The sequence below is a fragment of the Drosophila takahashii genome, chromosome X (genome assembly GCF_030179915.1).
Source record: "Drosophila takahashii strain IR98-3 E-12201 chromosome X, DtakHiC1v2, whole genome shotgun sequence".
NCBI lineage: Eukaryota > Metazoa > Arthropoda > Insecta > Diptera > Drosophilidae > Drosophila > Drosophila takahashii.
Window position 1 is genome coordinate 12,324,325 of NC_091683.1, and position 208,302 is coordinate 12,532,626.

At 41.2% G+C, this 208,302-nt stretch overlaps 30 protein-coding genes across 40 annotated transcripts; 7 read left to right on the forward strand and 23 right to left on the reverse strand.

Annotated features, from left to right (window-relative positions):
* Nucleotides 1-6,558: 6,558 nt before the first annotated feature.
* Nucleotides 6,559-16,643, reverse strand: LOC108070125 (uncharacterized). Of its 2 annotated transcripts, none has more exons than XM_017160461.3 (8): nt 16,489-16,643; nt 15,351-15,721; nt 14,058-14,242; nt 12,305-12,484; nt 10,314-11,247; nt 9,285-9,697; nt 8,514-8,841; nt 6,559-8,448 (listed from the first exon to the last, which is right to left on the reverse strand). In XM_017160461.3, the coding sequence occupies exons 2-8, from the start codon at nt 15,463-15,465 to the stop codon at nt 7,922-7,924; spliced, it is 2,682 nt and encodes an 893-aa protein (XP_017015950.2). In that variant the 5' UTR covers nt 15,466-15,721; nt 16,489-16,643; the 3' UTR covers nt 6,559-7,921. The 2 variants fall into 2 exon arrangements, with proteins under 2 accessions (XP_017015950.2, XP_017015951.2); XM_017160462.3 differs by having other exon boundaries at nt 16,493-16,606.
* A 203-nt stretch (nt 16,644-16,846) lies between these two features.
* On the forward strand, nt 16,847-35,540 carry rudhira. 2 transcript variants are annotated; one of them, XM_017160483.3, is made up of 8 exons: nt 16,847-17,902; nt 22,833-23,967; nt 24,022-24,325; nt 24,387-25,320; nt 25,761-26,067; nt 26,134-26,375; nt 26,439-26,591; nt 28,934-33,100. In XM_017160483.3, exons 2-8 carry the CDS (start codon nt 23,102-23,104, stop codon nt 32,170-32,172), a joined length of 6,045 nt encoding a protein of 2,014 aa, XP_017015972.2. In that variant the 5' UTR covers nt 16,847-17,902; nt 22,833-23,101; the 3' UTR covers nt 32,173-33,100. The 2 variants fall into 2 exon arrangements, with proteins under 2 accessions (XP_017015972.2, XP_070074462.1); XM_070218361.1 differs by lacking the exon at nt 28,934-33,100 and adding an exon at nt 33,859-35,540 and having other exon boundaries at nt 16,853-17,902.
* Nucleotides 35,541-36,979: 1,439 nt separating this feature from the next.
* Nucleotides 36,980-37,411, reverse strand: LOC108070123 (protein new-glue 1). Its single transcript, XM_017160459.3, has one exon. The coding sequence runs from the start codon at nt 37,409-37,411 to the stop codon at nt 36,980-36,982; it is 432 nt and encodes a 143-aa protein (XP_017015948.1).
* A 1,969-nt stretch (nt 37,412-39,380) lies between these two features.
* On the forward strand, nt 39,381-42,351 carry Cyp28c1 (Cytochrome P450 28c1). Its single transcript, XM_017160431.3, has 5 exons — nt 39,381-39,568; nt 39,878-40,223; nt 40,374-40,784; nt 40,944-41,067; nt 41,251-42,351. The coding sequence occupies exons 1-5, from the start codon at nt 39,381-39,383 to the stop codon at nt 41,685-41,687; spliced, it is 1,506 nt and encodes a 501-aa protein (XP_017015920.2). The 3' UTR covers nt 41,688-42,351.
* Nucleotides 42,352-43,381: 1,030 nt separating this feature from the next.
* LOC108070166 (uncharacterized) lies at nt 43,382-46,424 on the reverse strand. The gene is made up of 2 exons (XM_017160530.3): nt 46,303-46,424; nt 43,382-46,156 (listed from the first exon to the last, which is right to left on the reverse strand). Exons 1-2 carry the CDS (start codon nt 46,306-46,308, stop codon nt 43,619-43,621), a joined length of 2,544 nt encoding a protein of 847 aa, XP_017016019.2. The 5' UTR covers nt 46,309-46,424; the 3' UTR covers nt 43,382-43,618.
* Nucleotides 46,425-53,255: 6,831 nt separating this feature from the next.
* On the reverse strand, nt 53,256-54,524 carry p24-1 (transmembrane emp24 domain-containing protein). The gene is made up of 2 exons (XM_017160526.3): nt 54,387-54,524; nt 53,256-54,290 (listed from the first exon to the last, which is right to left on the reverse strand). Exon 2 carries the CDS (start codon nt 54,166-54,168, stop codon nt 53,536-53,538), a length of 633 nt encoding a protein of 210 aa, XP_017016015.2. The 5' UTR covers nt 54,169-54,290; nt 54,387-54,524; the 3' UTR covers nt 53,256-53,535.
* A 281-nt stretch (nt 54,525-54,805) lies between these two features.
* Nucleotides 54,806-56,825, reverse strand: LOC108070168 (nudC domain-containing protein 1). The gene is made up of 2 exons (XM_017160531.3): nt 55,496-56,825; nt 54,806-55,442 (listed from the first exon to the last, which is right to left on the reverse strand). The coding sequence occupies exons 1-2, from the start codon at nt 56,721-56,723 to the stop codon at nt 54,958-54,960; spliced, it is 1,713 nt and encodes a 570-aa protein (XP_017016020.2). The 5' UTR covers nt 56,724-56,825; the 3' UTR covers nt 54,806-54,957.
* A 594-nt stretch (nt 56,826-57,419) lies between these two features.
* On the forward strand, nt 57,420-70,190 carry ATP7 (copper-transporting ATPase 1). Its single transcript, XM_017160473.3, has 4 exons — nt 57,420-58,676; nt 65,708-66,954; nt 67,546-68,337; nt 68,397-70,190. Exons 1-4 carry the CDS (start codon nt 57,722-57,724, stop codon nt 69,153-69,155), a joined length of 3,753 nt encoding a protein of 1,250 aa, XP_017015962.2. The 5' UTR covers nt 57,420-57,721; the 3' UTR covers nt 69,156-70,190.
* Nucleotides 70,191-70,275: 85 nt separating this feature from the next.
* On the reverse strand, nt 70,276-74,888 carry Nrd1 (Nardilysin). The gene is made up of 4 exons (XM_017160475.3): nt 74,423-74,888; nt 72,591-74,366; nt 72,241-72,525; nt 70,276-71,721 (listed from the first exon to the last, which is right to left on the reverse strand). The coding sequence occupies exons 1-4, from the start codon at nt 74,587-74,589 to the stop codon at nt 70,545-70,547; spliced, it is 3,405 nt and encodes a 1,134-aa protein (XP_017015964.2). The 5' UTR covers nt 74,590-74,888; the 3' UTR covers nt 70,276-70,544.
* A 319-nt stretch (nt 74,889-75,207) lies between these two features.
* LOC108070131 (myotubularin-related protein 10-B) lies at nt 75,208-78,623 on the forward strand. Of its 2 annotated transcripts, none has more exons than XM_017160476.3 (2): nt 75,208-75,497; nt 75,618-78,623. In XM_017160476.3, the coding sequence occupies exon 2, from the start codon at nt 75,734-75,736 to the stop codon at nt 78,227-78,229; it is 2,496 nt and encodes an 831-aa protein (XP_017015965.2). In that variant the 5' UTR covers nt 75,208-75,497; nt 75,618-75,733; the 3' UTR covers nt 78,230-78,623. The 2 variants fall into 2 exon arrangements, with proteins under 2 accessions (XP_017015965.2, XP_017015966.2); XM_017160477.3 differs by having other exon boundaries at nt 75,621-78,623.
* A 551-nt stretch (nt 78,624-79,174) lies between these two features.
* Nucleotides 79,175-79,855, forward strand: LOC108070098 (uncharacterized). Of its 2 annotated transcripts, XM_070218638.1 has the most exons (3): nt 79,175-79,227; nt 79,290-79,685; nt 79,737-79,855. In XM_070218638.1, exons 2-3 carry the CDS (start codon nt 79,296-79,298, stop codon nt 79,815-79,817), a joined length of 471 nt encoding a protein of 156 aa, XP_070074739.1. In that variant the 5' UTR covers nt 79,175-79,227; nt 79,290-79,295; the 3' UTR covers nt 79,818-79,855. The 2 variants fall into 2 exon arrangements, with proteins under 2 accessions (XP_070074739.1, XP_044248939.1); XM_044393004.2 differs by having other exon boundaries at nt 79,290-79,817.
* Nucleotides 79,856-79,936: 81 nt separating this feature from the next.
* On the reverse strand, nt 79,937-80,692 carry Grx5 (Glutaredoxin 5). Its single transcript, XM_017160430.3, has 2 exons — nt 80,294-80,692; nt 79,937-80,228 (listed from the first exon to the last, which is right to left on the reverse strand). Exons 1-2 carry the CDS (start codon nt 80,592-80,594, stop codon nt 80,035-80,037), a joined length of 495 nt encoding a protein of 164 aa, XP_017015919.2. The 5' UTR covers nt 80,595-80,692; the 3' UTR covers nt 79,937-80,034.
* A 430-nt stretch (nt 80,693-81,122) lies between these two features.
* On the reverse strand, nt 81,123-81,857 carry LOC108070119 (BLOC-1-related complex subunit 8 homolog). Its single transcript, XM_017160457.3, has 2 exons — nt 81,589-81,857; nt 81,123-81,528 (listed from the first exon to the last, which is right to left on the reverse strand). Exons 1-2 carry the CDS (start codon nt 81,804-81,806, stop codon nt 81,195-81,197), a joined length of 552 nt encoding a protein of 183 aa, XP_017015946.1. The 5' UTR covers nt 81,807-81,857; the 3' UTR covers nt 81,123-81,194.
* A 269-nt stretch (nt 81,858-82,126) lies between these two features.
* On the forward strand, nt 82,127-183,752 carry Flo2 (flotillin-2). 7 transcript variants are annotated; one of them, XM_070219117.1, is made up of 8 exons: nt 82,127-82,205; nt 83,606-83,749; nt 172,895-173,082; nt 174,478-174,516; nt 175,564-175,672; nt 180,539-181,106; nt 181,581-181,764; nt 181,829-183,752. In XM_070219117.1, the coding sequence occupies exons 2-8, from the start codon at nt 83,701-83,703 to the stop codon at nt 182,006-182,008; spliced, it is 1,317 nt and encodes a 438-aa protein (XP_070075218.1). In that variant the 5' UTR covers nt 82,127-82,205; nt 83,606-83,700; the 3' UTR covers nt 182,009-183,752. The 7 variants fall into 7 exon arrangements, with proteins under 7 accessions (XP_070075218.1, XP_070075219.1, XP_070075220.1 ...); XM_017160447.3 differs by lacking the exon at nt 82,127-82,205 and adding an exon at nt 82,208-82,322; XM_070219118.1 differs by lacking the exon at nt 174,478-174,516 and having other exon boundaries at nt 175,534-175,672.
* On the reverse strand, nt 85,260-87,755 carry LOC108070113 (glucose dehydrogenase [FAD, quinone]). The gene is made up of 2 exons (XM_017160445.3): nt 87,605-87,755; nt 85,260-87,123 (listed from the first exon to the last, which is right to left on the reverse strand). The coding sequence occupies exons 1-2, from the start codon at nt 87,753-87,755 to the stop codon at nt 85,400-85,402; spliced, it is 1,875 nt and encodes a 624-aa protein (XP_017015934.2). The 3' UTR covers nt 85,260-85,399.
* Nucleotides 89,425-92,242, reverse strand: LOC108070110 (glucose dehydrogenase [FAD, quinone]). Its single transcript, XM_017160443.3, has 2 exons — nt 91,999-92,242; nt 89,425-91,316 (listed from the first exon to the last, which is right to left on the reverse strand). The coding sequence occupies exons 1-2, from the start codon at nt 92,144-92,146 to the stop codon at nt 89,599-89,601; spliced, it is 1,866 nt and encodes a 621-aa protein (XP_017015932.2). The 5' UTR covers nt 92,147-92,242; the 3' UTR covers nt 89,425-89,598.
* Nucleotides 94,822-96,746, reverse strand: LOC108070111 (glucose dehydrogenase [FAD, quinone]). Its single transcript, XM_017160444.3, has one exon. It carries the CDS (start codon nt 96,736-96,738, stop codon nt 94,873-94,875), a length of 1,866 nt encoding a protein of 621 aa, XP_017015933.3. The 5' UTR covers nt 96,739-96,746; the 3' UTR covers nt 94,822-94,872.
* LOC108070109 (glucose dehydrogenase [FAD, quinone]) lies at nt 97,844-100,015 on the reverse strand. The gene has a single exon (XM_017160442.3). It carries the CDS (start codon nt 99,956-99,958, stop codon nt 98,087-98,089), a length of 1,872 nt encoding a protein of 623 aa, XP_017015931.2. The 5' UTR covers nt 99,959-100,015; the 3' UTR covers nt 97,844-98,086.
* On the forward strand, nt 103,227-104,691 carry LOC123003495 (uncharacterized). Its single transcript, XM_044396116.2, has one exon. The coding sequence runs from the start codon at nt 103,292-103,294 to the stop codon at nt 103,880-103,882; it is 591 nt and encodes a 196-aa protein (XP_044252051.1). The 5' UTR covers nt 103,227-103,291; the 3' UTR covers nt 103,883-104,691.
* On the reverse strand, nt 107,690-115,364 carry LOC108070104 (glucose dehydrogenase [FAD, quinone]). The gene is made up of 2 exons (XM_017160434.3): nt 115,192-115,364; nt 107,690-110,481 (listed from the first exon to the last, which is right to left on the reverse strand). Exon 2 carries the CDS (start codon nt 110,091-110,093, stop codon nt 108,015-108,017), a length of 2,079 nt encoding a protein of 692 aa, XP_017015923.2. The 5' UTR covers nt 110,094-110,481; nt 115,192-115,364; the 3' UTR covers nt 107,690-108,014.
* On the reverse strand, nt 120,231-125,425 carry LOC108070118 (glucose dehydrogenase [FAD, quinone]-like). The gene is made up of 4 exons (XM_070219161.1): nt 125,115-125,425; nt 122,940-123,832; nt 122,800-122,836; nt 120,231-122,188 (listed from the first exon to the last, which is right to left on the reverse strand). Exons 2-4 carry the CDS (start codon nt 123,806-123,808, stop codon nt 120,464-120,466), a joined length of 2,631 nt encoding a protein of 876 aa, XP_070075262.1. The 5' UTR covers nt 123,809-123,832; nt 125,115-125,425; the 3' UTR covers nt 120,231-120,463.
* Nucleotides 131,158-142,361, reverse strand: LOC108070103 (glucose dehydrogenase [FAD, quinone]). Its single transcript, XM_017160433.3, has 3 exons — nt 141,717-142,361; nt 133,807-134,057; nt 131,158-133,113 (listed from the first exon to the last, which is right to left on the reverse strand). The coding sequence occupies exons 1-3, from the start codon at nt 142,172-142,174 to the stop codon at nt 131,681-131,683; spliced, it is 2,142 nt and encodes a 713-aa protein (XP_017015922.1). The 5' UTR covers nt 142,175-142,361; the 3' UTR covers nt 131,158-131,680.
* LOC108070108 (glucose dehydrogenase [FAD, quinone]) lies at nt 148,448-154,080 on the reverse strand. The gene is made up of 3 exons (XM_017160441.3): nt 153,913-154,080; nt 152,321-153,318; nt 148,448-149,432 (listed from the first exon to the last, which is right to left on the reverse strand). Exons 2-3 carry the CDS (start codon nt 153,291-153,293, stop codon nt 148,534-148,536), a joined length of 1,872 nt encoding a protein of 623 aa, XP_017015930.2. The 5' UTR covers nt 153,294-153,318; nt 153,913-154,080; the 3' UTR covers nt 148,448-148,533.
* On the reverse strand, nt 155,790-158,872 carry fiz (fezzik). Its single transcript, XM_017160436.3, has 2 exons — nt 158,518-158,872; nt 155,790-158,089 (listed from the first exon to the last, which is right to left on the reverse strand). The coding sequence occupies exons 1-2, from the start codon at nt 158,839-158,841 to the stop codon at nt 156,473-156,475; spliced, it is 1,941 nt and encodes a 646-aa protein (XP_017015925.2). The 5' UTR covers nt 158,842-158,872; the 3' UTR covers nt 155,790-156,472.
* Nucleotides 159,807-161,053, reverse strand: LOC108070117 (uncharacterized). The gene is made up of 2 exons (XM_017160455.3): nt 160,637-161,053; nt 159,807-160,275 (listed from the first exon to the last, which is right to left on the reverse strand). Exons 1-2 carry the CDS (start codon nt 161,019-161,021, stop codon nt 160,160-160,162), a joined length of 501 nt encoding a protein of 166 aa, XP_017015944.2. The 5' UTR covers nt 161,022-161,053; the 3' UTR covers nt 159,807-160,159.
* On the reverse strand, nt 161,993-164,534 carry LOC108070115 (glucose dehydrogenase [FAD, quinone]). Its single transcript, XM_017160453.3, has 2 exons — nt 163,902-164,534; nt 161,993-163,342 (listed from the first exon to the last, which is right to left on the reverse strand). Exons 1-2 carry the CDS (start codon nt 164,519-164,521, stop codon nt 162,061-162,063), a joined length of 1,902 nt encoding a protein of 633 aa, XP_017015942.2. The 5' UTR covers nt 164,522-164,534; the 3' UTR covers nt 161,993-162,060.
* Nucleotides 165,260-167,313, reverse strand: Eo (Ecdysone oxidase). Its single transcript, XM_017160438.3, has one exon. It carries the CDS (start codon nt 167,276-167,278, stop codon nt 165,338-165,340), a length of 1,941 nt encoding a protein of 646 aa, XP_017015927.2. The 5' UTR covers nt 167,279-167,313; the 3' UTR covers nt 165,260-165,337.
* LOC108070107 (glucose dehydrogenase [FAD, quinone]) lies at nt 167,798-172,063 on the reverse strand. Its single transcript, XM_017160439.3, has 3 exons — nt 171,851-172,063; nt 169,747-170,186; nt 167,798-169,635 (listed from the first exon to the last, which is right to left on the reverse strand). The coding sequence occupies exons 2-3, from the start codon at nt 170,126-170,128 to the stop codon at nt 168,137-168,139; spliced, it is 1,881 nt and encodes a 626-aa protein (XP_017015928.2). The 5' UTR covers nt 170,129-170,186; nt 171,851-172,063; the 3' UTR covers nt 167,798-168,136.
* LOC138913908 (uncharacterized) lies at nt 176,067-177,766 on the reverse strand. The gene has a single exon (XM_070219121.1). It carries the CDS (start codon nt 177,586-177,588, stop codon nt 176,404-176,406), a length of 1,185 nt encoding a protein of 394 aa, XP_070075222.1. The 5' UTR covers nt 177,589-177,766; the 3' UTR covers nt 176,067-176,403.
* Nucleotides 183,753-197,491: 13,739 nt separating the features above from the next.
* On the reverse strand, nt 197,492-205,522 carry pdgy (pudgy). Its single transcript, XM_017160739.2, has 6 exons — nt 205,413-205,522; nt 204,638-205,184; nt 200,633-200,843; nt 199,482-200,024; nt 198,782-198,896; nt 197,492-198,722 (listed from the first exon to the last, which is right to left on the reverse strand). The coding sequence occupies exons 2-6, from the start codon at nt 204,917-204,919 to the stop codon at nt 198,080-198,082; spliced, it is 1,794 nt and encodes a 597-aa protein (XP_017016228.2). The 5' UTR covers nt 204,920-205,184; nt 205,413-205,522; the 3' UTR covers nt 197,492-198,079.
* Nucleotides 205,523-208,302: the final 2,780 nt, after the last annotated feature.

Consider the following 208,302-nt stretch of genomic DNA (forward strand, 5'->3'; position numbering starts at 1 on the left):
ATTACCCGAAGCCTTCCGGGGCAACAATCCAATAGTGGCAGCATTAGAAGAGCCAATATCTCGTGAGCTCTTGCCTGACCAGCAACAAGCGCTACTTCGTGCAATTAAGCTTTTCCCGTCGTACGCGGCGAAAGGTCTGGGAAGGACCCAACTACTCTCACACTCCATTGATGTGGCTCAAGCAAAACCCATAAAACAAAGGCACTATGCGGTATCTCCGGCAACGGAAAAACTTATGTATGCGGAACTGGATAGAATGCTAGAGCTAGGTGTAATAGAGGAGTCGTCCAGCGCTTGGTCCTCACCAGTAGTTCTGGTCCAGAAACCTGGTAAAGTAAGGCTGTGTATTGATAGCCGAAAGCTGAATGAAGTGACGGTTAAAGACGCATATCCAATGCCACTTATTAATGGAATTTTAGGTAGGCTCCCAAAAGCAGAATTCATAACTAGTTTGGATCTAAAAGACGCCTTTTGGCAGATCCCGCTAGATGCTAATTCAAGGGACAAAACAGCATTCACAGTGCCTGGAAGACCCCTCTATCATTTTGTTGTTATGCCCTTTGGGCTATCTAATTCTCCCCAGACTATGTGTAGGCTAATGGATAAGGTGATCCCAGCGTCTCTAAGGAACGAGGTGTTTGTGTACTTAGACGACTTACTAATAGTCTCAGATACTTTTGAAAGACATATAGAAGTTCTGAAAGAGGTTGCGTCCCACCTTCAAAATGCCAAATTGACCATAAACGTAGAAAAAAGCAATTTTTGCATCAAGGAGGTTAAATACTTGGGACATGTGATTGGCCATGGAACCGTAGGCACAGACCCAGATAAAATATCCGCAATTCTGGAGTTCCCTAGCCCTCGCTCCATGAAACAGGTTCGCCGTTTCTTAGGAATGACGGGTTGGTATAATAAATTCATAAAAAACTTTGCCGCGTTAGCTTCTCCAATAACCGATACGCTCAGAAACAGAAAGAAATTTGCTTGGACTGAGGAAGCTCAACGAGCTTTTGAAATCTTGAAAGAACACATGTGTACGGCCCCTGTGTTGCATAGCCCAAATTTTGACGCTCCCTTTTCCATCCATTGTGATGCAAGCAACACTGGAGTGGGCGCGGTTCTAATGCAGGACGACGCCGAGGGAAACGAAGTTCCAATCTCCTTTATGTCCAAGAAACTAAACAAATGTCAATCAAATTACACAGTCACAGAAAAGGAGTGTTTGGCAGCTGTTTTGGCGGTAAAAAAATTCAGGGCATATGTGGAGGGACAAGAGTTCACAATTATTACCGATCACGCGTCCTTAAAGTGGCTAATGTCCCAGGGAGACCTCAGTTCTCGTCTTGCACGATGGTCCTTAAAATTGCAGGGATTTAAGTTCAAAATCAGCCATAGAAAAGGAAGTCAAAATGTAGTACCAGACGCCTTGTCAAGGACTTTTACGGAAGACCTTTCGGGCTTGGAAATATCTAGTTTAGTGGATATGGATGCCAGTGAGTTTAAAGGGAAAAATTACGAAGATCTAAAAGCAGCTATTTCCACAGGAGTACAACAATTAGGTGAGGTTAAGGTCAGCAACGGATTTGTTTATCGTCGCGCTGAGCACGCTGCAGACGAGAAAGTGGCAGATGAATCCTGTTGGAAGCTGTGGCTTCCTAAAGAGCTAGTTCCAGATTTGTTAAAAAAAACGCATGAAGATCCCTTAGCAGCACACTGTGGCATAGCCAAAATGTTAGAAAACTTGAGAAGATATTTCTATTGGCCAAATTTAGCGGTAGATGTAAAAGATTTTGTCAATAGGTGCGAAGTGTGCAAGACAACAAAGCATCCCAGTCAGACTTTGAGACCAGCCTTGGGAAATACTGGCCAATCTGAAAGGATTTTTCAAAGGCTCTACGTCGACTTTTTAGGGCCGTATCCGCGTAGCTCGGAAGGGCATATAGGGCTTTTTATTGTAGTCGATCATGCTTCAAAGTTTCCCTTTCTGAAAGCCGTAAAGAAATTTACGACAGAGGCTATTCTTCCATTCCTTGAAAAAGAAATCTTCCATTGTTTTGGCGTACCGGAAACTATTATTTCCGATAATGGAGTGCAGTTCAAATCAGTGGCGTTCAACGCTTTACTTGAGAGATATGGGATCGCACACTCCTATACGGCGATTTACGCTCCACAAGCCAACGCCTCAGAAAGGGTCAATAGATCGGTGTTAGCTGCCATCAAGGCGTACATAGATCTGAGTCAAAAGAACTGGGATAGTAAACTTAGTAGCATCTGTTGCGCGTTGAGGTCAAGTTTTCATTCGGCCATAAAAACGACACCGTACAGAATGGTTTTTGGGCAGCACATGGTAGTAGATGGAAAATCATATAAAATCATTAGGGAGCTAGGATTGCTAGAGGATAGAAATGTACAGTTCAGTAAGGATGACTCGCGAGACATAATAAGGCGTACGGCTCAGGATTCGATGGAAGCCCAAAGGGAAAGGAATGAAAGGGCTTATAACTTGCGGAGCCGAATTGTGTCTTACAGACCGGGTCAAGAGGTCTTTCGCCGGAACTTCCAGCAAAGCAACTTCGCAAAGGGTTTTAGCTCAAAGCTAGCACCGGTTTTTATAAAGTCTAGGATCCGAAAAAAACTGGGTTTGGCCTATTATGAAATTGAGGACCTCCAGGGAAGGTTAATTGGCAAATACCACGCGAAAGACTTGCGACAATAAGACAAGCTGGGATCTCCCTTGTGTCGATAGCTCACCCCAAGTGAGATTTTGGTGGGGGGGAACTGTAGGATTGCTTGTCTTTTGGCTAAGATTGCTTTCGGCCCAAAAGTAGGCAACAGAGTTTGGTCTACATGGTTTAGTAGAAAATATAGTCTCTTGAGCCAGAACTCCCAAAACTTCACCAAATTGGTGAGTAGGCTTGAGCTACAGGTCGGACTCAGGGTCCCGACCCGAAGTCAATTTCGTTTGGAGTCACACCAAAATTACCAGTGGATCGAAGAAGAAGTTAGTTGCAAGTGCAAAGATCAAAGTTACACAAATTAAAGGAAATCCAAAATTTCCAAAATTCCCGGCAATCGCCGTTACAAGTGGCTTAAAAACCAAAAAAAAAACACAAGTGCTAAAGTGCCAACCCCTAGTGGGTAAGTTTTTTGAGTGCGAGAAGTTGATAAAGTGGTGTTTGAACGCCGTAATGTTTTTAGGTGGCACCTAATTACATAACCCCGGTCCGCCAAAAGCCAGGCTTGGGCGTAAGAGGCGTCTGGAGAACAAAAGCGCCAACAGGAGTGAAGTTATATATCCATCAACCGATCAATCAGCACCAGCAGCAGCAGCAGAATCCGAGATCCCTCAGCAGCGACAATAGCGCCGAGAATTTGATTTATTTATTATCTACATATTTTATTATCATTATCTACATATTTTTTCTACTTTCTACATCTACGTTTATATGTTGTAGAATAGCCCAGTAGCCAACAAAATTTAGGCTAGGGTCCATTTACCGGCAATACAATCCGTAAGCCGTAGGGAAATATAGCCCAAGAAGACAAAAAAAAAATGAATTAATCAACCCCTCAAATACTAAATCATTTCGAATTACATTTAAAACTTAAAGTTTCGAATTTTACGCGTCATTATACGCCACTAGAAGCAGATTGAAGCTGAATTTTAGTTTAAGTAGTTTTAAGAGAATAGTTATAATCAAGAGAGTAGGTCAATAACAGGGAAAATATGCATTAGAGCTGAGCAGTCCCGTCTTCCCATGTACTTTTCCCTTCCCTCTCCCATGTCTTAACGGCAGAGTACCGTACCGCTGTAGAGTACGAGTAAGGCGAGTGAGAGTAACGCTAGCGATCTCTTATGTAGTTGAGGTTCTCTTTCACAGGCCCCCTTCGAGAAGCGCTTCTTCGTGGGAAAACAAAGTGAGTCGATTTAATGTCATAAGAATCTCAACTACCCTTTTTAAATAGAACAAAAGTCTAAAGAGAAAATTTAACTTGTTACAAAATAAAAAATTCACCCCTCACTTAAATGCTGTAATAAAAAAAAAAAAAATTTAAAGAAACTACAAACTCCAAAAAAATGTCCTCCCCATAAAGCCCAAACCACAACTCCCTGCTCAATAATATAAAGTTTTAAGCCACACATATCATGCCATAATTTTACATACCTACACCCATTATACCCGCTCTCTACATTTGTATTATTTCATGTAAAAGCTAGATGTTATATACATGAGCACTGAAATATTCAGCGATCGCTAAATTTAATTTTTATTCATTAAATTCGCAATTTTAAGTTCAATCTATATGTTAATCACTTCTTAGGATCCTAATGCTCTTGTTTAGAATTAAATTTTGTCAGTTAATAGGATTATTCTATGTTTAAAAATAAAATTTATAATGTTGTCTAAAGTTGAGTAGAGTCCATAGGGAAGCCATGCGTCGTCGAATGTTATCTGTCGTGTAAAGTGTAGTCGCCTTTTAGGGATCGCCATAAATATATCTGGTCGATGGTGATCATGGTAGGGAGGGCAAGTCAGCTTGAACAACCGCTGACATAAAGGCACTACATCCTTGTTCGTCCTTATCTGTCCTTTGCTAGTCAATAGTCCGGTCCATTAGTCCTGTGGAGATCCTCGTACCCTTTAGCACGCGAAGTAATAAGATTTTGTTGTTCGTCTATAGAGCAAGTAGCAGCGTTCTTAAAACCTATCCCCGACCCCCCTCTACTGGTAACTCATGCCGGAACCAGCGCGTGCTCTACGTAGGCTACAAATTACACCAGCTCTCGAAACGTAGTTCGCTACATCCCCCGGCTATTTATTGCTCTTGCTCCCACGTACCACTGACGTGTCGATGTTGTTCCCCTTCTGGAAACATCGATAGGTCTTGGTAATCGAATAAATCGAACAAGAATATCTCGTTATAAAAAAGTTTGGGTAAACAAAAATGAAAAAAAGTAAGAAAAGATTGTGGAGATATTATATATTATTTAAGGCTCTAAAAATAATATTTAATTCTATTATTTTGTACTGGAAGCTCCATATTTATATGTACCTTAAGTACATTTATTTTACATAAATTAATTCTGAATTACAGAATGCTAAATATATATTTAGTGTAATAAAATTAGTTTAAAGAATGTCGTAACAAATATTATTTACATGCCTTGTTATATATTATAAAAGTAAAGAATACAAATAACAATTGGTAACTTTGATTTTGTTTTATTTTTTACTATAAAACTGTTAGATTTTATTTTTAAATTAAATTTTAATCGATGGTTTTTTAAAAATACTCCACCCCTATCACTGACGTGGTACCGCCCACCGAAGGGGTTTCTCACTCTCTCCGAGCTTTTCACTATTTGTTTACCCAAACATTTTCGGAGAGGAGAGAGTAAGAGGTTTGGCCTTCTTTTTTTGGTGTTTGTCTGATGCAAATATGTGTTTGCTTCAAGAAAGACGCGACCACTGACGTGTACGTTGCCCCAGGTTTACCGTTAAGCTTCCAGCTGGATCTGGATGTTTACCGTTACTTAAGTGGGGCGTAATTATTGACCAATTTTCGAAATATCTGTACTTCAAACTTTAAAGTACTGACTAAAAATATATGTATATTTCGAAGCTATTATTAAACAGCAAACAGAGTACCCTAATGAAAAATACTTGGTTTTTAAATATTAACCTTGGTTATCAAAAATCTAAAAAATTGTTCTAGCATTTGTTTTTAATTTAAAAAAAAACTCATTTTTATTTGAAATGTTTTTGATGATATTCTGGTCTTTGCATTTAGCATTTTAATTATTAATAACAAAAAATATTGTCATATTTAGGATATTACATATTGCATATATGTAAATATTCAAACCATCAATCTAAGTGAAACCTTTTTATATAGTTAATTAATTAATAGTCTGCTATTAATATTGGTATATTTAAAAACACAGGCGGAAATGGAAAAAATAAATAAAAAATGTTTATTTAATTCTGATTTTTTTTTAAATTTGTTTACCCATTATTCATAAATGCAGATAAGTTAAATTCCACATTATATTGAAACTCTTGATTTGTCGAGCATATTCTAGAATGTCGACACGAAAAATATGTTGTGGTAATTTAAAGCAATTATATTTCGCAGTTTTCAACAATTCAGATAATCTTCATTAAAAATGATAGTATCCATTGTGATAATTTTGTTAAAAATGTTAATGGCTTGACTATATAAAACCCATACATATCTAAAAAAAAATCAGCAATTTCGTCAATCTTCATTTGGAATGAAAAGCCACGCATAAGATTCTTCAGTCTGTGTCAAAAATATGTCATGAATAAGATTTCGGTTAGTCCAAATTACACATTAAAGCGTTGCCCCGAAGTCCACGTATATCTGGCAATTTCCAGGCATTTCGTCGATCTTCATTTGAAATGATATTTTCCATAAATCAGTGTACTGCCGATAAGACTGATTCCACAGTATTCCACATACATATAGCGAGTTCTTGAGCCGTTCAGCTTATCAGGTCGCATCCGCCCGAGAATATAATAAAAACGCCCAGTGTTTCTTTGGTTTTTTTTCGACTTTTGTAATGACACTCAATCAATATCAATATATTTTTTCATAACAATACATAATAGCATGTAATAATCTTTTTTTATCATTCCCCCGCTCAGCGCCCCATCGATATCGTATCGTACTTTACATTATAAAAGTATATGTTGACCAAATTTTGGTGTGGAATCCAACCAAAATCGTGTTTGTTTTCTGTCGCAGATTGTGCAGGAAAAACTATGGACATGTGGTACTTTAAGCAACACATTCGATAATCTCTAGTCGGTAATTTCGATATCTATTAAAACAAAAATAAAAAAAAGATGATACAAACTAGGTTCTCTATGGCGAATTTGCTACATTCGGATTATTGATAATGAAAATGATGCGACGTGGTCGAAGAATGGGCCACATCATCTGCTCTCCACAGTATTTTTAAAGCTTAACGACATATAAAAATCAATTGCTTTACAATGCTGTCGTTTTTGAGTGTTTTTTTTGTTTGGTCAAAAGTTTGTGGCTATTTGAAAATGAAGAAAAATCGCTGAGATGTACATTTATATATGTATATATATAAAAAATCGGAGCGTAAAGAAAAGCACATCGAAAAACGGTTAATAGTTAATAGTTTGTATAAGAGTATAGTTACAGTTGTTTGTTGGTTTGTTTCTTTTGCATTTTCTTGGGCAATAGAGTGCACAAAAATGGTTTGCTTTTGCTTTTTCTTTTTCGTATATAATATATAAAGTTGCTTTAAATTGAATTTGTATGCTTGGTTTTCCTTCGCTAGTTGCTGAAACACTTGAGTTGCATAGATCCGTTTTGAATGTTTTGGTTTTTTTTGTGAGAGTTTGGTCCGAAACTGCGACACGAAGTGAGCTATTCTATGGATACAGATACAGCATGCAGGCTCTACGGTATCTTCTCGATCTTAGGATCATCTGCTAGTTAACAATATCAACAAAGGGCAAGCTGATTTTACATTTAATTGGGTCTATTTGTGTTCTTTGCAAACTGAAAATGGGTGGGACAGTAAGCAAACTCTGGATAATACTCGGCAGTTGGCCCTGAACATGTTAAATATCTTACTGGGAAAAACTTGTAATTGGAAAAGAATTCCCATTGACAACAGACATTAGACGAATTTAAAAGAAATCATAAATATTTGATATAAAAGCCAACTGGCTCGGAATTATCCAAAGATTACTTTCTGCCAATGCGAAATGGAGACCCATCCATTATACATATTTCTGTGTATATATAGTGGTGTATATATATATATATTCTGTGTTCTGCTTGGTGCGGTGGCAGCAAATTGTTTCATCATTTTCCTCCTCACTATCATCATCCTCCAACTCCCTGCGTGCGGCTCCTACTCGTGCCTCACTCCGCAAATGGACAGGAACGTACTGAAGTTGTGCAGGCTGCAGGCGGGCAGCACTGTGTAGACAATGGCGGCCGTTTCCTGGCACTTCACACGGAAATCGTGCAGCGCCTGGAGCAGCAGATCCGTGGCCGGTGCGGCGTTCACTTGGTAGAACAATTTCAGATGGATCGCCGGCACAGGCTGCTGCTGATCTCCGCCCGCTCCGCCCGGCTGCGTGGGCGTGGCCGGCGGTGTTCCCGAATTATTCGTCGGCTGCTTCTTGGCCAGCGGATAGTCCTTCAGCAGGCGATTGACCACATAGGTGAGAATCTCGTCCAGATGCTCGGCACTAACCGATTGCGCCAGGCGGCAGTGGTTGCCCAGGATGTCGTCGCTCAGCTGGGTCAGTTGGGTGGTGGACGAGGCCAAACCGGTGGATACGTAGCAAACGATGGCCGCACAGTTGTTCTCGTAGTTCCAGCGACGTCGTATCGAGATGGTGTAGTCACCCACCGAGCAGCCAGTCTCCTCGTCTGCGAGAGATTATAAAATAATTAATAGTAAGCTATGGGGAAACGATTTCTCTCTGCTGTCTCACAGTCGAAACGATCGTTGTGGGTGTGCGCCCACACCTGCCATTCCACGAGCGCCTCTCGCGGCAGCGCCGGCAGCACAATGTAGTCCATGATCGCATTGGTGGTGCGACGCTCCCACTGGCGACGTGCCTCCCCAATGAAGGCCGGATGGGTCACAAAGCAGATGCCGTGCACCACATCCCGCAGCTGACCGTGGGCGTTCATCGCCTTGGCAATGCGACTGATGTGGCGCAGCGTGAGCTTGCACTGCGGACGGATGCCGCCCTCGATAATTGTCATGCTGCCGGGCACCAAGGCGATCTGGCCGGAGATGTACGTGATGTCGCCAATCTGCAAGGAATTACGAATTAGTATCAGTTATTTAATATGATAGAAAAATGGCACCAAAAAATCTACTAACTTTGAAGTTTTTTCTATAAAAACTGGTTGAAAGGATTTAATTCAAACCTTTTATATATTATTAGGTGTCATTTAGAATTTTTTTCGATATTCCAAAGTTAAAAATGCGTTTTTCACCTTCTTCCCAGAAAAATATGCGACAAATTTGAAAACGATCGGTTGAGCCGTTTAGAAATGCCGATGAACAAGGACTTTCGAAACGTGGTTTCGACAAAAAACCAACTTAAAGATGCACTTACGCACCTAAAGTCTTAGAGGTTAGGGTACTTATTTTAGCATAACTTCTAAAGTTTTTATCCGATTGACTTGAAACTTTTTTGGTATAATCTTAAGAGCTTAATCCCCTGGATCCCCTAGACTGCTACTCTTCTCACCCTGGTCGACTGGCTGTAGGGCCCAATGTTGGCCGGCGCCCAGTGCGAGATGCCCTGCACATGCATCGTGTTGCGACGCCCGTTGAGCAGGGCCGCCGCCGTCTCCTCGCCCTCGCGGTCCCGCTCCTCGGCACTCGAAATGGCACCGGCCACCGGCTGGCGGTAGGCAATGGCCTCCATCACCACGTGGCAGCCGTCGGGCAGCGGACACTCGACGCAGACGCGCGTCGGCGGATTGTGGAAGTCGAAGGCGCGATGGTAGACGCGATTCAGCGCCGGATACTCGCCGATGGAGCGCACGTAGAGCGTGACGTAGCACAGGTCCTGCAGATCGTAGCCCTTGGCCTGGCACATCTCGCCCAGCGTGTCCAGGGCCTGCTGCATGCCCTGCTCAATGCCCTCCGAACCGGAGCCTATAAAGGGATTAGGTAGAGGGTTATTAGTCATGTTGTAGTTGAGACAAAGAGGTTGAAAAACAAGGTGGTCACTTGAAAAAAGCTATTTAAAATATTTAAAAATTAAATAGTTACTAAAATCGAGATTTAATTTGCACTGTTACACCAAAACATGAGTAAATTAATGAAAAATATTAATAAAAAAAAATATAATTCCTTAACTAATCTATTTTTAATTTAATTTAATTTATTTTATCTATTTTAAAATATTTAAAAATTAAATTGTTACAATTATGGAGATTTAATTTGCATTTTTACTTGAAAACATAAGTAAATTAATGCAAAATATTGAACAAAAAATATAATGCCTTATCAAATCTTATTTTAATTTAATTTTATTTATGTTATCTAATTTAAAATATTTAAAAATTAAATAGTTACAAAAATTGAGGTTTAAGTTCCACTTTTACTCCAAAACATGAGTAAATTAAAGAAAAATATTAATAAAAAAATATAAATCCTCAACTAATCCAATTTTAATTTAATTTATTTTATCTAATTTCTAGTCTCAAATGACCACCTTGCTTTTAAGAAAAGATAGTTTAGAGATGCTATAGAGACTCTTTTCGGATACCCTGTATGCCCGCCAGCCACATCCAGCCCTTGGCATTGATGGCCGCTCTGGCCTCGTTGGCTAGTGGACGGAATTCCCGCTCGTACTTCAGCGGACTGGGCGGCTGTGTGGTGGCCAAAGGTGCTCCTACTCCGATTCCAACTCCTCCTCCTCCCGGATGGCAGCAGGTATTGGCGCTGAGCCCAAGCGAGGAGATGGCCAGCGACAGCGAGCCGCACACGGCGGCCGTGCTGCTGCCGAGCCCATGGCCACCGCCGTGGCTCTGCGAGCTGGCCAGGCTGCTCAGGCCGTCGGCGGCGTTGGTGGCGGTGGTGGTCAGCAGCATGGAGGCACAGGCCGAGGCGGAACAGATCGGCGGTCCTCCTCCGCCTCCTCCTCCGCCTGTGGGCTCGTCGACGCTGGCGCTCTTCGTGACAATGGGTATCGGCGAGGAGGCGGTGGCGGCCAGGTGGCGGCCAAAGGAGTTGCTGCGCGATATCAGCTCGCTCTGGCTGAGCGACTCGCGCAGCCGCGTCTCCTTCTCGATCAGCTCCAGCTCCGTTTCGCTGAAGTCCGGATCGCTGAGGTCGCTGTACGTCGACTCGTTCAGATCGCTAATGTAGTCGAGTGAACGCTTAACGAACACCACCTCGCTGCCGCCGCCGCCGCCGCCGCTGCTGGATGCGCCCGCCGCCTCCTTTGGCTGCAGCGTCAGCTTGGTGAAGTTGATGTAGCCCACCGGGCAGATGGGATCGGCACTGCTGATGATCGTCTGGATGTCCTCCACCACGATGCGCTGCCGGAAGAGCGGGCAGTCCAGCGTGAAGGTCTCGTACTCGCCGCCCTCGCCGCACACATTCAGTCCGTACTTGTCGCGCATCTTCAGCAGGTGCGGCTGCATCTCGCGCAGCGACTTGCCCAGGTGTCGATCCGGCACGAGGCCCAGGGCAGCCACCTGTGTGTCGGGGATATCGGGGGAGATGTTGCATGTCGTTGGCCAAGGATGGTTAAGCGGGGGCTAAATTGTGACATGGAAAACACCTTCGAGGGATGGCGGATTTACGGGGGTTTTGAAGTAAAGCTAATCGATAGTTTCGATATTTTGATTCGATAATAGCGATGTACTAAAGGGAAACTGTCTATACTTCTTCAAGCTTCATTTTGTAGGATGCATTTAACATTTAATTATTTTCTCTTTTTATTTTAAATAAAATTTTAGTAGTTTTCATCATTGATTTGATTTCTTTTCGATATTTTGGCAATAACGATTCGATTATATCGATTGAAGGGAAACTGTCGATTTTGTTTCAAGCTTTTTTTGTAGGATGCATTTAACATTTAATTCTTATCTTTTTTATTTTGCATAGAATTTTAGTAGTATTTCTCATTCTAGAGAGCTTGCAAATTATCGATATTTTCGATATTTTGGCAATATTGATTCGATAGGATCGATTAAAGCGAAACTGTCGATATTTTTTTTCAAGCTCTATTTTGTAGGATGCATTTAACAATTAGTTCTTTTCTATCATTATTTTAAATAGAATTTTAGTAGTCTTTCTCATTCTAACCTACATTATAAAATGATTTCTTCATCTAGCCTTTCTTTCTTCATTTGCAAATAAATAGTAGTAGCAAATTTTACGACGCTATTAATGTTAATTCAAGTACAATACAGGCCGAAGATTCAAATTGATGGGCAAACAGCAAAGTATTTTACTTTACAAACGTTGCATATGGGCAAGTGAAGTGGGATTCAGGTGAAATAGATCATTTTCAGCTGAGCAACTCGAGCGTTTGTTTGTTTAGATGGGCTAAATTTAGCACAAGCGACAACTCAACTCGGCTGAGGAATTCAGCAGGTCGTGAAAATGGTATTCGATACGATTATGAAACCTATAGCTCATCAATAACTGTAAAGATCCTAAAGTTTCTTCCAAATATGCCAGCCATCGAAGGTGTTTTTTGTGTTTTCTTTATGGAAATCGGTGGGCAATAGTCGACTCATTTAATACCTTGATGATGATGGCGTGCACCTGGCAGTCGATCATCTCCTGCAGCAATTCAGTCTGATCTCTCCTCCACAGGTAGGCCAGGGATATCAGGTTCAGGCGGCTGCACACGTTCTCCACACGCACGCGTTGGTAGTCCGACAGGATGGCGCCCACGGCCACCGCATCCACCTGAAGTTCGTGCTGTGAATGGAGGTAAATGAAAGGTATAAGTTAGTATATATAGGATAATTTATTATACGAAGAAATCTGATATAATATGTAGCTTGAAATAAGTATAGAACCTTTTCATAATTATAACCTCCTTTAAAAATAATTTATAACATTGATACTACTTATTTTTAGCTAATAAAGCTCTTAAAAAACAACGCACGGCTCGAGTTCTTATACATGGGATTTTCCGAATGTAATTAATTTCCTATCAGCTCAGGGCAGATCGAATTGTAATGCAAGCGACGAGTAAAAATAAAGCGAAATTATAATAAAGCCAGTCATTTTGCGATATCAGCTAAAGGAATGCAAAAATGTAATTACAGTTTGCGAGCAACTGTGATAGCCGGCGGCTATTAAGGCCCAGTGCCGGACAAACTGTAATCATCATCATAAGGCCGGTTCCAAATTTCTTTTTCCAATATCAAGGGGTAAATAAACATAGGTACTCTTACTCGTTTTGTTATTGTTTTGGTTTTTCGCTGCCGTTTTTTTTATTATAATATTTTGTTTTTAATGATTTTTATTCAACCCGGTCGGTCGGTCGGTTGGTTCACGTGCACGGCAACAGTTCGTCCCGTCTCGATTGGCCGGGCATCGCGATAAGATTACCGCCCGGCGACTTCCCACCGCAAATGGATGTAGAAGTGGATGTGCCACCCAATTACGGAGCGGTTTGTGGTTGCAGTTGCAATCCGAGCTGCAGTTGATTGATGAGGAGCGAGGATGAGTGGGCACGAGCCAGGGAATCCAAGGACACGGCACAACAAGCGCGGATACACGAACCGAAATCCCCGATCTGATAGCCCTACAAACACTTGACACAGTGCAAAAAATAATACCCTATTCCTTGATTTAAATGATTAACTAATTTAATTATTAAAATCGATCAAGAATTAATGTATTCTAGTAAACAAATATTTATTGACACAGTGCAAAAAATAATACCCTATTTCTTGATTTAAATGATTAATTAATTTAATTATTAAAAAATCTATCTGATAACTTTTCAGGTTTTAAGTTCAAGAATAAATGTATTCTAGTAAACAAATATTTCGAAACTCTAACTCCTTGATTTTTTTCAGTTATCATTAAAAGCAATTCTCATTTTTCTGTGTACGTAAACCTAGAACAGCGGTAAAGTACTTTTTCAATCGAAAGCTATATGATATAACTATATCTGATAACGCACATTTGCGATTTTAGGAAAACAAACAGGTTTGCGGGTAGACATAAACAAGTAATTCGAATCGATTTCCAGACTAATAGTTGGTAGGCTAAACAAATGCCAGTTTTACGTTTGAATTTCAATACCGAGTAAACAGAAGGCACAATCGGAATAAACATATCGGAACCCATAGGTTTAATATGAGATTTTCAATGGGTATTGGGTGACCTGCTACTCGGAATTCGAAAGGCTCCGAAATAATAGGGAATTAATAGCAATTGCAGTCGATTTGCCCGGTTTTCTTATCACCAACTTTAATCTAAGTTCGCTTTGCGGAGGGAAAGGGAAGGGGGCAACAATCATTAAGCAATCAATCACCTTGCATGTCTCCAGCAGACTATATAGATCCTCGACCTCGTCGTCATCGGTGGGCACGTACTGCTTGCCGGTCTGGGTGCTCTTGCCCTTGGTTTCGCGCCGGTACAGCGGCAATCCCATGGCGCTGGCCAGAATCTCGATGCCCATGTGGCCGACCGTCTGGTACATAAAGCTGTCCAGTTCGTCTGGAAAGTAACAATTTAGATACTAGAGACTGGAGACTTGGAACAGCGGCAAGAGATCAAATGGCAGCGCGAATCGGTTGGTAAATGATTGCGCAAATAGTAATACTAACAAAGTATGGCAATAATATAAGATGATAGAATCTGGCTATCTAAAATTGTCAACTACATTATATTATGGATTTTAAAATTATTTATAATATTTAATATTCCTCCAGGAGCGGTAAAGAGTTAATATCCTTGAATATGATATATAATATTTTAAAGAATTTTTCTATTTGCAAGAGAAAATATCTTATTTAAAAGGTATTATAGGAACTATAATTCACAATTGCTTTGCTGTTTTTAAAGATATGTTATTCTTTTTTAATAGATCTTAACTAACATATACCTTAGAAATTGTTTTTCTATGAGGATAATTTTATAAATTTTCAGAATTCCGAAAGGTTATATTTTTACTCTCTACTCGTAAAGGAATTTGGAGATGGTAAACCTTAAGATAAGATAAGGTAAAAATAAATAGTAAGGGCCCTATTTTTTATATATCTTATTTATAATTTAAAGAACTTTTAGAATACCAATAGGTAATATTTCTACTCTCTTTGATATTTGAAACTGCAAAATGATTGCGAATTATGGTTATAAGGATTTTGGAGGATGGTAAACTTTAAGATATGATAAGGCTTGATAAAAGTATTTAAAAGTAAATAGTAAGGGCACTATTTCTAACTAACGTATTCCTTGGAAATTTATAATTTTAAGAATATTCAGAATTCCAAAAGGTTTTCCTTTCTAGTCTCTTTGATATTTTGAAGTGAAATGATTGCGAATTATGGTTATAAGGATTTTAGGGATAGTAAACCCTAAGATATGATAAGGCTTGATATGATGGTAAAAATAAATATAAAGGGCACTATTTTTGATATATCGTAATTAACGTATCCCTTGGAAATTTATAATTTAAAGAATTTTCCGAATTCCAAAAGGTTTTCCTTTCTAGTCTCTTTGATATTTTGAAGTGAAATGATTGCGAATTATGCTTATAAGGATTTTGGAGGATGGTAAACCTTGAAATATGAAGATATTTTTTTTCTGGGCTTCGCGAACTCACCTCTGTCCTTGGGATGCAGATTGGCCAACGCGACGATCTCGTGGCCCTCGGCGACGCACTGCATCATGTTGTAGCAGCTGTCCTTGCCGCCACTGACCATGGCCACCACCCGCATCTTGCCGCCGATTTTCGCCTCGATTTCGCTCAGTGTACGGGGAGGGGGGATGCGCTAGTGTGCGTGTGTGTTACCTGCTGCTTTCTGCTGCCTCTCTTTTATCTTTAGCTTTATTTTTGGCTTAGTTTGTGCTGCTCGTTAGTCCCGAAGTGCGTGCTCATTTGGTCTGCTTTTGTTGACTAGACTGATTTCTGATTTGCCGTGTCTTTTGGTTTGTTTTTCTCCCGTTTTCCGCCGCCTCCGCTCCGCTCCTGTGCTGCAAAGGTGAGAAGTGACAGGGAAATGTAGAAAACAACAAATGGAAAGGAGACAGAGACGGAGAAGGTAAATTGCCTGGTTGAAAAGCTTTCAAACTGTAAGTGGCCAAGGGTAATTGTTTTAAAACCGTAAGTGCTTGTTGCTCGGCAAATTGAGTTAAGGCTGGGGAGAATACCAATAGCAATCTGATTGGATTATCACAGGAGCATGGAGCATGTCCATGTCCTCCTTGTCATCTTCCCCCTTTCTAATTGGAAAATTGCACGAAGGTCAAACCACACACACACACATTCGTATTATTTTGCTTGCATTTGTTTAGAGCGAAATATCTCGACGTGTATAAATCTACGTTTTATAAATAAATCGAATTAGTTGCGCCGGCAGAAGAAGCGCGTGCAGCAAAAACAACAACAAAGCATCAAAGCACCGAAAACGAAAGTAAGGCGAAAGGAAATTAAGGAGGAAGAGAAAGAGTGTGTTAAATACACCCACACACGCACACAAAGATTTGACCCAAATATAATATTTTCAACATATAACATTTTCCATTCCTTTTCCTATTTTTTTCGCTTTTTTTTTGGATGAACTCACTCTGGATACCAAAACACAACCTACCACACACACACACACACACAGGCGCAACCGCAAATAAACACGAAAAACAACAAACACAACAATGTGCCGTTTTGCAAAAATATTGCAGGACAGCGAGACAGGATCGCACTGCTCCCGGAATTACTAGCGGATCTCGAACGGAACGCTTACCAACCAAGCTGGCCGAGCTTTGTAATTGTTGTGCGACAGAACTTTTACGCCAACGTAAAGGCAAAAAATTTATTTTTTTTGCCGCTAATGCTTTTTGGCCCCAGCGTTGCCAGATGGCGTTGCTCTGAAAACACCGGCACGAGCGGTCCCACTAAAAGCGGGGGTTTGTGTCCTTGCTAAGTTGGACGGTCACACTCGGGAGGGTGTCGCGGCTAACATTAGTGATGGGAAAACATCGATGTTTAACAGAGTTGTAACAGAAAAAATGTAGATGGCGTGTTGGTATAACTAACATCTTAGCGATGGGCAAACATCGATATTTGCAAATGTCTCAATATCATCGGTGGGCCTGTCGACGTCCCACCACCTCTAGCCAGAAGAGAGACAAAAAACAGAGACAGAAACAGCGCAGCAACCAAAATAATAACAATTAATAATACTAAGTGTCCGCTAACGATATTACCCGAATAAAGGCAGGCGCTCGCTAGCAGTTTTTGACCAGCTAGCACTAGTTTTTTTTCCTTTTCGTTTTGGCAGCAGTCTCTCTTGGTTATTTTCTGTTTTTTTTTTCTGTTGCGACGCATAAATCGTCTTTAATCGATACACATATATATATATATATAAGTTAACGGGAGAGTACAACAACAACAAGGCCAGCGATTGCAGATTTAATGTCGCAGTTACTTTTTGTGCAGCAACAACAACAAACACAGTGGCAGTCGGCAGCACAACAGCAACAATAACAAAATCATAATCGAAAAACGACGAAAAAGAAGTAGAAAAAAATAAAACGTACGACGCAGCGCAGTCGTTGTGTCTGTATTGGTGCGTGTGCGTGTGTGTGTGTGAGTGCGAGTGAGCCAGCAATAGGGCTCTGCGTCGACGGCGGCAGCGGCAGAAGAAGAAGAAGCAGCAAAAAGTTCAGTTTTTTCAAACAAAACCCGAGCTCCGCAGTTGAGAACTTGCTGCGCGTTTCGAGGAGAGCTATTAATTAATTAGTAGAAGCCCAAAAATTAAGCACCCGCACTTGGAGGGCGTGGCAAAACAACAAAAAACCAGAAAATAAAGGGGGGCGGATAGAAAGAGAGGGGAAAAGCAAGACGCAGTTTGGAGACTTGACTTTTTTGTTGCTGCTGCTGCCGCCTGCAACAAACGAAGATAATAAAAAAGAGGAGCTCGAAAACAACAACAACAAGAAGAACACACCAAAAAGGAAATCAACAACAAAAGCTTGAGCAAGAGAGAGCGAGAGAGACATAGAGAGAGAGCGAGCAGCTAAAAACATATGATTTTTGTTTGTGTTGTTGTTTTTGCGCGCGCTCTGCGGAACGTGTGAGAAAAGTGGAACGAGCGAATGTGTTTCAGCTGCTGCTGATTCAGATTCAACCAACGAACAGCAACAACAACGCAAGTGGTAAGTTCTTCCTCTTCTCCTAGTTGTTGTTTTTGTTTGACGCGCAAAAAAAAAAAGGAAAACGAACAAACGAAAAGCCAAGAAAATCGTGTATATACATATATGAAAAATCAACCTCTATTTATGCAACTATTTGTTTATTGTTGCTCTGTCGAAATCACAGACGTGTAAATTGTGCAAACAAAGGCCAAGAATAGAGCGAGAAATAAGGGGGGAAGAGGCGAAGCAGTGAAAGGGAGAGAGAGCTGAAAATTTGTATTTGTACCACCAAGTATTTGCTGTTATTTAAATGTCAAAAGTAGTGGAAATTTTGTTTTGGCTGTGACGCGAAAAAAACAATATTTCAAAACACAAACAATGAAGGAAAAAAACACACAGATACACTCGCCTATATATGTATACAAGTGTGTGTATGTGCGCATTAGACGGGCAACAACAAAGCAGTGGAAACGAAACGAACTGATAGTGGAACACATTTGGGCACAGTGGTTCAAATTGAAATTTTATTGGGAAGATTTATATATTTTATAACATTTCGTTTTTAAAAATCTTAAAACAGGTTTTTTTTGTAGATCTTCAGTATTTTTTAAAAAGTTAAAAACTTTAATTATTTATTTAGTATATTAACATGTTAAATAAACATTCCACTGTGCGACGCTGCAGAGAGAGAGCAACAACAAAATTTCGTTGCAGCTGAGTTGCTGCAAATGCGTTTGTGTGTGCATTCAAGTGCATCTGGATGTGTGTTTGAGTTTTGTTTTCGTTTTCGGCTCTCTTCTCCATCTCTATCTCTCTCTCACTTGTGCTTTTCGACTTCTGTATATATTTTGATAATTGCTCTGCTTTTGGCTCTTTGTTTTCCAACTGTATTTAAAGGCAACAACAAAAACAAAAACAAATACAGCACCACTGGTCGTGTAATCAAAAAATAACAAAAATATTTGAATGACACAAATTGTTTTCGCTTCATTTACAAATTTAAAACGCACATTAAAAGTGACATTTTTCAATTGCCACCCCCAGTATCTTTTTGCTCTTCTTCTTCTCCGCCTCCCCTGGCCATTCTATGATTTTACCTAATAGAAATGTTTGCCAAAAAATCTGCCAATGTTTGGCCGAGTGGGTGGGTGTCATTGAAAATGAGCAGAAACACAAAAGCAGAGAAACAAAATATAAAAAAAGCGAAAATTGCATTCCGCCTGTCAGCACTACAGTGGGCTCTTTGTTCAGAACCACAAATTAATAGATTTAAAAAAAATTAATCTTGATATAAGGTTCCATTATGATCCCAGCAAAATATTGAAATACTACTAATTATCAATTTACAAAAATGTATAGTACGTCTTTTTTCAGATACTATTGTTTTTTTTTAATGATGAGATCTCCCTTACCTATAACATTACATTTCAGTTTTTTTAGTGCCACAGACGATAGTTCATCTCGAAAGAGTTCTACTGTGCCTATATGGCCTATAGGTTAGTTTTATCTACTCTAGACCAAGGGGTTCCTTTGTTCGCATCCAAGGACTGCCAAAGGTTGAGGGACGTGGTCGGGGACCCAGAAGCCTTATCATCTGATGAGGTGTACGGGGGCGTGTGCGACTGATATTTGTATTCCTCTTTAATCTGCTTCAATAGAAATTATTTCGCCCGTAATCTAGTGAAAATAATCAGCTGTGTGTGGGTTGATGAACTTGTGCTATATAGAATCTGTTTCACAGATACCTTATAAAGTAGCTATGTACGTGCAGCAAAGGGGAATAAAAATGCTAAAATTACCACATTTGAAAAACTTTTCTTTAAATTGACACGTAAAATGCACATATTTTTCTTGTACATTGCACATTCTAAATCTATATCCTATCATTTCGTGTGTGAACTAAAAGAAATTTTTGTTTTTGTACTGCAGGTATTTAATTTTTTTAGTTGCATTTAAGTTGCTGTTACTCACAGCCTAAAAAAACACGTTTTGATTACTAGAACTGATGAAATTGCATGTCTAATATCTAAACGGTGTGTGTTGGTATTTATAGTAACACCTGTTCGCGAATTGCAATCGTGTGCGAGTGAGCTATTGTTGGCTATCTTTGGGTATCGTAAAAGGAAACAAAGGAAAAAAGACTTGCTGAGATTTTGTCAAGTGGCTTTTGGCAATGGGCAGCATAAACAATGGGGCCCCCACCTAAAAAAAAAACATGCTCCCTCGTTTGGGGTTTCTCTTTTCCTTTTTGCATTCTCTTTCTGCATTTCTTTGGCCCGTTGAAATTGCATTGAGCCTGAGATTCGTTTATGCGGTGGCCGAGTTCCCGCTTGAACTTGCTCTGGAATTGATCGGGTGTCAAGGATTTGTGTAAACGAATGCGAGGGCAGGTACAGTTTTACTTCTAAAAAAGTAATCTTGACAAGTGAACATTTAAAAATTGAACATTTTGGAACGCAAATCGAAAAAGGTTTTACATGTTTCGATAATACATTTTTTTTTAAACTTTGCATTGACCCTAACTTTTATTACTCATACGTACTGTTGACTTCGATTAAAAATTTATTTTAATCTTAATGGCGTAGATTTTAACCAAACATTTGTTATTTTGCTCCACCTTTTTTACCAACTATTCCAACAAAATGAATAAATTGTTAATATATTTTTCTTTATTAATTCCAACTGGCATACGTGTCGTATGAGTAATATATTAGGTAACATTAGGACGATTAAACATCACCTAAATCTTAATCTTAATTAAAAGATTCTTAAATATGCATAATAAATTTTTAATGCCGATTTGTGTTTTAGAAGTTTGACTGTATTAACATTGAGGGGTCTTTCTCTTTCTCCCTCACAAAATTAATGCCGTTTGGATGCCTATTGCTGAACAAAGACAAATGCGTTACTTATGGTCGCCACGGGTGAGAGGGAGAGAGGAACAGCGAGGGGGCGGGAGACCATCTCTTTCTCGCACAAGTAGCCTCTGTGTGTGTGTGTGACATTGCTTGTTGCTATTACAGTTATTGTTTTTGTTTTTGTTGCGCGTGTGCCAAGCCAATTGAGGAATGCAGCGATGCAGCTGCTCTCTTCCCACCTCTACACCCCGCTTTGTGATACCGTTTTTTGGGGCTTAACCCTTAAGATCCCCCACCCCATCATCATACATATAAGAATGTTGTTTCGCTTGAGAATTTCGAGTACTTCAAAGTAATTTGGACCCCTTGCGAAAATCCTTTCTGGTATTTCGCAATTTTTACAAGCGTTTAATTGAATCATTACGCCTTTACAACACGACTTCGTGTCTTATCATTCGCCAATTCCAATACGGAATACTATATTTCATGTGCATATATATGAATATATATGTAGTGAATGTAATTACCTCATTTCTATCTATATGTGGCGAAATACTCGTTTAATCAATTGCCACCACACGTGGAAAAGTTTTGCAAACTGCATATACCCAGCAAATCGTTATTTGAGTAATCGTCTCTCGATAGGGATCGTTCACCCCCGCTGTCCTCTGAGCAGGTTGAATAATTAATGAATGACTGTAGTGGAGAAAGTCGAAAATTCAAAAGTATTTATTATGTTCTATAAAAACTAAAAAAAAAATTAAGTTGTGTAGGCCTTAAAAATTAGAGTTTTGGGTCCTATTCAGTTAAAATCATACAAATACATATTACAGCTAACATTAAAATTGATCAAAATATTGGTTTTATAACAATTAAAGTGTTAATTATAAAGGCCTAACAAATTCTTTAAAATATTATTCGCAGTTCTAAATTTTTTCGGGGTCATGTGGGTTAATAAGTTTTCCTTTTCTGGACAATTGTTGCAATATCGTCGTTTCCTCTTCTCTCTCAATTCCTTTTTCGATTCGCCAATTGGAATGGGGAGAAAGATCTTTGGCTTGGCTTAAACGGTTATTTCCAATAAATAGGGGAGACAGAGAGAAGAAGAAGAACAGCTTCTTTGTGTGGTGTTTGCATATTGCGTTTTGCTGGCGAAGCGGAACAGAAAACTAAAACTAGAAGCTAAAGCAAATGGCCTGATGATTTCTGCGTGACTTTGAGGTTTGTTGTTGGGGTTTGTGGAGCTTGTTTTGGTTTCGTGTTTGCAGTGTGAAAAAAACAACAACAAATATTGTTTTTTTCTTGATACGTTCAATTTGTAAGCGTATTTTGTTGTTGTTTTATTGCACTTAATTTGCGCCCCATGGAATTGAAATTGACAAAAGCGAAGGGGGGGACAAAAAGTAACCGAAAAAGTAAAATTAAAATAAAAGCAAGGCGTAGAGCGAAAAATACACGTAATGCGCTAATAAATTGGTAACAAGAGAGCGAAAAGGTGAAGGGGGTGGTGCAGGAGGTGGCAGTGGGTGGTGGGAGGTGGCTCTGTCCAAAGATTAAAGCATTTTGATTGAGACAAAGGGAAAACGGAACGAAATGGAATGACCAAAAGAAACTATGAAATTAGGGTGGACTTTAATTCGATGTTCAATCTACGGGGTTCTTTATCATATCACGCATACGACATGTTGCCATACATTTATTTATTTTATTAATGTTAATAAAAATAATCTGGAATACATGTCATATGATGATTCTATCTTTAAAATGTTAAATCAAGCTTATATCTTATTATTGCCTTTACAACCAGTTTTAAGGTGAATTTCAAGTTGTTTTACTTTAGCTGTGTTGTGCAATGAGTCAACGCACATAATAAATAATAATGACATGCAGAAAAGACAACAAAAGGCTAAGGCAACTATCATCAAGAGATCTTTAAACTATGTACACACAAGTTAATTTTCCACACATTCGGTCAAAGGTCTCTTGTCCGCCAGCTTGGGTTCACCCTAAAGAGAGTGATGGGAGCGGGGGGAGCTGCATAAGTGAGAGAGTGTTCAATTTGTTTATTTATTGTTTTTGCTTTCTATTTGCAGTTGACAACAAGAGAGAGCCAACGAGAGACAGAGAGCGAGAGAGTGAGCGGGAGCGAAAGAGCAGGGGAAAGCAAGAACCGATCAGACGCAGTGTCTCCAGTAGCATATACCCACTGCCCACTGCCAGCCCCACCCCGCCCCTCTGTCCACTGACCAGTCCAGTGTGGAGGCACTGCATCATTGGCAGCAGCTGTGGTAGCAGCTAGAAGAGGAGGAGCGATTCCAGGAGCGGCCATCTCCCCCCCTCCCGCAGCCGTCGTCGTCGCATCATGTCCGCGGATTCGCCACGCCGCCATCCCTCAGGCGTGGTCGGTTCCGGTTTGGGCTCCACATCCGGATCCATTTCCGGTTCCGGCTCCGCTGGAGGCAGCAGCAAATCCGGCACCGCCGTACCCGCCATTGTGCCACCGCAAACAGTCTCGGATCGCTCGATTCTCGACTCGGCCATTGGCTTCATCAACGATGTGACTTTGGCCAACCAGCCGGTGCAGGATCCCAAGGACACCATCACCTGGGCCCGCTTCGAAACGTGTGCGGATGTCAGCGATCCGCGTTTCGGTGACGACTGGGAACTGGAGGGCAATGCGGCGCCGCCACTGCTCCTCATCCTCGGCTACGGCCTGGGCGTCCAGGTGTGGGCCATCCCAGCGAATGGCGAAGCGGTTGAGGTGCTATCCTGGCGTCACGGCGTCGTCACTGCCCTCCGGGTGCTGCCCACGCCGGCCACGGCCGCCGCTCTGGACGAGAATGGCCGGGCGGACGAGCCGGTGGATGCCTTTGCCGAGAAGCGTCCCCTGGTGGCGTTCGTCGATGGAGGCAGTGCAGCGGCGAGTGGTTTACTTTCCGGCAATCCAGGATTGGGTTTGGGCGGAGGCGGCGGTGGCGGTGGAATCCCCACAGTTGGCGGATCCGTTGGAGGAGCTGGCGTTTCGGCTGCCGCCCAATTCAGTGCCGTGAACTTCATGTCCCTCAAAACGGGCGTCCAGGTGAAGACGATCAAGTTCAAGAACGCCGTGCTGGACATTCAGGCCAATCGATCGGCGGTGGTCATCACGTTCCACGAACGGATCGCCGTCTTCGATGCGCGAACGCTGGAGGACCGCCTCACCATCACCACCTGCTATCCCAGTCCGGGGTGAGTGAAGCTAGAAGCTTTTAATTCTTTAAATATAACTTTTTTTCTTGACAGGATCAATCCCAATCCCATTGCTTTGGGACCGCGCTGGCTGGCCTATGCGGAGCACAAGTTGCTGCACTCCAAGCGCAGCGGCGGCGGCTGCGATGGCGAGGGCGTTCCCAGCTACACGGCCACCGTGCTCAATGCGGCCAAATCTTTGGGCAAGGGTCTGCGGGAGCTGGGCGAGCAGGTGGCCGCCGGACTGACGGGCACCACCGCCGGCAGCGCCGGCAGCTCCAAGAGCAGCAGCTTCGACTCGGCCAGCGGCGGTCCGGATGCCAAGCAATCGGGTGTGGTCACCATTATCGATGTGAAGGTGAGTTAAAGCGCTGAAATTCCCTCTTTGGATCCCAAAACTCATCTAATTCCTATTACAGCATCCTGTTAAGGACTACAGTCCCACGTCGGGCACTCCGCTGAGCTCCACGGGCGGCTCGCAGGGCGGCGGCGATCCCATCGTTGCCCACTTTGTGGCCCACAGCGAGGCTCTGGTGGCCCTGGAGTTTGACAGCTCCGGCATGCTGCTCCTGACCGCCGATCGGCGGGGCCACGACTTCCATGTGTTCCGCATTCAGCCGCATCCCGTTGGCCCCAGCCTGGCCGCCGTCCACCATCTGTACGTGCTGCATCGCGGCGATACGAGCGCCAAGGTGCAGCACATCGCCTTCTCGCTGGACTCGCGCTGGGCTGCCGTGTCCACGCTGCGCGGCACCACCCACGTCTTCCCCATCACGCCCTACGGCGGCGCCATGGGCGTTCGCACGCACACCTCGCTGCATGTGGTCAACAAGCTGTCGCGCTTCCATCGCAGTGCCGGTTTGGGCGCCGACGGGCGCTCCAGTTCGCCCATTTCGCACTCGGAGAGCACGACGTTTGTGCAGTCGCTGCAGCCGTATCACAATCCCACCCTGCCGCCGTATCCGCGGCCGTCGGTGGTGCAGCCACTGGCCCAGCTGCGTCAGCCCTTCACGCTCGGCTCGCCGCCAGGATCGGCGGGCCTGGGCGGTGGTGGTGGCGTGGGCGGCGGCGGTGGCATGAGCAGCGGAGTGAGTTCCGTTGGCCACGGAGGCGTTGGCGTGGGCAGCAGCAGCCAAAGGCAGCGACAGCGGCTCTCCTCGCTGTCCGATGACAGCGGGAAACCACTGAGCGTCTGCTCCATTTTCGCCAAATCGCGCTCCTGGCTGCTGGAGCCACCGATGGCGACACGAGAGCAGCCGCATCGCGTCCAGCGCAAGGCGGTGGACTCGCTCTTCGTGATGGCCGGACACGGGGCGCTCATCCAGTACGATCTGGACACAAAGCTAGCCTCACGTGAGTTACTCCTTAGAGCTTTTATTATACCCGTTACGCGTAGAGTCCGTCTGTCCGTCCGTATGAACGCTGAGATCTCGGAAACTACAAAAGCTAGAAGGTTGAGATTTTCCACACATATTCTTGGGCTTGCTACGCAGCGCAAGTTTATTTCAGCCGAGCGCCACGCCCCCTCTAACGCCCACAATCATCCACTAACGATCTTTAAAGATTTCCGAAAAGTATAAATGCAATTTTGTTGTATATATTTATACCTATCGAAATGTAGAAGACATTTTTCAAATCGGACCATTCATTAAAAAGTTATACCCAATCAAAAATGTTATATATCCATCTCCCTCGCACTCCCTTTGGCCGAGTGACGGGTATTAGATAGTCGGGACACCAACCCGACTATAGCGTTCTCTTTTGTTTATATACTAAATATCGAAACGTTGCAGATGTTGCCAAAGAGAAGATTTGTGATGACACGCCCATCGAGCTGGAGGTGGAGGCCCGCGCCCAGTGGAATCTGGGGCGGCGCAAGGATGGATCTCAAGAAATCGCACCACCGCTGACGCTGGACAACTGGCTGATCAAGGATCGCCATGGCAGCCTGCTGCAGGACAGCACCCATCATTTCGACGAGCCGGACGAGCGGGCCGAGAGCTGGCTGGCGCAGGTGGAGATCATCACGCACGCGGGTCCGCACCGCCGGCTGTGGATGGGTCCGCAGTTTGTCTTCAAGAACTACAATACGCCCAGCGGGTGAGGGAGGATCTATAGCTTAGATATTTCTTATAGTTTATAACGAATTTATCTTTCCCCTTCCAGTTCAAATCTGAACCATGTCGATGCAGAGGCGGTGGAGATTGGCGTCACCAAGACGACGACCACCACGCTGCCCTCGACGGCAGCCGCTTCGTCGGTTTTGGGAGGCGGCAAGGATCGCTCCAGTCCGCTGAACATGCCGCTGAATGCAGCCACTTCGGTGGGAGGATCGGGCATCGGCAGCTCAGCGGTGACGGGACGCAGCGGTGCCGGAGTACCGGTTCTAATCGAATCCGGATCATACAGTAAGAATACGATATAGATATAGCTACTTGATCTAACTAGAGTTTTGTATGCAACAAAAATAGGCAGCATTGAGCAGAGTCCCAAGTTAATGGATCGCTTCCGGCATGGTCACCTGGATTCGGACTACGGCCATGGCGACACTCGTCTTAAGGAGGATCTGGCGGATGCCATGCGAGAGTCCCCATCCACGGCGGCGGCGCGACGTGAGACTTCGGGTGAGTGGCTACTTAATCGTTATCCCTCAATCGTCCTGGATAGATGTACACATAAATATCGCATGTTGTGCAAGACAAGATTGGAATGCTAACCGATGATCCTGGGTTGAGTGGCTTGCTGGTGTGGTTCTGGACGGGATTAGCGTTCCGTTTTGACCATGCCAGCGAGTGGATACCCGGAATCAAAGGCATCCTCCTTGATCGTTAGCCGATTCTCGATGTCTTCACAAGTCTGTTTATTAATTGTCTACGATCTATACAAACGTTTTATGTTTTTTTTGTTTTTTAAATATTTATATATATATATTCTTACGTTTTTTATTTCGAACGCTTTCAAAATGAAAATGTTTAATTCAAAATATTTTTGGTGGTCAAACAAAAGAAGAAAAAAAAAGATGTGTATTTTAATATATTGATTATAAAACACCACGAAATTGGCATTGGTTGTTGGTTGTTGATAATGATGATGAACTATGATGATGATATTATGCTGATGATGATGATGTTATAGCCATCCCCTCCCACCTCTCACCCTGCATGATCCTCTTACTCAACTCTCTCATATCACTAAGCTTTCTCCTCATTCCTCATCCATTTACATATCTCCCTTTCTCTATATATATGTGTGTGTGTGAGCGTGTGTATTCAATGGTGTAAGTGTGTTGGTGTTTTTTTATATCCTTAGTTGTTGAAATTTTTATTTTTCCAGCCGGAACACAAAAATCGCTTATGCAAATTAACAATGAACTTTTCTTTGGTGTTTTCGTTTAGCCGTAAAATGAGATACAACTAAAATTAATCTATTTCAATTTTAATGACAACTAAATTTAAGCTAACAACATTTTTGTCACAGCAGAGTCCCCTATCCAAAAGAAAAACCCACCAATACTACCTACCTCCAAAAGAATTCTTCGGCAAGACATTATATTTACACATCTACTTTTAACACTTCTTTGCCCCATTGGTCGCTGTTAATCCTGTCGTGCACTTAACCCCCTGGGATGAGATCGGACTGATCGGATTAATGTATTTACATTTAATCCCGATCCTGTCTGATTTCCCCTACTGAAAAAAAATTAAACAAAATTGCCTCTACAGCTTTTCTTACCACGAAGCAGCACAGCAAATCATTTATCAAACTCACCATACTTTTGATCTTTTCCGCACTTTTTATACTTTTTGGACACCTCTTATTACATTTAACCCTTATCATTATTATTTTTCAGTTCAGTATTTCAAACTATTTTTTAAAATTGTCTACCATTGTTTTGCTTTTTCACCACACATCCTTTCACCATAAATTTCGCGTTCTCTTCACCACGTTTTGTGTAATTTGCACCTCGATTCTTGAATCTTTCACCACATGGTTGCATTTTAATCACCTCTATGCACTTTTCACCTCGGTGCTTCGCCGCTTCCTCTTCTTCTTCTTCTGCTTCACTCCTTTTACGGTTGCCCCTTTTCGTCCTTGTCTCTTGTGATTCGTTTAATACACTTTTGATTTTTATATTCGTTTGCTAAAAATGACGAAAGGAAATTTGTGAACCAAAAGTTTCATTGCACGTGCGAGTGAGAAAGCCATAGACTGATTGGGGGCGAGTGAGATGGAGAGAGAGGAAGAAAGCGAGGGAGGGAGAGAGAGAGAGAGAGAGAACGGTTGAGAGGAGAAAGCACATTAATCTACATGAATCTTTTAATAAAAAGCCAAAGCCATAAAAATTTCGAAACCGCAATTCAAAATTCACGATAAAACAATATTCCAGTTTCTTTATTATTTCCCAAAAAAAAATCAATGTCACGCTATTTTCTTAACTTTAATTTAATTTAATTCTTTTCGTTTTCACACTAAAACAAAAATCAAAAAATTCCAAATAAAACAAAACTGACAGATATTTTCGTTTTTCATTTCTTTTAATTTGCCCAAAACAAATATATATATTTACAAAGTTATACTTTTCTGTTCCACGTTCGATTTTCCTTTTTGTTTTGAGTGTTTTCCGCTTCCTTTTCGATCGATCAACTGCTCGAAAAAATACCAATATTCATAATATTTCACTGCCAATAAATAAAAACCAAGCTTAGCTAAAATATTCAAGAAAAAAAAATAAGAAATATATGCAACAAATAGAAAATAACGCTAAAATGTATTTTCCAATTAAACATTTTCAAAACTTCGAATCAATTTCGAAATCAAAATTCGCCTTTGGCTTTTTGTTTTCTGTTTCCTGTACGAACCCAAAATGCGCTTTTCTCATAATTTGTTTTCTCTTCTATTTCTCTTTTTTTCTCCGCTCTGTATTCTGTGTATCCTGTGTGCCCCACCGTTGTTGCCCCGCCCGCAGCTGCCTCCGCAGATCCCGCAGCTCCGCCTCCGTGTGGCGATCAGCACCACCTGGCCACCGGTTCCTCGCCATCGCCAGCGGATCTCCTGGCCGCCGGCGGCGGCGGAAGTTCGTCCTCGAATTGTGATAATGCCTGCTATTACGATGCCCTCGCCGAGCACGAGAGTCTCAACGATCTGGACGAGGTGGCCGAGGATCATCATCCGGATACGGATACGCATTTGCACTCGATGGATTCCATCAACGCCCTGGCCTCCGTTCTGCCCAACATCTGCAGCTATTCGCGCGTGGAGAAGATGGTCAATCCGCTGGGCACCGTAACGGATCTAAATGCGGGAATCTCCGGTGAACTACAGACGGATATGCTGGACGAGGTGGTGGGCCAACTGGCGGCCGAGGAGACGGTGATCCATGAGAATTGCGACGAGGCTCTCTTCCGGCCGGTGGTGGCCATCTTTTGCAGTGATCCCGTCGAGCGGCAGAAGCTCCTGCAGAAAAAGGATCCCCAGACGGACGAGGCTATGGCTGCGGAATTGGAACTGCAGCAGGCCAGTTGCCAACCGCCTGTGGTGCTGGTTAACAAGCTGATTGTACCGGTGATTGCCAAGGAGGTGGACGAGGTGCTCGTCCAGAAGGAGAAGCAAAAGTCGCAGAAGTCGCAAAAGGCGCAACAGCAGCAGCAACAGAAGAACCTACGATCCTTGGCAGCTGCCGAGGATGCGGCGCAGGCGCAGAGATTCGCGGAGCTTTCGCATCTCAACAAGCCGAAAAGTAACACCAATAACAACAATAAAACTGCCAGCCAGAAGAGTGGTAGTGGCACCTCCGAGGATGAGGCCACCAATGCCACGATCGCAAAATCAGCGAAGAAGGCCAAGAGTAACAAGCAAAAGACCAGAAAGCCAGAGCAGGAGAAGATCGTAAAGGAGAAGGAGGAGGTTATGAAGGAGGTGGAAATCCAAGAGGAGGAGCAGCTCTCCGAAGCGGAATCCGATCATGCAGACAGTCTGTTGGCCAACAAGAGCAGCATTGCGGCCGTTATGGTGAGCAGTGCCAGTGCCCAGGGATTGAGTCTGCATGTGGAGATGAGTGCGCCGGATGCCCAGGATGAGGATGAGGAGGAAGAGGAAGAGAAAGAGGAGCGGGATACCGAGGAGGAGCCTCCAAAGGCGGCCAAAAAGAAGCAACAGCCAGGAGGAGCAGTAGCCACCATGACAATCGACAAGGAAAAGGAGAAGACCAAGGAAAAGGAGCTAAAGCTAAAGGAGAAAGAGAAGGAGAAGGAGAAAGAGAAAGAAAGGGAAGCAAAGCTCAAGGAGAAAGAAAAAGAAGAAAGGCTGAAGCTCAAGGAAAGAGAAGAAAGAGAAAAGAAAGAAAGAGAACGGGAAGAAAATCTAAAGGAGGAAAAGATCAAGGAGAAACAAAGGGAAGAAAAGCTGAAGGAGGAGAAGGAAAGGGAAGAAAGGATCAAAGAAAAGGAAAGGCAAGAAAAAATCAAGGAAAAGGAAAGAGAAGAAAGAATCAAGGAAAAAGAGCGCGAAGAGAAGCTTAAGGAGAAGCAGCGTGAAGAAAAGCTCAAGGAAGAAAAGATCAAGGAGAAGGAACGGGAAGAAAAATTAAAGGAAAAGGAAAGAGCTGAAAAGATCAAGGAGAAGGAACGGGAAGAGAAACTCAAGGAGAAGGAAAGGGAAGAAAAGATCAAGAAAGAAAGGGAAGAGAGACAGAAGGAAAAGGAGAGAGAAGAGAAGCTCAAGGAGAAAGAAAGGCAAGAGAAGCTCAGAGAGAAAGAGCGTGAAGAGAAGCTCAAGAAGGAAATGGAAGAGAAGCAAAAGGAAAGGGAAAGAGAGGAGAAGCTCAAGGAGAAAGAGAAAGCCGAGAAGCTCAAGGAGCTTGAAAGAGAGGCCAAGCTTAAGGAGAAGGAAAGAGAGGCCAAGCTCAAGGAGAAGGCGGAGAAAGAGAAAGTGAAGGAGAAGGAAAAGACCCTCGAATCCCCCCTCCCGGCAGCGGTGACCAGTCCCTGGAGAAGAGTAGCCGACGAAACTCCAACCAAGCTGCCCGCCGTTCAGGATTACCCCAGCCTGGGCAAGAAGCCCGCCAAGGCGAGTCCCGAAAAGAAGCGGGATGAGAAGCTGCTGCCGGGTCTCACCACTCCCCCGAAGGAGGAGGTCAAGGACACCTTCGAGGACTTCCTGAGCGGCCTGAAGCCACTGGAGGCCCTGCCACCGCTTCCAGCTCTCGAACCCCTCGAGGTCAAGGACGATTCGAAGAAGGAAACCTTGAGCCTGATCAATTTCGAGAGTCCGCTGCAGGAGAAGTCGGCGATCCCGCGAAATATATCCCCACCACCGCGCGGCTTCACCGAACAAAATCTGATCCTGGCCCTCTGCGGTTCCCTGCACTACGAAAACGAACAGGAGCGCGTAAGGGAAGCAGATCTGGAGGTGGTAGCCACACCAGAACCGGCGTACATTACCCTGGATACGCTGTCCCTGCAGAAGTCCACCTCCACATCGAATAACTCCTCGGGTTCCGAGGAGATTGTCATCATGGAGGAGCCCGTCAAGAAGCTGAGCAAGAAGCACAAGCGACTGAAGCAACTCCAGTTGCAGCAGCAGCAAAGGGAGCGGGAAAGGGAGCCCGACGACGAGGAGCTGCGTCCTCTGATCAGCATCAGCATGTGCGATTCGCAGCTGGAACAGCCTGCCAGGTCAGCTGCCGACGAGGATGAGGCAGGCGATGTTGAGGAGACGGAGCCCGAACCCGAACCCCAACCTGAATCACTGCCCGAGGATCTGCTGCACTTTGGCAGCAGTGGCGTGGCCACCAATGCCACCAGCGAGGACAGCGAAGGACCCGTGCCCGCCACCACATCCGATGACAACGTGGTCTACGGCAATGCCGCCGCCGCACCGCCGCACAAGCTCAAGACCAAGAAGCTGGAGCACAAGATCAATCTGATAGCGGCCATCGAGGCGGCCACCTCCTCGTCCACGTCCTCGGCGGAGGAGAGCAGTGTGGAGACGACGGTTCATCCGGCGGATTCGACGGGTCTGGGTTTGGGTTTGCAATCCCATTCGCCCGGCGGAGGAACTAGTTCTGGTAACCTGACCACGGGTGCTGCTGCTGCCACGACTGCTGCTCTAAATGCTGCCGGCGGCGGCGGAGGAGGCGTTACCTCCGTGGGCGTGGCCAGCCCGCCGAGTGCCACAAAGAAGAAGACGAAGCGACGCAAGAGATAAGAATTAGCGATTTGTTTGCTGTGTGTCTTTAGCCTGGTGGTGCTGTGGCATCTGTACGCCAATCGGCAGGACGGAGCACCCACTGCCCATGCGCTCCAGCAGCAGCAGCAGCAGCCGGAGGATCATGGAGTATCGGAGCAGCCAGGACAACCTGCTGACAGCCAGAACAATCGCATCCTGAAGCAGGAGGAAGCTGATCAGAAGGTGAAGTAGGACAGCAGCAAACGAGCAACAGCAATTCGAAATCCATGGACAACCAATGGAAAACAACCACGACAGAAGATGACTCTAGATTCTTAATTTTTAGCTGTGTGCAAGAAGTAAATCATTTCAGTAACCAACCACAAACCACAAAAACCAACAAAAAAAAAAACAACAAAACAAAAAACAAAACTCTGCAAAAAAAATTGTGATTTATCGAAAAGAAAAACAAAAAGTTAGTTATAATGCATTAATTTAAAGCGAAAAAACAAACAAAAACAAAAACAAAACGACTGTAGCTGTTCGTTTAGACAAAAAACATACATATAAACAAATGAAAGGAAAAGCGACAAAAAATATTTAAATACTAACCGATTTTTAAGTGCAAAGTTATATTGTTAGCTATACATTTCTAGAAAATATGAATACAACAGAACCTATATATAAACGACACCCATTTATATATATATATATATATTACAATATATAAATATTTGAAAGAAAGTGGCCTAAACGTAAGCACACAGATAATGTATCAACTAATGCTCTCAAATTGTACATAAAAGGCGCCCGAAAATTCGCTCAGTGCGGAAATCGAAATTTGTAAAATTGAAATCCTGCCCCCTAGCTTACACACAAACACACACATATGCAGCTAAAGCTTGCAGGACACACAGTTGGAAGTTAATGGTTAAATAAATACGCAACCCCAATTTTATCCATAGAACGATTCTCCCAAGAAAACACACACACTTTCCTGCCCAAAATCCAACTGAGTGTAACCTATTGCAAAGCATCTGATGACTAAACCACACTGATTATAATTATAGTACTAACTGTCCAATGTCACAATTGTTTGAATTCGTTTTTAGGCTTTGCTTTCGTTAAGTTTTCTCCATACTCGTTCAGGTTTCCTCTAGTTTCTCCCACACTCAAGCTCAAGGTCTCCTTTCTTAAAATTTTTTATTATTTTTTTTTGTTTCTTTGTTAATTTATTACACTTTTTAGAAATTGTCTCTTGTGTATGTGTTTTTTTCTATTTAAAAGATTGTAAAAAGTGAGGAAATCAATTGTTTTCTGTATATATATGTATATCGTATAAAAATTATATCTAACTCGCAGTATTTATGATTTACGTTTGAGAGATGGATGAAAAAAAAGGAGGCAAGGAAATCGCTAAACACTAAAATTTAATTTAATTAAATGATGTATGATTAAATAAATGCAATTTTAGTTAAAACAACAAAGCTGGCTAAAAAGTGTTCTTACTGGGTTTTTGGATCTTTAATATGCAAAATGGTTTCATTGGGATCTTCAAAATTTAATGAATATGAATTATTCAATTAATTATATTGTAAGGGACTAAAGCAATAATATTTCGCAATTAAAAACTCTAAAATATTTCAATAATTTCAAAGTGAAATTTAGACCTATAGATAAATGTTTATAACTATATGACTAACTATATTTTGTTTTTTTTCTTAGGCACCTATTTTACCACGGATCAGCTGGATGGCTTGGCCCACAACAACAACAACAACATCAACAACAACATAATCCCAACCAAAGGCAACACGATGAATCCCAATGCGATGCCGAACAACAAGGGCCAACAGAAGCCGGAGGTCACAGATGCCGGGGACTATCCCATTCGCCATTCGTTCGGCGATCACGGCGAACTCTCGACGGTGGTCAACATCGAGGTGTTCGACGATCAGTTGAGCCTGAGCAGCATCAGCACCAACAGTCGCCTCTCGCTGGAGGGACCGCCGTCGCAATCGTCGCCTCCACTCAGCCTGACCAACGGCCAACTGATGGACACCAATCTGATGCACTTCAGCGAGAGTGCGACTGCCACTGGAGTGCCGCAGAGAGGCGGCGGCGGTGGTGGAGGAGCCCGTTTCGAGGTGGATAGAGAGGACGATGACGACGAGGAGGCGGAGGAGGATGAGCGGGAGGATCGCCAACTGGGCCGGCGGAATTTGTGAGAGTTAATGCAGAGGGCGGGCCTCCTGGGCGGCCAGCTCCAGTTGCGACGCATCTGCGCCCAGCTCTTCAGTCCGCGCGCCGTCGAGGATCCCTAGACTTAGCTTTTGGTGCTTGCTCTACCCATTCTCTGTATCTGTATCTCCATGGGCCTCTGCCTCGGTATTCGTATCTGTATCTGTGTCTCTGACGAGCTATTGTAGTTTAATTTTGTCTGTTTTGTTAAGTCCAAGTAGTCGATAGTTGATATCCGGAAGCGTTCCTGCAGCCATCTTTTTTTGATTTTTACAAAACCACACAAAGCCCCGCCCTTGAAAAAAAAAAACTAAAATGTGAAATGCCAATGCAATAAAAAAGTAAACAAATTCGTGTGAAAAGATATATAAGCATAAGAAATAGATCAGATCAGACCTCAGCTGAATGCCGTGATATTTAAAATAAAATTATAAAAAAAAAAAAAACAAAGTAAATGAAAGAGGAGCGTAGAACGAACGAGAGGCGAAATACAATACAATATTAAAAATATATATATATATATCTAGAGATCGAAAGGCGCATAAAGCAAACACAATGAACCACAAAATATGAAATATGTAATAGCATAGAAACTCCATCTACTTACCCTAGACTAAAGAAGAAAAAGCTCCTTAAGCCCAAATTCGAGAAAGTTTTCACCTTCTTTCGATTTGATTATTTTTCCAATTTTTTTGTACCTTAATTAAGTAGGAATTTAGTTTTGTATACTTTTCTATGTAAACCAATGAAGTCCAGTTCAATGGGAATGATTTAATATTAAACAATTATTATGTGTACACAGACCTCCTCTCCCACAGTTGTGAAATCCCCTAACATTTAGCTACCTGTAAAGCTAACGAATTCCAAGTCTTAATTCTGCCTTCAGCATTCACACTTTTGTTAGTTCTTCGATTCTAAAGCAAGAATTCATTCCAAAATACGAAATCAAAAGCTCACACGCAAACCTTAACGTAGAATCAGTAATGAAGTTGCCGAAATAGATGAGAAAAATGAAACATATCCATTTACAGATATAAATACTAATTATAGTATAAATATTATTCCCACATTGGTGCATTATCGACATCCCAAAACAAAAGTCTTAAGAAAACAGTTCAAACTTCATGGCGAAACATGCATAAATATATATTTTTATAAACGTTGAACGATGATCTACACATTTATATATTATAGATGAGCATACTGAAAAATCCCATCCCGAAAATAATCAAAAATCAATCACAGATAAGCAATGAGAATTTGCTCTCATTGCCGCTTCCTGTTTCCACCTAAGAAAAATATGAAAGAAAAGAAAACTGAGGTCGCTGAAAATAATCATAGATAAAAAACATACACACACACGCATACTGCTGGCCAGGTTGAGGTTGTGGATATAGAAGATTGAAGATTTTATATAACAGAAGCGAGGATGGAAGATTTATATGGAAGGAGAAACAGACATAAACATATTTTTTATACTTGCAACTATCGTCTTCACTTTGTGTTTCGATTTTCAAAACGTTTTTAGCCAACTAAGTCTACGGATATGACTTCGCATATATACCTATATATATACACACTACATATAGATACGCAAATTGGCAGACAGTTTACTTAAAACCTATATCTACATATACGAGTATATATACCTACATATATGTGGCATCTTATCCCGATGTTCATTTCATGTCGTCGCATGCCTTTCCCCTTAGTTAATCGAAAGTTACACAAATCAAAAGCTTAAAAAACAAAAAAAAAAACTTTTTTAATTCATTTGTATAACCGAAAGTGTCATAGAATTCATTTTGAAAGGTCGATTTTAGAATTGATCTTACCATATAATATAATAAATGCATAAACTAAAAAAATTCAAAATAAACTGTGTTTTTAATAGGTTTTGGCAGTGGCGGATCTAGGATTTTGTTGTGGGGGGTGATATAAGAATGCCAAGAAGAATTAAATGCCAATCGACTAGAAATTTAATAACGAATTCAGAAAGGATCAATATTTCCATTGTTTACGGTCAAAAAACGATTTTTTTTTTGTTAAAAATTGGGATCTGATTTTTTGCCAAAAAATTTAATTTTTTCTTTATGTTTTTTTGCTGTAACTTGGCCAAAAATGGTACTACACCAAAAATACATACTGTTTTGAACAGATAACAAATTAATAAATAAATCCACAACACTTTCCGTGTGATTTTGAAAAAATAAAATTTTCGCCAAATTTTCAATTTTTTTATAAGGGGGTACATCATGATTTTTTGCGAAAAATGTCAAAAAAATAAAATGTCCAGGTTTAAATGCCAATCGACTGGAAATTTAATAACGAGTTCAAAAAGGTATGACAATCCATATTTGGATCAATATTTCCATTGTTACGGTCAAAAAACAAATTTTTTTTGAGGAAAATTGGGTTTGGTAAAAATATGAATTTTTCCTTTTTGTTTTTTTGCTGTAACTTTGCCAAAAATGGTCCTACACCAAAAAAACATATTTATTTTAAATTGCTTTATTTGTTAAAAAAAAGAAAATGAAGTCGCGAAACAATCATTGTTTTGGCTGGAATAGGTGGGTTGGATTTTCATATATTAAGTGTTAAATATTTAACCGCTGCGACGGGTGCGCCTGAGTTTCCTGGTCTTGGTCTTGGTGGTCTTCGTCTTCTTGCTCTTCTTGTCCTTCGTGTCCTTATTGCTCCTCTTGGTCTTCTTGGTTCTCCTCAGACCAGCCCCTTTCCTCACGACCTTCCAATGGCTCGTGTGTTTTTCCTTCTTGGATTTGGAGGACTCCGTGGTGGTGGTGGTGGGTGCCACAGTGGTAGTCGTAGTGGTAGTTGTAGTTGTGGTAGTTGTCGCTGATGTGTCCGATGTTGTCGAAGATGAGGACGATGAGGAAGATGCCGGGGTGGACGAGCTGGACGTACTGGTTGTGGGGGTTGAGGTGCTGGCCGTGGGCGTTGAGGAGGATGCAGGTGTCGATGCGCCATGGGCCACCGCCAAAAGGCAGGCGAGGATCAGTACGCAGAAGAATCGCATCTTGTTGTGTGCGGGGGCAGTGGAGCTCTAAACTGTGCCTTCTGAAGAATTTCGAACAGGCTTTTATAGGTGGCTATCCAATAACATCCAGTCAGCATCCAACTGCCTGAAAAATGGATTTCTATTTGTCGCGAGCAAATACCTTTATCTCCTCGTTCTCCGGTCTCCAGATCTATGCCTTTGTTGCTTTGTCTTTCGATATTTGCCGAAAAACACGCTTAGAATCCGAATTCGTGTTCACCCCAGACACATAATTGGCACTATTTGCCAAAACCCCAATCCGAGGGTTAGTGTTCTACGCGTAATTAAAGAATTGTCTAAATTCCGAAACAATGGTACGATATCTCATGCAGATGTGGGCTCTGTTTGATAGTTCTGTTTTATTCTAAGATTGGCAATGTTTGGTATTGGTTATATAACAAAGAACATACAAAGTGCGTGCAAAAATTTAAAGTTTTCTAATTATCAAATTTCTAATACGTGTTAAAAATTATACCGAAAATATTAGAAATATGAAAAAAGGATGTTATCTTTGATGATATTAATTGATTAAAATCTTTTTTCGCCATTCTATAATATACGTTGATAAAAAAATACATATGTAGAAAATATTACAAGGGTTATAAGATAGAAGATTATGGCTTAGGGCGTATTCTTCATATTTATTCTCCCACAAACATACTCTAAATCTAGTTTAATTTATTTGCAGACATTACGAGGTCAAATCGTCTGGCAAAACAAGGTCAATGTCACTGACCAGTGGAAAGTGGAACTACACTTAAAAAAATAATCTTAAGTTTATAAAATAGCTATAATATAATTACTTAGTACTTTTAAAATTATTTCACAGATTTCTAGATTTATTGTTTGATTTTATAAACTATAAAATGTTATAAATATTTGGTCTCTGTAGTTTATTATTAGATCATTTCGTTAGCATAATATCATCAATCATTGTACAATCATTAATGATTGATGGAGAAGTCGACTACTGCACAAATCCCTTGAAAGAGTCTCGATGTTTCGGTTGATTGATTAGGTCAGTGTAGGCTTAAGCCAGAAACCACATCTAATGTCATTCGCTATAGTTCAAAGGCAAAAAGATGTCAACTTGCCGTGGAGCCAAGTGAAAGTGCAAGTGTTTTTGGGCTTCGTGCGTCTAGTGAGCAAAGATTTGCCAAACTTTTTCCTCTTCCAGAAGCCGAGGACAAATAAATATTTGTGGCCAAATATGAATGATATGAATATCGCACCGCAGCACTCGACAATGGCCTCTTTTGTTGAATTAAGTGTTCCCATTGTGCGGTGACTTTGCTTTGGCTCAGGGTTGCCAGGCTGTTGGCAGTGCTTCCAACGGGGTTGTCTTAAGCTTATCCCCAATCTGTTGACCTATGACCTTTTATAAGGGTTTATTTCTTTAACAAGGCTATTTACTTTTTACAAAAATGTGTATTACAATTTGGAGAGGAAAAGAGAGTAAATAAATATCTTCATATTAAAAAAACGTAATATTTATATCATATTTATTTGATAAAATATTAGTCACACTTATTTTAAATATTTTCTCCTTAAAAAAAATTTCATATAAAAAAAAATGTTAAATTTAATTTTTATTAAATGAGTTTTTTTATTAGTGTACATACAGTCCATATTCTTCTTAGATTAAATTTAAAAAAAATCATAAATTATAAATAATTTTTTTGATTTGTCGCCTTACTTCACATTATAAAAGTTCAACGGTCGACTGTTTAAGGCAGCTCCTTATTTGTTTTTGTTATAGACGCAGGTCGCCGGTTAATTCGATAATGGCACCCCATCATTCCAGAGTCACGCCAACCTGCATAAGCTCATTGCGAGCTGAAAAATAAAATATAGAATAGAAGCACGCTAGGGAGGCGATCTCCTCGTGCCCCCAAGATTCGCAGATCCGATTCAATTTCACCCACTCAGTTTCGCTTGCATCGTCGTCATGCTTGGATCGCTTCTGCTGGGTATCGCCACGCTGCTGGGCGGGATCTACGTCTTTCTGGTGTCCAACTATGGCCACTGGAGGCGACGAGGCGTCACGGAGCCCCGGGTTCTTCCGCTCTTCGGCTCCTTTCCCAATATGGTGTGGCCACGCCAGCACTTTACCATGGACATGCGCGATATCTACATGTGGGTATTATCGATATTTTCGATATTTTGGCAATATTCGCTCGATAATATCGATGTTTTCAAGAAAAAACACAAATTAAATATCCAGATATAGAAAACTTTAGATATTTTTGCAAGCTACATGTGGGTATTATCGATATTTTCGATATTTTTGAAATATTCGCTCGATTATATCGATGTTTTCGATTAAAAACACAAACTAAATATCTAGAAATAGAAAACTTTAGATATTTTGGCAAGCTCTAGTGTTAGGATACTCGATATTTAATATATATTAACCCAATAATATTTTAAAAATATCATTTTCAGGCGTTACCGCAACACGCACAGCTTTGTGGGTTGCTTCCTGCTGCGCGCCCCCAAGCTGCTTGTCCTCGAACCCCGCCTCGTCTACGAGATCTATGTGAGCGCCTTCAGTCACTTCGAGAACAACGATGCCTCCAAGATGATCGACATCGACAAGGATCGCCTGGTGGCCCTCAATCCGTTTGTGCTCGAGGGCGATGAGTGGCGCCGCCAGCGGGCGGTCTTCTCAACGCTGCTGACCAACGGACGCATCCGCACCACCCATGCCATCATGCAGCGCGTCTGTGGGGATCTCTGCGAGTTCGTGGCGAGGAAGTCGGTCGGCGGCTTGGAACTGGATGGCATTGATGTGGGTATCTTAGGACTTAAAACCTCTTTGAAAAGCTGTCCAAAAGAATGCTACTCTTTTTTTTGATAGTCCTATTTTTAAAGCCTACTTTTAGACACCTTTTCTGGGCGATTTCAAAACTCCTCTTGTAACGATTTTAATATTTTTTAGCTCGGTCTCCGCTTTACCGGCGAATCCCTGTTCGACTGCGTTCTGGGCATCCAGGCGCGCACCTTCAGCGACAATCCACTGCCGGTTGTCCGGCAAAACCAGGTGATGTCCGCCGAGAATCGCGGTCTGGCCATCGCCGGTGCCGCCTGCGGTCTCTTCCCGAATCTTCCCCGCCGCCTGCGACCCAAGGTGTTTCCCCGATCCCACGATGAATTCTACGCCTCGCTGATCAGCGAGTCTCTGCGCCTGCGCCGCTCCAAGCGGCAGGAGCGGAACGACTTTATCAACCATCTGCTCGAGATGCAGCGGGAGCTCGATCTCAGCGAGGAGGACATGGCCTCGCATGTCATGACCTTCATGTTCGACGGCCTGGACACCACCTCCAACAGCATTGCCCACTGTCTTCTGCTGGTGAGTTAAGAGTTCTCACCCAAAAAAAATCGATATGAAACGTAGATCGATTTAACATTATTTAAGATCAATTTTAATTTGATTTGACCTGGTCGAAAAGAGTATTTCATGTAAAAACGATATGGGTTTATGTTTTTTTTATCTTACAAATCCTTCCAGCTTGGTCGCAATCCGGATTGCCAGCGACGTCTGTTCGAGGAGCTCCAGAAGTCCAGTCCCGACGGGAAACTGCCCGATCTGGACGCTCTGATCGACCTGCCCTACCTGAGTGCCTGCTTCAATGGTTCGTAAAAAATCGATATGAATCGTAGATCGATTTTACATTATTGAACATCAATTTTAATTGAATCAAAAAGAGTATTTCATGTAAAAAAGATGTGCGCTTTGCATGAAATTTACATGGCCATATCGATTTTACGGGATCATGCTTTTTTGTGTGAAGAATATATATATCCCATCTTTCCAGAGAGCTTGCGCATTTATCCCGCCGGCGGTTGGTCCTCGAAGACCTGCACCAAGGAGTTCGAACTGCGGGGCAGTCACCATGCGGAACCGCTGAAGCTGCGACCCGGCGACAACCTGATGGTGCCCATCTATGCCCTGCACAACGATCCCGAGTTCTATCCGGAACCGGAGGCATTTCGACCCGAGAGATTCCTGGACGGTGGCCTGAAGCGATTCAAGCAGCAGGGCATCTTCCTGGGCTTCGGCAACGGACCTCGTCAGTGCGTCGGGATGCGATTGGGCCTGGCCATGGCGAAGGCCGCCCTGGCGGCCATTGTCCAGCGGTTCGAGGTCCTGGTCAGTCCTCGCACCCGGAACGGCACCCAAATAGATCCCGTCATCTTTGTGGGCGTCCACAAGGGCGGCATCTGGCTGCAGTTTAAACCACGAAAGGTCTAGGCTAGAAAATCTAAAAAATCGATAGAAAAGGAAGATCTGGAAATTAGATCTGGTATTATCCTTGGGAAGAGGGATTGAAAAAATATCGACAGTTTGCTATGTATCGATACTTAATGTATTTTTCCTTGAAAACATCAATATTATCGAGTCGCTATTTTAAAAACATCGAAAATATCGATAATTCTTAAGTTCTAGTTTAAAAAGTATTTACTTACCAAAAAGAAACCCCATAAAAATATGAAATCCTAAGGAGTGTATAAAAGTAGAAAGTATTTCCTTTAAAACGAGAAATAAAATAAAGTGATATAATAATTTGGTCATAAGGAAACCATTGATATTCTTGCTTTTATTTGTTTATTACCTAAAAATATTTAATCATATTTTATATCTTTCTAAATCCAAATATTATTTTTCGCTTGTGCATGGGCTTTGCCGACTAGTTTTCAATGATGTTTTTGTTCGTCTCGAGGGTTCAATAAATATTAGAGTGGTTCATCTTTTGTTAGGCCGAGGGCTTAGCTGCATTCGATTGGGAATTATGTCATCGGGCGGTGTCCAAACACTGGTTTTATATCAATAAGGCGGAGGCATTGAATGCATTTATATGGAATACACTCAACAAAATATAGTTCAAAACAAAAAAAGAAAATTTAAAAATGCAAAATATAAAATAGAAAGTAAATATAATAATCTAATATTAAAAGAATTTGATTATTTTTATATAATAATATTTTCGTGTTAGGAAGCACATTTACTATTAAATTTCATACGGTGGGAAAATGGTTTCCTAATAACTATTTGCCAAAAAATGCAAAATATAAAATAAAAAGTAAATATAATAAACTAATATTAAAAGAATTTGATTTTTTTTTATAACATTTTTTAGGAAGCACATTTACTATTATATTTCATACGGTGGGAAAATGGTTTCCTAATAACTATTTGCCTAATCAATCGGTTTTATGTTGAGGGGAAGCCTAAGATATTTAGTATTGAGTAAGGTGCGATTAATTGTCATCGAGCAACACATAAACAGAAAATGAAACGTGTAGGCCCGTAAATCCGGTCGGGCCTTTCACTATGCGCCTCTTACTAAGTTACTAAGAGCGGAAGCAAACAAATTTAAGACCCGTCAAAACCCACAGGCCGAAAACCCAAAAACCCAAAACCCCCAAACGAAACCACGAAGGTCACGCGTTGGGAGAGAGTTTTTGGTTTGAGTTTACGTTTGAGAAGGGGAAGACACGCCTTTGGGTTGGGATGAATAATCAAAAAGCAGAGACATCGTCTAAATCATCATAGAGATCATTTGAAATTGGACTCTTGCGAAGTTGTTTATATGACTTATTTTGAAACCATAAAAGAAGATTTATAACTTGAGCTGAATTTTAATTCAAATGATTTACTGTATTATGAATATGTTCAAAGTTAAGACAATACTATTATTATCATCTATTATAACTCTTCAAAAAAAAAAATAAAATATATAAATAATAAATATAGTGAGGACTGTAATCAAAACCAATTTAAATCCCATTAAATGTGGAATACCTGCGATTTCCGTCAATCTTTTCACAGATTTAATGCAACCCATTTGCCGACCGCATTCCAAATTCAAGGTCCAACTTTATAAAATGAGTAATCCCCGAATCCCAACTCCCAATCAACGAAATTAAACAGTCAAATTATTTACATATTTTACGTAAGTATAAATTTATTAGGTAAGAAATTCGAATCGGTTGTTATTGCATGCAAATGATTTGATTTCGAATGCGATTTGTGTGGTGGTATTTGGATTTCGATTTGCTGGCAGAAATGCATGCGAAATGAGGTAGAAAAAAAATAATAGTCGCTGCTGGGATGATGAAATTAACAACTAATCAGTGCTGGGAGCTGGTTGACCTTGACCCCTGACCCCGGACTTCAACCCCTTAGAGGGTGGCAACGGGATAGAGGCGCAGCGGCTTGGAGGCCTGGCGCACAATTCGCGACCTGGGACGAGCCGGCGGCAAGTAGGCGTTATTCTGGCCAAGATTCAAAATGGGCTGCAATCTCAGTGGTTGTTGCTGCGGCTGCTGCTGCACTGCATCGTAAATCTTGACCGTCTGCACATGACTTTCGGCCCCACTGTGCGCATTCTGGGTCACCACCTTCACCACCTGGTGACGTCCCTGCGGCTGCTCGCTGGTGGCCCCCAGAATCTTAATGGTCTTGACTCCGTTTTGATCCAGCTGCTCCAGCACCTTGAAGGTCCGCGGCGCCGCATTGGGCTTCACGATCTGCACGGTTCGCACCCGGGAGCTGCCACGCAGGGCGGGTGGCGCCACCACCGGAGCGGTGGCGGCCATGGCCACATTCACCGCCACCTGAACGTCCTTGGGCATGAACTTTTGCAGCGACTGCTGGGCCTTAAAGTTTAGAGTGGGCTGTTGCTGCTGCTGCTGCTGCACCACCCGGTGGTGGTAGTGGTGGTGCAGGTGCTGCTGCTGCTGCTGGCGGGGCACCACAGCACTGCTCACATAGGCGGGGGCATAGAAACGAGGCCTCTTCGACTGCTCACGGTACATGGGCGCCACCTCGACGACCTGTTGTTGCTGCACCTGCTTCTGCTGATGATGTTGCACCTGGTGATGTTGCTGCGCATAGCGGGCGAAGGGCTGCACGGTGTTCATGTAGCTCCTCAGCGAGTGGATGTGGGTGACCTGGGTGGGCGCGGGAGCTGGCAAAGGCAGGGAGATGGCTATCGGCGCTGGTCCGGCCACATGGATGGGCGTGGGAGTGGCCAGGCGAAGGGGAGCGGGAGCAGGAGCAGCAACATGGATGGGAGCGGGAGCAGGAGCTGCAACATGGATAGGAGCAGGAGCAGGAGCAGGAACTGGAGCAGGAGCCGCCACAGCTGGAGGCAAATAACCAGAAGCCCTGTATTGCTGTTGCTGCTGGTGGGAGCTGGATGTTGCTGTTGCCTGGACAACGGCGACAGGAGCTGCTGCCGGGGCAGCCAAGGGAGCAGGAGCTGGAATGGAAACGGGAGAAGGAGCTGCAACTGGAGCCGCAACAGCGTTTGTGGGCGGCAGATAACCAGGAGCCGTGAAATGTTGCTGATGTTGCTGCGATTTGGGGCGACCGTAGACAATATCTGCGTGTTGCTGTTGCTGCTGCTGCTGCTGCTGCTGCTGCAACCGCAATTGCTGCTCCTGTTGCTGCTTCAGCAGCTTGGTGGCCGTTTGCAGACTGTGCAGCTCAGCGATCGCTGCCTCGGCATTTTCGGGCTTCACAAAGTCATAGCCATCGGGAAGTTCACCGGGATTGCTGACAGTTGCTTGTGTGGGAGCAACATACACCTGCTGTTGCTGCTGCTGTTGCTGCTGCTGCTGCTGTGGTTGCTGGTAGGCGATCTGGTTGGGTGCCTGAGGACGTGGCTCATCGTAGCCGGGTGGCAGATAGCCAGGGGCACGATACTCGCCTGCAACCTGCTGGGTTGTGGCCACATTCTGAGCCGATGAGCTGGTGGCAACACTCGCACCCAGGCTCACTGGCAGCTGGTCGGGATTGGCGAAGTCATAGCCAGGTGGCAAATAACCAGGAGCCCGGTATTCCTGGCCAGAAATCTGCTGTTGCTGCTGTTGGACTTCCTGCACCTGCTGCACTTGTTGCTGCTGCACTTGTTGCACCTCTTGAACCTGCTGTTGCTGCTGCTGCTGCTGCTGAGGTGGCAGGTAGGTAGGTCCTTGGAAGGCCTGGTAGTTGGACACTGGCTGGGAAACCTGAGCGGCGGAAGTGGGTGGCAGATATCCGGGTGCCTCGTAGCTCTGTTGGCTGTACTGCTGTTGCTGTTGCACCTGTTGCTGTTGCACCTGTTGCTGTTGCACATGTTGCTGCTGCACCACTTGCTGTTGCTGCTGCTGCACTACTTGCTGTTCTTGTTGCACCACTTGCTGTGGAATCACTTGCTGTTGCACCTGTTGCTGCTGCACCACTTGCTGTTGCTGTTGCTGCTGCTGCTGCACAATGGGCGTGGCTGCGCTGGGCGGCAGATAGGCCTGCCCAGTGTAACCCACCGAGCTGGAAACCTGAGCCTTTTGCTGGAAATCGTGCCGATAGCTCGAAGGGAAGGGCACAGGAATCGGAGAAGCAGGAGCAACTGAAGCTGGAGCATCGGCAAAGTTCAGGAAGGACAAATCCAAGCTGTCATCATGACCATGACCATTGGAACTCTGAGCCTGGGGAGGCAGGTAAGAGGGACCCTTGCCATGATTACCAGCGAAGTGGTTGTGAACCTCGAAGATTTGATAGCCGGAATTGCCGTAGTTGCTCTCCTGGAAGCCGCCGCCCGTCTTGTAGTACTGCTCCTTGACGATCAGCGGCTGTTGCTGCTGCTGCTGTTGCTGTTGCAACTTGAGCGATATATCCGCTTGGGTTAATCCACATAGCGCACAGATGGCGAAAAGCGCGGTAAGGGCGCCAAAGAACTTCACCGAGAACGAAGCGAATAAAAAAAGAGCACAGTTTTTGAGTCACAGAAAAAAAAAGTAGCTAAGGTAATCACTTATCAGCGATTATAATATTATAGGGATGAATATATGGCTTAATGGTAATCCTTAGCCTCTCTGCTTACATTCATCTTCACAGTGGTCGTGCCTGAGCCCTCGATGTCCAACCGATCAATGATGCCCCGATTGACCCGGCCACGCGTTTTATACAAGGGCCCATCCGATCCGAAAACGAAAACGAAAACTAGTCGGTCGCATCTTCAGCGATCGACATCTTCATTTCCCCCGAACACCGAACCCCAAACCCCAATGCTCCATCATCATCTTTCGCCAAACTCCAAGGTGGTCAGAAAGGGGGCCTTTCATTAGTTGGGCTTATAGTTACTTTGGGATTTCGGATTTTGGATGCTGCGCAACATTTTCAAATAGTTGCGCTTCGACTTTGTTCGCATTTCGCTCGAAAATGCAGATTCCGCTTATTGAGTTATCGCCGGTTGACTACTAGCCGTACACCCAGAAAAACCAATAGACTAGATGGTATTTGCCATTATAACATGGCTAGTAGCTTAGATATATTTGTGAGTAATTAATGGATGAGTATAGAAAATGTACATATTTTGAGGGAATATCAAAGACTTATATCAAAAATGTTTTTAGATTGATCTGAGAAACACTTTTTTAAATACCTTTTAAAGAAAATATTAAATACATATTTATTATATTCTGGAAAATATATCTTGAAATAAACAAATTGTAGAATAGATATTAGTTTACAATGTCTTGGAAAGTGAATGATTAGAAAAGGGATTTTAACTTTCCATGCCATTTCCATTCGTTCTTAAATAAAATGCAAATGCATTAAAAGTTATAATAAGTCATAAGTAAGTCTTAATAATAAATTTCATAAATTTAATAAATAACAATTTATATTAGTGTTTTTTTGGTTTCCATCCAAATATAAAACTTATATATTAGATGAGAACCATTTTGCATCAATCTGAAGATCCTATAACAAGTAGCTTATACTTTGGCCCAATTTCTCGATCTCTTCTTAAATTTAAACTTGGGTTAAAGCCTTATAATCGTAAGTGAAATCAGAGTTTAAAGTTTCCCCAATATTTACCAGTGTATTCCATCTAATTCCCGATCCCGTGTGCTTTGGGCGGATGTAATTAATACGCATGCTCCCAAAAATATCTCAAGCTTCGGACATCGGACATCAGTCACCGTGTGTTCTCCGTCCGGATTGCGTAATCCGCCTCGTTATCGGGTGTCTTGGATTTCCTGTTATTAGCTTTGCATATGCATCGGCTTTTCGGGTTTGGGGCTTTGGGCTCTCGGCTTTGGTTTTGGGTTTCGCAAAATGCTCGCTAAATATCTGGCTGGCATTGCCAAAAATTATTACATCTGTCATTAGCAATGCGTGTCGGCTATTTTTTGTTTGTTTTCCTTTTTTTTTTGGGCCATGAATTAAACATTAAACATTGATAAGCATGTCGCCTCACCTCCGCCTCGAATTTTGCCTCAAATAATGCCACCTGCTAGCCGATATCTTTGTGGATTCTTGTGCAACTTCGGTCGCAGGTTTATGATGACTTCCAATTAGCTGTTAACTTTTTTATTTTTCTGACGGAAAACAGTTTCAAAATTAATGTTAATTTTTAAAACCAGTATTTTATTATTTATTATGTTTGAAAGACGCGTAAGTGATAAAAAGTAAGCATAGGAAATGTCTAAGCATTTAATAATTTTAAATTTAGTTCTATATAAAAATAAACATGTAAATAAAATTATAAATATTTTTTATTTACCAAAAGCTTACCAAAAATCGGATTATTTACGCTTCGCTTATCTAAAAAAAAAACCAAAACACATAAAACATGACTCTATTCACCGCCGATCGATACAAATCACAGCTAAACAAATAACGTTGTATAACCATTATAGCGACATCTTTCATTTGGTTTTCCGCAGAAACCCGTGTAATTTTCCCATGGCGCTCGCCTCTGGGGGGTTTCCCCCCTCGCCAATGTTCGAATCGAGAAACCTTGACCCATCTTGGCTTAAATACTTTATGCATATTTGGCCCACCGACCGGCCAATGCATACAAAATGCCGAACGATCGCTAACAACTTGGCCAACACAAAAGGCCGGCAGGTGAAAAATTCAGACGAGCTGGTCAACAAAGGCGGGACATGCAAATAATTGAATCGAATTGAATTGAATCGAAATATTGGCCAAACAAAAATCAAAGGGTCCCAGGGCCCAGATACTTATTAACTGATTAAATAAAACAATGTGTGAACGTTTATTTCGGATCGCATTTATTGAAGTTTTGGGCGTTGCATAATTATATGGAATTTCCAAAAGTTAAATGTAAGGTCAAAACTTAGAAAATATTATTTTAAAGTTATTTGAAGAAAACAATACCCATACTTGAAGAAAATATTTCCAAAATAATTATACAAAATATTTCAGCAAAGCAATTTATGTAATAAATTTGGAATTTCGATTTATAATTCATTTTTAATCTAATCAATTTTAAAACCATATATGTAATATGTAATTATACCCTATTAATTAAAGCATTTTAGGGATAGTTTCCAAAGTTATGAAATGCATTTGATTGTAACTCTATCCGGAATTTGTAGGCCCAATCCTCAATTCTTTCGTGCCATAAATTTCCGCTCAACCCGAATTAGCATCTGAGATACATTATTAATTATTTATGAGAGTTCCCCTCCAGTTTGTTGGCATAACTAAATGATTTGATATGCATATTGCCTGGCTTGTTAATTATTTAATTTCGCGCTCACTTTCCCTCTCTTTCTGTCGCTCTCTTCCTCTCGCTCTCCCTTTCTGGTTCTCTGTGAAAATGTGTAAAAAAATATATATTCACATTAACAAACATCGCCTCCCATTAGTGGGCCATTGGAGGTCGATTTACATACTTATTGGCTATGCATATAGTTGGAATATTTATCAATATTAAATTTGTGCCATATACGAGCAGTAACAACAACAGCAACAGGTTGCAGCCGCAATTTAGTAAAGCCACACTGAAAGAAAAACTAACAACTAACAACTAAACCTAAATCAGTATGTTAGCCGAAACAAAGGAAATAATAGATCCAAATATGAATTGTCATACCTTTCTGAACTCGTTGTTAAATATTCAATCGATTGGCATTTAAACCTGGACAATTTATTTTTTGACATTTTTCGCAAAAAATCATGATGTACCCCCTTACAAAAAAAAATAAAAATTGGCAAAAATTTTATTTTTCCAAAATCACACGAGAAATGTCATGGATTTAATTACACTGTGCAGCATTTTTAGTGCTTTTTAAATTTACCTCGATGGATGCTATATTTTTGGATTCGTTACGAATTCCCAAGATAAACTGCGTTTTCAAAAAAGTTCCCCGACGCAAGGATTCTTAGCAAAAGGACCTCAAAGTTCGAAAAATGCAGCAATTGGCCAACTTTCGGGAGCTCTCAGAGGCAAACGGATTCATGGTTTGATTCGATGCTAAAGTTTTTTAAAAGATACCTTCTTTATATTTCAAACCCCATACTTAGAATAATTTTAGGATTTTTTTTAAGGCAGAAATAGATTCCAGAAAACATAGTCAAAAAACTTAAAAGCATACAGCTGCGGTCAAAATAGTAGTAGTGTTGCCGCCCTGTGTTTTTAAAAGTTTGTTGTTGTAATTCATCTTCTTCTGGTGATATTGTATTGATTATAATTGTACTATTAGACTAATTGGATAAGAAAAGTGACAACAAAAAACTTTTAAAAACACATGACGGCAACACTACTACTATTTTGACCGCAGCTGTATACTTTTATGTTTTTTGACTATGTTTTCTAAAACTTGTTTCTCCCTTAATAAAAATCCTAAAATTATTCTAAGTATGGGATTTGAAAGATAAAGAGTGTATCTTTTATAAAACTTTAGCATCTAACCAAACCATGAATCCGTTTGCCTCTGAGAGCTTTGGAAAGTTGGCCAATTTCGGAATTTTTCGAACTTTGAGGTCCTTTTGCTAAGAATCCTTGCGTCGGGGAACTTTTTGGAAAACGCAGTTTAACTTTGGAATTCGTAACAAATCCAAAAATATAGTATCCATCGAGGTAAATTTTTGATGCTGCATAGTGTTATTATTTTGTTATCTGTTCAAAGCAGTATGTATTTTTGGTGTAGGTCCATTTTTGGCGAAGTTATAGCAAAAAACAGAAAGAAAAATATGCAAATTTTTGCCGAAAAACCAGATACCAATTTTCAAAAAAAAAATAATTCGTTTTTTGACCGTAACAATGGAAATATTAATCCAAATATGGGTTGTCATACCTTTCTGAACTCGTTATTAAATTTCCAAACTATTGGCATTAAAGCCTGGGTATTTTATTTTTTTTGACATTTTTCTCAAAAAATTATGATGTACCCTCTTATAAAAAAATTAAAATTGACGAAAATTTTATTTTTTCAAGATCACCTGGAAAGTTACATGGATTTATTTATTATTTTGTTATCTGTTCAAAACAGTATGTATTTTTGGTGTAGGACCATTTTTGGCCAAGTTACAGCAAAAAAACAAAAAAAAACTTTTTTCCATTTATCCTAAATATTTTTAATAATTTTCTTTCTCTGTCGTTAAAATATTTGGCAAAGCCGATAAAGATAAACAAACGTACTACCACAAAAAACATGATACGAAAATGAAAACGAAAAGAAAAGGGAAACCGAATCCGAATCGATTGGATAAATGCGTTTGTCCAGTGGGTGGATCAATAAGTTCCTAAATTTCTTTAGAAATTTATGAAATATATTTAATATAATTTCCCCATATTGTTTCAAGGATGGACAATTTTTTACGATTTTATATATAATATAATATAATTTTCTTTTAGATTTATGAACTCGTTAAGCAGCCCTCGCAGCATCCGTACGAAGATCGCCCATTGACGGATGGAACCGGTGTCGTCGAACTACTAATTGATACATAAAACCTGAAGAGGTCTCCAGCAGCCAAAGCGGCGACCTCTTGCCCAAAAAAAAGGGGGAATCGGAGGGGTTTACGACGGCAGAGGATGGTTTAACAAAAAAAAAAGGGTGGAGTGCCTCAGGAAGTTCGGGGCGTGTTCGCTTTATTTGTTTTGGGGGCCTTTGCAGTGACGATTCATTGATTGGCCATTATCTATTGAGCCACGCCATGCAAATCTGAATGGATTTTGAAATTTGATTTTTTAATTACCCCTGCTGGCCAATATTATCCATGCCCTGTCCTTCCAGAAATAATTGCTGCACGCGAAGAAATTATCTAACTTGAAACTTAGGTATCTCTCAGTTTTTTTATGGACTATATTTAGAAAAAGTAAATATAATTAAAAAGGTTAAAAATTCAAAAATATTATAAATATTTTATAGAAATAGTACCTAATAAATACTTTTAAATTTTAAGTCAGGTTAATTCCGCTTTTTTTCTTAGCTGAATGACTAATGGACTGATTTAACCTCTGACACGTGTGTCCCAAGATTACTCGCGTTATTATTATCATTATAAATGTGGATAATTAGCATGCAAACTGTGTTGACGTTTGATTAACCCCATTTTGACATCGATCAATCGATCCGCTGACAATTCATTTACACATGTCCTTCAGCATTGTCTTCCCCTTCACTTTGGCCCAAAGTTGCCGGCCATCTGTTGTTGCCAAGTTCAGTTCGGGCCAACATCTTTTAGGGCCAGCCAACTAAATGATTAAAGCGGTGGGAAAAAAAACACAAACCTGTAAATTCTTCAGAAAATTTAAAGTGTAAAAAAAAGAATATTTTATGACAGAATGTTAAAGAAATTGAGAAAATATTACAATAATTACTGTTAATATTAATTAATAATTATAAGCTATTTCTTAAAATATTTTGTATTTATAATATAAAATATTAGGGTTTTTATAAAATGTATTGTAATTTATTGACAACATTTTAAAGTAATCCCATAAAACTTTAAATGTATTTCTAACAATATCCCAGATAAATAAAAATTAAAATTTTGCCAAATCGTTTTTGTCTCGTTTCAGCGCCCTTTGTCATGAATGGGGCAATAAACATACTACCAACGATGTGTCACTGTCATTGTCTTGGACTGATTTAAATACTATTAATTGGCATACAGACAAACGACGATATTTGCATACCATTTATCGCATTTTATATCTGGACATACATATTTGGCAATGCCATCGCGATTGACAAAAGATCTGCGAAATTCCAAAAGTCGCTCAATGAAGATCAGCGAATAAAAGATGACAGGCCGTACATAAAACAGTTAAAAAGATTTATTGCATTTCAATGGGGCATTATCTTAGCAGTGGCAATAATTTTGTTTGCATAATTGTCGTTTAGTAACCCGAATCCGTCACGATTTCGAAATCGCATTACCTTTTCATATATCATGGGTGTGAAATGCAAAAACACGAACCTAAGATATCTTATCAGTTGTGAAGAAAATTTGACCAAGTTCCCAAAGAAAGATAGTTGTTAATCTGGTTAATACACTAATGGAAATCAATGGAGATAAGGTTTTCCCTTAACTCCATTTGATAAGTACGTGTCGTTAGTTATCATATTTTGTATGATATCAGGTGAATTTTTGTATTTATTTATAATTTAATTAAATTGGTAGTCTTGCTTTATTTTTTGAATTATAAAAACTACAACTTTATTATGGGTTTCAGCACAGAGTCATATCATCATATCTCTACCGTTAAATTGACAGTTTTTCTCGCTCATTATCGTTAAAATTATTACTCAATTAATCATACCATGCCTAACACAATTCTTCTACTCTTCTCGAACAGCCGACGTTCTTTGCTATTGACTCAGCTGAATTTTTGGGACAGATCTTGGCGATATCTATAAAGCCACGCCATCGGAAATATTAACACTAATGATTCCCTATTAAACCGAACTTAAAAAAGGATTCTTGTATACTTCCTAAACCTTTCTTTGTAATATATTTTTTAAAAATATTTCTAAAATATACTTAAACCCCCTATTAAAACGCTCAATGTGTTTACCTTTAGCTATCGAGTTATGGTTGCTTTTGCATGTATTTAATAAAAAAAAAAACCATTCTGTTTTTCCGGTTGGGGTCTTAACAAAAAAATATTACATGTCGTTTAGGGGGGGTTATTTTTTTCTCCCCTAAAGAAAACGCCCTTGAGGGGGAGGGGGGGGGGAATGAATACGTTGTGGCTAAGACGAGATTGACAACATTTTTCTGGGGGGATTTGGATGGTTCCCTTCCCTTCCGAAGGGCTTCTTACACAAAGCTAGATCAATCCGATCCTCTAGAGCCGCCCGTAGTGCGCCTGGCTGGGCTTTCGGTCCGTGAAGAAGTTGCGCAGCACCATGATCTGGACGAGGCCGATCAGGATGACGGCGGCCGTTTCCAGGGAGGACCAGACCATCACCCGCTGGTTGAGATCCTCGGCCCGCTTGCGTCCCTGCGCCTCCCGCAGCCGATGATGCGTCTGGGCGTCGAGGATGTCGTTGAGGCCCTTGTGTATGGCCTGCGAGGAGGTCTCCATCTGGGTGAGCACGGTGGCGTGCTCATCCACGCCGGGCAGGGCCGGCTCCTCGCCCACCTGGAAGTCCACGTAGACGATCTTGTGCGAGAAGGCCGAGAACTGATTGCCGAAGCATGCGGTATAGACGCCCGTCGTCTCCGCCACGAACTGGTGGCTATCGAAGGTGGCCTTCTCCAGCTTGTAGATGACCTTGCCCTGCGGATCCTTCAGCGTCACATCGACGTCCAGTTGGCCGCCGGCGGAGACCTGGAACTCGAAGTAGGCGCTCGAGTTCTTCTTGATCTCCTCGTAGAAGCAGTCCTCCGCGTTGTCGGCCAGGTCGAAGGTGAACTCCACGGCCTGGATGCAGTGCATCATGAGGGCCGCCACAAGGATTGCGATTTGTGTGTTCATTTTGGGCTCTCCTCTTGCTCTCTCTCTCTCTCTCGCTTTTTGGTATTCGCTGGGGGCTCCACGTCCGCGGACTCTGTGCTATCGATTCTCTCTCTCTGCTGACACCGCCTGCGATTGCCCAGCTGCAAAGGGAAAACACTGGGTCACTAGATTCGGCGACTCTGCGATGCCACCTGGCCGGGTGTCCAGCTGTCCCACTTCGTCCCTTTCGTACTCACCGAGCCTCCGGTGATATTGATATCCGGATTACGTGACGTGTTTTTGTTTTTTGTGATGTGATATCGATAGCCCTTGCGGCGTTCTTGCCTATCGTTCTGCGATTGCTCCGAATGTTCTGACACGTGTCAACACTCTTTTCGCCGCTGTACAGCACTGCCGATAAGCCGATAGACCGATATACAAATTTAGGGCACCCTGTGCTTCGTTGGCGCCAAAATTGAATTCAATTTATTTATTTATAAACAACAATGCACAAATACACCATTGAAAATAAAAAAAACTTATAAATTAAACTGCTAACTAATTAAATTACTATTAATAAATAGTAACAAGTGTACTTTTCTTTTGTTTTCTTTTTTTTTTATCAAATATTTGTAGTTTTAAAATAATAAATCCACCAAAAATTCATTTAAAATAATTTTTAAATTTTTTTCAAAATATATTGAAAACAATTCCCTGAAGTACATTTCAGTATTGTAATTTAGAGGGCATTGATTGCTCAACGAAATGCATTTATTGTCCGCCCAACGGGAAATTTGTGAACGTAAGTAAAAATAGAAAAGTCCGAACCTAAACCTGCAGGTGCAGCAGGGCGTGCCTAGTCAGAATGGTGAGCACATTGCTGGCCGTGGACATGCCCAGGATCTCGCCGACCGTGTAGTCCAAAGTGATGAGGTTCTGCTTGCCGACGGTGACGGGCGGACCGTTGCGCTTGCGCAGACCGCCGGCGGAGTCGTGGCGCGGCCGGTAGACGAGCACATGCCGGATGCTCTCGCAGATGGCCACGTACTCGAGCTCCGGACAGCAGCCGGTGAACTTGCGCTGCTCCTTGGAGGCCTGCACATAGCCGAAGGCGTGCAGTTGTCCCTCGTGCCGGACGCTCCACTCGTCGGGGCGACTGGGCTGGTGCATCTGCAGCCAAATGGAGGCATCGACGCCCTGGCGCGTGGCAAAGGCGGCCGGAAACCCGGGACGCAGTGTGGCGGAGAAAAGCAGCGGTGTGGAGCCCAGGAAAATGGTGTGCGTGATGCTGCCAGTCGACAGATTGAAGCGTACTGTCAGAGATTAAGATTAGATATGATCTGGTGTAGCTATATAACCCACTCACCCATCTTAAAGTCCTCGTCGGGCAGCCCCAAATCGCATTCCTCGATGGGATCCTCTAGATTGGGAATGGGCAGCGGCGCAGCTGCCTCGCCTTCGTTCTGTGCCAGCAATCTGGGCCATTCCTTTTGCTCCGCCTTGGACAGCGACACTTCCAGGAGTTCCTCTAATGACCAATTGATGAAATCCTCGTTGACATTGGCGTACAGCTCACCGCTGAAGATCTCCTGATCCGCATAATCCACCGCCAGACTGCTGGGCGTGCAGCGCACGTTGAACTCGTCCTTGGAGGCACCGCTGGGCACTTCCAAGCGGATGAGCACCTTGTCCGCCGTCTGGGAAAAGTGGTATGGCTGTTGCAGCTGCTCATCCGCAGGAACTGCAGGTGGGGCATTTGCAGCGGCTTCTTCGGCCGCCTGTCGCTGCTCGGGCGTCTGCACCTCGCGATTGCTGGCCAGGATCAGGGACTCGGCGCGCGGCTCAAAGGCGCAATAGTGCACAGAGCCCGTGGTCTCCAGACGCTGGCAGACGGCATATGACCACTCGCCACCGGCAGCCGACGATTGCGACCAGCGTGCCCAGGTGAGGGCCATGTAGTAGACATGCGTCTGATGATCCTGCCGCGACGAGACAGCCTCCCTTCGTGCCACATGGCCGGCCACCAGGGAGATTTGCTTGCGCTCCTGCACCACATCCAGCCGGGCATCGAACAGGGCAAAGCCGCGCTGATCGCTGCTCTGATCCACCGGCGTTCGGGCAATCCGCTCCCAGTTCTGCGCCCCGGAACGCGATCGATCGCCCGTGTCCACCAGGTGGTACGAGGTCATTCCATCGCAGATCACACAGAAGCGCTCCGAAACGAAGGCGATCGTGTAGTTGTAGTCGCCTGCCAAATGCTGATGACCGTCGCCCTGGTCGCGGTACTCCAGCGAGAAGACGACACGCTGACCAAGCGCCTGACCACTTTGCGGATCGTAGTCGCACTGCATCAGCTGGTGGCGCGCGGTCATGTAGTAGCTGCAGTGGCGCCGCCAGGGATCCGCCACCAGGTGATTGTGCCGGCCGAAGAGCTCCACGTGCAGCAGCGAGTACTGATTGGCGTGCGGCTCCTGGACGAGGGGATCGCTATCCAGGTCCTGACGGAGCACCGGCACCGGATCGAAGGACAGCTTGTAGCCATCGAAGCTCGGACACACCAGGCTGCGGTCCACGCTCAGCTCCACCACCGGCATGATTTGGAGATTCCAGATCCGGCCTCAAAACTGTAAAAACTTATGCTTTCGGAAATTCCAATTCGACAAGACGGGACAGGACAACAAATCTAAATGTCAAAATCAAAAATCGCACGGCCACTAGTCATCGATAGTCGGTCGATTTTTCGATTTATGTTTGTGTTCCATTTGGGCTATTCTAGTCTGTGAAAGTCACAGTAGGATCAGTGATCACTGATTTCTAACGATAGTTGATGCCAAAATTCTTCCATTTTGAATAGTAAAAGTTCCGGCAAGCCGAAGTTTTAATACCCTCGCAGATTTCACCATTGAAAATGGGAAAGGAATATAATAACTGAAATTATTTTGAAAAACATCAAATTTCGATATTGTTCCTACGATCACGCTTTAACCCTGATAACGGTATGCATAAAGAAATATAATTTGGAACTATTTGTTTTTTTTGTTTTTACATTTCACGAGTAATCTTCCCAAAATGCTTAGTTTTTATCCAATTGTTTCTAGTATAAATACATAAAAAAGTTTTTGTTTTAAATTGATAACTAGAGGATTCAAAAATTGCCGAATATGTAATTTCTAAAGTCATTTAAACAAATACTTTTGCGATAGTTTTGTAACACGAAATACCGATAAATGGGAGCTATCGATAGGCTCTCCGATTGCACAGCACTCGCATATCGGAGTGCGAGTGCCCCAACCGATAGCTGCCAGTTGCGTGCCGTGCGAAAACATAACGGGAGCGGAGCAGCTGTTGCCTGCTAATTGGGAAATCAAACACACAAAAACGCAAAATTGTGAGTTTCGTGTGGCGATTGGGCGAGTGAAAAGCGCTGCCCGAAGCTGGAGGCGACTATTCCGGCACAACACATCCAAATCGGTGGCAGCTGCAGTTCAGTTAGTGACACAATACGGGGACACGGCGAGCGTGCAACAGGGACGGCGATAGAGCGAGGGGCAACTCGAGAGTTTCCAAACCTAAAAAATAATGCAAATTCAGGATGCAGAGGAGCAGTGAGGACATGTCCACGGTGCGCCTGCCCATTGTGGGCATGACCTGCCAGTCGTGCGTGCGCAACATCCAGGAGCAGATTGGCCAGAAACCGGGAATAATCACGGTTCGCGTTGTCCTGGAGGAGCAGGCGGGCTACTTTGACTACGATCCGCGGCAAACGGATCCCTCGCGGATAGCCAGCGATATCGACGACATGGGCTTCGAGTGCAGCTATCCTACGGATACCCAGCAATCCTCCTCCTCCTCCTCCTCCGCCTGGACCAACATCCGGGTGGTGGGCATGACCTGCCAGTCGTGCGTACGCAACATCGAGGGCAACATCGGCACCAAGCCGGGCATCCACAGCATCGAGGTGCAGCTGGCGGCCAAGAATGCCCGCGTCCAGTATGATCCCGCCCAGCATGATCCCGCCCAGATAGCCGAGCTCATCGACGACATGGGCTTCGAGGCGAGCGTGCAGCCAGCGGATTGGGAAACTACCTCCAAATCCAAGTCTCCCTCACCCGCCGCCTCGTCGCCCAGGAAGAGGGAAACTCCTCCGGCTGCACAAAATGGCTCCGCAGTGGCCATACCCATCGAACAGGAGCTGCTGACCAAGTGCTTCCTGCACATCCGTGGCATGACCTGCGCCAGCTGCGTGGCGGCCATCGAGAAGCACTGCAAGAAGATCTACGGCCTGGACACCATTTTGGTGGCCCTGCTGGCCGCCAAGGCGGAGGTCAAGTTCAATGCCAACGTGGTGACGGCCGAGAATATAGCCAAATCCATCACAGAGCTCGGCTTCCCCACCGAACTCATCGATGAGCCCGACAACGGCGAGGCGGAGGTGGAGCTGGAGATCATGGGCATGACCTGCGCCTCCTGCGTCAACAAGATCGAGAGCCATGTGCTCAAGATAAAGGGCGTGACCAGCGCCTCCGTTACACTGCTAACGAAAAGGGGTGAGTGGTAAAATATTGTCTTTTTATGAAAGCAAAGTAATGCATTTCCATAATCATTTAGTAGTAAAATATTGTATTTTTTTGAACTCAAAGTAATCCATTTGGATAATCATTTAGTAGTTAAATATTGTATTTTTCTGAAATTAAAGTAATCCATTTCCATAATCATTTAGTAGTGAAATTTTGAATTTTTCTGAAATCAAATTAATCTATTTCCATAATCATTTAGTAGTTAAATTTTGTATTTTTTTGAAATCAAACTAATATATTTTTATAATCATTTACTAGCAAAATATTGCATTTTTCTGAAATCAAATTAATCCATTTCCAAAATTATTTAATAGTAAAATATTGTCTTTTTTCTGAAATCAAAATAATTCATTTCCATAATCATTTAGTAGTAAAATATAGTATTTTTCTGAAATCAAAGCTAGCCATTTAAGTGAAATAATTGGAAATAATTTGGAATATTGTATTTACGATATAAGATAGCTTTTTAATGATTAATCGTAGTGTATTTATTTAGAGGAAATATTTATTTAAATCATTTAACAGAGTTAAACTCGATCTCAGTATTTAAATCACCAAACAGTTGCTATCCAAAACACAATACCTATGTGAATATGTGACTAGACTATCTGGAATCGCGGGCGGGGTCACACAATGGGATCGCGAATCTAGCATTCCGCAAGTGCAAGTGACAAGTGTTACGCAACATTTAGAATAAACACCTGGAACCAGGCCATCAACCGATATGCACCTGTTGCTGCCGTATGTTTTTAACAGCTGGCTGGAAATTCGGCCTAAATAATGATCCTATATCTTGTATACCCTTGAACTTTAGGGTTACAAATATACAGAATGAGATCCCTATTCCTAAAGAATCTTTTTTTCTAGAACTAATAATATAAATATTTATATCAAGGGTACTTAAAACTTTTCCCTGATTTAGCAAGAAGCAACAGCTGTTCTTTATTAACCTCCCAGCTTCGAGATCATCGACTGGAATCGGTGCAAAAAGTGTTTTGTTCACTTTTCACAACTCAAAACTGGCCCAGCAATTGTTTATTGTAACTGATATACTCGGTTTTCTTTATGCTCCATGGCCCGGGGGTTATATTTTCACATTCGGGAGGGTGGGAACAGTGGTTCCGACGATAAGAGGGACTCTATATACACCATACACTATGCTTAAGGCAAACAATGGCAATGGCAACTAGATTAAAGTGCTTAGATCTGCGCCTGTGTGCGTGGGCAGTAAAGTTATCTGGAACAGTTGGGGAATTTAATGGGGGGGTGGAAAGACTGAAACGCGAGAAAGTGATTATGCATAAAAATGCACATAAAACTAAGGGAAATTTACTCGGAAGATTAGAACATTTTGCACTCGTTAGATTTTACAAGGTTTATTATTAGTTTCATTTTATTATGAAATTCTAATTAAATCAATAGGAAAATTCTTATAGATATAGAGTATTTTCTGCGAGTGTTCAGGAAGTACCCATATAAGATTAGCCGAGAGAAAGGGAAAGAGGAATTTAAAGAACAAAAGACGAGTTGTGATTGCTGGCTCTTTGTTTGCATAAAATATAATTTGACTATCGAGTTATTATGGACAGGCCTTTACCAACCAACATTTAAGCCTTGAAACTGAAAGTCCGCCTGGGCACGAAAAAAAATCAAAACAAAAGTGAAAGAGCTCGAATACACGCCCCAAAATATATATGTATGTATAAAAATATATATATAAGCATATACCCACGATCGCAGGCAAAACTGAGGAATTAATCTCGCTTTTGTCTGGAAAGAGGGAGACCTCTCTCTTTTTCAGTTTGGCTCTCTCTGCTCCGCATGCGTGACCACGAACTCCAGTCCACTTCCACATTTTACACGGGGAGAAAATATTAGATGCTAATTATATTTTCATATTATATATAAATATTTATTTATTTTTTATTTAATTCGTAATTCTACACCAAAATTAACCTTATTAAATTCATAACTCAATAAAAAACAAGAAAGGAAGCTAGCTTCGGCCAGCCGAAGCTTATATACCCTTGCAGATCATTCCTATTAATTAACAAATCGCAAAAATGTTAATTTTCTAATATTTCTCATTAATTTTCCGATCGTTCCTATGGCAGCTATATGATATAGTCGTCCGATTTTGATCAAATTAAAATTGAAATTCGGAAATATTTAAAAAGAGTCATATCCTAGAGTAGAAGATAATACAATAAAAATCAAAGAAGCTAGAATTTATTTCCTATTACTTTTCCATTAATTTTCCGATCGTTCCTATGGCAGCTATATGATATAGTAGTCCGATTTTTTAAATAATTAATTCGAAATTCAGATATATTTAAAAAATAACATCCCCAAAAGTAGAAGGTAATATTTCAAAAAACACCGAAGCTAGAATTTTTTAAAGTTTTTTTCTTCCGATCCTTCCTATGGGAGCTATAAGATATAGTTGTCCGATCCGGTCGGCTCCGACATATATACTACCTGCAATAGAAAGAAGACTTTTGCGAAAGTTTCGTCCCGATAGCTCAAAAACTGAGAGACTAGTTTGCGTAGAAACAGACAGACGGACAGACGGACAGACGGACAGACGGACAGACAGACAGACGGACAGACGGACGGACAGACGGACAGACGGACATGGCTAGATCGACTCGTCTTGTGATGCTGATCAAGAATATATATACTTTATGGGGTCGGAAACGTCTCCTTCACTGCGTTGCAAACTTCTGACTGAAATCATAATACCCTCTGCAAGGGTATAAAAATTATACAAGGGTGCCAAAAAAAATGTAAAGGTATTTCATTTTTGTAGTACCTATTAAAAATTTTTTTTTATTTTCATATTGATCATTTAATATTTTTCTTTTTTTAAATGAACCAATAAATTTTTTTCGTTGTGCATTTCCAGTTTCATTCACCTTCACATTGATTTAGAGCTGTGCTCTTTTTTTTCTGGTTGCTTAAATATTTCTGCTCTGGTCTCGCAGATCTTGATTTGAAATTAGTTTGCTATTATGCAATAAAATGCGCTCGACCCTTGTTTGATCACACATTGGTTTTAACTTCTAGCTTACTCACAAAAATCACTTTGCATACCTGGATTTACCTTGCGTACGTGCACCGTTTGAAAAAGTGAAATACAACAGCAATATAAAATGCATAAATGAGAGCTTCATAATTATGATTGCAATGAAACTGGTTTCCAGTTTCAGTTCACTTGCCTTTTGCGCTTTTTTTCGCATTTTCGACATGGATATGCACACGACGAAGAAAAGCAAATGAAACTATTTCGATTATATGACACTGAAAAATATTTCTGATTTAAATAAGGTAAAAAAATGGTGGCCTATTGCAAACGTCAGTCAGTTGTATCTGTAAGATAAGATATAAGGCCATACAATCGCATGCATTTGAATTTAATTCTGAATATAATATCAAATGAACATTATTTTGGGTTTATTAATCGTAGGAGGTTGTAAGCAATGCATTGTATTTAAGATCTCTAAATTGTTATTAGCTTTTTAGAATTTTAGAAATAATTCCTAGAATAGAATAGTATTCAAGATCTCTAAAAAATACTGTGATATATTATATTTATAGTCATAGTTTGTATTCTATTGAATTTAATTCCATAAACTTGGATTGGTTTTTGGTTTTTATAAGCAATACTTAAATACAATAATTATAAGAGAATTTATAGAAGTCTTGGTTTTATATGGTTGACTTTTAAACATATGGATTAGGCTAATTCCACACTGCTTCTTATCTTTAAATCAATTAGCACTTAAACTTCAACTTCGGACTCTTCCATTAACTCTCATTAAATTAGTTAAAGTTGTAGTTTCTCATTTGTTACCGGAACATTGGCTTGTTAACTTGTTTTAGGTTTGTTCGCCCGATCGGTAGTCGGAATTGGGAGTGTAAACTGTTGAGCAAAACATATGTTTTCTTCCGATTCTTATCGTCCGGCGATAAGTGCACTACGACGACGACAGCAACAACTACGGGCAATCTCAATTCAAATTGAAAATGTTCTAAAATTGTAACAACGAATCGCGGGCGATAAGATGCAAGCCAAACAAAAAAATAGAGAATAGAATAGAGAGCCCTAGAAGAGGAATTTTGACAACAGTAGAACGTTTATAACTCGATAAACCTATAAATTGTTTTTTATAAATATAAAATATTTTATTGGTTTAGAGGAAATAAAATTTATAAAGGTCTTTCCTATAGAATGTGGAGTGTACACACGCACACGACACCCCCATCATTTATCAATTGGGGGAACCTGGGCAAAGATCGATCGATACCATCGATAATTAGCAACAATTGTCACCCTTTGGTGTGATCAAAGCATTATGCCATCCCAATCCTTCCTCAATTTTGCACACCACCCGCTTGGTTTTCACTTAATGACCCGCTAATTGAACGATAAATAATAATTCTGAACGATATCATGTGTTTGGTCAACTATTTCCCTTTGTTTCCCTTGTAGCTTAAGTGATTCACAGGGCTTGGAAATAGTGTACTTCTTCTTAATTTTTGAGTGTTTTTCTAGATGACTGTGGGGACTTTTTCCATAGTATTGTCGTCAATTAAGAGACTTTACTTGGTTTCAATCTTCTTTTTTTTTGTCTGATGAGTGATTTATAGAATAAAAGCAAACCTTGTTGATCCTAGGATAAAATAAGGGAGACTAATAAATTATTAAGTAAACACACCGCTTTTATAATCTAAAAGTAAATTTACCTAGTTACAGAATCATCTTTTCCCACGTCTGATAAGGAGGTTATTACGATGACGGGTTTAAATTTTAAACAGTGACAGTCATCTTGAATTCATATTTTTTTAAGTTGTTAAATTAAATACAGTTATGAAAATGAAATATACAAAACTATATTCCTGGTGATTAGCTTAATATAGATAATGCATTCGCTGTTCTAATTGATTTGCCATATAAACAATACATATACAATTCCTGAGAGGCGATTACTTTCTTATCAATGAACCCCAAAGGGAACAAAGTGTTCCCCTCTTTACCTATATGTAAAACGAATAATGAAATATGTCTGATTTCGTCATTTTCTCGGATCGTAGATCGGATACCGGGGAAAAGCAATAACACGATGAATCGGAATGGGAACCTTCTGGGGGGAAAAACATGCACAGCAGATGGCAATAATATCAGAAATTTCTATTTCTAGTTGTTGGGTAACCGGCGACATGCTAATAATCAAGAACGGCAGCGATTCAGTTTACACATTCGACAAAAAGTTGAATAGTTATCTTATCGGGGGTGCGATGAACCTACAGCAACACCAGCGATATTTCGCCCCCAAGATTCCAGGGGCTTCTAAGCTGTAGGGATTTCATTTAATTCCCTTTAGTCTGCATGCGAAAGTTTTAACCACATGTTTGATATATGTATCTAAATTGTTAATAGTCATGGTTTAGAAAAAAAAAATGCATGCATTGTGTATTCCGCATATTTACTAGATAAAAAGTTAACTAAGAAACTTAGATTTGATGTAAAATTTCCAGTTTGCCATTGCAAATCGATTTTGCAATCGAGTCCATTCGAATCTGAATCTGTCGCCATCGAACCGGTTGCCCGCTCCAATTTCAATACCAGAACCGGCATTATTTTCCACTCATTAACGAGCACAAACAATTTTCATTTGAAAACCTCTAAAGCTTCCCTCTTCCTCGCTGCCCCTATCTATATGATGAGATTGTCTGCCTTTCTACTACACTTTTCTCTGGGGTTCTGGTTTAAAGACAGGAGCGGCCATAAAAGTGATAGCAGCCTCGAGAAACTGTGATGAAATTGATATGGCATTCAGATACAAGTTATACACTTTCATTTAGGTCGAATTCTGTACTGATATAGTTCTTTATGTATCTGTATTTAAGTGAATATTGGCTTGTAATTTTAGATACATTTTTTTTCGTGTCGAAATAGTACTATTATTATCATTATTATAGATCAGCAAGCACTGATCAATTGTGATTAGCTTTCTCTTCAAACCACTTCAATGACCCAGACTGTAAACTGAATCCTCTGTGAATATTTACCTGCATTTGTTGCCAGCTTTCTCTATTTTTTTGCGTATTACTGGTTCTGTAATCGTTACACACAGAACAAGTTTTAGGACTACCAATGTAAATTAACTTGGTTTTGATTGAGGGCAATATTAAAAAAAATAACGGAGATAATTTTATAAAAATGATAAAATGCCGAAAATTTTATTTTTCAAAATCACTCGAAAGTGTTATGGATTTATTTATTATTTTGTTATCTGTTCAAAACAGTATGTATTTTTGGTGTAGGACCATTTTTGGCCAAGTTACAGCAAAAAAACCAAAAGAAAAAATTCCAATTTTTGTCAAAAACTGAAATCCCGAACTAAAAAAAAAAAAACAAAATCGGTTTTTTCGCTAAAACAAAGCAAATACTGATGTAAAGTATGGATTGTCATACCTTTCTGAACTCGTTATTAAATTTCCTAACGATTGGCATTTAAACCTTGAAATTTTATTTATTTTGAATTTTTCGCAAAAAATCATGGGGTACCCCCTTATAAAAAAATTAAAAATTGGCGAAAATTTTATTTTCCCAAAATTACACGGAAAGTTTTATGGATTTATTGCAAATTTTGTTATCTGTTCAAAACAGTATGTATTTTTGGTGTAGGACCATTTTTGGCCAAGTTTTGGCCAATTTTTTGCCAAAACCCAGATCCCAATTTTCCACGCAAAAATATTTAGTTTCTTGGCCGAAACAATGGAACTATAGATCCAAATATGGACTGTCATACCTTTCTGAACTCGTTATTAAATTTCCTAACGATTGGCATGTAAACCTGGGCATTTTATTTTTTTTTTAAATTTTTCGCAAAAAATTAAACAAAATGTGAAAATTGGCGAAAATTGTATTTTCACAAAAAGAAACCTTTACAACCCAAAAACTACAACAAACTCCTCTCCATCTTATTTCCCTGCAGGCAAATTCCGGTACATCACCGAGGACACGGGACCCCGGAGCATCTGCGAGGCGATCGAGGGGCTGGGCTTCGAGGCCAAGCTGATGACCGGGCGGGACAAGATGGCCCACAACTACCTGGAGCACAAGGAGGAGATCCGGAAGTGGCGCAACGCCTTCCTCGTCTCGCTGATCTTCGGCGGACCCTGCATGGTGGCCATGATCTACTTCATGCTGGAGATGAGCGACAAGGGCCACGCGAACATGTGCTGCCTCGTTCCCGGCCTTTCGATGGAGAACCTGGTGATGTTCCTGCTCTCGACGCCCGTCCAGTTCTTCGGCGGCTTCCACTTCTACGTGCAGTCGTATCGGGCGATCAAGCACGGCACCACCAACATGGACGTACTGATCTCGATGGTCACGACCATTTCGTATGTCTACTCCGTGGCCGTGGTGATTGCCGCCGTTCTGCTGGAGCAGAACAGCTCACCGCTTACCTTCTTCGATACGCCGCCCATGCTGCTGATCTTCATCTCGCTGGGCCGCTGGCTGGAGCACATAGCCAAGGGCAAGACCTCGGAGGCGCTGTCCAAGCTACTGTCCCTCAAGGCGGCCGATGCGCTGCTGGTGGAGATCTCGCCGGACTTTGATATCGTCAGCGAGAAGGTGATATCCGTGGACTATGTGCAGCGCGGCGACATCCTGAAGGTGATTCCGGGAGCCAAAGTCCCGGTGGATGGCAAGGTTCTCTACGGCCATTCCAGTTGCGATGAGTCGCTCATCACCGGCGAATCCATGCCGGTGGCCAAGCGCAAGGGTTCAGTGGTTATCGGCGGCTCCATCAACCAGAACGGCGTGCTCCTGGTGGAGGCTACGCACACCGGAGAGAATACGACGCTGGCGCAGATTGTGCGACTGGTGGAGGAGGCGCAGACCAGCAAGGCGCCCATCCAGCAGCTGGCCGATCGCATTGCCGGCTACTTTGTGCCCTTCGTCGTTGTGGTTTCCAGCATCACGCTGATTGCCTGGATCATCATCGGTTTCGCCAATCCGAATCTGGTGCCCGTGGCCATGGAGCACAAGATGCACATGGACCAGAACACCATCATCGTTAGCTATGCCTTCAAGTGTGCGTTGAGTGTGCTGGCCATTGCCTGTCCCTGTGCCTTGGGCCTGGCCACGCCCACAGCCGTGATGGTGGCCACCGGAACGGGAGCGATCAACGGAGTGCTGGTGAAGGGAGCCACCGCCCTGGAAAATGCCCACAAGGTGAGGTTTGAATTAGAGCTAGAATCAATGAATTTTTTTGAATTTTTTGTTTTATATGAATAAATTAATTGGAATTTTGAGTTTAATAGAATTAAATGAATGAATGAATGGCATGAATTCCGAAATAATTCAAACGTTAATTTCCTTTAAAGAAGAAAGGGCCATCGTTTTGTGATTAAATCTGCATGAATTTTATTTTCCAAGCAGCTAACATTGATTTGTTAAATATTTTCCACTTTTTGTTCTAAAAAAAAGCACCAAAAAATCAGGCAAATTCAAGAAGTTTGTAAAAATTTTTATGAACTTCTTGAATTTGCCTGATTTTTTTATTACAAATTATTCATTCATTCAATTAGAAAAACTTTTCTTTAAATTTTGTATACTTTTTGTTCTCAAAAGAAAGCACAACAAAAATCAGGATAATTCAAAAAATTCATACAACTTATTCATTCATTCAATTCGAAATAAATTAGAAAAACATTCAATTGTTTTCACATAAAATTGAATTAAACAAATCAGAAATTTCTGGCTCTAGTTTGAATTGAAATATACCCCATTACTTACCTTACTGATCAACTTTTTCGCTTCCAGGTGAAGACTGTGGTCTTCGACAAGACGGGCACCATAACCCACGGCACCCCGATGACCAGCAAGGTCACCCTCTTCGTCCGCGCCCAAGTCTGCAGCCTGGCTCGAGCTCTGACGATTGTGGGCGCCGCCGAGCAGAACAGCGAGCATCCCATTGCCTCCGCCATTGTGCACTTTGCCAAGGACATGCTGAATGTGGGCTCTTCTCCACAGGGTGGTAGCTTCGGCAAGAGCAGCCATTTCCAGGCCGTTCCCGGCTGTGGCATCCGCGTCACCGTCTCCAACTACGAGCAAACGCTGCGACAGGCCTGCAATGCCGAGCGGATCATCAACTACGAGAATCTGCATCGCAATAGTCCGCTGGAATCGGTCCCAGTGGACAATGGAGCGAGTATCGAGCATCTGCTGCCGCAGCACAGCGTGCGCAAGTCGATGGAACTGAACAACCAGCAGTTGCTATCCGACTTGGTACTGGAAACGGAGGAGCAACTCACCACGGATCAGCCATTAATTGATGGCCCCGAGATCCTAGTGCTCATTGGCAATCGCGAGTGGATGCAGCGCAATGGCATCGAGGTGCCGCTGGAGATTAGCGACTGCATGACGCACGAGGAGCGAAAGGGACACACCGCAGTGCTGTGCGCCCTCAACGGGCAGCTGGTTTGCATGTTTGCCGTCTCGGACATGGTCAAGCCGGAGGCCCATCTCGCCGTCTACACGCTGAAGCGGATGGGCATCGATGTGGTGCTGCTGACGGGGGATAACAAGAACACAGCGGCCAGCATAGCCAGAGAGGTGGGTTAATACTGAGTTAATACTTTTTATAAATTAATATATCAACCTATTTCCCCTAGGTTGGCATACGAACCGTTTATGCGGAGGTCCTACCCTCGCACAAGGTGGCCAAGATCCAGCGCATCCAGGCCAGCGGCATCCGCGTGGCCATGGTGGGCGATGGGGTCAACGATAGTCCGGCGCTGGCGCAGGCGGATGTGGGCATAACGATTGCCGCTGGCACGGATGTGGCCGCCGAGGCCTCCGACATTGTTCTCATGCGCAACGACCTGCTCGATGTGGTGGCCTGCCTGGATTTGTCCCGCTGCACGGTGCGTCGCATTCGCTACAACTTCTTCTTCGCCAGCATGTACAATCTGCTGGGCATTCCACTGGCCAGCGGTCTGTTCGCCCCCTACGGCTTCACCCTGCTGCCGTGGATGGCCTCCGTGGCCATGGCCGCCAGTTCAGTGAGCGTGGTGTGCTCCTCGCTGCTGCTGAAGATGTACCGCAAGCCGACGGCCAAGACGCTGCGCACGGCGGAGTACGAGGCGCAGTTGGCGGCGGAACGGGCAGGTGGCTCTGAGTTTGAACTGGACAAGCTCTCCCTTCATCGCGGCCTCGACGATCTGCCCGAAAAGGGGGGCAGGCTGGCCTTCAAGCGGTCCAGCAACTCGCTCATCTCGCGCATCTTCATGCAGGGCAATGGGGGCATCAGCTCGCCGAATGCCAAGCATGAGGAGGGACTGCTGGATCCCGAGGAGCAGTACGACGGGCGCACCAAGATCGTGAGGAGTCGCTATCATGCCAGCGACAGCACCGAACTGCAGAAGCTGTGAGAGATCAGAAGCTGAACGCAACCACACAATCCAACCGAGGACCTCAAAACGACAAATTTTCAGTGAAATTCTTTTTGCGGGCTTTAAATTGAACTAGTAAGAGAGAGCGAATTATAAGACCTGTGTAAATATTTGCAGATTGATTGTTTTTTGACAAGGAATAGGCAGTAGGATCTTTGATCTATTCGCGGGTCTAATATGATTTTGTAAATCCCACATGGGCAAAAGATAAAGAAGGTGTGTGCTCAGTATGTAAATATAGCTCAAACACAAAATATTTAATTTATATTTTAAGTACTCCCTTTTGAACTACCGAGTCGCCTTCTTATCTTTTCCTATTTCGAGAGTTACAAACTCTATATTAGATCTAAGGGATAAATCGAAAATGTAATCGTACTCCTGATTCCAGGGTTTTTTGTTGTATACATATGGCCGTCTAAAAACAATAGATTTTAGACCGGCACTCGCACCGTCCCTTTTTTCTACAACATATTTGTTATTTTCCCCTTTTTTTTAAATAAGAAACTTTAAACATTTATACGAGTTTTCTGTTTTATACAATAATTTTCTTACTCCTCTTTTTCCGCTCTATTATGCCTATCATAATTACCATTATTATTATTATTATTATTCTATACAAACTATTTTTTTTGTGTTACGATTGTAAGTTAAATATTATTATTAAGTTCAACGGAACAAAGGCAAAAACCAGACATCAACCATCATTGAACTATTGTTACCTATTGTTAATACGCATTATCATATAGCCACAAAAACACAAAAGGAAGAATAAATCAAATGAAATCCAATCCAAAAGACGAACATCGAACAACTTGACCCCATATCGGCTTTAATCCTTAGTTGTGCAATCGCAGGAGGACGTACACTTGTAAAACAATTGGGCACAAGCATCAAACAAAACGAAAGACATTCTTTATATGTAACTTTAAAGTTTATATACAAAACGCATTGTTAATGTACATATGAATAAAACGAGAGATTCGGAGGAGAATCCCCATACTGGCAAAATGCAAAGCAAGTGTTTTTATTACTTTACTTAAAATAAATAAAATATATTTACTCAAGCTATAATTTTTATCCCTCAAAAAAGAAACCCCACTTTGTTACTTTAAATTTTGATTTTTATTTCTGTTTTAAATCAGTACGAAAGACAGTGCGATCGAACGAACGTATATGGTGTTTTCAATACTCCAAAAATGCATTTGTCATTGGGTGCAGGTCTGTGTGTGAAAATTGAAATGAATTCTCGAGAAACTGGCTGACTTGGTCAGGGTAAAAGAGCTGGCATTCTGTGAAACTAAACTTCTACCTTTGGCTAGTTGAACAAAGTGAAATGGGGGGAGAGGTAATGTTTGGAGTTTGGCCATCTCACGCCTGGCCCAGGGCATCTTCGATGAGGGCTGCGCGTTGCTGATCCTCCTCCTCCTGCTGGCTCTTTCGCTTGGGATAGACGTCCAGGCCCTTCTTGAACTCGTTGATATCGAGGATGGTGTTTTGATTGCCCACTTCGGGCAGAAAGACGACGCTCAGCTTGTTTTCCAGGGCCGCAAATAGATCCTCGTCGTCCTCGTCCTCGGATGAATCGTCCTCATCCTCGTGATCGCCCTTTTCGGTTCCACTCTCATCGCCATCATCATCCTCCTCGTTGGCTTCTTCCTCGACTTTATCCTCGTTAGCAAGGTGAGAACCGGGCAAAGGTTCGGGCATATCTGCCGGACGATGTCCAATCACCTGGACGGACAGCTTCCGCAGATTATTGGTATCGATGCCCAAGAGGAATTCAATGATCTCCGTCTTTTGCAGCGTGCGCAAGACTTCAATCTGCCGACGTCGGCGATCGAATAGGTAATCCTCGTTGATGATCTCCTCCCAGTTGCGACCCATCTCCGCGCTCAGTGCCATGTCGGCCACCAACTTCAGCTTGATTAGGGAGTCGCGCGTGTGATCGTACTCATCCTGCGGCAGATTGCGCAGAATCTGCAGCATTTTGGCGCGGAACACCTCGATGCGACACTCCACATAGCTGGCCGTCGTCTTTGTCTCCTGCGAGTTGACCATAATCGAATAGCCGGCAATGCCGTAGTTGATCCTTACGGTGGCGTCCACATGGTAGCCCAGCTGCTCCTTGGTCCGCAGCTGATCGAACAGCGGTTCGTCCACGAACATCATCATCAGATCGAGAATGCTCTCCACACGCACTGTATTGGGTCCGATTTGGTAGAAGTTCGTGATCACCGTGTTTGTGTCCTGCTCGTTGAGAGCATGGCACCGGATCACATTGGTGCCCAGCGGCAATTGTATGGTCCTATCCTCCACATAGCGCTGCTCCCTGATTGCCCGGCAATTGAGACGACTCAGCACCGAGTTGAGGACATTGTGAGCCGATTCCTCCGTGTAGTTGCCCTGGATGAGAGCCTGGATGTAGAGCTCCTGGGGGAACTGGCGCGCAAACTCGCGCAGATCCTCCAGGGTAATATCGTTGAGGCACTTGTACTTGTCGATCATCAGCCAGCGGATCTGCTCCAGCACACAGAGGCGAACGTCCCTGGAAAAGAGCGAGCGAGGTATATAAGTTTAATACACCTTGTGATAGAATCAGGGTTCGGAATTTAAAACACTTGTTAAAAACATGTAAAATTGTGATTTACAGTTGTGATTTTTACACAATGTGTTATTAACAAGACGTGTTTTTTACACACTGTGTTTTTAACACAAATGAAAATTACATTTTATGGACATTAACGAATCGAAGGGAGCATGAAGAATCAATATTGGACCATGATATCTCAATTGTTATTTTTAACCGTTTCAAATTTTTCAGCTCAACGTATATTTCTGACGTTTAAATGTCAAAAAATGTCATTGTGTAAAAAACACGCCGTGTTAATAACGCATCGTGTAAATAACACAAATAACCTGTGTGTGTTATTTATGTTTCTAACATGTGTACGCTAAAATTTTTTACACACATGTCAATAACTTTTTTTGAACTTAGCACTTATGTTAATAACACAAGTTTTTTACAGAGTGTCTTATCTTGCGAACCCTGGATAGAATACATTACCTGTTGAGAGCCTTTGGCTTGATCAAAGTATTAAAGAAGTTCTTGCGCTGGTTCTTGCGGAAGGCGGCCAGCATCTTTTCGTCGAGCGTGTCGGCCACATGGAGCATTCCCTCGGCAATGGCCTCCACGATGAGATGCAGCTTCTCGTTGTAGCCGCTCACCTTGAGCAGCAGACCCTTTTCGGCCGTGCTAAAGGTGTACGAAAGGCCGGCACTGATGGCTGGATAGAGTTCCTCGCACACATGGAACTTGACCAGCTCCTCGTAGAGGGTGCACATGGCATCGCTAAAAGGAAAAAGAGGAAAGGGTTATTAAATTAGAGATTCGAGATTTAAATTTAAGCCACCTACTTCTTGGCACTTTGTCGCTGCAGCGGTGAGATGAAGTAAAAGGCCATATAGGCCTCGGGCAAATCGAACTTGTCGTCCTGGCGGAACCACAGCTCGCACGTGTCCGTCTTGAGCAGTTTCTTGGGTGCACCAGGCACCTCCGGCTTCCCAGCCGAATGCCAAAGCAGCGTGAAATCCTCAGTGACAAACTTATTTGGCTCGGGCAAGAACAATTCCTCCAGCGGCTTGGATTCCTCCCACAGCTTGCGCCACTTCTCAGGCATCGGAATGGTGGCATACTCGGTGCCGAACCACTCCTCCGTCTGGTCGTAGGCGCTGACGCCCTCGTACTTGTTGCGCGACGTGACCATCAGGTTGAACTTCAGCTCGTTGAGGTGGCCAGTCAGCTCCCTGAGATGCTCCTCGTTGTACTCGTAGTACAGCTCCTTGCCAGTCAAAATATCCTTCGGTGGGAAGTACTTGGAGTTCAGCACCAACTCCTGAACATTATCAAACGCCGGTCGCTGGGCCTGAAAGCGAAAGCCCGTCTCCTCGATGCGCTGCTGCTCCTCGTAGACCTCGCGCATGGAACCGCAGTTCGCGAAGAGCTTGACATAGGCAAAGGTGGCGGCCAGGACCTCGTCCAGATGCCGGAAACCCTCGTCGGTGAGGTAGATGCACACGTTGAACAGCGCGTACATGGAGTTGGTGTCGAATCCATTCTCCTCGATGCCCGCAATCAAATGGAGCGCCCACAGGCGGCGTCTCAGGTAGGCGCACAGGCTGCCACGCCCCTCGTAGCCCAGCAGATAGGACAAAAACTGATCCGGCTTGCTGCGGTAGTACTGGCGCACATTGGGCAGCACCCAAGTCAGCTCCAGCTTGCACTCGTTCTCCACGGGCTTCACAAAGAACACCTGCTCGTGGAAGGCCGGCTTGAAGGCCTCCCGGTAGCTGAATTTGCTGAGATCCGGGGCCCTCACCTCATTGTGCGGTATCTCCGAGAAGTGACGCACCACCAGCGATTCCAGCTCATCGATGGGCAGGCGGGCCTGCAGGCAAACATACATCCTATTGGCGCCATAGTGCTCCTTCCGGATCTCATGCAGCACCTTGTGCAGCTCCGCATCGTCCACATTCTCCCTTAGCGACTTCATGTTGCCCCAGGCGAAGGTTCCGTGCGGAAAGCCCTCGGTGGCCAGGCTGGCCAGCAGTTGATCCCGCCGCGTCTCGTCGTCCTGCAGGATTTGCTGGAACTCCGAGTCAACGGCGCTGCGCTCGCGCTGCATGGCCTCCTGCTTCATCAGCGGCGCCTTCATCAGCGCAGTGAAGTAGTCCAAACTCGAGTCCAGATGCTTTTCGGCCACCTCGAAGTAGAAGAGCGTCTCCTCGCAATCGGTGTTGGCGTTGCTGAAACCGCCGCACTTCTTGATGTGCGCATCGAAGATGTTCTCCTCCGGGTACTTTTCGGAGCCCATGAAGATCATGTGCTCGAGAAAGTGGGCCAATCCCTGGTACTTCTTGGGCTCGGCAAAGGAGCCATAGTCGATCATCAGGGCGCAGGCGGCCAGCTTCTCGTCGCCCTCCGCCTCGCTGCCCGACTCCACGCTGCTGCTGCCGCTGTCCGAGGAGCTCGAGGAGCTGCTGGTCTCGCTGCTGGTGGTCACCGACTCGCTGCTCGACTCGCATTCGCAGGCATTCTCCGACGAGGACTCCGAGGTGGTGAAGCCATCGTGGGGCATTGGGCTGGGATCCGAGACAATCAAAGCGTGCAGGCCATTGCCGAGGAGTAAAGTTCTAATAGAGGAAGGGAAATTAATGATCTGCTTAACTGAACCCGTCACCCCACTCACTTGTACAGCTTCTTGTCCGTCTCCGACTTGTCGGGTGTGTCCAGATACTTGACCTGGTCCGTCATCTTCCCACCGCCGGCTAATTGAATAATGGGTCTCCGCACTTGGACTTGGAATGGCAAGCTTATTCGTCTGAGCAAGTGTGCGCTGTGTCGCAGCCAACACATGCGAGTCCGCGAGCTTCTGGAGTGGGATTGAATTTAATCCGGGGAAATGGATTTGCCAATTCGACAAGCAAATAGCTGCAGAGTTGCCAGGTGGGGAGTAGAGTAGGGTTGCTCCCTGAAACCGGCTTGGCCACTGAAAAATCCACTTCCTGTCAAGATTCCCTCGTATTGGCAGGGATACTCCTGCCGGCTACTCGAAATTAATATTAATAATATTAATCAAAAACCACGGGGCGTGCTGTATCGATAGCGGGCCTATCGTCAATCGATATCCGGCGGATCACAACAGCTGTTTGTCCTGCGGGTGGAACAAAGAGTAGGGTTGTCACGCTTACTATTACCGATAGTAAAGTAAATATATATATATTTCTGATTTTGATCAGCAAAGCCTTGGGGCTCTTAGGTATTTTAGAGTTAAAAACGAGGAAGCGAAATTAAGCAGTACTAAATATATAAAAAATTAATAGTATGGAAAAAATTAAAAAGAATTTAGAATTATCAACAAATTACATTAAACTTTTTTAAAATTTATATTAATATTACTCATCGCAGCTCCTATCCGATGTACCATCCCTAAAACAGTACCGAAAATACCAACAAGAGCACTTCCCAACACTGCCCCGATTGCACCGAGAGTCATGCGTGCGTGTGTGTGTGCGTGCGTGCGTGTTTGTGTGTCGTATGAATTGTGGCGACCAGCGAAAATAAAAATAAATAAATAAATGCACATTGCGACCGAGGCGGCCCGTGTGTGCAGATGCCAGATGGTGCACTTGGATGACCCCAGCGGATGACCCCAAAAGCAACGATTGACCCGTAGCAATTCGGAGGAGCAACAACAACAACGGCGAACGGTGAACCGATCGCTGCCCCGCACACACACGCACACAAAGGTGGTAATCCGAACGGTGAGTTTCGTTCCACTGATAAACTTATCACCCGAAAAAAAAAACGATAATTCTAAATTTGTTTTGCCCCATTCGCATAATTTCCACTGTGCTCCCTCTTCCTCTCCCTCCTCTTTCCAGCAGAGAGACGAGAGAGACACGCACATAACGGTACCCGCGCCCAGACAGGAAGTAGCGAATAATTGAATATTCCAGCGGCGTACAGCAGCGGTCAGGCGGATAGTTCCACCCCAGCAATGGCCACGGGCGGCGGAGGCGGTGGAGGCGGAGGAAGTTCCCCCGGAAATGCTGACCACCACAAGCGCAACACCTTCACCAGCTATGTGGCGCCGCTGCCGGGCGATCTGCGCGCCACGGCGGACACGAATGAATGGTGCCTGCCCAGCGATCTGCGTGACGTGCACCTGGCCAAGCCGCGTCTGCTGCAGGGCGAGCAGATCGTGGCCTCCGCCCCGGCCTACATGTATTCGGCGATAGATCCCATGGACAGTAGCGGCTCCTCCTCCTCGAATTCCGGGGGAGATCCCCACAAGGAGGCCACCTTTGGCCTGCTCAGCGTCACCAATTTCAAGCTCTCCTTCGTGCCGCTGCACTCGAAGCGAAATCCTGCCGCAGCAGTTGCCGCCCCCTTGGTGGATCTCTACCAGGAGAACGCCTATCTGGGCCGCAACGAGATCACGCTGAACAACATCGATCACATCTACACGATCGCCGAGCTGGGACGGGCGGCCAGTGCGCTGCAGGCGGCGCGCGGCATGGCCAGCCAGCACGGGATGATCAGCAGGCGCAAGAAGCTGGAGCCTTTCAAGCAGCAGAATATCAGCGGCAGGATTGCCGCCTTGCATATTGTCTGCAAGAACTTTCGCCTGCTCAAGTTTGCCTTCCAGCAGCAGGATTCGAAGATGTTTGGAGCCAGCGATCAGGGCAAGCTGATTGCCTCGGCCTTGGTTCGCTTTGCCTATCCCATGCGGCACGATCTGAGCTTCGCCTATGCGCACAGGGAGCCGTACTACTCGACTTTAGGAGCCTCCGGCACCAGCATGTATGCCACGAAGAACGACTGGGCCAGGGAGCTGATACGCTGCGGCGCCACCGAGTGGCAGGTGGTGAGCAGCGCCAGCGTCCAGCTGCTGCAGAATCCCCTCCAGGCGGGCAAGTACTCCGTGCCGCCGCATTTCGTCATACCCAAGAGTTGCGGGGTGGATCGATTTCTTGACCTTTCGCGCGCCTTCTGCGATTCGCGTGCCGCCTTTTGGGTGTATAGCTACGGCAGTAGCGCTGCTCTGGTGCGCCTGGCTGAACTGCAGCCGGCTGCCCAGCAGGACACCAAGTCGGAGAACGTGATGCTCGAGCTGGTGCGCAAATGCGATGCGGGCAGGCAGCTGAAGCTGCTGCAGCTCACGGATCGCCTGCCGAGCATTCAGGATGTGCTGCGTGCCTATCAGAAGCTGCGGCGTTTGTGCACCCCTGAGACGCCCGAGAAATTCATGCTGCAGGATGACAAGTACCTGGGACTGCTCGAAAAGACCAACTGGCTGTTCTATGTGTCGCTGTGCCTGCGCTATGCGAGTGAAGCCTCGGCCACCTTGCGCAGCGGAGTGACCTGCGTGCTCCAGGAGTCGAATGGCCGCGATCTGTGCTGCGTGATCAGCAGTCTGGCGCAGCTGCTGCTCGATCCGCACTTCCGCTCGACCGATGGCTTTCAGTCGCTGGTGCAGAAGGAGTGGGTGGCCCTCGAGCATCCCTTCCAGCGGCGACTGGGTCACGTTTATCCCGCACAGCCTACTAGCAATTCCGAACTGCTGGACAGCGAACAGAGCCCCGTGTTCCTGCTCTTCCTCGACTGCGTGTGGCAGCTGCTGCAGCAATTTCCCGACGAGTTCGAGTTCACGCAGACGTATTTAACCACGCTTTGGGACTCGTGCTTCATGCCCATCTTCGACACCTTCCAGTTTGATACGCAGGCGCAGCGTTTGAAAGCGGTTCGCGACTCGCAGCTCGTTTTGCGGCCCGTTTGGGACTGGGGCGAGCAGTTCTCCGACAAGGACAAGATGTTCTTCAGCAATCCGCTGTACCAGCGGCAAAAGGGAGATAGGTTTCTCGAGGCGGCGACGGCTCATCGCAGATCTCTGGCGGTGGGACAGAATAGGGGCACTGGATCTACATCTGCATCCACTCCCTCCCGCAACACCATCAATCCGCAGCTCTTCGCCACGGCCTGCTCGGTGCCGCAGGATCGCTTCCTGCAGCCGGCGCACCGGATCTTCGATTTGCAGGTCTGGGATCAGTGCTATTATCGATGGCTGCCCATCCTGGACATTCGTGGCGGTGGCCAGCCGCAGGTGGATCTCTTCCATCGCTTGCTGCTGAGCAATATTGCGAAGATACAGCGCTGTTTGGAGTTTCAGAATTTCGAGGATTTGCCAGAGGCCTTCTATGAGTCCACCGGCGAATCGCGACCCAGTCAGCAGCAGAGGGATCGGGAGGAGAAGGAGGATGAAGCCGAGTTCGTGGATGGAGTCGAAAGGCGAAGGAAGACAAAGGCGGGGACGCCCACCAATGGCCTGACTTCGATGAGCGGGAATCTGCAGCTATCGACGCTTTCGTCGTTCTTCCCCTTCGGCAATCCCATCGCCGGCGAGGCACCGCATCAGCTGTACGACATTTTGAGCAGCAGCAGCGAACTCCTGATGGAGACCTCCTCCTTCCTGGACAAGTCCTCCATTGTCTGATCCACACACTTGTCCGCCTTCAACGCTGAACTTTCCAAGTATTACACAAAAAAAGAGAAACCATTTACAGAGAAACCCCCTGGCATATCGCTTTTAACACCTTTGATTATTGTTAACTAATAAGCAAGTTATGGCATAAGTTTTTTTTATTTCGTTTTACTACCACTAAACTGCATAAAAGCGCTGCATAATAATAACAATAATAAAAACGGAGTAACACTGACTAAATAATAAATAACAAGCAATTCATGTGAAACGAATTCAAGCCGCAAATCAGCAAGAACGAAGCGCAAGAAAACACCAATTAAATCAATATGTATTATATTGTATGTAACTTAATATATGAAAATATATCTATATGTATATTTAAATAAATCAAAATTGTAAAATCAAATGATATGCTTTTTAATGGGTATCATGGGCGTATTAGGTGATAAGTTCTGGTAGAATTTTAATTTTCGTGTCCATATGGGTTCTATGATAAGAAATAGACTTATATTTGGCACTGGATATTACATTTGACTTGTTGAGCATAGATAACAATGAAATCAACGTTGGGTTAGATAAAAACCTAAAAAAGATAAAGATGAGTCAGCTGAAAAGCATTAGTCAGGGGTAAACACTTTTAAAATTTTAATATTAGCATAGGAATATGTATTTTAAATTAAGATATCACCATAGTAGTTAGAAAGAGTATAGAACCAATTTAATTTAAATTTTACAACTATACTTAAAAAATAGATATTTATCTAAAATAATAATTTAACCCTAATGAAATTGATATTTAATATTAGGTACTTTAAAAAGTAAAAAAGTATTTAAAAAAAATATTAGATTTAAAATATCAAATTATTAAAATAATTACACTACTATATTTACACAAGGGTTAACGTGCAACAGCTTCGATAAATAACTGTTTACTTCCCGATTTTCGGACTTACATAGACTCATTCATTTTCGTAACAGATCTTAATTATTATAAATTTATAATTTGTAAGGTAATAAGCAATTATCTTAATAGAATATCTAAATAAACATAGAGAAAGTTCTTTTATTAAAGGATATAATGGACATTTTTGCTGAACAACATATTAATCAATTTCAAGATCAAGACTTTCCAAATAAAGTGCAGGATCCGTTTCTGCGGTTTTCAAGTGAAGAGCAAAAACTTCCTTTTAGCCAGTTGCCAAGTGAAATTCAGGATCATAAGATCTCCAGTGATATACAAAATGTGGATAAATTCTCTATTGAAATTGAAAATCAAAAGCAAGAATTTAAGGATCCAGAAGAACTGCCCACTGAAATTGTTGGTCCAGAGAAAAAGGAGCTTAGCAATGAAACGCAGGATATTTCCGCCTCTGAACCACTGGTTAATCCTCGTAGTCGCGTGATTCCACCCATGCCCTCGGAGGACACCATGCGCCACTCCATAGCCGACAGCCTCATGGAGATCCTGGTAAATATGACTAATCCGCAGTACCGCCAACAGTGCTTTGAACTCTTGCAGGTGAGCGATGCTCTGCAGGCGCGCAGTCGAATCCTGGGCATCCTGCAGCGAATCGACGAGAAGCGTAGGATGTCTACTTAGGTCAAATTTATCATTATATCATTTTACAAAGATTTTTCGGATCAAGACCTGCGTATCTATATAATTTAAGGCACGATCCTGCGAATGATAAGCACCTAAATCGAATTGTACACCTTGCATTGTCATTATGAGTTAAACATTTAATAATAAAAACGTTGCGTGGCTAACATTTAGGTTTTTTGGGGGGGTTTGATCTTTGGGTGCTCTGTGGGGGGCATCACTTGTCCTTCTTCTCGTCCTCCTGCTTAGCCTGCTCCGCCTTCAGCAGCTCGGACTCGATGCCCACCTTCTTGAGCTCCTCGATGAGGTCGCCACTCTGGTGCATCTGCAGCAGGATGTCGCAGCCGCCGACGAACTCGCCATCGATGAAGACCTGCGGAATGGTTGGCCAGTCGGTGTAGTCCTTTACCCCTGAAAATTAGGCATATCAATAGATTATAGTGGGACATTTAAATGGAGAAGGCATCTCAATTCACCCTGCCGCAGCGACTCGTTCTGCAGGACATCGTGGGCATCGTACTGGACGCCGTGCATCCGCATGATCTGCACCACCGCATTGCTGAAGCCGCAGCGCGGCGCCTGGGGATTGCCCTTCATGAAGACGACCACCTTGTTGGTGCGCACCAGCTTGTCCAGCGTCGCCTTGTCCACCGCCGCGCCGGTCGCCGCATCGCCGGCAAAGAGGCGACTCAGAACGCCCGGGGTGGATGCACTTGCTCCGGCTCCGGCGGCCATCCGGTAGCTCGGACGCAACAGGCTCTGGCAAATTCGGTTCATCTTCGGCGGCGCTCTCCTCGAGGTAATAATAATATTAATAATATTATCTAATAACAACAAGGGCTGTCAAGTGTCGGCTGAAAGGTATCGAATAGCGATACTCGATTGGCAATACTACGGACAATCGAGTGTTGGAGGGGTTCAGTTCGAAAATATTCAAGAAATTCTAGAGCATTTCAAAAAATTTTATTTGCAGTTTACAATAGGAACATAAAAAGAAACCAATTATTATAAAAGTTTAAAATTTCTCAGTTAGCTCACAGTTTATATAAATAAATAAATTGTAAAAGTTATTGTACATTTTCTTAAATTTTCAGTAGTTTTCATTTATTTGTTATTAATTTTAAACTATACAAATTATTCCTTAGTCATCAATATTAGTCATAATCATTATTTATAATATTTTCAAAAGTATCTCGAATTTATTTTGTGACAATAAAAACAGATATACCTTAAACGCGTTTTAATCCGTTTTTATTGGTATAAATTTAAACTCATCATTATTTTTTTTAAATAAAGCAATAATCATAATTGAAATATAATTTATTTTGCGATAATCACACACATAGCTACAATTACAAGACTAAAACTTAAGGCTAACTAGTGGAGTGTGGTGTAGGATCTCTGGAGTTCCCCCGGATTGCTGGCTGGCGGGGCCTGGGCCTCAGTTCGTCCTGTTCCCGTGCCAGGACCTATCATATTCTCCATTCGCTGGCTGGTTTCCCGCATAACGCCACCAAAATCGGGTAAATCCGGCAGATCCAAAGCGAGGTGGGCGGAGAATCGCTTGTAAACCGAAGATTTGGTGCTCTCCTTCTTGATCTTCTTCCTGTTTTCCTCGTATTTCAGCTGTTGCTTCAGGAAAATCGAAGCCTTGATCATTTCCTGTATGTTGTCGAATATGCTCTCCGATTTTTCAATCGTACGCAGGGCTCTGTATACAAGAATTTTGCAATTAATGGGGATTCGTAAGGCTGATAGTACAAAAACTCACTGAATTCCGTACTCCATATCGTAACAATGCCCCTGGAGATTGTTTTGCAGCTGGAAGACCTCATCGCGCTTCTCGAAAATCGCTGGCGAAACCTTGCGAACGTGTTCTTGGACCCGGAAAAAGGCCAGCGACGGATCGTTGGCGAAGATGTGTATGTTTTCCGATATCTTCTCCGAGGTTTTCTTCGTTTTAAAGACCAGTTCTCCGCCCCGAGACATTGTTTTATTTACTTTTACTCTTCTTTTTGTTTACATCTAGTCTTGGAAAAGTTATCGATAGCTGAAACACACTTTACACGGTACATATTGATTACAAATTTATCGAATACAAAAATGTATCGTATAAAGGGCATTCCTTTATTTACATTTACAAATTTAAAAAAACAAGGGAATGTAAAACATATTCAAATTGGTTTAATTACAAGGTAATTTTAATGTATTATCCTAACATTTCTGTTAGAAAATCGTTGAACCAGTGGGCGCTGACAATTGCTAATTGGTATGGAATACTATCGCGATAGTCTGAAAAACATCGATAGCGGCGGCCACCGGTCCAATCATCGATAATGGTACCTTAGTTTTCCAGCTTAGAAGGCTGCTCGTTCTTATACTGAAACGGTAAATTCGGAATTAAATTGTGAATTAAAGTGTGAATTTACAATCAAGAACTAATTAATTGGCCAGACCCGATCAATTGAACTCTACATATTTTTTGCATATTTTTGTTGCTGTGCTGTGAGTGAAGCGAGTGCGAATGCGAACACCGAGAATAAAAACGCAAAACAACTGTGGGATGCTTTGATATAAAAAAAAAGGCTGACCGGCTCGGTTTTTTGTTGCCAATTATGAATAACAAGTGATTTGTGCCGAGAGCCGGTTGTCGCGAAACGTGTACTAGTCATGGATTATACCATATTACCATATTACTAACAAACTCTGGGGTACAGCAACAACAAAGCGGCAATAACAAACTTTGTTTACCTAGAAACTCCAATAAGCCACCCCAATCAGAAGTCTCTGAAACTGAGGGTTAATTTCCAGTGTGTATGTGTGGGCTATTTTTGTTTGTTAGACTTTCTTCTATACTCTTTGTTTTTTAGATAAGGATTTCTAGAGTGATTTCTCTCAGTGAAAGAATGATGAGCTCATTGATAAGACTCGCCCAATTTCTCCCTCTCCCTTTCGCACACACACACATGGCTGCTTACGTCATGCCTCCCCCCGCCATCCCCTTGTTCTATTTTTTCGCAATTTATTTCTGTTTTATTCGCGCTTTGATAAAAAAAAAATAGGCGCACAAAAGTCCCCCTAGCAGAGTCATAAAATAATAAAAAAAATCACCAACACAGTTTACAATTGTCGAGTGGCTTTTTTCTATCGTTCGCAACTCCTCAAGTGTCCATAATTTAAGCCCCCACATTCCATATTCCCCATTTAATCGTTCAAATACTCTATAGACCGTATATGTACAATGTATATACCCAGTATTATATGCAGAACCCCAATGCTAATTGTTGTTGCTGTTTTTCCCTAGAGACAGAATAAAAAAGCTTTTAATAAAAACGATATAAAACAGAAACAAAAAAAAAAAAAAACTGCCAATACACAAACAACAAAAATCGAGAACAAAAATAAATAAAAACAATAGAGGCGCGCGTGTTTCGATGCTAATCTAAAAATTTAATTTGTAACATACTCTCGGGCGGCGATATAAATACCAGGACCACAGCCCCATCAAAAGCTTCTGACTTTTTTATGTTTTATTCACAGAGAAAGAAAATAATTCTTAGTTCTATAAAATGTTTCTCTATTAAAAAAATTTTTGTAGTAAAAAATATTTTAAATAAAAGTTCCTATTTTTATATCGAATTCAGCACAATTTTTAAATTTTAAGAAACTCTTCCGAGAATTCAAATTTTAATAAAACTGATAAATATTTCCACTCATTGGTACATTGCTTTTCTCACCGTGTGCTAATTATACATTCGTGTGTGCTCTTTTGCTTTTTTTTGCGGCAGAACTTTTCAGCGGAGCTTTCGGCAAAGGAGTAATACGAAACAAATAAAAATATAAATAAAGACCAACAAGTAGACGACGACGCGGAACCTCAACGATGGGCAACATACACACGACGGGTCCCAATGAGGCGTTAATTGTTTCAGGTGAGTCGGGCGAACCCTTCGAAACCCCAAAACCACCCAACCCACCCACTGCTCAACCCTTTTCGCCATCACTGTTGCGTCAAACGCCTGTTGACTGATTTTGAAATGCTGCAATTAGAAAACCGCATGTTGACAGGACATTGCGAATTCAGCCAGGGTTGCGTATTTACATTTACTCAGTTGCGAGTGACATTCGACTTCGCTTTGATCTATGATTGCAGGGCATTCAGGATAATGACAGCACTGAGAAAAATAAAATAGTTGGAAAGGTGTCTAAAAGTAGGCAACACTTCTTAACCCTCAAATCTGTTGGTTTTATTCCGAAAAAATTTCACTGCATACTTTTAGACAGCTTTATATATATATATTTAAATAATATACCTACTTATTTTAAAAATAAATAAGAAGTTTGTGTAATTCATTTGAACCTGATCGCATTTAGGCTCACTTTTGACATTTTCTTAATGCCAAAAAGTTGTATTACCTGTCCAATAAATTTCAGGCCTGTTTGTATTATATATTGTAATTTAATGTCTGCAATTTAAAAAATATATATTGTGTATTTGCACTTAAAAAGTGATTGATACTTAGGATTGAGTTCAATGGGACTTAATATTACTTAAGGAATTAAAGGAATATTAAGAAATTTTCTTTTTACTCTAAAAACCTTTTTTATTGACAATTTGGAACGCTTTCGTATCTTTTTGATAACCTTAAAGAAGGAAACTTAAACCTATAATACTTAGCTAATGTTATTCGGGTTTTTCGGACATCAAAGCATGAAATAATACTTATAATATCTTATTACATAATTTTTTTGCCGTGCAACCTTTGGTATCCATTGTGTAGCCCTGGAAAGCCCGGAAGTCTTCAACCTTCCTCTCCGGCGGCACAGAAAACTCCCTGATGCATATTGAATTTTTCACACACACACAAGAGAAGCGCGGAGGACGCGGAAGCCTAGGACAGTGATAACCACTTGTATGCAACCACCCACCATCCCCAGCATCCCAGCATCCCGGCCAAAGGGAAACCACCCCCTGATGTTTTGTGTTTTATGTTTTATGTTGAAAATTTTGCCTACGTCTCCGCCTGTGCCTTTGCCTAGCCAAACTTTTCAACCCCCATGGCATGGGTTAATGCACTCTGGCCAACCCCTAGGGGAACCCCAACCCCTTGGAAAACCCCCGTAACCCCAAGCCTGCGCCAACCCCAAAAATCCGAATGCAACTCGCTCAACTCGTTAAGGTAATTCTATTTAATTAACTCGCCAAGTCAAACAATAACCGGCGACTAATGGTTGAGTTTGCTCTTCACTTTTTCCGGCTTTTTGCAAGCGATATAATAAAATAATACATTTACCCGCGGGTATCGATAATCCTTTAATGGCAATTTATTTGCCAAGGGAGGAGGCTAAATGCTCTCGAGCACGCATATTTAACATAATGGTCGACGAGCACGAAGAGTATGATATTTTCAAATTAATATACATAGATGGTGCCAGATAAGTTCGATAAATATTATAATATTTGTATTATAGTTTTGGTTTTATCCACATGATTATTCCTGAACCTTATATAGTTAAAAAAAATTTGTATAGAATTCTTTAAGGGATTCTTTATGGCGTTTTAGGGATAAACTTCTCTAAATTCAACTCCACTCGGATCGTATCATGTCCGCCGCCTTCTCCCCGATCATAAAGGCCGCCGCATTCGTGTGGGCGGTGGGTGGCACCGGGATCACACTGGTGTCCACCACCCGGAGTTTCCTCATCCCGTGAACTTTTAGCTCATGATTCACCACTGTCGTAGGATCACTTTCGGGTCCCATGCGACAGGTGGCCACCTGGTGGTGCAGCGTATAGGACAGCGTTCTTATCGAGCATCGCCAGTAGTCATCCGAGGCGAACTCGTGGCCCTCGCATCCCGGCACCCGTCTCTTCAGCAATCTCGCCCCAATCCTCTGCATCGCCGGCATCTGGATGATCCTCAGACTGGCCTTAATCCCATCCAGCAGGTATTCCACATCCTCCTCGGCCACAAAGTATTTCGGATCGATCTTGGGCCACCTCAGCGGATTGCGATCCCTCAGCCAAAGACGACCCACCGACTTGGGATGGAACTGCATGACCAGCAGGGTGAAGTGATCCTGTTGGGCCTGCGCCAGTTCCCTGTACATCCGGTCGTAGATTTCGTCCTTGAAATTGGCGCCCAACTTGAGGCCGGTGCCCTCGTCACTGGCCAAGCTCCCCGTGACCATTATCAACTCGATATCGGGCCAATCCCTGGGCAGCTCCGATCGCTGGGTCTTCAGGAAGGCCAAGGCCTCAACCCCGCCGATGGAACTCAGTCGGGTGGCTGGATTTCCGGCCAGCAGGTAGGACAGCACCTCTGCAGGCGTGACCCGCGACGTGAAGGTCGTTTGACCCGTGGTATTCGTCACAAAGGTGGGTCCAAAGTGGCACATGTGATCGTACATTCGCTTGCCCACGGGTAAAGCTTTTACCAAGGGAACTCCAATCGCCTTGAGGTTATCTTCCGGCCCAATCCCCGAGAGCATCAGCAGTTGCGGCGAGTTGAAGGTGCCCGCCGATAGGATCACCTCCTTGCGGGCCTTGAAGGTATAAGCCCTATTTTTGTAGTGAAACTCGATGCCGTAGGCTGCTTTCGTGGCCTCATCGATCAGCAGGCGGGTCACGCGGGCAAAGGTGAAGATGTGCAGGTTGGAGCGCAGATCCCTCACAGGTTTCAAGTAGGCGGAATACGCTGAATGCCTCCGACCATTCAGGGTGGTGGCCTGCACATAGGAGACCCCCAGCTGGGATTCACCATTGTAATCGGTGCGCGGATGACCCGCCTCCACGGAGGCCTCCACGAAGGCATCGACCAGCTGCGATCGAAAGCGCACATATTCCACACTCAGCGGACCACTGTGATTGTGATACGGCGACTGCTGCAGGCCCTGCAGTTGGGCATTCTCGGAGCGCAGGAAATAGGGCAGCACCTCTTCGTAACTCCAGCCGGGATTCCCTGCCGCCGCCCAGCCATCAAAGTCCCGGCGATTCCCGCGATTGTAGATCATATAGTTGATGGAACTGGTGCCACCGAGGACCTTTCCCCGCGGCAAAGCACACTCGTTGTTGTTCATCCCGTGGCAGGAGAGCTTCTGCGGCACCGACTTGTAGCCCCAGTTCGAGGAGGTCTGCTGCAGATAACCCGCCACCACTGGCGTCAGATGGGCTATGTTCTCCACGCCACCCGCCTCCACGAGGGCCACCGTCCACTGGGGATTCTCCGAGAGACGGGCGGCCAAGGAGCTGCCAGCTGCTCCGGCGCCAACCACAATGAAGTCAAAGGTCGAGAGGTCCTGGGGAACTGAAAGTAAAGGAAAGAATTATTTAAAAAATGTTCCCAAGAAAAAAATGGATTCTTATCTTTAAGAATCTACATGAAGATTATTTGATTTCTTCATGGTATTGAAATATATTCAACATAGGTTTATTAGTATAATTTAATATGTATTAAACATATTTTTTGTAGATTTCGATGTCCAACCGTTTCTTTACCCGTTTCAACCTGCCATTTTAAGAAGCCTCTATTATATACATTAGTTTGCTTTGAATTCACTCACCTAAGAAATATTGCTTCAATCTTCTTATAGATAGAATATATCTTGGAGTAATATATTGATTTCTTCATGGTATCAAAAAATATTTACCATAGGTTTACTAGAATAATTTAATATTAATTAAACATATTTGTTTTAGATTTCTATGTCCAACCGTTTCTTCTCCCGTTTCAACCGGCCATTTTTAGAGGCCTCTATTCTATACATTATTCTATTCTATACACTTACCATTGGGACGCGTGGCCTGTTCTAGGAGATTCACCAGGCCCACCTGGTTGAGCTGATCCAGCAGCAATCGGTTGACATCCCCACGAGATTGGGCCAGGAAAGAGAGCAACAGGAGCCTAGGGAGCAGGTGTGAGATCTGTGTGGACTGCATTTGGCTAATGGTGTGGGCAAATGAGCTGCCATCGTCTGGGGGGAGTTGCTTTTAAGCCATGGCTCCTGGACGGGACTGGATTGGATTGGAGTGACTCAGGTGCCTTTATTGTTGCTGTGCCTCTCCGCCGCCGCCAAATGATGCCCCACCCACCCCGTTGGCCATATAAACCGCATACCCTGCAATTGGCCAAAGGGAGTTGGGGATTCGGTGATGGGTGTATTTCTTATAATAGAATTTTTCCTTATTAAACAGGGAAAAACTTAATAAGATGTCAGACAAACACTGAATAGGTCTTAACATATCGAAATATTCCTATTTCTAAGTAAGAGTATTTATAAAAGAACAAAATTTAAAGTTGAAAAATGTTTTATAAAATCACAACATAAAAAATCGAATAAAATATATAACAGAAGACTTAACGCAGCATACCCAATAAAATATTTATATGATAAACACAATGAACTTCAGGAAGAAATAAACTAATGGACCGAATTAAGACTAACTTGGATGAAAATAAACCGTCAAGGAAAATCATAAAAAAAAAGAAACACCTCAAGCCAATAAAGCGCGAAGACCAAATGAAGTGAGAAATAGATTCCAAACAAAGAATGAAATTAAGCATTAAGCCAAGATAAGAATAAGACGAACCAAGCACATAAACCAGCAAATAGCAAATAGCAAGGCGAACAGAAATAGTAAACTATTAAAAGCAAAGCAAAGTTAACTAAAAACCGGTTGAAGAACTTAAAACAAATTTAAATAAAATTAGCACCAATTAGCAGTAAACAAACCTAACCTAAACAAACTAAAAAGATAGTGAAAATTGCAGAGTTTAGCTGGAAACATCAAAACATTGGAGAGCTGCTGCTGAAATCATTAAGATAAAGTTCGAATGATCTAGTTTAGGATGGATTTTTACACAGAAAGAAAAGAAATGAATAAAATTCTATAAAAACCAGGAGCTCTAAAGGTTTACCTTTGTATCATTAATTAGCAACATTTTATTATGATAAAATTCAAAAAGAAGATCTTGAAAACTACAGGGTATCCGATGAATGGCAACACCTTTTATCCTTACTTGGCCAAATGTGAAGGGAGAATGACAAGATTCTCACTTTTTAAGTGCCGGTCGCAATTTGCGGGTTCGTTTAACTTTGGCGCGTGCTCTCCCTGCGTTGGGCCCCTAAATGCACTTAACGTTCATATATGTAATATAATATTATATTATGATATATACATCATCGATGAGGCATACACTCCCGGCGCCCTATTAATATTTTTTTATTTTCTTCGCTCCGAAAAAACGCCGAGGCATTGAACTTGATGTGCGTAAACCCGTTTGCGATGCCTCGTTTGCTCCGCTTGGATTCCGATTCCAATTCCGATTCGGATCAGTTCGAAATCGGTGAGAAGTTATTAAGCTAGGTCATGACGTGGTCCAAATTGGATTGACCCGAAACGTTCTCAAGACCCCGTTGGGCGATGCACTGGGAGAAAATTTGGGAAATTTTTAAGATATAAATCATATTTTTAATTCCCCACCAATAAAAACTCAGCCTTGAATGATATTAGCTGTTATTTATTTAATAATAGGAATGAAATGTATTTGAAATTTATTATTATAGGTTTTCGAAATGATATTCTTTAAATCCCCGCAAACAACTTAGAAATTAGACCATTTAGAATATGAAAAAAAATTAGGAATGCTTTTTAGATCGCAACATTTGTGAAGTGTACCCGCTTGCTTTCTTTCAACTTTCGTCTCGCATTTTATTAACCCCTTTGCATAAATCGCCGTTTGTCTCCGAAAGTGATCTTAAGTGATCTGCTGATCTGTATATTAACTCCATTCGGATCGTATCATGTCCGCCGCCTTCTCCCCGATCATAAAGGCCGCCGCATTTGTGTGGGCGGTGGGTGGCACCGGGATCACACTGGTGTCCACCACCCGGAGTTTCCTCATTCCGTGAACTTTTAGCTCATGATTCACCACCGTCGTAGGATCACTTTCGGGTCCCATGCGACAGGTGGCCACCTGGTGGTGCAGCGTATAGGACAGCGTTCTTATCGAGCATCGCCAGTAGTCATCCGAGGCGAACTCGTGGTTCTCGCATCCTGGCACCGGTTTGTCCAGCAGTCGCGTTCCAATCGCCTGCATGGCAGGCATTCTGGATATCCTGATCGCCTCCTTGATGCCCTCCAGCAGATGCTCCACATCCTTGGGAGCCGAGAAGTACTTGGGATCGATGCGTGGCCACTCCAGTGGATTGCGATTGTGGAGCCACAGGCGACCCACGGAGGCGGGATTGAAGTGCATGATGAGGAAGCTGAAGTGATCCTGCTGTCGCACGGTGAGATCCTTGTACATCTTCTCGTAGATCTCTGGCCGGAAGTTGGCTCCCTTGGCCAAAGCGGTGCCATCGTCGCTGGCCAAACTGCCGGCCACCTGGATGAGCTCCACATCGGGCTGGCTGGCCGGACTCTGGCTGGCCGAGGGCACCTTGATGAAGGTGAGCGTCTCCACGCCCCCGATGCTCGAGAGGAAGGTGTCGGCGCGTCCGAGGAGCCACTCCTTGACCACCGGCGGTCCCAGGCGAGCGGCGAAAAGGGTTTGACCCGTCGTATTCGTCACAAAGGTGGGTCCAAAGTGGCACATATGATCGTACATCCGCTTGCCCACGGGAAGAGCCTTAATCAAGGGAACTCCAATCGCCTTGAGGTTATCCTCCGGCCCAATCCCCGAGAGCATCAGCAGTTGCGGCGAGTTGAAGGCTCCCGCCGATAGGATCACCTCCTTGCGGGCACGCACCTTGAAGCTTCTGCCCTGATGGATGAACTCCACTCCATAGGCCGACTTGGTGGCGGCATCGATGAGGATGCGAGTGACCCTGGCCAGGGTAAGAATATGAAGATTACGACGCCTCGAGCGAATGGGTTCTATGTAGGCGCGAAAGGCGCTGTGCCGCCTGCCCTTCTGGGTGGTGGCCTGGACATAGGAGACCCCCAGCTGGGATTCACCATTGTAATCGGTGCGCGGATGACCCGCCTCCTGGGCGGCCCTCAAGTAGGCATGGGCCAGTCGCGTTCGATGACGCACATCCTCCACGCTCAGTGGGCCACTGTGATTGTGATAGGGCGAGTGCTCGAGGCCCTGCAGTTGGGCATGCTCACTCCTCAAAAAATAGGGCAGCACCTCCTCGTAACTCCAGCCGGGATTACCAGCCGCCGCCCAGCCATCAAAATCCCTGCGATTCCCGCGATTATAGATCATATAGTTGATGGAACTGGTGCCACCCAGGACCTTTCCCCGCGGCAAGGCACACTTATTTTCGGGCATCCCGCGACACGCATGCCGCTGCGGCTGCGAATTGTAGCCCCAATTGGAGGCAGTCGACTGCAGGTGGGCCGCCAGCAGCGGCACCTGATGGATTATGTTCTCCACGCCCCCCGCCTCGATGAGGAAGACGCTCCAGTTGGGATTCTCCGAGAGGCGGGCGGCCAGCGTACAGCCAGCGGCCCCCGAGCCAACCACTATGAAATCGTAGTTCTTTTGAGGCACTGCAAATGCAAGAAGATTATGGGGTTATAACTGGTTATAAAAATAATATTGATATAGGAAAATAATATATGATATGATATCATAATAATATAATATAAGAAAATGTGTTTAATCGATGAACTAAGGAACATGTGATTATATACAAATCAGTATTTTAAACATTCGAAATTCAGAGAACTTAATTATAATATTTTATGAAGAAGTTATAAGATTATAACTGGTTATAAAAATAATATTGATATGATATCATAATTATATAATATAAGAATATGTGATTATATACAAATCTGTATTTTAAACATTCCAAATTCAGAGACTTTAAATATAATATTTTAGTCTTCTTTTCGATTTTTGGATTTAGGATAAAAATTTACATTTAATAAAAGTAAGCTCAGAATAACCTGTTTATAATACGTTTTTGCATATGATACTATGTCTTTTTATAAATATTCAAAATCATCATTCAATTTCATGGAAATTAATAACTACATAACTGATATTTTTAATGATTTTTTAATAATGAAAATACTTTGATTTTATTAACACATTATCAAATATAAAATGATTATTATTCACTAAAGAATTTTCTTAATACTATTTTACAAATTCTGTTAGTAAAATATCACGATGATTTATTATATTTAACCTATGTAGATATATTATTATAAATCAAACCCTCACCATCGCTGAAGAATGGCACATTGACGACATTGCCCAGTCCCAATCGCCTCAGTTCGTCCAGTTGGGGATTCCTTTGGCAGTGGATCACCTGGATGAGGAGCAGGAACAGAAACAGAAACAGAAGCCGGAACAGCAGCAGCTTGTCCATGGTTGCGATGGTCGGTAACTGAACTCTGCAGCTTCGGTGCTTCGGGTGAAATTGGATCTCTACCTCTGTTTGGCATCACATCTGCCAACGCACTGTGGAACGGGTTGTAGAATTCCCCAGTGTTCTGCATATGAAATATGAAATTTTAATATGCATATTTTCTCTGCTTTTTATTACCAGTGGGCGTGGGATCCCCAAAGTTCGATTATTATTAAGTGAATATTTTAAAATTTATTGGCTTGTAATGGAAAATTATGTCTTGAATTTGCATTTAATTGCCCAAAGAGAGGGAGTATTTTTTTGAACTGTAATTTTTATTTAGGGCTTTTGGAATTTACATATTTAAAACAAGATTTGTACTGCATGCTAATTGAAATATATTTATAAACCTGCTCCACTGTGGATAATCTTGCCGGTTTGGTTCTCCCTGACTGATCTCTATCCCCTGTCTCTCTCTCTCCCTCTCACTCCGTCTCTCTCTGCCTTTCTCCGCATCTCTCCATATCTCCATCTTTCTCCACTGATGAGTTGGTTGACTTGGTGGCCGGGTTTTTAGGGCCAAAACAGGCTGAGATTGTCTCAGAATTTTTATTGCCACTTGCTAATTTGCGCTTTCTTGCCTCTCTTTCATTTACCGTTCGGCTGTCTCTTTCCTAATGCAGAGAGAGAAAATTAGGAAACGATTTTGCCTATTAATATGAGTATTTTTATTTATACATTTTTCTGTTTTTTTCTCTGTATCTTTGGCTTTTGCATCTGAGCCCGGTTCAATGGCACTTGGATGGGCAACTTGTTCTGGCTGGGAGTATATTCTTTTTTTTTATGCTGCTGGTCTGTAAGTTGAATCTTTGAAGATTGAAGCACCAGCAGCGGGAACTCGAGGGTTAATATATTTTCCAAGCCACCCCCCATCGAGCATAATAATCGAGGGAAAAACAAAACCAAAGCGGATTAAACGACTTTAGGTCTAGCCAAAAAAAAAAAAAGAGAGTAGGAAATATATAATCAAAATGGGATAAAGGGGTGGTCCACTGCAGCGGCAGCAACCCCAGCATATGGATGCAGTTCCTCCAACCCCGAACCCAAAATGCCAAAGTCAAGGGATTCCCTTACAAAGGGGAACAGGAAACCAAATAAATGAGCAGGACTGGGATTAGAAATCCAAAGGATGGGCCATGTTTTGGTCATGGCAATTGCATTCAAAATTTGTCCTCTTTGTGCTCGCTTTTTTTGTTGTTCGAATCCGCCCCCTTGATTCATGAATATTTCAATTTGTGTTAATGAAAAGTCTGGCGTAACCATAGTGACTTTTTTACGGTGGAAAAGGAATTTCGGATATGGGTTTTTACTTGGTAAAACAAAAAACTGAAATTAGGAAATAATTTAAAGACTGGAATAAAGTAAAAACTGTGGAAAATATATTTCAAAATTAAATAAATAATTATTTATTTTACTTTTATTTATTTTTAAATAATTCCAGTGGTTCAAATAAACTGGCCCAGAGCTTTAAGCCAAGCTTCAAAGCTTTAAGTTTCCATTTAAGATCACATTTTGTATAGTCTACCCTTGGGAGGCAAAAAAACATCTTTTGCCAATGCAATTATTCTCAATTTTCGACAGATTTATACGCACTCTACATAAATAAATAATTCTAAGGTCAAATCGATGCAAATTAAACCAAGATAAAACATAAAACCAAAGATTCAGCACCGAAAAACCCTCAGCAAAATATTCACACCAACTTTTGATCGTAAAACAAATAAAACCGAAAGCGACAAGGCAGAAAAAAAAACGAGAGTAAGGCAAAAAATCATTTCCGCAACAATAAAAAAGATTGAGAGAGACGCCAAAACAAAGGCGTGTAATAAATCAAAACGAAGAATCGTCAAACGAGCTTCCAACTTCATGGATTTCATGGATTTTGATTATGAAGCCACAAATTGATTAGCATGAAAATTGCCAGAGCTGAAAATTCCTATTGAAATTGCATGAGACAAAGGCGAAAACAGAGAGATCCAATAAAATTCAATGTCAATGTCAGATTTTTGTAGACCCAAGACAATTGATTTTTGGTTAATTTTGATGGCTTGTTTGTTGCTAGGGATAGTATTTGAAAAATTATATAATTTGAAACTCAAAGAACCTCTGGTTTTGATTTTTCACCATATAAAACACTTTTCGTTTTAAAGTACATATAAAACTTATATTGATTTATTTATATATATGCTATAAATTGCTTAAATTTCTAAACTTAAACTAGAATCAGTTCAGGCAAGAGAGAATTACAGGTAATAACAAGCGATTTTAGAAGGCCTTAACTATAACTTAGGCCCCATTTTAAAGCAGCCAGAAATTATAGATGATTTAACAGGGATTAACAGGATGCATGACGTCGGGCTGCTTGCAAATGGGGCTTACACCTGATTGCGGAAATGAACTTTGGACTAAGGGATTCGCGGATCATAGATCATAGATTATATAGATCATAGATCATATAGATCAAAGATCATATAAATCATAAATCATATAAATCATAGATCAAATAGATCATAGATCATATAGATCATAGATCATATAGATCACAGATCATATAGATCACAGATCATATAAATCATAGATCATATAGATCATAGATCATAAATCATATAAATCATAGATCATATAAATCATAGATCATATAAATCATAGATCATATAGATCATAGATCATTGATCACACATCATAGATCACTGGATGAAGCCATGATCCTGCTTGATCATATCGGCCGCCTTCTCGGCGATCATGAAGACGGGTCCGTTGGGATGTCCGGACATGATCTCGGGCATGATGCTGGCATCGGCCACCCGCAGATTCTTGATTCCATGCACCCGCAGGCGATGATCCACCACCGCAGCCCGATCCGATTTGGGACCCATCTTGGCGGTGCCCGAGTAATGGTAGATTGTGAAGGTGAAGTGCCTCACATAGCAGGCCCAGTAGGCCCAACTCTTATAAGCATGCTGCTTGCAGGTGGGTATCTTCTTCTCCCACAACTGGGCATTGATCGCCTGCATGCCCCGCTGATCCATCAGGCTGATGGCCTTCAGGAGACCCCTGACCGAGATGTCCACGTCGTAGGGATGGGCAAAGTAATTCGCATGGATGAGGGGATACTTGAAGGGATCGCTGCTCTTCAGCATGATGCGACCACGGCTCTTGGGCCGCAGGATCATGGGGAAGATCATGAAGGCATTCAGCGATTTGTCCTCGATTTCGGCAAAGAGCGTGTCGTAGATGGATTTCTTCAGGCCGAAGGCACGCGAGATGGCCGGATTGGAGGACATGGAGCCGCCCACCAGGAAGAGCTCAATATCTGGCCAGCCATCCTCATCCCGCTCGTGATCCAGATCCCAGAAGGCGATGGCCTCGCAGCCGCCGGGCGAACCATACGGTCCCTCCATCCTATTAAATCGATTGATGAGCGTGGGATCCGAAAAGTCCTCGAACTTCAGCGATGTGGCATTGGTCGTGAAGGTAACCGCCGGTGCCGTGTGATCCTGTAGGTTGTAACCCACGGCCAGATCAGCCAGGGGTTTGATGCCCACCTCGCGCAGATGCTTCGCCGGTCCCACACCCGATAGCATCAGCAATTGCGGCGTATTGATGGCTCCCGCCGAGACAATCACCTCTTTCCTTGCCAAAATCTTCTGCATGCGACCCTCCGTCTGAACCATAATACCATAGGCCGTCTTCGTTTGCGGATCAATGAGCACTTTGGTCACCAGGGCGTTCTTCTTCACATGCAGATTGCTGCGCTTGCCCTTCAGTGGATACAGATAAGCCCTATTGGAGCTCCAGCGCGTCGAATTCCTGGTGGTGGTGTGCAGAAAGGCTACGCCATTCTGAATCCTGCCATTGTAGTCCCGGTACTTCAGTCCATCCTGCTGGGCGGCATCCACAAAGGCCTCGGCGATCTTGGAGCGCCAGTTGACATAGCTCACCTTCACCGGCCCGTTGCGTCCGACGTAATCCTCCTCGGCATCGGGCACCGAGCTGCCCTCGTACTTCTTGAAATACGGCAGTACGTCCTTGAAGCTCCATCCTGGATTTCCCAGCGACTCCCAGCGATCGTAATCCCTGCGATTGCCACGGGTGTACATCATGTAGTTCAGCACCGAACTGCCGCCCATCACTTTGCCACGCGGCCAATTGCAGCGATTGTTGTTCATCGCCAGGCAGGCGTGATCCGAGGGCTGCGTCCTGTACTTCCAGTTCATCTCGCCCAGCTGCAGGAAGTGCGCCACTATGGGCACATCCATGACGAGTCTCTCGGGACCACCGGCCTCCAGGAGGAGAACCCGCCACTTGGGATTCTCCGAGAGGCGGGCGGCCAAGGCACAACCCGCTGTTCCGGCTCCAACCACTATGAAATCGTACTCGCTATCCAGCACTAGATTATTATCGTAGTTTTCCAACTCCACATCCGCCTGGCCGCGTCGCAGGAAGTTGATCGTCTCGAAGAGGACATTGTTGCTCTGCTGAGCTACAGAGACTCGTAGGTCCAAGAAAGCCAGGCAGATGCCCAGAAATATAAGCGATTTGCTAGCCATCATGGGGCTTTTGATTCACTGATTTTTCACTGCTTTATTGCACAGCCAAAAAAAATATAGTTCTTGTTTATAGTTTATAGTGGTATCCAAAAAAAAAAGAGATATTTTAGCCGCGTTTGAAGTTCTAAACGCGATCGCGAGCGTGTTGCCCAATCGGATACGTAACTAGAAATGCTGACAAACTCGGTGGCCAAGTTCAATTTAATATTAAATTCGGCGGCGATCGCCGAACGAAACGATCGCCGTGCGAATCTCTCGGCTCTCCGATCTCAACTTCGTTTTCGTTTTCGGTTCGCCAAGAATCTTCAAATCTTTCGAAGACTTGACTATGGACACGTTCACAAGCCCACCAAGCTGCGCAGACCAAGCAATAGCAAAAGCAAAAGCTGGCTAAAATCGAAAGCTCTACGATCTGAATCTAAATCTGACATTGACTTGAGCCGATCGACGATTGGACCGCCGATCGTTAGCAGCTTGTGGTTTCAATGCGGAAGCTGAAGGTGTCACAAAACATTAAAGGGCCTCCCCTGAAGAATCACCGCAGAATCCTCTTCTATAGTTTGAGATTTAGATTTTAAGTTAACATAGAGCCACCGTGATTCTGCGCTTTTAGCAGAAGAATTCGGGCGGGGTTCTTCGAAGAACGACAGGTTCTCTGGTTAAATGTCAATCTGGTTTTAACTTAATTTATACACATATTGTATAATTTTATGGTTCTAGATGGCTATCGGTCAGCCGGCTTTTAAGTTGTAGTCTTCAGGTTCATTAATAATAATTATTATTTATGACTAAATTGTGTTTTCTTCAGTCTTCTGTGAAGAATATTTAAATAATTATGAATACGAAATCCAATTTTATTATAATTTCTTTTTATATATTTTTAAAAAATTTTCTTATTGCTGAATTATGTACATTAATCTTATTCTAAGATTGTATTCCCAATTGCCAGATAAGACTTTGTAAGGTAGAACATTTTTATATTTCATATTAAAAAAAAAAAATAAAAAATTAAATAGATCATTAGCACTGCAAAAATATTATCTTTCGAATTTTGATTTTACAAACCACAGTTATGAAAATACAAACTCGCTAATGATCAAACTAATAGTTGTTTCTCAGGATAGGAATCACTAATAAGAATTAATTACCAATTTACTTGTTTTATTTATTTATTTTTTTTTTTTTACTATTTTTTTTTTGTTACAACTTTTATACTTTGAATTACGAAATTATATACTGTCTTTTCATCTTTAATTCACTAGAAATCACTCAAAATAAAGGAATATTATATTACTAAGAACTAAAAATCACCCATTAAACCCCAAAGGATAATGTTCTTCCCCCCTTAACTTTAGTCATGATCCTCTTTGATCAAATCGGCTGCCTTCTCGGCTATCAGGTACACCGGTCCATTGGGATGGCCCGACACCAAGTAGGGCATTATGCTGGCGTCCACCACCCGGAGCCTCTCGATTCCGTGGACCCGCAGCCGGGCGTCCACCACCGCCGAGGGATCCGCCCGGGGACCCATTTTTGCCGTTCCCGAATAGTGGTAGATGGTGAAGGTGAAGTGGCGGGCATAGCAGGCCCAGTAGGCGCTGCTCCTCCACCTGTATTTCCCGCAGTTCGGTATGCGTTTCTCGAATAACCTTGCCCCAATTGCCTTGAATGCCGGTTGATCCAATAGACTCACGGCCTTCTCAATTCCCCTCACCGTGATGTTCATATCATAGGGATTCGCAAAGTAATTAGCATAGATTCTGGGATGCTCCTCGGGATTTCGGCTCTTCAACTTGATGCGTCCCCGACTTTTGGCGCGCAAAATCATGGGAAATATCAAGAAGCCATTGGCATTCCTTCGCTCCAGTTCGCCAAACATATTCTCATAGATATCCGATTGGATGCCCAGTGCCAGACGTAAAGCCAAATTCGTTTGCAGTCCGCCGCCCACGACGAAGAGTTCCATATCGGCCCAACCATCGGAGTTCCGGGGATCATCGAGGGCATAGAAGGAGATGGCCTCCACGCCGCCGGGAATGCGAAGAGGACCGCGTCCCTGGAGGAACTGGGCCATCGCCTCCACGCTGAACATCTCGCTCGTTTGCAGTGAATTCACATCGCACAGGAAGCTCACCGCCGGTGCAATGTGATCCTGGAGATTGTAGCCCACGGCCAGATCCGCCAGAGGTTTAATTCCCATCTCCCGCAGATGTTTCGAGGGTCCCACACCCGAGAGCATCAGCAATTGCGGCGTATTGATGGCTCCCGCCGACAGGATGACCTCCTTTCGGGCCAGGATCTTCTGGGATTTACCCTCTCCTATCTTTACCATCACCCCATAGGCGCTTTTTGTCTGGGGATCAATGAGAATTTTCGTGACCAAGGCATTCTTTTGCACCTGCAGATTCCGACGTTTTCCCTTAATGGGATACAGATAGGCTCTATTTGAGCTCCACCGCGTCTCATTGTAGATATTCGCCTGCAGATAGGACACCCGAATCTGCGACTCTCCATTGTAATCCCCTCGTGGAAGTCCCGCCGCCTCGGAGGCCTCGACAAAGGCATCGGCTATCCTGGTTCTGGTCTCCGAATAGCTCACCTTCACCGGCCCATTACGACCCACGTAATCCTCCTCGGCATCGGGCACCGAGCTGCCCTCGAACTTCCTGAAATAGGGCAGCAGCTCCTCGTAGCTCCAGCCGGGATTGCCCAATCTCGACCAGCGATCGTAGTCCCTGCGATTGCCTCGCGTATACATCATGTAGTTCAACACCGAACTGCCACCGACGACCTTGCCACGCGGCCAATTGCAACGATTCCCATTCATCGCGAGGCAGTAGCTCTGCGAGGGCTCCGTCTGGTACTTCCAGTTCACCTCGCCCAGCTGCAGGAGATGCGCCACTATGGGTATGTCCATGGCATAGTTCTCGGGGCCACCGGCCTCCAAGAGGAGCACCCTCCATTTCGGATTCTCCGAGAGGCGGGCGGCCAAGGCACAACCCGCTGTTCCAGCTCCAATCACTATGAAATCATATTTCGCCATCAGCGGCTGGCCTTCGTCCAGATTCTCCAGATCCAATTGCCGCTGGCCGCGGCGATAGATCTCCAGCATATCGAAGACCACATTCTGGGCAAGAACCTGCACGGAAACTAATCCCCAACCCAAGAGCCACAGGCCGAGAATTATTCTGATTGTGAGGTTCGGGTTCCGTGGCGAAGTCATTGGAGCTTCATCACCTTGCAGCCGGACTCACTCGACTGCCGCGATCGACTGGGCCCGTTGAGCTAAAAGCAGAACTAAAACTTAGAGGCTGGGGGAAACTGCATCTACAAAAAAAAAAAAAAAACTATTGGCCCTGCACTGTTGACAATTACGGCTCTTGGTCCGAACCATCCGTCTTAACCATTTTCAACCGGAGACAGAGAGAACTCAGAATACAGATTGTTGGAATATCATTTTGTGTAATTGATCGATCGATCAAAGATCGTAAGCATTCCATCCCAAATGCACTGGGAATTGTGTGCTGAATACTGAAATCACGTAATAACGGGTCTGATCTAATAAGTAAGCTCCAGAGGAAAATAACATCGATTTTAATTTAGAGGTGACGATGCAGTGCTATTATTATAATATCAGTTTCATTAGCGGAATAACAGAATATCTTGAATATCTAGAATTTAAATATAAATATTGTCAAGTGTAATGAAAGTATTATAGTTGATATATAAAGTAGGAAATATTGGTGTAAATCTGGCATGACGGAACTGGAAAAATATAATTATCAAAGTTATTTACCAAGATTTTTATATTGGTGATATATGCAAAACTTTTCTTAGATAAAATTATTTCTTAAAATATAAAAAATGTTTTTAATTTTAAATATAATTTTAAACTTTTTTAAACAATCTTCACTTTAGTAAGAGATCGCTAGAAATCAATTGATAAGATATTTAGTGATAAATCTCTGCAGCTAATGAACGCATGTAAAAACCGTGCATTCATTAATGTATTGATTTGTTTCCGGGCAAACGATCATCTGTAGCTTCTATGTAATTATAGTTACCAGTAAATGGTGAATGGACTTGTAGGCATGTAATGTTTGTCTTTTCTTCGTTTTTGCCTCATTGTTTAGCGAATAATCTTTGTAATTATTTCCGCTTGCATGTGAATTCGTGAACTTAGAATGGGAGAGCCCCAGAGAGTCGATTGGCAGTCAGTCAGTTTGGCAGACGCTGTGAAAAATTCCAAAATCCCCGGCCCACTCGTGAGTGTTTTCAACTTGGCAAAGTAAACTTGGCCAGCCGACCGCAACCGTATGACATACTAAAGGAAAACCAAAGGCAAAAACAAAAACAAAATAAAAATAAATTAAAAAGGTGCTTAATGGTTTTTTGATGTGTTCTCCGCCCCCAAAATGTCGACGTCGTCGTTCTGATGGAATATATGGTATATGGTTAGTCGAAGGACATTCCAAATTCCGATTCCAGGATGGGAGATGCTAGTACATCGCCTAGTATATCATCGAAGGAGCCGCACCTGACTGGCATACAAATGAGGCTCGCGGTAAATAAGAAGAACCCTTTTCCGAGGGCCAACGGCAATCAAGAACCAAACCGTTGACATTCAAGAACGACCGGTACTTTGGAGTCAAGGCTGCAATAGCACTGCGGCTTCCAATTTCGCAATTCGTCTGCGATTCGCGCGGGCCTCAAGTTCGTTGAGCTGCCATTCGATTAAATGCACTGAGAAAAATTACCAATATGCAAATATAATAAAAAAGGATTTAATTATAGAATTTACTGACTTTCATGTGTATTTAGTAGGGTGTTTCAAGTATTATTTATATTTTTAATCCATCAGTTATAGCCGAATTCTTTATAAAATACTTGATATTTTTCTTTTACAACATTTATAAATATAATCCGTATCCGTATTTATTTGATCTTTATAAACTCACCTTTAAAACTATTTAGTAGGGTGTCTTCCAAGGAAATATTTTACATTTATTATTTTATTCCATCAGTAATAGCGAGTTCTTAAATAAACTAGCTAACTAAGTCAAGAATATTAATCTTAGAAATTAAGTAAGGTTGTTGATTAAATTATTTTCAGTAATAATAAATAATAATAAACCGTTTCCAGTTTTTTTCCTTGTATTGCAAACCATTTAGATATTAAATTAACCACTTAGCGACTTGCTCGGCTTTTCGCTCAGTGCAATCTGCTAACGGCAATTAAAGCTTCGACTCTTACTATCGATAGGTATTGTGTGCTGGCGCAAAATCAGCAGCTACGACTGTTTCTGTTCGCATAAAGTCAAGAATTTAAGCAAACTCGTTGTCTTTGACCGAGTTTTCGTAGTTGGCAACTGCTGATTTTGGCCAAGTTGCTCTTTGCACTAAGACTGACAATTTTTATTTTGGGGCCTCGACCATGTCTTTAGTGGTTTTTTGACACTCATTGGCAGCTGGCCCATGGCATTCGGTTATTAACAACAGGATGTCAAATCACCCAAACGAAGGATTTCATATTTATCTTGTAATTAAATATAATCTATGTTGATATAGCTGATGTTATGACAATCTGCCGAATGACTGGCAGAAGTGATGTTGAGAATGTGCTTGCCATAAAATGTTCTTAACTTAACCATAAAACGCGTCTTATGGGATTTTTATTTTGGCGATTAATTGTTGCGTTCGATCATCATGACATAGCAATTCGTTCACTAAATTTGCATAGACACTGTTTTAGATGTGGTAATATTTGCCGGTAAAAATAAAGACTGTTTAAAGATCCGATTCCTGATTAAAGCCAAAAACAAAAACCAAAAACCAGTTTCTCGCGTTTTGTTACATTTAAAACCAGTAAATATTTGCGAAAACTAAGAGGCTCGCTGTGTTGTATGAATGAATCGAGCCAAATCTAGTGGTAAATAACTATTCAAGGTTGCAAAAGAATGGGCCTTTAGTTTTGCATTGAATAATATACATAAATCCAAAAATAAATAATGATGACAAAACTTATTCTTTTTTTGCATTTTACACTTTGCTACCTTCGTGTAAAAATGTTAATAGGTCTGTTTTACGAAGTGGGTGTTTCCTATTTCGACAAGCTTCTGTATACGTTCATTATCTGCAGATTTATTACAGGCATTAACTTTTTGCTGTGGTCATTAGAGGGGCTCACACGGAAAATTCCATTTTCGAGTTAAATGTTTTTAAATCGTTTTGAAAAAAATAGAGAAATAGTTAATGTAATATTATATCTTCTTTGATAACTATAAAAGGAAACCCTTTTAAAAACGGGTAGACTTAGGGGAATTCAAAACGGCTTGATATAAAAATCTAAAAAAAAAGAAAAAAAAAACGGAAATAATTTGTTTCTACTAAATCAATAAATTGTATAATATATATGAATTTATTATACTTATTTAATATATAAAATTCCATTTTGGCTTAGCTTTTATTTAAATACATATCTTGATTTGGAGTATGTCATATCTGAGCAATCAAAATTCCAAAATAATCAAAATTAAACCTGAAACTTTGGGGGAAAATGTCCAGACCAACTGTTAGGGAACGTAAGCCCAGGATTAGGAGTAATCCCAAACTGGTGGGAGTCCAAGGCAGAAAACTCTCGAGTTCCAAGAGTTCCGACAGCGAGCCGAGTGGTTCGAGGAAATATCTAAAGAAGAGTTTGCACAAAACCAATAGCAACAGGGATTCCATTGAAACTCTGGGTGCGATGCCCAGTGCATCCAGTGTTCAGTTTCCAAACTGCAGTTCCTCGGATAATGGCTATGATGCGGGTGCGGATACCGATGATGCCGGCGACGATGGAATGGATGAGGCCGCCATGATGCAATTGAGGTCTCGAAAGCGGCCCCATATCCCCTTAAACTCCTTCGTCCTTCCGGAACCGATTCCTTCCCATCGATCTGGTGGATTCCTTCGTCTCCTGGCCCGCAGCCTGCATCAGTGTTCAATGGGGATCGCCGCCGGCTTTGGATTGAGCCGACAGCAGGCCGCCTGGTACAAGAACTGCTGGCAAAGTCCGGGCTCCCAGCCAAAGGGTGTCCATCTAATGGGAAATTTTTCCAAGATCCCGGTTAAATCGCGAAAAATTGAAAGTTCAACCACTTTGTAAAATCTTTTGTATTCTAAAAACTTATTCTTCCAATGATTAATGCCGATTTGTGTAAGGAATATGAACTGTGACATAGAAAAGGAAAGGTCTTAATAGTAAAAATTAACCAAAAATCGAAATTTTGATATTTTTCGATTATTTATTAAAAATATCGATATTATCGAAACAATATTGGGAAAATATCGATCACTTAATAGGGTTTTCTTTCAAATTGTTCTCTTAACTATCGTTTTGAGTCATTATCGATGGCTTCAGATTTCCCAATCGATTATTCACTTCAAATACTATTTCATTTTGTGAGATTTCTACGATTGCTCTACAAAGAAAAAAAACCGACGCATTTTTTGAATTGTAGGAAGTCAAGCCGAGCGAATGAATCAATTTGTTGAGACTTCCCCCGCCACAAAGTGGACTCTAAAGCCGCAACAAATCGATTCATTTGCCGATGATTGACATGACAAAGCAGAACAGAAGTTGAATAACATTTTGATACGATCATAATGCGCATAATTGCTATACGCCAACGCACCAATGGATACAGATACAATCCAAATATCCGAGCCCAGCCAAAGTTTGGCCAGATAACATTATTGTTTGCCAAGCACTAAAGCTCATTAAAGTGTGCAATTATTTGATCTGAAGACCACTATTCGGTGCGATGGCTGTGATCAATGGCCAATTGAGTACGTGAAGCCAACACTCAGTTCCACAAAAAAAAAGAAAAGAAATACTTGATGAAGTCAGGAAGTTGATCGGAAATATCAGCGCAATGATGATGGAACAGGGGTTCATGGATCAAGATTATCAAACCAACAAGCTATAAATAAATTAAAAAAAATTATATAATATAAATAAAAGAATTTAAAGTAATTTTAAACAATATGTTCTTTAAAACTAATGGTTTAAAACCCTGGTAAATTCCACTCACCAGCTTCCACTTAATATTATGCTAATCAGAGACTAGTTCTTAATAACAATCATATAAACTTACCACTGAATCATAAAACCCAATGCCTAGCCCAATTTCCTGGCCAACATTTCCGTTCCCCAAGGTCGCCGCCAAAGTGACTAAGAATTTTTTGGTTGAATTGAAACTTGATTGGCACCTTTGTAACAACTAAATAAACTGGCTGTTCAGGTCCGCAGGGGCACTTCACATCGTGTATATGGGTCACTAATCACGAACCAGGGCCGTGAAATGATAATAATAGCAACAAAGTCGTGACACTTCCGCTAGATCGACAAAAAAAAGAATGCTGACATGTTACCATGAATATTTATGCTGTAATCCCTTACAATGGGTTATTCTTAGTTTTTCATGATTTATCGATCGTAATTAATATTTTTTTCTCTTCTTTTTCATTTACAGGTGAGTGGCTGCTTGGATATTTTGTATTGGAGTATGCAAATAAGTGAATACCGAACACCGAACACCGAGCCAGAGATCAAGTTCATTGGGTCTGGGTCAACTGCTCGGACACGATCGCTTGTCTAACGGACATCATCACAACAAGTTGACTGACCTCTAACTGGAACGGTAACACATCGATCCGGAAGTTATCTGTGTTTTTTTTTTTTGTCCAGCAGATGATCCGCAGATACTTCCGCTGGCCATTGACCCAGTTTGCCCATTCGATTTTTGCGATTTCTGCAGACCCTCTGGCCAATTTTGCATACGCTTGGGTTTATTGCGTTTTTGGCCGAGAAAAATATGCGTGTGGACACACATGTCTAGGGCAAATCCAAGTTAACTGATCTCGTGGCGAAATTGCAATCGGTCACGTAGACATTGGGTCTCCATTTCGTTTACTCTGGTCTCGTTAACTCTTTTTTGTTTTGGGGGCGTGGCTGAAATAATTACACAAAACGTGTCAGAAATTGGCAGTTCCGCTTTATACGACTAGTGGATACCCTCTTAAATTAAAGGTTATACAGGGCGTATACGTTATTTATATATATATATATTTTTTTTTTAATTACAACTTTTTCAAATGTTAAAAAAAAAGAATTTAGGCTAAAAGCCTAATTAAATACAATTAAATTTATTGAAGAAATTACTGTATAAATAAAAATTAACAGCTTCTGAATTGTAAGGCCCCAGTGCGTATACGTAATATACCACTTTTAGAAGAATACATTTTAATCTACTAGTCATGAATGAAAGATGAGCCCACCACTTGGCTTCCAAAAATACCTAAAAAGAAAAAGCTACCTTTAACGAAATTAGACCTTGAACTTGCCCGAACCGCTTGTCCATTAAAATGTGTGATTTGTTGACCAGGTTTTGCTGTAAATGCGCGCTGTCTTGGATTTTTTCCATTAATAAGCCATCAAATCTGGTTTTTGAGCTAAGCTTCAGTTGAAATTATAATAAACATTTTTTTTGGCCGGGGAATTAGAACGTTTCGTGGACAAAGTGGAACAGGGACCGATCACTTAGCACATCTTCGATCCACATCCGGAAAACGAAGAGATCCAAATTATAATTCGAGTTGATTAGACCAAGTTCCGTTGGCCATTTCCGGCTTCCGATATACTCACATGAAAATTGTTGACCAAGGTTGTGGTTTTGGGGCTGTCAGAAAGATGATTTATAACACTTCGATTGTCTAAGCTAGTTAATAGCTTTATATTTTCGATGGGCGTTGCTGCGACAAGTTAAAAAACCCGGCTTGTCTACTGGTAATTAAATATATACATACATATTTTCTACACAAGAATGTTGCGTGCTGTTGTGTCTTTTTACCACCGCGCCCAGATGTTAGGCTATATAAACCCTCAAATGCCAGCATAAAGCTAAATGGGCAGGGCCGTTTTATGGAGTGGATTTCGTGAATATATTCACTTTAGGGTGGGTTCATTCAGTTGTCACTCACTCTCTTGTGTGATGTAATCAATCAAATACAGTCTATGATGTAATTAAATACTGTGGATTAGGGGTAATACTATATCTGTTTTTGATAACAAAGGTGTTTACTAAAAATTATATAAGAAATATATTATGAGTAATAAATATATATAAATATATAAAATAATATATATACAAAAATATTTTAAACATATAATAAATGTATTAAAAATATATAAGAAATATTTATAAATAGTCAGAATTCTACTCTTATAAATCTAATTGAATTTCGCATTGCCTGTAGCTTTTATATAGCGTTTGCCTACTATCCCTTCATTAAAATAAAGACGGCACGTAGAAATACTCGAATTAATAGCAGCTACAAAATACACCCAACCACGCGATGAGTCATTTCTCTTTGCTTTTCATTTGGCCCAAAACCAATTTGCTTACCTCATTTCCGTTGCCTGCTTTTCGGCTGTCAGAAAATAACAACCATTTCGGCTTTAATGTTTATGCAAATTTAATTTATTAAATAGAATGTCATTTAAATAATGCGTTTATGGGTGTTTCCTAAAAATAGTCAAACAATATTAAATTAGCTAAATCTAGCTTAGCATAAATAATACATATACACAAAAAAAAAGAGGACAACAATTAAAATAACTACATAAAATATCTAGAATTACAGGATAGTTGAAGCATTTAATCTATGACTCGATTTCTGGATTCCGTCTTGCAATGGATCGTTGAGTTTTTGAGGACGTCATGCGATGAGATTGAGTGGGGAGTTTCGATATTTCGAGGTTAAGAACAATTATTTGCCTCTTCCGCAATAATTGTGTGGACTTTTCAGGAAGAGCACTTTTTGGTTTAATCATTGTCTTAATAACAGACAAACTTGAACCAACAACAGCTTGAAGTTTAAGATATAAACCTTTTATGAAGAGCTTTGAAGAGTTTTTAATGGTGTCATGAAGTGGAAGCAGAAGTGTACAGCTTCTGGTTCAAAAGTAGAATTTTGTAAATATTTTTAAGGGCATTACAAAATGACTTGCGTATTAGGTTTACCAGGATTAAGATAAACTCATAGATAGCTTTGAATTCCCAAGCTTTAGAGTGTTTTTTTTCAATCACATTCTGGCTTTTGTTGAAGAGTTACCATCATCTCAACGAGTTACTCAAGCAATGGCAAACATTTTGTGTTGATTCTCGTCGTTTAAAGCTAACGGAGCCCTGAGCACAAAATCTGGATGTAAATCCCCTCTGGTGGACTGAACTATCCTAACTATCCGCATAGTTGAGTGTGAAGTTGCTGCTGTCGCTTGAGTTTATCTGACTGCTGTTGCTATTGCTGATGTCACTGATGTTGTCACCGATGAAATTGTCACTTGGACTGCTGACATTGCTGGCGGGCAGGGCGACGATGCTCCCTTGAAGGCTGCTCCCAGCCGCCTCGGCATCTCGTGGCCTCTGGGCCTGTCGCTTCACCTTGTACTCGGGATTCGTTAGCCAATCCTCCTTGATGAGATCGGCGCCCTTCTCCGCTATCATTATCACCGGCGCATTGGTGTTGCCGCTGCTAATCGTCGGCATAATGCTGGCATCGATCACCCTCAGCCCGCGGACGCCGTAGACTCTCAAGCGAGGATCCACCACCGCCTCGGCATCCCAGGCGGGTCCCATTTTTGCAGTGCCGCACGGATGATAGATGGTCATCGAAATCGTTCTCAGGTGGCAATCCAAATAGGCGTCGGACAGGAACTTGTGGTGCTTGCAATTCGGCAGCGGTTTCCTCCACAATCGCGAGCCGAATTGCTTGAAGACCTGCGCCTCTGCAACTCGCAACGCTATCTTGGCTCCCTCCACCAGGGTTTTCGCATCCAGCGGATCGTCAAAGTAGTTGGCATTGATGATGGGATAGTGAAAGGGATTCGCCGAGCGCAGCTTCACGGAACCCCTTGAACGCGGTCTCAAAAGCAACGGCATTATCGTCCAACTGTCCTTGTTGGCAATCGGATGATAGACCTCTTGGTACACAGACTCCTTGAGGCCCAAAACCTTCTTCACACGCGCTCCATTATCCGAATTAATCGAAGCCGGTGCCATGTGGAACTGAATGTCCGGCCAGTCGAGACTGCGATTCGAGTAGGGTGTGTGCACAAAGGCCAGTCCCTCCACGCCGCCCAAAGTGGTCATGGGTCCCCGTTCGCGCAGCACATACTGAAAGGTCACGGCCGTCGGGTTAAAGCGATCCTGGACAATGGCCACGGGTTTGTCGACCAAAAAAGTCAATCCACCCATTCCCACATGATCCTGCATATTCTCGCCCACCGGCAGATCCTGTAGCACTCGAATGCCATGCTTTTCGAGATGTTTCCGGGGACCCAAACCCGATAGCATCATCAATTGTGGGGTGTTGATGGCCCCCGCCGAAAGGATCACCTCCCTGCGAGCAGCTATCCTGTAGACTTTGCCATGCTTTACAAACTCCACGGCCTGGGCCCTCATCGTGCCGGGTTCGATGATGATGCGCGTCACATGGGAGTTCATCGAGAGGTGGAAATTCTTGCGAGTTCGTATGGGTCGCAGGAAGGCCTTTGCCGTGGAGCAACGCGATCCGCGTCTTATGGTCCCCTGGGCTATCATGAATCCCGCCTGCTGGGCGCCATTAATGTCACGATTCTCGTAGCCCATCTGAGTGCCCGCCTCCACGAAGGCGGCGACCAGGGGGGAATGCCAGGGGGATTCCTGAACCGTTAGCAGTCCACCACGACCATGATACTTGTTGTTCGCGAGATAGGGATTGCGATTATCCTCGGATTTTTTAAAGTATTTTAAAACATGATCGTAATCCCAGCCCGGGTTGCCCAGCGAGGCCCAGTGATCGTAGTCATTGCGATTTCCCCGCACATACAGCATGTAGTTGAGCACCGAACTGCCGCCGATGACACGACCCCGCGGCCAATTGCAGCGATTATTTTGCATGCCCAGACAGGCCTTCGTCGAGGGCTCTGTCTTGTAGGCCCAGTCCAGTTTGCTCAGCTGCAGATAGGCGGCCAGCGATGGCACATCCGAGATCTCGTTTTCATCGGGACCGGCCTCGATGAGCAGCACTTTCCATTTCCTCACCTCGCTCAGCCGATTGGCCACCACAGCTCCCGCCGATCCGCTGCCCACCACTATGAAATCGTACTCGGGATAGAGATTCAGTTGGTCCAAAGGCCTCGATTCGGGATCCACGGCATCGTAGCGATAGTAGGTGATGGCCGCCAGCATCAGGGGAATCAGCCAGAGGCCCGTGGTCACCACACCGAAGGTGGACTTGATCACAGTGGTTATGAACAGCAGATTGAGCACCATGTTGGTTCGGGGTTCGGGCTTTCTACTTGGGTTCCAGTTTCTAGATTATTAGGTATTACCTCTCGTTTCTTCGGGACTGTATTGTAACACTCTTTCTTCTTCACACTCTCTAAAATCTAGCGTTTCTTTCTTTTGTGCATGGCGGGGCTCTGTTGTCGCCCGATTTTCTTCTAGGGTTTCGGAAAATCCTCCTCCTTTATTTATCCAGATTTATGCCTCTGCTTTTTCACAACTTCACTTTTGATAATCTTCTGGTTCTATTTTATCTGCTTCTTAGGTTCTTCTTGTAGAAAAAATTTTGTTGGTTACTTTGATCCTTGAACTTGAACCCTTTCTATCCTTGTAGGTTGTATTTTGTGTGCTTTTCTGGTGCTCGTCGTTGTGCCAACTGAAATATAAGAAAAGTGTGTTAGAAATGGTCCATATCATCTATATTAATATAATTCCAAATTAAAAAACCGAAAGTAGCCAAGATCAACCAGAACAGCTTGACATAAAAATCTAAAAAAAAGAACATTAATTCGTAAATAATTTCGAAAATAGTTAAGAGCAGGGACCGTTAATAATCATTATTTCAGATTTTTATTTTAAAAGGCCTACTGAGGTTTTTACAAGTTTTAATCAACAATTTAACTGGTTTTTATGCACTTTATAGACATGAAGAAATAACAGTTAATTTGCTTTAAAGATTTGTTGAAATGCATATACTTTGTGGACAAGAGTAAAAAGAACGTTTTTTTTACGTTTAAAAGAAAATATCACAGTAGTCTTTTTAAAATAAAAATCTCAAATAATGATTATTTACGGTCCCTGGTTAAGAGGCATTAAAATTTTTTTTTTTTAGATTGCAAAATCCTAAATCCAACATAATCTAGCCAAAATTGCATATGTCTAACCAACCAAGAAGTGCTATTATCGTTTGCCCAACTTCTTGCATGTTCTGGTTGTTCAAAAAAACCAAAAAAATATTAACAAATTTCCAACTGATTTGCTTAACTGCCTTGTTGAATGCAACAAAGGTTTCAACAGTTGTTTGTATTGCACTAATCTCCCTCCCTCCCCCAAAATCGTTGATATTTCCTGACCAATTTGGGATGTTAACACTGCGACGACCTTGACGCTATTGCGGCCAATAGCGACAAAGGGGGATTGTTAGCGGCTTTTCGTTTTCGGTTTATAATGTAAGCCACGTAAATGCAACCATCTTTCATTTGTTTGTCTTTCAAATTCGTCGGCCGTTTTTTCGGTTGGATTACAACAATACTCGCATACTCGATCCACTGACGTAACTTTTTCGGACCTATCGTATTTTTTTTACTTTTGTATTTTTTTTCGGATTTTTGGGCTATTCGTAATTGGCGTGCTCGATTGGGCAAAGATATACGAAATGGGTTTCGTTTCATTTCGATTGTATTGCGAGCATTTCTTGTATCTCAGCTGAGCTGAGCTGAGTTTTTGGGGTTCAAGCCCAGATCGAGACTCAATAGCTCTCTGGCTATATTTGGCCGAGGGAGCTGTTGACACATGGTATGTTTGGTATCCATAGTTGTTGTTGAGTTGTTATCGAGCGGGTGTTGAAATATCCAACGGCATTTAGCGCCTGTCTATCCAGTTTACAAATACGAGAGGGGTTTCTTTGGGGGTGGCTTTTTTCTGTTTTTTTTTTTTTAGGAGTGGTGGGTGAGAAACTTACAATTTACATGCCCGTTATAATGAGTGTGAGATATACAGGGACAGGCAGACCGATAGACAGGTGAAGGGAAGCCCGGGGGGCTAGAGAAAAAAAAATAAAAGTGACAGGTGGTGGCGAAAGACAGGGAAGTGCCGGCTATTTCATTCGAGTGATTAACGATATACCTTCGTTTTAATAAAACAAATCGATTTGCTTCGCTTTACAGCTTCATTAAGTTGTTCAAGGTACAAATTAGGCTGAATTCGGCCTATAAAAAGCTCTAATTAAAACGAGTTCATAAAATACTAATTAATTAACTTTATTTAAAAAGTGATTTCTTTAATCAAAACAATTTTTTAATTCTTTTCTAATAAGTAATATAAAAAATAGGGACTGTGACTTCCTTTTCAACAAGTTTTCTTAAAATTAAGAACTTGTGACATTTGACATTATTTTTTGTGGCTTGTTAAGTGTGTTTAGAAAATGCTAGTTAACCGCTTTTTATTACCAAAGGTTGTAATTAAATTCGTGGAGCAGTTTTTATCACTTTATGGCTGGTTTTTATGGGTGTGTTCTTTTTTTTTATATGATAAATAACCGAGATTCTGCACTCTCTCTGGTATTTTTCCTCGAAACCCGGCCACTCTGACATAATCAATTTCAATGTCGATTTCTTATCACCTCAATTACCAACCGCAAAAGCCGCTCTTTCGGTGGCCAAGTGAAAGGCCAGTGAAGTGGGACTCAGACTGAGATCGAGACTGGGCCAACCGCAAAAGCAGGTGGCTATCAAAGTGAACCTTTCCTGGCGCAGATACGCAGATACGGATTCGAATTCGGTATCTCTATCTCAGTTTAAATCTACAAAAAGTGGAAGCTGCGGGTCCATTTCTTCGACAGTGTTTTTCAGCTTTTCATAGGGTTTGTTTTGTTTTTTTATCTGTTTTCTGTTTTGTTGTTTGTGATTTGTTTTGTGCGAAAAACCTCCGCGGGGCAGCAGCAGTAACAAAAATTGTTGTAAAAATGTCGAAAAAAAAGTTGCACGAAATTGGGTCAGCAGCGACAGCAAACAAGTTTACTTTGCGGCTCCGGGACCAGGTAAACCTGTTGGCCTGGCCCGGAGTTATCATCCCCCCCAACCACCCCCCATTTCATCCTCCTGCTGCTATTGACATGCGTCATTACTGTACAGAAAAAAAGAGCGTTGTTTTTAGGCCCGAGCCAAAAAATGTACATCAACAGCTGTTTTCAAAATAATAGTAATAAATATTTGCAGATCTTTGGAAAATATTGTAGAAAAATATTACAAAAATTTGCATACAATTGGAAAAACTATACCATTTATGGGGTATTATTGTATGTTTTCAATTTTAAGAAAAACATAACACTTTTTTTTTTATTTTAAATTTGTAAAAGTGTGACTTTTCTTTTTCTCAAATTTCTTTTTAAATATTTAAAATATGTTCTAAATATTCTAAATAACAAAACAAAACAATTTTAGTTATTTAACAATTGAAAATGCTAAAGATTGTTAATAACAAAAATATGAAATACATAAATATATCTTAAATATTTCCAAAATAAAATATTTACTAATATTTTGTACACAGCTGTCTACAGATTGTTGTGAACATAATGGGTTTGATTTGATGTAAGCCAATTAGACTTCCTGTCCAGCTGAAGGCCATGATCACTGATCACTGATCGCTGATCACTTGGCCAGCTTCAAGTTTTTGGCACCCACGCATCCAAGCACTTAATCATGAGATGATTGAGACAATTAAGGTGATTTGCTTGCCGATTTTGTGCGCTAATTTGGTGTAAACAAACGCAGACATCAGTCAGTCACTCAGTAACTCAGTCATTCACTCGGCGAGTCGGTTGTTTGGTTGTTTGGCCACTCGACATCGCTATAAAGTCGTTGGGTTCATGATTACAATGTCACTGGGTGTCATTTGGTGTCAGTCACCTTGGCCAGCAGCAGGTGGCAAAGTCATTTGCCGGCTGGGATTCTTCAAACTTTGGCGAAAGACACGGCATTGTGTCAATGACTTGATTTTGGGCCAACAAAAAAAAAAACAACATCCCCATTCCCGTTTAACTGTATTCAAATGGTGCAATTAATTAATTATAATACTCATGGCTAAGTAAAATGTTTTAATCACCTAGCGGCAAATTTTATTTAGCTGCAACAACACCCAGGGAAATGCTTGCAGCAAACTGCAGATGCACTGGAAGAAATATTATTTGAATTTTTTTATAACAACCTGATTTAAATTTACATGTTCCTATATATTATCTAGGAAATTAAGTAAATACAAACTGAATCTGGATATTTATACGAAGAAAATTATACTAATTAATTTCAGTGTATTTGAATGCGTGCTAAATGTTAATTAAAACTATGCACTGGCGATTAAGCCAAACAAATCGAATAAAATAGGTTTATTTACGACTATTGGTAGATTGCTTTCAAAAAACATTAATTTCTGTTACTATAAAAAGAAAAGTTGAAAATGGTTTTTAACATTTATGTAATGAAAACTAATTTAATAATTAAAAAAGGTTCATTTATTTTGCAAGCTAAAAATAACTTAAATTTGTTGGTAAATAAATGACTATTAAATTATTATTAGCTTGCAGCCTGGCAAAATAATATCCTTTATGCTTTTGCAAATGGCTTCAATGAGTTTTAATGCATGTTTTTAATCAAGTAAGCAGTTGGGATTGAAAAACCTCCTTTTAACTAATGCCCGCTGGCATAAAGCCATTAGTGTTGCTGCTGTTATCGAAGATGTTGCTGCTGTTGCTGCTGTGCATTGTTGTTGCTGCTGCTGCTGTGCGCTGAAGTTATGCGAAATGGGCGTGGCCGGCGTCTCCCTACGCCTCATTTCTTTTTTAATGTAAATGCAAATTTCTTTTATGTCTACACGAGAGCATAATGCTCATAGAGAAACAATTGTTGTTGCTGTTGCAGATGTTGCTGCTGCCAGTTAATGCCGCAAAGACAAATCTTTCTATTGTCTTTGGCGTTGCAAAAAAAAGCAGAAAAAATAGAGAAGAAAATAAAAGAAAAAATAAAGAGTTACAGCAGCAACACAATGACAATCCCCCGAACAACCGTTAGTGTTGCTGCTGTGCCTGCAACATATAGCCTACTTATCAAAGCCCCTCTTTCTTTATTGTTAATGCTCTTTGTAGGTACTTCTTTTTTATTTGTTATCTCGGCTATATTTCATAGTTTTATGTGCTTCTTTTGGTTTGTACATTTTGTGGGTGGATTGTGCAAATGAAGGAAAAAAACTTTGCACTTGAGTGCATTTCATTTTTAATCTTTTTTTTTACATTTTTTTTTTTGTAACCGGCAACAGGTGTTTTTTCGAAATTGTAACCTCTCGATTCACTTCACTTTTCTATGTGGCTTACTTGCAATTCTTAGCCCACGTAGCCTGGCACTTTTGGCACATCGATCACAAAACCGACGCCACGGGATCCTTTGGATGTGTTTTTGAAAAAAAAAGATATATCTTTAGGTATGTTTATTTATATATATATCGAATATTTAAACCGCTGACTGCGTCTGCGCGGCTGCGTTGCACGAAGTCAACTGAACGATCAGCTTGCCGCGAAATTCCGAAAAGCCAGAGACGCGAGTTGCATATTATTGGCACATCGAACACGTTGGCTGGCCAACAAGTTCGAAGCTTTGATAACGGTACGAATGAAGACGAAGATGCGATGCGGTCATTAAGCCAACAAAGGCAGAAGGTCAAATCGCATAGAGAAAGAGGAAGAGAAGTGGGGGCTGGTAATTGGGTCTAAATGATCCAAAAAATGGGTTAACCATTTTTGAGGTTTGATTTGAAAGAAATAACCGAGGTATTACAGAAAAAATCTTTTAAAAAAATATAGTTTGATACTAATGAATTTAAGATTATTTTTATTACTTTTAAAATAAAATAGTAAAGCAATTTTAAAATTTTTTGAAATTAACTTCCCCAATATAAAAACTTTTATAATCTAAAAATCGAAATCACCAAAAATTTTATTTTAAAAATAAATAAATATTAATTAATTAAATAAAAATATTAAATAATATAATTATTAAAATATTTGTCCTAAAACTTTTAGCATAATGGATTTCCATTGTATACTAAAACAGTACAAATGATCCAAGAAAATGTGATTAAAGACTTCCGCTCATTATGAAGGAATCCTAAATTCCTTGGAAGATCTTGCAAAGCTGGAAGTTCTCTCCACCTAAGTAACCGCATTCCTCGAATGCCAAACTCGGCAGAAAAGTGCCAAGCCAAAGACGAAAAATGGTCAAATGAAGTTATTAACCCATAAACATGGCTGAGAAAAATCTGTGTGTTTGTTTTTTTCTTCTGTCTGTCTGTTTTTTTTTAGTTTTTGCTTCGCCCGCGAGAAATCTCTTTGGCAATTGGCTGGCACAACCTGGCTGGCTGTGTTTTGTCAACGGGTATAATTTATGTAATCATGAGCCAAAAAAGCTAAGAAAAAAACAAAAACAGCACAGCTACGGTAAAGAGCAACAACATGATTTAGGTAAGCTGTTGAAATATTTCACTGCTGTCTCTTTCCCATTTCGCTTCGTTTCTCGACTCGCCGTTTTTGTGTGTTGGGTGTTAAAGTGCAATTAGTGCTCAGGGAAGAGGGATCTACATATTATATATAAAGAGGGGCCTTGGGCCAGGAGGTGGAGCCATTGAGAGATAAGCTTGCCGAAAAGGGAATGTGGCGATTTTAAGTAACAACGCCCTCAAAAAAATGCAACTCATAGAAAAGAAAGGTTACATTTTGCAGTCCAACTTGCGAATGCTCTTGAAAAGTTAATTAATTTAAGGAACATTTAGTTTATATCTATAAAAATGTCAAAGAACATTAATTTTTTTTATTATTATAAGTAATATTTTTTTTTATAAATTGACATCTTGAAGAAAAAATCCAAAAATAATATTATTTCATTCGTACATTTGTTTAAAAATATAAATATTTTAATATTTTTTAGCTTGCTTATATTTGGAATTTTTTATTCTGATCTTAAGAGAGTCAAATATTTTAGCTTTAATTGATGTTATTATAGATGGAACAGGGAATCTTAAAAGGGTTTTCAAATCTTATAAACCAATTTCCCGCTTTTTTTAATTTCTTATAATTTTAATGCACTATTTTTATTGTATAGTGATCAAATAAAACCCATACCCTTATCAAGGGTATCGAAACTTTCGCCCAGCTTAAAAACTCCTTAAAGTCAATTTGATCTGTTTTTGTATTTTTTATTCGGATCCGAAGAGGGGGTGTGCAGCTTAAGTGCAACATCTGGCGAAAGGTAGGCTCCCTGCCAAATGGGAGCTCGAATTAAAAGGGCAACAAGTGGCTTTAACTCGGGATTAAAGCTCGTTAGCTGGCTGCGCGGATATTGTGTGGCTTTGATTTGGATTTTGATTGCCTACGTGAGGCGCGGCACCTAACACCTTGCTTGCCCCATCTATGACATAAGCCCGCCGCCCGTCTGATATTTTTTTGACAATGCTCCTCCATACTCCCTCCCCCTTCTTCAGCCTCCCCTCCCTTTTTTCTTCTTCTCTTTCCAGTTTGCAATTGAAATTATATGCCTTGAACGATTTCGGGTTCGGATCGGTACGGTTTTTTCGGTTTGGTTTGCTTTTTGGTCTTGGTTTTGGTTTGGCTTCGTTGCAATTGCAACTTGGACGGCCGACTGAGGCACGGCATAATTGACCGAAATTAAACAGAGATTATTCAATCCCTCCTGCAGCTCCCCAAGCCTCTTCCCGCTGAAAAAAATAAGCTAAAATAAAAATCCCAACCAGTCTTGGATTCGTTTTCTTCTCTCGTTTTCTTGTGCGATTTGTCGCGTGTGTTCGACATCACGTATCTCTGTTTGAACTATGGAGCTAAAGAGGATGACGATTACGACGATGTGGGAGAAGAGATAATACAGACCAAGATGTTGGTGGTGAAAAGGGGGAGAAAAGGTATTCAAGCGAATGCAAATTCCTCCTGATATGTATTATGATTAATTTCGATTCAATGCATACACGCACTGATGAGATACACGGAATGATTACCAATGAGTGGTAAACAAATGATTCACTTTATTTGATTTTTTTTTATAAGGGGTTACATCAATATTTTCTTTTAGCGAAAAAATCGGTTTGGTTTTTTTTTTTTTTTAGAAATTCGGGATTTTGGTTTTTGACAAAAATATACATATTTTCTGTTTGTTTTTTTGCTGTAACTTGGCCAAAAATGGTCTTACATGAAAATACATACTGTTTTGAACAGATAACAAAATAATAAATAAATCCATGACCCTTTCCGGGTGATCTTAAAAAAAATGAAATTTGGTCAAGTTTTCAATTTTTTTTAAAGGGTTTTGCGAAAAATGGCCAAAAAATAAAATGTCCAGGTTTAAATGCCAATCGATTGCAAATTAAATAACGAGTTCAGAAAGGTATGACAATCCATATTTGGATCAATATTTCCATTGTTATGGTAAAGAATCGAATTATTTTTTTGTGAAAACTTGGTATCTGAGTTTTTGGTAAAAATTTGAATTTTTTATGTTTATTTTTTTTGCTGTATCTTGGCCATAACTTGGTGATAGTCCATATCACCTTTCGTATATCCACGCATGATTTATACACAAACGCTTTTTTCCATCCATCTTAAATCCCCGCCCCCACATTATGTGCATTTCCTATCTTACCTCATCTGCCGGCTCATTTTCAAGGGGTCTCATCGAATCATCGATCGAACTCTCGGCGGTTTAATGACCCAATTTCTGCCTGACCGACGCATCGTTTCACTGACCACAGACACAGATATTCAGATATATTCACTCCACGTCCCCGCGATCTTTGTTGCCGTGTCCCCCATAAATGAATTTTATAGTGTGTCATCATCCCGCTACCCCTCCAAAACTTTGGCATAACACTTTCCATTCGTATGCGGTCGCTATGACTTGTCGTTTCGTTAAAATCAAATCAAATATTTGCCCGAGCTTTGTTTGCATTTATTTATTAGTTATTTCCCACTGTCTGCTGAATACTATTTATTGTATACCGTATAGCAGACCCCCTAAAAGGGCCTTATATAAGAAGTCTGGGCATCGCCTTGGGTGGTTTATAGACTCCTCCGTTTCATTGCCGTTTGTTGGTCTTTGGTATTATTACTATTATTTTTGCAATATTATCAGGGCTTCTCTGGAAGTAGCATGCGAAATTCGCAATTGTCCGGCTTTTCGCTGGCAGCCGATAATTGTCGACAGGCCATTGCCCAAACTTTCAACTGGCACCTACGAAATAAAACGTGCCGAATGCTCTGTGTGCTGTGTGGTCAACACAAATTCAGGTAACCTTGGCACACTTGAACGCTCGAAAGCGAAACTGTATTTTTTTTTTGATCGCAACACGGAAGCCCGACTATCAAGCCACGCCCACGGCCCGAAAAAAAAAAACTAAAAAAAAGGAGGACGGGGGAAATACGGAAACCATCAGCATATCATAAATGCAGAGTTTATACTTTTCAAGGGGCTTTCGCGGAGGGGAATTTTTGATTATACTGGCAATTTTTGACATTTGGCTTTAGGAAGGCGGAAGAGTGGGCAGCCTAGAAAGCTGGCCAAAAGGGGCGGACTTCAAAAAACGCCCAGCACTTAAGGCAAATCGAAAAATTAAATTGAAATTATGAATTTCGTGACTTCACTTCCTCTGGGGTTCACGTCTAAGCTAACTCTTGTTAGTGGTTTGTGTATATGCTAAGTTTACTTGAAACCAGGGACCGTAAATAATCATTATTTACGATTTTTATTTTAAAAAGACTACTGTGATATTTTGTTTTAAACGTCAAAAATAACGTTCTTTTTACTCTTGTCCACAAAGTATATGCATTTCAACAAATCTGGAAAGCAAATTAACTGTTATTTGTTCATGTCTATAAAGTGCATAAAAATCAGTTAAATTGTTGATTAAAATATGTAAAAACCTCAGTAGGCCTTTTAAAATAAAAATCTCAAATAATGATTATTTACGGTCCCTGCTTGAAACAACCAACAAATGAATTTGTTTTTTCATTATAACTATTTTTATCAGCTTTTTATAGATAGTTTTATTTTTAAAAGGTTTCTGGTGTATTTCACTTTGTTTATTTGTTGTTCTTTATTTTAATATCTCTTCAGTAGTTAAAAAATTATTGCATACCCAAAAAGAGCGAAATTAAGACCAATTGTCATGTAATATTACATGTAAATTAGAGAATCCTTGGTTAAAAATGGTTTCCCATGTAGATAAAATGTATTTGACATTAAAAATCAAGTAGCCGACATGTAAACCAAAATAAATATTTAAAAAAATCCTTTAAGAAGTCCCCATATTTATATTAAGTAGCCGACATGTACAACAAAATAAAACACCTTGAAAACTGTTTCATAAATACATAAATATTTAATAAAATGCTTGATAAGATAAAAAAAAAAAAAGTAATGGTATGTGGGAATTCGTATACTTAACTTAACCGAATAACTAAGCATAAATTTAGCGGCGAACGAAACGAGGAAGTTGATAAAACAAAAAAGCACATAGCGATACAATTACATCAGTTAATCCACATTTGACTAGTTGAAAACATAAATTAGCGATAGACAATCTAAGAACTACGATGAAGTGTTCGCCCTGCGGGCGCCCCAATCCTCTTTGATCAGATCGGAGGCCTTTTCGCCGATGGCGATGACCGGGGCATTAGGATTCCCGTTGACAATCGTTGGCATAATGCTGGCATCCACCACCCGAACGCCGGACACCCCGTAGACCCTCAGTCTCGGGTCCACGACGGCCGTGACATCCCAGCTGGGACCCATGCGACATGTGCCGGCGGGATGGTAGATCGTGAAGGTGAACTCCTTGATGCAGCAGGCCCAGTACTCATTCGACTGAAAGGGCAAATGCCGGCAGCCCGGCAGCGGAATGTTGTGCAGCCGCGAGCCAAATCGCTGGAAGGCCTGGGTATTCGAGACATTGATGGCCAACTTGATGCCCTCGACCAGCACATCGATGTCCTCCTGGTGGGCAAAGTAGTTCGGTATGATCTTGGGCTGCTGCTGTGGGTTCCTCGAGTTGAGGCGCACCCAGCCGGTGCTCTTGGGTCGCAGCAGCAGGGGCAATATCGACCAGGTTTCACTGTGCTGCAGTGGTTTATAAACCGTATTGTAAAAGCCATCCCGCAGATTCAGTATCTTTCTTATCTGCTCGCCGCCATCCGAGTTAATCGAACTGGGGCAGAAATGAAACTGCACATCCGGCCAGTCCACCGAGGGATCCTGGTACTTGGTGTTCAGAAACGCCACGCCCTCCACACCCGAAAAGGTCATGGGACCGCGTTCCCTGAGTATGTACTCCATGGAAACGGGGATGGTTTGGAAGCGATTTCGGGTCACGGTCAGCGGGGCATCGACCACAAAGGTGAGGCCACCCAGACCCACGTGATCCTGCATGTTATTGCCTACGGGCAAATCGGATATAACCGGTATGTTGTGCTCCTGCAGATGTTCCGACGGTCCAATGCCCGAAAGCATTAATAGCTTGGGTGTATTCAGGGCCCCGGCACTTGCGATCACCTCGCGACGCACGAAAACCAAGTTCTTGCGGCCTCCCCGCATATACTCCACTCCGATGGCCCGCTTCTCCTTGTCGAACAGGATCCTGGTGGCCTCTGCATGCAGCAGGACATCGAAATTCTGACGCTGTCGCACCGGGCGGATAAAGGCCTTGCCCGTGGAGCAACGGGCACCCCTGCGAATCGTACTCTGCGTCAGCATAAAGCCCGTCTGCTGGGCCCCATTTATGTCCCGATTCTCGTAGCCCATCTCCATGCCCGCCTGCAGGAAGGCTATCGAGAGGGGCGTTCGCCAGGGAGCCTCCTGGACGGTCAGATAGCCGCCCGTCTCGTGGTACGGCGTCTTGGCCAGGTAGGGATTGCGAACGTCCTCCGACTTGAGGAAGTACTTGAGCATGCTGTCGTAATCCCAGCCGGGATTACCCAGCGAGGCCCAGTGGTTGTAGTCGTTCTTCGAGCCACGAACATAGACCATTGCATTCAAGACGGAGCTGCCGCCGAGGACTTTACCCCGCGGCCAAAAGCACCGGTCGCCCTTCATCGCCTGGCAGTATTGGCGCGTGGACGAGGGCGTCGTCTGGTACTTCCAGTCCAGCTCCGTCAGCTGCAGATATCCCGCCAGGGCGGGCACGTCCGAGATCTCCGTCTCATCGCCGCCCGCCTCCAGGAGCAGCACCGTCCAGTTGCGCACCTCACTCAGGCGATTGGCCACCACAGCGCCCGCGGATCCGCCGCCAATCACCACGAAATCATACTGACGACGTATCTGAAAAATGAAGATATGAAAAAGAATATTTAGTATAAGCAGTGATAACTTAAAAACTAATTTGAATTTATATTAAATTTTTTTTACGTTACATAAATTATATATTATTAGATTCTTTGAATAGTTAGGAATAGGTTTTGAATTTTAAATGATGAGTTAGAGTTACCTTAGTATAATGATAATGATATACTAAAAACGAATATGATACATTTTAAATGATTAACGGGGTATGTGAGCTACTGAAATGAATAATTATGATAATATGGACGTTAGGTTGAAGTAACATGCCATCAAAGTAATGATTGTGATCGATATAATAAATTTACACATTTTCAGAGTAGTCAGAGATGAAATTTATGATTTATATGAATTAGAGCTTGAAAAATATCGATATTTTTGATATTATCACAATATTGCGTAGATTATATCGAGGTTATCAAGGAAAAATAAATTAAATCTAAATACATTATTTTAATAATGTTTATAAAAAAAGAAGTCAGAAAAATATGGATATTTCCGATAAACTTTGACATATATCGATAATCTCGATATTTTTCAAGTTCTAGAATTATTCTAATAGGTTTTAGTTACTAATTTCGACTTGAACTTACGACGGTTGGCTCCTGGACCTTGTTCTCGGGATCGACGCTTTGATAGCGATAGAAATTCATGCCGATCGCCAGCAGCGGGATCATGCCAAGCAAAGACGTCATTGTGCCAAACGCCATGTTTCAGTAATTGTCAAATCCACGGATCCTCCTGACTGTTTCGATTGCCCGTAGTTCCAGTTGCTCCTCCTGCTGATCCTGCTGATCCTGCTCCGCTTGACCTTTTTCCCGGTCCGTAACAATGGGCCGGAGCACTCGATGACAAGGCAGCCGAAGAGGAAGCGGTGTTGGTATTGGAACTACAATTCCCCGACAAACTCGACTCGCCGCTGGCCAAGATCTTGGGTGTATAGTTGCGAATGCCGCCGGGACGAGCGGATTTGAAGTGCGCCCTGGCCCGCTCGTCCTCCTCCAAGATATCCAGATAGGACTTGATGTACAGGTGGTGGCTCAGGTAGTGCTTCTGCTTGTCCAGCGACCGATTCGACTTGCTGGAGACCAGGGAGCTGGGGCAGCCTCGGCTGGAGCTGCTGCTGCTCCGACTGCTGCTGGCACTGCTGCTGACCACCGATATCGAGGATATGGAGCTGCAGTGGCACGACGAGTTGTATATCCCGCTGTCCGAGCTCTGCGAGCTGCTCCTCTGCAGATTTAGCTTGGCGTAATGGGAATCGGTGTCCGATTGACTCACTGCTATTTTGCTCCTCTCGTAGGTTTGCTTGCTCAAATTGTACTTGTGACGCAATCGGTAGTTCTGGTTGTTGCTATTATTATTATTGTTATTTATATTATTATTTTTGGGGCTGCTGTAGTCGTTGGTGGTGGTGGAGGAGCTGCTGGTGGTGGACAGGTGACTGGTGGGCGTGTAGATCGGCTGATTGGTGTTGCTAATGCCGCTGAAGCTCTTTCGCTGCGGCTGCCTGAGTTTGTGGTGGGGGGGTTGTTGTTGTTGTTGGTGCTGCTGGTGTTGTTGGTGTGGCTGATTTTGCTGCTGCGATATCTCTTGGCCCATATTTTGACAGAAATATGAACAGAACTGCAAGGGAAAAGAATATTAAATAAATATTTTTAAAATAAGTTACAAGTATTACAAATATTAAATAAATAAAATAGATAGCTCAAAATATCAAGATTAGATTTTAATTTTATTATTATTTTATATATTATTTAATTGTATCATTTTATTATTTGCTTTTATTTTATTATTCGTTTTAAATATTATAATATGCATTCTGAATTCTCATTAGCAACGTATCAAATAACGTCGATCGATTGTAATTCAAACGACCACATTTACGACATTTATACTCATTATTATTTCGGTTTAGTCCGCAACATCCCAATTTTCCCAGCCTAATCCGCAATGGAGCAACCAGCTCTCGACCATTTCGAGATAACGACAATCGACAATCGAAGCGTGGGAGCGGCGCTATCATTTCATCCATTTATGGATGATGGGTAACTGATGAGCATTGTAGTGGCTTTTTTTGGTTTCTTGTTAACATGTTTGCCATTGTTGCATGACTTGGCAAACAAAAAACGTAAAAAAACTGGCTCGAAAATCAGCAACATGCAAGCATTATTGTCTAGCGGAAGCCGCTATATAGATATATATATCCAAAAGCCTCCAGTTTGGCAATCGTTGGCCAACAGATGGCGCTGTCACACGCGCAGCCAAACAAAAGACTTAGGCAACGAACTTGTTTACACTTTTCGCAAGCAACGAAAAACTACGAAAATAAAACGTTATCAAATCGCATAGAAATTGAATTTGTAAAAAAAAAAGTATAAATATTCAAATGATGTCAGCCGAAAACGAATCTCATTAGCTAGCCATTTCTTTCGGTTTTCTTATTTATATGTATATATTGCTTTTTGTCTTTTCACGGCTGTATATTTTCTTTCCCTCGCTGGCTAGTTTTTCAAGTTCAATGCCGTTTGGCAGGCGGAAAAAGCAATGGCAAAAATAAAATAAAATACAAGAAAAAATCCTCAACTCTTGTCTTGTCTCTCGAGAGTCTCGAATGTCTCAATGTCTTGGCTTGTAAAATGCAATTTCGTTATTTTGTTTGTCCATCGGCGGCATCGGGGTTTAATTGCCGTCCAGCTCCTGTTGTTGTTGTTTTTCTGTGGTTTTTCCAGTTTCCATTTTCCCCCCGCGCTCTCGATTTAAAGCGATCGCAGCAGTGAAAGCCAAGCAAGCGACATCGAGCTTCCTACATACGGTACTCGTATTTCATGTAATCCCAATTGTATGTAATATTTATTTTATTTTTCCCTTCTTATTTTTGGATTTTTTCGTATTTTTTCGGGGGTACCTCTGTCACAACACTCGAAAGAAAGAAAAGTAACTGGAACTGCTCTCGATTAATTAACCACACCGAAACCGAAAATAGTTGTCTATTTTTAGCCGCTCAAAATGCTGTTAACTAAATTGAGATAGTGTATATATAACTATTTTTCGCCTGGCAATTTCGCTTCAGCGATTTGAACGGCTCGACGGTTGCCATGTAACTAAAAGCAGAAAAAAAGAAGAAAAATACAAAAAACAAACATCATCAGCTAGCTGCAGAAATTAAGTCCGAGATCTGAAATCCGAAAAATTCATTCACTCAAATCCCCGTTAAAGGCAGACGCAACACTGGCCGCTAATTTATGCAACGCCCTTGGGCGGAGTGACAAAGAAAAACCCTCCGAGATATTTTTTATATTTTTCCCTTCTTCACTTCTTGACGCAATACTGGGCCAGGTTTTCTCGGGCATTTTTACATCACATTGATGTCGATTCATCCATCTATTTCGTTGGTTCAGCAGCCGTCGTCATTATGCAATTCACACATTGTTAGCAACTGCCTGTAGTTTCTGGTTCAGTTTTTATTTGTATCTGTATTTTTTTATTGTTTTCTTGTTGAGCCTCAACTGCCTGCCAATTATGATTTGACAGCTTTTAATTATGGACAGACTTTATGCCCCATAATTGATGACATTTTCACGGATTTCTGTTGGCTCGTTTGTTTCTTATTTTTTTTATTTTTTCCGCCCTTTGTGGGTCGCATCGCACATAAATCCAGTCCGAAAGTGGTAAGTAATTTCAGCTACTTTACCTCAGCTGAACGCTTTCTCGACAATCGGCTGAGTCATGGTACCGTGACACATTAAAGAAGCTCAACTTGGCTAACAAAAAAATAACACACACACAAGAAATGTAATAAAACAGAAAACTTGGCGCATTTCCTTACTACGTGCGCTGCAGTTGCCAGGTGACAACTGAAAACTAAGTAATTACCACATTTACCTCTTTGAAATCTATGATTTATTGGGGCCCTAAAACATTTAAGGTGTATTTAATGACCATTTGGAAACGGGATTAATTTTGGAATTACTCACATATCATATTAGAGATTAATTGCCTAAATATTAATTAGCTTATTTATTTCAGAAGAATTTTTTCAAATATTTTCTCAAATTTATTTTAAGTGTGTTTTCGTTTTTTTCCTATATTGTTAATTTTTTTTAAATTACTTAAAACATGATTTATTTGACCTACAATTATATATTATATATATATTTTTAAATTTTATATTGCGTATAATTGTAACTAAAATACTTGAAATAATACTAAAAATTAAATTGAAGTTTTAAGTGCAAAATAAACATAAACTTTTAGTTTTAAGAGTTATTTCCTTAAACTATGGCTTCTAAAGAGTAGGTACTATTCATTCGATCAATATAGGATAAAAACTAGAAATACCATAAATTTCAGCTGGCTCATCAATAAGTTGTATTCCTATTCCTTACCTAGGGTATTCCCCGTTCGCTGCGACTGCCCCACTTCCCTAACCAAATATGGTTATAACGCTAGATAGCAGCACTTTCTTGCTGGCCTGCTTGGGACTTTTAATTGCCCGACTCGTATGCATATGCAGTGCCAGTGGCGATACACGCGCTCCATGATTGCCTCTTTATGGCCGCGACGTGCACAAATTGATAATAATTCGCACAGAGGTGTGAGGCGGTGGATCGCTGGACTGCTGGATCGGTGGAGTAATGCCACCGAATCGGCGGTAGAAAGTGTGAATAGACCACAAGCAAATAAACAAACTAAGCCGCAAGGCGTGGTTGGTAGGAGGCGGCGGAGGCTTACATAAGAATATCTGCCCCACAGTATTCGCCTCCTTTACTTTAAATATATATTATATATTTTTTTGCGGCCCCTTTTTCCCCCTCGCTCAAGGGTCAGAAATCGGAGTTGTTACATAAAATAAAAGTGAAAATAATCGCGCAGTTGTGGTACCCAAGTATGGATGTCGAGTTGTATGAATGCAAATAGGTGTTAATGTACGAGTTAATGGTTATTTGTGGGTTTATTATACAGTCTTTATACAGGTTGTAAAATTTGATCTCTTATTTGGTATTTATTATGAAGTATGGCGAACTACAAAATATGAAAACGAAGGTATATTTAAGATTTTAGTTCATAATGTAAATGTTAATGCCTAACTAACAGAAAAATGGTAATTAAAATATTTTAACTAATGGGAAAGTAAGTTCTTTTAAAAAGAAAACCAATCTTAAATTAGAGATCTTAAATTAGAGATAATTTCTTAAATCTTTAAATATTTTTAAAAATATTCTTTGATGTTATTTATGCCATACAAACTTTAGAAACATGAAATTCCCCTGGATATTTTATTTATTTGCACTTGACTTTAGTACACTTGCCTCCGGTTTTTTTGTTGTTATTTTTAGTGGCCGCTGCTCTGGTTCCAGTAGCTGCTGTTTTCCAGTTGTTGTTGCTGATTATTTAGTTTTTATTATTATTTTTTTTTGTTGTTTTGTGGTGTGGCGGCTTCAAACTGAACGCGACTGCCTGCCACTTTCCTTTGTCTCACTCACGATTACCATGACTGCTGTTGCCGTCTTTCATCTTTCAAAAGCGGCAACAAAAAAATGCAAAAAAAAAAACGAACAAAAAAAAATATAAGGGACAAAGTACTATTGATTGCACTGCAATTTCTTCGAGTGATATTTGTTCACGGCGTTTTCGTTTCACTCCCGATTTCTCGAATATATATTTATATATATTTCACTTGTATTTCGCCGCTCACTGCGAAACGCACGCCACGAGCTCGTCTTGTTCAATGAGCAATTCGCCTTTTGGTTTTGCTTTTGGCCACATTGGACGAAGATGTTGAAGAAGCAGCTTTTCGGACGGCCTTCAAAAGCTTTTCCCTCACAGCGCAACAATGATAACAACAAAGTCCGTGGAGTCCAAATCGAAGCACAAACAAAAGTCCGAGCTTCGAGCCCCCAGAGAGAGTGAACAAAAAGAGGGAGAAATATCCGTAAAGCTGGCTTAAAAAATGTTTACACCGTAAAAAAATAGAGCATATATTGAATGCCTTAATAATGGTATATTATCACCAGTGGCGGATCTAGGATTTTTTTCTTGGGGGTGATATCAGAACAATTTTTTTGTTGCCTACTTTTCGAATCCAAAATTTCTTTAATTTTTTACCAGAGTGGGGGTGATCTATCATCCATATCACTTTAAATTTAACATGAGAAAAACACATGCAACATTTGGCTTTTTTTTATAACTTTGGAATTTTAAAACTAATTAGCACATTTTTTTACAGTGTCTGACCATGAGACGACTGCACTTTCGATTTCGTTTCCATTTCTTGGGGCTTCGGCTGTCTTCGGGTCTTGTCACTGAGCTACGTGCTCCATTCAACGTTTGTTACCACGGCGCCAATGCAAAAGCTTCTCGGGATTTCGTAGAAAAGGACGGAAAGACCGAAGAGAAAGAGAGAGCGCGACATTGGGGGAGAAAGAGAAGTACTGCAGCAGCAGGTTTGGAGGCTTTCTTTGGCTGAGCCAAAACTGCTCGCAGCGATCATCGCCAGCGATTTACAAGTCTGGCAATCGACTTACCGTTTTATTATGCATGATTCCCAATCCAAAAGTTGAGCGTTTAACTGGGGGGCCAATAGCAACAAGGCCATAAAGATCGACTTTGCGATGGAGATTTCCGGTTTGTTTACTCGCACTCCATTCCATTTGGCAATCGATGCAATCGAAGGGTAAAAGTGCTCGATACCGAAATCAATAAGAGTACTTGTGGCCGGGGGAACATATCAAAGTATTGTGATACTGTCAACAATTTAAGGCGGTCACAAGTAGTCACAATGCTTTCGGTTTTGTAAATCATGATTTTTGATAGTTTTTTTTTCTTTTTTTCAAGCATAAAAAATGTCTTTAAAAACGGTAAATTTTGATTTCTTATTTTAGAAAATCTTAGTTTATTTTATTAATTATTATATGAATTATTTTTGTAATGGGATTATTAAAAAAAATATTGAGGCACTGAAGCATTTTTTCTTTCGTTCCCTAAAACCCTTAATAAATTATAATTTAATTTACTAACCACCTTGCAATTTATTTTCGTTGTCTCCCGTTGACAACCCCGCGAAGCCACCGGAAAAACCACAACCTACTCGAAATAAATCCATTCACATTCGCTCCATTCATTAGGCGAGTCAAAGAGTTGAACAACTCTGTGAACCCTGCGATCTCTGTGGGCGCTATCATCAGATATCAGGTGCAATTGCCCCCCATTGAACTCTGCGTATGCAAAAAGACAGGGACGGAGATGAAAATAAATGTATGCAAGGGGGGGAGGGGAGGGCACTGCTTGTGGTTCCGCTGTGATCGCAAATATATTTCAGCATGTTGTGGGCTTCCGACAACCAGGCCAAATGTTAAGCCAAAAAGCCGACTTTGAGCTTGACATTGCACTGGAAAAAATATATACAATTGTGAAAATTTAAATATAATTAATAAGTCTTTTTAAATACCAGGCAATTAATTTGGGAATTCTTTAAAATTTGTATTTGAATGTAATTTATAAATAAGGAATTTTTCAAGGTCATAAAAATATATATTTATTAATAAATGCTATAATTTATAAACATTAAGCTAAACATTAAGCTAACCAAAACCTTAAAAGAAAATTTACACCTGTTTCTCCCAGTGCCCTGTTTGGGTGGGGGCAAAAGTGGAGAGGTTTGAAATGGAGCAGCTGATGGGGAAGGGGATCTGCGGGGGCTGAGAAGCTCCCCGGTCGCGGGCAACTTTCATTTTCGTTCAGATGACTGCAAAATTTTGGACGGTCATTGCTTCGCAGCATAAATATTTATGCGTTGCACTTGAGAGCGCTGGAATTGGAATTGGGATTGGGATTGGAATCGGCCTCAAAGCTGGGCGCCTCCACCCCACGCTGCACATGGAGATGGAATCTGGCCAGGTGGGCATGTGGCTCAGATTTATGGCCGTCTTCCGCGACCCAAGTGCGAAAAAGTGGTTAAAAATGGGGGAATATCTGCGGCAATTAGCCAAGCACACACAAGACCGCCTTGATTTGTGTTGTGCATTTTGTTAACAAATTATTGGTGCCGGCCGAAAATGCATTATTCAATTGGGAATTATTTATTATCCCTCTACGCACCGTTAACTGCTGCCTTTAATGTTCGTACTTAATTGCAATTATCATCGGCTGTGGCCGAAATGGCAAATGAAATTGTAAAATTGCAATTATTTGCAATGCCGAAGGGAGATTATCGGATTATGGCATTGGCATCAGGCATTAACGCACCTAACCGCATCGAATTACTTAGATCCGCTGGAATATATGATATCCGATGTGCGAAATGAGGAACTGCACTGGTAACGCAGTTGCATAACATTTCCTTGCACATTTTTGAGGACTGACATATTGGGAATACATAATAAAAAAAATAATAAACCTTTGGCTCTGAAAACTGATTATATAAATAAAATATTTAACCCATTTTGTTCTGTAATTCTTCTACTGGGACTTTACATCTTTCCTAATGAATATTAAAATATATTTTAAATATATTTATTTTTTTTCCAACTCTTTTTTTTATTTTACTCTACTGTATATTATGTTACAACGCTTAAAACTCTTTTTTTAATATTTTAAATTTTAGGTATTACTATTTAGTCTACATTTCCCGCCTTAATTTTAAGCTTTCTTTAAACCTGGCCTTAAAAGGGTTGTAGCTTTCTAAGGGAAGCTTTTAAAAACTTTAGGCCAACTTTCGAATCTTAAGCTTTCATTTGAAAATAGTTTGTTTACTAATAATCTCTTTTTCCATCTTTCATTACAGGTAAGCTTTGGCTAAGCTTTAAATGGTGAATTTCAAACTGTGGGCTAATAAAAAATCGTAAGCCGATGTCAAACTGTAAGTAAGCCGAGATTAACTACGATGCTTCAAACTGTAGCTTTAGCTTTACTTTTAATCCAAAAATAAATAAGTTTTATAAGCTTTATAGACAGATCAACGTTTTATGATCTGAATAATCCAAATAATCTAAATTAGTTCAATAAAGCAACGCTTGAGGTAATATTCGTGTTTATTCGATTTATTGAGTTCGTCTACATTTAATAACTAATCAAACATTTGCATCGTAATTGTAATCCTCGACTTACGAACTAATTGAGGTACTCCAAGTGTACGCGGCGTCAAACAAACATTAAAAGGTAAAACAAAAAATACACATTTCGATTAGACACACACAACAGACGAGCGATATTTAAAAAAAAATGTAAGAATTAGCATAAATGACTCGATATTTACATGAAGCGCTTAAGTGACTACGGCCATGGGCGGAGGAGGCAGGGGGTTTTCGTTAGGACATTATTATAATTATTAGTAATTTTTTGCTAGAGAGCGAGAGGCAGTGAGAATGTAAAGCATTGTGAAGCTTAATAAATTAAATTTATTTCGAAGACGGAAACTAACCCCCACCCCTACGCACCCCCCTTGACCCCCTTAAACCCCGGCTTTAAGAAACGCTACGACCTTGGCAAAGGCCACTGATGGACTGGTGAGATTCCGAGGTCCTCGTTTTCACTGGTTGAATTCAAAGATCGCTTGCTCCGCCACTGACTTCCTGCGGCGACCTTGTGACCTTGACGCGGACTGGGTCCCTGACCTTGACCCTGGTTTCCCGTGGTGGGGGTCAACCAGAGTTGCTTTATCATATCGGCGCCCTTCTCGCCAATCATGACCACCGGTGCGTGGATATTGCCATTCGTGATCGCCGGCATTATGCTGGCATCGATGACCCTCAGCCCCGGGATGCCGTAGACCCTCAGCTGGGGATCGACCACCGCCCAGGGATCCGTGGGTGGACCCATTTTGGCAGTGCCACTCATGTGATAGATCGTCATCGTGTACTGCCTGATGTAGCAGTTCCAGTAGTCGTCGGTGAAGAGTGTTAAATGCTTGCAGTTCGGCAGCGGTTTGTTCCAGAATCTCGCCCCAAATCGCTTCATCGCCTCCGTTTCGCCCATGGCCACCGCCGCCTTGACGCCCTCCCTCAGCACATTCACATCGTCCGGATGGGTGAGGTAGTTGTGGTAGAGCAGCGGATACCTCAGCGGATTCTTGGAGGCCAGCTTTATGTAGCCGCGACTCTTCGGACGCAGCATCATGGGAAAAACGCCAAAGACATCGCGATTGTTCACCTCACCGAACACTTCCTGGTAGAATTCATCGGTTAACCCATGAGCGGTCTTCACCTGGCTGCCGCCATCAGACATCACGGAGGCGGAGGTCATCATGAAGTTCATGTCGGGCCAATCGTCGCTGGCATTCGCATACTTGGTGTTGATAAAGGCCACCGCCTCCAGGCCAATGCTCGAGGTCAAAGGACCATCCTCCGTGATGGCGTATCTCAGGGCAGTATTGATATTCACCATCCTCTTCATCACAATCGAAATGGGGTAGTCGATGAGGAAGGCTATGCCGCCGACGGCGATGTGATCCTGCAGGTTCTGTCCCACGCCCGGCAGATGTTGCACCAGGGGAATGCCCACCCTGGCCAGCTCCTCGCCATGTCCGATCCCCGAGAGCATCATCAGATGGGGGGAACCAATGGCTCCCGCCGACAGGATCACCTCCCTGGTGGCATACACATTCTGCAGGCGACCGTCCCTGATGAACTGCACCCCCGTGGCCCGTTTGGTCTGCGGATCGGTGAGCACCTTGGTCACGTGGGAGAAGAGGGCCACGTGGAGATTGGATCGCAGGCGGGCGGGTCGCAGAAAGGATTTGGCCGTCGAGCTGCGGGAGCCGCGTCGCATGTTGAACTGGTAGAACCCAAAGCCCGTCTGCTGTTCCCCGTTCACGTCCACAATGTCGTAGCCCATCTCCTCGCCGGCCTGCAGGAAGGCGGGTCCAATGGGCGTGTTGTAGGGGGAGTCCTGGACCGTCCAGAGACCACCTAAAAAAAATGGGAAAGTTAGCATTTTTCTTATAAAATCGAATCCAACTTTTGATCTCTGTTTGTCCAATTGAAAATAGAAAAAGGTACGCTCAACAAAAAAGGAGTTATAAAAACTGAACCAGTCTTAGATGAATTCTACTCGGTTGAGTGTAACATATCCATTAATAGGATGAGTATTTATAAGGCTTATTCAATTTTAAAATCTATAAGCTAACAAAACGATGAGTACTAAATTACTATTCTCCAAAGTATGAATATCGTAACTGTTGGTATAGAAATGATTTTTCAAAATATAAAATTTATAATACTTAATATGAAATAAATACAACTGAGTATAGAATTTATATTATTTAGTATTAGATCAATAACACATTTTTATACTACATCTAGTTTATATTTTAGAGAAAGAGTTAGTAGTTATCACGCTTTTTGAATATTTTCCCTTGCCTTAAATTTCTATTTTACTACTGCTACTACTTTCAAAAAGACAAAAGCGCAAAAGATTTATGGCCGAAAAGATTTATTTATGGCTTGGTAAGGATGTTTTACTAGACATTAACGGTCTCTCAGCGAGCAATGAGTTATGATAGTCACATGCTGAAGTTTCTTTTTGTTTATTAGGCTATTTTTAATTCTCTTCACTTTAAATTGAACAATTAGGGATCACATTTGGATTATCCAAAGACTCACCTGTGCCATGGTAGCGCTTGTTCCTGGCCAAATAGGGATTGCGCTGATCCTCTGACTTCCGGAAATAGGGCAGGATCTCCTCGTAGGACCAACCGGGATTACCGAAATCCGCCCACTGGTCAAAGTCTCGCCTGTTGCCCCTGATATAAAGCATCGTGTTCAGCACACTGGAGCCACCCAGAACTTTGCCTCTCGTCCAGCAGCAGCGTTTGTCCTTCATCGCCTGACAGGCCGTCGATTGGGGTTGGGTTCTGTAAATAATAATGATATATAAATAGTAAAATAAAAGAGATGACGAAAGAGAAAACCTAACAATTGTCTGTAGATAAATCGAAAAATAAACAATTAGCGAATTTCGCCAAGACCAAACAAGCAGCAAAAAAACAAGAGATATCCGATCATTTTTGTGGGCAAGCAAACAAAGCGACAATGAAAGCGCATTAGTCAAGAGAGGCCACGCCCACTCGCCCCCAAATTGCCCAGTGGCCAACTTAATTACAAAATACAAAAGCCGGTGTTAAACGCTCATTAGGCCAAGCTTCAGCTCCAAAATATCCATGAGGCAATGAACCGAGCGACCTCCCCTTCGTACTTTTGCCCTTTAAATGGCTTTATGGCTTATAGTATCCCTGAGTACGAGTATCTTTGAGTACGAGTATCTTTGAGCACGAGTATAAAGCATTTACAAGTGGCATTTAAAGTGTGGCTTATGGTACTTCGAGGTTGCTTTGAAAAATTGCACAAGCTTGGATAAAAACCACTCTTAAGCTAGCGAAAAATTGTTTATCATTAACAAGAAGGATTAAAATGAACTATACACATTTTTAATGTGTACTTTGTAATTATAAAGCAAATTAAAAAATCTATTAAATTAAAAAAAGGGAAATAAACACTATATAAATATATACATAAATCATTTAGAATTTAGAAATGCATTGATAAACATTTTCATCAGTAATGAAAACTTAATGTCAATGAACCAAAGAGGAAGTCAGGCAGTGCAATTGTATTTTCTTGTACAAGTGATAACTGCATAAATAAGAAATCAGAGGGAAGAGATAATAATAGAAAACAGAGAAAAACACGATAATTTGCACCCAGCAATTTCAAGCTCCACCAATTAGCGGATATCCCAGGCGCAGTTACGCATTTGTTGAGATAATAATCTCCTGCCAGGGTTCCCAGCATTATCCGAATATTTCCCTGCCGTGAGTGCAGCCAATACAAACGGACAAATTGGCCAACAAAACGTTTTGACAACTATATTTTCCCCCCCTCTTTTCTCTTTCCTTTTCGTTCCAAATCTAAATCCGAATTCCATTTCTTTTGGGTGCCCATTATTATAGCCACTGCTAAATATATAGGAAGACTTTTTGTTGTCGTTAATGAAAATACAAATTAGCAGTGACAGGCAACAATCAAGAGACACAGAGACGACTTAACTTAGCTTAACTTAACCACATTCGGCTGGGAAAGGCGAAGCGACGAAGAAAACAAACGGAAATCAAATGTCAGTTGCGGAAAACTTGGTCAGCAATGATTTTACTTGGCCAACACAGGCGTGCTGCGGGGCGAAAAGCGTGCTAAGTCGAAAGAGAAAGAGTGTAAACTTTAAGCCATAAATATATGGCAACGAAGCTGGCAACACCCATTAACCCGAAAATAATGTAAACATTATATGGATATTTATTTAAAGATTTTAATACCATTAGGTAATATTTAAAGAGGGTTTTGAAGGTGATTTTTAAATCCACTAAAATACGAAAATACACTGCATACAAACTATTTATAATATTAAAGTAAGGTTCTTGAAATTTGTGATAAAAAGCATTGATACCTTTTGAAAAAAAATAAAATTTGAAAAGTTAATAGCAAAAAAGTCCTCTGAAAATATTTATTTAAAATATGTTTTGTAGTGGAAATCATGTAATTCTTCTGTATCTGTATACCTTGTATTACCTTTACCAGCTTAAAAACATGCATATTTCGTGTGTATAATGAAGATGTCAGTCAATTTCAGCCGGTGGTTCAGTGTTTAACTTCAGGCTCTCCATGGTCCATCAACCGCTTGTCTCGAATGCATTTGCATCTTTGGCGATTAGGGTGTCAAAGCCGGTCCTCCACCCCTTTTTCCTCCTCCTCCAATGTAAGGGTAAGGGTAATTAGCATACGACATGCACATATTTGTTGTCTGATTTATGCTGCCCAGATCGGTGATGAATATTTTCCCTTTGCAAGCCATTAATATCAATTCGCGCCACTGTGAGTCCACTGTGGCACATTGTTTGGCATACTGACTTATTGGCTACGTGCTCCGGCCATTTCTCATTTCTCATAGATACAGGTACACAGGTGCCAAACGAACATCGAAGTGTTCGGTATAGGAAAATAGAGAAAAAAAACTTTCGCTTCAACTCCGGCCTCGACTTCCACATCCACATCTGACTGGGCGAGACGCCCAACTGACGCAATTTGTTTGCTTTTTATTAGCCATTTAACAGTTAACTCACATAAACGTAACAAATTATTATTAACTCATTTCGCTTAGTTTATTATACTTTTTTTATTGTGTGTGTGGGGGCGTAGATCTTCCCTTAATAACCTTTAGAAATGGAAATTGTTACAGAATTTAAGGGAAAATCTAAATTAATGATTTAATCTAAAAAATTGGATAGCTTAAATATTCATCTAACAGAACCAGGAAATTTGGTATCCCTTATAAAAGACATGCTCACTATGTATGTCCTTTAAAATATCTACAATCTTAAAAACTTTTTATTATAAAATTTCTCTAAAAAAGATCAAAAATACATTAGTGACATAATCCTGAATGTCTTACAAAGCGTAGCGTTTCATTCGATGAAGCTGATAAGGTTTTTTATTTTTCTTTTCCAAATAACTAAAGATCTAGAAAATGTGGCTTAAAAAAACACGCATTAGGGACATTCACTGGCTCGGCAATCATAATTGCCGCTTATGAAATGAATATGCATGCCGAAAATTCGAGTTGATTGCATTATTTTCGTAATTGTTTAATGCTCGTTAACCGAAAGTTGGTTAAGGCCTCACCGTAGATCCCCAACCCAAGAAGCAAACAAAAAAAAAAAAAAAAAAAAAAAAAAACAAATAAAGGGGAAACGCATTCGGATGGAACAGCTGTTGATTGCCATATAAAATCACTTAGCGGCCGCATTAAGCTGTAAAATGGCAACGATTCCAAGCGATTTATTGATGGAAAGGTTTAAAGATGAAATAATTGCTGAATAAAATGTGGGAAAAATGTTAGAAACGGAACTTGATTAACAAAATTTGTAATTCTTAAGTAAATCAGCAGTAAAGCAGTAAATTGACTGCTTGCTCTCCATTATTTGCTCATAACTTTTTAATGAATAGTCCGATTTTACATTTTTCTTTTACATTTCGATAGGTATTAATAAACTTAACAATAGCCAACAAATATCCTTTGAAATATATCCTAGAAATATTTATAGATTGTCTTTATTTTTGCTGACTCACTAACTAACTTTTCCGCTTTGCATAATTTCTAAACTAACCAATCGACATTGGTGTTAATTAGATTAACAGCAAATATTTGTTATTCGTCTGGTGGCATAACGAATTGCGTGTTTCGATTGTGTAAAACCAAATATATCAATAACCATATCAATATTTAGTGTTTATCGGTGGTTCTTCTCTTTCGGGGGCATGCGTGAAGTGCATTTGGTTTTTCTTTATTTTTATATTTATGTTTTATTGCCCGGTTGACACAATTCGAGCTACGAGGCACTAGTCTCGCGTTTGACGACCCACCGAAGCCTGTCCATTTAACCGGCTCACGTAGCCACTCTCCTCGCCATCCACTCGCCTTTCGATCGGCTTTTTGGCTTTTCGCGATTGGCAACCCGGCTATTCAGGTGCAATTGCCAAGTCTCAGCATCGTTTCATTTCATTTCATTTTGTTTCATTTCGTTTCGTTTCGTGCCATTTCCATGGCGGCGCCAAACCTGTAGACCTGCAGACCGCCTAACCCACTTTTTACCATGCCGCTCGGAGCAACTCTGATCCGATGCGATCCGGTTTTATGTTGGGAAATTGGACTGCACCGGCGTAGGATATCCCGATCTCAGAATGAACATAGCGAGAAGTTGGACACTGAGTAGAACCCAGTTAAAAAAATTTTAAAATAAGAATATTCTTTCAAAGAGAAAAAGTAGGAAAGCTAAAGAACAATCGTTCTTAATTTTTTTGGGTGTAGTTAGCTTAGCTTTTATTGAAAAAAAGTTTGAAATACCTATTTAAAATTGTTTAATTAATTATACAATTTTTTTTAAATTTGTTTGGGCTTTAATTTTTTTTGATTTTATAACTCTGCATTTCTCATATCATATATCTTAATAACTAAAATCTCCTTTCTCCCAGTGTAGTTGCCTCATGAATTGATATCCGCTTGCAGCTTGCATTCAAAATGCGAACCCGAATCCGTCAGGGGCGTGTCCCCGTCTCCACTGTAGATGCCAAAATATTTAAGTTTCTGGCATTTACAAACGCGGGGGGAGGGAATTTAATGATGCGGATAAGGCTGGGGGTCATCGCCAACTCGTCTTGCATAATCATCCCGAGTTGGAATGCACAGCAGATGGGGGTTTTTTTTTCAGGTTGTGGGTGCCTCTAGCCCACAACTTAACTCGAACTCCCCCGTCTCGCTGCTTATTTACCCTGTAGAACCATTGTTGGTTTTAGGCGGCATCCACTGTTGTCTGTCGGCTGCGAATTTGAATACTTTCAAATGACTTGCAACGATCGTTGCACACGAGACTGGGTTATGAAATATTTAGCGGCAAGTCGTAAAACTTTAAAGCATTTATCCTGTAATCGCACGCGAAGGTGATTGCAAATGGTTCGCTTTATTATCAGTGCTGTAAGAGCTTTTGTTTGTAGAGGTATTTAAATATTTTAAATATTATTTGTTCAAGCAAAAAGATATTGTAAATATAAATATTCATCATCTCTTTATGACCTTGAACCCCATAAATTTGACACTGAACGCAAAGATGACACCAATTTTGCGACTTTCTCAGGCGGGTGAAACTTTTCTCTCGCCCATAAGTAAGTCAATCAAGATTACCGGCGATGATTGACGTGAGAGTGATTGCCAAGTCTTTTTCTTGTTTTCTTAATTTCAATTTCTAAGCAGTCTGTTGACTGATTTTCCCGTTGCTTGTAAAGCGCTTTTCGAGTGTCGATTTGTACACATTGCACCCAAAACAAACACTTCAGACTCACTCTTTTTCATATACCTCGAATGCTGTGTATAGAAGTATATATATCTCTCTCTCTCGGGATCCAGCTGACTGGAGTTGGGAGACCCGAGATACAAACACGGAGATACAAAAATGCAGATACTGTGCTACCGACTCTCCCGAGTTTGCCAATGATGCAATGATTCAGAAACACACTCGATTATATTGCCACACTCGATGCACTTAGTTTGGGGTTTTGGTTTTTCTGCTCTTGTGTGCACTGAACGATTTTTGATCTTGGGAAAAAATTGAAAAATTACTCGAATTCTTAGGATAGTTGGGTGAAATATAAAAAAAATCTATTAATTACTAAGCTATTATTTATTTTTATAACAGATTTGTGGATCTAAATCTAAGTAATATAATATCATATGAATTTTTACTGTGTGCCTATTGTTTCATTTGGCACCTTATGATTTATTTCGCATGCATTTGGCCGCATATTGCATTCAATTACGCAAAATTAGATGGTATTTGGAGTGGGATTAGGAATGGAAATGGAAAGGAAAGATAATGCAAATGGAAGGCAAGGGAATGGGAATACTAATGGGTGTGGAATTCTGAAAGTGAAACTCCAAAGCCAAAAGAAGAGCCATAGAGAAACCCAGCCGAAAATCGCCGCTAGGCCTATGGAACCAACCCAACCCAGTCCAAAAAACCCCGCCCCTTGTCACATTAAACAGTTAAATGGATTACGGTATTGGTAACACGCTCGAACAAAATTCCGACGAAGTAAAAAATGCCAAATGCTCATGAATAATTAAGCAGCGGCGTTCGATTTGTTAATTTGAGACTTCAGCCGGTGGCCACAGGTGGCCGTTGATCATCAGCAGCATCAGCTGTTATTAATGAAATGCCGTGAGATAGAAAACGATCTGAATGAAACAAGGGACCCACCCCAAAATAAAAATGCAGCCTTCGGGCAGCCCCGTCTAACGGTAGCCCGTTCTAATTTGAATCAGTCCCAGAAGCACTGATCATTTTCCATTTTCTGTCTAATGGAGGCTCAGCCCGCCATATAAAGCCGCACTTAATTGCTCTTTGAAAAGAAAAGAGACCCAACAAAGGGGGCAGATGATCCGATCCATCGAGATGATACTGGTAAATGGTAATGGTTTACATTTGTCTTTATCTAATTGGAACATTCTGGAGGGGGCTGAGTGGAGTATAGTGGAGAGGAAAGTGGGCCGGGGAAAAGTGAAAGATCCGAGAAATTGGAACGCTGGAGAGCAGAAGCCATAAATCGAGAGGAAAGAAATGAAAACGATCGTAAAGTAATTCGTGTTAATAGGTGTTACAAGAAGTTTTTTACAACCTAACAATTACAATTACAATCAATGTAGGAATATATTTAGGAAATATCAAAGGATTCGTTTGGGAAGACAACAATAATAGTATAAAAGGAAGTTAAGAAGAAACCAAAATATACCTAAATTGTGAACTAAAAAGTCAAATATCTGATTTACCCACATTTTACATTGAAAACTATTTAGGAACTCAACTTTAAATATCACTCATAAAAAATAGTATTATTTTTGCAAATTTATTATGGGGACTAAAAAAATATTTAAAAAATAGGTTTGCGAAATATCGAAAAGCTTAACCAAACTTCATCCTAATTGTATTCCAATTGAACATTTCCTGCAAAACGAAATGTCAGTAAACCAAATTAGTCAGTTCGTTTTCCCTTTCTTTTCGCCGAGTGCTGAAATCGTTTTGCTGTTTGCGTGTGAAGAGAGCTTGCAAATAGTTGGAAATTCGGCAGACGGTTGCTAACTAAACGAATCCGGCCTTTGGCACCATCACAATGATCATCGCCCTCATCATCATCATGATCGTTTTGAGTCGCCTGAACCCGAACCGCAAAACCGCAGCCAAGTTGTCTTGGTCTATTCCAAATGCTAATGATGGCCGGCAACTCATCGATGAATGGCTCACCCGGCGAGATTTGCATATAAGCCAGAATTCAATGCTTTTTGTTGGCGGCTTTTGGAAAATTGGCAAAGTCATTGGGATGAGCTGGTCGAAAAGAGCGCAAACAAAAGGCAAACAGGGCCACTGCTAAGGCCGAACGTTTGACCCACCACCCCATTCCACCCAAAACACAGGCCTATGACCCACAAAAGTACTCGGGAAATATTTGGAATTAAAATAAGGAAGCGACCTTAAGACCAGGAAGTTATTTAGTGCGTGCTTTAATTACATTTAAAATAATTTAATAATTATTCTAAAGTGTTGAATAGGTAATGGTAATGGAAGATTCAGCAAGTTACGAAACGTTTTATTCACATTTAAAAGTATAAATGTCTACTATTAATTTACATAAAATTTAAGGAACTAAAATATCACATTATATTATCTAAAAACTGAAAAAAAAAAGTTGAACCTAAAAGGATGCTACTTAAAATGCATGATTTAAACTGTTAAACATTTCGAGAGAAAATGGTAAATCTGGATACCATTTTAGATTTTTATTCAGGATTTTAAAGAACCTATTATTTAAATTTTATTTAATCCTTTAATTAAAACGAATAAAATAGGGACTAAAATTTTCAAATTTGTACAACCTTTTCTTTATAAAAGTTGAATTTTTACATAAAGTTGACTCACCGATATTTCCAATCCATTTTGCTTTTATGCAAATAGAGCGAGAGCAGAGGCACGTCGGAGATTTCCGTCTCATGGCCGCCGGCCTCCAGGAGGAGGATCTTCCAGTGGGGGATCTCCGAGAGCCTGGAGGCCAGGACAGTGCCCGCCGAACCGCCGCCGATGATGATGAAGTCGTAGGCCACCTCCACCTGCTGGACATTGAAGGGACGGTTCTCGGGATCGAAGAGATCGTAGTTGTAGTAGGCGATAGCCGCTATCAGGAAGGGCAGGATGGTCAGTTTGCCGACGCCGATCACGGCGGTGGCCAGTTTAATGGCGCCCGCAATGGCGAGGCCCAATTTGGAGGCGCCCGCCGCTGCCACGCCCGCTGCCGCCGCCGCCTTGGAGGCGGCACTCGCCTTGAAGAGCAGGCCGCCCACGGAAACGGCGGCGGCGCCCAGAGCGGGAACTACGACCATTTTGGAATTGGGATTTTGGGAAGGGTCTAACCAGTTGACTTATTTAGGCGCGGGATTCGGATTCCCTTTTTTATTTTATTTTTTTAATTCACTTTCTTGCTGTCACTGCATTGCACTTTTAATCGATTTTTGCCTTCACTATGAGCGCACACTGAGAAAAACAAAAATCATTAAATTGTGGTCACTTAAAGTTTCTCATATCCTGGTTTTTAAAATCAGAGCCAATTAAATAACTAACCAATTTTAATAATTAAAAACAAAATTAAGGAAATTAAAACTGCAATTAGAATATATCAGGATTAGACGTTAAAAAAAGCGTTTTTCAAATAAGAGCTTCATGTTTTCTTTAAAAAGGATATATTGTAAATCTTTGTTCATCACTAAATTTCTTTAAGTTACTACAAGTTTTGAAAGAATATTTTGATAATAATAAATTCAACACAATTCAGTTTAAAAAGGAAATCCATTCATATGAGAAACAGGGGAATTGTTGACCGATTTCGGTGATATTTTCTCTCTGTGCCGTTGTCACGTTCGCATTCACAGTCACTTGCCTTTCTGCACTTTCATTTAGGCCTCGAAAACACATTGAGTAAACAGAAACAAAAATAAATAAATTGTAATTGAAATAGTTAGCTTTTGGCCGCGCGCGTCTTTTGGAATCGGTTAAGGGTAATCGTGTAATGGATAATGGATAATCGGTTAACCGGTTCGCTGGGTAATTCGCCTCGCCAGCCCGTTTCGCTATGTGTTTTTTTTTAGGCCATCCGCCTCGCTTGGCAGTCGCTGCGTTTCTGAGCCACAAAAGCCGCTGGCCTGCGACGTTTTGTCTCCGCTGCTGCAGCGCCGGCAGAGGCGGTAGCCGCGGCAGAGGACGCCGGCGTCGCTGCCGCCAAACAGTTGCGCATGCGCACGTTTTTCTCCAGCGAATCCAACTGCATTCGCCGTGGCAGCAGGGTTTTAAAAACAATTGTTGATTGTGAACGTTGCCACATAAATTTAATTGAATTTGGCTTACCTATATTTACATAAATTGTATATCCTGGCAGCGCAACAGTTGGTGGAATAATATTTATTGTGCATTTTAATAATGATCTTTAAATTTGTGTTTAAAAAAAATAATTTTAAATTCCTTTAACGTCTGATTCAAAATAAAACTAATATTTTTAAAGTATTTATTAAAATATAATTTAAAAAACTTTTTAAAAACCCTTACCGTTTGGCACTCCTTTCGCCAATCCTGCTCTCTCCGTCTCTCTCTCTCTCTCTCTGGTCCGTTTAGCGGTTGCGCACATTTTGCAATGTGAAACGGTTACCGTTTCGCGAGCCTCTCTTTCGCACTCTCCCACATGCATATCCACATCCATATTCACATGCGATGCGGTTGCGGTTGATGGCTGATGCTGTGCATTGCGAAACGGTTACATATAACCGCTTGCAGCTCCTGTCTCTCGCGCTACCGCCACACATGCGTATATTTGACATTTGCGGTTTTTTTTCCCTCGATACCCACTCTTTTGCTTCGAATTGGGATTTCCTTGCAGACGCCAGACGACCTTCATGCTCACTTTACGGTTATGTGCACTTCTCTCCGCGGACGATGGGCTCGATTTTGAGTCGGAATTCGGGTTCCACTTCGAGTTGCTTTGCAGTTGTGTAGTTGGGATTGCGCACGTAAGCCATTTAGGCAAAGACGTCAACAAGATGCACAGTCGAACGTCGATAAGTGCCAATTTCCAAACTCTAAATCTCACATAATACTTTTTACCGCCAGCCGGTACTTTTTACCCGATTCACAACCGATTTCCTTAGCAAGGTCCCAAACCTTGACTGTTTGAAAATCTGTTTAAATCTATCAAAATTCCAAAAAAAATACTTAATAAAAGCCTCAAACTTCTTGTAACTTTTCTGTACGCCACGTAGAATCTCCACTGTACTTACAATACATTATCGACTTCAACTTCGACATGGAAAGACAGCTGGCAGAAGAACCGCAATCGATTGACCAGTTTTTGGCATTGAAGAAGCCGAGGAGGAGTTCAATAAAAAAAGTGGAGATCAAAGTGAAATTTGTGGCATTTACTTGTTGGTTGATTGTTTTCATTGTCCAACCGGTTTTTATTTGTTTTTTTTTTTATTTTGTTGTATTTCGAACGCTGGTGTGTGTGTGTTCGCCAATTGACAAACCACAACACGAATTTTGCAAAGTAATTGTCATTACATTACATTACACACCTGATGCCGAACGGATATTGAACGCAACTAGTTTGTCGTATTAATCGGCCATTGATGGAATCACCGAAATTGCTCCGATTTCTGCCTATGGGGTGATGTTTTGGTGGCCCCACGTTATAAGTATGATTTTTGGGGGGCCAAAGACAGCCACATGTTTGCATTTCTCACAATTTCCTGATTGCATTTCGCATTGTTATACAAGCAGACATCCGGGAAGGATTAAGGCGAAATGAAAGAGTTATTAAGGAATTGTTTTCAAAGAAAAGGCCGCTTTATTACTGTTATTTATTGCCATTATTTGTAATAAATAAAATAGGTTGGGAAATGAGAACAGTTATTTAATTAAATTAAATTTTAATTATAAATACTCTGCGTATGAGTAATATATGGCTAGGACCACACGGCGTATGAGGTATTTTTTAAACCATTTCTTAAGAAATGCATTATTTTCTTTTTGAGGTTTATTGCTATTCTTTCTGTATGTTATCTTAAGCTTGTTATTATCTTTGGTCAGTTATCTTTGGTTGACTATTTCAGTGTTTACCCGAATATTTCCCAATCGAGCAGACCGAAAATGTGAACCACTTCCACCTGCACAAGGAATGACGAAAGTCTCACACACAATATAATGCCCGCAAATTAACGGAGTCGCGATGTGACGATCGTTTGATATATCACCATCTAATGGGGCAAGGTCAGCGGCACAAGCGATTTGAGCAGAGTTTTCCATGCGAATGTCGAGGAAACTTCGCTTCCCCTCCCCAACCGCCGCAAATAAACAAATAAAACTTGACATTAAAGACACAAATAAACTTGTCAAACTTTTTGCGATGAGTGGTTCGTCTTCTTGCCGGCTTTTGTTTTGGTTTTTTCCTTGGTTTTTTTGTCCAAGTTGTAGGGCCTCCGTTGGCCAAGGGCTTCAATAACTTAACCTTAACATGAAGGGGGATATCTTGGGAATACGAACCTCTAATCACTTGTTCTTTGTGATTGACTTTGATTTGTGACTTAGATTCAGTTAATTTATTGAGGTCACTGTTAGATTTTCCGTCATATTTTAAAAACAATCCACCGCTTACCAAATAGAAATTACTCTCTAATGAATACTAATGCATCATAATGCCCGAAGAAAACACTTTCGGTTCCCAGGCTTCTGTGCATATTTAATCAACGATTTCCGCTACAATTACAATTAGTGTTACTAGGTATGTGAGGGGCTCACACACGGGCAATTTCCGGCACTTACCGCTCTTCGCTCTATGAGTACTACTAAACTTTACCATACGCCCATTGCCCCAGACGCAATATTTCTTTTGGGCCAATTGCCCAATCAACAAACAAATTTTGCTCGAGGGCAATTAAAAGTGAAAATAGAAGAGGCTTCGAAACACAAAGAAAAAATAATAAAAATTAAGTTGGGTAAAGTGAAGAGGAGCCGCCACCTCCCCTTTCTCCTGGCCAAGCGTCTCCCCAGAAGAAAGCTCTATATGTGGGGTGACATAACAATTACCGCCCTTCCCTTTCAGCCTCTTTAACCATGGCTTTATCTTTTCGCTGACTCATCCACATCGGTATCTCCAGTTTGGGCACCGAAAATGAACTTCATTAAACGACAAATGCAAGAAACGAAGTCATGGAGCAATAACAGCAAGTGCGCCGCGTACTCGTAACTCTCTAAGAAATGGCTACGTGACACGATTCTGAAAATCGGGAATTTTTGGAACATTTGTTCCGTGCATGGGTTACATCAAGATTTTTTGCGAAAAATGGCCAAAAAATAAAGTGTCCAGGTTTAAATGCCAATCGATTGGAAATTTAATACCGAGTTCAGAAAGGTATAACATTCCATATTTGGATCAATATTTCCATTGTTACGGTCAAAAAACTAAAAATTTTGTTGTGGAAAACTGGTATTTGGGTTTTTGGCAAAAATTTGCATTTTTTTTTTGTTTTTTTGCTGTAACATGGCCAAAAATGGTCCTACACCAAAAATACATACTGTTTTGAACAGATAACAAAATTTGCTATAAATCCATAAAACTTTCCGTGTGATTTTGGAAAAATAAAATTTTCGCCAATTTTTAATTTTTTTATAAGGGGGTACCCCATGATTTTTTGCGAAAAACTAAAAATAAATAAAATGTCAAGGTTTAAATGCCAATCGTTAGGAAATTTAATAGCGAGCTCAGAAAGGTATGACAATCCATATTTGGATCAATATTTCCATTGTTACGGTCAAAAAACGATTAATTTTTGTGCAAAAGTGGAATCTGGGTTTTTGGTAAAAATTTGAATTTTTTCTGTTTCTTTTTTTTTGCTGTAACTTGACCAAAAATACATACTGTTTTGAACAGATAACAAAATAATAAATAAATCCATATTACTTTCTATGTGATTTCGGAAAAATAAATTTTTTGCTAATTTTCATTTTTGTTACAAGGGGTTTCGTGAGTTTCCCTGCACGATCACCTCGCCTCACGTCCATCTCCGATTTGTATCTCGGCTCGAGTATCTGAGCAGCAGTCGAGCATGACCGATTTGGCCGACGTGCCCGAAACTCCATACAGATGTACGGGTACAGAGGTACATGTAGGTTACCATGGGCGGTTGTCAAAAGGGGGCGTGGCGTACAGTGGCCAACTGGTAGTCGCTGACTGACATCCATCCCGTCCAGCAGTCGTAAACCACAGCGAACACACATATCTCATCCCAATCATTTTGCCTAAACGGTTAAGCTTTACTTATTGTGTGGTTTTCGGAATTTCGGAATTTCCGTGCCTACTCCTTCCATTTTTCACTTTCCACCGACCGAATGTGTCAGGTTTGCCCTATTATCTTGGCTTGCATCGCGAGCGATTTGGTTTAATTGGTTTCCATTATTTAAGTTTGGTCAAGTGCACGGCCAGAAAAGGGTTATTACGTGACCTTTGTTCAGTTGCTTTGAAAGGAGTGGGTACTTGGGTAGTGTAGCCCCTCCTAACACTTAAATGGAGCAATTGGTTAAAGTATATTTTGCAATAAGACAGATAAGGCGGACATGTGGTTTCATTCAATTCAATTTGTAAATTGTATTACAACTCAACTAACAATTGAAGCTATTAAACTCCATTAGTATAATACCATCCTAATAATGATAACAAATGATTTAAAGCTTTCATTACAAGCAACACTATTTAATTTAGTGTGAAACTTGCTCAGAAAATTCTACAAAAATATCTAAAAAATTTTAAAAACTAGTTTTTTTCTTAATTTTTTAAATAAACTAAATGATCTGATTTAAACAATTAAAATAGACACGTATTTATCTCGTTTACCCTCCGCCAATCTTTGTTTCCCCTACACTTCACACCTCGATTATACAATTACGATTCCACCCACTTGATGGCCAACAACTTGGCCAACAATTAATTGTGTTTAGTTTGGTATGCACCGCCAGCCATTAGATGAAAACCGAAAAACTGGCACGCTTCGCGGCGCCTGGAAATATTATACGTACATATTGCGTTGGTCGCGGGCATGGATAATGAGTTGTCCGCAATGAGCGGCAATTTGCTGGCCGAAAAATCGAAATATACCTAGTCACAAAAATATATCCAAGAAAAAAAAAAAACGGCGAAATGAAAAGTGAAAGCTGTCAATCAAAAGCAAAACGGAGCTAACCAGGCCGAGCATCAAGTATCGCCCAGATTCAATACATTCGCCACTTAATGCTGATGGTGCAGTTTTTTTTTTGTTTTTGCCGGATAAATCATTACGACCAATCGAAATTCACACCCAAAAACTAAATTGGCAGGAATTTTTCAATATCCTTTTATAATTATGAGATTTAATTAAAAAAAAACAGTTGAATAAAAAATAACGATTGGCGAAAATGCTTATAACATATTTAAAACAGTTTTAGAGCCACTGTTGATCCAAGACATTAACCGCAAAGTAAATGATCTCTCAGCCAAGACATCAACCAAAAAGCAGAAGATATTGCTATTTTGATGTAAAAACACCCAAGATAATGTAAATTAAAGGATTTTTGACTTGTAATACTATTTAAAAATGCATATATTTATTAAAACAAAAAAAAAATTGACAAAAAAAGGTTAAGCTTATATCGTAAAATATCGCTGAGCTTAGAGCTCGGTATGTTTACCGCCCAGATACTCCTCCTTGATCATGTCCGCCCCCTTCTCGCCGATCATAATGCAGGCGGCATTGGTGTTGGCGCCCACAATGTCGGGCATAATGCTGGCATCGATCACCCTGAGGCCCTTGGCCCCATGGACCTTCAGCTGGGGATCCACGACGGCGGTTGGATCGGTGGCGGGACCCATGCGAGTGGTGCCCACCGGGTGATAGACGGTGGTGGTCATGTGGCGGATGTAGCAGCGCCAGTAGTCATCCGACTGATACTCCAGTCCGTTGCAGGCCTCCAAATCGAGCTTGTGCAGCGTGGCCTCGCGCTCACTGAACGCCTTGGTCTTGGGCAAATTCTTGTAGATATTCAGAGCACGAATATAGGTGTCCACATCGCGTTCATCGGTCATATAGCCGGGATCCAGGAGGGGGGCATCCAAGTAGTTGGCCGACTGCAGGGTCAAACTGCCCGCCGAGAAGGGCTTCAGGTGGAGCAAGTAGGTGATGTAGGTATTTGTCTCCTGGTTGGCCGACAAAATGCTCTTGGCCACGCGATCATTGAAGCCCGTGGCGGCCACATAGCCCTTCAGTTCGGGACTCTGCATCAGGCTGAAGAAATTGGTGGTCTGAATATCCGGATTGGGACCCTCGATCGAGGTGGTGTTGATGAACCCGGTCAAGGCGGTGGCCTCGTGGTGCAGCAGTTTGCTGTAGCGACCCATCAGCAGGTTGTACATGGCATCCACCAGCTCCTCCTCGGTGGGCTTGCGGGCCGTGGACTTGTCGATCTGGAAGATCACCGGCAGACTGGCGTGATCCTTCAGGTTTTTGCCCACGGGCAGGTCCAGTTTCACGGGGATTCCCAGGCTCTTCAGGTGATCGGCAGGACCGACGCCTTAAAAAAATAAATAATTAAAAATATAAATAAGTAAATAAATATAGTTTCGAATTTTGGCATAATTATAATATAATGTTAATTTCTAAGATTAAATTTATATTTAAACTCCCAAACTCCTAATTAAGATCTTATTATTATCAAAAACCAGCTGAGCATTCTACTGCGTATTTTTTGTTTAGATTTGTTTGATATACTTAGAAACCTGTTCTAAGTTAGGCAAAAGAACCTGTCCCATTTCAGTTTAAAATTCATGTGAAATTTTATGGAAATCCAACTAGTTCTTAACGTTTAAAAAAGATTTTCTCGAAATATTCCGCTTAGACAATTTCTTTAAACCTTTTTTGTTTGTTTTATCTTTGCAGGTATGTAAATCAAATAAAAACACCTCTTAACGAGGTAAAAAACTAGTGACGACCGCACCTTCAACATACAAAAGTTCTGATATCAACATTTGTGACGAAAAATTATTACACTCGTCATTAAATAGACTTTCTAATATTTTCTCATTCGGCCCGCCCTAGCAAACTATTCCAACCTTTTTCCCTTCACAGGCATTTTCTATTGCAGCGTGCCGAATGAGAAAATATTAGAAAGTCTATTTAATGACGAGTGTAATAATTTTTCGTCACAAATGTTGATATCAGAACTTTTGTATGTTGAAGGTGCGGTCGTCACTAGTTTTTTACCTCGTTAAGAGGTGTTTTTATTTGATATCAGAAGTTTTTGTTTGTTTACTTTTGCTCTCATAGGAGCTAATATATACATTTAAATTTAAATTGGTCAATCATAATTTTTAAACTATTGTATTTTAACAAATTGAGTTAAAAAGGCGTTGAAGTATTTCAAAATACCTTTTATACGAGGTATAGCACATGTCTGTACCTTTAGTAGTGTAGAACTTACAAACTAACGAAATTTAGCTATTTTTAGCTCTTTCCCGCTAAAGTAGCGGCTTTTTCCAAAAGTCGTAGAACAAAAGATTCCTATATGGAACTCTTAAGTGCAAATTTACTGATTCCATGACCCTAAAATACAGTTCGGATACCCTCCCACAAAATTCAATACTCAGGGAGCGTTAATTGTTCGAGCTGGCAACAGTGGCTATTTTCGTATAAAAATAACTATTAAACGTGACTTTTTACAGTAATGTGTTATATACCAAAATTTAAGGAATCTCAAGGGCTATACAGTTTAAGGTTTTAAAGAAAATCGTTAGAGCCGTTTTTGAGAAAAATAAAAAAAAGCTAAAAAAAAAGTTTTAAAAAATTGTCTTTTGTTCATATTTTTTTAACTATTACATTTACACAAATTGCATATAGAAGGCGTTTATAGCATTTCAAAATACCTTTCAAACGAGATGCAGCACAAGTCTGTAGCTTTAGTAGTATAGAAGTTACGGCTTTCCGAATTTTAGCTATTTATAGCTGTTTTCCCGCTAAACTAGCGAGTTTTTCCAAAAGTGGTAGAACAAAAGTTTTTTATATCGATGTGATGAACGTCATATCAAATTTTCAGAACTTAAAAAACATGTTTTGGACAAGTGGACAAGTGGACAAGTGGACAAACTGACAAACAGAATTAAATTTTCATTTTGGGAAGAAGAAGAAAATCTTATTTTGGCTATAACTTTTGAACGGAGCGTCGGATTTTGACAAATGACCCCTCATTCGACGGGTATTTTCAAAAGGAATACAAGTAAATCATTGCGAGGGGGCATTTATCCCCACCGGCCCCAACAGCTCCAAATTTCTAAATTTTTACTTTTTCACTTTCACCGCTCTCTCTCCCAATCCAATTGATTTTCTTAAAGTCTTGGTATGCAATCCTTTAAGTTTTTGCAATACCTTTCGATTGGTGTATTACTCATTACGATCTGACTATCACAGCAGATTTTCATTTCTTCGTGTATATATAGTAGTCGCCTTCGCACACTCTCCTGGTGCGCTTCGTCACTACATGGACTGCCGTCCATAGTGATCATCGCATAGAATGTGAAAAACGTGAAGTAACTACGACACTTGAAACCCACAAGTCATCAGCTGGTAAAAAAAAATATTGCTCCCCTTTGCTTAAAGGGGAAGTACCGCCCTATCGTAAACGATTTTCGTTATATCTCGCTAGTACGTTATTTTCCATATGTTTACAATCCCTAAACGATCGGGCAGACATAATCGCTTGACCTTGTTCGACCTTGCGCGTGTTTTGACATTGACATCTCATCGACGCGAGGCTCCGTTGCTTGGGTCTGATATTTCGGCTATCTAATCTTTCCAGCTTTTCAGATGCAACCAGCAAAACAGAAGCTAAACCAACAGCTAAACAAACGGAAGATTTAGGGGCCTTAATGAGGGATTGAAGGATCATGGTATATCTTTCTGAACTAATGCACGGAGAAAAGCTCCTATCGTAAATCGTTATCATGTTGGTACTTCCCTATTTTAAACTTGGTCTTATCAATTGCATAGGGGAAAGGTACCTCGACTATTCCAACAGAAAAAACTAAACTATGAGAGATAAGAAAGATATTTTCATGCTATCAAAAACTAAGGTTTTCGGAAGGTATTTTATATATCTTCATTCTTTTATAATAAATTTCTAAAAAATGGTATCGTTATTAGAGATCCTAATAATTTGGTATTTAAAAAGATAAAAACACATATTTTTATGCTATCAGAAATGAAAGTTTTAGGATTTATATATTTTATAATTAATTTCTAAAAAAATAATATTTTTATGGAAGATCCTTATAATTTGGTATTTTGAAACTACTATTTATGATGGTATTTAATATATCTTCAATCTTTTAAACCAAAATTTCTTTAAACTGGTTTTTGGTATTCGAGATCCTAAAACGATGATATTTTCGCTATAATTTGCGGACTCACCTGAGAGCAGCAGAATTTGGGGGGAGCCAATGGCGCCGGCGGACACGATGACCTCCTTGCTGGCTTTCACCGTGTACTCCTTCTTGCCGCGATGCACAAAGGTCACGCTCTCCGCCCGATTGTGTCCATCCAGGTTGATCCTCTTGACGTGGGCGTGGCGCAGGATGTGCAGATTGGGCGTGTTCTTGTGCAGATGCGAGCGGGCGGTGGTGATGCGACGGCCGCCGTCCTGGGTGCCCAATATGTCCATTTGCCCCACGAAGGAGCCCTCGGTGAAGTCCGGTGCACTGCCATAGCCCATCTCCTGCATGCCGGCGCGAATGGTCGTTCGGAATTCGTTGTCCGAGACGTAGTTGTTGATACCCATGGGTCCGCCGACGCCATGATCACCTGGCTTGTAGCCCGGCCGCGTGGACCGCAAATCCTCGGCCTTGCGGAAGTGCTCCAGCACCTCGTCGTAGCCCCAGCCCGGATTGCCCCTGGCCTCCCAGTCGTCAAAGTCCTTGCGCGTGCCCCGCGCATAGATCATCGCATTCATTCCGTTCGTGCCGCCCAGCATCTTGCCCCTCGGCCAGTGGCAACTCTCGCCCTGCATCGCCATGCAGGCGCGTCCGTTGGGCTGCGAGTGGTACTGCCAGTCCCAGTCGGAGAACTGGGTGGCCATGTGCCAGGCGACGAACTCCGTCTCGATCGGCGGATCGCCGCCGGCTTCCAGCAGCAGCACCTTCCACTTCTTCACCTCGGCCAGCCGACCGGCGACCACGGCGCCCGAGCTTCCCGATCCAATGACTATGAAGTCGTAGTCGTGCCGGAAGCCCCCGTTCTGGTCCAACCAGTCGCCCTTGTCCTCCGGCCACTGCTGCTGGCCACTCAGGTCGCAGTACTTGGCGATCAGCGTGGAGAGGAGCAGGGACATCAGCGTGTTCGCCGGACCCGCCGATCGGGCTGCGCACTGGGCGCTCAGGAACTCCATCTTCGGGGTTAAGAGTCCTTAGGTCCTGGAAAAAAAAATCCATTATCATTAGTATTTCTTAAAAAATTCAAAGAAAAATCTGTAGAAATATGGTTAAAATTTAAGGTTTAGATAGCTCATAAAGTTATCCGAAAATAATGTAAATTACTACCTTTAAAATGGGTTTGAAAAATCCTTTAAATAACCCCCTATTTCTAAAAGGAAGCTTTGATATTCTTAGGACATATTCATAGAATCATTATAACTTTTGGAAAAATTCCATCACTATCACTAATACCTTCTGATATCTTTATGCTGCTTTTGTGAAATTCTCGAAAAATAACAAACACGACTTTAAGAACTTATCTTCAGTTTTTTATCAATAAATACCAAAAGTAAACTCAAGAAAATTAATTATAATTAATTTAATGATTTATCTGTTTATCCCTTGGCTCTCTATGCAAAGTTTATTTATTCCAAAAAGATCTTAGGGCAAGCAAAAATGTATCCTTGAGAAAACTGGAAGTTACTTTCAGGTTAACCATTACTTTTTGCCTAAAAATGTTCAAGGCTAGCATCTGGAAATCCTATTCTAGTTAGCAATCCTCGGCTAACCTCAGGTTCTCAAAATGTTACGTACAAGTTATAAACAGGATATCCACTGGTAGTTCTCAGACCTCTGGTTATCCTCCGGTTATCCTCAGTTAAGCCAGAACTTTAAGAATCACTAATCCACCTGCCGCACACGTTCGCTCGCTCTCTCCGCTCGACGGCAACTGTTCTAGCGGACCGGCATTCAGCCGGAATTTGTACGGCCGGTTGGCGAACGCTTTTCGTATGCCATCGGCGTCCGTAAATCAAAAGCGCTCGGAGACATTTGCATTTAGCTTCGAGTCGTACATAGTCGTACCTACAAACATACGTATATACCATAAACACCATATACACACCATATAAATTAGACGCACCTTCCGCCTTCAGCAGCTGCGCGGCACTCCCCTTATCACACGAAGATTAGCTAAGCGAGGTGTGATAAACCCGAGCGACCCATGGAAGCCCACCCAAAATCGAGAATCGAGAATCCAGAATCTAGAGTCTCCCGCGGTTTGCACTCGCTTATCTTTATGCTCGAGTGGAGGATCGATGGTGGCCGTGTTTTTGGGTGTTTCGGGTGTTTTTGGGGGCTCCGCAGCTGATAAGCACAGGTTATTTTTGTTGAGGTATCGCCTACGCGATGGACAAACCAGTTGTGTGGGTTTGTGGGTCAAGTTTGACCGCAGATATGCTAAACATCTTAATTTGGCAATCCAGATTCGAGGCTTTCATTCTGAATCTTTTCTATAGTAATATGGGATTTTTGTTTATGATCCTAAAGAATTTTGTAGACCTTTTTCTAAAGAATTGATATACAAACATTAAAGAATAACATTTATTTTCTATATTTTATTAAATATTTGATTTATTCAATATTGCGATGTTGAAGCTTTTATTCTAAAACTTTTCGATAGTAATATGGGATTATTGTTTTTGATTCTAAAGAATTTGGTCTATTTTATTAAAACCCTTGTATTAAACAAGTGTGTCTTATGAATACGAAAAAAAAATGGAATATATTTACAATTTTGTAAAAGAAAAGTACCCCTACGAAGCGAAGTGAAAGGTGCAACAGTTCACATAGTTTAATTTACCTAATTGTGGTATTCGTGAATCGATATCTACACTCAAAATAAAATTAACCCTAAAGTCAAGGAAATCGCCCTACTTTTGTCTTCAAGACAAGCTCGCCCTAAATTTTAGGGTCAAATTTTTCTATATTTTTGATTTTTTTTGACGTCATATTTCTAAATTTTAGGGTAATTTTACTAAATTTAAGGGCAAAAATTTCTAAAAAGTAGGAAATTTTCCTAAAAAAATAGAAATTAAAAACAAAACAAAAAAACATGTTCAATCATGATTTTTTTTTGTATATACGTTTATATTATGTACTCCTCCCTATATACATATGCAGGCGTTGTGTGTCTTGTATATTGTGAATGTTAAAGGTTATGTATTTATTATTATGTATTTGCGCTTGGATTTCTTATCTAACCAAAGCCAAATGTGGTTGTAAATGTGGACTACGGGACTGCGGAAGATTGGGAATGTAGAAATTATGATTAGTTAATATTTTATGTTCATGAAAAAAACTTACAATTTTTTACTTGTCCGTCGTGAGAATCGAACCCGGGTCTCCCGCGCGAGGAGCGAATGGCCTACATACTGGGCCATTGTAGCACTTAAACTTGCTGTGGCAAACCGAGCAATGTATGTAAAGGGTGAAGCGGACAACACATTTGAATACTAATTGCATAATTTTGACCATTCGCGTTTTACTTATTTACATACGTATATACATATGTATATATTTATGCTAACGCAATTTATATTATGTGTAGTATATAGTAAATAACTGAATATAAACCTAATTATTTTTAGTTAACTGCTTGCCATCAATAAAAAAAGGAATAAAAAAAAGTAAAAAAATAAATAAAAATAAAATAAAATAAATTAAAAAAAATAAAATAACATTAAAAAAAAAAGTTAAAAAATTTTGCTCTGGGACTCGAACCCGCGTCGATTCGATTGCTAACCAAGTGCTTTAACGGTCTGCGCCACGAGTACAGCTGGCCGGCAGCTGACAAGTTCTGGCATTGAACATTTTGGTGTGCCAGAGCATGTGAAAACAACTATTTCTATTTTTTAGAAAAACTTTCTACTTTTTAGGAAATGTTTCTATTATTTAGGGTTAGCTTAATTTTAGGGTTAGGACACTCATTTTTAGAAAAGGTGTTGCCAATATATTTTATTATTTTCGTTTGCCTTTCTATTTTTCAGAAAATAATTTCTAATTTTAAGGGCATTTTTTCTAGATTTTAGGGTGATTTTAGTTCATGGTAACCATTTTCTACATTTAAGAAAAACTTCCTGGATTTAAGGAAAACTTTCTTGACTTAAGAAAAATTTCCTTAGATTTAGAAATAACTTTCTTGTATTTAGAAAAAAGAAATTTTAATGGCGATTTTCTAAAATTTAGGGTTAAATTTATTTTGAGTGTAAGTGGTGTTCTTTATGTACTTTAGTATCGACAACTTGTTGTTGACAAGTTGCCAGTTTGATGGGGCGACTGTGTTTGGAATTATCAAGCTAACAGCTAACTTTAGCTAAAAGTCATCCGCATGCATGTGCGGTGGCACCCACAATCGACCACTGTCGTCATTGGTTACCCGGTAATCCTCCCCTATGAAGTGGGCGGCTCTCTCCCCGATCATCACGGTGGCCGCATTCGTATTCGCACTGACAACGGCTGGCATAATGCTGGCATCCGCCACCCGCAGGTTATCCAATCCATGGACCTTCAGTCGGGGATTTACACAGGCTTCGGGATCGGAATTAGGAGACATTTTCACGGTGCCCGACTGATGGTAGCAGGTGATGGTGAAGTATTTGGCATAGCAACGCCAGTACTCCTCACTGCGATAGCTCCTCAGACTATCACACTCTTCAATGGGAATCCTAGCCAACTCGGCCCGGTGATCTTGTAAGGCTTTGGTCTGCTCCAGGGATTCTATATACCGAATGCCTCGCATTAAAGTCGAGACATCCTCGGGTTCCGTTAGGTAGTTACTCTTGAGAATGGGCGGTTCCTTGGGATCTGCACTCCTCAGGCGCAATTCACCTCTGGCCAAGGGATGGGAAAGCAAAACAAAGACACACAGGAGATGCGAGTCCCTCAGATATTCCTGCAGCGATTCTACGTACTCCTCTTGGAAGGACAAACCCTTGGTGAAGAGTTCCAGCGAAGCATGATTGCCTCTCTGGAAGAACAGGTGATGGTTCTCCGTATCCGGATAGGGACTATCACTACTACCATTCGTGTTGATCAAGGCCACCAGGGAGGCTGTGCTGTGGGTGGCCAGGGGTCCCCGCCGATGGATGAGGTACTCATAGACGCCATCCAGCATGTCCTTCTCTGTGATGACCTCAGCTTGACCCTCGTCGAGTCGCAGGAAGAGGGGAACCAGCACATGATCCTGGAGATTGCGTCCCACTCCGGGAAGATCCAACTGAAGGGGTATATTTAGATCCTCCAATTGCTGGCGAGGACCGATACCAGAACGCAGGAGAAGAGCTGGTGAATCGATGGCTCCCGCCGAGAGAACCACTTCCTTGGTGACCCCGACGCGGTGAATGACACCGTCTTTTTCGAAGGTAACCGATGAGATGCGCTGATCTCCGTCCAAATTCAGCCTGGTCACCAGGGCCTTCTTGACCACCTGGAGATTGGGTCGCGTTCCGGCCACTGCACCCAAATAACCCTTGGCCGTGCTCATCCTTTGACCCTGCCTCACGGTGCCAGGAACATGGGCATAGCCCGTCTCACTGCCCTCCTCGAATCGCTCCACATACGGTCGTCCCAGCTCCCGAGCTCCTTCGATGATCAACTGGTGAATGGGATCATCCTGCCGCTCGAAGGGACTCAGGGTCACATAGCCCCTGGGATGTGTGGCATTTCCCTGGGGCGTCACGGATCGTTCGAAGAAGGGCATCACCTCATCGTAGCTCCAGCCCTCGTTGCCCATCGCCGACCAGCCATCAAAGTCCCGCCGATTGCCTCGCACATACAGCATCGCATTGGCCGCTCCGGATCCTCCCAACATCCTGCCACGCGGCCAATAGCAGCGACCCTCCTTCATTCCCTGACAGGACTCGTCACTCGGTTCCGTGAAGTAGTTCCAGGTGAACTCCGAGTGCTGCAGGCCGAAGAAAAGCGAAGGCAGCTGCAAGGGATTAGGAATATTAATGGGTTAATTTAATAATAATGAAGAAATCGATTGGGAACAATTGGTGTAAAATTAACCAATATAATTGTCAAACAGTCGGCAACCACAAATATTGTAAATTCTATCACTTAAATAGATAATACTACCAATCAAATTTTTTGTATGTAACTTCTAAGGAGTTTCGGTAAAAATTTTGATATTTTAGCGTAACTAGTTTGTAAACTTTGTTAATCCCTGGGTTTTTAGCGAGAGTTTCATATATGTTTTATAGTTTTTTAGCTAGTGGTACAAATATTTATTTGGATCAGTAGGAAAAACTGAAACTCTAATTGTTTAGATAGTACTTTTTAGGCACCCACATCTTATTCACCAGTTTAGAAGTCAGTTTATGATCTCATTATATTTGAGTATGAAAGTAGACTCACCTCGGATTCGACGGGTGGATCTCCGCCCGCTTCCAGGACGAGAACTCTCCACTCGGGATTCTCACTGAGCCGACTGGCCACCACGGATCCCGCGGATCCTGCTCCGATGACCACAAAGTCATAGGGTTGACCAAAGTCACCTCCGTAGTCCGCTGGCCACTGGCTGCTGGGTGAAATAAAACACTGGGCGGACAGAAGGGATTGCAGGAGAACGGTCACCATGCCACTCCACAATCCGATGGCCGGTGAACTACCGGTTCCACATTGATTCAGGCCATTGGCCAGCGCATCCAAGCTGAGATTCTGGCCGCCATTGAGCGACATTATGACTGGACCCGATTCTATCTGGATCTGAGGCGCAGTCGCCACTGGAGATTCGCTTTTATAGCCGGTCGCCTGATAAGCGGCTACAGTGCATCCTCCCCCTGCAGCAACCAGCCAACCGACCATCCAACCGCCGAGGACGTTGACTCAGTCGGCGGAGAGGCGCGTGTGAGTGTGTCACGAATGCACACAGAAAAAATAAATACACTCAATGGTGATCGATTAGGTTTTTAACTACACAGAGAGAAAGTGCACTTAAGGGGCACAGAATAATGTCAATGAAGGAAGCTAATCCTTATCAGAAAGAAGTTTTTCTGTCGTATTTTTAGGTACCTTTACTATAGGACTGATATCTTTTGTAATTTTATAAAAACAGTTTGATAATTGTTAAAGAAATAACAAGTCAATTAAAAAGAATTGTACGTTTCTCAAAATGTTGATATTAATATCATTAGGTATTTTGTACTTAAAATGGATAAAAATGATAATTTGAAATTAAATCGTTGATAGAAATTAAAATATGAAAATCAGTTTTTTAAAATTTTGTTGTAGTTATTTGTACATTTTTCTGCTTGTGTATCGGCATCATCACCATGAGAAGTAAAAACGCAATCGACAACAGTTCGAGTGACGGGATCCAGTTCTGAAAGAGGAGGTAACCCCTACTTCATCTCAGTTGCAAGCTCATTTGAACTACATTCTTCCAATTACTTTATATATTTTCCGATCGCTATCACTGTCACATTCAGGATGAAGTAAGCATATTTTCATCCAATAAAACATATACACATATGTTTCCGTTTATTATTGTTGCGAAATACTTTGACAATCAATTTATCATTAATTGTCTAATAATTAATAATAATTTGTACCTATTTTTGAAATAAAACACATTTGTTTCACTGTACATCGGTCTTTATGTTCGTTTTTTTGAGACTTTTAAAAAGCTCAAACCGATTTAGATTAAAAAAGTGAAAGATATAGAATAGAGAATTCCCCGATAACAGATCCAGATAACAAGAATAGCTTTTGAGGCTGAGGCCCCCAATTGCACACTTTTTATCGCTCCAAAAAGTCATAACCAGATAGAACAAGTATCATAAAGTCATTTATATAGCCACTTAGCTCAGCACAAACACACATAAAGACAACAAACAAAAACAAAACAAGCTTACTTCCAAAAACAAAACAAAAAAAATCGCCAAAAAAAAATAAACGCTTAACAAAGTAATTAAAAGTGGTGCTTAAAAAGGCGCTTCAAAATTAGAGACAATTAATTTTGGGGTGGCCAAGAATCCAGGTTAGCGCCACCTGGCGGTCAGAGCCCGCTGTTCATGGCCGTGCGAATAAATTGAATGGGGGCAGGGGGTACGGCATTCGCAGCTGCCGCAATCAGATTGCCAACGGGGGCGAAATTGAGACCAGCACTTAGATCTGCAAAAAAAAAACAGATCACAAAAATATTTAAAGACCTTAAGAGGTTACAAAAACTTTTATAAATATATATTTTTAATAAGGTATATTAAAAAAAAAGACTAAAGATCTTAACAGAATTCCTTTTTTGGGCATTGCAAATATTTATAAAATTAAATTAATTAATTAAATTTTAAAATTTTTTAAACATTTTTATCAGAAATAGTTTTTGTAAGATGAGAGGATACTAGAATTTTTAAAAGTTTTTAATAAATATTTGGATGTTTAGGTCCTGGCACCTTAAAAGCAGGGTCTTACAACATCCCGATAGAATTTATATAATACAACTTTTCAAATATTACGATATATTATAAACACCTACCCGAAGGATCGTTAAGGGGATCAGCTGCATTTCCGGTTGCAGTTCCAGTTCCGGTTCCTGTTCCAGTTCCGGAAGCCGTGCCCGTTCCCGTTACCAAATCCTCGGCCAGCAGAAACTGCTGCGGTTTGGCCGAGGCTGAGGCCAGGCGGCTGAAGCCCAGGAGCACCAGGATTGCCATCAGTAATATCCACTTGGGTGGCTGCACCGGGAGCGTCATCTTGCGATCAGTGGCGGACGTGAACTGACCCGCTCGCCAAACGCGCACTCGCATGAAAAGTCTCGAAAACCTTTTCCGATTCCAAAGCAAAGCCCAAAGCAAAGCCATGGCCCACTGAGGCACCCAAACTGGTAAAACCCGTAAGCTTTGCACGCTGCCATTTGCCATTTAAGTTCAGTGGCCGCTCATAAATTACGGGCAGAAAACGATTGAGAACAATGCCTTCATATGATTGATAGAACGCCGAGATACTCCTTAGTTATCAGAAAATATTTTTTAAAAGTCCCAAAATACTTACAACACTTTAAATGAAATATACCACATACCATTTTATTTTTTATATCATAAAAAGATTTGTCACAAACAGATAGAAACACCAATATACCCCCCTATAAAAATAAATACTGAATAAAATATCATAAATAATCACCACAACATTGCAAAAGTTCAGAGCGCTGGGAAATGCTACTTCAAGCGATCGCTGTTAAAAAGAGCAAAAAAGCATAAATGGAAAATTAAACGAATTGAATTGAAAATGGGAATGGAAATGGAAAACTAGCTGCACCAAGAGTCAAATGAATGCCAAGATCATTACCAAAGCAAATTAGCTGACCTGTCGGAATGGCAACAATGGATAGTTTATACAATTGCAATTGATATAGGTATATGTGTACCTATGGATTGCTAATCACAGTGGCCGACTTCGTTCCAATGCCATATGTGTGCCATTATTTGCAACTTCTCGAAGGGCTTATCTTATTTTCATAAATATCTTCCCATGCCCGCAAAACGAAATGTTTATTTATAAAGGTTCTCTTGTTGCGTGAGCTAGGCAGTCAATTAAGGAAATTTAAAATTTCTGTTGAGGATTTTTTATACTAAGCTTTAATAGAGCTACACAGAGAGATCAATTTCAATTAAATTAAAACAAAATTCTATAGAGGGGATAAGAATATCAAACCAAGTAGCTATAGCCCTTTTTCTGAAATTTCCGTCTTTTTTCGAATTAAAGATAAAATTAGCTTGAAAATGGAACAAAATCAGCTTGAAATGTAGAGAAAATTCAACTGAAAGTGGTATTATTTCTGCTTGAACGGTTTTCAAAACAACTGTTCTCAATTTAAGTACAATGTAATTGGTTATTTTTCTCAGTTTACAATTTATTATTATTTTTTTTTTAATAAATGTAAAAATGGTATAGTAGTGCCTAACTCCAACCGCCGTCTCGGTAGTGCCGCCAATCCTCCTTGATGATATCCGCTCCCCTCTCGGCGAGCATCAAGGTCGGAGCATTGGTGTTGCCCGTGGGAATGGTGGGCATAATGCTCGCATCGATGACCCGCAGTCCCCGCATTCCCCGGACCCGCAGACGGGGATCCACGACGCCGGTGGGATCCGAGACGGGGGCCATTTTGCAGGTGCCCACCGGATGGTAGATCGTCTGCGAGTAGAACCTGGCCAGGCACTCCCAGAAGGCGTCGCTCAAGTACTCCACCTCGGGGCAGTTGCGCCACTCGTAGATGTTCATGGTGGCATTCAGGGACTGCATCACCGGCGTTTGGCTGAGGCGATGGGCCAGCTTCAGACCCTCCACCATCACGGCCATGTCGTGCGGATCGTCGTAGTAGTTGGCATGGATCAGGGGATGCACTTTCGGGTCGGCGGAGCGCAACTGAAGGAATCCCCGCGAGCGTGGACGCATCAGCAGTGGGGCTATGACAAAGGAATCCTGATAGAGCACCGGCTCAAAGGTCTCGGCGTAATTCTCCAGCGTGATGGCGGCTCCCCGGCGACCCACCATCCCACCATCGGCCCCATAGCCATAGCTGCCCATGAAGAGCTGGACGTCGGGCCAGTCCAGGCGGGGATCCTGGTAGCGAGTGCTGTAGAAGCCCATCACCTCGCTGACGGGCATGGCGTAGAAGAAGCTGTCGCGCCGCTCCAGGAAGTCCTCCACCGCCTGCTCGTTCATCATTTCGGGCACGATGAAGGACAAGTGCCGCTGCTGGCCACCGTCGAAGGTGTAGATGGCGCCCGAGGTGGAGATGTGATCCTGCAGATTCCCGCCCACGCCGGCCAGGTGCTGCAGCACCGGGATGCCCAGCGGTTCCAGCTGCTCCCTGGGACCCACACCGCTGACCATCAGCAGCTGGGGACTGGCCAAGGCGCCGGCGGATAAGATTACCTCCTTTGAGGCAGCCACCGAATGCTTGAGGAGCCCGTACTCGAAGCTCACGCCGACTGCTCGATGGGACTGCGGATCGATGAGGATGCGCTCCACAAAGGCCTTCAGGACAATATCCAAGTTGGGACGCTGCCAACTGCGTCGCAGGTAGCCCTTGTTGGCACTGCAACGCAGGCCATCCCTCAGTGTTCCATGGGGCGGGGCAAATCCCGTCTGGGAACGACCATTGAAGTCCCCCTCCTGGTTCACCATGCCCAGCTGGTGGGCAGCCCGCATGAAGATGTCCAGCAGGGGAGAGGGAAATCTGGAATAAAAGGGGTTTCGGAAAATTAGAAAGCATTCTTATACTGCTAATCTTTAATTAAAGATACATTTTTATCTAAACTACTAAATTATATTCAAGCTTAAACCAATTTGGATTTTTTGAAAATAATTTCATCTTTACTAAGTTCTCTTGAATTCCAATGCTAAGAATAATGTTTTACAAATAATAAAATATTAAACCTTTGAATTTAAACTTTTGAACCTAATGTTTTAAATTGTTTAATTTAATATACAAATTAAACTTCTAAATCCTAAAATATTCTATAAAAGTTTAATTTTATAATTTTCATATTTAAAACTAATATAAATCGAAATATTTGCAAAATCAAAGCAAATTAACTACATTTTATTCAGGTACTTTTTAATTGAATTAAAGTTAAAAATCCTATAATAAACTATAAATGTTAAGTTTTTAATTTCCATATTTGATATTAATTTTATATTAAAGAAAGTAGTTAGATTGAAAGCGAAATTAATGGAGTTACTACGTTTTTCCTATCAGTATAGTTGATAGCCAATAATGTTTTCCACCGTATTACCTGTATCTCTCCACGGAAATGGGACCGCCGTGTCCGTGGTAGGGATTCTGTTCGAATCCCGGAACCCGCATGTCCTCCGCCTTGCGGAAGTAGTGCAGCACATTGGCATAGTCCCAGCCGGGATTGCCCAGTTCCGACCAGTGATCGTAGTCCCGCCGATTGCCCCGGATATACATCATCGCATTGATGGAGCTGCAGCCCCCGAGGACCTTGCCCCTGGGCCAGAAACACCTCTGATCCTCCATGGCCAGGCAGTAGCGATCCGAGGGCTCCGTCGAGTACTTCCAGTCCCAGGGGCTTCGCTGGAACACGGGATACAATTGTGGCAAATCGATGAGCAGTGGCTCATCCCCGCCAGCCTCCAGGAGCAGGACACTCCACTCGGGATTCTCCGAAAGGCGGGCGGCCAGCACACAACCCGCCGAACCACCGCCAATCACAATGAAATCGTAGGAACTGCGAAGATTCTCGATTTGTATGGAGCGCACGCGATGCGGTTCGTCCACAATATCCGGCCTCTGGTCGAGGATCCCCTTGTTCAGCAGCAGGATGACCATGGCCGAGGGGCCGAGGGTCAGCAGGAACCGCCACATCGCCACGAACGTGTTGATCGCCGTCATTGTGAAAATACAACTGACAACTGACTGGGACTGAGTTTGGATACAATTGCGATGGGATTACTATATTACAATCCAGCTGATCCAGCTAAAATCGAAATTCGCTGACCCACAAAAGCCACGGTTTCTATAAGTGCATTGACCAATGTGCCAAACATTGGCTTCTGCAATCCCAGCTACTTAGAGGTTAACACTTGGCTACAAAAGAAAATATCATAAACAAAACGTTTAATATCTTTCTTAAAAATGAAAACAAAGCCTTATAAAAATCAACAAAATAACTTCAAAATTCGGGATCTGGGTTTTTGGTAAAAATTAGAATTTTTCCCTATGTTTTTTTGCTGTAACTTGGCCAAAAATGGTCCTACACCAAAAATAAAAACTGTTTTGAACAGAGAACAAAATTATCAATAAATCCATAACACTTTTCGTGTGATTTTGGGAAAGTACAATTTTTGCCAATTTTCATTATTTTTATAAGGGGGTACATCATGATTTTTTGCGAAAAATGGCAAAAAAAATAAATTGTCTATGCTTAAATGCCAATCGATTGTAAATTTAATTACGAGTTCAGAAAGGTATGACAATCCATATTTAGATCAATATTTCCTTTGTTTTGGCGAAAATCTGTTTTGTTTTATCGAAAAAACGGTTTTTTTTTTTTTGGAAAGCAGTTAAATGCTTGCTCATATCTCAAAGCTTTACATTCCTTATAAAACAATAAAAACAATATATTTACAGTTTTGGTAATACAATATAGGTTATTACAAAGCTAATAGTTTTTTAAAGTCGGGTTCTTAGGAAATGTATAAGTATAAATCAGCACTCCTGGACCACCTCATTGTCCACCTGTCGATCCTCGAGGATCATTTGCGCCCCCTTCTCGCCGATCATCATTGCGGGTCCATTGGAGTTGCCAGCTGGTAATTCCGGCATAATGCTGGCATCCACGACGCGAAGACCTCGGACACCATGAACCCTCAGTCGCTCATCCACCACGCCTCCATCGGGGGAATCCTTCCTAGAAGCCATGCGACAGGTGCCCACGGAATGCCAGGCGCCCACATAGATGTAACGCACGTAGCACAGCCAGTAATCATCGGAATCAGGGGTCAGCACATCGCATTCCTCGAGGGGCGGCAGCCAAAGACGCAGACCACAACGACGGAAGGCTCGGGTTTTGGCCAACCTCTGAACGTATCTCACATAGCGCAGCAGGGTCCGCTGATCCTCCAGATCCTCGCCATAGTGATTTTCGATTCGTGCCTGATCCGAGGCATTCCTGCTCGACAGACTCACACTTCCGCGTGCCAAGGGACGCAGTAGGGAGCCCATTATCTGCAGCATATCCCATTTTTTCAGGGCATCCGCCTGAGCTGCGATCAATTCGGGCCGAAAGCCCAGGTAGCCAAAGCTACCCGAGCTTCCTTTGGGCAACAGCGTGTGGGCCACCACATGGAGATCGGGTTCACCTCGACTGGATCCGGGTGAACTGGAGTTGATGTAGCCCATCATGTAGAAACCGCTGGCCAAGGGACCTTCCTGATTTTCCAGCAGATATTTGGTAATAGAAACAGGAGCATAGGGATCATCTGTGGGCTCGCGAGTACTATTTACGGCACACTGGGAGCCGAAGAGTAGGAAGAGCGGCAGCATTCCGTGATCCTGGAGATTCCGACCCACCGGCAGATCCTGATGGGTGGTTATATTCCAAGTTTCCAGCTCCTCGCGAGGACCGATGCCCGATAGGAGCAGTAACTTGGCGGAATTCAGGGTTCCTGCACTCAGGATCACTTCCTCTGAGGCCTTTGCTGTATATTCCATACCATTTAGGGTATATCTTACTCCCGTGGCCTGGTTTCCCTCCGCGTTGAGTAGCACCCTCTGAACTTGGGCTCCTCGTATCACCTTGAGATTGGCTCTCCTATTCACGCGATCGTTGGCCAAATACAGGCGACCACTGCTGGCTCGACGTCCCTGGTTTACGGTAACCGGAACACGATGGGTGTAGCCAAAGGAGGAACCCGCTATCAAAGGCTGTTTCATTCGCGGAACACCCACCTCCGAGGCAGCGGAGTAAATCAGGTTGGCCAACTTCTGGTTGAGACTATTGGCCTGGAGGTAAGAGACATTCAGGCGTCGCTGGAGGCGGGAGTAAATCTTCTGGACCTCTGGCCAATCCCAGCCGGTTGTGTTCCATTGCCGGAAGTTCTCCCGACTGCCGGGTATGTAGATATTGCCATTTATGGCTCCACCGCCGCCCATCATGCGTCCATGCCACCAGACGCACCCATGACCGGTGGCCATTGCCTGGCAGCATTTGGTATTGGGAACGGCCTCCTCCAGGAACATGTACCTCGCATCGTGATGCAGTGCAGCAGTGAGGCTGAATATTTCCGACTCCAGCGGCGGCAGTTGTCCCTCCTCCAGCAGAAGGACCCTCAGCTGGCACCGCTCACTCAGACGACTGGCCACTATGGAGCCAGCACTGCCAGCTCCCACTACGATATAGTCATAGCTCTCGATCCCCAGTGGATCGTGCTGCTCCGGCCAGGCGGTGTTGTTGGCCAGCGAGAGACTGGAGGCATTCAGGGCCGCGGCCACCGATTGCATCAGGGAAATGCCCAGGCCACTGCTGTCCACCGAGTAGAATTGACCCATCGACGGATCAATTAGGGCGCCAAAAAGACAGAGTATAGGGAGTATGGTTCGCGCACCCGCTAAGCGCGGTTCGTGTGCCCGCTGACCGACGACCACCATCTTCCGCTGATTTACGTTCAACACTAATGAAATCCAGCCAATGAATTCAACTTTTTAACTTTTCAACAATTAAAAGAATGTCGCGCACGATAACCGTATCAACGAGAAAATATACTTGCATTTACCCTGCCCGCTTTTACTTAATATTTCGGACTGCTTTCTGTTTGCCAGCCATAAAAACCCGAAAGCAAACATTCAAAACATCAAGCCCATATATATTTATAGCTCTCAGGCTTGAGGCCCCGGCCAACAGGTGGCGCTTGAAGCAAGAAACTTGACTAGCAAATGAGTTGTATTTAAACACAGGTGTTCTTGTATTGTCAGGCCTTTAAAATGATTTAATTAAGCATCATTTAGGGAGTTCTATAGAAGTGCTTGCATTTCGTTCGGTGTCATGATTAGCCTACACAATTTATGATCCCAAACGATATCTAGAAACTTATCAAGAATGTTCCACTTATTAAGTTGGGTGTTATCGATAAAAGTTCTGATTATTGAAAGACCAATAAACCGAGGAAATTATGTTTTTCAATTGTTTATTGCGTTCACATAAAATTAAAATAAATACATGGGCGTGCTTATAAAAATACTTCTAAAAAAAAAAGTGGGACGAGTTAAGTTCGGTATAATTAATTTTTGATGGGTCGTTCAATCAGCTCTATTTCTAAGACACTCACTCAGGCATTCACACACTCAGTTCAGACACTTAAACACTCACGATAGTCAGACGCATACTCAGGCATTCAATGGATAAAGCCGGGTTTCCAAGAACTGATTTTTAGAAACCTTATTAAAGTTCCATTGAGAAATCAGCTCGTGGAAACCAGAACTTCCTCCTTCTCAGAATCATAATCATAATCATACGATGGTGTTCTTGATCCAGAACTCCTTGATCATGTCGCTGCCCTTCTCGGCGATCATGATGACCGGCGCATTCGTGTTGGCCGAGACCAGTTTGGGCATAATACTGGCATCGATGACGCGCAGCCCTCGGATCCCGTAGACCCTCAGTTTGGCGTCCACAACGGCGTCCTTGTCCCAGTAGGGACCCATCTTGCAGGTGCCCACCGGATGGTAGATGGTGGACGTGTACCGCCTCACCATGCACTCCCAGAAGGCGTCGGTGAAGAGGGGCACCTGCTCGCATCCGGGCCATCGAATGCTCGAGATCCGAGAACCAAAACGCTGCATCGCCTTGGTTCGCGACAGGGCCACCGCTATCTTGACGCCCTCGATCAGGGTCTTCATGTCCAGGTCATCGGTCAGGTAGTTGGGGAATATATACGGATAATCGAAGGGATTGCCGCTCCTTAGCCGAATGTTTCCCACGCTGCGCGGTCTCAGCAGCATGGGTATGATGCTCCAGGCATCTCGATTGTTGATGGGCTCAAAGACCGCCCGGTAGAAAGCCTCCGTTAGCCCATGGGCCTTGCGCAGCTGGGATCCTCCATCGGAATTCGTGGAACCCGAGACGAAATGGAACTCTATGTCCGGCCAGTCCAGCGAGCTGTTCGCATACTTGGTGTTCACATAGGCCAGTCCCTCGACGCCGCCCAGAATGGTCAGGGGTCCCTGGCCGAAGACGGCGTACTGCAGCACCGTTGACATGGTGTGGAATCGGTTCTCCACTATGGAAACGGGCTGATTCACGAGGAAGGTCAAACCGCCCAGTCCGATGTGATCCTGCAGGTTCTCGCCCACACTCAGCTCCTTGATCAGCGGTATCCGATGCTTGGCCAGCTCCTTGCGCGGACCCACGCCACTGAGCATCAGCAGCTGGGGACTGTTGACCGAACCACCGGATAAAACCACCTCCTTGGTGGCACGCACATGGTAGAGCTTCTGGTCCTTGACAAACTCCACGCCGAAGGCCAGCTTCGTCACAGGGTCGATCATAATGCGCGTGACATGCGAGTTCATCGAGATGTGCAGATTGGAACGCAGGCGAGCGGGCCTCAAAAAGGCCTTCGAGGTGGAGCACCTTGATCCACGCCTCGTCGTTCCCTGGGCTATCATAAAACCGGTCATCTTCTCGCCATTCAGATCCCTATTCTCGTAGCCCATCTCCACGCCCGCCTCCACGAAGCTGGCCGCCAAGGGAGTGTGATACGGAGCCTCGCCCACCGTCAAATAACCGCCGGTGGCATGATAGGGCGTATTGGCCAGATACTGATTGGTGTTGTCCTCCGACTTCTTGAAGTAGTACAGGGCATCGCGGTAGGACCAACTGGGATTGCCCAAAGCCTCCCAGTTGTCGTAGTCGTGCTTCGAGCCCCGCAAATAGAGCATGTAGTTCAGAACCGACGATCCGCCGAGCACTTTGCCACGGGGCCAATTGCAACGACCTCCCTGCATGGCTGGAAAAAAAGGTTTTTCATCAGTGGTGGCCAGTAGAGGCAAGTAAGCAATTTCTCTGCCGCTGCGCTGAGTCAAAACGCTCACGTACGCTGTCAAGCAGAAGAACTCACCCAAACACGAGGTGCCCGACGGTTCCGTCTTGTACTGCCAGTCGATCTTGGAGAGCTGCAGGTAGCCAGCCATGAGGGGCACGTCCGTGAGTTCCGTCTCATCGCCGCCGGCCTCCAGCAGCAGGACGTTCCAGTTCTCGACCTCCGTCAGTCGATTCGCCACCACCGCACCCGCCGAACCGGCGCCTATCACTATGAAGTCATAGTGATCGAGGATATCCTCGCCGCCGATATCGCTGGGCTTGGACTCCGGATCGATGATCTCCTCGTACTGGAAATAGGCCACCGCTGCCATCAGCATGGGGATGAACCAACTGTTGCTGGTGGCCGCCGTCACCGCTCCCCCGATGGCCGAGGCGGCTCCAACGATCGCCGAGCTCATTTTTGGGGTATATCAAATAGGTCGCCGATCGCTCGACCGATTTTCGGATGGAACGTGGCTGCAATGCAAATTGAAAAGTTTTAACTTTTTTGGGAAAAGAAGTGGTGGGTTTCAGGGAACAGGGAGACTAGCGGACATGACATGAAAAGTTACTTGGACATTTCGTATGTAATCGGGTTATAGGGTGCGATTTTCATACTCAATATTTTGATCACGATCGTATCGTATGGTATCGCATCGCATTGATCGCGACGATTTCGTAACTTGCATTTGTTATGCATTCATTTGGCTGCGTCTCTGTGAAGTATTACGACCCAAGATAATCGTGATTTACAAATCTATTAGCCTATTTGTTGATACTAACAATCAACCCTCATTTCTCGGGGCCATAAAATGTTCTTTTGGTTCGTCGGTTTGGAAAAATTACTTATGAAAGGGGTATGGATTAGCGGATCGTACAACATAATTTATTATTTTAGCTATGTTAATAAGTAATGCTTTTTTAATAGCCAACCATTCGTGTAAAATTGCAGTACCTCCTAAGTTAAATTTAATTTGGCTATCGAACCCGTTTTAAACCATTTTTCTTAATGATCTTTCATATGCTTTTCATAAACCCAGTGTTTTGGAATGTAAAATAGGTGTTCAAATGGTTGGTTTTTCGAGGGGAGAAGTGTGATGCCTCCCACATAAAAGTGAAATCTCCCAGTCTATTATAAAACTTTACTGGGCAGCCAGCGAAAGAAAAAAAAAAATAAATAATACTGAAAAAGCCGCAGCTAGCAACTTTTCACTCCCGGTCCAACGGCATGCAACAATTGCGATGCACACTCACTCACACGTAGTCCTCTCACTTGCAACCAGTTTGCCTGGATACAGTGCAGCTTCTTTAGCATGAACAAAAAAAGTTTTTTTTTAAATAATACACAAATTAATTTAATTAATAGTAAGCATTTTTACGGATATTGGAAAAGTAACTAATAAAAAGTTATTGCAGCTTTTATTAGAACAAAGAAATAATGTTTTAAACTATTTGATATTCTTGTATTCTAATAAAAATTTCAAAACAAAAAGAACTAATTATAAGTAAGCTAATAATTCATTTTTATATTTAAAAAAAAAAACTTCTTTCCCCCAAAAAAAAAACAGAGTTACTGTAGGTGTGACTGTTTTTCGATTGATCTTAACAGTGAGCAGAAGCTAAGAGAGGAAGAGAGTGAGAAAAACATTTCCTCTTGCTAATCTTTTGCATAATAAAAAGTCTAGTAACCATTAGAGGCTGTTACAGATGTTGCTGTTTTTTTTTCTTTCTTTTTTTTTTCAGTCAATGGCAATTACAAAACTTGTTGTTGTTCCTGCTGTTCGGCTGCTGTTGTTGTTGTTGTTGCAAACTGGTTGTAAGAGTTGAATGTGCCCACAGATCAAGTTCAAGGTATTAAAAAAAACAAAAAAAAAACCATCTACACAGACAAAAAAAAACTTCAAATGCACCGGGAAAATAGTCTGCTAAACGATTCGGCAAACAGTTGGCAAAGAGAAATGCATAACACATGAATCACTTTCGTTGAGAAAGCTTCTGCGTAGGCGTTGGAGAATTGCTGTGCGTATTCTTTTTTGGAGCCCCGATTCTTCTTGTTTGACTTTGATTTCTTTTCTTTTTTTACGATTTTCGCGCTTGGCACACTTTTTTTTGTTGTTTCGCTCTCTTCTCTCTTTACTCACTTGAGAAACGAAATAAGAATTCTCAAATTCCTTAGCGCGATTTGTTTGTTTTTATTTTCGTGCGCACTTTCTTTCTTTTCTTTTACTCCTCTTTCTTCTTTCTTTCGGTCTGCGCATGCGTGCGCGCTTTTCAGGCGCTTTTCGTTAAATTCCCTAGGCGGAGCTTCGAAAAACGACCTCACGCTTTGAGGTTCGCTTAGCAACTGAAGAAAGAAAGGCCGAAGATACCGCTAAAGATGGTAGCGCCTCTCTATCCCACTCTCTTTCTTCGGCTCTTCTCTTTTCGGCTCACCGGGGAGCGCAGAATTGTGCCCTTTTGGCCAGCCCGACCGTTAGTTTTGTCCACTGTAAATGGGCAATGACAATCACTTCCTGTGTGGCTGGATACAATACGATACCATATGGACTTTTCGACTTTTGGACCTTGTGACGTGTTTGCCGGCACGTAGCCATCACTTATTATATACCACCAAACGCACGGTTCGGCGAAATGCTTTCACTCTTACTATTTGGTCAACTGACCACCTGAGCCAAAAGCTCCACGATCTTCCCAGGTGACGGGCTCGCTGACAACACCTTTTTGTGGGTCACTGTTCGTGTGACGTCACTTGCCCGCCGTCGAAAGAGCTGAAAAAGGGAGGTAGACTATGGAAAATATTTTCAAAGACCTATGAACCATTTTTTAATCAAGAGTAAGTGCTAAGTCATGGTTACTTCGTTTCTCGCCCTAAAAGGGTGCCAAGCAAGGTTGGACTAAAGAATATCATACCTCCATGAACTTATAATACAATTCCCAATCGATAGGCATTTAAAACACTGCAACTTTAATTTTTGACCATATTTCGCAAAATAAAAAAATGCAAAAATTGGTCAAAAAATATATTTTTTCTAAAAATGCTGAGCATTATCTGTTAATGCTGTCATATATTTATTATACATTTAATAGATACTTTTAATGAGCGTTAAGTGATACAATAAAGTATCAATAATGTGATTTATTTCAATTAAATAACCAATATTTCCATTTTTGACCATTTCTTTCAGGTGGCTGCTGTGGATCGACCAAGAAGCGCACCATTGTGGGCGGCTGGGCGTGGGCGTGGTGGCTGGTGACCGATGTGCAGCGACTCTCCCTCAACGTGATGACCCTCAATCCGATGTGCGAGAACGTGGAGACCTCCCAGGGCGTTCCGCTGACGGTGACCGGAGTGGCCCAGTGCAAGATCATGAAGGTACGATCCACCACCGAATCCGTAGATACACCCTTTTATGGCTCTGCCCACCCGATCTCCGCTCGTTTGTGGCTACTCTGGCCACCCTTTTCTCTTCTGCACCCCCCAATCTGAGCGAAAGTGATTGAAGCTTGCCCGAGTTTGAGTTTTTCAGTTACTGAGTTACTGAGTTCCTGAGTTTCGTATGCAAGATCTGTTGGTTTGTTGTACCCGATATTCTTAGCCGATTAGAGTGCCGAATGTAGCGATTCGGTATCCTGCCTGCACCCGTTTATATACATAGTACATATCTTCTCTATAACCGATCCGTATCGAACTTACTTTAATCGAATGTTTGGCTCTTTGTTTTGTACATTTCCCGCCCGATTCCCCCAAGTAATCCAACCTCCATCCCCATCGAATGCATATTTAGCCTAGCAAGTGCTCTCAATCTGACCACCGCCAAGTAAGTTGCGATCATCCAGCCCTGCGATCTCACGATCTCTCTCACGTAGACCTAGATACTATAGATGCAGCCCTAGAACCACACGTATAACTCATCGAACACCCCGTATCCTGTATGTCCTTGTTTTGCTGTATCTCAGTTATTCAATTGTTTGTCCCTTTTCTTCGGTACTTATTATCAAATTATTATTTGTTACAATATTCCCACTAGATTTGTTGAAATAAAGGCAAAAATTGGTTTACTCCCCTTACCTTTTTATCTTATTTTATTTAGGTTTATCTTCAGTTTGTTGGCTGTGTTGGACAGTGACTGTGTGACCGGAATATCGTGAATTTACTTGACTTTTCAGACATATCCGTGATCCGGACAGTATCATGTATTATTTATAATTCGATTTCCTGATTAATCACTCACATCTCTTGATTCTGTTTCGTCGTAGTATTATTCATTATATTTTTCTCAACGTTTCCTTCATTGTTTACCAAAACGTAATTAATGTTTTCCTTTTATTGTTCTAATCTTAACTCACTTTCAAAGGTTTAGCCATTTGATTGTTTAATCATCCTATCACTGGTTTTCGGGATCTGTTGATTTTCAACTCATTCCTTTATTCGATTACTAAATCTTTATAAAGATCTATAGATGTTTGAAAATTAAGAAACTTTGAAATTAACTTATTTTTATTCTAAAGAGTGAAGTCCGTTAAATATTTCTATTTATGTCTAATTTTTACCAGCTCCGAAACTTTTTAAAAATGTGACTTAACTTTATATAACATCAAAACACTTAACTTGTCTAATCACAAATATCAGTGAATGCTGCACCAATTAGTACAAAAAAACTGCACTTCACCCTTCAGTTTAGTCGCAATTATGATCGATTTATATACTAAGATTTGCCTGCCTCAAAATTATGTTCTATTACTTAATTATTTCCATTCGATTTTGCAGTCATCTTCGTATAAGCATAACGATTATAATAACGACGAGGTATGTTTATTATTGCATTTATTTGATTTGCTATCCTGGGTTCGATTCTCGTTGGTTTTGTGTCCTTTTAAAACTTTATTAAAATTAAAATTAATATTTGTACATCCATTTTTATTATCAAGCACCCTAACCACCCACCCACCCACACACACACGCGCACGCATCCACTCACACACTTAGCGAAAAGGGATCATGATCCATTATTTAATATTAAATGCATGTGCTTTCAAATATATTCGTTTTTCGTATGCATTTTGCGTTTATCGAAGTCATTCAATCATCATCATCAGAAGCTGAGGAGGAAGAAGAAGGAGAAAGAAAAGTACAGTCTGCAAAATAATACAATGAAAATATCGAAAATCGAAACCATGTTGATCTCTGTGTTCTACTCTCTTTTTTCTCTACTTTCTTTTCACCACCACCAAAAAATCGACCAAAAACCCTGCTGACCGATCGTTCAACGTTCAACTCATCAAAAAAAATATATAAAACTAATCCGCAACTAACTGTAACTGTAAACGAAACCAACTATAATTAACCAAAAAACCAAAAAAAAAAAAAAAAACACAACACAACAAAACACACATGCATTCAACCAACAAAAATCATTTAAATCTAAATTGTTCTACTGCTCCACTACCGTTACTGCTACCGTTACTGCTCTGGTTGCTGCTGTTACCGTTATACTCCATGTATCGCTCTATATATATATATATCTCTATGAATACCTTATAAATATATATATGAATATATCTCTCTGTCGCTCTGTCTATGTGTGCATGTGCGTGTGTGTGGGTGAACTATAATTTAAATGAAATCGACAAAACAACAAAAAAAAACATAATAAATAAACTAAAACAAACTCGTGATCAAAATTAAAAAACGATATATTTAACAAATCAATCAATCGAACCTACAAAATGCCCTTTTACACACACGCACACCGACATGGTGATACCCACACACCCAACCAATCCACACACACACCCACACAAACACACACACACACACGTACAGATGATGAATGTCTATTATTTCCACCATCAGGCCGACGAGCTTCTAGGCACTGCCAGCGAGCAATTCCTGGGCAAGAGCGTCAAGGAGATCAAGCAGACGATCCTGCAGACCCTCGAAGGACACCTGAGGGCCATATTGGGTGAGTACTGGGGCACAGTGGGATTGATAGGGATTTTATGTGCCCAAAAATATTACTAGAGAACATTTAATTATATTTTTATAGATTTTAATTAAACATTTTAGAGTTGTCTTTCTTAATTCGAAAAAACCTAAAAAAGAAATTAATCGGGGTCACCAAAACCTATTTACAAACCTTATAGTCAAATCATATAATTATAATCATACTAACTTTAAGAGATAAACCTCGAATTCCGGTTTTAATTCTTAATATTATGGGTCACCTCATTGTAAACTAAATTGTATTTCTATTATATTTTAGTTATTCACAATGCCTTCAGTTAAATAGATCGATGCCTACTTTTGGGTGCCACTAAAGAGCTTTTGCTTAGAGCAATAAAAACAAAACAAATGAATTAAGCTTAACGAATCTTGTCGCTTTGAAATATATTTTTGTATTTGATTTTATATTCATGCAGTTCGAATTTTCATTCGATTCATTTGTTTTTAATCATACTTAGGGTTTTTTTTTAAATTTTACGTTCGACATTGTTATAGTTACATGTTTTAGTGAATTATAAGTTACTTTTCTTTAATTTGAGAGTTTTGATTTGTGCGATTTCCACCATTTGATTGGTATTCGAATTAGTTTTATGTGTGCTTCAAGTTTCAAAGGGCCTTTTTTTTTGGCAAACAACTCAATTTGGAAATGGGCAACGTTCTTTGAAACTAACAACAAGCGGGGTGCGATCATTACTTCTTGTAATACATATCCAAATGGGGCTGATCGAACATATTGATGGCATAGTCCAGTTCGTCCAGCTGTCGTTCGATGGCGATCTTTCGATTGCGCACGCGCAAAGTTGGCTCCGAAACGGGCAGGTGGTTGTATTCCTCGACCAGCTTGCCGTACTTGAAGTGGGCATCCTGGAGGGCAGCGTTTCGTTCGCTGCTGGTCAACGGTGTGTAGCCCTCGTAGGCAACTGGCGGTGGTGTCTTCTCCACGGGAGCCTTCTGATCCTGCAGATGCGTGGGAGGCGGCATTACCTCCATCATCTGCGACTTGCGACTAACCTGAGATCTCTTCGAGGCCGTGGTGCTCCTGGAGGCCACCGTAATGTTGGACTTGATGGTGGCATTTGAGCGCACACTTTCCTGGGAAACGGATCGCCTGGACTTGAGGGTCTTGGCGGAGGCAGTGCTGCGGGCGCTTAAAGGTGCCTCCACATCGGTGTTCTCCTGGGAATTCTGAGTGACGATCCTTTGGGAGCGGCGACTTAAACGGGATAGTCGGGAAGATATAGAAACGCGATCGGCCTGATCACCCTCGCCCTGTTTGGATATTATGGCGTCTGATTCCACTGTTTGGTGACCCTGATAAGCAGCTGAAGCTTCTGCTTGGTGACCCTGATGGGGAGATGCCATCTCAGCATGGTGACCCTGATGGGATGATCCCATCTCAGCATGGTGACCCTGATGGGATGATCCGATCTCGGCCTGGTGACCCTGATGCAGCGACACCGTCTCGGCCTGGTGACCCTGACCGTGGTGACAGTGGCAACCGTTGCAGCACTTCTTCGCCGGCCTCTGCTTCTGCTGGTCCTCCCAGCCGCCCTGCAGGCGCTCCTGCTCCCTTCGGACCTCCTGATTAGGTAGCATCCTTCGACGCGGCTCGTTCCTGAAGCCATATGGCTGGGCCAGACCACTGCGCAGATCGGGAGCCTCGTGGGCGGGCTGCTGGCGTGGACGAAGCTGGCTATTGCGGCCATGGGGACGCAGCTTCTCCGAGTAGTGGAGCACCACTGGACGCCACAGGGGCACCCGACGGGCATTGGCTGCCGCTAGGCATCTGCCATTCGTCTCCATTCGCGAGACATTCTGCTTGTTCTCCTGCAGGAAATCACGACCGCCGCCATGTGACCGCCGGAGCGAAGACATCTTAGCCTTTGTGTCTTGATAATATATCAACTGATCGAATTAACTGGGTTAGAAACTATATTTTTGTGTGTTTATTTATTAAAGAAAAAAAACGAAAGAATACTGTAACTGGATCCGTAGCGAGAGTGAGACGATTTATTTTTGGGTGTACGTTACGGTCGGAGTGGAAAATGATACTGAACCTTTCGAGGTCGGGAAAATGAAATGTGTAAAGAGGTTAGGGACAACGCCTACTTCCTACTTAATTTTCCAGAGATATCTCTCTTTATAAATGTACTTTTTATTCCCATTTTATTGACCGTTTATGCCTATAATACAAAATAATAAGTGCGAAAAATGGTATGTGCCTTGAATATTATTATTCTCAAGATTTACTTGGGGTTTCGATATGATTGATTAACCTGCGATCGGATGACTAGCCCCTTAGGAAACTCGTTTGCCATGCTAAACGTTCACATTCTAATTAATAACCTTAATCGTTCATATCATTTTCCTGTTTAAAATTGACTTTTCCGACTATTATTAAATTATAAATGTACTTCAAAATGTTCTTAATTTTTAAAGTAATAATATATATTATATTTCCAAGTTCGCATTCGCAACTCTGCGCAGTTCTATTTGCCCAGACGTGTCCACGACCTTGATGGCCAATCTACAGCTTTTAATTAAACATAACTCGAGTCGAGGGTTTATGGGCCCATCGAACCCGAGTCGTTATACGAATGTAGTTTACAATAGTCTAGTCTATAGTGTGTTTACGAGAAGCTCGAGACCTCAAGGCGGTTTCCATTTGGCGGCGCGATTACTATTTCAGTTTGCGAGCCGGTACCCGATTCCAGTACCGATTCCGATTCCCTTACCTATATACCCATTCCGAATCCGAATCCGAGTCTCCGGACAATTTGAGCTGTCAGTCAGTCAGTTGTAAGCGCATCGCGAGACGCTCTGGTTGTTGGCTTTACTTTTTCTTTTTTTTTTTGTTCAATCGCGTGTGAATAGTCGGAGGCCAAAAGTTAATATATTAATAATTGCGGGTGCCATGGAGACCTGGCCTTCGCATCGAGGAAATCAGCTGTGATCTCAGTGCTACCAATGCGATCCGATTAATTCCCGCTCGAACCCCTTTTTCTCTAGTCTGAAGTGACGTCACTCTTATCAACTGCTACACAGAGAAAAAAATGGAACAATACCAGATTGATATTGTCTCCTCAATTTGTACATATCAATTTTTCCATATAAATGTAATACGAATTCATACCAATATGATACGAAATCATAACAATTACCCATGTTGATATGAATCCGTAACATATTAATATGAATACTTCAAAGATTGATATGTTTTTCATATCAAATGGGGCATCGAAAAGTCTTCGAAAAAATAGTATGGCTGTAAAGTTGTATTTTTGTTGTATTTCTGGTATTATACCGCTTTATATGCTGTGGTCACACTTACAAGTTGAGCATGCTTAAACGAGCTAATTTTACATTCAAGTTTAGCTAATATACTCGCGTGTAACTTGTCGCGATGGCCCAATAGGTAACGCATCCGACTCTGATGCGAGAGGACCCCGGTTCAAAACCGGCTAAGGCAGAGAAAGTAAAAAGTTTTTAAGGCGCATAATTAACATTTCCTTAACAATATTAAGAACAAAATTGTGGTAAAAAGTTAATATGATAAGATTACTAATAAAAAAAAAAAAAGTTGTGTTGTGTTGTGAGCGGGATTTGAACCCCGTTCCCCCGAGCACAAAATAATATCAGGACCTAGCACCTTGGCCTCTGAGCCATGCAGACATTTTTTTTTTCGTGGCAGAATGCTTTTCTGAGTTAGAGAAAATACAATACAAAATTTTGTAGCAAAATTTGATATGAGATCATAACAATCTTGTATGAAAAATACCTTATTAATATGTTCGAAAATACCAATTTGGTATGTTCGAAAATATCATTTTGGTATGACCACATATGGGACCAAAATTGATATGAAAAAATACCCGAATGATGACCAGTTTTGGTATTTTTTTTTCTCTGTGTACTGATAAGCGATAAGACTGCGACAAATGACGTCAAAAGTGGAAGAGAACAGGGCGTGATTTAATTAAAAGCCAGCAAGATAGATGGTTAGATAGTGTCGGCGCAGAGATAGCAATCCAATAAGTAGAGCCCCGTTCGGTGGCCACTGGAACAGTTGTTCGACAACATGTCCGCCGTGTGGATGGGCGTCTTCAAGGTGGCCCTCATAGTGGGCGTCACCTCGCTGGTGGTCAGGCGGTAAGGTCATCGATTAAAGGGGGAAAGAGAAGGAGAAATAGCCACCCCATGAAGCCCCATTTACCAGACATCACCCCAAACACAGTGGTCATTTATAGTCGGTTTACTATCTAACTAGCTAACAAGACTCTTATCTTTTAAACATATTTATTTGTTTATCAACACAACAGTGGCATTTCCAAAGCGAATTTATTTCCTAAAAATTAGCAATTTGTCCTTCCATTTAAGTACGTGCACCGATATTCGCATTCCAAGGTTCCCACAATTTAATTCCGATCTGAGAACGTGATTTGTGTATACTGCATACTAAATTGCATAATTGCAAGTCTTGTCAAAGTGTTTAGGTATTTTAATTAGACGCCTTAGAATGGGATTACACTGATCTAATATCTATTATAATCAATATCTATTTTTTATTATAAACTATATTTCTTAAAAATGTGAGAAACAATGAATAATATTAATAATTTTTTTTATTAATTTTGTTGTATTAGTTTATTATTTAAAGACCTTATGAGTATTCGGACATTATATAAGTTAATGGTTCCTAAACAATTTCTAGGGGCTCCTTCGTATTAAATTGTCATTTATTTTTCACGTGTAATTCCCACATATTTTACCTCCCCCCCAAACGACACCCATTTAATATTCGATTACTTCGCTTGTGACCTTGCAGGAACGCTTACAGTCGAAGAGGTGTACAAGGACCGCGACCAGTTCGCGGCTTTAGTCCGCGAGGTGGCCGCCCCGGACGTGGGTCGCATGGGCATCGAGATCCTCTCCTTCACCATCAAGGACGTCTACGATGATGTGCAGTACCTGGCCTCGCTGGGCAAGGCCCAGACGGCCGTCGTGAAGCGGGACGCCGATGCCGGCGTGGCGGAGGCCAACCGAGATGCCGGAATCCGTGAGGCCGAGTGCGAGAAGAGCGCCATGGACGTGAAGTACTCGACGGACACGAAGATCGAGGACAACACCAGGATGTACAAGCTGCAGAAGGCCAATTTCGATCAGGAGATCAACACGGCCAAGGCCGAATCGCAGCTGGCCTACGAGCTGCAGGCGGCCAAGATCCGCCAGCGCATCCGTAACGAGGAGATCCAGATCGAGGTGGTGGAGCGACGCAAGCAGATCGAGATCGAGTCGCAGGAGGTGCAGCGCAAGGATCGCGAGCTCACCGGCACCGTCAAGCTGCCGGCCGAGGCGGAGGCCTTCCGCCTCCAGACCCTCGCCCAGGCCAAGCAGTGAGTACTAGAGAAATACGCGAATTCTTGAGATCTAGGCGTTTTGAGATGTGACTATAGGCTAATCTATGGCGTAGTAGGTGCTAGGGAACTACGCGAATTCTTCAGATCGAAGCCTTTTAAGTGTCATGTAACTACGCGAAGTCTTTAGATCGAAGCATTTTAGGTATCAGAGAACTACGCGAATTCTTCAGATCCGAGCATTATGAGATATTTATTTCGGTTTAAAAGTATCTGTATAATATATGGTGCAAGTTATGAATGGCTATGAAAATTATAGTTTTAACGTTACAGCTTTGTCCGATTATAGTAACGTCTAGGTAGATAAACTCAATAATTGCAGTCAGCACGCAAAATATACATATCTCCAGCATTAAGGGTAGTAATTTGATGTTCGTGTCATTTATAAATTAATTGAGTTAAATAATTACAAATAAATAAATATAAAAAACCCCTTTTTCCACCCTTTTACAGGTGCCAGACCATTGAGGGTGCCCGTGCCGAGGCGGAGCGCATCCGGAAGATCGGATCGGCGGAGGCCCATGCCATCGAGCTGGTGGGCAAGGCGGAGGCGGAACGCATGCGGATGAAGGCCCATGTGTACAAGCAGTATGGCGACGCGGCCATCATGAACATTGTCCTCGAATCGCTGCCGAAGGTTAGTGATTTTTAGATATTTTTCATAAATGGTTTCTAAAGTGGCTTTAAAATTCCCCCCATAGATTGCCGCCGAGGTGGCTGCCCCACTGGCCAAGACGGAGGAGATTGTCCTGATTGGCGGCAACGATAATATCACCAACGACGTGACCCGCTTGGTGGCCCAGCTGCCGCCCTCGATCAACGCCCTCACCGGAGTGGATCTGTCCAAGGTCCTGTCCAAGATTCCCGGGGCCAAGGCGTGAAACCTAATGGAGTGGGACATCCAGGAAATGGCAATGACAACGTAACGCAACGCAAAGGAATTGTAACCGATCTGAAAACGGCAAGGAGAGAAGGAGACGGCAGGAGAGCGAACGAAAAGGACGGAGCTAGTGTGCATTTGTTAGAGAGAGACAACAGCGAGGCGTACTCGAAACTTACAATTTGAGTTTCGAACTGCAATCGAACGTAGCAAAATGTACTCCGATATTATATTTATATATATATATATATCTTTGTATATGTATATGCACACATGCTATACACACATACACTCGTCTCGTCTGTGTGGTGTGCCAGTGTGTGTGTGTGTGATGTTTGCCCGGGTAACAATCAAAAAAACAAAAGAAAAGAAAAACCAACGTTAATCTCAGCTAAAGTTATGCATTTCGTACGCAACATTTTGTGGCCTTTTCTCTCGAAAACGAAAACGATAACCCGATAACGATAACAAAAAATCAACGTGAAATTTGTATAACTTTAAAGCGAAAACCATTTAAGCAGAGTGTTAGCTATTTATTTACTATACTATATATACTATATACATGCAGACATGCTATAAACAAAGAGCTCTTCTAAGTAACCGCATCAAAAATTTAATGCCAGACAGTGATGTAAAGATATAAAAGAACTTACAGTGTTGTAAAGTTGCATATACATATGTAGCCCTTTTTCTCTCACACAATTTCGATCTGCTAACGAAATACATGACATCTGTCCAAAACTACAACTACTGCCTATCGACTAAAGCCAAATCTATAAGCTAGTGAGCCAAATGGAAAGAGAGAGAAAGAGGGTGCGACTATGAAAGACGACCGATCGAGTTCCTATTCATAAAATTCAACGGCCAAACTCAACCAACTGTAGAGTTTGTATAAAACTAGCACTCTTTTAGACTCCCCAATTTTAGTTTATAGTATAAATATAATACGTGTTTCTCCTGTATTTTGTTAATCGTTTATTTTTACTTGGACGTGCCATAACGGGCTCAAGTTTCGTTTTCAGTAATTCACATTTAATTTTTTGTTGCCTTTCATTATATCTGATAGTTGCTAGAAAAGCCAAGATTATCATAGTTATACTCGATCGACTGATGTCATTTGTTAATGAGTGATATGCAGCTTTACAACACTGCTTTCTCTGTAGTTGGCGCTCTTCCAAAACCCACACACACACACTTACCAACACTTCAGTGCACAAAGAGAAATCAATATTTGTTGTTATACAAAAATTTCATAAAACTATGTTTCGATTAATATATTTTTTCATGGTTTTTTATATATATTATAACACATATTTAACTACGAATATGCATTTACAATTTTTGTACTTTATTCTTACACTGTTTAGTTTATAGCAAAAGGCAAGAAAATATAAATAAAATATATAAAAAAGGGAACTAATTTTGTTATTTACTAACATCTTACTGGAATTTACATAGTTAAACAATTTATCCAGCTCTTTCGTTTTGTTAGAGTAATTAAACCTAATTTTTGTAAGCACTTCTCCGAATCACACACACCCATTAGACACACACACCCACATATATATTTTTTTTCTATTGTATATTAAGTGCAAGTAATTTTAATTGTAATGCAGTGTGAAAGAGAAAAAGAACAAGAACAACAACCAACCGAAGAACTAAACTAAAAGCTAAACCTAAATAAATCAAATGTAAAATTTTGTGTATTTTGTCGTAAATAAATAAATTGAAAAATACCTGTAAAATTGAATGTCTTTTGAGATCGGAAAGCATAGGTTGCAAAAATACTGTTTTGGATTTTTTTTTTTTGGAAATTCGGGATTTCAATGTTTAAATGCCAATCATTAGGAAATTTAATAACGAGTTCAGAAAGGTATGACAATCCATACTTTGAATCAGTATTTGCTTTGTTATAGCGAAAAAACTGCAACGTTTTAGCGAAAAAACGGGTTTTGTTTTTTTTTGGAAATTCGCGATTTCAGTTTTTGACAAAAATTGGAATTTTTTCTTTTGGTTTTTTTTGCTGTAACTTGGCCAAAAATGGTCCTACACCAAAAATTCATACTGTTTTGAACAGATAACAAAATTTGCTAAAAATCCATAAAACTTTCCGTGTAATTTTGGAAAAATAAAATTTTCGCCAATTTTTAATTTTTTTATAAGGGGGTACCCCATGATTTTTTGCGAAAAATTAAAAATGAATAAATTGTCAAGGTTTAAATGCCAATCGTTAGGAAATTTAATAACGAGTTCAGAAAGGTATGACAATCCATACTTTGAATCAGTATTTGCTTTGTTATAGCGAAAAAACTGCAACGTTTTAGCGAAAAAACGGGTTTTGTTTTTTTTTGGAAATTCGCGATTTCAGTTTTTGACAAAAATTGGAATTTTTTCTTTTGGTTTTTTTTGCTGTAACTTGGCCAAAAATGGTCCTACACCAAAAATTCATACTGTTTTGAACAGATAACAAAATTTGCTATAAATCCATAAAACTTTCCGTGTAATTTTGGAAAAATTAAATTTTCGCCAATTTTTAATTTTTTTATAAGGGGGTACCCCATGATTTTTTGCGAAAAATTAAAAATGAATAAATTGTCAAGGTTTAAATGCCAATCGTTAGGAAATTTAATAACGAGTTCAGAAAGGTATGACAATCCATACTTTGAATCAGTATTTGCTTTGTTATAGCGAAAAAACTACAACGTTTTAGCGAAAAAACGGGGTTGGTTTTTTTTTGGAAATTCGCGATTTCAGTTTTTGACAAAAATTGGAATTTTTTCTTTTGGTTTTTTTGCTGTAACTTGGCCAAAAAAGGTCCTACACCAAAAATTCATACTGTTTTGAACAGATAACAAAATTTGCTATAAATCCATAAAACTTTCCGTGTAATTTTGGAAAAATAAAATTTTCACCAATTTTTAATTTTTTTAAAAGGGGGGTACCCCATGATTTTTTGCGAAAAATTAAAAATGAATAAATTGTCAAGGTTTAAATGCCAACCGTTAGGAAATTTAATAACGAGTTCAGAAAGGTATGACAATCCATACTTTGAATCAGTATTTGCTTTGTTATAGCGAAAAAACTGCAACGTTTTAGCGAAAAAACGGGGTTGGTTTTTTTTTGGAAATTCGCGATTTCAGTTTTTGACAAAAATTGGAATTTTTTCTTTTGGCTTTTTGCTGTAACTTGGCCAAAAAAGGTCGTACACCAAAAATTCATACTGTTTTGAACAGATAACAAAATTTGCTATAAATCCATAAAACTTTCCGTGTAATTTTGGAAAAATAAAATTTTCACCAATTTTTAATTTTTTTATAAGGGGGTACCCCATGATTTTTTGCGAAAAATTAAAAATGAATAAATTGTCAAGGTTTAAATGCCAACCGTTAGGAAATTTAATAACGAGTTCAGAAAGGTATGACAATCCATACTTTGAATCAGTATTTGCTTTGTTATAGCGAAAAAACTGCAACGTTTTAGCGAAAAAACGGGGTTGGTTTTTTTTTGGAAATTCGCGATTTCAGTTTTTGACAAAAATTGGAATTTTTTCTTTTGGTTTTTTTGCTGTAACTTGGCCAAAAAAGGTCCTACACCAAAAATTCATACTGTTTTGAACAGATAACAAAATTTGCTATAAATCCATAAAACTTTCCGTGTAATTTTGGAAAAATTAAATTTTCGCCAATTTTTAATTTTTTTATAAGGGGGTACCCCATGATTTTTTGCGAAAAATTAAAAATGAATAAATTGTCAAGGTTTAAATGCCAATCGTTAGGAAATTTAATAACGAGTTCAGAAAGGTATGACAATCCATACTTTGAATCAGTATTTGCTTTGTTATAGCGAAAAAACTACAACGTTTTAGCGAAAAAACGGGGTTGGTTTTTTTTTGGAAATTCGCGATTTCAGTTTTTGACAAAAATTGGAATTTTTTCTTTTGGTTTTTTTGCTGTAACTTGGCCAAAAAAGGTCCTACACCAAAAATTCATACTGTTTTGAACAGATAACAAAATTTGCTATAAATCCATAAAACTTTCCGTGTAATTTTGGAAAAATAAAATTTTCGCCAATTTTTAATTTTTTTATAAGGGGGTACCCCATGATTTTTTGCGAAAAATTAAAAATGAATAAATTGTCAAGGTTTAAATGCCAATCGTTAGGAAATTTAATAACGAGTTCAGAAAGGTATGACAATCCATACTTTGAATCAGTATTTGCTTTGTTATAGCGAAAAAACTACAACGTTTTAGCAAAAAAACCGGGGTTGGTTCTTTTTTGGAAATTCGCGATTTCAGTTTTTGACAAAAATTGGAATTTTTTCTTTTGGTTTTTTTGCTGTAACTTGGCCAAAAAAGGTCCTACACCAAAAATTCATACTGTTTTGAACAGATAACAAAATTTGCTATAAATCCATAAAACTTTCCGTGTAATTTTGGAAAAATAAAATTTTCGCCAATTTTTAATTTTTTTATAAGGGGGTACCCCATGATTTTTTGCGAAAAATTAAAAATGAATAAATTGTCAAGGTTTAAATGCCAATCGTTAGGAAATTTAATAACGAGTTCAGAAAGGTATGACAATCCATACTTTGAATCAGTATTTGCTTTGTTATAGCGAAAAAACTGCAACGTTTTAGCGAAAAAACGGGTTTTGTTTTTTTTTGGAAATTCGCGATTTCAGTTTTTGACAAAAATTGGAATTTTTTCTTTTGGTTTTTTTGCTGTAACTTGGCCAAAAAAGGTCCTACACCAAAAATTCATACTGTTTTGAACAGATAACAAAATTTGCTATAAATCCATAAAACTTTCCGTGTAATTTTGGAAAAATAAAATTTTCACCAATTTTTAATTTTTTTAAAAGGGGGGTACCCCATGATTTTTTGCGAAAAATTAAAAATGAATAAATTGTCAAGGTTTAAATGCCAACCGTTAGGAAATTTAATAACGAGTTCAGAAAGGTATGACAATCCATACTTTGAATCAGTATTTGCTTTGTTATAGCGAAAAAACTGCAACGTTTTAGCGAAAAAACGGGGTTGGTTTTTTTTTGGAAATTCGCGATTTCAGTTTTTGACAAAAATTGGAATTTTTTCTTTTGGCTTTTTGCTGTAACTTGGCCAAAAAAGGTCGTACACCAAAAATTCATACTGTTTTGAACAGATAACAAAATTTGCTATAAATCCATAAAACTTTCCGTGTAATTTTGGAAAAATAAAATTTTCACCAATTTTTAATTTTTTTATAAGGGGGTACCCCATGATTTTTTGCGAAAAATTAAAAATGAATAAATTGTCAAGGTTTAAATGCCAACCGTTAGGAAATTTAATAACGAGTTCAGAAAGGTATGACAATCCATACTTTGAATCAGTATTTGCTTTGTTATAGCGAAAAAACTGCAACGTTTTAGCGAAAAAACGGGGTTGGTTTTTTTTTGGAAATTCGCGATTTCAGTTTTTGACAAAAATTGGAATTTTTTCTTTTGGTTTTTTTGCTGTAACTTGGCCAAAAAAGGTCCTACACCAAAAATTCATACTGTTTTGAACAGATAACAAAATTTGCTATAAATCCATAAAACTTTCCGTGTAATTTTGGAAAAATTAAATTTTCGCCAATTTTTAATTTTTTTATAAGGGGGTACCCCATGATTTTTTGCGAAAAATTAAAAATGAATAAATTGTCAAGGTTTAAATGCCAATCGTTAGGAAATTTAATAACGAGTTCAGAAAGGTATGACAATCCATACTTTGAATCAGTATTTGCTTTGTTATAGCGAAAAAACTACAACGTTTTAGCGAAAAAACGGGGTTGGTTTTTTTTTGGAAATTCGCGATTTCAGTTTTTGACAAAAATTGGAATTTTTTCTTTTGGTTTTTTTGCTGTAACTTGGCCAAAAAAGGTCCTACACCAAAAATTCATACTGTTTTGAACAGATAACAAAATTTGCTATAAATCCATAAAACTTTCCGTGTAATTTTGGAAAAATAAAATTTTCGCCAATTTTTAATTTTTTTATAAGGGGGTACCCCATGATTTTTTGCGAAAAATTAAAAATGAATAAATTGTCAAGGTTTAAATGCCAATCGTTAGGAAATTTAATAACGAGTTCAGAAAGGTATGACAATCCATACTTTGAATCAGTATTTGCTTTGTTATAGCGAAAAAACTACAACGTTTTAGCAAAAAAACCGGGGTTGGTTCTTTTTTGGAAATTCGCGATTTCAGTTTTTGACAAAAATTGGAATTTTTTCTTTTGGTTTTTTTGCTGTAACTTGGCCAAAAAAGGTCCTACACCAAAAATTCATACTGTTTTGAACAGATAACAAAATTTGCTATAAATCCATAAAACTTTCCGTGTAATTTTGGAAAAATAAAATTTTCGCCAATTTTTAATTTTTTTATAAGGGGGTACCCCATGATTTTTTGCGAAAAATTAAAAATGAATAAATTGTCAAGGTTTAAATGCCAATCGTTAGGAAATTTAATAACGAGTTCAGAAAGGTATGACAATCCATACTTTGAATCAGTATTTGCTTTGTTATAGCGAAAAAACTGCAACGTTTTAGCGAAAAAACGGGTTTTGTTTTTTTTTGGAAATTCGCGATTTCAGTTTTTGACAAAAATTGGAATTTTTTCTTTTGGTTTTTTTGCTGTAACTTGGCCAAAAAAGGTCCTACACCAAAAATTCATACTGTTTTGAACAGATAACAAAATTTGCTATAAATCCATAAAACTTTCCGTGTAATTTTGGAAAAATAAAATTTTCGCCAATTTTTAATTTTTTTATAAGGGGGTACCCCATGATTTTTTGCGAAAAATTAAAAATGAATAAATTGTCAAGGTTTAAATGCCAATCGTTAGGAAATTTAATAACGAGTTCAGAAAGGTATGACAATCCATACTTTGAATCAGTATTTGCTTTGTTATAGCGAAAAAACTGCAACGTTTTAGCGAAAAAACGGGTTTTGTTTTTTTTTGGAAATTCGCGATTTCAGTTTTTGACAAAAATTGGAATTTTTTCTTTTGGTTTTTTTGCTGTAACTTGGCCAAAAAAGGTCCTACACCAAAAATTCATACTGTTTTGAACAGATAACAAAATTTGCTATAAATCCATAAAACTTTCCGCGTAATTTTGGAAAAATAAAATTTTCGCCAATTTTTAATTTTTTTATAAGGGGGTACCCCATGATTTTTTGCGAAAAATTAAAAATGAATAAATTGTCAAGGTTTAAATGCCAATCGTTAGGAAATTTAATAACGAGTTCAGAAAGGTATGACAATCCATACTTTGAATCAGTATTTGCTTTGTTATAGCGAAAAAACTGCAACGTTTTAGCGAAAAAACGGGTTTTGTTTTTTTTTGGAAATTCGCGATTTCAGTTTTTGACAAAAATTGGAATTTTTTCTTTTGGTTTTTTTGCTGTAACTTGGCCAAAAAAGGTCCTACACCAAAAATTCATACTGTTTTGAACAGATAACAAAATTTGCTATAAATCCATAAAACTTTCCGTGTAATTTTGGAAAAATAAAATTTTCGCCAATTTTTAATTTTTTTATAAGGGGGTACCCCATGATTTTTTGCGAAAAATTAAAAATGAATAAATTGTCAAGGTTTAAATGCCAATCGTTAGGAAATTTAATAACGAGTTCAGAAAGGTATGACAATCCATACTTTGAATCAGTATTTGCTTTGTTATAGCGAAAAAACTGCAACGTTTTAGCGAAAAAACGGGTTTTGTTTTTTTTTGGAAATTCGCGATTTCAGTTTTTGACAAAAATTGGAATTTTTTCTTTTGGTTTTTTTGCTGTAACTTGGCCAAAAAAGGTCCTACACCAAAAATTCATACTGTTTTGAACAGATAACAAAATTTGCTATAAATCCATAAAACTTTCCGCGTAATTTTGGAAAAATAAAATTTTCGCCAATTTTTAATTTTTTTATAAGGGGGTACCCCATGATTTTTTGCGAAAAATTAAAAATGAATAAATTGTCAAGGTTTAAATGCCAATCGTTAGGAAATTTAATAACGAGTTCAGAAAGGTATGACAATCCATACTTTGAATCAGTATTTGCTTTGTTATAGCGAAAAAACTGCAACGTTTTAGCGAAAAAACGGGTTTTGTTTTTTTTTGGAAATTCGCGATTTCAGTTTTTGACAAAAATTGGAATTTTTTCTTTTGGTTTTTTTGCTGTAACTTGGCCAAAAAAGGTCCTACACCAAAAATTCATACTGTTTTGAACAGATAACAAAATTTGCTATAAATCCATAAAACTTTCCGCGTAATTTTGGAAAAATAAAATTTTCGCCAATTTTTAATTTTTTTATAAGGGGGTACCCCATGATTTTTTGCGAAAAATTAAAAATGAATAAATTGTCAAGGTTTAAATGCCAATCGTTAGGAAATTTAATAACGAGTTCAGAAAGGTATGACAATCCATACTTTGAATCAGTATTTGCTTTGTTATAGCGAAAAAACTGCAACGTTTTAGCGAAAAAACGGGTTTTGTTTTTTTTTGGAAATTCGCGATTTCAGTTTTTGACAAAAATTGGAATTTTTTCTTTTGGCCAAAAAAGGTCCTACACCAAAAATTCATACTGTTTTGAACAGATAACAAAATTTGCTATAAATCCATAAAACTTTCCGCGTAATTTTGGAAAAATAAAATTTTCGCCAATTTTTAATTTTTTTATAAGGGGGTACCCCATGATTTTTTGCGAAAAATTAAAAATGAATAAATTGTCAAGGTTTAAATGCCAATCGTTAGGAAATTTAATAACGAGTTCAGAAAGGTATGACAATCCATACTTTGAATCAGTATTTGCTTTGTTATAGCGAAAAAACTGCAACGTTTTAGCGAAAAAACGGGTTTTGTTTTTTTTTGGAAATTCGCGATTTCAGTTTTTGACAAAAATTGGAATTTTTTCTTTTGGTTTTTTTGCTGTAACTTGGCCAAAAAAGGTCCTACACCAAAAATTCATACTGTTTTGAACAGATAACAAAATTTGCTATAAATCCATAAAACTTTCCGTGTAATTTTGGAAAAATAAAATTTTCGCCAATTTTTAATTTTTTTATAAGGGGGTACCCCATAATTTTTTGCGAAAAATTAAAAATGAATAAATTGTCAAGGTTTAAATGCCAATCGTTAGGAAATTTAATAACGAGTTCAGAAAGGTATGACAATCCATACTTTGAATCAGTATTTGCTTTGTTATAGCGAAAAAACTGCAACGTTTTAGCGAAAAAACGGGTTTTGTTTTTTTTTGGAAATTCGCGATTTCAGTTTTTGACAAAAATTGGAATTTTTTCTTTTGGTTTTTTTGCTGTAACTTGGCCAAAAAAGGTCCTACACCAAAAATTCATACTGTTTTGAACAGATAACAAAATTTGCTATAAATCCATAAAACTTTCCGCGTAATTTTGGAAAAATAAAATTTTCGCCAATTTTTAATTTTTTTATAAGGGGGTACCCCATGATTTTTTGCGAAAAATTAAAAATGAATAAATTGTCAAGGTTTAAATGCCAATCGTTAGGAAATTTAATAACGAGTTCAGAAAGGTATGACAATCCATACTTTGAATCAGTATTTGCTTTGTTATAGCGAAAAAACTGCAACGTTTTAGCGAAAAAACGGGTTTTGTTTTTTTTTGGAAATTCGCGATTTCAGTTTTTGACAAAAATTGGAATTTTTTCTTTTGGTTTTTTTGCTGTAACTTGGCCAAAAAAGGTCCTACACCAAAAATTCATACTGTTTTGAACAGATAACAAAATTTGCTATAAATCCATAAAACTTTCCGCGTAATTTTGGAAAAATAAAATTTTCGCCAATTTTTAATTTTTTTATAAGGGGGTACCCCATGATTTTTTGCGAAAAATTAAAAATGAATAAATTGTCAAGGTTTAAATGCCAATCGTTAGGAAATTTAATAACGAGTTCAGAAAGGTATGACAATCCATACTTTGAATCAGTATTTGCTTTGTTATAGCGAAAAAACTGCAACGTTTTAGCGAAAAAACGGGTTTTGTTTTTTTTTGGAAATTCGCGATTTCAGTTTTTGACAAAAATTGGAATTTTTTCTTTTGGTTTTTTTGCTGTAACTTGGCCAAAAAAGGTCCTACACCAAAAATTCATACTGTTTTGAACAGATAACAAAATTTGCTATAAATCCATAAAACTTTCCGCGTAATTTTGGAAAAATAAAATTTTCGCCAATTTTTAATTTTTTTATAAGGGGGTACCCCATGATTTTTTGCGAAAAATTAAAAATGAATAAATTGTCAAGGTTTAAATGCCAATCGTTAGGAAATTTAATAACGAGTTCAGAAAGGTATGACAATCCATACTTTGAATCAGTATTTGCTTTGTTATAGCGAAAAAACTGCAACGTTTTGGCGAAAAAACGGGTTTTGTTTTTTTTTGGAAATTCGCGATTTCAGTTTTTGACAAAAATTGGAATTTTTTCTTTTGGTTTTTTTGCTGTAACTTGGCCAAAAAAGGTCCTACACCAAAAATTCATACTGTTTTGAACAGATAACAAAATTTGCTATAAATCCATAAAACTTTCCGTGTAATTTTGGAAAAATAAAATTTTCGCCAATTTTTAATTTTTTTATAAGGGGGTACCCCATGATTTTTTGCGAAAAATTAAAAATGAATAAATTGTCAAGGTTTAAATGCCAATCGTTAGGAAATTTAATAACGAGTTCAGAAAGGTATGACAATCCATACTTTGAATCAGTATTTGCTTTGTTATAGCGAAAAAACTGCAACGTTTTAGCGAAAAAACGGGTTTTGTTTTTTTTTGGAAATTCGCGATTTCAGTTTTTGACAAAAATTGGAATTTTTTCTTTTGGTTTTTTTGCTGTAACTTGGCCAAAAAAGGTCCTACACCAAAAATTCATACTGTTTTGAACAGATAACAAAATTTGCTATAAATCCATAAAACTTTCCGCGTAATTTTGGAAAAATAAAATTTTCGCCAATTTTTAATTTTTTTATAAGGGGGTACCCCATGATTTTTTGCGAAAAATTAAAAATGAATAAATTGTCAAGGTTTAAATGCCAATCGTTAGGAAATTTAATAACGAGTTCAGAAAGGTATGACAATCCATACTTTGAATCAGTATTTGCTTTGTTATAGCGAAAAAACTGCAACGTTTTAGCGAAAAAACGGGTTTTGTTTTTTTTTGGAAATTCGCGATTTCAGTTTTTGACAAAAATTGGAATTTTTTCTTTTGGCCAAAAAAGGTCCTACACCAAAAATTCATACTGTTTTGAACAGATAACAAAATTTGCTATAAATCCATAAAACTTTCCGCGTAATTTTGGAAAAATAAAATTTTCGCCAATTTTTAATTTTTTTATAAGGGGGTACCCCATGATTTTTTGCGAAAAATTAAAAATGAATAAATTGTCAAGGTTTAAATGCCAATCGTTAGGAAATTTAATAACGAGTTCAGAAAGGTATGACAATCCATACTTTGAATCAGTATTTGCTTTGTTATAGCGAAAAAACTGCAACGTTTTAGCGAAAAAACGGGTTTTGTTTTTTTTTGGAAATTCGCGATTTCAGTTTTTGACAAAAATTGGAATTTTTTCTTTTGGTTTTTTTGCTGTAACTTGGCCAAAAAAGGTCCTACACCAAAAATTCATACTGTTTTGAACAGATAACAAAATTTGCTATAAATCCATAAAACTTTCCGTGTAATTTTGGAAAAATAAAATTTTCGCCAATTTTTAATTTTTTTATAAGGGGGTACCCCATGATTTTTTGCGAAAAATTAAAAATGAATAAATTGTCAAGGTTTAAATGCCAATCGTTAGGAAATTTAATAACGAGTTCAGAAAGGTATGACAATCCATACTTTGAATCAGTATTTGCTTTGTTATAGCGAAAAAACTGCAACGTTTTAGCGAAAAAACGGGTTTTGTTTTTTTTTGGAAATTCGCGATTTCAGTTTTTGACAAAAATTGGAATTTTTTCTTTTGGTTTTTTTGCTGTAACTTGGCCAAAAAAGGTCCTACACCAAAAATTCATACTGTTTTGAACAGATAACAAAATTTGCTATAAATCCATAAAACTTTCCGTGTAATTTTGGAAAAATAAAATTTTCGCCAATTTTTAATTTTTTTATAAGGGGGTACCCCATGATTTTTTGCGAAAAATTAAAAATGAATAAATTGTCAAGGTTTAAATGCCAATCGTTAGGAAATTTAATAACGAGTTCAGAAAGGTATGACAATCCATACTTTGAATCAGTATTTGCTTTGTTATAGCGAAAAAACTGCAACGTTTTAGCGAAAAAACGGGTTTTGTTTTTTTTTGGAAATTCGCGATTTCAGTTTTTGACAAAAATTGGAATTTTTTCTTTTGGTTTTTTTGCTGTAACTTGGCCAAAAAAGGTCCTACACCAAAAATTCATACTGTTTTGAACAGATAACAAAATTTGCTATAAATCCATAAAACTTTCCGCGTAATTTTGGAAAAATAAAATTTTCGCCAATTTTAAATTTTTTTATAAGGGGGTACCCCATGATTTTTTGCGAAAAATTAAAAATGAATAAATTGTCAAGGTTTAAATGCCAATCGTTAGGAAATTTAATAACGAGTTCAGAAAGGTATGACAATCCATACTTTGAATCAGTATTTGCTTTGTTATAGCGAAAAAACTGCAACGTTTTAGCGAAAAAACGGGTTTTGTTTTTTTTTGGAAATTCGCGATTTTAGTTTTTGACAAAAATTGGAATTTTTTCTTTTGGTTTTTTTGCTGTAACTTGGCCAAAAATGGTTCTACACCAAAAATTCATACTGTTTTGAACAGATAACAAAATTTGCTATAAATCCATAAAACTTTCCGTGTAATTTTGGAAAAATTAAATTTTCGCCAATTTTTAATTTTTTTATAAGGGGGTACCCCATGATTTTTTGCGAAAAATTAAAAATGAATAAATTGTCAAGGTTTAAATGCCAATCGTTAGGAAATTTAATAACGAGTTCAGAAAGGTATGACAATCCATACTTTGAATCAGTATTTGCTTTGTTATAGCGAAAAAACTGCAACGTTTTGGCGAAAAAACGGGTTTTGTTTTTTTTTGGAAATTCGCGATTTCAGTTTTTGACAAAAATTGGAATTTTTTCTTTTGGTTTTTTTGCTGTAACTTGGCCAAAAAAGGTCCTACACCAAAAATTCATACTGTTTTGAACAGATAACAAAATTTGCTATAAATCCATAAAACTTTCCGCGTAATTTTGGAAAAATAAAATTTTCGCCAATTTTTAATTTTTTTATAAGGGGGTACCCCATGATTTTTTGCGAAAAATTAAAAATGAATAAATTGTCAAGGTTTAAATGCCAATCGTTAGGAAATTTAATAACGAGTTCAGAAAGGTATGACAATCCATACTTTGAATCAGTATTTGCTTTGTTATAGCGAAAAAACTGCAACGTTTTGGCGAAAAAACGGGTTTTGTTTTTTTTTGGAAATTCGCGATTTCAGTTTTTGACAAAAATTGGAATTTTTTCTTTTGGTTTTTTTGCTGTAACTTGGCCAAAAAAGGTCCTACACCAAAAATTCATACTGTTTTGAACAGATAACAAAATTTGCTATAAATCCATAAAACTTTCCGTGTAATTTTGGAAAAATAAAATTTTCGCCAATTTTTAATTTTTTTATAAGGGGGTACCCCATGATTTTTTGCGAAAAATTAAAAATGAATAAATTGTCAAGGTTTAAATGCCAATCGTTAGGAAATTTAATAACGAGTTCAGAAAGGTATGACAATCCATACTTTGAATCAGTATTTGCTTTGTTATAGCGAAAAAACTACAACGTTTTAGCGAAAAAACGGGTTTTGTTTTTTTTTGGAAATTCGCGATTTCAGTTTTTGACAAAAATTGGAATTTTTTCTTTTGGTTTTTTTGCTGTAACTTGGCCAAAAAAGGTCCTACACCAAAAATTCATACTGTTTTGAACAGATAACAAAATTTGCTATAAATCCATAAAACTTTCCGCGTAATTTTGGAAAAATAAAATTTTCGCCAATTTTTAATTTTTTTATAAGGGGGTACCCCATGATTTTTTGCGAAAAATTAAAAATGAATAAATTGTCAAGGTTTAAATGCCAATCGTTAGGAAATTTAATAACGAGTTCAGAAAGGTATGACAATCCATACTTTGAATCAGTATTTGCTTTGTTATAGCGAAAAAACTGCAACGTTTTAGCGAAAAAACGGGTTTTGTTTTTTTTTGGAAATTCGCGATTTCAGTTTTTGACAAAAATTGGAATTTTTTCTTTTGGTTTTTTTGCTGTAACTTGGCCAAAAAAGGTCCTACACCAAAAATTCATACTGTTTTGAACAGATAACAAAATTTGCTATAAATCCATAAAACTTTCCGTGTAATTTTGGAAAAATAAAATTTTTGCCAATTTTTAATTTTTTTATAAGTTTTTGACAAAAATTTGAATTTTTTTTGTTTTTTTTTTTGCTGTAACTTGACCAAAAATGGTCCTACACCAAAAATACATACTGTTTTTAACAGATAGCAAATAAAGCCTAAACATAAATCTTTAGATCCTATTTTGACCAACGATCAAAAAGGAACGATAACACTATGCAGCATCAAAAATTAATCTCGATGAATGCTATATTTTTGGATTCGTTACGAATTCCCAAGTAAAATTGCGTTTTCCAAAGAGTTCCCCGACGCAAGGATTCTTAGCAAAAGGACCTCAAAGTTCGAAAAATGCTGAAATTGACCAACTTTGCGGAGCTCTCAGAGGCAAATGGATGCATGGCTTGGTTCGAAGTTAAAGTTTTTTAAAAGATACACCCTTTATCTTTCAAACCCCATACATGAAATAATTTTAGGATTTTTTTTTAAGGCAGAAATAAATTCCAAAAAACATAGTCAAAAAACTGAAAAACATACAGCTGCGGTCAAAATAGTAGCAGTGTTGCCGCCTTGTGGTTTTAAAAGTTTGATGTTATAATTTTTTCTTATCCAATTAGTTTAATAGTAAAATTATAATCAATACAATATTACCAGGAAAAGATCAATTACAACAACAAACTTTTAAATACACAGGGCGGCAACACTACTACCATTTTGACCGCAGCTGTATACTTTCATGTTTTTTGACTATGTTTTCTAGAATTTTTTTCTGCCTTAAAAAAAATCTTAAAAATTTTTTAAGTATGGGGTTTAAAAGATAAAGGGTGTATCTTTTAAAAAACTTTAACATCGAATCAAACCATGCATCCATTTGCCTCTGAGAGCTCCGCAAAGTTGGCCAATTTCAGCATTTTTCGAACTTTGAGGTCCTTTTGCTAAGAATCCTTGCGTCGGGGAACTTTTTGGAAAACGCAGTTTAACTTGGGAATTCGTAACGAATCCAAAAATATAGCATCCATCGAGGTAAATTTAAAAAGCACTAAAAATGCAGCACAGTGTAATCATTAACCCTCCATAAAAATGCGATAATTTCAACTAGTTCATTTCGTCTTTATTTTCAAACATCATGGCATACATGGCATATACAGTAATGGATTTGGCATGCCGCCGTCTTTCAATACGATTAACAATCAATTATCTTATGGTACTAGGCAAAAAAAAGATACATATATGTAGGTATATAGGGGAATATCATAGTAAAATATCGGGTTCGTCATTAAGTATAATCAAAGGTTAGAGTACAAGCATACAGAATACACTTTACAGATACGTACTTGTTTATGGATTGGGCCTAACGTCTGCCTAGCCTACGCTTACTAACTATGGACCAATCGAGCGACTAATCGAGACCTATGCCTAAGCCTAAGAACTAAGTATTTTCGAAGTGGTAAATGCAATGTCTAAACCAGAGCCCACGGATCGCGGGATCACGGGGCCAACATTGATGTTCATCCTATACGTACATGTTCTGCGGGGCTCGGCGCCAATGAAACCAACGAAGCTCTTGAAGAACCCCAGGAATCTATGGGCCCAACATCCCCGATTGAGACGAACAATCAAAAAAAAATCACAAAAAATATAGCCTTAGCCTATGAAGATCCCTCCGCTGCCCATCGTCTAGTCGGAGAACTTTTCCTTGAGCTCGCGGCGCAGGATCTTTCCGGTGGGATTCTTGGGCACCTCGTCCACGAAGATCACGCCGCCCTCGAGCTTCTTGTAGTGGGCCACCCGCTCGGCCACGTAGGCGGAGATCTCCTCGGCGCTGGCCTTCTCGCCCTGGCGCAGCACCACAATGGCGCGCGGAGCCTCGCCGTTGAGCTCGTGGGGAATACCGAAGACGGCCGCCTCCAGGATCTTGGGGTGATCGCGCAGCACTGCCTCCAGCTCGGCCGGCGGCACCTGGAAGCCCTTCACCTTGATCAGCTCCTTCATGCGGTCCGTGATGTAGAAGAGCCCGTCCTCGTCGTAGAAGGCCACATCGCCGCTGCGCAGCCAGTTGCCCGGATAGAAGGTGACCTTGTTGGCCTCCTCGTTGTTCAGGTAGCCGGCCATCACCTGGGGTCCCCGGACGCACAGTTCGCCGGTGGTGCGCGGGCCCACGCCCTTGGCATCGACGCCGTCCAGGGGCACGATCTTGGCCTCCGTGCTGGCCGGCAGCACTCCGGTGGAGGCGTAGACCTTGTTGCCATCGGGCGTCAGGAGGGCCACGGGCGAGGCCTCGGTCATGCCGTACCCCTGCTTGAAGGAGGTGTTCGGGAATCTGTAAAAGTAGCATATTATTAGCTGAGGTTGTCCAGAAATATTTAATCGCCAACTCACTTGTGCAGGAAGCGCTCCACATCGTGCTGGCCAATGGGAGCTGCTCCGCTCATCACCACCTTCAAATGGGGCGCCGTCTCCTGCGTCATCTTGGGGTGGTTGATCATGAACAGGGCTGGGGAAACGAATATGCCAATTAATAGATTTAAATACTGGGTGTCAGTAGTAGATAGTAATTGGTAGATGTGCTAGTAAACAGCACCTAAAACCAGTATGACTCCGGCCTTCCCTAAATAGAATATCAAGCACAATAATCTTATATTTTAATCCAGTTTATATACTTAGATGAATTTTTAACTACTTTGTTTTGTTGATTAAAACCCGTTCTATACTACTTAGCTTACCTACACTTGCAATTTGTTAATCTGATAGCATACAGTGATAATTATTTTAACCAGCTATGCAAAACGAAAAGTAGACTGTTCGTTTTAAAATAAATCACAAATTAATTGATGGAAACCATTTATTTAGCACTTGCTAAAAATATATATGGAATTTTGTTTTAGTTTTTGACAAAAATAGAATAAATATATACGGGTTTTTAAAATATCAAATCATTCATTTTTAGCTCGGAAGGACTTTAAAGGGCTGAACAGTTTCTTTAAGAAATTTCAAATATTCCTAGGAACTTTTTCCCCTAACTCCCAATATTATTTTATACCTAATCCAACCCCTCACTACAAACTCATTACCAACTCACCAATGGGGGGCACCAGGTTGAGGATGCTGCCCTTGTACTTGTCCAGCGACCGCATGAAGTCGTCCGGCTTGAAGGCGGGCATGGTGGCCAGCCGGCAGCCCTGGCCGAGCTTGGAGAGCATCACGACGGTCAGGCCGTAGATGTGGAAGAAGGGCAGGACGCCGGGCAGCGTCTCCTGGGAGCCCAGGAGGTCCAGGGGCAGCGAGGCCTGCACCTGCTCGCAGTTGCTGGTGATGTTGTTGTGCGAGAGCATGACGCCCTTGGGCAGGCCGGTGGTGCCGGAGGAGAAGGGCAGGAAGACCATGTCGTCGGCGGTGGCCTCCTTGGGCGCCACCAGGTCCTCGTAGCGCACGTTCTGGGTGCTCGTCAGCTCGCTAAAGTCGATGGCTCCCTCGGGCAGCGCCTCCTCTGCACTCGTCCGCACCACAGCGATCGGTATCTGGCGGCCCACCAGTTTGCTGGCCTGGCTCAGGGTCGCGAATCCGGACACCGTTCCCACCAGGAACTTGGCCCCGCTGAAGGTCAGCTGCCTGGCGATCTCGTCTGCAATCGAAATGTGACTATTAGTGACGATCTTTCGACTTTGGAACCCCTAAATACAGATGTCAGCGCCCAAAGACCCCCAGATAAGGAGCCTTTGACGCACTCAAGAGCCCCCAATAAACACACTGGCACAGCGGTGGTCACGCAAATAGCTAATTGTTTGCCCAATTAACCGCTTAACTCTTATTTGCCCTAAACTTTTATGAAGGGTTTACGGGGGGTAATCGTAACGTATATATGTAGGTGTTATGGCTTGGGTTATTAAAAATTTTAATGTGTTATTTGTAGAAATTACTAGACAGGTTATATTTTCCCAAGGTTATATTTTCTGAAACATTTAATCCTCATTCAACTGACATTTTTTAAATAATACTACTACTACAAAACTATTGTAGGTAGCTCTCTTCCCTTACAATCACAACACAAATCTGTTTTCTTTTGTTCCTATTCTTTTGAAATATTTCTTTAGTTATAAATCATTTTACCCCATTGTCTGCTATATAATAAAAAAACAAAGTGCTATCCCACCGAACACCGCTGTACAGTGAGTATACATGTTATCACCGGCTTTTTGGCTAACCAAAAAACAGGGGACTTTTCTTTCTTACCCGGCGTGTAGACGGGATTCACTGTGGTCACCGTGAGGCCCGCCTCGATGGCGCCCAGGGTGGCGATGGGATACTCGGGGATATTCGGCAGACAGATGGCCATAACATCGGGTTTGTGCAGCTGGAACTTGGTCTGCAGACGAACGGCGAAGGCGGCACTGGCATCGCGCATCTGGGCGAAAGTGTACTGGCGATCGGTAATCACACAAACCTGAAAGAGAAAATATTAATTAATAATATTTCAATATTATGTTCCCCCTTTCCCCAATAATATTTGCCATAAAATCCCATGTAGATCAACCAAATCTGCAGATAACGACAAATCAAAATCAAAATCAAGCAAAGCCTGGGAAAACCCAAATGGTGCCACACAAATCTTATCTGAAGAACGTTTCGAGTGGAATCATATGTCCGAGTGGAATATTTATAGGGAGAAAGATCCCAAAACTACAATGTAGAACAGGTGTTATGGTGAAATTAACTAGAGCAATTATGCCAGTAATGCCCCCCGCTGATATGGGGCTAAATCGCTTACCACCCAATTAAAGACCTTCCCAGGAGCCCCATAAAAATTCCAAAAGCGATAAGATAATCCATTCAAATGACAATGGCAGCCTAATCAGCGAATGGAAAATCGGCTGTTTTATTTATCGGTCTCAACAGATTGAAAGTCATGTCTTTGGGATTTAGCTAAGGTCAGTTCGTTGGAAAATCAGGGATATTACTTAAATGATATAAAATGAGTTCTCAACTGATCTTATTTTGTGTTTCCCCCACAGGCCCTTTCACTGGCCTTGACTTCTCGCCACTCTGACCTCGTAACCGGTCTCCAGGGCTAAGGTGAAGGTCGTCGGATTCGCAAACGTCAGCTTAATGGGTGGGCGGTTAACGAGCAACGAAAGGGGGAGGTGGTTGGTGGCTGATTGGGGGATTGTTCGCCTAAATTTGCGCAGTCGGAAATCGCATTCGGTTAAAAATAAGCATTATAAATAGCAGCAGCAGCAGCAGCAGCAGCAGAGCCGCCAACAAGTTGCTCAAATTGAAGAAAACAACCCACAAACGAGGCAAACACACAGCCGCACATCATAATGAATAAATAAGCGAGTAAAAAATAAGAGAATCATTTCGTGCATTTGCCATATATTCCCCCTTGGGGTCCATCGAAAACCGCTTCGCTTGGCTTCAGTCGGTTGGCCGGTCCAAAGTTCAGTGGGGCAAAGTACAAAGTCTGCAAAGTCTAAACGAGTCGGGCCCCAAAGCAGCCCCCTCTGCTCCTCTCTTTCTGTCTGTGCCGCTCTATCTCTCTCTTGTCACCTACTCTGCGCTGCGTTTGTTGACTTTTCAGCCGCGAAGAACGGCCAGCTAGTCTTGTTGATTTCGAACAAAAAGTAGCTAAATAAATAGCCGAAAATATCTCACATTTTGGGTAGACATTTGGGAGAGTTAAGTACTTTCAATTGCGAATTATTAAGATCTGAAGGCATATACAATTTTAATCCAAAATATAAGAAACCACCAGTTGAACAAGTTTTTGAAAACATTTTCTTCCAAAATTTATAAACATAAATGTAAAAAACCTTATAAAAGAAGTAAAATATAAATAAATAAAAATTATACTGGTTTAAAAATATTTGCGAAAATATATCGTATCAATAAATCTTTAAAAAAACCTACCCCGCATGACCATTAAAAACCCAACTGATCATCACAGGAGGGCAATTAAGAGCGCCGAGAGAATAGATCGTGCCAAAATGCCGGAGGAGGCTGGACCTCGATCGACTGCTGACGTCGGCCCACGAAAAAACCAACAAAAATCAAAACAAACCCATCAAAATTATCAACCCAAAAAAAACGAAAATATAAAAATAAGTTCGAGGCAATTAAAAGCGCATTATACGGGCATATCAAGGAATTCGGGGGTTCATTTGGGTGCGACAAACACTTGAGCGAACCTCATATAAAATGGAAATTGATTAAAATTGACTGATTGCAACCATGAGTCATTCGTATGAGTGCATTTCTGAAGAAACAGTCTAATTTATTTTGAAATATTTACAACCTAAGAATCTTCAACTAGTTCCAAGAAATCCCGATATTATTCGGAACGTAAACAATTACTAATAAGTTCTGATTTTGAGCAAATATCACGTAGATAACTCTGCAGTTATGAGTCAAATAATAGCAATAATGCAATTTGTTTACTCCACAGAACTGCAAATATTTGTAAAGTCTGAAACAATGGAAGATCAGATTTGCGAAGAATGTGAAATATAATGATGACACGACGAAATCCCTATCTTATCTGCTGGAAACCCTTGGGAATAAGGGTATCTTCTAAGCACAAATATTTACAAGACCCTAGGCAAAAGGGTCTCTAAAGGGGCGGCTTAGGAATATTAGGGGGCGTGGCACCGAGTGGAAACAAAAGGCGATCTTTGTACTTTTAATTGCATTTAATTCAACAATTGCCTTGGTTCTCCGGTTACGCCTCTGCCCGACCATGTGGGCGATTACTACTCGGTTATATCAGACCGCTATATCAACCTCTCCTACATTGCACCAATGATGGCAATAAATTTCAATGAAAACGGTTTGCACTTTGATTTGCACAGGCACTTTGTATACACACATATATGCAGCTTCTAGCTAGACGAAAAGTGAAAAGTGTAAACAATTGGCGAAGGTCACTTCATCAGGGGAATGATTTATATGATATATGGGGGTTATGCAAGTGGGCGGATAACATTACATCGGTTACTCTTTATTCTCCCTTGACAATCAGTCGACGCGATTCATTTAATCGTGAGATTTGCTTATCTCAAATCCCCGGCAATTTGCCTCGACCACTTGACTGGCTTCCAGTGAGCCATGGATGAAGAACCGGAACGGGAATCGCATTTGGAATCGGAATAAAAATCGAAATAGTGAGTTCTCTCGTATCGGTAGTATATATAGTATAACCCCCGCTGTTTACTACATTTCACTTTCGCTCTTATCACAGAACCGACCTGCCGAGTGCGCTTATCGGCACAACCCGTCATTAGCGATGTCCGATAAGGGGACGGAGGGGCCTTAATGACCCAAATACCATATTTGCCATAGACTATACCTAGACCCTCTCTATCGGACTGATAGCGCTGGCTGTGGCGATGATAATGGGACCGTGGAACTGGTAATACTATTGGACCGCGGGGGGGATTTGTGCGATGGAGGATACCAAGATACGGAATACATGGGAATACAGAGCTCTACACACATCACCATTGCAAAAATGCTCGAGGCAGACGCAAATCAGACTGTCGAATGCCAGTGCCCGTATAAATATATCGCTTTATATATAGACGTAGGTTCAGGTTCAATAAACCGCCATAAACAAATAAAGAATTTCTGAGCGGCGCCTACGACAACGATTGCAACGATTTCGATTGCGTGAATTTATGATGTGATTGGGTTTACGGTTTACGATTTACGGGGCTTTAATTGTGCTCGGGCTTACGTTTACGTTTGCGTTTATGTTGGGCTCATTCAAATAGTAAATTCGATTTTAATTGCCGATCGGAGATGAGGTGTTTCAATGGGTTCCGGAATTATGGATTGTTGTTAGATTTTAGATAGTTGGGGTAGGATGATGGGCTTTCAGGAACCTGGGTTCTTTTTAGAAATATTTTACTTATTAGGATTTTAAGATTATTTATATTATTTTGTAGAATTAATTGAGAGGTTTTTTAAAGGCCACTTTCCTACAAAACTAAACTCTATACATAGCTTGTATTATTTTTCAAGAGTTACGAATTAACCAGAAATCATGGATTCATAGCCCTTGAAATTATAAGAACTTCAGCTTTACCCTGACATTTCAAAGATAAAGAAGTGTTGTGATTTATAGATTTAACAGCTTATTTTCAGGAAGGACTAGGAACCACCTGAGGGAATGTTTCCAAACACCGATAGCTGATAACCGATAACTGATCACTGATCACTAATCACTTTTTCTGTGCCACTTACCGCGGCTGTGCGTCGCTCCCACTTCTTGAAGTCGCGCCACACGTACTCGTGCAAAGGGACGTTGGGAATGGTGACGGGGTCAAAGGGCGAGGTCTTGTAGTAGCCGTCCTCGGCGCTGTAGTGCAGGAACTTATCGGTCTCGCTGACGCCCTGCGTCCGCTCCCGCTGCGCGCTGGCGGTACTGGTGGTCCGCTCGCGCCGGTTGGTCGAAATGGAGCGCGTGGCCGCGCTGCTCAAGGCGGTGGCGCTGCGCAGGCGCAGCAACTGAGCGGCTGGATTCATGGCGTTTCACTTGCTTTTCGTTTCAGTGTAGAAAAGATTTTGGGGGCTGGGATATGGATGCTTGTATTTGAGGTCCGGAATTCACTGCTGCTGCTGCTGCCACACGTCTGCTGCTGTCGGGTGCTGAGACACGACTGGCGACGCCGCGCGGCGCTGGGAAAAAGTAATGCCGCCGCGCTACTCACCAACCCACCAACACCAACAAAAACAACGACGCACGATCGCGTTGGCGGTGCGCCGTATTGCTGTCCCGCTCTTAGGTACACTGGAAATAAATATACAAAATATACAATTTAGTTTAAGTTATGTTGTTATAATTATAAAATGAATAATTATAAAATATAGTGAAGAATTCAAGAAAAAAACGTCACCTTTTTTATTAATATTATTTTAAAACATTAAAACATTTTATAATAATATTTTTTATTTATTTATTTATTTTATTTTTTTTTGTCATATAGAACCATTTTACCATTTCGATATGAACGCATACCAGAGTTTTTGTTCAGTGTGTATGCTGCAGTGCCGTTGCTGTTGTTGTCCTTCTTCGGAATGCACTCTCTCAATCTCCCGCTCTCCCTCTCCGAAGACAGTGGCCAGCAACTGTAAATTGTAAAGTGAAACGATCTGTCAATAATGCAATGCTACTTAAAACTGATCCAAAATTGCTGGAAAAAAAAAACACAAAACAAAAAATAATAGGTAAACACCGTGTTAGTCACTTGATATATAAGAAAACAGGCCCTTTAAGTTGTCACGTTGTTGAACCCTTCGAGAAACTAGAGATACGACCATATAATTACACCTCCAGTTGTTATTATTGACACTTGAATATTTCGAGTGGAAGAGGTGGCCTCTCGAAGCAACTCGGCTTGTTTCCAGTGCACCACTTTAAGTAACTCCCGTGAACAGTGGCTGCCAAGTGCTAGACCTGCATTCCCACGTACTTAACCCCCCATCCCCCTGGAAACCCCCTTTCCCGCCCCTGGCTTATCGTTATCGCGATGCAATGGCTTCTTGATGTCTACGCATGACTTGCAGGCCTTTCCCGCGCTGCTTATCACCCCAATTATTAAGTGTGGTATGGCTAACAGCCGATGGTAATAATATTGTGAACCTTGATCACTGACTCAAGACATGCTAATCCCCTTGGAACACCTGTAGCGGGTGGGGGTGTAAGTAATCTGACTAAATTCTTGAAAGGGGGCTTTTTTCTAGTTTCGAGGTGATCCATAAAGAACGAAACCGTTTTGACTCATTTAACATGATTCTTAAGTTCATAATGCGGAACTTTTCAATATATTATTTCTATTATTTATGACCAGTTGAGTACTTTTTCAGATTTCTGATAAAACGTAACGGAGTTTTATTTTATACGATTACAAATGTTGTATATATGATTCAGAAATATTCGTCATATTGCTTCAACTAAAACCTTTAACATACTTTCGGTAGAAAAGTACCTGACCGATAAGCACGAATCAGAAAAATTGACTTGCTAAAATTGCGGGAGATCCCTTATACAATATATCCACCCCAGTAGAATTTTGTTTATTTTTTTTTTAAGATATTAATGTGAAACTTGGTAGGATGTTGTCTTATACCATAGCACAGCATCATGTGAAGTTTGGTTAAAGTAGAACAGCTGCCATAGGCCTAAATGACCTTTAAAGGTATTTGCAAAATCACTGGAAATCATTTTTAGATCTTTTGACTTCCAGTGACGAGTGCATTCACCTTTGTCAAGTGTTTGAATGGGAAACTCAACACTCTTGGCCGCAGGTTTCACCAGCTGGGGGAAATTCTGCGTTTGAAATGGACACCGTGTAAGACAGCAACAAAATCCCCACAATCTATGTGTGTAACACGAGCAACAAACAAATCCCCCCGCAGCAGTAGGAAACATCAACAACAATTAGAGAGCAACGTAAGCGGGGCTCAAGGCCAAAAATAGGCCCTCCCTCTCCCACTCGCACATTCTGATAGTTCTGATTCTTTCCCACTCCGCCTTAATTTGCATGCTCCTCTCTCCACCTCTCTCCTCCTCTCTACCTCTCTCTTACATCGATCGCGTTATTGCATTTGCATTGAGAGAAAAGAAAAAAAAACAGAGCGTTACAGTGGGCCTGATATCCAGTTTTATATAGTATACCATATAGTTGGGGATTATGGATATCGTATACGTGTTATTCAACAGCCGAATGCATTTCAAACTTATCTTGAGTAAACTCACATATAATGTGCTTATTTTATTCGCATAACAAATCAAACAACATTTAAAATGCACCACACACATTGTGTGTCTCTCTCTCTCGCTCTGGCTCTCCCACGTCCACAGCAGAGTTCAAGACTATAGCACCACACTTAATTTACTACAAACTATTACTATAAAGGATATAAAAAAATTAGTTTTAAAATATGTACATCTTTCTATTATTTTATAACCGAAAGACTAAATTTTGTCAAGTGATTTTCAGTCTTGGTGGAAAAAACTCTCTCTTCAAGGCGTTTCTGTAGGAACTCAGAATAATCAACAGGTCTTCAGGGCACATGGATAAACTTTATGATACCCATATGCTAAATGTGCGGAGACGCCTGTGCGAAGCATGCCAAATTTGTGCGTTTTGTGCGAAAACAAGTCGTCGTACTTTCTTGGGGCTGTTTCGTGTTGAACTTTGTACCCTGGCTCAAAGTGGTTCGAGGCCCCCTCCCCTTCCCCTTCCCCACCCACCTTCTGCCTTCTAAAAAGCGGGACCAAAACAAACTCCAAAATGTTTATCCAAGCAAACCAGTTTTTCTCGACTTCATTAACGTTGTTGCATCTGAGTTTTTTTGGTTTTTTATTCCCATTTTTGTATTTTTTTATTTGCTGCAGCTCCAACTTGTTTATGGTTGTTATTTTCGAGCTGTATTATGGGGGGATTTAGATTTCTCGGGTGTAGGGTTCAACTTTTTCGGATGCTTTATCAGTTTTTATTGGGGGGATTTGCCACAGGTTTCGGTTTTTAGGTTTTTAGTTTCAGCTTCCGTCGCTCACTGTCACTCACTCACACACCTGCACTCTAATTTGGTAATCTGCTGTGCTCAGCGTTCGTTGGAGAACTGCCACCAACTTGATGCTCTGCCCAAAAAGTGAGGGGGGGGGGGGTGAAAGGGGGTATCTGCCCCATAGTGGTTGCTTTCGCTCTCTCCTCACAAGAGCGAAATGGAAGAGAGCACATTGGCGGGGGTGGCATTGCCACTCAGTGCTGGCATTCTGGCACATTTCTCACTATTTTCCAGGTATGTATATAGTATAATTATAATGATAAAACTTTAAAAATCTTAAGACAGACTACTATTATTTTGACCGCAGCTGTATCTCTTTCTCTTGAAGAAAATCA

Excerpts from the sequence above, each read along its gene's own strand:
- LOC108070125 (XM_017160461.3), bottom strand. The coding sequence starts at position 15,465 with ATGCGGGTGGTGGCCATGGTCAGTGGCGGCAAGGACAGCTGCTACAAC. Across the intron at positions 12,485-14,057 it reads GTCTGCTGGAGACATGCAAG|CACGAACTTCAGGTGGATGC; the intron begins GTGATTGATTGC and ends CTCCATTCACAG. Across the intron at positions 8,842-9,284 it reads CCTACAGCCAGTCGACCAGG|ATTGGCGACATCACGTACAT; the intron begins GTGAGAAGAGTA and ends AATTCCTTGCAG.
- rudhira (XM_017160483.3), top strand. The coding sequence starts at position 23,102 with ATGTCCGCGGATTCGCCACGCCGCCATCCCTCAGGCGTGGTCGGTTCC. Across the intron at positions 23,968-24,021 it reads ACCTGCTATCCCAGTCCGGG|GATCAATCCCAATCCCATTG; the intron begins GTGAGTGAAGCT and ends TTTTCTTGACAG. Across the intron at positions 25,321-25,760 it reads GGACACAAAGCTAGCCTCAC|ATGTTGCCAAAGAGAAGATT; the intron begins GTGAGTTACTCC and ends GAAACGTTGCAG.
- LOC108070123 (XM_017160459.3), bottom strand. The coding sequence starts at position 37,411 with ATGCGATTCTTCTGCGTACTGATCCTCGCCTGCCTTTTGGCGGTGGCC.
- Cyp28c1 (XM_017160431.3), top strand. The coding sequence starts at position 39,381 with ATGCTTGGATCGCTTCTGCTGGGTATCGCCACGCTGCTGGGCGGGATC. Across the intron at positions 40,785-40,943 it reads TTGCCCACTGTCTTCTGCTG|CTTGGTCGCAATCCGGATTG; the intron begins GTGAGTTAAGAG and ends AAATCCTTCCAG. Across the intron at positions 41,068-41,250 it reads CCTGAGTGCCTGCTTCAATG|AGAGCTTGCGCATTTATCCC; the intron begins GTTCGTAAAAAA and ends CCATCTTTCCAG.
- p24-1 (XM_017160526.3), bottom strand. The coding sequence starts at position 54,168 with ATGAACACACAAATCGCAATCCTTGTGGCGGCCCTCATGATGCACTGC.
- LOC108070168 (XM_017160531.3), bottom strand. The coding sequence starts at position 56,723 with ATGCCGGTGGTGGAGCTGAGCGTGGACCGCAGCCTGGTGTGTCCGAGC. Across the intron at positions 55,443-55,495 it reads CGACGAGGACTTTAAGATGG|TACGCTTCAATCTGTCGACT; the intron begins GTGAGTGGGTTA and ends AATCTCTGACAG.
- ATP7 (XM_017160473.3), top strand. The coding sequence starts at position 57,722 with ATGCAGAGGAGCAGTGAGGACATGTCCACGGTGCGCCTGCCCATTGTG. Across the intron at positions 58,677-65,707 it reads TACACTGCTAACGAAAAGGG|GCAAATTCCGGTACATCACC; the intron begins GTGAGTGGTAAA and ends ATTTCCCTGCAG. Across the intron at positions 66,955-67,545 it reads CCCTGGAAAATGCCCACAAG|GTGAAGACTGTGGTCTTCGA; the intron begins GTGAGGTTTGAA and ends TTTCGCTTCCAG.
- Nrd1 (XM_017160475.3), bottom strand. The coding sequence starts at position 74,589 with ATGTGTTGGCTGCGACACAGCGCACACTTGCTCAGACGAATAAGCTTG. Across the intron at positions 72,526-72,590 it reads CAGCGACAAAGTGCCAAGAA|CGATGCCATGTGCACCCTCT; the intron begins GTAGGTGGCTTA and ends TTTTCCTTTTAG. Across the intron at positions 71,722-72,240 it reads AAGCCAAAGGCTCTCAACAG|GGACGTTCGCCTCTGTGTGC; the intron begins GTAATGTATTCT and ends GCTCTTTTCCAG.
- LOC108070131 (XM_017160476.3), top strand. The coding sequence starts at position 75,734 with ATGGCCACGGGCGGCGGAGGCGGTGGAGGCGGAGGAAGTTCCCCCGGA.
- LOC108070098 (XM_044393004.2), top strand. The coding sequence starts at position 79,296 with ATGGACATTTTTGCTGAACAACATATTAATCAATTTCAAGATCAAGAC.
- Grx5 (XM_017160430.3), bottom strand. The coding sequence starts at position 80,594 with ATGAACCGAATTTGCCAGAGCCTGTTGCGTCCGAGCTACCGGATGGCC. Across the intron at positions 80,229-80,293 it reads GAACGAGTCGCTGCGGCAGG|GGGTAAAGGACTACACCGAC; the intron begins GTGAATTGAGAT and ends CCTAATTTTCAG.
- LOC108070119 (XM_017160457.3), bottom strand. The coding sequence starts at position 81,806 with ATGTCTCGGGGCGGAGAACTGGTCTTTAAAACGAAGAAAACCTCGGAG. Across the intron at positions 81,529-81,588 it reads GATATGGAGTACGGAATTCA|AGCCCTGCGTACGATTGAAA; the intron begins GTGAGTTTTTGT and ends TCTTGTATACAG.
- Flo2 (XM_070219117.1), top strand. The coding sequence starts at position 83,701 with ATGGGCAACATACACACGACGGGTCCCAATGAGGCGTTAATTGTTTCA. Across the intron at positions 83,750-172,894 it reads TGAGGCGTTAATTGTTTCAG|GTGGCTGCTGTGGATCGACC; the intron begins GTGAGTCGGGCG and ends CATTTCTTTCAG. Across the intron at positions 174,517-175,563 it reads ACGATTATAATAACGACGAG|GCCGACGAGCTTCTAGGCAC; the intron begins GTATGTTTATTA and ends TTCCACCATCAG.
- LOC108070113 (XM_017160445.3), bottom strand. The coding sequence starts at position 87,755 with ATGCAGTCCACACAGATCTCACACCTGCTCCCTAGGCTCCTGTTGCTC. Across the intron at positions 87,124-87,604 it reads ACAGGCCACGCGTCCCAATG|TTCCCCAGGACCTCTCGACC; the intron begins GTAAGTGTATAG and ends CTTTACTTTCAG.
- LOC108070110 (XM_017160443.3), bottom strand. The coding sequence starts at position 92,146 with ATGGACAAGCTGCTGCTGTTCCGGCTTCTGTTTCTGTTTCTGTTCCTG. Across the intron at positions 91,317-91,998 it reads TGTGCCATTCTTCAGCGATG|TGCCTCAAAAGAACTACGAT; the intron begins GTGAGGGTTTGA and ends TTGCATTTGCAG.
- LOC108070111 (XM_017160444.3), bottom strand. The coding sequence starts at position 96,738 with ATGATGGCTAGCAAATCGCTTATATTTCTGGGCATCTGCCTGGCTTTC.
- LOC108070109 (XM_017160442.3), bottom strand. The coding sequence starts at position 99,958 with ATGACTTCGCCACGGAACCCGAACCTCACAATCAGAATAATTCTCGGC.
- LOC123003495 (XM_044396116.2), top strand. The coding sequence starts at position 103,292 with ATGTCCAGACCAACTGTTAGGGAACGTAAGCCCAGGATTAGGAGTAAT.
- LOC108070104 (XM_017160434.3), bottom strand. The coding sequence starts at position 110,093 with ATGGTGCTCAATCTGCTGTTCATAACCACTGTGATCAAGTCCACCTTC.
- LOC108070118 (XM_070219161.1), bottom strand. The coding sequence starts at position 123,808 with ATGGGCCAAGAGATATCGCAGCAGCAAAATCAGCCACACCAACAACAC. Across the intron at positions 122,837-122,939 it reads CGAAACAGTCAGGAGGATCC|CGTCGATCCCGAGAACAAGG; the intron begins GTGGATTTGACA and ends TCGCTATCAAAG. Across the intron at positions 122,189-122,799 it reads AGGTCCAGGAGCCAACCGTC|ATACGTCGTCAGTATGATTT; the intron begins GTAAGTTCAAGT and ends TTCATTTTTCAG.
- LOC108070103 (XM_017160433.3), bottom strand. The coding sequence starts at position 142,174 with ATGGTCGTAGTTCCCGCTCTGGGCGCCGCCGCCGTTTCCGTGGGCGGC. Across the intron at positions 134,058-141,716 it reads AAAATGGATTGGAAATATCG|AACCCAACCCCAATCGACGG; the intron begins GTGAGTCAACTT and ends TATTATTTACAG. Across the intron at positions 133,114-133,806 it reads CAAGCGCTACCATGGCACAG|GTGGTCTCTGGACGGTCCAG; the intron begins GTGAGTCTTTGG and ends CATTTTTTTTAG.
- LOC108070108 (XM_017160441.3), bottom strand. The coding sequence starts at position 153,293 with ATGGAGTTCCTGAGCGCCCAGTGCGCAGCCCGATCGGCGGGTCCGGCG. Across the intron at positions 149,433-152,320 it reads CCAAATTCTGCTGCTCTCAG|GCGTCGGTCCTGCCGATCAC; the intron begins GTGAGTCCGCAA and ends TATTTTTTTAAG.
- fiz (XM_017160436.3), bottom strand. The coding sequence starts at position 158,841 with ATGTCGCTCAATGGCGGCCAGAATCTCAGCTTGGATGCGCTGGCCAAT. Across the intron at positions 158,090-158,517 it reads ATCCACCCGTCGAATCCGAG|CTGCCTTCGCTTTTCTTCGG; the intron begins GTGAGTCTACTT and ends AATCCCTTGCAG.
- LOC108070117 (XM_017160455.3), bottom strand. The coding sequence starts at position 161,021 with ATGGCAAATGGCAGCGTGCAAAGCTTACGGGTTTTACCAGTTTGGGTG. Across the intron at positions 160,276-160,636 it reads TCCCCTTAACGATCCTTCGG|ATCTAAGTGCTGGTCTCAAT; the intron begins GTAGGTGTTTAT and ends TTTTTTTTGCAG.
- LOC108070115 (XM_017160453.3), bottom strand. The coding sequence starts at position 164,521 with ATGACGGCGATCAACACGTTCGTGGCGATGTGGCGGTTCCTGCTGACC. Across the intron at positions 163,343-163,901 it reads ATTTCCGTGGAGAGATACAG|ATTTCCCTCTCCCCTGCTGG; the intron begins GTAATACGGTGG and ends CTTTTATTCCAG.
- Eo (XM_017160438.3), bottom strand. The coding sequence starts at position 167,278 with ATGGTGGTCGTCGGTCAGCGGGCACACGAACCGCGCTTAGCGGGTGCG.
- LOC108070107 (XM_017160439.3), bottom strand. The coding sequence starts at position 170,128 with ATGAGCTCGGCGATCGTTGGAGCCGCCTCGGCCATCGGGGGAGCGGTG. Across the intron at positions 169,636-169,746 it reads GTCGGGCACCTCGTGTTTGG|CCATGCAGGGAGGTCGTTGC; the intron begins GTGAGTTCTTCT and ends CTTTTTTTCCAG.
- LOC138913908 (XM_070219121.1), bottom strand. The coding sequence starts at position 177,588 with ATGTCTTCGCTCCGGCGGTCACATGGCGGCGGTCGTGATTTCCTGCAG.
- pdgy (XM_017160739.2), bottom strand. The coding sequence starts at position 204,919 with ATGAATCCAGCCGCTCAGTTGCTGCGCCTGCGCAGCGCCACCGCCTTG. Across the intron at positions 200,025-200,632 it reads GAATCCCGTCTACACGCCGG|ACGAGATCGCCAGGCAGCTG; the intron begins GTAAGAAAGAAA and ends TTTCGATTGCAG. Across the intron at positions 198,897-199,481 it reads CAACCTGGTGCCCCCCATTG|CCCTGTTCATGATCAACCAC; the intron begins GTGAGTTGGTAA and ends TCGTTTCCCCAG.